This window comes from Pelophylax lessonae, assembly GCF_965119305.1.
Source record: "Pelophylax lessonae genome assembly, chromosome: 10".
NCBI classification, from domain to species: Eukaryota; Metazoa; Chordata; class Amphibia; order Anura; family Ranidae; genus Pelophylax; species Pelophylax lessonae.
Window position 1 is genome coordinate 159,778,436 of NC_138777.1, and position 288,358 is coordinate 160,066,793.

Genomic DNA, 288,358 nt, shown 5'->3' on the forward strand with positions numbered 1-288,358 from the left:
AACCATTCCCATATCAGAGGGGCGGGTGCTGCGTCTGTCAATGGACTTGAGAAAAGGATTTTACAGTAAGTTATTACAAAAATCCAGTTCTCTCTATCGTCCATTGACAGACGCAGCTCTCATACTTATACATTGGGACGCCCCAAAGTAGTGCAGTAAACGCAAACTCCAAAGGCTAAACTTAGCCAACTAGGTAACAAGAAGCTCAACCAGGAACAACAGGAGCTCACTCATGAAAGAAAAAACCCCCTAAAAGAGAAAATAAATTCTCTTATGAAACAGCAGCCCGCAAAACCTTGCGGCCAAAGGAAGCATCCGAAGATGCCAACAAATCTACCTTGTATAATGTTGTAAAAGTGTGCACAGACGACCAAGTTGCTGCTTTACAAACTTGCACTACGGAGGCCTGATGGCGAAAAGCCCAAGAGGCATTCAGCGCTCTAGTAGAATGCACCTTCACAGGGAAAGAAGGAACCTGACCCTTCAGTTAATAAGCCTGAATAACCGTTTGCCTGGTCCATCTGCAAATGGTCACAGCAGAAGCAGCCAAACCTTTCCGAGGTCCTTCGGTAAGAACAAAGAGTCAGATTTTGTAAAAGACTCAGTTACCGCCAGATAAACCCTTATCGCCCGAACCACATCCAGAGAATGCAAGGCAATTTCCTTGGGATGCTGAGGCTTGGGACATAGAGAAGGCAACACGTCTTCATTGAGATGAAAATCCAACACCACCTTAGGAAGAAAGGACGGATTAGGTCAGAGTACTACTTTATCTCTGTGGACCACCAAATAAGACGAACGACAGGGCAGAGCCGCCAACTCAGACACTCTGCGGGCAGAAGTAATTGCCACCAGAAAGGCAACCAGAAAGCAGAGAAATCTCCCTAATGTTCTTAAATAGGAGGCCTTTGAAGAACAGACAAAGCCAGACTGAGATCCCACGGAGGCAACGGGGATCTCCGCAGGGGAACCAGATGACGCACCCCCTGAATAAAAGGTGCAAATCAGGGCAGTAGCAGCCAATGGACGTTGGAAGTAAATGGCCAAGGCCGACACCTGGCCCTTGATAGTGCCCAAAGCCAGCCGCTGCTCAACCCCTTTTTGTAAAAAAGCCAAAACCCTAGCTATAGAAAACAAGTTAAGGATGCAGCTGCAGCGATTCACACCAGGAAATGTATGATTTCCACGTACAATGATAGATCTTCCTGGGACGTCAACTTCCTGGCCTTCAAAAATGTAGGAATCACCAAATCAGGAACACCCCTACCCCTCAACACCTCGCTTTCAAACAGCCATGCCATTAAAGACAGCAACCATAAAGCAGGATGAAAGATTGGTCCCTGGGACAGCAGATCCTCCCACAGAGGAAGTCTCCACGGAGGATCAACGACCATTTTTACTAGGTCTGCGTACCAAGACCGACGAGGCCAGTCTGGGGATCTCCAGAATGACCGGAATTCCTTCCACTGCCACCCTGCAAAAAAAAACTTGGCAGGAGTTTTGAGCGGGGGGGGGAAGGCATAAATCGCCCGATACTGGCTCCAAGGAGCCAACCAAAGCAGATAAAAAAAAGGGACCATTCCCCTTGAGCCAACACCTGACAACTGAGGTAATCTGCTTGCCAATTCTCCATATCTGGAATGGGGACTGCGGAATGAGCCGGAACATTGTCTTCCGCCCATACCAGAATCTTGGCTGCCAGGACACTCTTGGTGTCCCCTTGATGGATTAATGTAAGCCACAGCATTGTCCGATTGTATCCGAACCGGAGAACAGTGTAGCAGACTTGTCCAGTGAAACAGGCAAAGCTTGATCGCTCTGAGCTCCAGAAGGTTGATCCAGAATGTTGATTGGAAAGGAAGACTCCGTTGTCGACCAAGTCCCCTGGGCACAGAACTTCCCCAGCACTCCACCCCAGCCTGACAGGATGGCGTCCGTGGTGACCACCATCCAGAACAGCTGCAGGAAGGACTTGCCCTGACACAAAGTTGGCAAATGGAGCCACCAGGATAGAGCCGACCTCGTGAGATGGCTCAAGCGTATCTTCTAGTCCAACGACCAAGGGTGCCTGTTCCAATTTGCAAGAATCTTTTTGCAGAGGCCTCGAATGAGACTAAGCAAATAGGTCCGCCTCAAAGGTCGATACCATTAGACCCAAGGCCCTCATGCAAGTCCGTAGGGAAGACTGATCGGTTTCCAACAACAACCTGATCGCCCCTTGCAACTTCTGAAGTTTTTCCAATGGAAGAAAGACCTTCACCAAGGCGGAGTCTAGAGTCAGCCTTAGATAAGTCACCCGTACAGATGGCGTCAGAGCAGATTTTTTTAAATTGATCGTCCACCCGAATTCCGGAAGGGTCTGAACCATAATTGAGAGGTCGCCCAACAGATCCGAGTGAGAGTCTGCTCGTAACAGGAGATCGCCCAGATATCCCAAGATCGCAATCCCTCTCTGACGTAACATGGCCAACAAACGGGGCCAGGACCTTGGTAAAAAAAATTTGCGAGTGGAGGCGAGACCAAAGGGTAACGCCACAAATTGAAAATGCTCCTCTGCCACCGCAAAGTGGAGTAAATCGCTGGTGTCCCTCGAAGATGGGGACGTGCAATCTTTGATATTGATGGAGGCCAGAAAATCCCTGATTCAAAGATGCCACCACCGACCGAATGGACTCCATTCCTAACTTCTCCACCCGCACAAATCGGTTCAAAGCCTTGAGATCCAGGATTGGACGCACTTTGCTGGGCACCGCAAACAGGTTTGAATAGAAATCATGAAAGAGTTACTGCGTGCGAACCGGCAGAATCACTCCTTGAGCAAGGAGATCCTGCACAGCCTCCCGGAGATCCTTCAAACGATCCGGAGACAGGCGAAGATTTGACTGAAAGAAGCTGTCCACCGGTCGGGACCAAAATTCGTTCTTGTACCCAGGACGAATCAGTTAGTGAACCCATTTTCTTGAATGAAGGAAATCCAGGGTTCCTGAAAGAAGCGCAGATGTCCCCCCCATCCCAGAAACGGTGCCCCTTCATGCTGAAGAGGACTTGTCCACAGAACCGGACTGACTGGTCTTGGGCTTGCCCCAGGGCTTCTTGGTCCCTCCAGAAGCTCAGAACGGCTTGCCGTTTTCTTGTTCCCCGGAGGCACAAAAAAACCTGTCTGAGTGGTGAAGGAAGTCCCCCACTTATTACGGGGTGCTTTACCTTTAGAGGATTGGAGAAGAGTACTTTTTCCACCAGTCAGACCCTTGATTAACTCATCCAGCGAATCGCCAAATAATCACTCTCCCAGAAAAGGAAGATCTGTTAAGGCCTTCTTGGAAGCCTGGTCAGCTGACCAGCTCTTCAGCCAAACCATGCATCTTAAGGCAATCTCCACAGCAGACACTCTGGCCACCAGGGGAGCCGCATCCAAGGACGCATCACACAGGAACACCAGGGCCTGGGCCATCTGGTCCATAAGTTCCATCAGCTCCAGGGGAACTATGTAAGGATCCAAGTTCCCTTTCAGAACCTTCACCCATTCTGTAACCGTATGGGACACCAAAACAGACACAAAAACCGGTTTCAGGATAGAACCCGCAAACACATGAAGATGGCGGAAAAGGGATTCCACCCGCATGTCCACCGGATCCGTAAAAATCGGGGATTCTTCCACGGGCACTATAGCAGATTTGTTCAACCTGGAAACACGATGATCCACCTTAGGTGCTACCGTCCAACGGTTGGAAACCGTCTAAGCAAAAGGGAGAACAGCGTTTAAAGCGCTTAGGCACTACTAGCACGTGCTTGATGCGCCGCCATTGGTCATTAACAATATCATGAAAATTCTTGGGACTAGGGAAAACCTTGCCTGATTTTTGGGGTCTTGCGGGAGCAAAAAAGACGACGTGTCCCTGCGTGGGCTCATCTGCCATTTTCAAAGTTTCCCTTACTGAAACAATCAGGGCTTCCAACAAAGCGCATTCCCACTCTGCAGCTGAAGAGGATAGGTCCTCTTCACCATCCGATTGCGAGGACAGCAAACCCCTCAGGTAGGCGGGCGTCCGTGTCTACCATATTAGCCTCTGAATCAGAGGACCCCACCAATGATGGTGAAGGCAGCAGCTGTTTGCGGCTAGTAACCTTTTTCATAACAAAATCGACCTTGGTTGCCAGGCTTTCCAGTGCTGCTGAAATTGCGGCCAGCAACTGCAATCCGGAAGGTCCGGCAGTCGCACTAAGGGGGTCTGAAGGTGAAATCACCACCTGGGAGTCCATAGTAATTCAATAGAAAAAAATAAAAAGGGGCGACTGTCCCTTTAAAAGCGCCGATCGCGGTCCCCACCATCACTGCGGAGTCCCCTTTAAATATACACACAGATAGTGCACACAAGGATATGCCCACAAGAGACCCGAGTACTTTACCACCTTCAGAGAAAAACCTCCTGAAATCGGTCTGTGCAGCAGGGAAGCAAGACACAGGCTATGACATCAGTCTGGTATGTGAAAAGGTCACGCTGCCTGTGTAGCTCCATAGGGCTACCCAAAAATGGCTGCCAATGCAAGTCTATGGAAGCACAGGGAAAATAGCTGCCCCATACAAGTCAATGGGGGAAAAAAAGTTCTATTGCCCATACTAAAGATGGCGGCGCCCACAGCGCGCCATGCAGTCAGGGACCCCCAATATAAAGGCCACAAGGGATCTACAACCAGACCAAGCTGGAAAAGGTACCATTTCCAACCACCCCAAGGGGGCCGCAACAATAGAGCGGGAGAGGGGGCAGGGCACAGGGCCGGTAGCCAGTCCAGGTCCCATTATCCCCCAGGAGAGGGCCCACGTCCGACCCCCCCCCCCCCACGACCTCCAAGGGACAAGGGGGCTGCATTTACTCACCATACCATGGACCGGGTGGGCTCTGCGCCACACAGACCACCTCCCACCCGGAGTGGGAGTGCTGCCAGCCGAGGGGTACGCGGCGACTCAGGGCGTTCCAGGTCGTTACATCCCAGCGTTCCCATCCAAAAAGGGGCTCTGTCGTGGCGAGGCCTAGTGCGGGACTATAACCTGCTCACACTCGTAGGCCAGGCTGGGAGACCTAAAGGATCTAGATTATCCAGTGAGAAATCTCAGCTGGTATTGCTTGTAGATCACCAGGAGGATCCCCCTGAACACTAACTAGCAAAGGTAGTAAAGGTAAAACAAAAAAATTCTCAAAAGAAGGAAAAAAAAAAAAAAAAAAAAACAAACACCTAGGTCCTACTCCTTTACTAGGCAGAAACAAACTGTTTTGCTGGAGCAGGGTGTGTGGGGGTTATGCCTATAGGGACAGCTCTGTGGGCGTGGTGAATTGATTTTTTTTTTCCTGCCTAGTACTACTCCTGCAGGGGGCAGCATAACCCCAATGGATAAGAAGTATGAGAGCTGCGTCTGTCAATGAACGGTAAAGAAAAAAAAATCCAGACTGCAGATGTGGAGGACCCTCAGAAAGCAAAAAGGAAATATCCTCAAAACTGTAAGGGGAATGTGAATAGCGCGTGTGGTCTGTTTCAGCAGGGCTGTCCTCTCCCTGTCTAGTCAGATGTGTTGGGGTTGATTTACTAAAACTGATGCACTCAGAATTCAGTGCAGCTGTGTATGGTAGCCAATGAGCTTCTAATTTCAGCTTGTTTATTAAGCTTTGGCAATAAAACCAATTGGGTACTATGCAGAGTTGCACAAGATTTTGCACTCTCCCGTTTTAGTAAATCAACCCAGTTGTGTTTACGTGGCTGTGATTCAATTAAGCTTGGGGTACTCAAAAAGCCAGGAAAGCTGGTAGCAGAGGAGGGTCAGATGGTGAGAGTTGACCAATGTCTCTGTAAATGGGCAGCAAAATTGGACTTCCATGCGCCTATTTGCAAATCTGGAGCAGCAACAAGGCAATACTTCCTTGCTGCTGAATGGCAGGAAGGAGCGTGGAGTGTGCACACGCGACCCTTCACCCAGCAGATGATGTCAGCACTCCATTCTATAGTTTGGGAGTCTCCAAGCCACCTCACTGGAAAGTCAATGAGGTCACAAGGAAAGAAGACAAGGGTATATATATTTTTTCAATACATACATGGCATTTGATGGACAGGGGTCCAACAAAGAAGCATACATTGCATTTCATTAAAGTTTATGCAAACAAACTCCTCTTAACTGGGCACCCTTGGTTAAATGTGCCATTAAGGCCCCTTTCACACTTGTGCACTTCAAAAAGCACGCGATTTTGAGGCAACTTTTTGCCGCGATTTTGATGCAAGTTTGACTGGGCTTATAATGTCTTTTCCTCAAAATGCATCAAAATCATGCCAAAAGTAGTGCAGGGACTACTTTGAAGTCGGTGGGACTTCAAGTCGCACAGATATGAATTGGGCTCATTGGAAATAATGGAGAACGACTTGTCATGCGATTTTGCAGTCCCAAATTGCATGACAAGTCGCACAAGTGTGAAAGGGGCCTAAGGCGAGAAAAAAAAAAAAAAACTGCTGATCCTGTCAGATATTTTCTGAGCCAATAACTTCCTATGTTCTATGCTGCATTTGTAAAAATTCCATTAGTCACAGCTATCTACAGTGCCTGGAAAAAGTATTCACGCCCATTTTCAACATTTTGTCATGTTACAACTAAAAATGTAAACGTATTTTATTGGGATTTTATGTGACAGCCAACACAAATTGTGAAGTGGAATGAAAATGATAAATGGTTTCACTTTTTTACAAATATCTGAAAAGCGTGGGGTGCATTTGTATTAAGCCCCCCTGTGTCATTACTTTGTAGAATCACAATTCGCTGCAATTACAGCCGCAAGTCTTTAAGGGTATGTCCATTCTTCTTTGCAAAATAGCTCAAGCTATGTCAGATTGGGTGGAGAGCATCTGAACAGCAATTTTCAAGTCTTGCCACACATTCTCAATTGGATTTAAGTGTGGACTTCGACTGGGCCATGCCAACACATGAATAGGCTTTGATCTATTCTAAACCATTCCATTGTAGCTCCAGCTGTATGTTTAGGGTCGTTGTCCCGCTGGAAGGTGAACCTCCACCCGTCTCAAGTCTTTTGCAGACTCTAAAAAGGTTTTCTTCTAACATTGCCCTGTATTTGGCTCCATCCATCTTTCAATCAACTCTGACCAGCTTCCCTATCCCTGCTGAAGAAAAAGCATTCCACAACATTATGCTGCCAATACCATGTTTCACAGTGGGGTTGGGGTGTTTAGGATGATGTGCAGTGTTCGTTTTCCTCCACACACAGTTTTGATTTTAGACCAAAAAAATGGATTTTTGTAAAATCTTACCGTAAAATCCTTTTCTCTTAGCTCATTGACAGACGTAGTCCTCGGTGATACAGCACCTTCGGGTTATGTTGCCTCCACAGGAGCAGGACTAGACAGGAAATAAAAATGCTCTGGCCACACCCCAGGGGCAGTCCCCGAGGGTATATCCTCTCTCTCCGCCACAGCAAATCAGTTATGTCACAAAAGCAGTGCTTAGAGAATTTAACCCAACCCAACTCAAAAACAGAGGGGCGGGGACTACGTCTGTCAATGAGCTAAGAGAAAAGGATTTTACGGTAAGATTTTACAAAAATCCATTTTTCTCTATCGCCCATTGACAGACGTAGTCCTCGGTGATACAGCACCTTCGAGAAGTCCCAGAGCAGTATCACAAATGAGGGGTGGGAAAATGGAAATCAAATCCCAATCTAGAAGGCCCAACCGGTGCCAACTAGAAGTTTACAATGCTCATCCTTAATGATGAGACTCAACAAAAAGAAATTTTTCACACAGAAAAAAACCCGAGGTAGACCACCGGTCTCCTCAAATTGCGGCCTGCAAAACCTTGCGGCCAAATGAGGCATCCGCCGATGCCATCACATCAATTTTATAGAATTTTGTAAAGGTATGTACCGACGACCAGGTGGCCGCCTTACATACCTGGACCACTGACGCCTGATGGCGAAAGGCCCAGGAAGTACTGAGCGCTCGAGTGAAGTGCGCCCTAACAGGGAACGGAGGACTCTGACCCTTAATAGAATAAGCCTGTACCACCCTCTGTCAAATCCATTTGGCAATAGTCGCGGCAGATGCAGGCAACCCCTTTCTGGGGCCATCCGTGATCACAAAAAGTGAATCCGTCTTACGGAATGATTCCGTAGCTTTCAGGTATACCCTGATTGCCCGAACCACATCCAAGGAATGCAACGCATGTTCCCGATGATGATTGGGCTGAGGACACAAGGAAGGTAGTACAATATCTTCTTTCAGATGAAAATCTGAAACCACCTTAGGAAGAAAGGATGGCTTAGGATGAAGTACTACCTTATCCCCATGAATCACTAGGTATGGGGACTGGCATGATAATGCAGCCAGTTCTGACACCCTGCGAGCAGAAGTGATAGCCACCAAGAAGGCCACCTTCTGGGATAAAGTAAGCAAGGGAATCTCCCTGATGTTTTCAAAGGGAGGTTTCTTTAGAACAGACAAAACTAAATTAGGATCCCAGGGCGGTAAGGGCGCGCGGACTGGTGGAGCCAGGTGCCGCACCCCCTGGATGAAATTCCGCACCAAGGACTTGGTAGCTAAAGGTTTCTGAAAGAAGATTGCTAATGCTGAAACTTGACCCTTGATGGTGCTCAAGGCTAGTTTCTGCTCAACCCCTTTTTGCAAAAAAGCCAATATTCGAGTCACCGAATAGGTACGTGGAGGAAATCCTAAAGATTCGCACCACGCAATATAAGTCTTCCATGTGTGATAATAGACCTTGCTGGAAGTCGCTTTCCTTGCTTTAATAAGGGTAGGAATGACTGAAGCTGACAACCCTCTGTCCTTCAGTACTTGGGTCTCAATGGCCAGGCCATTAAAACCAGCGACTGTAAAGCACGATGGTAAATTGGTCCTTGAGACCACAGACATTCCCTGAGACGAAGTTCCCACGGAACGTCTGCGACTAGCATGTCCAAGTCGGCCAGGCCGGCTTGACGAGGCCAGCCTAGAATTTCTAGGACCACTGGCGCTGACTGGATCTGAACCAGGCGTCCCTAGAGCTATCTGGCCCCGACCATCCGAGAAAGTCTGGTCGTTTTCTGTTCCCACACATTTATCAGATACCTGATTCCTATCAGGAAGGGTGATCTTTTCTGGTTGAACCTCAGGGACCGAAGTAACCCGGCTAGAGGCTTCTTGGTCTGTCTGGTCAACCAGATCCGATTCCTGTGGGGAATAGAGACTAATCTTAGGAAAAGGTAAAGGAAAAGATCTATTCAGGGAACGGTGACTACCGCTCCCTGTAGTACTTAAATGTTGGAAGGGAAGAATCGCACCGGTAGTAGTAGTCGATGCTCGATCTAATGTCCTGAATACCGGTGAAAACGTCCCCCCACCCTCAACCCGGGTGGGAGCGCACCTTCAGGCTGTGTAATCCTTTGCTTCGGGTTTGGCTGAGTCGGTCCTCTGTTTGTCCGACCAGCCTTTCTTGAACCCTCCTAGAGGAGTCTTGCCTTTCCCGCTTGTTCCAGCCGGGCGTACGAACCCTTTATGGGCGGTAAAGAAAGGTCCTCGCTTGTTGCGAGGTCCCTTAGCTTTAGCAGCCTGTGGCAAGAAAGTGCTCTTGCCCCCAGTGGCATCCTTAATAATTTCATCTAGGGTGGCCCCAAATAGACGATTCCCCTGAAAGGGGAGATTCGTCAAGGTCTTTTTGGAACCTAGGTCAGCTGACCAGCATTTTAACCACAGCACACGTCTGAGGATTACCGCTGACATAGATGCATGCCCTAATAGGGGGGTAGCATCCAAGGCTGCGTCACAGACAAACTGTAGCCCTTGTATAATCTGTTCCATCAAATCAGATGTTCCCTGGGGGATATCTTTTCCCCTTAGGTCTTGGCGTACCAATCTCGCCCATTCCGTTAGTGTCTGGGAAACTAGACCAATAACAATTACTGGTCTAAATGCTGACCCTATCAGGGAGAAGATAGTGCGGGACTCCGCTTCCATCTTTCGATCCACCGGATCCTTAAAGGACGAAGTGTCCTCCACTGGGATAACCGTGGCTTTATTCAGCCTGGAAATAGGTGGATCCACCACTGGTGGTACTGTCCATTTCTTAATGAAGGATTCCTCAAATGGATAGCGTCTAGCAATACGCTTGGAAATCGTAAAGGTACGCTTAGAATGCTCCCATTCTCCTTTAATTTTATTACCAAAACACTTGGGTACAGGAAAAACCTTCACCGTTTTGATGGGCTTGTTAGTACCAAAGGGAATCTCTGTTTCAGTTGCCTCTGCCGGTAAAACCTCAAGTCTTAAGGTTTCCCGCACTGCCACAACTAGTGCGTCCACCAATGCTTCTTCCTGAATTATAGCGGGAGAAGGAACGTCCTCCTCACTGTCTGAGGGAGCTTTACCTGAGGTAACAGCCCTTGCAGAGGGACCTGCAGCTGCAGTGACCATCTCTGAATCTGAGTCAGAGGTGTCAGATAATATAGGGGTAGGCGGGGGTCGCTTCCTTGACCCCCGTCCCTGACAGGCTGCCTCCACCCGAGCCACCAAAGACTCCAAAACTGCTGTAAATGCATCCATACTCTGTGCACCGACGGGTCCCGTGGCCCCCTCGAGGGAAACAGGTGGGGGAATTTGTGTGGCAGGGTCCATGATTATTCCAGTAACTTCCCGGATAATACAATTCAATTAAATAAAAAAAAAAACTTTTTTATTTATTTTTTTTTTTTTCAGACCCCCAGCGCCACAAAAGCCCCTTAGTGTTACCTGCTAGGGATCCCTATCGATCGAGAGAGAGAGAGATAGACCCCCAGGCTCACCACTTGATGCTCAGAGTTTAACTGCAACAGGTTACAGCGCTGTCTTCACAAACTGGCTGCCCAGGAAGAAAGGAGGTGGCTCCGCCCCTCTGCACGCCTTCCGGCGCCTCCCCTAGCTCCACAAGGTGTTTGGATCACCTCAAACATGGCCGCCCCCATGCTGGAGACACGAGGCTACGCCAAAATGGCGGCTCGTGCGATCCAGCAAAAAAAATGGCGGCGGCCTGTACCGAATAGCGGTGTGCTGCAGAGCACACAACACCTTCTCTGCATGGGGATTTGGCGTGGTTGGCGGTACCGGCCCTGGCGGACCGCATGGCCGTTTGGAAGGCCTGCTATTGCTGGAGATTTGACTAGGGAGGCAGTCTACATGTCCGTGGCTTCTGACTGGTAGGTACTTTATTATTATCACAGTAAGATTCCCATACTGCCACTGATTACAATCTTTTTAACATATATACAATTAGATTGTTAGCTCCCAAACCAAGCCTCCTGGCTTTTTGCACATAAAATCACACTCAAAGTAGGGGGATCTGTGCCATGTTATAGGATAGAGGGGGACTCTATCTTACCATACAGAGAGGGGCCCGCGTTCACCACAAGACCCGTCAGGGGAAAAGGGGGAACATACTACTCACCATACCGGAACCAGGCGGGCACCAACTCCTGACAGTACCCCTCTCCACCGGGGCGGGAGGGCTGTCGACCAATACGGACGCCGTGACTCATGGTCCTTGGCGTTTCAGCGAGACGTTTAACTCGCGGGGTCAGTCCCCCAGTGGGACTATGTCGCGGCCGACCCAGCGCGGAGCTATGGCCTGCACGCGCTCGTAGGCTGAACTGGGGTGACCACCGGATCTCAACATCCAGCCCGTCGCCCAGTTCAGCTTTCTTGCTTGAAGATCTCACAGGAACACTGGAGAAAAAAGCTGTCTAAAAAATCTTTTTAAGCAAAAAAAAAATCTTGCCAGGACCGAAGATCCCAGCAAGGTATCTAGGTCCTTACTCCTGACTAGACAGAAAAAAACTGATTTGCTGTGGCAGAGAGAGAGAGGATATACCCTCGGGGACTGCCCCTGGGGTGTGGCCAGAGCATTTTTATTTCCTGTCTAGTCCTGCTCCTGTGGAGGCAACATAACCCGAAGGTGCTGTATCACCGAGGACTACGTCTGTCAATGAGCGATAGAGAAATTTCCATTTTGGTCTCATCTGACCAGAGCACCTTCTTCCATGTTTGCGGTGTCCCCCACTCGGCTTCTCGCAAACTGCAAATGGAACTTCTTACAGGTTTCTTTCGACAATGGCTCTCTTCTTGCCACTCTTCCATAAAGGCCAGATTTGTGGAGTGCACAACTAATAGTTGTCCTGTGGACAGATTCTCTGCAGCTCCTCCAGTTACCATAGGCCTCTTGGCTGCTTCTCAGATTACTGCGCTCCTTGCCCGGCCTGTCAGTTTAGGTGGCCGGCCATGTCTTTGTAGGTTTGCAGTTGTGCCATACTCTTTCCATTTTGGGATGATGGATTGAACAGTGCTCCGTGAGATATTCAAAGCTTTGGAAATTATTTTTATAACTTAACTCTACTTTAAACTTTTCCACAACTTTATCCCCTGACCTGTCTGGTGTGTTTCTTGGTCTTTATGAATGCGGTTTGTTCACTAAGGGTCTCTAACAAACCTCTGAGGGCTTCACAGAACAACTGTATTTATATTGAGCTACAGTTGCACACAGGTGGACTCTATTTACTAATTAGGTGCCTTCTGAAGGCAATTGGTTGCACTAAATTTCAGTTAGAGGTATCAGAGTAAAGGGGGCTGAATACAAATGCATGACACACTTTAGATATTTGTAAAAAAATTTGGAAAACCATTTATCATTTTCCTTCCACTTTACAATTATGTGCCACTTTGTGTTGGTCCATCACATAAAATTCCAATAAAATACATTTAAGCTTTTGGTTGCAACATGACACAAATTTGGATAAGTTATAGGGATATCAATACTTTTTCAAGACACTGTATGTTGACTACAAACCAACGCCATGTTAAGGATTAGAGAACGGGGATGGGGGGGGGTTTGGGGTTGTTCTAATGTCATGTCTTAAGGTGAAAATGCTACTCAGAAACAGTATAGGTGAATGTTCTCACTCTAGGGCAGGAAGTGCGCTTTGGGCAGAACTGGCATGTAAGAAGGAAAAAAAATGCTGGAGAAAAAAAAAAAAAAAAAAGAAGAATGAAGCTACCACATCTAAAAGGATTGCTAAGCTGCAAGGTATTCCATTTCTGTTCTTGGGTTTAGATATGCTTTATGCAAAACACACAAAATAAACAGATAGCTGATATCCTCTTACTTGATACAATCCAGTCTTTTGTCATCAACGTATGTAGTAGATCTGTAAAGATAAATTACAAAAAAAAAAAAAAAAAAAAAAGTAAAAATGACATATTGCTCATAGGTTGTGATAATAGCAGGAACTTCAGATAAACAAAATATAACATTCTTTAGTTGCAGGAGTCTGGTGTACTTTACAATTTTCTCTACTACTGGGGCCTGTCCCTCCTCTGGTTCAATGTATGGCTATGGGCTTTGCATCTGTCTTGATGTGGGGACTTTAGGACCGCTGGAGCATGGGGGGGGGAAAGACACTGTGGTCCAGTCTAGTAGCATGGAGGAGTGGGTAAGTAAATCTTTTATTCCCATACCCCTTAGACCAGTGATGGCGAAGCTTGGCACCCCAGATGTTTTGGAACTACATTTCCCATGATGCTCAAGTACACTGCAGAGTGCATTAGCATCATGGGAAATGTAGTTCCAAAACATCTGGGGTGCCAAGCTTCGCCATCACTGCCCTAGACCTAAACAAGAAGTCATTCCATACAGTGCTGGCGCAGCCCCGCTGCAAGGGAAAAATTTATAGTCTCCTGGAGTTCTACTATAGGGTGCATTCACACGCCACTGTAGAACCTTTTTCTTCCATTAGGTGATCCTCTATTTCGCAACTCTGACAGCTTAAGCTCCAACAGTCACTATTAGTAAATGCGTCCTATGTAACAGGAATGCTGCCAATGCTAATGCCAATGTGGGGTACTTCCGACAGATCACAGCGTCGCTCTGAGCGCAAGTTCCCCAGCCCCCCTCCTTCTACCACAGCCTTCTAGGACAAGTCACAGGTCTAAGAAAGCTGCAGGACCATTCAGAAAGTGAAGTGAACGAAAAACAGTGCTGGATCCCTGGATAGGCAAGTGTCCGATTCATAAATATCAGCAGCTTCAGTATTTGTAGCTGCTGACAATCTTATTTTCAGGATGAAGAACCACTTTAATCTGTCAGGATGTCAGACATCTGATAATTTGCATATCAGCTCTTCTAGTCAGGAAACCAAAAAAAAAAAAAACATTTCACACAATTACATTAGAGGTTATAAAATCTTGTATCCCAGTCAAGATTTAAAATAATCATTGGAGGAGATCTTTTTTACCATAAAGCTGGGGGAAACTCTGCTTATTTAAATAAGGTGCATCATCCAGTAGCGGAAACCTCTCATGTAGCACCCACGTTTCATACCACAGACACTGCTTTTACCTTTAAATGAACTTATGGCAAATGATGATCTAAAGGTAAAGAGGAAGTAAACTCTTCCATTTTTTTCTTCCCTGCAAAGTAAATACATAAATGTGCTAGTATGCATTGCATACTAGCACATTATGTGACACTTACCTGCAAACGAAGCCCGCGTTGTCCCCACTGGCGGGCGCATCCATCTTCACCCGACTTCCTTCCGGATCTGCGGACTCCGGCTGTATTACTGGGCGGAGCCGTGTGACGTCCCAGTCACGGCACGGGCGGCTGTTTCTTCAGAGCACATGCGCCGATGGCGTCATTGGCTGCATTTCATGTAAATATCCCCTAAACAGTGCAAGTTTAGGAGATATTTACAGTACCTATAGGTAAGCCTTATTAAAGACTTACCTATAGGCAAAAGTTATAAAGGTGGGTTTACAACCACTTTAAAGTGTAATGCATGGGTGTCCCAACCTTTTGGCTTCTCTGGGCCACATTGAGTGTAGAGAAATTTTCTCAGGCCGCATATAAAATCTATACTATAGTTAAGGTATACAAGTAATAAAATGGCGCCGCGCCCTTCCTGTGCCGCCGCGCCCTTCCTGTGCCGCCCCCCCCCCCCCGCACTAATTTAACACAACTAGAGGATGATCAAATGAAATGGAATCAGTGTACGGAGGTTTACTTCTTCTGAGAGAGAATAATGGAACACTAACCACCATGACCACTTCAGTGATTTGAAGTGGTCATGGTGGTAGGAGTCAGACGCACTGCACATGCTCACATCCCCGCCCCCCCCCCCCTCCCCTCCGAGGCAGCCTCTGCCTACCGTTAGTTGGAAGCTGCTGTGGCCGTGCCCCCGACCTGACTTCCTTCCTCCCCAGGAAAAATACAATTGTCAGGGGGCAGTGGGCCGCATTGCCTGCAGGTCGCAGGTTGGACATGCCTGGTGTAATGTATTCACTCCGTTATCTTTCGCCTTGACTATTGTAACTCCCTCCTCATTGGCCTACCTCTTCGCAGGCTATCCCCTCTTCAGTCCATCATGAATGTTGCTTCCAGACTCATCCGCCTTGCAAAACATTCAGCATCGTCCATCACTCCTCTCTGCCAATCCCTCCATTGCCCAACAAATGAAATTCAAAACATCAATAACATAAAAAAAACATTTACAACTCTGCCCCAAGCTACATCACTCTTGTCTCCAAATATCACTCAAACCATTCTCTCTACTTCTCCCAAGACCTCCTTCTCTCCAGTTTCCCCTTTTCCTCCTCCCATGCTCGTCTCCAGGACTTCTTAATAACAATAAAAATGTACACACCTACTAGCTTTCCTTACCACTGCTTAATATACTGCAAGCACACTACAACTGTAACAGTTATTTACGGCATACACTGAATGTAACCATTTTGGGAAACCGGTAATTTAGTGGGTTTAGTGCGGTTTTAATGCAGAACTAAAAATCCACATTACTTACCTCTCCAACGGTCTTTGGTCAGTGCCATCTTCTTCCAGCTTCCTACAAGTGCCGGACTGCGGCCATCTTTATTGGCCAGCGCAGGGTAACATTACTCCTGCGCATGCGCAGGTGTTCAGTCATCCCAGCACGCAGGATTTGTGCCAGAATGTAAGCTGTTCATGTGCAGCTAGCATTAACCTACCCAGGCAGGTAGTTTTATTTTATTGAACAGACATTACATATCTCTTCTGCAATAAAGAGCCTGCCGGCTCGCAGTTTGGTTGTTGGGAACTTTTTTTAGTTTCACTTTAACCACTTGCCGACCGCTCAACGTTAATTTACTACAGCTCTCAGCTGCTTGCAGGCAAAGCGACGTAGACCTACGTCACTCGCCCCCGCCGCTCTGGGGGGCGCTCTCCCGACCCCGCTGATGATCTGATTGGGTTCAGAACCGATCAGTCATCAGGTCCAGGAATGATTTTTGGCCTGGACCCGTTGATCGGTCCTGCCCAATCAGATACTGTCTGTGCCTGTGAAATGTAAACACAGGCACAGAAAAGACCCGCTCTCTCCTCCCCAAATCCTTTTTGGATACATCGAGAGGAGAAAGCGGATCTGAACTGTGAGTACTGCACCAAGCACACCCACACACACCTAGGCTAGGCACATTTAACCCCCGATCACCCCCCAGTTAACCCCTACACTCCCTGTCACAACACACACTGTATACAGTATATAGCATTTTCCTATATACCCGTATAAGTGTGACTTGTGACCAAGTTTAGCGGTTGCGGCCGTTCCTTTTAGTCTTAGGATACCCGTCACCCCCCCCATAAAGATTTAACCCCTGTTCCCCCCAGTAAACCCCTTCCACCCCTGTCACATTGCACACCAATATACAGGTAATGTAGTGGTTTACTGTATTTTGTTTTAGTGTGATTGTGACTTGAGATAGCGCAAGTTAGTTTCTGTCCCAAGGAGGTTTAGGGTCCCCACCAACCCCCCCCCAATAAAGATTTAACCCCCTGATCACCCCCAGTTAACCCCTACACCCCCTATCACAACACACTGTATACAGTATATAGCAGTTTCCTATATACCTTTATTAGTGTGACTTGCGACCAGGTTTAGCGCTTGCAGCCATTTCTTTTAGGGTTAGGATACCGGCTGATCCCCCTGAGACTTAACCCCCTGATCCCCCCAGTTAACCCCTTCCCCCGTCACATTGCACACTATACACAGGTAATCTAGGGTTTTTCTGTAGATCTGTGATAGTGTGATTGTGACTTCAGTTAGCGTTAGCAAGTAAATTTGTGTCCCAAGTAGTTTCAGGGTCCCCGCCACCCCCCTCCAATAAAGACTGAACCCCCTGATCACCCCCAGTTAACCCCTTCATTGCCGTGTCACGGTGTCACTTTTCTAGTGTACAGTTTTTTTTCTGATCACTATTATTAGAGTCAGAGGTGACATTAGTGTTGGCGTCAGTCTAGGATAGTGCAGATCCCCGGCGCATAGTTAGAACTATTAGTTAACCCCTTGATTACCACATACACACACCTCCATTATAGAGATTTGACGGTTTTCGGTAATTCGATATATCGCGGTATTGCATACCCACGGTATTGTTATTGTGGTCATTTTTAAAATACTGTGCTTTTCTGCTCTCCAAGTCTGCCTTTTGGAGAGCTTAGCTCCTCCCTGTAACCAATCAGACAACTCCCAGCACACACCCGCATGCTTCTTTCAGGGCTCAGACACAGACAGAAACACTGCCTAATACGAGATAGAGAGATAGAGAGAGAATATCTATCTAGCCCACATTACATAATTATATAGCCATCAAGCAGTGTCTGGCCTACTTGGTGACTGGTCTTGCCGCTCAGCTCCGATGGCCTGGTCATTAAGGGGATAAACCTGCAGGAGGACCAGTGTTTTTATTTATAAATTGCTTTAGGCCTAGTTCACATGTATGCGGGTTGGCTGGCCACATTTGCACAGGCATAGCAGTCCATTGATTTGAATGGGCTTGAGCTGCTATGCCTGCATTTTCAGCTGAAAAAAGGTGCATGCAGAATTTAAAAAAATACAGTGGCTGTGAAATACATCCTTTTTTTGCACCATGCGATTTACCTGCAGTTCCTGCACATGCAAACTGTTTTTAAATGCTGGGCCTACGTATATAAAAAACGCAGAAAGCTTGCCAGAGCAGGAACTGCTGGTAAGTCGCGTTGGTACAAAAGCAGGATGGATTTCATGGCCACTGCATTTTTTTAAATGCTGCATGCACCTTTTATCTGTGGAAAACGAGGGCATAGCAGCCCATTCAAATCAATTGGCTGCTATGCCTGTGCAAATGTGGGCCGCCAACCCGCATACATGTGAACCAGGCCTAAAGCAATAGTAAAGTAATTTATAAATAAAATCACTGGTCCTCCTGTAGGTTTAACCACTTTTGGACCGCAAGATTTGCCCACTTAATGACTAGGCCATGACCAGGCTGAGCACCAGGACCAGTCATCACCAGGTAGGCCAGACACCGCTTGATGGCTTATTTTAGGCCTAGTTCACAGAGTCTGTACTGACTGAATATATAATAAATGTGCAAAAGTGAACCAAAGTCCCTAAATTCAGCAATGAAATTCAAATGAGGTAGAAATTTAATAATTTGAATTTAATAATTGAATACCGTGATAATACCGTATACCGTGGCAAAACCTTAATAGCAGCATGAAAATCTGATACCGTCACATGCCTACTCCATTACTAGTATAGTGTTTGAACAGATCAATATCATCCCCAATAGTTTAGGGTTCCCAAAATGCGGTGTTTGCACGATCAGCACTGATTCCTGCCAGCACCTGCGTTTAGCCCCTCCGCCTAGCCCACCCAGGCAAGTGTAGTAATCGATAGGTTACTGTCACTTACAAAAAACACAAATCACACAAAACCGCTGTGTTAGCAGAGTCAGGCCTGATCCCTGCTAGCACTAGCAGTTTGTTTTGGTAGTGGTTGAAATAGTCCTTGACAACCAGGTGCTTTTTACCTGTGAGTCACACTACTGTACCTGTAAATTTAGTTGCTAAAATGACCAAACGGTGGTACAATAGAGCAGAGGCTTACAGTATACTGACCATGTCAGATGAGAGCGATGGGGAAGTCTCATTGGCAGAATCAGGGTCAGTATACGAACCTGAAGAGAGCAGTGGCTCCCCAACAGATAGCTCTGACGACAGATGGGTCCCTGTTAGAACCAGGCGTACCCGACCCCATTCTGGAGTTGAAGAGGTGCAGAGATCGCAGCGTGCTCGTATGGAGCAGAGTTTCGGTACTAGTGCCGCTTAGCCTTTTAGTGATCTGGGGAGCACCAGCAGCCTAGTACACCCTGGACCTAGAACAACCAGCACTGCAGTATCACTTGGTGACGTTGCGAGTACCATAAGTACAATTGAAGCTGGTGCGGTGGCTAGCACAAGTACTGGCCCACAGCCACCGCGTATTCAAAGACAGGCCCCTAGAGCCCATAGTGCCCTCCCTGATGCGCTGGCATATCCTGATTGGCAGTCTACCGATACTACAGTGCCAGTGCCCGTACTTCCTCGATTCACTGCCCAACCTGGAATCCACGTGGAAACAGCCAATTTTACTCCCCTGAATTTTTGAGCTGTTTTTCACGGAAGATCTTTTCAGATCTTTTGTGGACCAAACAAATTTATACGCTGGTCAATTCATCGCCGCCAACCCAAATTCGCCCCTTGCCAGACAATTCGGCTGGAAACCTGTAACGGTTTCCGAGTTTAAGACTTTTCTGGGCCTTTTCTTCTACATGGGCATAACCAAAAATAGTGAATTGCGGTTATATTGGTCCACTAGCCCAATTCACCATATGTATTCTGCTTCCATATCCAGGGTGAGATACGAGCAAATTCTGCGGTTTATGCATTTCAACAACTATGAAATCTGTAGTCCTTGGGGAGACCCTGAATATGACCGGCTCCACAAAATTGGGCCCCTGATAAACCACTTCAATCAGCGTTTTGCAGCCTTGTTTACCCCCCAACAAGTTGTCTGCGTTGAGGAGTCCCTGATTAAGTTTACTGGCCGCCTTGCTATGAAACAGTATCTCCCAAGCAAGCGTGCCAGATATGGGGTCAAGCTGTATAAGCTCTGTGACAGGGCCACAGGCTATACAGTTAGTTTTCGGGTTTACGAGGGAAAAGATAGCACTGTGGAGCCCCCCCAACTGCCCAGACTACATAGGGATAAGCAGCAAGATAGTTTGGGACTTGGTGTCACTATTATTCGTACAATTTGTTCGTGGACAATTTTTATTCAAGCGTGCCACTATTTAGTCACCTGCTCGAATTACAAATTGGCGCATGTAGCACCATGCGACCTAATCGCCGGGGCTTTCCCCAACGGCTTGTAAATTCACGTCTTAGTCGGGGGGAGAGAGCCTGTTTGAAAACAGACAAATTGCTTGCAGTGAAGTGGAGGGATACACGGGATGTTTTAGTTCTGTCCTTTCTTCACGCAGACACGACAGTCTAAATTACTACGGCATGGTGTTATGGAGAAACCCCTCTTTGTCCACGACTATAACCTTAATATGGGAGGGGTGGACCTTAACAACCAGCTTTTGGCGCCGTACTTAGTTGCCCATAAAGCCAGGCGCTGGTACAAAAAAGTGTGTTTATTTATTCCAATTGGCTATGCTGAACGCCTTTGTACTATACAGAGCGTAAGGACGAACTGGATCCTTCAGAGAATTCCAGGAAGAGATCATCAATGCCTAACTGTACCCAGGAGGTGTTCCTGCCCAGCTTCCCCTTCCAGATGCAGTGAGCCGGCTGCATGAAGGCACTTTCCACAAGTCCTCCTGCTTACCCCTACCAGAAGAAACCCCCAAAAAAGATGTTGTGTCTGTAGCAGGCGCAGATTTAGGCGTGACACCCGTTTTTATTGTACCGAATGTCCTGACCAACCTGGTCTCTGCATCGGGGACTGTTTCCGTCGCTACCACACACTAGTGGAGTATTAGCGTAGGGTGCAGCACGACAGTTTAGGGCACACTAACACAGGGTCTCTCGAAAGATGTTTGATGGCTATTGACATTTTGAGAGACCCTAACCTGGAAAGTTGCAGTTCACACAAAAAAAAAAAAAAAAAAAATTATATATATAATATATATATATATATATTAGACATATGCCGGTTTTCGGTAATTCGATATATCGCGGTATTGCATAGCCACGGTATTGTTATTGTGGCATTTTTAAAATACCGAGTTTCTCTGTCAAGTCTGCCTGACTTGTGAATTGATACATTTCAGTGAGCTGGATGACTCATTCACTCACTCAGCTAACACCTTTCAGCATTAAGTCTCCTAACTATAAACAAAAATGATTACATTTGTATCTTTTCCTTCCCTCTGCCAGGGAGAAAGGAAGTTTAACCTCTTAAAGACTGGATCTTTTTCTGACACTTGTTGTTTGCAAGTTAAAATCATTTTTTTTTGCTAGAAAAGTACTTAGAACCCCCAAACATTTTATATATTTTTTTAGCAGAGACCCTACAGAATAAAATGGCGATTGTTGTAATATTTTATGTCACACTGTATTTGCGCAGCAGTCTTTCAAACGCAATGATTAGACTTTAATGAATAATAAAAAAAAAAAAAACGTAACAGTAAAGTTATCCCAATTTTTTTTTTTTTGTTACACAGAGAATCGTGAGAGAATCGTGATCTTTATTCCAAGCTAAAAAATCGTGATTCTCATTTTGGCCAGAATCGTGCAGCTCTAATATATATATATATATATATATATATATATATATATATATATATATATATATATATATATATATATATATATATATACACACACACACACACGCATAGCAGCCCACATTACATTATTATATAGCCATCAAGCAGTGTCTACAAAAAATGCAGAAAGCTTGCCAGAGCAGGAACTGCAGGTTAGTCGCATGGTGCAAAAGCAGGATGGATTTCAAGGCCACTGAATTTTAAAAAAATGCTGCATGCACCTTTTTTCTGCGGAAAATGAGGGCATAGCAGCCCGTTCAAATCAACGGGCTGCTATGCCTGTGCAAATGTGGGCCGCCAACCCGCATACATGTGAACCACCAACCCGCATACATGTGAACCACCAACCCGCATACATGTGAACCAGGCCTAAAGCAATAGTAAAGTCATTTATAAACAACACCTCCTTCAGGTTTAACCACTTCTTGACCACAAGGATTTGCCCTCTTAATGACCAGGCCATCGGATCGGAGCCGAGCGCCAGGACCAGTTATCACCAGTTAGGCCAGACACTGCTTGATGACCTATTTTAGGCCTGGTTCACAGAGTCTGTACTGACTGACTATATAATAATGTGCATAAGTGAACCAAAGCCCCTAAATTCAGCAATGAAATTGAAGTGAGGTGGAAATTTAATAATTTAAATTTAATAATAGAATACCGTGATAATACCGTATACCGTGGCAAAACCTTAATCAATTAATCGCAGCATGAAAATCTGATACCGTCACAAGCCTAAATATATATATATATATATATACCAAAAACAGTTGTCATTTGAGTTACTTTTCTGCTCTTCTACTCTTCCTACTGTACTTTGTTTTTCATTCTATTGTTAACCAGTTTGCTTTGCAGTTACACTCATCGGCTGCCACACTGATTTTATATATTCTGACACAAACAGCATTTATGGATACCTCTGATGGCAGCGCTGTGGTAGGCGATTTCACCACTGCAGTTAAAATACCATTAGGTATATGTGGAATATTGTCATGTATACCCGCCATTAAGATGTGGGTTTGGACTAGGGCTGCAAGATATTGGAAAAAAATTACATTGCGATATTTTTTTTCCCCCCCAACGATATATATTGCGATATTAGTGCAGCCTTCTACAGGGTTAATGTTACTGTAGGGAAGTAGCGCAGCCTTCTTCCGATTGTACCATACAGGGCCAGCCAGGGTTAATGTTACTGTAGGGATGGGGAGTAGTGCAGCAGCCTTCTTCTGATTGTCATTGTACCATACAGGGCAGGCCAGGGTTAATGTTAATGTAGGGAACTGGGTGGGAACGGCAGGTTAAAGAGGAAGTAAACCCTCCTCTACAACTTGTACCTATAGGTAAGCCTATGATAAGGCTTACCTATAGGTACTGTAAATATCTCCTAAACATGTACCGTTTAGGAGATATTTACCTTACATGTCGCCAGTGACGTCACTGGCGCATGCGCTCTGAAGGAACGGCCGATCGTGCCGTTCCTTCAGAGCCCCGTGCCGTGACTGTCGGCTCTAGCGCGCGTGCGCGGGAGTGACGTCACCGCGGCTCCAGCCAATCAGATGGCCGGATGCCGCGATCCCGGAAGACGGGCGACTAGACATGTCGCCCGTCATAGAGGTGAGTGAGCGGCACGGCGGGGGGCTCGTTCTGAGGTAAGTATTGCATAATGAGCTAATATGCGATGCATACTAGCTCATTATGTCTTTCTTTTGCAGGGTGTAAAAAAAAAAAAAAGTTTGAGTTTACAACCTCTTTAAGAAGACAGTGCGAGTGTGGTGGTGGAAGGCAGAGAAGTCGGGACCCACAGTGGTGGTAGAAGGTAGAAGAACACAGCCTGACATCCGTCCCACATGTTCAGTCTGCCCTGCAGCTAGTTCTCCTGACTGAGCAGTGAGCGCCGTGAGCAGCAGCACAGTGAACCAATCACGTCGTGAGTAGCGGCACAGCTAACCAATCAGGTGTGCAGGCACGCGTGATTGGTTCACTGTGCCGCTGCTCACCGCTCAGTCAGGAGAACTAGCTGCAGGCAGGCAGACTGAACATGTGGGACGGATGTTGGTGGGTATACTACACAATTTTCTTGCGGAGATTTCTGTTCTCTTTTTTCGTTCAGCCCACAGGCTGCATGAAAAAAAAAAAAAAAACCTACACTATATGCCCAACAAGGACCAGCAATGTACTGGTACGTTGCTGGACTTTGAGTGGTTATACCAGGATGATGCCTGCAGATTTAGGCATCATCTTGGTATTGTTTTTTTAAAGCAAGCGGTCGGCTTACATGTAAAAGCAATCCTAGCGGATGACTCCCCCCCCCCCCCCCCCCACGTTTTTTCTCTGGCTCTCCTGTCCCCGGTTAACCCGAGAGTGCAGCCGGTGGTTCAATTATCTAACCATAGAGCTGATTGGAGACGACAATGGCTCCAATCAGCTCTATGGCCTAAGAAGATGCCGGAAGCTACGAGGATTTCATGACTTCTGTTTCGCCAGAAATAAACAGCGCCATTAGGAAATTGGGAAAGCATTTTATCACACCAATTTTGGTCAGAGGAGAGATCTAGAGTTTAAAAGACCCCAATTTAATAAAAAAAAAAAAAAAAAAAATATGAAAGGAAAAAGGTGTCAAAATATCATTAAAAAGCAAAAAAAAAAAAAACCAAGCCCCGTCAGACCGTGCTTAAGCACAAAGGCGCACGCAAGCTTTGGTCTAGTGTAATATGTAAACCACAATTGCAGCATGCATGTGAAGTATCGCCGCGAACGCCAGGTCGAGGGCAGCAATTCTTACTGTAGACCTCCTCTAAGTCTAAAGTGGTAACCTGTAGAGACTTTTAAAAAATGTACGTAGTTTGTTGCCGCTGCACAGGCGTGCACAATATTTAAAGCATATCATGTAAGGTATCTATGTACTCAGCATAAGATCATCTGTTAAATTTTACCAAACAATTTGGAATTATATAGTGTATTTGTGCATTAAATTTAAAAATTTTTTATTTTTTTCGCAGAAATTGCGTTTGGAAAATCTGTGCGCAAATACCGTGTGACTAAAACATTTGAAACATCCATCATTTTGTTCTGTAGGGCCTCTGCTTTAAAAAAATATATATATTGTTTGGGGGTTCAAAGTAATTTTCTAGTAAAAAAAAAAAAATAAATGTTTTCATGTAAACAAAAAGTCACAGAAAAGGCTTCGTTTTCAAGTGGTTAGAAGAGTGGGTGATGTGTGGCTAAGATTGAGCATAAAATGCCGGTGTTGTAAAATTTTGTCGGACCCGTGAAAAAAATCGGACCTCGTCACTTCCGGTCATGGGAGTCTCAAGTGCGCATGCGCACCAGACATTATCTTGGTTTGGTAAACTTATAACACAGAGCGACCAGTTGAATGAGAGGAGGCGGGGCTGAGGTGGGACGGAAGACACCGCCGCGTCATCTGCAGAGCTGAATAGAGGAGGTGGGACGGAGGTGCGGCCGTGTAATAAATGCAGGACTTTAGCGACTCCCTGTTTTATTATCTTTACTAATTATCGTATTATTTATCCTTAGGATTTCATTACATTTAGTATTTCTTATTTTGCATTATAGAAATACTAAATGTCATGAAATCCGAAGGATAAATAATACGATAATTACTAAAGATAATAAAACAGGGAGTCGCTTAAGCCCTGCATATATTACACGGCCGCACCTCCGTCCCGCCTCCTCCGCCAGCTCTGCATATGTGCCTCCGTCCCGTCGCACCTCAGCCCCGCCTTCTCTCAATCAGCTGTCCGTTCTCTGTTATAATTTTGCCAAACCTCGAAAAATGTCTTCTGCGCATGCGCACGGACGACTTCTATCAACTGTTTTGTGACGCTCTGTAACCGGAAGTGACGAGGTCCGATTTTTTCACGGGTCCGACAAAATTTTAGAACACCGGGACTGTTCAAACACCCCCCAAATGACCCCTTTTTGAAAATTAGACACTCAAAGCTATTTGCTGAGATGCACATTGAGTCCATGGAGTATTTTATATTTTGCCCTAAGTTTCAGGAAGGTGACAATTTGTTTTTTTACACAAAGTTGTCACTAAATGATAATTGCTCACATATGCCATGGGTATATGTGGAATTATACCCCAAAATACATTCTGCTGCTTCTCCTGAGTACAGGGATACCACATCTGTGAGACTTTTTCAGAGCCTAGCTGTGTACGGGACCCCGAAAACCAATCCCCACCTTAAAGTTTTCTAATGGCATAAATTGTCCATTTTACTTCCGCACTACCTGTCACAGTTTCAGAGGCCCTGAAATTTCAAGATAGCACAAAACCCCCCTAAATGACCCCATTTTGCAAAGTACACTCCAAGCCATTTGCTTAGAGGCATGGCGAGTCCATGGAATGTTTTAAATTTTGCCACAAGTTACAGGAAAATTATTATTATTTTTTCTTTTACACAAAGTTGTCAGTAAATGACATATTGCTCAGACATGCCATGGGTATATGTGAAATGACACCCCAAAATACATTCTGCTGCTTCTCCTGAGTACAGGGATACCACATGTGTAAGTCGCCCCAGTGTGAACCGGCTCTTACTGTTTCCAATCCATCTCCTGATATAACAGAGGCTAGGGGGCAAGCTGTACATGCTCAGTTTGGTGTGTATTGGTAGAAAGTTTTTTTTTTTCTACGTGTGATCAGCACAGGGCCAATCAGCACTGTCTAGACAGAGGGTCAGGGATTCAGCAGGCTAATCGGTCAGTAGAATGAAAACTCCTAAAGCTTTAACCAGATACTGATAGAAGTTACAAGACTGCTATACACTGCAGATGAGAAAAGGTATTTCACAGCTTATATTTACTAAAATATGACATTTCCATGTTCTGTGTACTGTGGGAGACCAGATAAAGTAAATGCAGGGTCTTGGGTTTAGTAACACTTTATATGAATATACATTTATTGTCAGCCATTAATCAGCACCTTTTGAAGCGGTGTTAAAAATCCTCCTTGCTGCATATTTGGTCAGTAAGGCCCCATTCACACTTGTGCGACTTAAAAATCGTGCGATTTTGACTGGACTTGAAGCAATGCCTGGGTAATCTGGGAGGTCTATGGACCTCACATAGCATCGAAGTTGGACCAAATTAGTGCAGGGACTACTTTGAAGTTGCAGATATGAACGTTACTCATTGGAAATCATGGAGTACGACTTGTCGTTCGACTTTGCAGGACAATTCGCACAAATCTAAAAGAGGGCAAAAAAAAAAAAAAAACCACGCACCAAAAATGCACCTCCCCATTGAATATGCAGCAAGAACGCATTAAAAAAAAATGCACCTGTGTTGCGTTTGATACATTTTTTGAGCTACATATCTATGAAAAGGTAAAGTCACGGCAAAATCGCGGGAATTCTGAAATTTCAGTGCATCTTCAAAATTTCCCTCACTTACTTTCCCTTTGATGCCCACACACATGGGGAGAATGGCCATCACTGGTACAGGAAGACACAGACACAGATTACAATCTGGGTTATAAACTATGTCTGTTTTTTTTGCCTTCTGGATCTCAGATTTCCCTCAATTTCCTGTCCTACAGCCCAAACAGGAAGTGAGAGGTAATCCTTCCAAAGTGAGGGAAACCCTGCGTCACAGAAACTAGTGTCCTCGCTGGAAGATTTCTTGTTCTGGTGACAACCAGGGTGGGACAAAAAAAAAAATTAACTGTAAATATATATAAAAATCTTCTAATATTAAATATCTATATCTATATATCTATATCTATATATATATATATTTTTTTCCTCCCCCTCAGATTTTTTATTTTTTACTTTCATTTAAAATCAGATTTTTCGGATTTTTATTAAGTTTATTTTAATAAAATGCTCTTGGAGTAAAAATCTATCCAAACATAGTTTTCTATTTTAAGTGGAGTTCCACCCAAATTTTATACTTACCTCCATCTTCTCGCTCCGGGTCACCTGAAAAACAAATGGATAATCGCAATTTTTTTTTTTTTTTTTAACTTACCTTGTAGAGAAAATATACTTACCTTACTTCCTTCTTCCTCCCCTCGGCGGCCGCGGCGATTCGTCACTTCCTGGCTTTTGCAATGATTCCTGGGAGCTGAACGTCATCGCTCCCAGGAATCATTGCGCCTGCACCGGCCCCGACGCCAGTTCCGGCGCGCGCGCGTCATTCCCTTCTAAACAGCTTCAGGGCAAGCTGTGGAGGGATGACACGCGTGCACCGGAAGTGACGTCGGGGCCGGTGCAGTGCATCGTGGGACCGAAGAAGAAGGAAGTGGACGCCGAAGAGGATCGCGCTGGCTTCAAGCTGCCCACACCTGAGATGGCAGCGCTGGAGAATATTTTTCCAAGGTAAGTATTTCTCCTAAAAGGTAAGTGCAACCCGGGACAGATCAGAGGCTAGCCATTGTGGAATGTACTAGCCCTGACTGACCCGGGGGTATTTTTTTTTTAAAAAATGTGCACTGGGTGGAACTCCGCTTTAAGATACATTACTACTTTAGTTTATTCAGCATGAAATGGAGCTTGGTATGTAGCATAAGGCTGTATATTCTGCAATATTTACATTTTTGGTAAACTCCAAGCTTTGAAAGCTGAGATAACATGCATTGCATTGATGCATTCACACAATTTCACACCAACTACCAGCAAGATTAAGTCCTTACATTTAAAGAGCACCTGTCATTTCAGATCCATCATGGCAGCGCCTGTTAGCGGGCATCCACTCACCTGCTGCTGCCACGTCCTTCCCCTTATTGTATCACTGCCACATCACCAGCCGACCCATTAAAATTAACGGGCCTGTCAGTGATTCAACAGCAGGTCATAGGAGAAGCCACGACAGGACAGAGAGGACAGTTGCACTTTAAAAAATTATGATTTATATCAAGCCTATTTACTAGCGATTTAAATCAACTTGATTTAAATTAAATCCACCCTGGTGACAACCCAAAATTTGAGATTTTCTCTCGTTCAGAGATGAAGGCAAACAAGCAAGTGGGTACATTTCTCTAACCAGGACACAGACAGCAATAAAAACCTGACAGGTGCTCAAACCCATCTCCACTCTATCCTAAAGTAAACATGCTAGAATAACAGACTAGAAAAGACAGTGCTGCACAGGTAACACTGGATTTATTAACCACTTCAATACAGGGCACTTTCACCTCTTTCCTGCCCAGGCCAATTTTCAGCTTTTAGCGCTGTAGCATTTTGAAAGACAATTGTGCGGTCATGCAACACTGTACTTAAACCAAATGTCATTTTTTTCCCCACAAATAAAGCTTTCTTTTTGGTGGCATTTGATCACCGCAAGGTTTTTTCTTTTTTGCTAAATAAAAAAAAAAGACCGAAAAGTTTGAAGAAAAAATTAAAAAAAAGGTTTTTTTTAGGTTTAGGTTATAAAATTTTGTAAATAAATACGTTTTTTCTTCCACTGACGAGCACTGAGGAGGCCCGCACTGACAGGCACTGATGAGGAGGCACTAATATGCAGCACTAATGAGAGCACTGACAGGCTCCCTGCCTGAGCACTGAATGGCATCCCTGGTGGCCATGGGTGGGCAATTCCTCAAGGGTCTGCACTAGTAATCAATGCTCTGATTACCAGCACAGAACCCCCCCCCCCCCTTCAGGAGAGCCGCTGATCGGCTCTTTTCTACTTGTGCCTGTCAGGCGCCAACTGAGGAAAGCCGATCAATGGTACAGCTGGTCACATGGTAAAGAGCCTACGCCATAGGCTCTTTACCCGGATTGGAGATGCAGTGTGTCAGAGTGAAACACTGCACCACCGATCGCCGCCCTGCGCGCCCTCCATCATACGTCGCCCAGTCAGGACAGAGCAACCACTTTGCTATATGATGGACGGGAAGTTGTTAACTATAAAAAGGATTCAGTGGTTACAAAGCTCTGTGACAAACAGAAACATTAACTTATTGCTTCTTTGAAAGGTTGCTGGAAACTACCATTTTCTCCAGTCATCTTACAGAAAGGCAGATAAGCAAGAGAGTGCAGCAATAAAAGTAAAAGGAGGCACTGCGACCTAAAAAAAAACCTTGGGTCTTTTTTGATGAAGATACAATACCCCCCCCCCCATCTGATCACTGGGTGAAAGTGGAACTCCTCTGCATAAAAGCGCCACAATTAAAAAACACTGAAGTGTTACTAAACCCAGGAGCCTGCATTTACTATATCTGGTCTCCCACAGTACACAGAACATGGAAATGCACATGGAGCTGCATGACCCCTGACTCTGTCTGGACAGTGCTGATTGGCCCCGTGCTGATCACATGCACCTTCCCAAAAAAAAATATATAAATAAAAAAACTGGCAATACACACCAAACTGAGCATGTGCAGAGTGCCTCCAAGGCTCTGTACCATCAGCAGGTGGATTGGAGACAGTAAAAGAAGGAGATGATCAGAGAAGACAGGATCAAAACAGCCTTTTTTTTTATACAATGCTGAGGATTAACACCTTAGGTTCCACAGTGAGTATAGCATGCTTTACTGCATATACAGACCGATTTTACTGTTGTGAGTTCAGTAACACTAATTCCATTTTTAAAGTGGAACTACACTGCATCTGAACACCACAAACCAAAAACACTGTTCATTTCATTTTTAACTTTCAAAGCAAACTGACTCAACCATCCATGTCTCCATGCTTTATATTTCTAAGACAATGTTGAAAACCCTCCCCTAGCATTTCTGCCCATGGCCATATTGATTAAAGTGGTTGTAAACCCCTCTCTGTTTGCATCTACTGGTAATCCTATAACCCATGGGTAATGTAAATATTTCCTAAACTTTCTCCGTGCTGTGACCAGGGGCTCCCGTGCGCACGCGGCTTCGACCAGTAGCACCTGAAGTGGACCCGGAAGGAAGACTGGCGAAGATGGATGCGGCCTCCAGCGGGAACGAGGGCTTCGTTTGGAGGCAAGTGTCACATAATGTGCTAGTATGCGATGCATACTAGCACATTATGCCTTTACTTTCCAGGTAAGACAAAAACAAAATAAATACAACAGACTTTACTTTCTCTTTAAAGGCAGAGGATACATGTAGCATGTACTTCCTGGAATCCATCTGCTCTTAGCTCAGGCATGCTTAGCTCAACCCCTCCTGAAGACTCCTAGGATGTATGACATAATTTGCCTATGCCTGAAAACCAGAAAGTAACTGAAGAAAGGCAATAAAAAAAAAAAAAAAAAAAAAAAGTATTAAACTAATAAATATGATACACTTTACTATTTACTAAAGCTAAATAGTAAAATAGTCAATGTTGATTGAGAGAGTGAAGTTCCACTTTAAAAAAGATCACACCTCTCATGTGATCATCCAACACCAGGTCCTTTTCCTCACCAGGTTTACTTACTGGAAGGAGTCCTCCAAGGTGTCCACATCATTGCCTACGTGATGTGGACAATTTTCTTTTTTCAAATATAAATTTTTAGAACACAAAAGGGCATACAGCGGAAAAAAAAATGCATAATAAATAATAATTTATATCTTCACTACCCCCTCCATAAACTCCCACAAGAGGGTTACATTAAATTTATATAACTTCCCACAACATATAGTCATAACTGGCAGTAAAATAAACCCTCAGATTGTCCGTCTATTCCGTGTTTGCCCCTCATTTATTAGAACAAGACAAACAAATCAAAACAAAAACAAGGGGGGTGTGAAAGGCCAAAAGAGGCCAGAAAATCGTCCCTTCCTGGGGAGTCCACCCCACCATCTTCATTCATGAATGCAGCAGGGCAGCACCCTCATCCGACAAAATAAAAATGTTCCATAGCTCCCAGGTCTCACAATATAGCTCCCGTTTACAATGTGATGTCAACACCAATTCCTCCATCTTATTAATAGCCTTTACCCTCCGTAGCCAGTCCTTTACCGTAGGAGGACATAAGCTTTTCCACAACGCAGGGATACATGCCTTAGCTGCATTAATTAGATGGCAAGATGGCGCACCACCGATTTTTCATATCGCTGTAAAGGAATGTCTGATAGACGAAGCAAAAAAAGAGCCGGGTCCTCCTGAATAGAATATTCCGTAAACTTTGAACAATAACTCTAACCTCAGACCAATATATTGAAAGTTTTCTGGCAGGACCAAAAAATATGAAGTAATGTTGCGTCCCCCCCACCCCCCCCCGCAACGCCAGCAATTCGCTGACGCGTTCGGGAAGATCCTATGAAGTTTGTGAGGTGTATAATACCACCTAGTCAGTAACTTGAAATTGGTCTCTTGGGTTTTGGTACAAATAGACGATTTAAAAAGAAAGCCGAACAATTCTCTGTATTTGCAATGGTGTAAAAGTGCAATGCAAGTCAGATGCCCATTTGGTCAGGCACGGCAGAGGAGGTCTATCCAACGGAATCGTTAGTAGACTATATAATAAAGAAAGAGTATGTGGCCCCCTCTTTCAGGCAATATTCTTCAAATCTAGTCAAACTACATGCGAAATCTGCCGGATTCGGTAAAGTATGTAAAAAGTGATGGAGTTGCAAGGTGGACCAAAAGGTAAGCCTAAAGTAGCCATCCGCAGTCGTCAAAAGTCTTCAATGTCGGCCAGCTATCCGATACCAGAAACTGGGCAACCCGAGTATATCCAGATAAGCCCATCGTCACCAAGTCTGGTGAGGAAAAGCCTGGCATAAACTAATGGAGAGCAGGGGGGGGGGGGGGGGGGAAGAGTACTGCACAATAGCCTGATGGCATATTCGCAACGTAGTGCCCATAAGGGGGTGAAGACGCAATTGCGATGGCAAATCTGGGTAGTGCACCCCTAAGAGGAATATTTGTCTGTGCTTGTTCTATAGTAATCCACAGTTTAGATGCCTGGTGTCTGCATCAATCAACCACTCTACTCAGATGCACTGCCTGGAAATACTTCTGTATATTCGGGAGAGCTAAGCCACCACAGGCTTTTGGCAAAGTCAGTTGCGACAGTCAGTTGCGACCGCGCTAGGCAAGGTTTTTTTCTGTGCCCAGACAAATTTAATAAAGAGGGAATGAATCGAGTTAAAGTACCGGGCAGGCAGCCGAACCGGGAGAGCCCTTATCAAATAAATATGTTTGGGCAGTATACTCATCTTTATCAGGTTACACCTGCCAAACCACGAGTGAAGACCCGTATGCCATTTGTCCAAGAGGGAACGCGTCTCTCCGATCAGGGGGGGGAAATTCAATTCATAGACCCTAGACAGATATGCTGGAATAAAAGTACCAAGATAGCGTAAGGCCTTATCGGTCCATCGAAAACCAAAACCTGTTTGCAGGGTGCGTAGGAGAGGTGGGCGAACCCCCACCCCCATCGCCTCTGACTTACCAAAATTAATTTTAAAGTTCGAAAGGGATCCATACCTAGTCAGTTCCTGTATTAAATTAGGAAGGGAGATGGTCGGGTTCATCAATGAAAACATGAGATCATCGGCATAGGCAGATATCTTGTAATGACTTCCCCCAATCTTCAATCCCTGGATATCTGGGTTCAGGCGTATAGTGCAAAGGAGGGGTTCCAACGAAAGAGCAAATAATAGAGGGGACAAAGGGCAGCCCTGCCTCGTACCATTATTAATAGAAAAAGGATCAGATAGACAACCGTTCACCTTGACCTGTGCGGTGGGGTTTGAGTATATACTAGTGATCCAACGCAGCATACTACTTCCCGAGCCTATGTATTTAAGGACCGTAAACATTAGAGCTGCACAATTAATCGTATGAAAATCGCGATCACGATTCACCCCCCCCCCCCCGACGATCTAAACCTGACATATGCTCGATTCTTTGCATAGCGAGTGAGGAAGCAGAGAGAACAGCTGTGGAAGAAAAAAAAAAAAGCCTCCTGGCAAACGCCTATCAGCATTTTGGCCCCGTTCACATAGGGGCGATCCGACTTCGGGGGGGGCGACCTCCGAGGTCGCGGTGTGAGCAGCGCGCCGCGACCTCAGAGCGGCCACCACAGACTTCATAACATTGAAGTCTATGGCGGTCGCCTCCGGGTCGCCCCAAAGAAGCTCCGGACCCTTATTATAAGTCGGAGCGACTTGTGTCGCTCCTATTAGAACGGGTCCGCAGCTTCCCTATGGAAGGCGACCTGTGAGGCGACCAGGTCGCCTCACAGGTCGCCTTAGTGTGAACGGGGGCTAAGTCTCCCAGTAACTATAAACAAAATGATTACACTGCATCTTTTCCTTCCCTCTGCCAGGGAGAAAAGGAAGTTTAACCTCTTAAAGACTGGACCTTTTTCTGACACTTGTTGCTTGCAAGTTAAAATCAGTTTTTTTTTTGCTAGAAAAGTACATAGAACCCCCAAACATTTTATATATTTTTTTAGCAGAGACCCTACAGAATAAAATGGCGATTGTTGTAATATTTTATGTCACACTGTATTTGCGCAGCAGTCTTTCAAACGCAATTAATAGACTTTAACCACTTAAGCCCCGGAGGATTTTCTTGCTAAAAGACCAGGGGGTATTTTGCGATTCGGCACTGCGTGACTTTAACGGACAATTGCGCGGTCGTGCGATGCTGTACCTAAACGAATTTGACGTCCTTTTTTCCCCCACAGAGCTTTCTTTTGGTGGTATTTGATCACCTTTGCGATTTTTACTTTTTGCCCTATAAACAAAAAAAGAGCGTAAATTTTGCAAAAATAACAATATTTTTCACATTTTTTTATATGAAATTCCCCAAAAAAAAAAAAAATGTAAAAATCAAAATTTTTTAACATTTTCGGCCAATTTGTTTTATCCTACCTATGTTTGGTAAAAAAAAAAAAAAAAAAAAAAAAAAAAAAAAAAAAAAAAAAAAAAAAAAAAAAAAAAAAAAAAAAAAAAAAAAAAAATCGCAAAAAGCGTATTTTTATTGGTTTGCGCAAAAGTTATCGCGTTTACTAACAAAGGGAAAGATTTTTGTCATTTTTGTTGTTTTTTTTTTAACGCTTAATGGCGGCGATCTGCGATTTTTTTTGCGGTACTGCAACATTGCGGCGGACATGTCGGACCCTTGACTGACATTTTTGACACTTTTGGGGTTACCAGTGACATTTCTACAGTAATCAGTGCTATATATATGCACTGTTACTGTAAAAATACAATGGTAGTGAAGGGGTTAACTTTATTTGGGAGGGAGGGGCTGTGTGTGTCCCTAGGGGCGTGCTTTCTACTGTGATTGGCTGTGGCTTGAGCTGTAAGGACACTGATCAACGGATCTACATAGTAGATCAGTGTCTTTACACCGAGGAGAATGACAGGTGGCTTGTTTACACAAGCCGTCTGACTTTCTCCCTCTCCCCCGCCGATCGCCGAGGTCCGCCAGTCACACGCGCGGGGGGGGGGGGGGTCCGTGACCGCGCCTCCGCGGGTGCGCGCTCGCTCCCCAGACCCTCCCAGGCTAGTGACGTTAATTAACGTCACTCTGCCTGGCAGGGGCTGACCGCCGCAGTAAATCTACTTGCGGCGGTCGGCAAGCGGTTCATGAATAAAAAAAAAAAAAAACGTAACAGTAAAGTTATCCCATTTTTTTTTTTTGTTACACAGAGAATCGTGATCTTTATTCCAAGCTAAAAAATCGTGATTCTCATTTTGGCCAGAATCGTGCAGCTCTAGTAAACATAAAACGCCAATTCACCCTATCAAAGGCCTTTTCCGCGTTCAGTATTAATAAAAACACTCGGGATTCGGGAAGTATTAGCCACGTGGATCAGATTTTGAAGTTTAGTAGTGTTGTCCCTAGCCTCTCGGCTAGGAACAAAACCTACCTGGTCAAGGTGAACGAGGTCAAGAAGATGTGGGGCTAATCGATTAGCCAGTATTTTCGTGAAAAATTTTAAATCACTATTAAGAAATAGGCCTATAGCTGCCACAAGATGTAGGGTCCTTTCCTTCTTTCAAGATAACAGTAATATGCGCCGCTAAGTGTCCCTAAGCAAGTTGACCCCTTCCTTTGCAGAGTTATACGTAGAATCTGACTAGGTATGGACCCAAGATAGAAAGAAAGACTTGAAAATATTGAAGCGTAAAGCCATCCGGTCCGGGGGCCTTCTTCAGCTTCATGGCACCTATGGTCTACGTGATGTGGACAATTTCCATTGGCCAGCCACTGGAGGAATCTTCTTAAAAACGAGATGACATTGGACCAATGGACTGGATGGCAGGGAAAAACAGTCCCCACAGGAGGAAACTGCAACAGCGAGGGACCCTGAATGGGGGGGGGGGGGGCAGGGGAGGGCTCGTGCTCTGGGCCTGAGGTGCGCATGCCACTCCTGCTGCGATTGGCTCCCGCTGTGTCCAATCAGCAGGTCCAGAGGAGGCAATGTCCGCGAGGATTTTTATCGGGATTGCTGCGGACAGATCGGACCCTTGAAATTGACGTTTTTGGGGGGGACCAGTGACATTACTACAGTAATCAGTGCTAACAATATGCACTGTTACTGTAATAATGGCAGGGAACACTGGCAGGGAAGAGGTTAACACCAGAGGCGATCAAAGGGTTAAGTGTGAGCCTAGGGGGTGTTTTCTAACTGTGGGAGTGATGGGCTTGTAAAATCAATACAGAGACCTGTGTTTCTAAAAAGGAGGATCACAGGAGCTATGCGTTGATTCCTGAGAGAACAATGGTCTGCTGTGTTTACAATGGCAGACCCCCCGTTCTCTTTCTCCACAGGGAACGATCGCAAGTGCCCAGTGGCAATCGCGGCTGCCGGCCCTGTGGATTGGCTTCGCCGCTGGTAGGCACCTGCCACCGTATATAGTTATATGGCGGCTGGTCAGCAAGCGGTTAATGTCGGTTTTTTAGACTGATAAAAAACTATTATCGTTTCTTTATAAATCGTGAAGAAAAATTCTTCTGTGGCTTTGAAATTGTGCAACTTTAGTGTGATTTCAAGGCTGCAGATCAGTGCGATTTGGATCTCTGATTTCTTTGCGACTTGCGAATCACAAAAAAGGTATCCGTTTTAGTATTGGAGCATTTGCACGAGTGCAAATAACGGTATCGGTGTATATACTAAGTATCGGTGCAACACTAGTATAGACAGTATATCTCTTCTGTCTGTTATTAGAGGAGATTAGATATTTTGTTCCCTCACCATATAGCTACAAATTCTAGATGGACCCTCTGCACACTGCTATACACCCTTTCCAGCAAACTATGCAACAAAAAACAGGGATATTTAATTCACATGTAGTCCATCCAGAATTTGTAGTGTTAACATGAGGTCACAGTCGTTTAGTACCTGATAGTTTAAATACATGAACAAGCTATTGGGATTTGAGCACAGGAATATATTTATTAATCATACAGCTGGTTATATGTATTTTCCATTGCATAGAAATAATTAAGTGCCGGTTCACATATGTGCGGCTGCGGAGATCGCATGTAATTCGGAGCGCACTGCTCCTTCATTACATGCGATCTCCTGTGCAGATGCGAATTCAGCCATACACTTTGTACACTGCACCCGCACCAAAGATGCACAGGAGGCATTTTTTCAGCCGCATCAGGATCGGATCGCACAGTGGTTCACACTTGTGCGATCCGATTCTGTGCAAACTGTCAGATCGCCCTGCGATATGCGATCAAACTGGGGGTGTCGTTAACATTTAATTGACACCCCCTGCGTATCGCATATGGCAGTGTGAACTGCCAGATGTGCGGATGTGATGGGGGAACAGGCTGTGTATTCGCAGCTTTCCCGCATCGCACAAGTGTGAACCGGCCCTAATACATTTTCTTTTGTAAAACTTTACATAACTAAATTATACGCTACACTTATTTTCATTTTATATTTTATCCGATTAATCGAAACAATAAATCGGCCAACTAATAGATTATGAAAATAATCGTTAGTTGCAGCCCTAGTACTGTCTCTCATGCCTTAAAGGATCAGGATTTTTTTTTTTTGTTAGGGTTACAACCACTTTAAGATCGTCATGACGACATGACGGTTTTGAATAAATGCAAATTATTGTACATACCGTAAATAAGATGCCCCCCTGAAAATAAGCCCTAGAGTGGTTTTTGTAGCCAAAATTAATATAAGACCCGGTCTTATTTTCGGGGAAACACGGTAGTTTGTAGATGCTATAAATTTTGCGCAAACTGATCCTCCTCTTCTTGGGTCCCCCGCCGGTGCTCCTAGCCCCTCCTTCCTGCCGAGTGCCCCCCAAACCAAGCAGCTTGCAAGGGAGGCACCAGAGCAGGCTCGCTGCCAAGCTGCAGCCCTGCATGTCTGTTCAGAAACACAGCCACAGCTTGGCCCGGCCCTCCTTGCCTCACTGGCTGTGGTTGACAGCAGCTTTCGTGGACATTGCTGGATCGTAATGGGGCACAGGTAAGGAGGACTGCTGCACAGAGGTGGTTTTTTTTACCTTCATGCATAAAAATGCATGAAGGTAAAAAAATCCTTGAGCCTTCAGAAACCCCTTTAAAGTGGTTCTAAAGCCTAAACATTTGTTTACCTTAATGCATTAACCACTTAAGCCCCGGAAGATTTTACCCCCTTCCTGACCAGGGCCTATTTTGCGATTCGGCACTGCGTGAATTTAATGGACAATTGCGCGACGCTGTACCCAAATGAAATTGACCTTTTTTTCCCCCACAAACAGAGATTTCTTTTGGTGGTATTTGATCACCTGTGCGATTTTTTGATCATGCGCTATAAACAAAAAAAAGAGCGACAATTTTGCAAAAATAACAATATTTTTCACATTTTTGTTATATGAAATTCCCCGTAAAAAAATGTTAGAATCAAAATTTTTAACATTTTAGGCCAATTTGTTTTGTGCTACATATGTTTGGTAAAAAAAAAAAAAAAAAAAAAAAAAAAAAAAAAAAAAAAAAAAATCGCAATAAGCGTATTTTGATTGGTTTGCGCAAAAGTTATTGCGTTTACTAACTAAGGGAAAGATTTGTCATTTTTATTGTTTTTTTTTTTTTAACGAGTAATGGCGGCGAAATGTGATTTTTTTTGCGGGACTGCGACATTGTGGCGGACAGAGCGGACCCTTGACACTTTTGGGGGTACCAGTGACATTACTACAGTAATCAGTGCTATACATATGCACTGTTACTGTAAAAATGACACTGGCAGGGAAGGGGTTAACTTTATTACAGATGCAGTGGCTATGTGTGTCCCTAGGGGCGTGCTTCTTATTGTTGTGGGATGTGGCTTTTCATGTAACAGCAGAGATATAAGAACCTACTTAGCAGGACCGTCATAGCAGGACCGTCATAGCAGGACCGTCATAGCAGGACCGTCATAGCAGGACCGTATGATCTCTGCTGTTACACAAGGGAGAATGACAGGCGGCTGTGTTTACATTAGCTGCCTGCCTTTCTCCCTCTGTAACCGATGATCGCGAGTCACACACGCGGGGGGGGGTCCGTGAGCGAGTAGGGGCGCGCGCTCGCTCCCTAGAGCCTCACAGGCTAGTGACGTACCCTATGTCACTTTGCCTTTGAGGGGCTGACTGCCGTTATATATAGTCGTGCGGCAGTCGGCAAGTGGTTAAGGTAAAAAATGTTTAGGTAATGTCACCCCCTCACCATCCCCTTATACTTACCCTCACTCGATCCAACATTGTGCCCATCTGTAGCAGCTCTCCTTGCTCTTCAATCAATTTTTTTTTTTTTGTAATAATTTTAGGCCACATTTGTATTCTGCTACATATTTTTGCTAAAACAAAATCCATTTAAGACCCCGGCGACACGACTTGCTGGGGCGACCTGTGACTGACTTCATATAATTGAAGTTAATGCAAGTCGCCTCCAGGTTGCCCCAAAGTAGTACAGGACACTTTTTCTAAGTCGGAGCGACTTGCGTCGCTCCTATTAGAACGGGTCCTGTACTATTAAATGGCGGGCGACCGACCGCGACTTGTCAGGCGACTAAGTCGCCTGACAAGTCGCGCTAGTGTGAATGGAGTCTAAGTGTTTAAAGTGAAGGGAGCGCTGATAAATAAATAAAGCTGCAACTAAATTTGATTACCCTGTGAGGATAAATATGTGTAAAATCAATGTGTACAAACCTATAAGTGTATATTGATTGGTTTGCGCAAAAGTTATTACGTCTACAAACTAGGGGAAAGATTTAGGTAATTTTCTTTTTTTTTTTTTTTTTTTTTACTATTAATGGCGGTGATCAGCGATTTCTAGATGGACTGAGACATTGCAGCAGACAGATTGGACACCCAACTGACATTTTTGACACTTTTGGCGGGACCAGTGAAATTACTACAGTAATCAGTGCTAAAAATATGTTACTGTACTAATGACACTGGCAGGGAAGGGGTTAACACGAGGGGCGAACAAAGGGTTAAATGTGTCAGGGATGGGCTTGCTGAATGAGCACAGAGACCTGTGTTCCTAAATAGGAGGAACACTGGATCCCTGACAGAAAAGCGGTCTGCCGTATTTACAACGGCAGACTGCCATTCTGCCTCTACGAGGAGCGATCGCGGATGCCCAGCGGCAATCGCGGCCAGTGGACCCACTGATTGGCGCCCCTGTAGCCAATCTGTGCATGCGCGCTCCCACTAGCGGTGCCGCAAAACGACGTACAGTTACATATATGTACTGCTGGCGGTCGGCAAGTGGTTAAGGGGGATTTCCACCAACTTCCTGTTTGTATACCCAAGACAGGAAGTTAAAGTGGAACTTCACCCTAAAGGGGGGTGGGGGGGGGGGGTTCTGCATTATGTCCTCCTCCCCATTCCTCTACATTTGGAACATCACATTTTTTTGGGGGGTAGCGTGTACCTAGATTTTGCGATCTGAGTTCTCTTTGTCCGCAGACTTCTGGGACACATCACAGGTCCCAGAATGCTGTAGGACCATTCACAAAGCGCAGCACAGCAGGAAGCTGGCTGTGAAACAGCAAGGAGTCACATCTGGCTTCCCACTGGAAATATACCAGCACCAGGGACCCGAAGAACCAGTCCGGGAGAGAACAGCATTGGATCCCAGAACAGGAAAGTGACCTTTTATTAAAATTCAGCCGTTACAATGATGACACGGAGGTTGACTTGAGCAGTTTTCCTTTTTTTTTTTTTTTTTTTTTTGTTTGGTTCTAATGCATGGGTGCTCAACCTGTGGCTCTCCAGCTGTTGCAGAACTACATATCCCATGAGGCATTGCAAGGCTGACAGGTAGAAGCATGACTTCCAAAGGCAGAGGCATGATGGGACTTGTAGTTCCGCAACAGCTGGAGAGCCACAGGTTGATGCATTCATGCTCATATAGTGTGAGCTTTTTTATAGAATAACTGCTATCAATACAAGAAATTCTTGTTGCTGCAAAACGCTGTCTGGGACAAATAGTCGTCATTCATAGGATTATGAGGATTATGAGATATGCACAACTCCTTATTTGTCTATTGTATTAAATGTCACTATATGGCCATTAAAGCTGTTTTTACTATGCACAAGTTGTGGGTTTGTATGGGAAAAAAATAATAAAAAAAAATCTCTAAAAGAAAAATCAAATTTAACCAACTCCCACCTATTCTGATATTTCTCTCCTACATGTAAAAATCACTATTTTTTTCCTAGAAAATAACCCAGAACCCCCAGAATTGCGCAGCAACTTTTCAAACAGTTTTTTTTTTAAATATAAGGCCCCATTCACACTAGTGCGACTTGTCCCGCGATTTTGGACCGCAAAAATCGCATGACAAGTCGTTTTCCATTATTTTCAATAGCCCCATTCACATCAGTGCGTTTTGAAGTCGCACCGACTTCAAAGTAGTTCCTGCACTACTTTTCCACGATTTTAATGCGTTTTCATGTCCATAGACCTCAATGTAAACCCTCCAAAAACGCATGCAAATCGCACATGAATAATACATACGCGACTTCAGCGCAACTTCTGTCCGTCTTTGTATCTCAAAGCTAAACACAAGCACCTTTTTGACCCTTGCCCCACCCAATCCTAAAGTTGCACAAAAGTCGGAATGACCACAAAACGCATCGAAATCGCGTCAAAATCGCAGTACAATCACGGTAAAATCGCGTCTACAAATCGCAAAATCGCGCGACTTTTCAGTCGCACTGGTGTGAAAGGGGCCTAAAAGTTGATGTTATGTTAAGTACATAGATACCTACTTGCCCACGCGCGCAGAATGGCTTTTACATTATAGGGAATCAGAGGAATAAAAAAAAAAAAAAAAAAAGATATCTGGAAAATGCCTGTAGCTGCAGGCATCACCCAGATATCTCCACGCAAAGTACACAACGTCATATGACGTCATGTTGGCGGGAAGTGGATAAAAAACAGTTAGTAGCTACAAAATGTGTAGCTTTTGACTTTTACATTTTTTTCCCCTTTAGGGTGAATTTCCTCTTTAACCACTTGAAATCCAGGTTTTTTAGAACACTTTTTGCTTACATGTAGAAATCTGTATGTTTTGCTAGAAAATAATTTAGAACCCCCCCCAAAATAGCAGAGGCCATAGAGAATAAAATAGTGGGTGTTTCATAGTTACATAGTAGGTGAGGTTGAATAAAGACAATAGTCCATCCAGTTCAACCTGTGTAGGTGTGTGTGGCCGTATTCATCTCACATACCCCTGAATGTTCTGATCCTTGAGATGTAAGTCTAAGAGTCTTTTGAAAGCCACCATACTACCCGCAGAAACCACCTCTTGTGGTAGAGAATTCCACAATCTTGTAGCCCTAACAGTAAAGAACCCCCCACGTTGCCTGAGGTTAAAACGCTTCTCCTCTAACCGCATTGTATGCCCTCGAGTCCTCATGCAATCCCTTCGAATGAAGCTGGGATCCCCATTAAGATATTTATAAATTTCAATTTTTTATGTTACGCTGTATTTGTGCAGCATTTTTTTCAAACGCAAATGTTTTGAAAAAAATAAGTAAATAAAACATGCTTTTTAATTTTAATGCAAAAACAATGCTATCCAATTGTTTGGTAAAACAAAAAAAGAGGGATGATGTTAAGCCAAGTAAATAGATATCAAACATGTCATGCTTTGCGCACTCCCATACAATAGCAACAAACTACATACATTTTATTATCCAGAGGCGATGCTTTAAAAGCCTTTACAAGTTGCCACTTTTAATTTTCGCGAGGTCTTGTGTTAGAATTACTGTCCTCAATCAAGCGTTTGACAGTGATACCTCACATGTGGTGCAATCACTGTTTACACACATGCAGGACCGACACGTGCTTTCACCTTTGCACACAAGCACAAGGGGACAGCAGGCATTGAAAAAAAATTATATATAATATATATATATATATTTTTTTAAATTACTTTTACTATTATTGTGATAGCAATAGGCAGTGACAGGTACTCTTTACTGAGAGATCTGGGGTCTAGGAGATCTCTCCTATGCCCTTAAGTGCCGGTTCACACATGTGCAGCTGCGGCGATCGCATGTAATGTTGGAGCGCACTGCTCTTTCTTTACATGCGATCGGCTGTGCGGTGAGAGTTTAGCCATACACTTTGTATGGCTAAATTCGCACCGCACCCGCCGCAAAGACGCACAAGAACCTTTTTTGCAGCTGCATCAGGATCGGATCGCACAGTGGTTCACACTTGTGCGATCCGATCCTGTGCGAACTGTCAGATCGCACTGCGATCAAACTGGGGGTGTCGTTAAGATTTCATTGACACCCCCAGCGTATCGCATATGGCAGTGTGAACTGCCAGGGGTGCGTTTGCGATGCGTGAACAGGCTGCAAATTCGCATTGCATAAGTGTGAACCGGCACTTAGAGTTTGTTTACATTGGGCAAAGCCAGAAGTGCTAAATGCTCATCACTTCTAGGTTCTTAGACCACAGAGATAATTGGAGTTGGTCTGGTCTCTGATTAGCTCTATGGTCAGATGCGGCGGAAACCCCGACTGCACTCTCGGGTTCTATGGTGGGATGAAAGAGCCTGAGAGAACCATGGAAGGCAGTGGGAGAGGTCGTCCCCGCCTGCTGCTTGTAAAAGCAATCCAGCGGCTAATTAGACAGACTTACCTTAAGGGCTCTTTCACACAGGCGGACCCCGTTCAGATCCGCCTGTCCGTTTTTTTGGCGGATCTGAACGGTCACCCCATACATCCCTATGGGGCATCAGATGTCAGCGGAGACGTGTCCGCTGACATCCCGATTCGATCCGTCAAATCTGGATGGATGGAAACCCTATTTTCCATCCATCCAGGATATCGGACCGACGGTCCGTTCTCATCCGATTCCCCCATAGAGATGTATGGGGCTCTGACAGCTGTGTCTCCGCACACAGCGTGGAGACACAGCTGTCATTCTCCTGCTCAGCGGGGGAATCGGCAGATCAATGCCCCGATGAGATAAACGGACTGACAGTGTGAAAGGGGCCTAAGGCTCCACTCACACTTAGGCGATTTGAATCATTAGCGAAATCGCCACGATTCCAAATCGTGCCGACGTACGTTCACCCCCTAGCTGCAGGCACGCGACCGATGTAGGTCTACGTCGTTTCGCGCAGGAGAGCCGCACTGCCACAGTAAATCAGCGGCGGGCGGTCGTGAACAGGTTAAAAAAAAAAAAAATTACATTCTTAGTTTCGGTCAGTTAATTTCGTAAATAAGTAATTTATCTCCTGCACTGATAGGCTGTACTAATGAAATGGCACTTATGGGCACTGATAGGCTGCACTAATGGGCACTGATAAGGCAGCACTGGAGGGCAAGCACTGACTGGCATCACTAATGGGCACTGCTGGGGCTTTACTGTAATCAGGGCACCGATGATCAGTGCCCCGATTACCTGTACTGGTCTCCCCTGCGAGGAGATGCTGCTGATCGTCTGTCCTCACCACACACTGTCAGTGTGAGACAAGAAGAGCCTATAAACTGCACCTCCGCATTTACATGTGACTAGCTGTGATCGGACACAGCCGATCATAGCGGCTCTTTACCGACATCCGGGGTGCTGTGCGAGAGCGGGCGTCCTAGGGCACCGTCATAGGACGTTGTCCCCCAAAAAAAGAGCGTCACCGCTCTGTCATCATTTGACAGTGGGCGGGAAGTAAGTAATATCACTTTAAAACAAAGCCCTCCAGGTTGGCGGACTCTGGCAGTTTGAATGGCTGAGTTGCAGTGACATCACTCTTGCGGCACAACTCTCTCAACAGATGGCATGCCGCCCACTTTGCGCATGTGCCAGTGTCATCCCTTGCTCCTAAACAGAAGTTTAGCTGTAAAATTAAAATAAAAAAAAGCCGACTTTACTACTCTTAGGGTCTAGTGACGTCCATGCCTCACCGGGTCGGGGTTGTTTTGGTAGCAAATATGGGACCTTTTCAACATTAGATAGGTGGCCATAAAGTTATGGCGTGTGTGTGTATATATATATATATTTATTAATGACACCTGTTCCCCTTTGGAGTGTACATGCTCCTCCTCAGGCCTGCCATTCCTAGAATGAGACTCACTCCCAGAATGCCTTGTGCCGCCTCTGGTGAGGTGTAAGCCCTGTCGGTTTGCTCTTCTCCCCCTGTCTGCACTGCTCAGAGGATAAACCATGGACGGGTTGTCATTCCCTATCAGTGATAACCCCGGGACTACACACAACACCCCGCACTATCCACTCACCCAGCCTCCCCGGGCTTGCCCCCCAGCCTTCCCACACAGCCGCTCTTACCTTCCATTGTAGCTCCGCGTGTCAGTCACTCCCCCTGACTAGACCGTCCAGAGCCCCGTACAGAACACACGATTTCTCCCGGTAAAGTTTTCTAGCAAGCCTTCCCGTTCGCTGTTTAGTTTACTCTACCCCACTCTTCCTTCCTTGTGCCCACGCCCCCTTACAAGCATTGATAGACAATCCCTTACGGCGCTGCGGAAATACCCAAATGACATCAGCAGTGGAACGCCCTAACTAATACGCATGCGCATTCTCCCTGCTTGTAAGCCTACTAGTTTCTTAGCCAATCGCTGACTACATTGTAACGTTGTCTCCTGTGGCTGCTCAAAGCAACTTGTGAGAGGATGAGGAGCACTTTAGGGACAGGATACAAATAACACATGTCATCGAAACCGAAAAAAAAAGTTTGTTTTGTCCCAGTTAACACCTTCCCTGCAGGTTGAATTGTTATCCTCGCAGCCATTTTAAAGTTATGATTAATGCGATATGACAGCCAATGTTAAAAAGATGATGCAGCTGCTAACTTTGACCTGGGTTCTGCTTCTGATTTCTAGGAAATGCATAGCTCTCAAATGTCCCTAACTTCAAGGGACTGTCCCTCATTCAGAGCAAAGTATGATGCTGGAGGTGGCTCCTTATTCAGCCTGCTTTTTATTAAAGTGTTGAAGTTGGCTCCTAATTTGGCCAGCGTCTTTTCTCTTTTGTTCATTGACAGACACAGCGCCTTATCTTCTTGACAGTTGGGTTATGCTGCCCCATACAGGAGTAGGACACTAGGCAGGAAAACGCTTGACTACCCCTATAGGGCAGTCCCATGGGTTATACTCCCACTCTCAGCTATAGGCATTCCGTTCTTTTCTGCCTAGTCAGGAGTAAAGACGTAGTTCCTTGCTGGGATCTCTGGTCCTTGCAATTTTTTCCTTTTAAATTGAAATTTTTTCCTATCTTTGTTATTTTGTTCCTGTGAGAATCTACTATCAACTGCCGGACTGGGCGACGGACTGGATAATCTAGATCCAGAGGGTCCCCCCTGTCTGGCCAGCGAGCGCCACGCAGGCCTCAGCTCTGAGCTGCTCGGCCGCGACATAGCCCCACTGGACGGGGGCTGGCCTGCGAGTTAAACGCATACGATCTGGCCTCGGCCCCGAGTTGCAGCGTTCCTCCTGGTCGACAGTCACCCCTATTCTGATGGAGCAGTGGTCTGTTGGGAGCGGTGCCCACTCTGTTCCTGGTATAAGTAGTTGTCCCCCCTCTAACCCTGGAGGTTTTTGGGGTGGACGTTGGCCCCTCCCTGGGGGGGTCGGACCCCTGAGTTCCTCTCCTTCCCACACAGCATTCCCCCCTTCTCAGTGGTCCCCTGTGGACTTGTTACCCCTACATCTGCCACCACCCCCCCACCATGAGTGTCAATACGAGCTGGGGGTGGGGGGGGAGGCGCGCCAACGGCGACTGGTCGATCGACTTTTAGGAGGGGGCTGTAACTGGTGGGGGCTCCTGCCAGGGCTCTCCCACCTGGGAGGGTCGGACCCCTGGGTTCCTCTCCTTCCCACACAGCATTCCCCCCTTCTCAAAATCAGATTGGAATCCTGCGAGCTACCCCACTAATCTAGATTTTACAACTGCCGCAAACACCTCACTCCTCAGAAAGTGCTATAAATACAATAGTGTTGCGCAAGAGTAAAAATCTGCCTAGTTGCTATTTCAACGATATTGGTGACCAATCCAGATTGTACTGTGTATGGTGTGCTATCCAAAAATGTAAAATAAAATAAACCTGTGTGATATAAATTGTTTCGTGAAAAGTCAATGTTTTGATGTGATTCCAATGCTGAGTGTATAAATAAATGTGTAACCCGCTTCAATAATCATACAGTGTTACCAAATATAAAGTGCTGTGTGCTGATACCGTTGTGTTTAAAAAATCCTTGCAATCAATATTTGCTATGTTCTCTCATGCAAACTGAAACCAATATATATAAAAGATTCTAATATATATAAATAGTCCATAAAGTGCTTATAAGTGTTATAATCTGTGAGTCCTTAATATAAAGAAAAAGTGCCAGGTGCTTGTGGAATAATCAGCTGCAGGTGCTCAATCCACCAAGTCTGTGGACATGTGGGTGTGTTCCCAACCGGTATGCTTGACCGATATCACCAAACTCCATGCACCTCCTCGTGATTGGGCGCTCACCTTAAGACCAATATAGATATGCAATATTAACTCCTCTGGGGCACTTCTCCTCCCTTCCACTGAGATACTGAAAGATCGCTGGCAGTATCCTCCTACATGTAACTCCAACACTCCATAGGGGACGATACCATGTGAAAGAGATAGCTCCAGATAGTGCTTATATCGTTTTATACTTTTTATTAAATGCCAAGTGAAAAGTTGTACGCTCACATTTCCAGGTGCATGTATGCACGTATGAATCGCTTTAACCGTTCCCGGATGCCTATCGGATAAATAGGGAGCCGCCTCGGCTTGCGACCGTCCTCCTTGGTCTGCCTGACAGCCTCACCTATGCTGGGTGCAACGCTCCGTCCATCCTAGCCCCTCCCCTACGCGTGACAAGACAGGGACCTCGTGTCTTCCTCAGTGGTCCCCTGTGGACTTGTTACCCCCACATCTGCCAACACCCCCCCCCCACCATGAGTGTCAATACGAGCTGGGGGTGGGGGGCGCGCCACCGGCGACTGGTCGATCGACTTTTAGGAGGGGGCTGTAACTGGTGGGGGCTCCTGCCAGTGCTCTCCCTCCTGCTGGGATCATGTTTGGTGCTCCTGTGTTCCCCCCGGGAGCCACGTGGTGTCGCCATTTTTTTGGGGCCTTTTTGTGCTGTGGATTGGGGGCCATGCTTTTGTAGCCTCGGCAGGCAATTTAAGAGGGTTTTCTCTTTGAAATTAGTGGCGGCCATGTTTTTGAAGCTATATGGGCGGTGATTCGGTGGTGGGAGTCATCCCCTAGTGCTGACTCCTGGATCTTTCTCTTCCTGATCGCCGCATGGTGTGCAGTTAGCCTGGTACTGTAAGTTCCTGGTCAGTGGTGGTGAGTCTTTTTGTGGTGTTTTCTCTCCCTGTCTGCTATAGCAGTGGTAGTGCTCTGTGCTGGGCACTGCGGTACCGCCAAAGCAGTGGGGGTGTCCCTAGCAGTGTTATACTTTTTGTGTGGGTCCCCCTCTTCACTAATGGAGTCCCTGGAGCACATTTGCCCACCTGATCCCCTCTCAGAGGATGCTGGGCCCTCCAGGTCCCATCAATCCCTGACTGCACTGACGACGGTCCTGGAGTCCTTAGTGTCCAGGATTTGGTCTTGGGAAAAGGGGCTAGCAAAAAGCGTCCCCCGCCTTCACCTTCTTCATCTGCATCAGATCTTGAACCTGATTCAGTCGCCGCAGATGTGAGTTACCCTTCTGGGTCTGCGTCAACGCACCCTGCGTGCTCAGATAGTGAGGATGATTCCTCTGCTCCTTTAGCCGCGCATGAAAAGGCACTGGTGGATGCACATATTGTGTCAGTGCATGTAACGTTAAAGAGGGAGGATGTGGCTAATGCTGCGTCAGAGGTGCCGGTCCCTTTTGGCACCCACAGGCCCTCCAAGGCGGCGAGGGTGTTCCCCCTATTTTTATAATATTGTCACTAACCAGTGGGGTTGTCCAAAACCCACTTTTGGGGTTCCTAAGCGTTTTGCGATGTGGTATCCCTATGAAGAGTCCTTGCTTAAAATGTGGACGGTCCCACCCATAGTGAACTTGCCGGTTTCCAGGTTAAATAAAGCCACCCTAATTCCAGTTGAGGATCTGGCTGATAGGAGGGCAGAGGCTCTGACCCACCATATGTTCACTGTGGCTGGTTCAGCACTGGTATTTACTATCGAAAACAATAAGGTGTTAACACCCTTCTCCTGCGCTTGGAATCCAAGCCCCTCGACCACACACCCCACGGGACTCACAACTGGCGTCTCAGATGGCTAAGGTCTTGCTGCCCAAAACGGACTGGGGTAGTCCACCGATACTAGAGGCAAAGAAAAACAAAGAAAGGGCGCACCGACCTAGCGCATTATCCTCATTAACAGGTTTATTCATGCAACATATAGAAAATGGCTACTCACAAACATAGGTGAAAATAGATCATATCGAGCTCAGTTGCTCAAATGTCAGGAATAGTCCATAAATTCGTCCATATCCTATAAGATGCCGGCTGCCGCGTTTCGAGGCTTAACCTCTTCCTCAGAGCCACTGTTTCATGACTTACTCCTTGGTTAAAATAGCAATGTATTGCTCTAATCACCTCCCTCAGGTCTCAAAGGCCCCTCCCTCTGGGGGAGTGGCTGAGACACTATATCCTTCCCTCTTGTGACACCATCATTCATCCCCCAATGGGGTTAATGCATGAAACCCATGGAATGTACCCCACAGTTACATTACTAAAACAAAACCATTGCACATACAATTGAATAAAATAAAATACAGCTACAAAACTTAGCATCCATTTGAAATAGTAAAAACCCACAATCACAGTGAACAGAAGTGTATGAATAAAATTGTATGGATAAAAAACAATAAAAGATATGATTATTGCAGGTGCTTGACACACTTTTACTAATACTGGAAGACTACTGGTATATTGCTGAACCCATACGTACCCCACTGTTACCTTTAACCTTTTGGGAATGCTGTGGCAGGATCAAATACAATCCCACAGAGCCACTGAGCCTGCTGCGATCCATCTAAATGTTGTCCAGGCTGTGTCTGCATTGATTTGATGCAATAGTCCAGCTCATCCCCACATAATTATCATCCCATATTTCTCTCTGGAACTCTGGGGGGGGGGGGGGGGGACAGGCTTCTGCTGTTAAATGCTGGCGGAGGGTTTAGGTATTTACTATCGCCCTGGTGTCGCAAACTCTGACCAAGTGGGTTAAACTTTTATGCCAGGACCTGGAGGGGGAACAGCTTCCCCCTGCCTTTGCGGAGCTGGCAAATCAATTGGTCCAGGGGCTACAGTTTGTCTGTGATGCCTCTTTGGATGCAGCTCCCTTGATTTCCAGACTGTCTGTCTCAGCAGCTGTCTTTCGGCATATTATCTGGCTTAAATGTTGGTTTGCAGATCAAAACTTCTAAGAAGGCCTTAGCTGATCTCCCATTAGTGGGGGGTCGCCTGTTTAGAGCTTCCTTGGATGACATCATTAGGGCCTCACAGGGGAGAAGGCTTCCAAGGCCAAGGAGCCCCGTCATAGACGGTGACCTTTCTTCTCGGCTCATAAGAGGCCTTTTCATTCCTTAGAGTCTCAAGACAAGGGTTCTAAGCTCTTCAGGGCCTCCACCGGAGGTTCCAAGAGGACCTGGTCTGGCAAGCCTAGAGTGGGCATTTCCAGACCTGCGGACAAGGCTTCCTCTGCATGAAGGGGCGCCCTCTTCCCTTCCAACCTGCGGTTGTCCCCAGATTGCTTATGGGGTCTCTTTGGGGCGGTGCAAGACTTTTTACTTCAAGGGGTGATTGTCCTGGATCCGACTTCAGGGCCTTTTTTAGGAGTTTTACTCAAACCTGTTTACAGTTCCCATTAAGAAAGGCAAGGTACGTCCAATTCTGGACCTCAAGGCGCTAAACTGCTTTTTGTGGGTACAGAAGTTCAGAATGGAGTCCATTTGCATGGTAGTGGCTTCCCTACATCAGGGGGATTTTATCGCTTTTATCAACATCAAGGATGCCTACCTTCCCATTCCAATACGTGCCAATCACCAGCGCTTCCTCCGCTTTGCCATGGGCAAGGAGCATGATCAGTTTGTGGCGTTACCCTTTGGTCTTACCTCTGCTCCTCGGGTCTTCATAAAAGTGTTGGCCACGTTACTAGCATTCTTGTGTCAGCAGGGGATTACTGGGGTACCTGGATGATCTTCTTCTGCGAGCGGAGTCTCCGACTGCTCTGATAAACAACTTGGAGATTACTCTGCGAACTCAGCAGGAGTTCGGTTGAATACTGAACCTTCAGAAAACTGCTCTGGTTCCGTCCACGAGACTGGACTATCTGGGTCTGACTCTGAACTCGGCCTCAGCCAGAGTGTTTCTTCCTCTGGAAAAACTCCAGAAATTGCAGGAGGCAATCAAGCTTCTGTTGTCCAGCAGACAGTCATCCCTCTGGGATTGCATGCGGGTGCTGGGCCTGATGGTGTCTACCTTCGAGGCGGTTCCATTTGCACAGTTCCACTCAAGATCTCTGCAAAGAGAGATCCTGGTGAATGGGACAAGAATCCTCAGTCTCTAGGCAATCTTATCCTGTTGAGCCAGGGTACGAGAGGGTCCCTAATCGGGTGGCTTTGTTCTCCGGCACTTCGCCAGGGGAAATCTTTTCTCCCCCTTTACTCGACGGTTGTCACCAAAGATGTCAGCTTGTCTGGGTGGGAAGGTGTCCTCGGCACAGATTGTGCTCAGGGGGTCTGGACTCTTCCAGAGTCCAGACTGCCGATCAATGTACTGGAACACCGAGCAAATAGACTATCTGGAACATTGGACAGTACGCCTTCAGGGATGTCCAGTAGGCATTTAATCGGACATTGCCACTGTCAATCACCAAGGGGGCACAAGAAGTGCCCTGGCGGCTCGGGAGCTAGCCGGTATTCTAAGGTGGGCAGTGCGATTCGTTCCAGCCCTCCCTGCTGTACACATTCCCAGGGTGGAAAATTGGCAAGCGGATTATCTTAGTCGTCAGGCGTTGGACAAGGGGGAATGGTCGCTTCATTCAGAGGTGTTTCAGCAGCTGTGTCTCCAGTGGGGTACTGACAGGGCCGTCTTTACCGCAGGGCAAACCGGGGCAACTGCCCAGGGCCCATTCTTTATTGAGGGGCCCAAAGCAGCTGCCGCTTGAACCCGCACATTGGATGATGCAGAGCGCACGGAGGCTGCATTCCCGAGCAAGCCAGCAGAGAGGGGGCGGGACTGGGAGCTCCACTGATGCTCTGATCCCCGCCCCATGCATCCTGTATGTTCGATCAGAGCGGCTGTAGGGAGAGCAGTGATAGGAGAGGGGTCAGAGCATCAGTGGAGCTCCCAGTCCCGCTCCCTTGCTGTATCCTGTCTGGTAGGATTAGAAGCGATATGATATTGTAATTTAAAGGTCATTTTCATTCTCCTAGTTATTAATGTCGCTATTTCCATTACATTTAGTGTTATATGGGAGCTATGATTTACGTAAAAAAAAAAAAAAAAACATTATTAAAAGGGGTTGGGGTGACACCGTGAGTTACCGCATCGGGTGACACCAACCCTAGTGACGCCACTGTTGCAAGCCATTTCTGCTGTTGCTCTGGGCTCTGTGCAGGCACCTGCCTCTAATAGTATCTCTGTAAGAGGTATGACTGGTTCTGCTCCGCTTCCCCTGCGAAGCAGAACCAGTCATACCCAGCTCACTGCAGAAGGTTTCTCAATCAGGTTGGAAAATATTTTAAGATGCTGTCCCAGGCATTCCCTACAGACAGAAGTAAAGTAGGCTTCATTATTTCTCTACTTTCTGATAGAGCCTTGGCTTGGGAAAACCCTCTATATGAGACGACAAAACCCGTTGTCCGAAATTACCCTGAGTTTGTGGCCCGCTTTAAAAGGGTATTTGATATTTCCGCTCGCTCCACTTCAGCTGCCAAAAGCCTCATGTCCATCAAGCAGAGTACGAGTACTGTTGCCGACTACGCCATTGAATTTCGTATTCTGGCAGCAGAAGTTGGTTGGAACAATGAGGCACTCATGAATTTTTTTCACAGTCTCTTGGATAACATTAAAGATGAGATTGAAGCCTGAGACATTCCTAAGAATCTTGAGGAGTTGATCTGGTTTTCCATTTTCATTGATACCAGACTCCAAAAAAGACCTTCCTTTAATAAGCACTTACGTAAGCGTCCTGTACGATTGGCTCCGAACTTTGCATACCCACCCATGCCTCCCTCACCTTCCATGCCTCCTGGGCCCAAGTCCTGCAGTGAAGTAGAGCCCATGCAGCTGGGCTTCATAAGTCTCTCTGCTGAAGTGAGGGCTTTTAGGAGGAGGGAGAGATTGTGTCTTTACCGTGGACAGGCAGGTCACTAAAGGTCCTGTAGGGAACAGACCCCTAGTGCCGGTTACCCTTTCATGGTCTGAGTGCTCCATCGATGCCCAGGCTCTAACCAATTCTGGGGCTGCAGGCTTGTTTATAGATAGTGCTTTCATGTCGAAGCACTTGATTCCGCTGCAGCCTCGTGCCTGCCCACTTGCCATTGAGGCTCTGGATTGTATATGCTGTGAAGGAGGGTTACTGTGCCCTGCAGTCTGTCTGACTGGGGATCCAGGGATCAACCAGCACCTGGAGACTGCCAGCATGGACGCTGTCATTAGGGTTAGCAATTGGACTCTCTTTGCATAGGACTGTATTACCAAAAGACTTTTAAGTAAAGTTGTTTCAGCCAGTGGTAGAAATACCAGGGTTGCAGCAGTCACACTTGCGACTGGGCCCTGAAATTCCACCACTGTGGAGGGGCATGCTGCCCGCTGCCGTCGCTTCTGGTCAATGATCAAGGCAATATGTCACAGACATAGTTGTACACTGTGGGCGCCACCTGCCGCCCCTGCTAATTGCAGGCATCATGTCAGTCGGGACATTATACAATCACTGTGCCTGAGAGAGCACTCGCTGCTACTGGGACAGCGCTCCACCCATTCCTTCAAGCAGATCAATGTCGGGTGGAGAAGAAAGTCAGCTGATCAGCTGATGGGCCAGTAGAGTGAAGGGGGAGGAGATCTCCCCTGCGTGAGCTAATGTGAAGACAGAGCCCCATGTCAGGAGAGCTGCTACTGGAGGCACTGTGAAGCCAGGCTGAGAGCGTTGAGCAAGGAGGGGGATCAGCTCACACTGAGAATAGGTGATTGCCAGTGTCACCATCTCATCCCCCTCACCATCCCTCTGCCACTGATCCTATTATAAGATGGAGGTTTCCGCGCTTGTGGAGGAATCAATTGGCTGCAGCCTAACTCAAAAATATAGACTATAGCGTCAATATTCAATAAATAATAGGGGTAGTGAGGTAATTGGCGCTGCCTACAGGTCTGGTGGTGTAATAAGTTCTAAGTATCACAGTAAGGTACGGTACAATCATATACAGAAACAATGAACAATGTATAAAATACTGTAAATATAAAGTGCAATAATGCAAGCAGTGAATAAATAAATAAACATATATAAAGTGCTTAGTGAGCAACAAGTGACCAGATAAAGTGAAAAAAGTGTCAAAAAGACTATATACCGGTCGGTAGGAAATTAAGCAGAATATAAGTGAAAGAAATATTCAAGTGTATCAGCAAAGGCTGCTAAATTAAAAAGTAAATGATTCCAATATAAATTGGATAAAATCATATAGAATAAATATATAAATATCGGAAAAAGTGATCATGTGCAAAAAGGTCCTAAAATGGACAGTGAAACTAAAAAAATGGCCAAAAAACAATTGGTGGTGGTGAATAAATATATCAAGAAAAAAAGTGATCGAGTGCAATAGGTCTGCCAAATATAGAATTGGTAAAAGGACCAGTGAAAAATACAAAAAACAAAAAATTGGCCAAAAATTTACTGTATAAAAAATTGCAGAAAAGTGGGCAGAAAAGTCCATAAAGTTCATAAAATGATTGGAGTGTCAGATTTATGGGTGACTCATGAGGTGATCCAGGTGCTGGGTGCCGGGTGAAGAAACAGTGCTCTCCCTTCAATTTCTCCCACACTCACCAGAAGTTGGCACCCCTGCAGGGGTAACCAGCGTGTTGTCAAAAAGGTGTGCTCTCAGTACGGAATTATCCTGTGTGCCGATCACTTCAGTGGTTAATCCTGAATCATCTTTCCCATATATATAGTATATTCAAATGGGCCTCAAGTACGGTTCATATCCATCAGAAATAAATCCAGGGTCATATACAGGAGAAAAGAGCCTCATATAGTGAAGTACTGATAAAAAGTATCTTCCTTTATTGTAAAATAAGAATAGTACTCACATTCAAATGTAGGTAAACAAGCGAGCAGTGTGTTAGGGACCGCAAGACCCTCTTTAGCGGTGACTTCCAGGACGCTATGCGAGCCAACTGCCGGATCTGCGTTCCAGTAATGCGGAAATTACGTAATTACACCCTACGCGCTTCATCATCAATGACGTCTTCAGGAACGCTCCTGAAGACCTGTAGGCAGCGCCAATTACCTCACTACCCCTATTACTGATCCTATTCCTACACCACCATCCCTCTGCCACTGATCCCATCCCTCCATCCCATTTCCACCACTGATCCCTTCCCTCCACCACCACTATCCCTCTGCCGCTAATCCCATCCGCCATCCCATCCACCATTATCCCATCCCCCCACCATCCCTCTGCCACTGATCCCATCCCTCCCACCACTGATCCAATCCCTCCACCACCATCCCATCCCCCCACCATTCCTCTGCCCCTAATCCCATCCCTCTCACCATCCCTCTGCCACTGATCCCATCCTCCACCACCATCCCTCTGCCACTGACCACATCCCTCCCACCATCCCTCTGCCACTGATCCCATCCTCCCCCACCCTCCATCTGCCACTGATCCCATCCCTACCCCACCATCCCTCTGCTACTGATCCCATCCCTCCCACCATCCCTCTGCCACTGATCCCATCCCTCCCACCATCCCTCTGCCACTGATCCCATCCATCCACCACCATCCCATCCCATCCCCCCAAACATCCCTCTTCCACTGATCCCATCCCTCCCACCAACCCTCTGCCACTGATCCCATCCCTCCCACCATCCCTCTGCCACTGATGCCATCCCTTCATCACCATCCCATCCCCTCCACTATCCCTCTGCCCCTGATCCCATCTCTCCACAACCATCCCATCCCCCACCCACATCCCTCTGCCACTGATCCTATCCCTCCCACCACCATCCCATCCTCCCAAACATCCCTCGTCCACTGATCCCATCCCTCCCACCATCCTTCTGCCATTGATCCCATCCCTTCACCACCATCCCATCCCCTCCACTATCCCTCTGCCCCTGATCCCATCTCTCCAACACCATCCCATCCCCCCACCATCCCTCTGCCACTGATCCTATCCCTCCACCACCATCCCTCTGCCACTGATCCCATCCCTCCCCCACCATCCCTCTGCCACTGATCCTATCCCCCACCACCATCCCTCTGCCACTGATCCCATCCCTCCCACCATCCCTCTGCCACTGATCCCGTCCATCCACCACCATCCCATCCCATCCCCCCCAAACATCCCTCTTCCACTGATCCCATCCCTTCCACCAACCCTCTGCCACTGATCCCATCCCTCCCACCATTCCTCTGCCACTGATCCCATCCCTTCCACCATCCCTCTGCCACTGATCCCATCCCTTCACCACCATCCAATTCCCTCCACTATCCCTCTGCCCCTGATCCCATCTCTCCACCACCATCCCATCCCCCCTACCATTCCTCTGCCACTGATCCTATCCCTCCACCACCATCCCTCTGCCACTGATCCCATCCTTCCCCCACCATCCCTCTGCCACTGATCCTATCCCTCACCACCATCCCTCTGCCACTGATCCCATCCCTCCCCCACCATCCCCCTGCCACTGATCCCATCCCTCCACCGCCATCCCCCTGCCACTGATTCTATCCCCCAACCACTATCCCTCTGCCATTGATCCCCCCACCCATTGCTAATAATCCCGCCACTGCCACCATCCCTCTGCCACTGATCCCATCCCCCACCACCATCCCTCTGCCACTGCTCCCGCCCCTCCACCACCATCCATCTGCCACTGATCCCATCCCCTCCACTACTATCCCTCTGCCACTAATCCCCCCCACCACCATTGATCTTATCACCACCACTGATTCTATTCCCCCACCACTGCCACTGATGCCATTCCTCCTTCCCACCACAACCACCACCACCACTAATCCCACCCCCCCCCCCCCACAACCACTACTGCCACTGATCCCAAGGGGGCACTCAGAAGGATGTAAAGGGGCACTCTGCAGGTACTGTTTTAGTGACTCCAGAGTGCCCCTTATATCTTTCAGAGTGCTCCCTTACATCCTCCAAAATGCCCACTAGTAATAGTAAGGTCAGCGGCAGAACTACCAGGGTCTGAAAGGTCGCACTTACGACTGAGCCCTATGAAGGCTACACCATTCCTTTTTATGGTGTGTATATGTAGCAGGTTTTCCAGGCATTGGGCCTGATGTGGGTCTGCCATTGTTATTGGTGACACCTTCAGCCCATTTAAGCTGAATACCCAACTGAATACCCAAGTGTGAGATTGGAGACAATGACCATCTTTGGTTTGTTTTGTTTATGGGGATGGGAGAAGGGAATGAGTGGGATACTCTGGCTCAACTAGGTACAACTGGGACACTTTGCAGAAAAATGCCTGTTAGCGCTGTCTTGACGCCAGCTGAATGCCGACCAACGCTTGCTGGCGCTTGAAAAATACTGACTTGCTGAACTTGTGCTTGCACTTGACCTTTGACACTCTGATTAGCTCAAAAGTCCTGGACTATACTGAGACTTGACTCTTGACACTCTGGTTAGCTCAAAAGTCCTGAAAACAGCTTCCTCCAGCCCTTCACTGACTGAGGTAGCTCTTTGTAACTGCTTGTGCTGCTGCAACTCTCAACACTGTACACTTTAACTTTTCAGGGCCCAACCACTGGTGCCCCCTTTACACTTCAGGGTCCTCTCACTAGGCACCCCCTCTGAACTTCAGGGTCCTCTTACTAGGCACCCCCTCTATACTTCAGGGTCAACACTGGCACCCCCTTTACCACTAGCTGGCTCCTGGATCCCTCGGACCTTTACCGGAGTGGTCCCCTCTGCTAGGCAGACCCCCAGGGGCAGTTTACAGTACTCACGCACTGGGAATGCTTTTCTGAAACTGGACCCCTCTGCTCCGCTGGTCCTCGTCACACCGGATCCTCTCTGCAGCTCAGTTGACTCTGTCCCCTCAGGCAAGCCGCATGGGACACATGATCCTGCTGACAGGAGGAGAGATGGCCGTACTCTCCCTCCTGGGACTCTGCTTCCTGCCAAAGACGCTGTGTCATGCACTCCCCTCAAACTTATACCCACTCCAGGAATCATGTGAGGCAGAATCTGCCTTCCTGGGGTAGATACAGGCCTGAGTGTGCCATTGGCTGGGTTTCCTCCACTGCCCAATGAGAACCCTCCAATGGAGCACAGTGGGGAGACTCCCCAGTCTCAACAGCTACACCTGGGAGACATAACAGCCCAGCTGAAAATCATGGCCCTGCTGTTAGGTAGCCAAGGCCCACTGTACTTTCTCTAGCACCTACCTTGTAGGGTGCTACATATATATTAGAAATTTAAACTTTAAAAAGCAGCTAAAGATGTCTTAGATAGATGGAAGACAAATTAAAAGCCACTTGATTTGTTTAATAGCAAATGCAGATGTAGCACACTATACAATACAATTTTATTACATTACAAATAGGGGTAAAAGCTGTACACCACATTAAAAAGACTTTTCATTTCAGCTTGTTCAATTAAAGCGTAACTCCACTTTTAAAAAAGTAAAAATAGTGTTGCACTCCCTCAGCTGGTTGATGCAATAGAAGATATAAACTATAAAGTGCAAAAAATTCTTAAAGAAGTGTCAAATGCTCTATGAAATAATCATAAATGCATATGTACAATATCGTAACAAACCATATTCATCATCTCATTGACATAACGTGCAATTATTTAAACCATCCATAAAGTGAACTGTGCAAAGAAACTCCAATATAGGGTGAAATTAATTATAATGTAAAATAATTAAATTGATAAAAATTATTATGCATATATCCATTCACCTATATAAGGTGCAAAACACAAAAACATAAACATCAATAAAAATGTGTCAGTCAATCTATGAAAACAAATCTTGATGGATAACAAAGTGCGTCCCTTCACCAGTGTGAGCAACTGGCACCACTGTGCTCTCTAGCCTCTCACCTCAAAACAGCTTGCTATAGGCATGTAGTATAAAGCTGAATACACAGTACACACTATACAACTTTTGTTGTTAGATTTCCTTTAGATTTACCTTCAACTATGTAGTGCAGGGGCCTGCCTGATTGCATACAAATTGAAATTGTTTAGATTTGACCTCATATATGGTTTTGGTAAATACGTGTATCCTTTAGGAAGACCATACTCTTTTTTCACCACTAGATGTCCTCAGCTCGTAGGTTTCCTCCAATATAACAGATCTATTCCTGGCTGCTGTTCTCAGGGATCGTTTAGATCACTCATCTCACATGTGTACATAAATGGGGGTACAGAAGGATACTCTCATAATATAGTATATTAAAAAAAATAAATAAATTAATGAAACAAATGTACACACACTCACAGTTTAAGTTAAAAGCAACCGGCGGTGGCTCACGAGCATTGCATCCGTGTAGGCACGAGCGTCGCTTCCGATATTCTCCGACTCTGTCCCCACCCACATGTTACATAAAGCTAAATTCCCAAATACTCATCCCTGATAGCAAGAAAAGAGTATCAGTCCAATCTATTTTTCTTAAACTCTAGAAGTCTCATTTGCATACACTTTTGAATTATAAAGGCTACACCATTCCTTTTTTAAGGTGTGAATATATTAGAAATTTAGATGTTAAAAAGCAGTTAAAGATGTCTTAGGCCCCATTCACACTGGGGCGATCCGACTTCCCGGGGCGACCTCACAGGTCGCGGCGCGCTGCTCGCACCGCGACCTCGGAGCGTCCGGCACGGACTTCATAACATTGAAGTCAATGCAGGTCGCTCCAGGTCGCCCCAAAGAAGCTCCGGACCCTTTTTCTAAGTCGGAGCGACTCCTATTAGAACGGGTCCACAGCTTCTCTATGCCAGGCGACCTACGGCGACCTGTCAGGCGACGAGGTCGCCTGACAGGTCGCCCCAGTGTGAACGGGGTCTTAGATACATGGAAGACAAATTAAAAGCCACTTGATTTGTTTAAAAGCAAATGCAGGTGTAGCACAGTATACAATACAAAACAAAATTGTATTACATTACAAATAAGAATGAAAGCGCTACACCACATTAAAAATATTTTTAATTTCAGGTCGTTCAATTAAAGCACAACTCTAGATCTGGGGGTCCTCCTCAAATTTTTCAGCATGACATAACTGCAGTCTTCTACAGATTATCTGGGAGACAGGAGGCCAGTTTACAATCATGCTTAAGAATTTGCCAGTGTGGTCTAATGATTCTTTTAATAGATGAAGAGTAGACATGTGCAATTCGTTTCGGTCCAAATGTGGATTCGGACACATTTTTGGTTATTCAGAGATTTGGATGTATCCGAATCTCCAAATGAAATAGTAATGATTTTAGTTGAAATTTGTTAAAATGAATTTTGTTTATTAGTTTTTTAACTAATTCCACATTTTTGGAATGATTCAAATTCAGATTGGCCAAAAAATTATTAACCGATTCGAATTCTGTGTGAAGAATAACTGTCCTTAACAACCAATGACTCATCAGCTGTTAGCAGGCTTCCCCACTGAGAGCTGAAATGTAAATAATAGAATGCCGGCAATAGACAATTCAGAAAAAAAACCACATGGGATCCCCCCCCCCAAAATTAATACCAGACTTTTATACGAACATACAGCCTGGCAGGCCAGCAAAGGGGGTGGGACAAGTGAGTGCCCCCCCCCTGAACCATACCAGGCCACATGCCCTCAACATGGGGGGGTGCTTTGGGGCGTTGGGCTCTGCCTCCCCACCCCAAAGCACCTTGTCCCCATGTTGATAGGGACAAGGGCCTCTTCCCAACAACCCTGGGCTTTGGTTTTGTAGGTCTGCAGGTGGGGGGCTTATGGGAATCTGGAAGCCCCCTTTAACAAGATCCCAGGCCCCCAATGTGAATAAGTACGGGGTACATATTACCCCCTACCCATTCGCCAAAAAAGTGTAAAAGGTGAATAAAGACAGCACACAAGTTTCGGGCAATTTCTTTGTTAAAAAATAAAAAACAATATCCCCCAATATAGATCCATCTTCAATCATGACGCTCGCCTCACCGCCGGACCCGAAAAAGGACAAAAAACAAAAAAAAAAAAAAACAATCTCTGGTCTCGTCAAAGGCTCCCCGCCTGCTCCTTCATCTGACATGTCCTAAATAGGTAAGGGGTGGAGTCACCCTATGGCGTCAGCAGGCGACCACGCCCCTTGTAACATCATCGACCCAGCATGCCCCTGTCGATGACATCACAATGGGGCAGGGTAGCTCCTGCTCCTTACCTATTTAAGAAATGTCAGATTGATGAGGCGGGACTGGAATGACCTCTTAAGTATGTAGGAGTGTTAATTTTGTATAATTGGACAGTGTTGTATTACTTGCTTTTCTCTTGAACTGTTGTAAATCCTTATTTGTGTTTGGAAAAATAAAAGATATATTTGAAAAAAAAGAAATGTCAGATGGAGGAGCAGGCATTCGTTGGGGAGCCTTCAGGCAAGGCTGGAGTTATTTTTTTACCCTCGAAGGCCCTTGTATGGATTGGGGGTGGGGCCCCACGCTGTTTTTTTTTATGACTTTTCTGTTGCCGGCTTTTTTTTATTTACTTTTCAGATCTCAGCGGGGAAGCCCGCTGACAGCTGATGAGTCATTGGCTGTTAAGGAAGCAGCGGATGACTTACCAGCCTGCTCCTTAACCACTTACCCACTGGGCACTTAAACCCCCTTCCTAACCAGACCAATTTTCAGCTTTCAGTGCTCTCACATTTTGAATGACAATTACTCAGTTATGCAACACTGTCCCCATATGAAATTTTCATCCTTTTTTTTACACAAACAGAGCTTTCTTTTGGTGGTATTTAATCATAATTGGGTTTTTTATTTTTTGCACTATAAATGAAAAAAAGACCGAAAATTTTGTAAAAAAATGCATTTTTCTTTGTTTTGGTTTTAAATTTTGCAAATGTAGTCATTTTTCTTCATACATTTTGACTAAAATTTATACTGCTACATATCTTTAGTAAAAATAACCCAAATAAGTATACATTTTTTGGTCTTTGTGAAGGTTATAGAGTCTACAAGCTAAGGTGCCAATCATTGAAAATTGATCACACCTAAAGTACTGACGGCCTATCTCATTTCTTGAGACCTTAACAATTCAGGACAGTACAAATACCCCCCAAATGACCCCTTTTTGGAAAGTAGACATTCCAAGGTATTTAGTAAGAGGCATGGTGAGTTTTTTGAAGTTGTAATTTTTTCCCACAATTCTTTGCAAATGAAGATTTTTTTTTTTTATTATTTTTCACAAAATGGTCATATTACGAAGTTATTTCTCACACACAGTATATGCATACTTGCAACTACACCCCAAAATACATTCTGCTACTCCTCCTGAGTATGGCGATACCACATGTGTGAGACTTTTTCACAGCCTGACCACATACAGAGGCCCAACATCCAAGGAGCACCGTCAGGCGTTCTAGAAGCAAAAATTGCACATATCATTTTCTGAAGACCTATCACACTTTTGAAAGTCCTGGAGCACCAGGACAATGAAATTACCCACAAAATGACCCCATTTTGGAAAGAAAACACCCCAACACATGATCTAGGAGGAATAATGAGTCTTTTGAACATGTCATTTTTTTCCACAAGTTTTTGGAAAATGTGGAAAGAAAACCAAAACGCATTTTTTTTTTTTTTTTACACAAAGTTGTCCATTTATTAGACATTTCTAACACATAAAAACTAGGAGAGAGAATAATAGACCCGAGGGCCAGATATCTCAATCACCCTGCGCTAAAAATGGAGGAAGTGAATTTGCTAAACCATATATATTGCAAAACAGTATATTAGCAGTAGATAGCAGCTGCCTTAATGAAACAAAAATGATATATAAGATGTGAATAACCTCAAAGTCACTCTAGACGTAAAAGTACCACATAAGCAGCGCTTAGAGTTGATACATAAATTGATATGTACAAATAGATATTAGGTGAGAAAGATGTACTATATATATATACAACAGTCCATCAGACAGCTCCAGAGGGATGACCCATCACCACAACGTGAAGAAATGATATGGATAACAAACTTCCACCACACCGCGTGACCCCCTAGGCAGTCAACACTCACCACAAGCTTGAAAACAGTAAGCCTTCAAAGGAATCGTAGACTCAGGATCGCTCCACTGAATGCTACACACTGGCAGATGTTCATGAGTATCACATTCGAGAATGACTCAATGTTAACTGCAGTACTCCAAACGGCATTACATGTGTGCACAAAGGAAAAACGCTCATAGGGCAGTAGTCCAAATACTGACAATTTTTATTGCTAAAATGAGCCCATCCCCCTGACATCAAACTCACATGTTAAAAACAGAAGCTAGGCATATAAACGAATGGAGATGACCGGATGTTATGCGGCCAGAATCTCACCGATGCCGTACCGTCCCCGGCAGTGAATCCTAAATCGGATCCCAGCAGCTGCACCCGGAGACGCTCGGGCTCCCTCGTTCACCTGGCTCCGCTCCGATCTCCCACGGACCAGTTCAGATATCTTCGTCGCTATCATCAGCGTTCGGGAATTTCCGTCTCGCTGACAACACGTAGTCATTGGGGTGATAGCGTGCTCACGCCCTGACGCGTTTCGTCATTGGCTGACTTCAACTGAGGGCGTGAGCACGCAAATCACCCCTGCTATTTATCTCCCTCCTCGCCAATCACTTAACCCTTAATAGGCGTTCAGTCTACATGACCGTTCCAACCTGGGCAAGTGCAGAGGTTCCTAGGAGTTCATCAATAAGCGGATCAAATTGGAATATACCCTATTCACAATATGATCAATGCAAACCTCCCTCAAGCAAACACCAACTGTTACGAGAGGGACGGATTGCAGGCATTCACCCCAACATGGTAAAGTAAATCCTGCTGTGGAGAAGAGATATCATAATAGTCATTAATTTTTATTTGTGTGAGGTCAGTCCGGTCTCTTGAAGGTTTTATTAGATAGAATATAATATGAATCAGTTTCAATTCCGCTGATACAGGTTTTTTAACGGACTACAATTTTAAGGTTGATTTTATTTAATGAATTTAATCTTACCTATTTATTCAGTGTATTTTAGCTATTTCATGTGATTTCAATGTATATTGGTATATTGAGAGCTGCACTCGTTAGAAATATTTGTACATTTCTATGGTGGAGACGGCAGTAACATCTGGCCAATCAGGAGAGGCAGAGGGGACCCTATTAATATCCCCTCCGTCGGGCGTGGCCGTGCGGGAGACACGTGTGGAGGAAGGAGTCATGTCATTCATCAGAGGAGCGAAGGGTGTTCCCGCTATTGCTGCCACCATGTCCGAAAGCCCTGCGGAGCAGAGCTGAGAGCAGATCTACCAGCCCGATCCCCCGCTAGTTTGGGATACCGGTATCCAGATGATACCGGACGGCGGACTCTCGCTGTGCACCAGAGGAGGTCGGGAGTTCCTGGGAGTAGTATGTCCCCAATGTGCCACTGTTACTCTGAGGGTGCAGGCATGGGTTCAATGTGGGCAATGTGGTGATTTGCTGCTCAGGGCAGAGAAGAGCGAGGGCCGTCCCAAGAAGCTTACAGTCATGTGGGATACAGGCCTCACTCAGGAGGTGACGGGGAACGAGTCCAAGTCCCTCTGTGGTGCCGGGAGAGTGAAATTCAGGCTAATGATGCAGATGGAGACCCTACCAGCAGTCGGTGGGCTCACACTCTGCAGGGAGGGAATTCGGTCGCAGAGCTCCATAGGGAGGGGATCCGTGTCCACCCAAACAGTAGGGACCAGCCCAGAAGTACCGCCGGTCAGGGCCCTAACGGTATCCACCCCTATTAGTATCCCCCAGCCTGTGCAGACAGAAACTCCTCAAGTGACTTCTTCCAGCACCAGTAGCGAAGGTGAAAAGTGCCCTATCCGGGTGAATTCCCCATCTTTCTATGCAAAATATGGGTCTGTGGAAGAAGATATAGATGATTGGGGATCCATGGAGGAAACGGGGTGGGAATGGGGATCAGAGATTGACAGTAGCTCCCCAGGTCCCAATGTTGTTGTGCCTTTTCGACCAAAAAGCCAAGGAGGCCATTGAGAGAGGAGAACTGGCTCAGAAATTGGGGTTCTGTGAGGGCTATGTCACTAGGGTTCCAGACCTCACCCCACCAGGGAACACTGCCAGGGCCCGAGATCAGAACATTGCGTATGAGGAAATGATCCAGAGAGTCCACACCCCTTTTTCTCCACCAGGGAGAGGTAACCGGAGGACCCTTCCCAGGTTATCTAGAATACAGCACTGGATGCAAAAAAAGGTTGCACTGGAGTATGGGTATGACTACCCCTATGCTGCAAGGGAGGTCATGCTGCTGGTGGAGAAGTTTAGGGACTGGTGGTGTGATGAGCTTATTTGGGACTATCTTTTTGTTCTCAAGCAATACCGGGACTCCCCCGAGGAGGTATTGAAAGAAAAATTTGCTAAAGTCAAGGCTCAGTGGTTTTACGGGCGCTCCATCTATATTGATAATGTGGAGGTCCGCCGCCCAGATGGCTCGAGACATGCTTGGTCCATCCAGGTCAAAAATGAGAATGGAGAGTATATCCAAGTGCCTCATCCAGAGTACTACATTTAAAAGTGAGACTTTTTCAGTACCTCACCAAAAGTGGGAGGAATTCAGGTGTAACTAAGACCAGGAAAATTTGTGCGGCCGGTTGGCTACTACAACTGACCAAGGAAATCTTTTGTTGAAAATATACTGTTCATTCTGAAATTGCATCTGTTGAAGTTATAAAGACCCCTTCGACCATCGGGCCAGGGTCTTTGGGAAAAAAAAGGGGTAGAGCGTTGCATTGTTAGACCTTCTTAGGCCATCGGCCCGGGGTCTGTTGTGGATTACAAATAGGCAGCGTGGGACCTCATCCACAGTCTTTACAGAAGAAGCTGTTACAAAAGTTTGTGAGGATCAAGAACTTTGGTGTGGGGTGCCTTGCTGGACCACTGTGATATTTCCCTAACTCAGCAGGACTGTGGGTCATGATAGACTGTGACATGCCCTGTTTCCTTACTGAAGTGTTTAAAGAGACATTAGAGGGTGCTGTGTTTCACTTCATACAAAAGGACTCTGTCTAGACAGTCAGTGTTAGGGGACAAGCTCCTTCAAGTTAAAAGAGGACCCCGGCATGTTAAGACCCTGGATGGCAGAGGCAGTCAGGGAGGGAGTGGAAAGGTCGCCCTTGAAATTTGGAGGAGGATCTTTCCACTCAACTGTTCAGTGAGTTAGATATGTGATGTGATTTCTATATGATGAGATTGACTAACCTTTGCTTCCTTTTCTCTATACAGGTGGGACCACCTTAGAGTTAGACAGTCAGAATATTTGTATTGTATTTTTCCTTGTTGTTCTCCACCAAATGAGTTTATTTGGTGGGGGGTGCATCAGTTTTCATGCACTTTAAAATGTGTATATACATGTACAGCAGATTGTAAATAAATATTTTTTTCACGCTAATTTATTCTGTAAATCTGTTTTTTCCCTTCTCTCCCTTTTCCAGGTTTGTGGGATACTCCTGAATTTTTGGCAGAGTTTTTGACAGGAGGCGGCTGCCTCAGAGTTAGAGGGACCTGACTCATTTGGTGTGGGGTGGGTGTAGCACCCTACAAGTAGATGCTAGGTAAAATATATAGTGGGCCTTGTCTGCCTAACAGCAGGGCTGTGATTTGTTAGGTAGGGTGTCAGGACTTCCAGATGTGCCTGCTGAGGGAAGAAGTATCCCCACTGGCTCCTGTGAGAGGCTTCTCATAGTGCAGTGTGGGAAGCCCAATCAGGGGACACATCCCAGCTTGTAACTACCCGAGAAGGCAGATTAGGCTGCAAAGGATTCTGGGAGTGGGTATACGTTTGGGGGGAAGTGCCTGACAGGTTGTCTTTGGAGGGAGCAGAGTCCCAGGAAGGAGAGTGCGGATGTCTCTCCTCCTGTCTGAGGAAGGTGGATGTCTTGGGGTGTCGCCTGACACAGGGATTGCTGAGTTGAGCTGAGGGGATCCGATGTGCCGAGAGCCTGCATAGAGAGAGAGAGAGGGGTTCAGTCCCAGCAAAGCCTACACAAGTCGTGAGTACTGAGGATTGCCCCTGGGGTTCACTTGAAGAGTTAGAGGGGACCACTCCGGAAGAGGTTCTGGGATCCAGTGTCAGCTAGCTGTAAAGGGGGTACCGGCAGTCTGGGCACTGAAATTGTACGGAGAGTGTCAGTGAAGCGACAGTTACACAAAGTAACTACCAAGTTACACAAGATACTACCTCAAGCTGTACCTAGTGGGGGACAGTATTTAGTGACTTCCACAGCACAGCAGTGTCAGGAGTTCTACAGCTCAGTCTTGGATCTACAGGACTATAAGTCGGGGATTCAACACTTTTTCAGCTACACAGAGAGTTCTCAGAGTCAGTGAGCGTTGGCTGATGCCGGCTGGTGTCAAGGAAGCGCCAACGGGCATTTTTCAGTTACAAAGTCCTATTGTAATTAGTTTGAGCCACAAGGAGTATCCCACTCATTACCTTCTCCCATCCCCTTTAAATTAAATAAAAACCACAAGCAAAGATGCCGGAGTTGTCGCTGCTTCAGTTGTCACACCCAGGACCGCAGCTCATATGGACTGGAGAGAGTACCAGTTCTAATGGCAGACCCACGTCAGGCCACAGGCTTGGAAACCTTGCTACATACAGAACTGTCTATATGCAGGGCCAGTGCTAGCAATAGGCAAACTAGGTAGCTGCCTAGGGCACACTGCTGTCTAGGGCAAAGCCTTGTTTACCTACTCTCCATCTCCACGCTATGTAAGTTTTCGGTGCTGTGTATAAATACCTCTGTAATAAATGTAATAACCTCTATTGGGCACTGCTGGCTGGGATGAAGCGTGCAGATCTAGGGGGATGCAGGGGACGCCTCTGCTGCATGTAACTCAGGGTCTTTATAGAGGCGCAGCACTGACATGTCCCAATGGATGAGAAGCAAACATCCCTACGTGCCTCTTTTATTGACCTGTCTCTCTCTCTCTGGTGATCGTCCCAGTACAGCCAGCTCTGCCTATACATTCGTGATTCCAGTGACACTGCCATTCGTAAAGGCCGCTCTCCCTCCCAGCCTGTCCTGTACAGCGGCAGCGTGCTATAGCTTATAGGAGTAGTGGGCATTCCGTGTTCAGGGCCTGGTGACAGCTGGAGGAAGGGTTTGTTCCTGGCAGGGTCGTTGAATGCAACAGAGTCCGGTGAGGTACAAAAACTGACATTGTATATATACTGTATAGTGTATAGTGTCTGATCTGTCCTCATATGTGTGATGTCATTGTACTGAGCACATGATTTGCTCTGACCGCTGAATTCTGTGAATTACACACTCCTGTCACCTGCATTCTGTGCATTACACACTCCTGACCCCTGCATTCTGTGCATTACACACTCCTGCCCCCTGCATTATGTGCATTACAGACTCCTGACCCCTGCATTCCATGAATTACACACTCCTGTCACCTGCATTCTGTGCATTACACACTGCTGACCATTGCATTCTGTGCATTATACACTCCTGCCCCTGCCTTCTGTGCATTACACACTCCTGTCCCCTGCATTCTGTGCATTACACACTCCTGACCCCGGCCACCTCAACTGTATACATAGGCAGGGCAAAGGGGGTGGAGTCAGGGGCTGAGCCAAGGGGGTGGCAAAATGAGGTTTCCCTTAGGGTTTTAAAAATCCTTGCACCAGCCCTGCCTATATGGTTTATTATTTTTCCAGCTTGGTAGGTGGTAACTGACTTGATGTAAGTATGAATGGCTTTGTAAAGTCTGAAGAGCTTCCGGTTTTTCTGTAGTTAAATTGTGTCGCTTACAAGTGTGCTGCCAAATGTCGATGAATTCCTTGTACACCATTTACACAATGGTAAATGGTTTGTATCTTCCCTGTAAACTGATACATTTGGAAAAGAGCTTTTTTTTTTTTTTTGAAAAACAACAGACTTACTGGTTGGATCACCAGATGAAGAACGAAAGCCTAAAAAAGAAAACGAATGCAGCCATCACATCTAAAGATTCGTAAGCAGCAATATAATAAATGTTTGCTTTTGGGTTCAATACTGCTTATGACCAGTGGTTAATTCCTCTCCAATCACCAATCCTTGTACCTATGTAGCTGATAATGCCTGAGCTGCACTCTACAGATCTTCTTCCTATTCTTTCCTGGCAGCACACATTCATCCTGTGATCAGAATTTCTATATATGGGGCTTGTAGTAGCCATTTGTATGGTACATTCAAATTTAACATCTGCATCATGATGGGATATTTCAGTCACTTTAATGAAGAATCTACAACACTGGGGTGGCAATAATATTCTGAATTATGTAGAATCTCTGGGATGTTTTCCCACTTTTTCCTGTAATTGTGTTGGTCTGTTAATGTACTTATGTTTGCCCTTAGAGTGACAGGAACAGAAGGAAGATGACAAGATTTAACAAAGTCTTAATCCTCCTGAAGCTAAGAGATTCTGAGAGATTTGTAACTACACATTGCATGGTGGAAGGAAAGAAACGATCAGAAGAAGACAGAGACATATGCATCAATGGAAACGGGCAGATCATTTGCTTCACTATTTCCAATATCTCAAAATCAGATCATCCTACCACGTTCACAACAGGCCCTAAGAAGGCAGGAGCAGATAAGGTAAGAGTAATTAGGAGAATTAATTACATCATACTAATACTGTCCATGGATGGGTAGATTTATCAGATACTACTATGAGACAGTGAAGAACATGCCTCCTATTGAACACAAAACTTTGCATTGACTTGTCAATATTAATTAAAGGTAGCCTCTCAAAAGGGACACCTATTCCAATGACATCTCTTAAAGGTGGAGTTTCCTTTTATTTTGAGCCGATTTGTTTTTTTTTTACATACTTTTCACTTTCTTTTTATGCATTAGTCTGCAGTAGGCTTATCATGGACCTTTCTTTTCATATGAAAACAACCAAGTTCTGTCTGTGATACCTTTTTTTTTATTTGCACTGACATTGAAATTCAAATTTTCAGGACAAGCTTTTTGGGTGTACTCCCTTCTTCTAAGGTCCAAACAGTAAACGTTTCTCGTGAAAATCAAAATGTTAATGATGATTAATGAAGATAAAAAAAAAAAATATTTCATTGACAGTACTTAATTGTTTTTGTTGCAAGTGCTTTGATACAGCTACAATTATCTTAAGCATGTGGTCATATAAAAAGTGTGGATATTAAAATTAAAGAGGAGCTCCAGGCTCCTTTAGAAAAAAATAAAAGTCAGCAGCTACAAATCCTGTAGCTGTTGACTTTTAATATTAGGACACTTATCTGTCCAGGGATCCTGTGGTGTCTTCACCCCAGCTGATTTTTCCATCGGCTCTCACGTGTTGCCGCTGCCATTGCTTGTAAGGCAGCACACATTCATCCTGTGATCAGAATTTCTATATTTGGGACTTGTAGATTCGTAAGCAGCAATATAATAAATGTTTGATTTTTGGGTTCAATACTGCTTTAAGCTAGGACCAGTGGTTAATTCCTCTCTAATCACCAATCCTTGTACCTATATAGCTGATAATACCTGAGCTGCACTCTACAGATCTTCTACCTATTCTTTCCTGGCAGCACACATTCATCCTGTAAACAGAATTTCTATATATGGGGCTTGTAGTAGCCATTTGTATGGTACATTCAAATGTAACATCTGCATCATGACGGGAAATTTCAGTCACTTAAGCCCCGGAGGATTTGGCTGCTAAAAGACCAGGGGGTTTTTTGCGATTTTTTTACTGCGTGAATTTAACGGACAATTGCGCGGTCGTGCGACGTTGTACCTAAACGAATTTGACGTCCTTTTTTTCCCACAAACAGAGCTTTCTTTTGGTGGTATTTGATCACCTGTGCGATTTTTTTGATCATGCGCTATAAACAAAAAAAAGAGCGACAATTTTGCAAAAATAACAATATTTTTCACATTTTTTTTATATGAAATTCCCCCCCAAAAAATGTAAAAATCAAATTTGTTTTATGCTACATATGTTTGGTAAAAAAAATCGCAAAAAGCGTATTTTGATTGGTTTGCTCAAAAGTTATCATAGTTACATAGTTACATAGTAGGTGAGGTTGAATAAAGACAATAGTCCATCCAGTTCAACCTGTGTAGGTGTGTGTGACTGTAATCATCTAACATAGCCCTCAATCTCCTGATCCTTGAGATGTAAGTCTAAGAGTCTTTTGAAAGTCACCATACTACCCGCAGAAACCACCTCTTGTGGTAGACAATTCCACAATCTTGTAGCCCTAACAGTAAAGAACCCCCCACGTTGCCTGAGGTTAAAACGCTTCTCCTCTAATCGCATTGTATGTCCTCGAGTCCTCATGCAATTCCTTCGAATGAACAGCTTTTCTTCTAAGCTGAGATCCCCATTAAGATATTTATAAATTGCTATCATGTCCCCTCTCAGACGTCTTTTCTCCAGGGAAAATAAATCGAGCGATTGCAGCCGCTCTTCATAGGTAAGGTCCTCCAACCCCCTAATCAGTTTAGTTGCCCTTCTCTGGACTTTCTCCAGCTCCAACACATCCCTCCTGAGGACTGGCGACCAGAACTGGACAGAATACTCCAGATGCGGTCGGACCAGAGTTTTATAAAGTGGAAGGATTATAGTCTTATCTCTGGAATTATCGCGTTTACTAACAAAGGGAAAGATTTTTGTCAGTTTTGGTGTTTTTTTTTTTAACGCGTAATGGCGGCGATCTGCGATTTTTTTTTCGGTACTGCGACATTTCGGCGGACAGATCGGACCCTTGACTGACATTTTTGACACTTTTGGGGTTACCAGTGACATTACTGCAGTAATCAGTGCTATATATATGCACTGTTACTGCAAAAATGACACTGGCAGGGAAGGGGTTAACTTTATTGGAGAGGGAGGGGTTAAGTGTGTCCTAGGGGCGTGATTCTAACTGTATAGGGACATTGCTATTGGTGTAAAAACAAAGATCAACGGTCCTACATAGTAGAACCGTCTGATCTTCATTTTTACACCAGGGAGAATGACGGGCGGCTTGTTTACATAAGCCGCTCCGCCTTTCTCCCTTCACCGGAGCGATCGTAGTGTGACCGGCGGACATCGAGTCCGCCGGTCACACGCACTGACTTGTCTGTGAACGAGCCGCGGCGGGCGCGCGCCCGCCCGCAATTGGCTCTCAAGTCAGTGACAGGCGAGTGACGTATCCATACGTCACTCTGCCTGGCCGGGGCTGACCGCCGCAGTATATAGTCGTGCGGTAGTCGGCAACCGGTTAATGAAGAATCTACAACACTGGGGTGGCAATGATATTCTATGGCTGTGCATGTGCGAAGCGCACTGTGTTTTGTGAATGGCCCGGTGGTGGTGTAAGGAGGATGGGGCCGAACATCCGGGTGATCTCACCATGGCGAGATTACCCGGAAGTAGGAGCGGGTACCTGTCAAAACCAAGTACCCGCTACCCCCTCACTCCCCAAAGGATCCAAATGTGGCACCGAAGGGGGAGGGGGGAAGCAGATAAGCGGATAAAGTATAAGAACTCACCCAAGCTCTACTGCAATAAAAGGTTGATGGGCTGTGTGTCGGTGCTCTGGCTACCCCGTCCAACATGAATCCATAGAAATCAAAAGCCGGCACACGATTGCTCCTTCTTATTTTTTTTTTATTTGCACTAAAGCTTACAACAGCTTGGAAATGCAAACGCGTTTCGGCCTAAGCCTTCCTCATAGCATACAAAAAATGTAATAAAATCAAATTTATATAGAGGCACACAACCCCTGGTGACCAGGGGCAGTCCAATCTTAATTAAAATCTACTGGAAACACCAGGGGAAGAAGAGAAGCAAGAGAAACCAGAAAAAACAGAGAAAAAGGAAAATATACACACTGTGGAAGCTAGACAAGATTAATCACATATGCTGAGACTAAACTAAACTGATCACTTCAAAAACAGGGTAATGTCCATTCTGCTATTCATTCCGCTTTGGAATTCTCATATTAAGCTTGTGTATCCACCATACTTCACGCTGGAGTAAAATGCGATGTGTATTTCCCCATCTGATAGGTCTTTTAACCTGTTCCAAACCCAAGAAAGAAAAAGAATCAAGGCTTCCTCCATGCACCATTCTAAAATGTTTCCATACGTTTGAGATGTTTTTTGCATTAATATTGAGTGTGTCATTGTTTCAAATACAGTATCTCAGAAAAAGAAGTACACTCTCTCATTTTTGTAAATATTTTTCCATATCTTTCATGTGACAACACTGAAGAAATTACACTTTTCTACAATGTAAAGTAGTGAGTGTACAGCTTGTATAACAGTGGAAATTTGCTGTCCCCTAAAAATATCTCAACACAGCCATTATTGTCTAAACCACTGGCAACAAATGTCAATACACCCCAAACTGGGCCCAATTAGTAATTTTTCCTCCCCGTTGTCATGTGACTCGTTAGTGTTACAAGGTCTCAGTTGTGAATGGGGAGCAAGTGTGTTAAATTTGGTGTTATCGTTCTCACTCTCTCATACTGGTCACTGGAAGTTCAACATGGCACCTCATGGCTAAGAACTCTCTGAGGATCTGAAAAAAAGTATTGTTGTTCTACATAAAGATGGCCTAGGCTATAAGAAGATTGCGAAGACCCTGAAATTGAGCTGAAGCACAGGGGGCCAAGACCATACAGCTGTTTAACAGGACAGGTTCCACTCATAACAGGCTTAGCCATGGTCGACCAAAGAGGTTGAGTGCACGTGCTCAGCGTCATATCCAGAGGTTGTCTTTGGGAAATAGATGTATGAGTGCTAACAGGATTGCTACAGAGGTTGAAGGGGTGGGGGGGTCAGCCTGTCAGTGCTCAGACCATACTCCACACACTGCATCAAATTGGTCTGCATGGCTGTCGTCCCAGAAGGAAGCCTCTGCTAAAGATGATGCACAAGAAAGCCAGCAGACAGTTTGCTGAAGACAAGCAGACTAAGGACATGGATTACTGGAACCATGTCCTTGGTCTGATGAGACCAAAATAAAATTATTTAGTTCAAAAGGTGTCAAGTGTTTGTGACGGCAACCAGGTGAGGAGTACAAAGACAAGTGTGTCTAGCCTACAGTCAAGCATGGTGGTTGGAGTGTCATGGTCTGGGGCTGCATGAGTGCTGCCGGCACTGGAGAGCTACAGTTCATTGAGGGAACCATGAATGCCAACATTTACTGTGACATTCTGAAGCAGAGCATGATCCCCCTCCTTTGGAGACTGGCCCACAGTGCAGTATTCCAACATAACGCCCTCAAATACAACTTCAAGACAACCACTGCCTTGCTAAAGAAGCTGAGGGTAAAGGTGATGGACTGGCCAAGCATGTCTCCAGACCTAAACCCTATTGAGCATCTGTGGGGCATCCTCAAACAGAAGGTGGAGGAGTGCAAGGTCTCTAACGTCCACCAGCTCTGTGATGTTGTCATGGAGGAGTGGAAGAGGACTCCAGTGGCAACCTGTGAAGCTCTGGTAAACTCCATGCCCAAGAGGGTGAAGGCAGTGCTGGAAAATAATGGTGTCTACACAAAATATTGACACTTTGGGCCCAATTTGGACAATGTCACTTAGGGGTGTGCTCACTTTTGTTGCCAGCAGTTTAGACATTATTGGCTGTGTGTTGGGTTAGTTTGAGGGGACAACAAATTTAGACTGTTAAACAAGCTGTACACGCATTACTTAACCTTGCAGCAAAGTGTCATTTCTTCAGTGTTGTCACATGAAAAGATATAATAAAATATTTATAAAAATGTGAGGGGTGTACTCACTTTTGTGAAATACTGTAGGTTGAAAGCACGGGGATAAAGTGAAGATCTTATAAATAGAGGCAGGAGATTGGCTGAGGAAGGAGATCGTGATACTCTAATCAGTAATCCTTCTGCCTCTAGAACAAATAAACAGTTCCGTTACAGAGGGGGAGAAGTGCTCTTTGAAACTACTTATTCTCGACAATATGATCAAGTGGAAAAGATTGTTAACCACTTGCCGACCGCCGCACGACTATCTACGGCGGCGGTCAGCCCCTCACAGGCAAAGTGACGTAGGTCTACGTCGCTCGCCTGTGAGGGTTTAGGGAGCGAGCGCGCGCCGCCGGAGGCGCGCTCCCGCTCCCGCGTGGTCACGGACCCCCCCGCGCGTGTGACCGGCGGACCCGATCGCCGCCGGCCACTCTGCGATCGGCGGGGGAGAGGGAGAAAGTCAGGCAGCTTGTGTAAACAAGCTGCCTGTCATTCTCCTCTCTGTATGAGAGCTGATCACATGGATCTACTATGTAGATCCATTGATCACTCTGCATACAGTTGAAGCCACAGCCAATCACAGTTAGAATCACGCCCCTAGGGACACACACAGCCCCTCCCTCTCAAATAAAGTTAACCCCTTCACTACCAGTGTATTTTTACAGTAACAGTGCATATGTATAGCACTGATTACTGTAGAAATGTCACTGGTAACCCCAAAAGTGTCAAAAATGTCAGTCAAGGGTCCGATCTGTCCGCCGCAATGTCGCAGTACCGCAAAAAAAATCGCAGATCGCCGCCATTACGCGTTAAAAAAAAAAACAACAAAAATGACAAAAATCTTTCCCTTTGTTAGTAAACGCAATAACTTTTGCGCAAACCAATCAAAATACGCTTTTTGCGATTTTTTTTACCAAACATAGGTAGCATAAAACAAATTGGCCGAAAATATTAAAAAATTTTGATTTTTACATTTTTTTTTGGGGGAATTTCATATAAAAAAAAGGGAAAAATATTGCTATTTTTGCAAAATTGACGCTCTTTTTTTGTTTATAGCGCGTGATCAAAAAATCGCACAGGTGATCAAATACCGCCAAAAGAAAGCTCTGTTTGTGGGAAAAAAAGGACGCCAAATTCGTTTAGGTACAGCGTCGCACGACCGCGCAATTGTCCGTTAAAGTCACGCAGTGCCGAATCGCAAAATAGCCTCTGGTCGTTTAGCAGCCAAATCCTCCGGGGCTTAAGTGGTTAAAATTTGCCTTCCCATCCTTTATGCTGATAAGAAACTTTATGAAATTTTACAAAAAGGATGTAAATTTTCCAGCTTGACGGCTCCAACTTTAGGCACCATGCTTCCCACTCTTTTTTTTTTTTTGTTCCCACAGCCCTCGTTCCTTCCATGCATGGTTGGGAGCTGTGGGATCCTTCCTATCCCTGTGGTTTTGCCTCATGTAAGCAATGCAAAAGAGGTAAAAAATTTTACCTCTCTTTCCACAGAAAAAAATCCCATCCACTTAAAAATTATACAAACTGCAATTCCAAGATGGTTGTTTATATAATAGAATGCAGTATGTGGGGTGTACCATTTATAATTTACGTCAGAATTTATATCAGAACATTATAATAGCACACTAAATATTAATGCAAAAAACATTTTAAACGTATGGAAACATTTTAGTATGGTGCATAGAGGAAGCCTTGATACTTTTTCTTTCTTAGGTTTGGAACAGGTTAAAAGACCTATCAAAGGGGGAGATACACACCATATTTTACTCCAGCGTGAAGTGTGGTGGATACACAAGTTTGTTACGAGAATTTCAAGCGGAATGAATGGCAGAATGGACATTACCCTGTTTTTGAAGTGATCAGTTTAGTTTAGTCTCAGCATATGTGATTAATGCAGTCTTGCTTCCATAGTGTGTATATTTTCCCTTTTTTCTCGTTTTTTTTTTCTGGTTTCTCTTGCTTCTCTTCTTCCCCTGGTGTTTCCAATTGATTTTAATTAGGATTGAACTGCTCCTGGTCACCAGGGGTTGTGTGCCTCCATATAAATGTTATTTTATTACATTTTTGTATGCTATGAGAAAGGCTTAAGCCCCGTACACACGCATCGAAAATTGGCAGGGAATTTTCGTCCAACGTCCGATCTGCCGATTTTCGGCTTGTTATGGGCCATACACACTATAAGATTTTCTGAAGACTTTTTCCTTTAGATTTACCAAAACCATATAATATGAGGTCAAATCTAAACACTTTCAATTTGTATGCAATCTGGCAGGCCCTTGCACTACATAGAAAAGGTAAATCTGAAGGAAAAAGTCTTCAGAAAATCTTATAGTGTGTATGGCCCTTTAGTATGATGCTTCCGACAACCGACTCCAACTTTTCGGCCAAAAAAAATCTGGTGTGCAGGCTATAAAATTTTTGTCCGCCGTCAAAACACGGCCGATTTTCGTGCAGTCAGTACAGATTTCGACAGGGAAAAATCTTGTGAGCAAGTCTGGGCATGCTCAGAGAAGAAAGAACACAAAGAAAGCAAACCAACACATGACATCACTTCTGAAGCAGATTTTTGTTGGGAGAGAAAATTCGTGTGCAGTCTAGGCACATTCCAACCAACAAAACACCACTCTGGACAAAAGACGGACGATCGGTCGGCCGATAATCGTTGCGTGTGTACGGGGCTTTAGGCCGAAACGCATTCTTATTTCCAAGATGTTGTAACTACTTCCGTGCAAAAAAGAATTTCATAAGAAGAAGCGATCGTGTGCCAGCTTTTGATTTCTAGGGAGCTCTGCTTTAAGTTTAAGATTTAAAATATATAAGGGAAACCTATCCTGCATGACTTATATTTTAGATACATTTTTGTTTGCTTTCTTTGAAAAGAAGAAACAATGCCAGATGCTATTAAAGCAGTATTAGGCTCGGTTCACACATGCAATGCGGGAACCCTGCAAATTCACTGCGGGTTCCTGCATCGCATTCAAATCGCAGGCAGTTCACACTGCCATATGCGAATTGCTGGGGGTGTCAATACAAAGTTAATGACACCCCCAGATCAGTTTGCATATCGCAGTGCGAACTGACAGTTCAGACATGAATCGGATCGCATTGTTGTGAACCACCATGCGATCCCATTCTGCTGCAGACCCAAAAAAGGGTCCTGTGCGTGTTTGGTCCGAATCAGATGCGAATTCAGCCATACAATCTGTATGGCTGAATTCCCATCGCACAGACATCGCATGTGATTTTCAGAGCAGTGTGCTCCAAATCACATGCTATGTCTGTTATCGTTATAGTGTGACCCGGGGGGGTTAAACCCAAACACAAACATTTGTTATATTTCAGGCTACCAATCATTTCTTAGATGTTATGATGCATTCATTTTCTTTTTAGGCATTCTTTCTTTTATCTTCATCTGGTGATCCAGCTAGTAAGTCTGTTGTGTTTCAAAAGAACAAGCTGTCCAGCAGAATTGATCAGCTACAGAGATAAGACAAACCATTTTATCAGGGGAGCCTACAATGATCATTTTTTTTTTTTTTTTTTAATGTAAAACCTTTATCCCAAAAGGAAAATAAAATGTTTGCTGTAACTGCTTTTAAACTATTAGCTGAAGTTTGGCTTCAATTTGTAAGTGTATTTAAATCTGCTAGTACATTTAACACTCCCCTCCCCCCCAGACTGACAATTCTGCTGTCAAAAGGTACCCCCTTTGATACTTCATCCAGAGTGGGGGCACTCTAATACATGAGGTGGGTTACTAGTCACATCACCAGGTGAAAATAGTGAGAAAAAAGTCTAAGGTAAGAAAACTGATGCAGCCACCACATCCAATGACTGGTAAGCTGCATTATCTTACTTTTTTTAGTTTTGGGTTTAATACCAAATGAATAGTTGAATGGGACGCAGGATGACATTATTTTTCAACTGCAAGGAGTATATCTAACATACCATAGTTTAATAAATTACCCCTTAATTTGTTAGCCATTCTGGCTCATATGCTCTTGGTAGAAGAGTTTAAACTGGCCTTGGATCAGACCAATTCACTTGGTGGAAGATTTAAAAAACACTTTAGTGCTATAACCAAATTTTCTGTGATTCAGGTTGTAGTGACAGCCAGCAGGCACCCCCATGTTACTCTGCAGCCCTCTGAGTTCTCTTTAGGGGAGGACTGGGGCAGGGGGGCAATTGCCCCCTGGGCCTCTCTGATGTCCTGTAAAAAAGGCTGCACCACTTCTGCACTTCTGCCACAGACATGCCTAAAGGATTTCTGGTGAAGAGAACTAAAAAGTCTCTACTACAGACCTACTGAGTGCAGGATGAAGACAAAGACAGAGGGCAGGAACCCCCCCAGCATGGATGGTGTAAACTGTCTTAGCAGAGGCCGGTTCCATGCCCCACTTGAGACTCTCCTCCCCTGGCCAGCCCAAACCGAGCTGTCCCAGCTCCCCCCAGCTGCCCCCTGCTGGCCAGGTTGGGAACCCGGATTCAGCCTGGGGGTGAGTAGAGTACCCGGAGCAGGGCTTCAGCCTGAAATGGGGGTCAGGAGGAGGACGGAAGAGTAGCAGGGGGGCAGTCGCTGCACCATGGGCCACTGGATTGTACTTGCCCCCTGGGCTGAAAGTTGCCAATCTGCCCCTGGTTCTCTTACCCAATATCAATGCCCATTAGAAGGTTTTTTTTTTTTTTTTACATCTACGCTTTATAAATTAATTGCAGAACACATATGTGCCAGCACCTTCCTACACACTGAGCTGATTAGATCTCAGTACTTAGACTTCTAATCTAGAAAATTGCTGGCTCTTCAAAATCATTGACAGACATTATTACATCAGGAATGCTGTAAAGCATCTTCTTAGCTGTTATTTTCTAGTCAATTAAAAATATAGTACCAAACTGAATAATTAGCAGTATCAAATCATACATGGACTGCCCCCTTCCAGGACATCCAAGCCATGATCCAATGTAATCTTAGCTCTGCTACCTGGATGATTAGTATGAACTGGCTCGGTTCTCCATGGAAGACTTCTCCTGTCAAGGCAGATCTGGTAACAGGTGCTTGCTGGGGCTTGAGGCTTCCTACCTTTAGTATGCCATGTGAAAAGACATTTTACAGCAGGTAGCACCATAAACAACAACGAACCACCAACAAATCACTTGTCGTTTCAAATTGTTCATTGCAAATGTGGAAAGGGCTAACTTCATTAGAAAATTCACAAACAAAATGTAACCTTGTAAATATTCACGTTGCTAAAATGCGTGACAGCATATTGTTGGTGGTGTTGCTTACAAAATGTTCACTCATCTTTATCTGGCAAATGTAAACAAAAATAAATGAATAAGTGGATAATAATGGTCACCTAAATGCATGCGTTTATTTTACAAAAAAAAGGAATGAGTAGTGTGAGCCACATAATGAGCACTATAGGGACAGGCATAGGGTACTATAGAGACAGCCAGGGGCGTAACTACAGGGGTTGCAGGGGTTGCGATTGCTACCGGGCCCCATGCTCCAGGGGGCCCAGTAGCAAACCAGTGGGTGAACTTCCAGGATTGCAAAAGTCACACTTGCGACCGGGCCCTGGCATTGCACCACTGTGGGGAGGCCCCAAGATTGCAGGAAGGGAGCCCACTGCAGAACTTGTGAAAGGATCCTGCTGCGGGACCGTAATAAAAGGCCATGCAACGAGAGTAAAGAGCCCCAGGATTAGTGGGAAGAGCCCTGGGCTTGAAGGGAAGGGCCCCGGCCAGGGATCTGGGGGGGGCCCTTCATGGTTTCTTGCATCGGGGCCCTGAAGGTTCTAGTTACGCCTCTGGAGACAGCTATTTTGTCACTGTACTGAGTTCACACTAACTAAGCAAGTTTATGTATCCCATTCATTTTTGCTTTGTTGCACAGGAAGAAAGAAGTACAACTACAAAATCAACTACAATGTATCTGTCAGAGACAAAGTGATGCCCATAGAAGGAATCAGGATTTGCTAAGGGATTTCAAAAGGATTGAGCAAGAGCTGTCTCTACTCACTGCAAAGTCTGACAGCTTCAGGAGAAAACAGGTTTATTTTACTGTTATTATTCTGGGATATCTGAAGATAAATTATACTGCGTGTTTTACTTTTGATCAGATAGAATTATGAGAACTATCATGTGGAATTCTTGGGAATTCACTAAGCAAAACAACTTTCTTAAGTCCGGAGAATGATGCAAAAAAAAAAAAAAAAAAAATCGACTTAGTGTACCCATCCACATTAGAGAGAATGTATCATTTTTTTTCTACATATTTAATTATTTTAATTATTATTGGTTTTTACTTTAGAGCCAACAGATGGATCTTTAGTCTCCTTTTCACATTTAGCATAGTATCTTTTCTGATGCAACGCTGAAAGGAGCCTGTTTACAGAATTCAGTGTAGCGCCCTCTCCCACAGGCGCCGCTGAAAATTTGCCCAGGATTTTTCCCAGCGGATTGCCCCGCAGCCCCGCAGCCAGGCACATGGAACACAGTCACTTGTTTCCTCAATAATCAGTTTAGGGGTGTTCTTTTTGTAATTTTTTTTTTTCTTTTGGAGTAACTAGGATTGAGGGAATTGAGTGGGTTACTCCAAAAACAGAACTATGTACAGATTGAGGGAAAAAAAGCTGAAGCAGAAGATTTTTCCCAGCGGATTGCCCCGCAGCCCCGCAGCCAGGCACATGGAACACAGTCACTTGTTTCCTCAATAATCAGTTTAGGGGTGTTCTTTTTGTAATTTTTTTTTTTTTTTTGGAGTAACTAGGATTGAGGGAATTGAGTGGGTTACTCCAAAAACAGAACTATGTACAGATTGAGGGAAAAAAAGCTGAAGCAGAAGTAAGTCCTTGCTTATAGCTAACTGTGGACTTGGCTTTGTAGTGAAAACAGTTAAATACAGAGTCCAATTAGAGCAGGGGTTTCCAAACTATGGCCCTCCAGTTGTTCAGGAACTACAATTTCCATCATGTCTAGTCATGTCTGTGAATGTCAGAGTTTTACAATGCCTCATGGGACGTGTAGTTCCGCAACAGCTGGAGGGCCGTAGTTTGGAGATCCCTGGTCTAGAGCACTAACAGCAAAGTACCTTCACATGGAATCAGATAGTCTAAACTCTTCAGAACACCAGCCATCCCCTTTGAACAAACACACAGCTAAATTATCTAGCGTAAGAAGGGTGGCAGCAGCTCAAAAGTCTTTAATATATCTCACAGTAGTCTGTATACACAAAATGTCCAGGGACAGTTGGTTGCCTCCTTCCAACTTCCAAGCGACACCTTACTCCACTCATATCGGACTAGATCTTCACCAGACAGCCCCTCAGTCAGCTCTTTGTAGCTTGAGCATCAAGGCCTTCAGGTCGCCCACCTGAGGCTTCATCAACAGCAAACACATAGCAGCATTGCCCTATAGGGCAGCAGCCCTCCAGGCTGGACTGATCCTCTGCAGGACAAGGCCCAGAAGCTTAGCGTCTCCGAATATTTATTCAGGCTCCCAGCAGCCTTCAGGGCCCTATTCCCTGGGATTGGCAAAGGCTTCATAAATATTCATGCTGCTATTTGCACTGTACAACACTTATGTTCCAAATAATTCTACAGCTCTCTAGAAAGCAGAGGGAGCAGTCAAACTAGCAGCAGCTGAAACACTGAACAGACAGGGCCGTATTAACATAGGGCTGTTGGAACAGCAGCTCTAGGCCCCTCCCTCAATATAGGCCCATGCTAGTGGCTTATCAATATCTATGTGTGTCATCTTGAAGGAGGAGGAGCCCATTGTGCACTGCACACATGGAGGAGACAAGTCTCAGCCACTGCAGAGTCCTGTTTCTGACAATGCCTGGCTCCTATCGCAGGATCTGTTACACTCACACAGATCCCCAGTACCCAGGAGCTGCAGGCAGCTGTCTGGGGGAGGGGCGCTGATGTCATCCTAACCAGCAGGAGCTTGGGAGGAAGGAAATATTCTATGCTGCTGTGATGATGTCAGTAAAGTTATTAGGGAGGGAGAATTGTGCAGAAACTGACCTGGGGGTGTAATAATTGTGCTTGGGGACAGACTGCTGCTCCCCCCATGTAATGTGCTCTCTTGTGCCCACATTGCAATGTGCAGTGCCAACCATGTCATGTGCAGTGCCCACTGTCATGCTCTGTGCCATGCAGTGCCCACCATGTATTGTGCAGTGCCTGCCATGTCATGTGCAGTGCCCACCATGTAATGTGCTGTGCCATGCAGTGCCCACAATGTCATGTGCAGTGCCCACCATGTAATGTGCTGTGCCTTGCAGTGCTTGCCATGTCTTGTGCTGTGCCATGCAGTGCCCGCAATGTCATGTGCAGTGCCCACCATGTCATGTGCAGTGCCCACCATCTCATGTTACATAGTTACATAGCTAGTAAGGTTGAAAAAAGAGATCAGTCCATCCAGTTCAACCTATGATGTGTGTGTGTGTGTGTGTGTGTTTGCTGTTAACCGTACATTGTATACCCCTGTATGTTGTGGTCTTTAAGGTGCCCATCTAATAGTTTTTTGAAACTATTGATGCTCCCTGCTAATACGACTGTTTGCGGAAGAGAATTCCACATCCTTACTGCTCTGACAGTGAAGAACCCCCTACGTACTTAAAGGTTAAACCGCCTTTCATCTAGTTTTAGTGAGTGGCCACGTGTCTTATTGTATTCCCTTTCTCTGAACAGTTTGTTCCTTATGCTAGGGTCGCCAGTACAGTATTTGTACATTGGTATCATATCCCCCCTTAATCGTCTCTTCTCCAGAGAGAATAAGTTCAGTGCTTGTAGTCTTTCCTCATAGCAGATGTCCTCCATTCCCCTAATTATTTTTGTTGCCCTTCTCTGGACTCTTTCCAGTTCCAGCACATCCTTCCTGAGGACCGGTGCCCAGAACTGGACAGCATACTCCAGATGAGGCTGGACCAGAGTCTTGTAGAGTGGGAGAATAATCTCTTTATTTCTGGAGTGAATCCCCTTTTTTATACATCCCAGTATTCTGGTGGCTTTGCTTCCAGCGGCTTGGCATTGCATGCCACTGCCAAGCCTGTTGTCTGCCAGTACCCCCAGGTCCTTTTCCATCTTAGATTCACCCAGAGGTCCCCCCCCCTAGTGAGTAGCTTGCTTTCTGGTTTCTGGCACCCAAGTGCATTACTTTACATTTTTCAACATTAAACCTCATCTGCCATGTAGTTGCCCACCTCATTATTTTGTTCAGGTCCGTTTGTAAGGTTTCCACATCCTGCATAGTCGATATTGGCATGTTTAGTTTAGTATCATTCGCAAATACTGAGATTATACTAGATATCCCTCCCTCTAGATCATTTATGAATAAATTAAACAGGATTGGCCCCAGGACAGAACCCTAAGGGACCCCACTTTTCACCCCTGCCCAATCCGAGTACTCCCCATTAATCACCACCCTTTGCACTCTCCCCTGTGTAATGTTCTGGTACCTTTGGGTACCCTAATTACTCTTTCATAAGTGTATGCGCCCCACCATTCTCTTTTAGGTAAGGTGCGCATACACCTTTAAGACTGATGCTGTCATCACTGAGCGCCGGACTGGATGGCTATTTAGATCGCCGGCTCTCACTCACATGTGTTCGTTCAAACTGCTTTGTGCCTTGATGCTAACCTGTCTTGAAGCTCACATGCTTGCAAGCATACCTCGCTGTCGGAACCACGCTGCGCTGATCCCTGTATCCCGCTACCGGATCATCCGCTCTTGCCGAACCTCTCCTCTACTACATTGCTATTAGTGATAAGTACCCCACAGGGGAAACCTCTATAACCTTTATACTAAAGCTTACACTATCTAGCTCTGCATACTAAGGACTATTACTACATCTGCATTATCTAAGATTGCTAGCTCTTGAGCCTACTACCACCTGTTCTTGCACTGGGTTGATCTCTCTTGTATGTCCACCTGCTACTCTGTCATCTACAACCATACATGATTGCTAAACCTATCTGCATCCCATCTGCTACTATCTTACTTTCAAGAACATTTCCTTTCAAGTGTCTGTCATCTACCATCTCTACCCAACCTGGCTCTTCAGCCTATCATCACTGTGTTACTATATACATAAGTCACTCTAGGAAACATCTTATTGAGTGTGTGTATTTACTTGCTGAATTGAGATCATCCACACATGATGAGTCATTGAGAGTTGGGAATGGTGTCTCAGCGTTTCTCTACATGACTACTGAAGTGGAATATTTCTGCAGCTGAAAATCCACATCATACGTAAAACGCAGGAGCGTTACAGATTGAACGAACCACAAATGGATTCAGCAGAAATAACCACTCAGATGACACAATTAAAACAGCAAGTACCTGCGTTAATACACGCACTTGCAGAATTAAAAGAAGACAATCAGGCTCTGTCGCAGCAGGTAATTAGACTGACACAACTTACCACTGCTCAGTCCCCTGAACCCAAAATAAATCCTCCTTTGGTATTTACAGGCGATCGCAAAAAATTTAGCAAATTTAAAAACGCATGTGAGTTACTTTTCTTGCTAAAACCCAGTACCTACCTTACTGATCACATTAAGGTTTGTACTATTATTTCTTACCTAACAGGCGATCCTCGGGCCTGGGCAGACTCTCTTTTTGAGAAAAGCGACCAGCTTCTCAACTCCTATGCCTTGTTCCTAGCAGAACTCACTAGCCTATATGATGATCCCAATAGGCAGAGTACTGCCGATCTTCAATTAAGATCCTTGAAACAAGGTGGGAGACCTGTAGAAGACTTTGTCGCAGAATTCAAGAGATGGACCCTTGATTCAGAATGGAATGATGCATCTCTGAAATCCCAATTTAGGCTTGGCCTATCAGAGGCCGTTAAAGACGAGCTCGCCCGAGCGGATCTGCCAAAAACCCTGGATTCATTGATACAACTCAGTATCACCATAGATAGAAGACTACGAGAAAGAAAGGCTGAGAAAATGGGAATGCCATTATCCAGTTCTTCTTGGATTTCGGCCGTTGACCCCATTCCTATGGAGGTAGGAACCATACGCCCACCTCTATCAACTATGGAAAGAGCCAGAAGACGATCTGGTAATCTCTGCTTGTACTGTGCATCCCCGGATCACAAGATAAACGTCTGTCCCCTAGTCTACAAAAAGAAGGGTGAGTGTTCACATGTCCTCCTAGGGGGATTGACAACTTCAATCACTAACCCTTACCTTTCTGTTTGCTTAACATTACAGTGGGACCAGAATAGGATTACTACTAAGGCCATGATTGACACAGGATCTTGTGGAAATTATATTGACATACGTTTTGCTGCTTTAAATAAAGTTCCTATTATTTCTAAACTTAAACCTGTCTCAGTGAGTCTTATTAACGGTGTTCCTTTATCCTCTGGTCCGATCACTGATCAGACACAGGCACTCCTAGTCACTACTAACAGGTCTCATATGGAGACCACTACCTTCGATCTAATACCTTCACCCCACTTTCCCATTGTTTTGGGACTTCCCTGGTTGCACACACATCAACCAACCATAGATTGGAAGGAACGGACCCTGACCTTCCTCTCTTGCTATTGCGAGGGTACGTGTAACCTCCCGTCTTTCGGGAAGATCCTGTCTGTGGTGACAGATGAGATTGCACCACTATGTTATCAGGATCTCTCTGAGGTTTTTCTTGAGAAAAATGCTCAAGCACTACCTCCCCATCGAGACTATGATTGTAGCATTGATCTACTCCCAAATAGCAAATTGCCGTTCGGTCATGTTTATCCTCTTTCACAGGATGAACTTTCCCATCTCAAAGACTATTTGGATGAGAATTTGGAAAAAGGTTTTATTAGACCTTCCACTTCTTCCACAGCAGCAGGACTCTTTTTTGTCCGCAATAAGGACTCAAGTCTCAGGCCTATCATCGACTATAGGCAATTGAATGCTATTACAATAAAAGATCGCTATCCTCTACCGCTTATCCCTGAGCTCATTGAGCAGGTGCGTGGAGCTACCTATTTTTCAAAATTGGACCTGAAAAGAGCATACAATCTCATTCGAATCCGTGATGGACACGAGTGGAGGACTGCATTCAGAACCAGATACGGATTGTTCGAATATCTTGTAATGCCATTCGGGCTATGCAACGCCCCTGCAGTTTTTCAACGATTTATAAACGATATTTTCAGAGACTTACTAGATGTCTGTGTTGTGGTATATCTGGACGATATACTTATATATTCACGATCCCTGTCTGAACACATAAGACATGTAAGACTAGTATTATCGAGATTGCTTGCACACAACCTTTATGTGAAACTGAAAAAATGCTTGTTTCATAAAGAAGAGGTACTGTTTCTAGGCTACATCATATCCAAAACAGGAATCGAGATGGACATGAGTAAGATATCCTGCATTCAGGATTGGCCTACACCAACCACACGCAAGGCGCTACAGCGATTCCTTGGATTTTCGAATTTCTACAGGAAGTTCATTAGAAACTTCTCTGCCATTGTGAGACCCCTCACACAGCTCACTAGCATTAAAAAAACATTCAAATGGTCAGATGAAGCAAATAAAGCTTTTCACCTGTTAAAGACAAGGTTTACTTCTGCTCCCATACTACGCCATCCAGACCCATCCCTCCAATACATTCTGGAAGTAGATGCGTCAAACATGGCAGTAGGAGCAATACTCTCCCAACGACCAACTCACACTTCACCACTTCATCCAGTCGCCTTTTTTTCTAAATCCCTAAGCAGTCCAGAGATAAATTACCCCGTGGGTGAAAAGGAACTGCTTGCTATAAAATTGGCTCTGGAGAATTGGCGACATCAACTCGAAGGCACCCAATTACCAATAGATATATACACGGACCATAAAAATCTCCAATATCTTCAGACTAACAAAACTCTCTCGCACCGACAGGTACGATGGTCACTATTCTTTCTAAGGTTTAACTTCCTAGTGACCTACACACCTGCAGATAAGAACAAAAAGGCGGATGCACTATCACGACTAACTGAAGAAAACTACTTTGAAATCCCTTCCGTTCCTATAATACCTCATAAACGCATTATTGGAGTTGTCCGTTCCTTGAAGGAAGAGGTTTTGCATGGTATAAGTTTGGATTCACCCCCACCACAACTAAATACTGATGCAGAAGGCTTCCTCTACTACAACGACAAACTTTACATACCACCTACCATACGCACCAAGATCTTGGAATTATCGCATGATGTGCCTATGGCAGGACATATGGGTATGACAAAGACTCTTAATCTGATTACCAGGCAATTCTGGTTGCCTGACATGAAAACATCTATACAAAAATTCGTCTCTTCATGCAATGTCTGTGCCAGGTCCAATATTGACACTACAAGACCATCCGGTCTACTATGCAGTCTACCAATACCCCAAACTCCATGGGAAGTTGTGTCCTTGGACTTTATAGTGGAATTGCCTCCTTCCAAAGGATTTAATACCATCTTAGTGTCAGTGGACCATCTGACAAAAATGGCACATTTCATTGCTATTCGCAGACTACCTTCGTCCAAACAAACGGCAGAACTCCTGATGAAACATGTCTTTAAGTTACATGGTATCCCAAAAACTCTTCTGTCTGACCGTGGATCACAATTTATTTCCAAGTTCTGGCAAGAACTATGTCACATACTACGGATCGAGCGGAAGCTCACTTCTCCTTACCATCCGCAGACCAACGGACTGACTGAAAGAGTCAACCAATGCATCGAGCAATATTTACGTTGTTACACTTCTTACCAACAGGATGATTGGGTGGATCTTCTCCCTCTGGCAGAATTTGCCTACAACAACGCAACCCACAGTACGACCAAGCAGAGTCCGTTCTACTTGAACTATGGGTTTCATCCCTCTATTCTTCCACCACGCATCCTTCCTTCAAATAACCCAGTAGCTTCAGACTATCTTACCCAAATAAAGGACTCTCTGGGTTTGCTTAATACTACCATTGCACACGCTCATAGTCAACAAAAGAAGTACTATGATCTTCGCAGAAGACCTTCTCCTCAGTACGCTATCGGGGACCTCGTTTGGCTCTCAACAAAAAATTTAAGACTGAAAATCCCTAGCAAAAAGCTTGGACCTTTGTTCTTGGGACCCTTCCCAATCAAGAAACTTATTGGAAAAGCTGCAGTACAGCTTACATTGCCAATAGACCTGTCAGGAGACTAGCCAGAGGAGAGTTGCCCGTAGGCCTGGCATGGTGGCCAATTTCCAATATGGCCGCACTCGCACAAATGCACGCACACGTATTGCGAACGCACGTTCACTATGGCAAAGACGTGTGTGTGCTGGCTCACACAATGCTTGTCAGATCTTGGCGCCCTCTGGCCTTTAAAAGAGGGACTGCAGCACATGGACATTGCTGACTGATCTTCAGCTTCCTGTTTCCTGTTCTTGTGTGTGTGCTTATGCTTCTGATCATCTGTTACCGACCCGGCCTGCCTTTGGATACCTCTTGTTATTCCCCCAGCTCTGACCTCGGATAGCCCACGGATCTGCTCTTGCCTCTTGTCCTGTGTATGACTTCGGCTTGCCTGACTACGTCCCTGCTCTTCTGTCTGCTGACCACTGGCTTACTGACTTTGGCATCCATCTCTGACTACGTTTCCTGCTTCACCCTGTCTGCTGTGATCCACCTTGGTGCCTACCTGCAGTACCCAGCCTGCTGTACCCACCTGCAGTACTTACCTGTTGCTCCAGCCTGCAATACCTATTTGCCATATCCAGCTTACTGGAGCCACTACAACCTGTTTCCTGCTGTGTGCAGTCTGCACCATCATCAGCTCCACTGGGTCCTACTGCTCACCTCATCTGGTATCCACCTGCGGAGAGATCTCCACACCTGCATCTCTCATCCGTGGCACAGCCTGCAATCCCTGCTTCTTTGGGCTTCGTGTTCCCTGTTTCCACCTTCAGGGACACCGAGCACCTAGCCGCAAGGAGAGCCCTCTCAGCATTTCGGCTTCAGGACCAGGTACGTGACAGTATCAGTCAGCCAAAAGATGTCTGAAGCCGACAGAGGTGCGTCTCCATTAGAAGCTCTGTGCCAACAAGTCGCAGCCATCACGCAAGCCATAACAAATCTGCAAGAAGACTATGATCAATTGGAAGGTCGTCTGCAGAGTCTATACACTACTCCTTTTCCTACCGACCAGAACCCGGAAAATACAGCCCCAGCCTCAGCTTCTGCTGCCTATAAACGCACAGCTGTCGCACCAACGATAGTGGTACCTCCACCCGAACCAAGGGTCCCCATACCTGAACGTTTCTCTGGGGACCGAAGAAAGTTCAGGGCTTTTAAAAACGCTTGCCAGTTGTATCTAGCTCTGCAACCACAGACTTTTTCTCTTGAAACCGTTAAGGTTGGCTTTGTCATTTCTCTGCTCACAGATGAACCACAATCCTGGGCCCATTATCTTTTGGAGCAAAAGAACCCGGTCCTCAACTCAGTCTCAGCTTTCTTTGAAACTATGTCGCAACTTTATGACGACCCCCAGCGAATGGCCACGGCCGAGGCAGCCCTACACACACTACAACAAGGGTGCCGGCCTGTTGAGGACTATACAGCTGAATTCTACAAATGGTCAGCAGACACCGGCTGGAATGAGGCCGCATTAAAGTACCAGTTTCGGCTCGGCCTATCTGAAGCACTTAAAGACGAGCTGGCTCGTGTCGACACCCCTGCCACTCTGGAACACCTTATCAAACTGTCCATCCAGCTTGATCGCCGACTGCGGGAGAGACGATCCGAACGAATTCAGTCCTCCAGACCTACCTGGATGCTACCCAGAGTTCCCCCAGCAATCCACTCTACGCCTGTTACCTCTTCTTCCTCAACACCCCTAGAGGGAGAACCAATCCAGATTGGACTGATGCATTCTGCCCTAACTCCCGAAGAAAGGACACGCCGTCGGCAAGCCAACCTTTGCCTCTACTGTGGAGGGGCTGGACATTTTCTTTGTAATTGCCCTGTGAGACCCAGTAAGCCCCGGCTTCCTGGCCCTGCCTACTCTCCAGTCACCGGGATTCACCCAGCTCACCTACTTCTACCCATCTCACTACAGGTGGCGGATAGGGAAATCAAGTTTCAGGCCATAATTGACTCCGGTGCTTGCAGTTGCTTCCTAGATCTTGCTCTAGCCAAGAAATTTAGCATTCCGCTTAGACCTAAAAGACTGAGCCTTACTGTTCACCTGGCAGATGGCACCATCCCCACATCGGGGCCCGTCACCCAAGAGACTGAACCTGTTATGACTATAACTGACTCTGAACATCAGGAATTCCTGTGCTTCGATGTCCTTCGCTCCCCCATATTTCCTGTGATATTGGGCATCCCCTGGTTGCGAGCCCATAACCCCAGGATTGACTGGTCTAAGGGGGAAATCATATTTTCCTCTGCCTACTGCCGCCAACATTGTTTTGTACCTGAGTCCCTGAGCTCTTCCAGTTGCATGACCATCCAATCAGTATCGGATAACAGTCAGCTTGTCCCATCCAGCTACCACAACTTTCTAGACGTGTTTGATAAGAGGAGAGCCGATGTCTTGCCTCCGCATCGGCCCTATGATTGTCCCATAGAATTGCTGCCAGGTGCAGAAATTCCCTTTGGCCGGATATTCCCGTTATCCGAGGTGGAATTGGAAGCTCTACGTCTCTACATTGACGAAAATCTAAACAAAGGATTTATTCGTCCATCCTCTTCCCCAGCAGGCGCGGGGATCTTCTTTGTTGAAAAGAAGGACCACACACTTAGGCCCTGTGTGGACTACAGAGAATTAAATAAAATTACTATTAAAAATCGATATCCACTTCCCCTAGTACCAGAACTTTTTCAAAGATTTAGGACTGCCCAAGTTTTCACAAAACTAGATCTCCGGGGTGCTTATAATTTAGTCCGGATTAGAGAGGGGGATGAGTGGAAGACAGCTTTCCGAACCCGTTTCGGACATTTTGAGTATCTTGTCATGCCCTTTGGACTGTGTAATGCCCCGGCAACTTTCCAGCATTTTGTAAATGACATCTTTAGAGAATACCTGGATCACTTTCTGATTGTGTATCTTGACGATATTCTTATTTTCTCTGCATCACTCGAACTACACCGTGTACATGTGAAGAAAGTCTTATCTACACTTAGAAAACATGGACTCTATGCTAAAGCAGAGAAATGTGAGTTCGAGAAACAAGCCATCCAATTCCTGGGGTTGATAATATCCACCAATGGAATCGCCATGGACCCCCAGAAGGTGTCTTCTATTCTTGAGTGGCCTGCTCCAGTGGATAAAAAAGGAATCCAAAGATTTGTAGGATTCGCTAATTTCTACAGAAGGTTCATCAGAGGGTTCTCAGCCATCATTGCCCCCATCACTCAATTGACACGACAACACTCTCGATTTCAGTGGTCTCAGGAGGCCCAGGAAGCCTTTGATAAACTTAAAGCCCTGTTCACTTCTGCTCCAGTATTACAGCACCCAGAACCCACTCTACCCTACGTCCTGGAGGTAGACGCCTCGGAAGTGGCTACTGGAGCAATCTTATCACAGCGCCAAGGGCCTAAAGCTTTGCTCCACCCAGTAGCCTTCTTTTCAAGAAAATTAAGTCAAGCAGAAAAGAATTATGATGTCGGTGACTGGGAGCTGTTGGCCATCAAGGCGGCTTTAGAAGAGTGGCGATATCTGCTGGAGGGTGCAGCCCACCCTGTGATGATCTTTACCGATCACAAAAATTTGGAATACCTCAGGACTGCCAAACGGCTTAGACCCCGGCAAGCACGGTGGGCCCTGTTTTTCTCCCGTTTTAACTTTCACATAACCTATCGGCCGGGGTCCAAGAATAGCAAAGCTGACGCTCTCTCTCGAATGTTCCCGGAAACTCCTGAAGTAGCATCTTCCAGCACAATCCTGTCCTCCCAAAATTTTTTACTAATACTACCTAATCTAAAGTCAGCCATACAGCTAGCATCTGCCCAATGCCTGGAAACTGAAGTTTCAGCTTTAAGGAAGCAAGATGGATTCTTCTGGCATAACGATAAAATTTTTGTACCACAAGAGACCAGGACTTTAGTCCTTAAAGCATGCCATGATCATCAGCTAGCCGGTCATTTTGGGGTACACAAGACCATCGAACTTGTCCAACGTTCCTTCTGGTGGCCAGGCTTGAGCCAGGACTGCAAAGATTATGTTGGTTCCTGCACAACTTGCCTCCGCAGCAAAGGGAGTAACACTAAAGCCTGGGGCCTGTTAAGACCATTACCGGTCCCGGACCTTCCCTGGAAAATGCTGTCCATGGACTTCATTGTGGATCTACTCCCTTCTGAGGGATTCACTTCCATTTTTGTAATAGTAGACCGATTGTCTAAAATGTCACATTTTGTACCGATGGTGGGCACTCCCTCTGCCGCAGACACCGCCCATGCCTTTATAAAGGAAATAGTAAGGCTCCATGGTCTGCCCAGAAACATAGTCTCTGACAGAGGAGTACAATTTACCTCCAGGTTCTGAAGAACTCTTTGTAGAGCCTTAGACATTGACGTCTGCCTATCCTCGGCCTACCACCCCCAAAGCAACGGCCAGACGGAAAGAACCAATCAAACCTTGGAACAGTACCTTCGATGCTTTTCCACTTTCTCACAAGATAATTGGGTATCTCTGTTACCCTGTGCCGAATTTGCCTATAACAATTCAGTTCATGCTGCCACCAACCAGACTCCATTCTGGGCCAACTATGGGTACCATCCATCCTTTCTACCTGACGTGTTGCCTGAAAGTCCTGTGCCCGCAGTTCAAGACAGATTAACCTCCATCTTAACCAACTATCAGGTTCTTCAGGAAGCCATTTCAAAAGCTCAGGAGGATTATAAAAGGTACTATGATAAGAAGAGGAGGGGGAATCCAGTTTTGAAAGTTGGAGACAGGGTCTGGCTATCTACGGCTAATTTGAAACTCCCTTGCCCTTCACGAAAGCTGGGTCCAAGGTTCATTGGGCCATTTGAGATAAGGAGAGTGATAAACCCTGTGGCCTTTGAACTGAAACTTCCACAATCTTATAAAATCCACCCGGTTTTTCATGTGTCTCTTCTGAAACCTGCCTCTTCAGACCGTTTTCCGGGAAGAGAAGACCCACCACCACCACCACCGGTTACAGTGGGCGAAGATACTGAATTTGAGGTAGAAACAATTCTTGATTGCAGGAAGAGAGGAAGGCAAACTCAATATCTTGTCAGATGGAAAGGTTACCCCCCTGAAGAGAATTCTTGGGAGCCCGAAGGGAATATTCATGCTCCCAGATTGTTGCTGGAGTTCTTCAACAGAAACCCTGAAAAGGTATCGCGTTTGGGCATCCGGAGGCTGCCCGTAGGGGGGGGGGGCACTGTCAGGAGACTAGCCAGAGGAGAGTTGCCCGTAGGCCTGGCATGGTGGCCAATTTCCAATATGGCCGCACTCGCACAAATGCACGCACACGTATTGCGAACGCACGTTCACTATGGCAAAGACGTGTGTGTGCTGGCTCACACAATGCTTGTCAGATCTTGGCGCCCTCTGGCCTTTAAAAGAGGGACTGCAGCACATGGACATTGCTGACTGATCTTCAGCTTCCTGTTTACTGTTCTTGTGTGTGTGCTTATGCTTCTGATCATCTGTTACCGACCCGGCCTGCCTTTGGATACCTCTTGTTATTCCCCCAGCTCTGACCTCGGATAGCCCACGGATCTGCTCTTGCCTCTTGTCCTGTGTATGACTTCGGCTTGCCTGACTACGTCCCTGCTCTTCTGTCTGCTGACCACTGGCTTACTGACTTTGGCATCCATCTCTGACTACGTTTCCTGCTTCACCCTGTCTGCTGTGATCCACCTTGGTGCCTACCTGCAGTACCCAGCCTGCTGTACCCACCTGCAGTACTTACCTGTTGCTCCAGCCTGCAATACCTATTTGCCATATCCAGCTTACTGGAGCCACTACAACCTGTTTCCTGCTGTGTGCAGTCTGCACCATCATCAGCTCCACTGGGTCCTACTGCTCACCTCATCTGGTATGAGAGATCTCCACACCTGCATCTCTCATCCGTGGCACAGCCTGCAATCCCTGCTTCTTTGGGCTTCGTGTTCCCTGTTTCCACCTTCAGGGACATCGAGCACCTAGCCGCAAGGAGAGCCCTCTCAGCATTTCGGCTTCAGGACCAGGTACGTGACAAGACCTCAAAATACATCCCATTTTCCATGTGTCGCTACTGAAGCCCCATGTTCCTGACCAAGGAATAAGGCCTACTATCCCTCCTCCTCCTCCTGTACAAGTTGAAGGTGGAGAAGAATATGAGATAAAAGAGATTCTGGATTCTCGTATCCACAGAGGAAGACTTCAGTACTTGGTTCGATGGAAGAACTATGGGCCCCAAGACGACACCTGGCTAAACACCTCTGACATACATGCCTCTAGATTAATCCGCAATTTTCATGCGAAGTACCCAGACAAACCAGCTCCAGAGGCCTTCAGGAGCCGGCCTTAAGGGGGGGGGGGTACTTTAATGTTCTGGTACCTTTGGGTACCCTAATTACTCTTTCATAAGTGTATGCGCCCCACCATTCTCTTTTAGGTAAGGTGCGCATACACCTTTAAGACTGATGCTGTCATCACTGAGCGCCGGACTGGATGGCTATTTAGATCGCCGGCTCTCACTCACATGTGTTCGTTCAAACTGCTTTGTGCCTTGATGCTAACCTGTCTTGAAGCTCACATGCTTGCAAGCATACCTCGCTGTCGGAACCACGCTGCGCTGATCCCTGTATCCCGCTACCGGATCATCCGCTCTTGCCGAACCTCTCCTCTGCTACATTGCTATTAGTGATAAGTACCCCACAGGGGAAACCTCTATAACCTTTATACTAAAGCTTACACTATCTAGCTCTGCATACTAAGGACTATTACTACATCTGCATTATCTAAGATTGCTAGCTCTTGAGCCTACTACCACCTGTTCTTGCACTGGGTTGATCTCTCTTGTATGTCCACCTGCTACTCTGTCATCTACTACCATACATGATTGCTAAACCTATCTGCATCCCATCTGATACTATCTTACTTTCAAGAACATTTCCTTTCAAGTGTCTGTCATCTACCATCTCTACCCAACCTGGCTCTTCAGCCTATCATCACTGTGTTACTATATACATAAGTCACTCTAGGAAACATCTTATTGAGTGTGTGTATTTACTTGCTGAATTGAGATCATCCACACATGATGAGTCATTGAGAGTTGGGAATGGTGTCTCAGCGTTTCTCTACATGACTACTGAAGTGGAATATTTCTGCAGCTGAAAATCCACATCATACGTAAAACGCAGGAGCGTTACACCCTGGAGCCAGTTCTCTATCCAGGTACTCACCTTATGGTCCATACCTACCTTCCTTAGTTTGAACAGTAAGCGTTTGTGGGGAACGGTGTCAAAGGCCTTTGCAAAGTCCAGATACACCACATCCACAGGCTTAGCTTTATCTGGGTGGCAGCTCACTTCATCGTAGAAGGTTAATAGATTGGTTTGGCAAGAATGATTTTTCATGAATCCATGCTGATTACTACTAATAATACCATTTTCATTACTAAAGTCTTGTATGTGGTCCCTTAACATCCCCTCCAAAATCTTGCAGACTACTGATGTTAGGCTGACCGGCCTATAGTTACCCGGGATATATATCGGCCCTTTTTTAAATATTGGTACCACGTTGGCTTTTTTCCAATCAGCTGGCACCATACCCTTCTATAAACTATCCTTAAAGATCATGAATAATGGTCTGGCAATCACCTGGCTGAGCTCTTTAAGAACCCTCAGGTGCAAGCCATCCAGTCCCGGTGATTTATTTATGTTAAGTTTCTCTAGTTTAGTTCTAAGTCTATCTTCTGTTAGCCATGGCGGTACTTCCTGAGGTGTGTTGTTTAGTTTGGCCTTACAAGCTGGGTTAGTGTAGCCGCCCAATTCTTTTGTGAAGACTGAAGAGAAGAAATTATTTAACACTTACGCCTTTTCTCTGTCCTCTGTGGCCATATTTCCTTTGTTGTCTTTTATGGGGCCAATGTGTTCTGACCTCGCTTTCTTACTGTTTATATACTTAAAGAATTTATTGGGGTTCTTTTTACTCTCTTCCGCTATATGTCTCTCGTGTTCTATTTTAGCCGCCTTGATTTCGTCTTTACATTTCTTATTACACTCTTTGTACTGCTTGAATGCTGCCAATGACTCCTCAGGCTTGTATTTTTTGAAGACCTTTTCTTTAGTATTAATATGCATTTTTATGTTGGAGTTTAGCCACCCAGGGTTTAGTTTTGCTCTTTTAAATTTATTTCCCTTTGGAATGCACTGGTCAATCCCTTTGTTTAGTATGCTCTTGAAGCACTCCCACTTTTCCTCCGTGTTCTTTGTTCCCAGGGTTCTATCCCATTTGATATTTTCTAGCAGAGAGCGCAGTTTTGGGAAATTGGCTCTTTTGAAATTCAGTGTCCTTATATTACCCTTGTGTTTCCTATTACCATGATTAATACTGAAACTAATTGACCTATGGTCACTGTTTCCTAAGTTGCCCCGTATTTCTATATCCGTGAGCAGGTCTGTATTGTTGGTAATCAGTAGGTCAAGTACCGCATTGTTTCTTGTCGGTGCATTCACCGTCTGACCCATGCAATTGCCCTGCAAAACATTTAGGAACTGCCAAGCCTGGGCTGAATGCCCGGTTCCTTCTGCCCAATCTATATCTGGATAATTAAAGTCCCCCATTATAATGACATTTCCCATCCTTGCTGCCAATCCGATCTGTAAAAGGAGGTCCTAAAATTGGGACCTAAATTTGTAGGACCATTCCCAGTAAAAAGGAGAATTAACAACGTAGCTTATGAATTGGAACTACCAGCTTCCTTTAAAATCCACCCGGTTTTTCATGTCACCCTGCTAAAACCCGCCATCCCTGATCCTTTTCCTGAGTGAAATACAGCTCCCCCCGAGCCAGTGATTGTGGACGGTGAAGTGGAATTTGAGGTCGAAGCAATTATGGATTGCAGGAAAAGGAGGAATCAGGTTCAGTACCTGATTAAATGGAAGGGGTATGGTCCTGAAGACAATTCCTGGGAACCTGAAGAAAACATCCATGCCAGAAGACTCATCCAGTTTTTGCAACCGGGCCCACCCAGAAAGAATGGCCCAGTTGGGCATCCGGAGGCTGCCCATTGGGGGGGGCCATGTCAGGAAGGCTCTGGCAGAGGATGAGTTAAAACCCACAGGCTAATTCCGGCTCCACACTTCTCATCAAGAAAGAGCACTATTTAAGCTGGATCAGCACACAGATTCAGTGCTGTCTCATTTTCAGCTTCTCCTGTTGTTCCTGCCTCTGTTACCTGTCTCCACTTGTGAAATACCGACCCGGCTTGCTCTTGACCATCCCTGCCTCCTGCCTGCATCGACCTCGGCTTGACTTTGACCATCCTTCTGCACCACCGATTTCATCTGATCTGCTCTTCCTGTGTATGACCCGGCTTGTTTAACTCTGCTTACTTTCAGTTGCTGGAAGCTCCCAGTCACACCCGCTGCCTTCTCTCCACTGGAGTTCTGTGGCCACCTGACGTCCTACTCTGCCATCAACCAGCACCAGCACGCCATCAGGCACTCGTGCGACTCTGTACTCCCGTGCCTTCTGTTTAAACTACCAGGGGCCCCGAGTCAGAGGTGTAAGAGAGGCCTTCCTCAGCATATTCAGGCTCCACCCGCCAGGTACGTGACCGTACGTGACAGCCATGTCTGAGCCTGAGTGAGGAACCTCTCCCATGGATGAACTTTGCCAACACCTGGCTGGCCTCACACAAGCCCTGAAGAGCTTACAGGAGGGTTATGTTCAACTGGAGGAACAGGTCCAATCCCTTTCCTCTACTACCACCGCTCCCAGTGCTGCTTCCTCATCCTCCACCGGAAGCCCTGCACCTCCGTCAGTTGTGATGTTACCTCCAGAACCCAGAGTGCCTACCCCAGAAAGATTCTCCGGTGACCGCAGCAAATTTAGGGCCTTCCGCACAGCTTGTGAACTGTACTTTGCCCTACAGCCTCGCACCTTTTCATTGGAAACCACAAAGGTTGGATTCGTGGTTTCCTTGCTACAGGGTGAGCCCCAGTCATGGGCCCACCGCCTATTGGAACAGAAGGCTGCTTCCCTTAATACTCTATCCTCCTTCTTTGGGGACATGGCCCAGATTTATGAAGACCCTCAACGTACCGCCACTGCAGAAACTGCGCTTTATTCTCTCCAGCAAGGCCGCAGAGCGGTCGAGGACTATGTCCCTGATTTCAGACGCTGGAGTGCAGATACAAATTGGAATAATGCAGCTCTCCATTACCAGTTTCGTATGGGACTCTCAGAATCCCTAAAGGATGAACTTGTTAGAGTGCCACATTCCCTAGACGATCTCATCAAGCTTTCTATTCAGATCGACCAGAGGTTAAGGGAGTGCAGGTCTGAGAGGTCTACCGGAGTTTATCGCCCTGTATGGATGCTTCCACGGGTCCCCAGTCCTCCTGGTGCCGTGCCCATTGAGAATTCAGTACCTGCTGGTGATTTTGCTGAACCTATGCAGCTCGGCCTACTCCGTCCCTCGCTCACCCAGGAAGAACGCCAACGCAGGCGCCTGAATAATCTGTATGTACTGCGAGGAACCAGGTCATTACGTGAGGAACTGTGCTGCCAAACTCCGTAAGTGCCTGTCTATCTCCCCTCCCAAGTCTTTCACTCAGCTTAACAACTCTTCTCATCTAAATCTCTCTGTTCTATTACAGTTTCCATGAAAAGTTATTCAGGTTCCAGCTATCATTGACTCAGGAGCCTGTAGTTGCTTTATTGACCAAACCTTTGTTGCCAAGCATCAGATCCCTCTGCAACCCAAGACTCTGAAGCTTTCTGTTCACCTTGCGGACGGATCCGCTATTAAATCCGGACTAGTCTCACAGGAGACTCTACCAGTACCTGTAATCTTGGGGATGCCGTGGCTGCAGGCTCATAACCCACACATCAATTGGATTACACAAAAGATCCAGTTCAACTCATCCTATTGCTGCCAGCACTGCTTATCAGATTCCCCTGGTTCAACTTTGTTATGTATGGACTCGGACTCCGAAGTTTACAAATCTGTTCCTACTGCCTACCTGGACTTTCTGGCAGTGGCGGCTGGTGCTCAAAATTTTTGGGGGGGCGCAAACAGAAAAAATCTAATAGGCATTGCTTTGTGGCAAAAAACGCGGCAAAAAATTGCGTGACTTTGAGGTCACAAAAGTGTGAAAGGGGCCTTCAGTAATCAAAGTATAGCATGCCCCCCTTAAATGCAGAATTACTACAGCATGCCCCCATCAATGCAGTGACCAGCATGTCCCCATCAATGCAGTGACCAGCATGCCCCCATCAATGCAGTGACCAGCATGTCCCCATCAATGCAGTGACCAGCATGTCCCCATCAATGCAGTGACCAGCATGCCCCCATCAATGCAGTGACCAGCATGTCCCCATCAATGCAGTGACCAGCATGTCCCCATCAGTGCAGTGACCAGCATGTCTCCATAAATGCAGTGGATGAGGCGGCTGGCTGGATGTGGCTGCAAGGGAGTCAGGTAGCGGCAGTTCCGGGGAAGGGGGCCCCGGGGAGGAGAGGTGCATACCGTATGCTGGCTGGGAGTGGGACCCGGTTTCAAGGCTCCAGAGGTGGACTGGCGCGGCTGTGCCATCTTGGATCCCTCGAGGCCGCTGGTCACGGAGCTCCTAGGCAGCAGGTGACAGGTCCTTACAGCGCCATCGCTGACTTCCCGCCTGCCGTCAGACTCAGCGAGGAGGAGCAGGTAAGGGAAGAAGCCGCGGTGGCCTGGCGAGTGGCGATGGCGCTGTAAGGACCTGTCACCTGCTGCCTAGGAGCTCCGTGACCAGCGGTTCTCGAGGGATCCAAGCAGGCGGCTTCTTAACTTACCTGCTCCTGGCTGAGACGTCTCGCGGCCGCTCATCCTCGCTGAGTCTGACGGCGGGCGGGAACCGGGAAGGTGAGTGCGTCAGAGTGACTAAAGCATGCACCGCCCCCACGACGACGCCAGACGGGAGTCCTGAATGATTGGTCCAGGCTGGAGTCTGGACCAATCACAGGACTAGGAGTGTAGAAGTGGGAGTATCGGGCGCATTGCTCTGAGCCCCGATGACACCCACAACGGCCACCAATCGGCACCTCTGCCTGGCAGCACGTGGGGTGCCAAACCCCACCCCCCATAGACTTCAATAGGTCCGGCGCCCCTAGTGGGCTTTAAATGGAAATTTTTTTTTTTTTTACATGAAGATGCTGATAGATGTTGATTGGGGGGGGGCGGCACCCCTGCTCCCCCTATAGACCGGCCGCCACTGCTTTCTGGATGTCTTTAACAAAAAGGGGGCGGAAACACTTCCCCCTCACCGGTCTTATGACTGTCCAATCGAGCTACTCCCCGGGGCTGAGGTATCTTTCGGTAGGATTTTTCCCTTATCTGAACCAGAACTCTTGGCCCTAAAGGACTATATTAATGAAAGCTTGAAAAAGGGGTTCATCCGCCCTTCTACCTCTCCGGCCGGAGCGGGCATTTTCTTTGTTGAGAAGAAGGATCATTCCCTGCGACCATGTGTTGACTACCGTGAACTTAAAGTCACAATCAAAAACCGGTACCCCTTACCCTTGGTACCCAAACGTTTTCAAAAACTCAGATCAGCAACGATCTTTACAAAACTGGATCTTCGAGGAGATCTTCAACTTGCCGGGGATGAATGGAAGACGGCATTTCGTACCCAATTTGGGCACTTTGAATACCTGGTGATGCCCTTTGGTTTGTGTAATGCACCTGCTACATTTCAAGATTTTGTCAACGATATTTTTCGAGACTTTTTGGACCTTTTTGTTATTGTCTATCTGGACGACATTCTGTATTCTCTTTTTCATTTGAAATTCACAGGGAACATGTAAGGAAGGTGCTAACTCGTCTTCGACAACATGGTCTATACGCCAAACCAGAGAAGTGTGAGTTTGAGCGGTTGAGCATCCAGTTCCTGGGACTGATAATTTCTACTGGAGGCATAGAGATGGACCCTTAGAAGGTTGCTGCTATTCTGGACTGGCCTGCTCCCACTGATAAAAAAGGAATCCAACGTTTCATTGGTTTTGCAAACTTCTATCGAAGATTCATCAGAGGATTTTCAACCATCATTTCTCCTATTACCCAATTAACCAAACAGGGCAACAGGTTTTCCTGAACTGCTGAGGCCCAGTCTGCCTTTGAAAACCTCAAACAATTATTCACGTCAGCATCCATTCTTAAGCATCCTGACCAGGCTCTACCATATGTTCTGGAGGTTGATGCTTCAGAAACGACAGTAGGGGCAGTGCTCTCCCAGCGCCAAGGAACCAAGGGCCTTCTGCATCAAGTTGCGTTTTTTTCCCCGTAAACTCTCTCCAGCCGAGAGGAATTACGATGTAGGGGATCGTGAACTCCTAGCAATTAAGGCAGCATTGGAGGAGTGGAGATATCTTCTGGAAGGGGCAGCTCATCCTATTCTTATTTTTATAGATCATAAGAACCTTGAATACTTAAGGACAGCAAAACGCCTGAGGCCACGTCAAGCCAGGTGTGCATTGTTCTTTGCCAGATTCTGCTTCCACATAACATACAGACCTGGGTCAAAAAATACTAAACCAGATGCCCTCTCCCGAATGTTCGCAGAATCTGAAGAAACTGATCTGCCGGACACCATTCTATCTCCCGTAAATTTCCTCCTGTTGCAGGAAGACTTCATTTCTCGAATCAAGCAGGCTTCTGTAGGAATTCCCTTGCTCCCTTAGACACCTTTAAAAACCAAGGATGGTCTATTATGGCACCAGGACAAGATCTTTTTACCGGAAGGTGTATATTAATTAATTAATTAATTAATTAATACTCCATACATTTTGGTGGCCCCATTTGCAGGAAGACTGTAGGAAATATGTGGGGGCATGCACCACATGTATCTGGAACAAAAGCAGCAGGACAAAAGCATGGGGTTTGCTCAAACCACTGCCAATCCCAGATAGACCTTGGAAAATGGTGTCAATGGACTTTATTGTGGAACTTCCCCCTTCTGAGGGGTGTACAGCCATTTTTGTCGTTGTCGACCGGCTCTCTAAGATGGCACACTTCTTACCCATGAAAGGCACCCCTTCTGCGTTGGAAACAGCACAAATTTTCATTAAAGAAATTGTGAGGCTTCATGGAGTCCCGGCTAATATTGTATCTGATCGAGGGGTACAATTCACCTCAAGTATCTGGAAAGCTCTATCTGAGTCCCTGAAGATTGAGTTATCCTTTTCCTCAGCCTACCATCCTCAAACAAATGGACAGACGGAAAGGACGAACCAGACTCTGGAACAATACTTACGGTGTTTTTCCTCCTTCTCTCAAGATGACTGGGTAACACTGCTGCCATTAGCCGAATTTGCATACAACAATACTAAACACTCAGCTACCCAGCAACCTCCTTTTTTTTGCTAACTATGGTTTTCATCCATCTTTCCTTCCCAATTCTATCCCTGAATGTCCCGTTCCAGCTGTGATGGAAACAGTAACCTTCCTCGAGGCTAACAATAAATTGTTACAGGAAGCAATTACCAAGGCACAGGAATACAGTAAAAGAATTTTCGACAAGAGACGTGGGGAGTTAACTGGAACCTGGCGACCAGGTATGGTTATCCACAGCTAACCTGAAATTAGCCTGTCCTTCAAGGAAATTGAGACCTAAATTTGTAGGACCATTCCCAGTAAAAAGGAGAATTAACAACGTAGCTTATGAATTGGAACTACCAGCTTCCTTTAAAATCCACCCGGTTTTTCATGTCACCCTGCTAAAACCCGCCATCCCTGATCCTTTTCCTGAGTGAAATACAGGTCCCCCCGAGCCAGTGATTGTGGACGGTGAAGTGGAATTTTAGGTTGAAGCAATTATGGATTGCAGGAAAAGGAGGAATCAGGTTCAGTACCTGATTAAATGGAAGGGGTATGGTCCTGAAGACAATTCCTGGGAACCTGAAGAAAACATCCATGCCAGAAGACTCATCCAATTTTTGCAACCGGGCCCACCCAGAAAGAATGGCCCAGTTGGGCATTCGGAGGCTGCCCATTGTGGGGGGGGAGGGACATGTCAGCAAGGCTCTGGCAGAGGATGAGTTAAAACCCACAGGCTAATCCCGGCTCCACCCTTCTCATCAAGAAAGAGCACTATTTAAGCTGGATCAGCACACAGGTTCAGTGCTGTCTTGTCTTCAGCTTCCCCTGTTGTTCCTGCCTCTGCTACCTGTCTCCAGCTGTGAAATACCGACCCGGCTTGCTCTTGACCACCCCTGCCTCCTGCCTGCATCGACCTCGGCTTGACTTTGACCATCCTTTTGCACCACCGATTTCATCTGATCTGCTCTTCCTGTGTATGACCCGGCTTGTTTAACTCTGCTTAGTTTCAGTTGCTGGAAGCTCCCAGTCACACCCGCTGCCTTCTCTCCACTGGATTTCTGTGATCACCTGACGTCCTACTCTGTCATCAACCAGCACCAGCACGCCATCAGGCACTCGTGCGACTCTGTACTCCCGCGCCTTCTGTTTACACTACCAGGGGCCCCGAGTCAGAGGTGTAAGAGAGGCCTTCCTCAGCATATTCAGGCTCCACCCGCCAGGTACGTGACAATTACCTTCCCCACAGTGCCTTCCCTTTGAAGTTCTACCCATAGGGATTCTGCCTCGTCCATAGCTCCATTATTAATATCATCCCTCATATTTACCTGTACACTGTTCTTAATATACAGACATACCCCTCCCCCTTTTTTACCTTCTCTATCTCTGCGATAAAGGGAATACCCCTGAATGGTCGCCGTCCAGTCATGAGAGCTGTCGAACCAAGTCTCAGTTATTCCCACAAAATCTAAGTCCTCCTCAAACATCAGCAGCTCCAGCTCTCCCATCTTGTTGGCCAGGCTTGTGGCATTGGTATACAAACCTCGTAATTTTGGCCGTTTACATATATCCTCATTTGATATTTTTAGGCTGCTCTTGTGATTTTTCCCCATACCCACCCTGGGTTTAGGAGCTCCGAACATCCTACCGCTAATGTCCCCATTTGTGCCCTCTGAATCTTGCTTTCCACTGGCTAATTCTACATCTGTACCCTCCCTCCATCACCTAGTTTAAAAGCCCATCTAACTTTTCGGCCATCTTCTCACCCAGTACGGCTGCACCCATTTAGGTGAAATCCGTCCCTACCGTAGAGCCAGTGGCCGACTGAGAAGTCGGCCCAGTTCTCCAGGAACCCAAAACCCTCCTTACTACACCAGCTCCTCAGCCACTTGTTAACTTCCCTAATCTCCCGCTGCCTCTCTGGTGTGGCTCGAGGTACAGGTAGTATTTCTGAAAATACTACCTTGGAGGTCCTACTCCTCAACTTAGCGCCTAAGTCCCTGAAATGGTTTAGGACTCTCCAACTTCCTCTGCCTATGTCATTGGTACCCACGTGTACCATGACAGCTGGGTCTTCCCCAGCCCCACCCAAAAATCTGTCCACCCGATCCGCGATGTGCTGAACCCGAGCGCCCGGTAAACAAGAGACTGTTCGGCACTCACGGTCTTTGTGACAGATTGCACTGTCTGTCCTTTTAATGATTGAGTCCCCTACCACCAGCACCTGTCTTTCCTTTCCCTCTCTCCTGGCCTCACTGGAGGAGTTCTTCCCCTGGCAGCTAGGGGCGTCGCTCTGCTCCAGCAATGCTGGTCCCTGACTGGTTTCCCCAACATCATGCAACGGGGCGTATCTATTGGGGTGCTCCAGCCCAGGACTGGCCTCCTTGCCTTGTCCCCTTCTACCCCTCCTAACTGTCACCCCTCTACTCTGCTCTGATGCCTGCACCTCAATTACTCCGCCCACCTCTGTGCAGGCCCCTACTTGCGCCTGATGGGTACGATCCCGACTCTCCTTCGGTATGGACATTCGTCTCAGTGCTGCCAGCTACTTCCCTAAATTTAGGACCTGAGCTTCCAGGGAAGCAACGTGCTTACATTTTGCGCATTTGTATTCGCCCTCGATCGCATGATCGAGGAACGTATATATACCACAAGATGTACACCGAATCGTATCTCCACACCCGCCGGGCATTGCACCTACTAATCTAATCTAATGGGGATTCAGTAATTTAAGTCTATCCTGTGTGGCTGTTTCCTGGCTTCCTAACTCTACCTTCTCACCCTCTGGCACTCTGCTACACTCACTTGACACTCAGTCGCACCACACTCACGGTCGCACCACACTCACGGTCGCACCACACTCACGGTCGCACCACACTCAGTCGCAACACACTCAGTCGCACCACACTCACAGTCACACAACATTCACAGTCGCACAGCCCGGTCAGTCGCACAGCCTGGTCAATTGCACAACAGTTACAGTCGCACAGCCCGGTCAGTCACACTGCCCGGTCAGTTGCTGTTGTAGAGCACAGTCGCACAACACTCACAGTCGCACAGCCCGGTCAGTCGCCCAGAGCAGTCAGTCGCCCAGCAGTCATTCGCCCAGCAGTCAGTCGCAGAGCAGTCGGTCGCAGAGCACAGTCGGTCGCAGAGCACAGTCAGTCGCAGAGCACAGTCAGTCAAAGTCGCAGAGCACAGTCAGTCGCCTACAGTCCCTAGCTACTGCTTGTCTGCCCTGGTCTGTCCTCGTCTGATGGAAAATCCTGCAGCCTCCCCCTGTCAGTCTCTCTACACGCTGTCTGGCTGAGTGAGGAGGAGGGGGATCACACAGACAGGCACAAACAGCTGATTCAGCACACTCACGTTACTGCTGTCTCCTGTCCGGTCAGTCAGTTCCCGCACGCATCCACTACTTTTCCCACCGCCTTGTGTCTGTCACGTTGCGTCGGCAGTCCCCCTTCAGTCACTGGCTTCTGTCCGAGTCTCCCTCAGCTGTTCCCCCCTCTCCTCTCCACGTGGTGCTCTCCTCTGCTCTCCTCTGCCTCTAGTGGCCACAGGAAGCAACAGCAGCAGAGGATACGTTATCGTGTCTACAAACTACGGGAAAGATTTATGTTATTTTTTTACTAGGAATGGCGGTGATCAGCAATTTTTAGAGGGACTGCGACTTTGCGGCAAACAGATCGGACCCCTAATTTAAATTTTTTACATTTTTGGGGGGACCAGTGACATTAATACAATAATCAGTGCTAAAAATAGGCACTGTTACTGTAATAATGACACTGGCAGGGAAGGAGTTAACTCAGGGGCGATCAAAGAGTTAACTGTGAGGGGGATGGGCTCGTGGAATCATCAACACAGAGACCTGTGATCCTAAATAGAAGGATCACAGGTGCTCTGTGCTGATTCCTGAGAGCCCTGTGAGTCAGCTCCCCGCTGGCTAATGGGGGCGTGCGCAGCCAAGCCAGCAGTATATCTGCGGTGGGTGGTCGGCAAGTAGTTAAATCATGATTTAAATTGTGATTTAAATCAACTTTATTTTAATCAAATCTACCCTGTGAAAATTATCCTGTTCTCTTTCTATAGCTTCCTTTGTGTGAAATCCCTGGTGTTTTTTCTAGTCTCTCTGCTTTCCTATCAAACTGACCAGACTAGGCATGAGAGCACAGTGTGGTCAGTTCTCTGGCTGTGCTGAGAAATCAGCCTGCACTCAATGATTAGACTGTATACCTGTAATAATTGGAGATTTTGTATAAAAGCAACATTACCAAACCATGATTTTATAGTCATTGTTCATTGTTGGGTATATTGGGGAGAATGTGTGAGTACTATAGTGGAGTTTTATGGTCTTTTTTATCGTGCCTTTTAAATGATTTATGCATTTTTAAAATGTTTGGTTTTTTATGTTTTCTTTTTTCTATAGGAGAAGTATAAGAAGCAAATGCTCCCCTTTATGTCAGAACAGTCAAAATGTGCCGCAACCAACAGTATCGCAAGTACCATGGATCACAGTTACAGTAAACAGTTTAATGATTTTTCAGCAAATTACAGCAATCTTTGTGAACCCTGCCATTTTTCAACAACTGTTGGTCATGTAGTTCAGCCTCCAATGCATTTCAGTCTGTATCCAAATCAGCAGCTGGGACTACAAGGTAATAATACATTGGTTTACCATATCTTTTTAAAATCTGCTTCCAGAATCCCATGAAACGTATTTTAGAAAACAGTTCATAGTAAGAATAAAAAAAATACCTCCTATCCTCACAATTTCACAAATCCATATTCACAGGCATTAAATAACAATTGTATTAACTATCCAAAAAGCGTTACATTTGTTCTTGATGCAGCACAGAGAAAAGTTAGTTATCTGTAGCACACCTAAAATTAGCAAATACCTATTGCTCAACCTTCACCTACAGTGCTGTGAAAAAGTATTTGCCCCCTTCCTAATTTTGTATTTTTATGCATATTTGACACCCTTAAATGATTCAGATCATCAAACAAATTTTAATATTACACAAAGATAACCTGAGTAAATACAAACTGCAGTAAAAAAGGGAAAAAAGCTGTCCAAACCTGCCTGACCCTATATGAAAAAAGAATTGCCCCTAAACCTAATAACTGGTTGTGCCACGCTTGTCACGTGTTTGTAATAACTGGCAATAACTGGCAATGAGACTTTCAAATCGCTGTGGAGGAATTTTGGCCTGCTCTTTTTTGCATCATTTTTTTAATTCAGCTACATTAGAGGGTACAGCCTGTTTAAGATCATGTCATAGCATCTCAATCAGATTTAAGTCCAAACTCTGACTAGGCCATTATCATCCTGGATTTTCTGGTAGAGCGCAGAATTACTGGTTTCATAAATTATGGCAAGTTGTCCAGGTCCTGAAGCTGCAAAGCATCCCCAGACCATCATGTTTGACTGTTGGTACGATGTTCTGTTTATGAAATGCTGTGTTAGTTTTACACCAGATGTACCTGGACACACACCTTTCAAAAAAGTTAAACTTTTGTCTCATCACTCCACAGAATATTTTTCCAAAAGTCTTAGGGATAATCAAGATGTTTTTTGGCAAATACGATATGAGCCTTCGTGCTCTATTTGGTAGGCAGTGGCTTTCGCCTTGGAACTTTCCCATGGATTTCATTTTTTGACCAGTCTCTTTCTTATTGATGAATCATGAACACTGACCTTAACTGAGGCAAGGGAGGCCTGCTGTTCTTTAGATGTTGTTCTGGGTTCTTTTATGTCCTTTTGTATAAGTCGTCGTTGTGCTCTTGGAGTAATTTTGGTAGGCCGGCCACTCCTGGGAAGCTTCACCACTGTTCCAAGTTTTCTCCATTTGTGGACAAGCTTTGTAACCCTTTCCAGACTTATACATGTCAATTACTTTGTTTCTCATCTCTTCTTGAATTTCTTTATATCGTGGCATGATGTGTTGCTTTTTGAGATCTTTTAGCGTGCTTCACTTTGTCAGACAGCTTCTATTTAAATGATTTCTTCATTCAACAGGTATGGCAGTAATCAAGTAACCAGTCCAAGTGAGTATGGCAAGCAAAATTTTTACTCAGTTTTTTTAAAAAAAAAAAAGCTTTCAGCTTTCCAAAATAATGTGGTTAATCACAGTTCTTTAATAATTTAGCAAGGGGGGAAATTACTTTTTCACATAGGGCCAGGCAGGTTTGGACAGCTTTTTTCCCTTTAATAAATAAAATAATAATTTTACTCCGTTTTGTTTTGTGTAATATTAAAATTTGTTTGATGATCTGAAAAATTTAAGTCTGACAAATATACAAAATAAAAAATCAGGGGGAAGGGGGGAAATATTTTTTCACAGCTCTGTATCGGAACACTTACCATTTGAAATAATCTGTAAAATGAGCTATTAACATTAATATCTGCTTCTCTATACATACATTGGGAGTCACCAAGGCATGTCCTGGTACTTACCCTGACTATATAATGGATGTACAGTAAAAAAAGGTGGTGTGTGCAGAAGGGTAAAAGAAATATACCTAATAGCTGGTCTGGAGGTGGACCACAGAGTTTGAAAGAGTGAGATGTGGCATCTTGAAAAATGGTGACACTTGTTACATGCAGAATAACCAGGAAAGCAGCGCTGTCAACGTACTACGTCACTTCCTGGTCTCCATGAAACGCAAGCCGGCTGTGTTCCGGGAGCGGAGCAGTACCTGCATTTCTTGCTATTTTATGCTGACTTACCTATGGCTTTATGTGAGTAGTTTTAATCTTATCTTGAATAAAAATTCTTTACGGGCTTCACTATCTCTGGCTCAATCTTTTTTCTGAGTGTCACCGTGAGGCAAATCTGGGGACTCTGGAGATGAGATCTATACTTGCCAGGATTGGAGGATAAATATCATAAAGGATCTTTTCCTGTTGAGCTCTGGTGAGTGCATTCCCTCGGGGGAAGTTCGAGCACCGTCACTGCAGGGAGCACCATTGCACTTTGGAAACTGGCACTTTAATGATATACAGCACCTTTAGCAACACGCCTAACAAATAATAATTTTTTGGTACTCTAATTATATATATATATATATTTTCACCTGATATTTTATTTCTGATACAATGCTGCACTTTTTTGGATACATTTATACTTATTTGCACTAAGCACCAAGCACCTTATTATATGTATAGCATCATTTGCACTAAGCACCAAGCTCTTTGTGTATGTGTTTAGCATTATTGCTATGAATTGTTTTGTTTTTGATTGATTTTACCATATATACACTTTAAGATATACTGCGATATTTGGCACTTTATGTAAATTTAGTTTTCTGTACTTTATTGGATAACTACAGTATACACTTTGGCAACTTTTTGCACACATGGATTCTATCATTTAAAATGTACTGATTAGATTTATCATTTACTCTGCGAGCGCTGCTTTCCTGGTTACTCACATATTGTTCAAGTTTTTTCACTTAGTGGGCAGCAGCTGCATTGTTCTAACTATATATTGTTTAACAAATCCTAAGCGCGGGTTTTAAATCATTGTATTATTACTTGTTACATGCAATTTCTAACCATATGGATGGCATGGCATCTTTTAGGGCTCGTTCACACGAGAAGTGCCCTCTGAAGAGTGATTTCTATTAGCAGGTTGTGAGGAGGTGTTATGTCATTTACTCATTGCCTAATTTATCTCTGTAAATGTTGCACCACTGAGCCAAAATCTGGTGCATTGCACGCATTTGTGGGCCGACTGAGGGGTGACCCCATAGACTTACATTGGTTGAGTTCAGAGGTGGTAACATGACATGCTGTTTTTTTTTTTGCCACAAACCACAGCATCTCCGCTGTGGCATGTGTACAGTCTTGTGCAACTGAATGTCCAGGTTCAGGTGGGTGGTCTAGGGGAGGTAAAACTGCAGCTGAGCCGCCTGGTTTTTATTGCCCCCTAGCTGCATGTTTGAAGGAAGCCTTAAGGCAATATCAGGGAAGAATTCCGAGAAGACCTGGCAAATATGCCAGTGTCCAATATGGCTAATCTTTGAGTATATCGGCGCACGCGAAGCATACTAATTGCCAGCGTCCACTGGCCCATTTAAGGACAGCAGCGCCTCTCTCAAATTGCTGGACTATCGTCAGCCTTGTATTCAGTGTTCCTGTGCCTTGTGCTTCTGGCTTCTCTCCTGGTTCTGAACCTGTCTTGCTCCATGGACCTTCTTCTGCCTCTGCTGCTTCTGACTGTCTTCTTGTGTTTGACCCCTGGCCTGGCTTATGACCTTGCTTCCTGCTTACCCATCTGTCAAGATCCACCAGCAGAAAATCATCTGCTGTGACAACTTCTCTGCTCTTTGGGTGTCCTCACATCTAGAACCATCAGGCAGCTTCACCTTCAGGCAACCCTTGCATCTTTGGGCATAGCCCCCTCTATCACAGCCTACAGGGGTACTCTGCACTCAGCTGCAAGGGAAGCCCTCTTATCACTTCAGTCTCCAGTCAGGTACATGACAGGCAACATGGCACAACTGGATACATTCACCCCAGGTAACTTTTCTTAAGAAAAACTTTGGCCAGGAAAGATTTAACCAACTGCCCTCTAGTGTTTTTGGCCTGCTTCAGAAGCTTAGGCGTTGTTTAGCTATGCCCTCTTAAACTATACACATTTTTACCCCTTTACCATCAAAAGTGTCTAAAGGTATCCTAGGTTCTTTATATTTCCAGCTATATCCCTGATTAGTAACAATCACAGAGAATTTCAAATGTGTCAGAAATCCTACAGTATGTGTGATAATTAGCATTGGCAATACACTGATTTTTCATTCACTTTACCCTATCTATGTCCTGATTATTGCAAGTTCTACTTCAATGTGCTTCATTGCCTGAAAATCGCAGTCTTTGAATAACCTCCTTGGCGCTATTATATTGAATAGTCTTTAATGGCTTAATATTACAATGTTGTTTGCTTAAGATCCTAGTTTTGAGTTATATGTTGGAATCTGGTAAGTTCCTTCAAATGTTTTCTTTGTAGATAACAGAACTGATTATTAAAGCATTTTCTGTGGCTATTAGCATATAAACTATATAAACAGATAATTGCTACATGGTGTTTAATTTACTTTTCATCTTTTTTACACTTAGGATGCTGTAATCGTTCATTGTGTTGTGGTCTTGTGCATCCACACTCCGATGGACAGTGCGGAAGCTTCATACCAGACGTATATAAAATTTTAGACTCCACACTGGACTGCCAGACACAGAAGAAAAAATTTCCCACATCAGATTCATCAATACCCAGGGATGTCACATTTATTCCTTATACTAAAAAGGACATCGTTGAACACTGTTCGGGATTTGTTTGTGACAAAGATAGCACCCTAAAATGTCAAGCCAAGCCTACCCATGTCCATGGGGATCCCCTTCAAAGCATACTATGTACTGAGATGTATAGAGATTGGAAAGAAAAGCTGTTAAAAGAAGTGCAGCAACAAATGGTGGGAGAACATGGTGTTGAAATTACTGTAGAACAATCTAAAGAAAAAGATTCCGGTAAAAGGCAAGGTAGGACAGTAAATGTATATGATATAATATGACAATGTCTACCTCTGTTTTTGTTCGTGTGAGTAATAACATAATATACACATGGAAATCTGGATGCATACTATATGCAGTTATGCAATAATCCTCATTCATTTCCCTTTACATATTGCTGCAGATTTGACAAAGATGATATACAGTAAAAGTAGGCAACTCTGGAAAGGTGGAGATCTACCTAAATAACATGGAACAGATCAAAGATCACCAGGGTGCTGCAAGCTTTTTTTTTTTTAAATCACCTAACAAGTCCCCATTACTAAGTAATGAATGTTTGAAGAGTTCAATGATCAGTAGTAAGTAATGCAGAGTTCATGGGTCATTAATAAGTAATGTAGAGTTCCAGGGCGAGTAATAAGTAACACAGAGTTCAGATGGCAATAATAATTAGGAATAGTGCAGAGGACAGTAGTAACACAAAGTTCAGAGGTCATTGGTATGTAACGGAGAGTGCAGGAAGAACACAGTAACACAGAGTTCCATGTTCTTTAGTATGAAACATAGATTTTAGACTTCAGTAGTATTTATAGCAGACTGCAGGGATCTGTAGTATGTAATGCAGAGTGCAGGTGTCAGTAGTAGGTAACACAGGATTCAGAGGTCAGTAGTAAGCAACACAGAGCTCAAAGGCCATTGGTAAGTAACAAAGAGTGCAAGATCAGCAGTAAGTAATGCATAGTGTATGAGGCACTCCAGGTAGCAGCACAATCTTCCCTCTGTCATGCACTGAGCTCAAAGCTTGGGGCCACATGGGCTCCACTCACTTATCACCCCAACCCCCCCCCCCCCCCCCAGTTACTTTCAGTCACTTAGAAGACTCATCAGCCATTGAAATCATCTGAATGAGAGCCGCCAGCCAATGAGATCCCTGTGCTGAGAGCCCAAGCTAATGAAGCATGCTGCTGGGGTGAGATATCATGCAGTAAAGGTGAAGAATAGTGATACTGCTAGGACTGGTATCCAGGGATCTGGTAGACTGGGAGGCAGTTCCCATTTTGCGGTTTAGCCCTGGTCAGAAGGTGGCAGCATGGAGGGATTGCAAACTATCCCCTCACATGGACGCCATTTATGGTTAGATTGTGATCCCCGATATATAGTATCTAATATTGTATCCTCTTATATCCTTACAATTAGTTGCAGGCCCCCGATGTATAGTTCCTATTATTGCAATCTCTTTTATGCTTCATGCCTTGGTGGTGCATATTGTAGTAACTCTTCAATAACATCATTGTTTTACTGGTGACAGCTTTGTGTGAAAATGTATGAAGACGGACTCCAGGCAGATACAAAAAAACACAGTTTAATCTAGTAATGTATTTATTAAAGCACAACAAAGTTTTATTTAAATATAGGCAGTATAAGTACATGTATCTGTCTTTACAGAAGCTTCCTAAAATCCCCTTACAAACATGCCTGAAAGAGTTAGGGTCAGTAATATGACACAGTCATAGCCTACAGCACAGCACAAGGTTTTCATTCTTACACTGGGAGTTTGTAGGTCACTGGCCTAAAACAAGCAAGTGCATATCAGGTATTGTAACACCTAAGGCCAATGCACATAGGACGTTTTGGAAACTCTCCTAAAAGCTTCCTCCTGGCAGAACCAACCGACGCTTGTCAAAGTGTGTGACACATTAGGGGAAATTTTGGCATGTTTACAGGCATCAAGTGCTTCGGGCATTGATTCATTTAATTGGCCAAAAAAATAAAATGTATTCTGGTTATTTAAATGAATTAATGCTCAAGCGCTAAATGCGCCAAGCGTTAACAAGCGTTAAAACACGTTAAAACATGTTTACAATTGTCAAGCGTTTTTTTCTGCCAAAACTCTGCTGCTCTCTTAAATACATTTGCATAAATAAATTAAGCATAAATGTTTTTTTTTTTTTTTTTTTCCTTGCATGTGTTTGGGTATTCTTTGCAAAGTGAAGCTTTACCTCATTTACTAAGCTTTGGAGAAACGACACTTGCTGAGTGCAACTGCACTTTGCAAAGTGCACAGTCTATTTGGCTTTAGTAAATCAACCCCTATGTGTCCATGCACGCATAGTCCTATGTTAATGCAAGACCCCTGGCCCTCTGTCTGGACAGTGCTGATTGGCCCTGTGCTGATCATATGCACTTTCCCAAGAAAAAAAAAAAACTGTCTCGCAATATACAACAAACTGAGCATGTTTAGCTTGTCCACTAGCTTCTGTACTATCAGGAGATATATTGGGGACTCTGGAAGAAGGGGAGGATCAGAGGAGACAGGATTAAACAGCCCTTTTACACAATGCAGAAGATTAGCCCCTTAGGTTCCACAGTGAGTATAACAAGCATGCATGAAGACCTAAGGCAAAGCCCTCCACAAACTATGCAACACTGGCAAAGAGCTAAAGAGAGATACAGAATATTTAGTTTCATTTAAAAAAGGCAAAAAGGTTTAGTTACAAATGAACTGTAAGGGGACAGCTACCTTTCACCTATGACTGTGCATTTTATTATTGCCCACACAGGCAATTACAAAACAGACAGACAGACAGACAGACAGACAGACAGACAGACAGAGGATTATGGGCTCATTCTTTACCAAGGGATGTATCTGCTTTGAATTGGTACTGCTTTGGTCTGCCACAGCCCATACTTACTGATAGCCTAATTAGTTTCCATGATTTGTAGAATATGTCAGCACTATATGGATGTAAAACCTAAATCAATACATATGTGCATGGTTTGGAAAAAAAAAAAAATGTGTGCATGTATACCTATATATATATATATATATATATATATATATATATATATATATATATATATATATATATATATATATATATATATATTCTAGTGCAGTGGTCTCCAAACTGTGGCCCGAGGACTAGCCTTTATCCAGTCCTTGGTGCACTATTCCTCCCAATGATATGAGACAATTTTCCTCCCACTGACACCAACAGTGAGTCATAATTCCTGCCACTGACTCTAATGATGAGGCTTTATTTCTCCCACTGATACTAACAATGGGGCACTATTTCTTCCACTGATACCAATGATGGGGCACTATTTCTCTCACTAGTTCCAATGATGGGGCATGATGCCTCCCACTAATACCAATGATGGAGCACTTCTCCTCCTACTGACCACCAACCCTGAGGCAATGTTTATTATCACTGATGCTGGGCCTGGGACATTTTCTTCCCCCACTGGCCACAATCCGGCCCTCCTAAAGTCTGAAGAACAGTAAACTCGCCCTTTGTCTGAAAAGTTTTGAGACCCCTATTCTAGTGTATAATGCCGATAAGCAGACTGAGGGATTTAACAGCTTCTCACACACGTCATTGTAAAATGACGGACGGATGGGAACCCTATTTTTCTGGGAGAACTTCATATGACATATTCCCGAGAACGTGCCTTGCATGGCTGCTCTGGCATGACCTGTCACCTGCTACATCCACCAGACACAGCGGATGACTGATCACTATACTGGCCCGCTGTCAGTGTCATGTGATCGCTGTGACCAATCACAGCAGACCACAAGACAGTTGTAAACAATGAATGGCTTCCTTTCATGCCATTCATTGTATAAGACTGTGTTGCTAGCTGTGATTGGTCACAGTGATCACATGGTACAAACAGTGCCAATCACAGCCCGTTTGTTTCATGTGATTACCTGTGACTAATCACATCTGATCACAACAATAGACAGTGTCTACACTTCAATTGGTAAAATGTTTGCTTATAGAAGTGAAATTCACTGCAATAAGCAAACATGGTAAAAAATCTTAATCAACTTGGTATGTAAAAAAATAAATAAATATGTATTACATTTCTTTTCTTTTTCTTTTTTTTTTTACATACTGTCCCTGGTCACTGCCACATCAGTTATATGATGATGCTGTACTGCACTAGTGACAGTATGTAAAAAAAAAAAAAAGTGGAATTCCAAAAAAAGTGTCAAAAAATTACAACCTCAATAAACACGCCATGCCTCTTACTAATTACCTCAGACTGTCTACTTTCCAAAAAGGGGTCATTTCGGGGAATTTGTACTACTCTTGCGTTATAGGGCGTCAAGAAATGAGATTGGCCGTCAGTACATCAGGATTGATCAACTTTCACATATATATACCATCATTTATAGCTTTCCTACAGACTTAATTATATACACTTGTAGCACTACTCCCTTGGGAGATGCTGATTACGGGTTCCCCTTGGTTACCATTAGCAACAACATGACAGTTGGACATTTTCCCAAGTGTTTTAGCTCAGACAGGAAACAGTCCAGTATCTTTGGTTTTTGTGTTTTTATTTGGACTTGGATAGGAGAAGGGAATGAATGGGATACTCCAACTTATACAACTATGCACAATTTGCTGGGACGACTTAATAATGCTGAGAAACGCTAGCCACGGCTAGGCCGCTGCTTCAGTTTGTTACAAGCTGCAACGCAGGACTGAATGAACTTCCTGAGGTAAACTGTACTGTACTGCTGAACAACTTCAGGGCCCTTCCTAGCACCCCCTTTGTTCCTGCTCTTTAGGGTCAACTATACAGCACCCCCTTTACTCTAACACTCCCAGTGTGAGCTAGCTCCTTGATCCCATGACCTCTCTAGAGTGGTCCCCTCTCTTAGGCAGACCCCTAGGTAGAACTCCTGGTACTCACGATACTGTTTTTCCCAACAGTCTCTGCCAGCGACTACACTTGTCAGCACTCTGGATCCTCTGCAGCTCAGCTCCACACACTTGGTTCACAAGGCCGACCACCTGAACCACCTTCCTCACACCTGCAGGTGGAGAGACAGTGGTCCACCTCCTCCTGGGACTTTGCTCCTGCCAAAAGACCCCCTGTCACATGCTCCCTCCAGGTTTATAGCCAATCCCAGGATGCATTGCAACAATGCCCACCTACTGAGACAGCCACAAACCCTGGTGTCCTACTGGTTAGGTTTCCTCCACTGTCCAACAAGCTCCCTCATTGGATACAGTGGGGACACCCCCCCCAGACCCAGTAAATCACACCTGGAAACATGTGACAGGCAAAACTAGCAGAACAAGATAAGTAGAACAGAGTTAATAGATGCTTTTACGTGAAAAATATATATTAAAACCCGCTCTAAGTAAATGCAAAATAGTGTCACCTGCAGCTGCTGCTCACTTAGGTAAAAACCAAGAAAGAAGTTGTAAAATAATCTAAAACAGCGCTACCAGGCGTATACAAAATTATCACAATTAAAATATAAGTAATTCAGAATCATTCCATTGCAATATTTAAAATGGTAAAGTGCACTAGTGACAAAATCTAAAGTATACAAAATATCCAAAATCATCCAATAATAAATACATAAATCAGCAATGGCAATGAATACTAATAAAGTGCACTAGTGAGAAAATAAGTCAATAAATAGTATGCAAAATTGCAAATAAATACATAGATGGTGCTAAAAGTGAAACGGAAGTGATGTCTTTGATGACGCCCATTGTAGGCAGGCGAAACGCATCAATGTACTTCCTGGCAGACACTAACCACACAACGTCATTTCCTATACCCCGTGGAACGCACGCCGGCAGCGTACCCGGAAGTGGACGGATTCGTTGTGACTATTGCTGTTATACAAACGCTGTTTTATGCTACATCTTGTAAGTAGTTTTAATCTATTTTAAATTTAATAAATGCCATACGGGCTTCATTATGTCTCGCTCCTTCCCTTCCTTTCTGAGTACCTAATTGAGGGGGGACTTTAAATAGAGGCTGGAGGCTTGTTGGAGGCTCTGCTGACCCATCCATCCCTATTGGCTATCCTTTGGAAAAACACTGCATACTTGAGGCTCAATTATATTTAAAGTCTGGGGAGTGCATCCCCAAAAGGGTCTGTTTGCAATCACTTTGGCACCTGTGTGGAGCACTTCAAGCACTCAGCACTTCATTTAAATTCCAAGTGGATTATAATATTGGACTGCACATTACTCATTACGCACTTTTGCATACTATTTATTGACTTATTTTTTCACTAGTGCACTTTATTCGTATTCATTGCCATTGTTCATTTTTGTATTATTTATTATTGGATGATTTTGGATATTTTGTATACTTTAGATTTTGCCACTAGTGCACTTTACCATTTAATATATTGCAATGGAATGATTCTGAATTACTTATATTTTAATTGTGATAAATTTGGTAGCGCTGTTTTAGATTATTTTACAAAATAGATGCTTTTACCTAGCACCTGTCTAGGAGGGTGCTGCACACTGATTTAGGGGTATTTTCACCAAAGAAATGTAGCAGAATACAATATGGTCTAAATTGAAGAAAGATTATTTATTTGCAAAATGTTGTCATGGAAATAAAAAAAAAACACATTTTCATTCAAAATTGTTGGCCTTTTTTTAGCAAAAAAATAAAAAACTCAGTGGTAAATTAATACCACCAAAAAGCTCTATTTGTGTGAAAAAAAAAACTATAGAAAATTCATATGGATACAGTGTTGCATGGCTGCGCAATTATCATTTGTCTTCAATTATCAAAACGTGATAACACTGAAACCTGAAAATTGGCCTGGGCATAAAAGGGGTGAATTGGTTTAATAAGAACCAGTGATTTCTCTAGTAGAAGGCTCTTCCAGAAGAAGTTTTTTTGCATGGGAAGTGTTTACACCTGGCAAAGATCTCTAAAAATCCCTATGTGAGCTCATCATCTTGTGTTCCTTTTATACTCTGAAAAGTTGAACCAGGGTACATACCAACTCAACCTGCTGTTAATGTGACAGGATTATGCCGACTGTGTATACTTATTGCTTACTAAGTCAATATTCTTACTGTTTACATTTCATCTATTTTAACATTTAAGCAGTTTTATTGATGTATATATTGATTTATTGCAATTTTAGCTGAATACAGTATACAGTATAATTTATCAGTAGACATTTCAGACAGACAAGCACAATGATGTATTCTATACGATTTTCAGACTGAAAGTCAGCTTTGTATAATACCTCCAACCACAGACCAAGCTTTATCTCTAACGTTGTCAGCTATGATAATCTCCTGAAAGCCTTTTTAATCTATTTGTAAATGTTTTGCACTTCCCTTTATATTAGGGGGAAAGCATTTCGATTTTCTGATTCTTTAAGTATCATTTACTTAAAGGATAAGTGAATATTTATCATATTAAGTGTAGTCATTACTGTGAGCTACATCTTTACAGTTTCATACTCCTTTGTACACAGCATGGTATATTTGAATATATTTTATATTACATAAGCTAAAACACTATATAGGCCTCTTTGCTTTTCATGATTAAGGGTCTGTTCACACTGGTCTGACATGCGCTCCGACTTCGAGAGTACAATTTGCAAAACATTTTAAAATCAATGGTTCCCTATGAGAGCTGTCTTAACTGGTGCGCCTTGTGTAGGCCCGACTTTGAAAAAAGTTCCTGCACTATTTTGGTCCGACTTGGGCACAATTTTAGCCCATTGATTTGAATGTAAGTCGCATCCAAGTCGGATCATCATCTTAACTTATCCGATTTGTGGCAAGTGACTTGTGCTCTGGGGATACTGAAGGGGAACCCCACGCCAAAAAAAAAAAAAAAATGTGTGGTGTTTCCCTCAAAATCCATACCAGACCCTTATCCGAGCTTGCAGCCCGGCAGGTCCGGAAAGGGGGGGGGACTAGCGAGCATCCCCCTCCTGGACAATACCAGGCCACATGCCCTAAACATGGGGGGGTGGGTGCTTTGGGGCAGGGGATGCTCTGCCCCTCCACCCTAAAGCACCTTGTCCCCAACTTGATGGGGACAAGGACCTCTTCTCGACAACCCTGGGCGGTGGTTGTGGGGGTCTGCGGGCAGGGGGTTTATCAGAATCTGGAAACCCTGTTTAAGAAAGAGGGCCCCCGGATCCCAGCCCCCTTATGTGAATGTGTCTTTCTCTGGTTCTGCCACCAAAATCTTCTTTCTCCCATTCTGCCACTGATAGGGGTCAGTGAAAGAGGTAGACAAACCACAAGCAATAAAGAAGTTCTAACCTTTTTTAGTTGGTGTCTGTGGCTCTAATATTGAGATTTCCCATCACTATAAGAATGCTACCAGGGCAGGAAAAGAGGAAAAAGCTCCCTGAAGGGTGCACAGACAGCACTAAATGCCTACAGAGAATCGAATGCTTCCTTGAAAAAAAACAGACTGATGTTGGGGTTTATTCTAGACTGAGAATTAAATGGACTAAAATGAATATTAATATCTTTTACAAATATATTGAATGATTAAACATTTGTACTGATTTTAAAATACATTGACAAAATATGTTTTACATTCTGCAGCATGCCATGTTGGTTCACCTAATTCCATTTCTGAACATCCACAACAATCTTTGGATGCTTTATCAAAGTCACATCATCCTTTAGTGTCACCTCCTTCAGGAGATCATAATACAAAGGTTAACTCAAAACCTGCAAGTAAAAGAAAAAACAACAAAAAGCTGAAACCTGCATATGAAAACACTCCATATGAAGTGACTGCTGAGCAGAATATAGAAGATGCACGTTGCAAAGAACAGGCAACAAGCAAAGTTGACCATCACGTGTTGAAGCTTAGCTTGAAATCAAGTAATGCTTCTGACAGTTTGGTAGTCACTGGAGTAAATGAGCAAACAAGCAAGTACAAAACAGTTAAGAATAGTGAGATAGGTATTGATCAGTGTGAAGAAGAAATAAAAACAATTGACATTTCAGGAACAGAAAGTGAATGCGAAAAGGAAATAGGTATTCAAGATATAGGCTACCTTCATCAACATGAAAAAGAGAAAGACACACGTTTTATGGCTAATTTTCTTAAAAAGTCATTGGAAGAATTTATAGATTCAAGTGAAGACGAAATTGTACACCCAAAAGGATCAAAAATGTTCCACATAGTACAGAAAAATGTGAGTGCAAGTAGATGCAGTACTTCAGAAGATGAGCATAGACAAGAAGGGGCTAGTGTCTCATCACACTTATCTGTGGATGAAAAAGGAAACACTGATAGCAGAAATTCTGCAAAAAAGAAGAGACTAGAGATGGGAGAACATGGTTTGATTAGAGAAATGCAGAGTTTATGCGCAGGTAATAGTTTTCTTATAAATGAAGATAAAATGAAAGAGACGGTGAACCTGTACGTATCAGGACAAGAGGATGAATCCAGTGATCAAAGCGAAAGTCAAATGAAAGAAATAAAGTGGGATGATGATGGAAATATAAGGATGCTGAAGGGGGACAGTGGACTTGCTAACTCAGGTCTTTCAGAAAACAATACAGCAAATGTGTATGGAGTATTGGGGGAAAGTGAAAGATTCAGAGATATGTTAACAGAAGAAATAGAAAAGAGTAGCAGTGAGGAAGACGAGGAAAGCGAAGAGAAGTCTGAAGCAGAAAGTTCAGTTCATGAAGGGGTTGGCATCTTTACAGTGAAGGAGAAGCACATACAAAGAAAAGTCAACGAAGACAGTGAAGATGAGGACACTGGAGAGGAAAAAACTTCTGGAGAAGATGAAACAAGTGTGAATGACAGTCAAGGAAGCCCTGTAGTTATCATGGATGCAGTAATACATGGAATTACTAATGAGGAGCAAAGCGACATTGAGGCTGATAAAGAAAATGGGTTAGCTAAGAAAGGGAGGAACCAAACCGAATGCAATGCAGGAAGTAACATAATAAGTGAAGAAGAGATGTCTGATAACACAGATATTTCTGATGAAGAGAGGATATTCTCAGGAGATGTAAGTGATGAAATAGAAAGCTCAGAGGAAGAAGAAAACACTGATTTTTGGGGCAGTAGGCATGAAGAAAATGACTCAGACATGGAAGAGATGGAACAAGATGTACAATTACAGAGCTCAAGTACTGAGGATTCCACCAAACAAGTGAATATGGATGTTTCTGCAAGGTACAGTATATTAACCATATAATGATATAACCATAGTTGTATAAAGTATTCAAAACCCATACTTGAGTAAAAGTACAAGTGCTCGATCAAAAAGTGACTTGAGTAGAAGTTGAAGTGTTCGATCAAAAAGTGACTTGCGTAGAAGTACTAAAGTATTCAACATTTTTTGTACTTTAGTATTGCAAGTAGTTTTTTTAAACATTTTGCTACTCAAGTACTGAAAGTAAAAGTACCAGTAGTTTTGAAAAAAAATTTCTACTCAAGTACTGAAAGTAAAAGTACAAGTACTGTGTTATGTAGTTATTAAAGAAAGAAGTCAAAAGTTTGAACATCATATTGTTTTTTTATTATTTCAAATGCAGCTTTTATTTATACATACAGTAGCTTTTATTTTCGTATGCGCTGATAATACACATGTTTTGAGCTTCATGAAACCTGCCATCTACTGTTCTGGCAGTGGTCATTTTTATAATTGTAATGAGTAACTATGCAGCACAAAAAAAAAATATCGGAGTAGAAGTATTGAAATCATCGAAAAAATGTAGTGAAGTAAAAGTGGAAGTAGGAGAAAAAAATTCTACTCTAGGAAAGTACAGATACCGCCTTTCGGTGCTTAAGTACAGTACTGAAGTAGTTCTACTCAGTTACTATACATCTCTGGATATAACTGGTTGTGTAGTTATTTAAAGGCATGTGTAGCACTACCCCCTAAGGATCTGCTGAGTTTTGGGCTCCCCTATAGTCTGCACAGCCAGGCAACACACATTTTCTCACTTGTACCAGACACAAGAAACAGTCAATCGACTTGGCTTTAAGGATTCATTAGGGATTTTAACTTGAAAAGGGTAAAAGGGGTTATGGAATGCCCAACTTGACTGAAGAATAACATAATGAGGACAATTTTCTTCTCTGGCACACTGAAAGAACAGATAGTTGACTTTGTTCTAGCCGGAAAACAGCAACAGTCTTTGACAAAGTAAACCCCTTCTAGGAGTCTGGTGTCCCCCGAGTGGATTTTCAGCAAAGTCCCAACTTGTAGGAGCTCTTGGTCCCCTTAGTGAAAGAAAACAGCCCACCTTGCTACTGTATCTGATCCCTGGATAAGGGATTGGTTAAGCAATAAACTGTCCCCTGAAGACTTGCCAAGAACTTGCATCTAGCAAACATCTCCATGGAGGGGGGGGGGGTGAGGTACTCACACTGTCCTTGTCCTGCTGCTATGGATTAAATTGCTTTCAAGCCTTTTGCTGAACTGGTTCCTCTCCAAACTACGCAGGCTGTCTTTTTCCCGGATAGACTCCAGGGCAGAAGAGCTCCCCCTTTACCAATACCCCCTCCCAGGCTACACAGCAGCACCTCAACCCTCCATCTTCCACCCACCTCCCCTGCTGGCCAGGCTCCTTCATATTTATGAGCTGATTTAGCCACCCTGCCAGGTCTCCTGCTTGGAGATTGGCCTGATTCCCATAATAATTCAGATCAGCACCTCATGGCCTCTGCCCAATGGGCTTCTAGAAATTTATCCAAGCTTCCAAAACCAAGGAGAGATACCAGAGGCCTGACCTGCAGAGCCCTCCAGCCTGACCTAAAGTAAACCCTTACTCCCACCCAGGCTTCTAACAAGCTGCTATCTAGACTACTCAACTATGTACACAAGAGGGTGCTACACATGGTATCACATGCCTTCTCACTATATCTAATCAGCTAAATGAATCCTCAAATGGTATAGTTTCAGGAGCACAAAATATTTTTGCCTTCTCTCTGGTGTGCTTTAGGATTATGAATAGATAATGAATGTTATTAGAAACCTGACATGTGGTAGTCTTAAATATTTTTCTACAAATAAACATGACTTTGACTCATATTTATCAGAACAATGGTTGCTGGCACCAAGAGTCTGTCACTGCTAGTACTCTGCATGGGGCTTAATCAAAATAAAACAAAATTGTTCTCTCATGTGTCCCTGGCCTACCCATAAATGTTAACACTTATCCTGACCTTAACCTTAGCCTTTAACCTTTCACTTCAAAATAAACCCCTAACTTGAAATGTAAAACTTACATTATCTGTAAATTCTTCTTTTAGAAAAAACATAATACCAATTCTATAAACTTCCCTGAAATGCCTTAGTTTTTGTAATCACACAATATTTACTAAAAATACCTTTTTTTAATGCTGGGGGTTAAGACTAAAAAACAAAGCTTGGTGACTTCTGATGGTGCCATAGATCCCAGGAGCTTTTTCACTATATCGGGACCAGTGCCATTCAGGTTGAGTGGGGCTAGGCAGGGACGTGTCGTCAACAATCTGACCAAGGGAATACAGACACAATGTTGTAGAGCAGATGTGACCAGATATGTGTGGATCTGCTCAGAGAACATCTGACTCAAAACTAAGTGAAAATCAATGTGATTTATTAGGGAAACAGCACAAGTGACAAGCATTATAAACACAAGAACCAATGCAAATATTCAAGTATATCCAAAAAATACAAAAACTGACTGAACCTCTATAAAAGTGAACCTAATCAGTAGAAGTAAAACCAACTAAAGCAAACACAGGCAAACCTACCTAAACCAAACAGCAGGGCTAAAAGGGCAGAGCAGGATCAGGCTGAGGAGCAAGGAATAGCAGAGAAGGCCAGAATGAATAGAAGGTACATGGTAGCAGGTACAAGCAGGCAGGACCAGGATTAGGGTCCGAGTCAAGGTTACAGGAACAGAGCACATAGGAGCACAGTCAAAACATGCAGGCACTCTGGAATGCTAGCAGAGGTGCTAAATACCCTGCCAACAGCCAGCATCAGGTGCAAATTAATTTCTGGGACCTGCTGGCTGCTGGGAAACACTCGTTGGTGGACACCGAAACAACACCTTTTGGGACCACAGTGCCACCGTCACGTACCTTGTAGCAGAGCCTGACGTGCAGAGGGAGACCTCTCGTACAGCCCTGGCTCAGGCACCACTGGAGTTGCAACAGTGGATGCGAGAGCCCAATGGGGTAAGAGTGCATGCGCTGGTCTTCCATTGGCTGCCAAGATGAGTAGCTGATGAGTCACTGGACAGGGCTGGATTGTTGAACAGCAGGTAGAAGCAGGTACAGTGGTGCAGATGCAGGACAATGTCACTGGGCACTGGATGGAGCAGGATAGGCAAAAGACTGGAGCAGGGCCAGACAAGCCGGTTCAGATAATAAGATATGGTTCAAGCAGCAGGCAGAGAATAGTCGTTGTACAAGCAGAGGTTGGCAGCAAGATATCAGGCAGGAAAGCAGGTATAGCAGAGTCTAGGCAAGAAAGGGTCAGGACTGGAGATAGCAAACATAGTCAGACAAGCCAGGTCAATACAGGAATCAAACACAGGCACAGGAACAGAACTCAGGTAAAGCTGCAGGACAGACAGCACTGCACAAGTGCAGCTGCTGCCCTTAAATATGCCATTTAGGCGCCAATGCCAAATGGCTAACACGCACGCATGCACATAGGCGTTCGCATTTGGCAAATCTTTGTACGCACACGCGCATTTCTGCACATTTGCATTCGTCTGTTACCTGGAATGTCCCTGACAGCCACCAGCAGGTACTCTGGCTTGTGACACATGTCGTGCTTTAGCACAGCATCTTCTGGGTCTCAAGGGGGAAGCAAGACCACAATGGATTTGAATTACTAACCTGAAATAGGCTTTTAAGCTTGGAAAGGTGCATTCTGCAAGAGAAATTGTCCCAGAGCTTAGTGAATGTGAAGTTTCACTTTGCAAGAATATCCAATCATGTGCAAGGAAATTTTTTTAAATAAAGCATTTTTGCTTGTACATGATTGAATTATGGAAGTTAAGCATCATCTTATTCGGCAAAAAAAAAAAAAAAACTGCCAACTGCAACTTCCCTTGCAAAGTGAACTCACCTTTAATAAATTAATCACAATCTGACCAGGGCAGCACAGATCTCCTCCCATGCTTAGTATTGTTAGAAACATTCAGAAAAGACTTTACTTTTATAATTTATGATAACACACACTATAACCTAGAGTAATTCTAACCTTTAAAATACACCAGTCATGATAGAATTATGGCGATTGCCATTGCTGGCATCTCTTTTTAAGAATGGTGATTTCCCGCTGTCATGCTGGTGATTTATCTTAATTGATTTCTGAGTTTCTAATCTTGGACAAGTATAGTGATAAAAAATTCCAAATATTTTTCGGCATTTATGGCCATTACGGCATGCTTGTTCCAGATCTGTGATTCAAAATTTTCAAACCCACAAAAAAACAGGCAGACAGCATTCTCATCAGGTGGCCAGCGATGGCAGTTCTTTTCCCTTGAGAGGTATACCTAACTGTACAGCATATGAAGCTTTGGGGCCTACTTGTAGAGTTACAGAATGTTCCAATTACGAGTTACAGTACTCGTAGAGTTACTGAATGGTTTGCTTGTTCTTATCTGGTTTCAATTACTTTGACATACACTGCCTGACAAAAAAAAAGGTCACACGTTGGACCGCATTTAGCTTTGATTACGGCACACATTCGCTGTGGAATTGTTTTGATAAGCTTCTGCAATGTCACAAAATGTATTTCCGTCCAGTGTTGCATTCATTTTTCACCAAGCTCTTGTATTGATGATGGGAGAGTCGGACCACTGCCCAAAGCCTTCTCCAGTACATCCCAAAGATTCTCAATGAGGTTAAGTTCTGGACTCTGTGGTAGCCAATCGATGTGTGAAAATGTTAACTCATGCTCCCTGAACCACTCTTTCCCAATTTGAGCCGATGAATCCTGGAATTGTCATCTGGAAATATGCCCGTGCCATCAGGGAAGAAAAAATCCATTGATGGAATAACCTGGTCATTCAGTATATTCAGGTTGTCAGCTGACCTCATTCTACTACACAAGCAGTAACTATCCGATAGGATAGTTTAGTTAGTTGCTTAGTTAATTCCAGTTGGCAAATTTTTTTTGGCCATGCAGTGTATTTCCAAAAGCCTATTTAGGTATTTTTTTTTTTTTTTTAGCTTCATGGTCAACAATAGAGCTGGAGGCAGGCATACGAAAGCACAGAACTAATTTATCTGTACTGCAGCACAAACTTACAAAACATGTATCAAACTGAAGGATTGCTTGTGGTTAGAGGCCAAAAATCAAAAGGATGGGTCACAGGAAGTTTTCTACATGCTAGAACTATTTGATATTCAAGTATTATTCTTTGGAAAGTAGAAAAATGTATTGTGAGTCAGTAATGTAACTCATAAATGTTATGAAAAATATAGGGGGTTTTGGGCCATAAAAAGGAAAAGAATACTTTGGGGCATTATTGGGAGCTAAAGCTTGATCATGCAGGTCCATGCAACAGAACATTGAGCCACTGCATGCAATTGTTGTATGCACTATTTTCTCAATATAGACAACATTATATATCTCTATTAAAAGTTAAAAGTTGAGTGCATGACTACCATCTTATAAGGGTGTGTATTTATTCCTTAAAGAACTCTTACTGCCATTGAAAACTCTCTTGCAGATGTATCCATTGCTGTGGCAGTCAACATTGTGTGATATTGTGGGGAATTCAGCTCAGTGGTAGCAGCATTTTCAGTACGTCAGTGATATTTCAAACTGTGTTTAGGGCTTGTTGGTCCACTTTTAATAAACAAAAGCAAAGTTCAACAGGAAGGTTGCCTATGCAGGGGATTTTCACAACTAAAATGGGTAAAGCTAATAATGCCAACCTGGCATTTTCCAAGTGTTTTTAGCTCAGACAAGAATCAGTCCAGTTTCTTTGGTTTTTAGGTTTATTAGGAACTTGAATCGGAGAAGGGATGAGTGGTATACTCCAACTGAACAAAACTATACACAATAGACAGGGACGACTTGAGTAAATGCTGGTTAACGCTGAGTAACACTGAGTAACACTGAAATTGAGCTAGTCACGGCTAGGCCGCTGGTTTCACTCTGTCACTAGCTGTGACGCAGAACTGAATTAATTCTCTGAGGTAATCTGTACTCTGAAGTAATCTGTACTCTGAAGCAACTGAATTTTACTCTGAAGCAACTGAATTGTACTGCTGTACAACTTCAGGGCCCTTCCTGGCACCCCCTTTGCTCCTAATCTTCAGGGTTCACTACACGGCACCCCCTTTACTGTAACACTCTGAGTGAGCTGGCTCCTTGATCCCCTGACTTCTCTGGAGTGGTCCCCTCTCTTAGGCAGACCCCTAGGCAGATCCCTTGATACTCACGATACTGTTTTTCCCAACAATCTCTGCCAGCGTCTACACTTGTCAGCACACTGGATTCTCTGCAGCCCAGCTCCACTCCTGGTCTCTAGGCTGACCGCCTGGACCACCTTCCTCACTCTGCAGGAGAAGAGACAGCCGTCCACCTCCTCCTGGGACTTTGCTCCCTCCAAAAGACCCCCTGTCACATGCTCCCGCCCTATTTTTTGGCCAATCCCAGGATGCATTGCCACATGCCCTCCCACTGGGACTGCCATGAAACAGGATGTGTCACTGGCTGGGTTTCCTCCACTGTCCAACAAGCTCGATCATTGGATAGAGTGGGGACACTCCCTCAGACCCAGTGAATCACAACTGGAAACATGTGACAGGCAAAACTAACAGATCAGCTCCCCTGATAAGCAGCAGGAGCAAAATAGATGCTTTTACCTAGCACCTGTCGAGGAGAGTGCTGCAGTAATTATCCACATGTTGAACAAAAAAAAAAAGAAAAAACATAAAAAAGGAGAAAAAGGCAAAATAATTAACTCCCATTGGGCACACAAGAACTTCTGTTTATGACATATCTTGAATGAGACAACAGAAGGTACTAAGTTTTTAGGTATTAAATAATTAAAAAAATGAAAAAAAAGAAAAAACTTCTAGTAATTGGATTGTGTTTGTTTTTTTTCTGCAGGGAAGAAGATCCCCAAGAAACAGGTGATTGCTTGTCTGTATGTCTGTCAATGTTTGGTGCAAAAATAAGAAAAAATAAGAAAAATAAGAAAAAACCTCTGAGAACGTGTCAAGAAAGAAGCTGCCTGACCTAGAAGAAAAAACCTTGAGAAAAATGCAGCTGATGAGCAGTCTTGTGATCTATGTCCTTTCAAAAGTATCCACAGATATTTAATTATCATTGTCTAGTAGTGCCAATTTTAGAACAATGGGTGACAATGATAATGCTCATGGGTTGTGCAAGACACCAGCAAACACACTTGGTAAACCAATCTTGGGGCAAAATTTGTTGACTTGATTAAATTCTTCTTCCAGTAGACTGACTCCTCTTCCGCCAAGTAAAGAGTGTGACCTGGGCTGCTTGCTCAAGTTAAAGCTTAAAAGTCCCTAGAGAACCCTGTGGCACATCTGCACATGTTGCGCAACCATAAAATAATAATGTCCTTAAGAAATCCAAAAAGCAGATAGAGGAAATGTTAGGAAAGTCCATCAAACAATAAAATTTCAGTGTGAGGGTAGGGATGCTCACATTCACTAAGGTGACAACCCCCACCACCAACAGATAAAATAGCTGCTCATCTCAAAAAAAATGCCACCTGAGCTTCATGACGTCACCCACCGCTATCCTGGCTCGAGCTTGGTGAGAGCGATCTGTTGTTATGCTTACAGCCAAGTGCTTATTTTGTACGTTTATAGCTGGATTCTAGTAAATATATTTTTTAAAAGCATAGAGCACTATTTGTATTCTTTACTTTTTCACTGGGAACTACTTCTGCCAGGATCCAACACCTGCATATGTGTATACCTCTTGGAGGTGGTCAGTGGTGGGTGTTTTCACCTTGGTGAATGTGAGCAAATAAAACAAATTGCAATTGAGGGTTCAAAAAAGATTATTTTAACGTGTGTGAAAAATGTCAACATTGCCGGGTAGGCAAGTGGTTAAATAACCCTGCCATAGACCACCACTGTGAGGGTTATTCTCTTGTCTTGAAAAATACTGACTCAATAAACCAAGGGGTGGCACAGTTTGGCATATTTGCCCAATGCACTGCACCTTGCATTGACTGGACCCACATGTAGGGTGCTTATTCATAATGAATAAGAACCTAGTGTGCAAAGTGTGTTCATGCTCCTCACTTTAATGTCTAAATAAACTGTTCTTCCATTTGCTGAAGAAAACTTCATTCTAGCAGAAGAACATTGAGCACTAAATTTGACAAGTATGGATATGTTTTCTAACCTAACTACAGCTTGTAGCTTGTAGGTAATCATTGCGAGATGTATTGTACATTACAGCACCATACCTGCCAACTGTCCCGTTTTTCCCGGGACAATCCCGGCAAATAGGAGCCTGTCCCGGGTATTTTACAGTGTCCCTGTTAATCAGGGACAATGTAAATCACAAAAAAAAAAAAAAATTTTTTTTTTGTGCCACACAGTGTCGCTCTCACCCCAGCTAGGAGTTGTAGTTCTGGCAGCAGGTTGTCTCTCTCTCCACCCGCTCACTCTTCCCGCCTGTCACAAATTTAACGTGTCACCGAAGGCAGGGTGTCAGCCAGTGGTGGGATTCAGCCGGTTCGCACCGGTTCCATAGAACCGGTTGCTAACTTTCTGCAAGTTCGCAGAACCGGCTGAATCCCTCTGCGCGTCTGAGGAAGCGCAGGACAATTGAATGTCCCGCGCTCGGACAGACGTGGCGGCCGGGGGGCGGAGCAGTGCGCTCCTCCCCGCCCATTCTGTGACAATAGCGAATGAGAATTAGCTATTGTCACATGATCCTCCTCCTGGCCAATCAGGGAGCGGGTCCTCCCGCTTCCTGATTGGCTGAAAGGCAAACACCGTGCCATTGGACGAGGAGGAGGCGCCGCGGGAGGACTCGGAGACGCGGGGAGCCGACTGCGAGACCGTCCATGAGGTAAGTGCATGGGTCTCGCGGGGGGGGATCGCTGGCACTCTGCAATTTGGGGCAATGCTGTGGCTGGCACTCTGCAATTGGGGGCAATACTCTGGCTGGCACTCTGCAATTGGGGGCAATGCTGTGGCTGGCACTCTGCAATTGGGGGCAATGCTGTGGCTGGCACTCTGCAATTTGGGGCAATGCTGTGGCTGGCACTCTGCAATTGGGGGCAATACTCTGGCTGGCACTCTGCAATTGGGGGCAATACTCTGGCTGGCACTCTGCAATTGGGGGCAATACTCTGGCTGGCACTCTGCAATTGGGGGCAATACTCTGGCTGGCACTCTGCAATTGGGGGCAATACTCTGGCTGGCACTCTGCAATTGGGGGCAATACTCTGGCTGGCACTCTGCAATTTGGGGCAATACTCTGGCTGGCACTCTGCAATTTGGGGCAATGCTGTGGCTGGCACTCTGCAATTGGGGGCAATGTTGTGGCTGGCACTCTGCAATTGGGGGCAATACTCTGGCTGGCACTCTGCAATTGGGGGCAATGTTGTGGCTGGCACTCTGCAATTGGGGGCAATACTCTGGCTGGCACTCTGCAATTTGGGAGCAATGCTGTGGCTGGCACTCTGCAATCATTGGGGGCAATGCTGTGGCTGGCACTCTGCAATTTGGGAGCAATGCTGTGGCTGGCACTCTGCAATCATTGGGGGCAATGCTGTGGCTGGCACTCTGCAATCATTGGGGGCAATGCTGTGGCTGGCACTCTGCAATCATTGGGGGCAATGCTGTGGCTGGCACTCTGCAATTTGGGAGCAATGCTGTGGCTGACACTCTGCAATCATTGGGGGCAATGCTGTGGCTGGCACTCTGCAATCATTGGGGGCAATGCTGTGGCTGGCACTCTGCAATCATTGGGGGCAATGCTGTGGCTGGCACTCTTCAATTTGGGAGCAATGCTGTGGCTGACACTCTGCAATCATTGGGGGCAATGCTGTGGCTGGCACTCTGCAATCATTGGGGGCAATGCTGTGGTCACTGTGCATTGAAAGGGGGGCACGCTGGTCTCTCTGCATTGAAAGGGGGGCACGCTGGTCACTGTGCATTAAAGGGGGCATGTACACTGGTCACTGCATTGAAAGGGGGCACGCTGGTCTCTCTGCATTGAAAGGGGGCACTCTGGTCACTGTGCATTGAAGGGGGCATGTACACTGGTCACTGTGCATTGAAAGGGGGGCACGCTGGTCACTGTGCATTGAAAGGGGGGCACGCTGGTCTCTCTGCATTGAAAGGGGGAACGCTGGTCACTGTGCATTGAAAGGGGGCACGCTGGTCATTCTGCTGGGAAAGTCGGAACTGGTTACTAACATTTTTGAATCCCACCACTGGTGTCAGCATGGTGCACTTTCCAAAATCCGCCAGCAGGGGGAGGCAGAGCACCTTCCGACAAGCTGGAGGCCTCACACTCCATTAATTACTACTATCAATAATGTTTTTTTATAGATATAATTTATACACCTGTTAATTGATACATATATAAAGTTTTCTAGCTCTAGATAAATGTGTGTACATATCCGTGTATGTGTATGTGTGTGCATATATATATATATATATATATATATATATATATATATATATATACAGGGCTTTTTTTCTCAGAAAATAGGTGCAGGAACTCCCCCCTTCTGAGTCACCCTTCGTCTCTGCCCTGCTACCCCCTTCTGAGCACGGTCCCTAGGTTCCACCCCCTACCCACCTCACTGTACCACCCCTTTGTGAGATTACAGAACCATGTATCATTTTGTGCTACTGCGTATTTGTATGAAATTTAATATACTGTACTCCACCCTAACTGCAGTAGACTCCCTCCAGCAACAATAGACCCAGTCACACAACAATAGACTTCCCCCAGTAACAATAGAACCCCCTCAACAAAATACGACTCCAGCAACAATAGACCATCAGCAGCAACAACAGATCTCCCAGCTGCCAGCATCAATAGACCCTCCAACAGCCAGCAACAAACCTCTCCCTCAACAGTAGATCCCTCCCAGCAATATAGGACCCCCCACCAGGAACAATAGATATACATGGCAACAATAGACCCCCCCCCCCACACACACACACACAAATAGATCTCCATTAGCGTCAATAGATCTACCAGCAGCCAGCATCAATAGACCTTCCAGCACATCCCAGCATTCTTTGCCATAAAATACATTTAGTGCTGGAGGTGCCGGAACTGCGTTCCCCCGCGTTCCTGCTGAAAAAAAGCCCTGTATATATATATTGCTCAAAAAAATGAAAACAGACCTCAATACTCAATGGGAAAAATCTCATGCTGGATATCTATACTGGTATGGACTTGGTATGTGTTTGGATAATATGGACTGGGTAATGTGTTAGGATCTATACTGGTATGGACTATACTGGTATGGACTCTGTAATGTGTTAGGATGGTATGGACTGGGTAATGTGTTAGGATCTATACAGGTATGGACTGGGGAATGTGTTAGGATCTATACCGGTATGGACTGGGTAATGTGTTAGGATCTATACTGGTATGGACTGGGTAATGTGTTAGGATCTGTACTGGTATGGACTGGGTAATGTGTTAGAATCTATACTGGTATGGACTGGGTAATGTGTTAGGATCTATACTGGTATGGACTGGGTAATGTGTTAGGAAGGAAAGGATGCTACATTGTTTTATGTAAATGAAAATTATCACCCTACAGAGGGCTGAATTCAAAGACAGGTGAATAAAGTGTGAAATGTGCTCAGGTGTGACCATACAAAAAATGGAATATGTAAATCTAAATAAAGTATTAGGTGTAAATAAGTACGATAAAACCTAATTATACCAGATAGTATAATCATACTTATTTACACCTTGCACTTTATTTATATTTCCATATTACATTTTTTCTATGGTCACACCTGAGCACATTTCACACTTTAGAATTGCAGGGAATTGTGATGAGAATTTTAAACTTTAGGCAGAAGTAGTGCAGCTGAATGGGAGAATTATTCCAACTCTGCTACTTTGGCCTTAAGTTTTCAATTCCCTTTTCAATTACCTGTAATTGTCTCTTTATGAAGTAGACCCTATAATCTGATAAGTAGGCAGAGATTAATTATGCAGAGTGGGCGGAGCTTCAGGGAAGTGGGTGTGGTAAGTAATTGATAGCTGTGCTGCAAAGTGTCCCTGGAAATTTTTTTCAAATGTTGTCAACTATGCAGCACATATACCCAGGAGATGATTTACTAAATGCAAATAAAATTTGCACTTTGCAAAGTACAGTTGCACTCTGCAGGAGCAGTTGATCCAGAGCTTAGTAAATGAGCAGAAGCTCTGCTGACTTCTATCGCCCACTCATGTGCAAGTAAAAATGCATTTTTTTTTAATTTTTTTTATTTTTTTTACATTTTCCTTGCACATGATTGGGTATTCTTTGCAAAGTGAATCTTTATCTCATTTACTAAGCTTTGGTGCAACTACTCTTTGCAAAGTGCACAGTTTATTTGCCTTTTGTAAATCAACCCCTCAGTTTAGTACACATGGAACAATTGAAAAACTATAACAGTGTGATGTGACAGTGTGTGGGTTTATCACAGTAATGAAACAGGTAAAAGCAAGCTGAATAAGTGTTGCCAGTTAGCAAATACAGTTCCAACTAAAGAAGAAATGATATCAGTCAAATCAAAAACCTTGGACATTATTCAGATTTAAATGATTTTTAATCTCTGTGTAGTACTGCCCCTTTGAGGACTGCTGGATAACACACTCTCGGGTCCCCCTGGGTTACCGTTAGCAACACTGGCATTCACAGATTAACACTTTACTTATTTGGCTCAGTCAATGATCAGTCCAGGGGTATGTAGTTGTTTTTGGTGTTTTATTTTAAATAGGGATGGGAGAAGGGAAGAGTGGAATACTGCAAATTAAACTATTCACAATGGATGAGGACTCCTGTCTTGAAATGCACCCAGGCTGCAGATTCACCTTGCCACTAGATGAATTTAGGTCAAGTCTCGGTTCAGACGACGTAGTTGGATAGATTATCAGGATACCTGCCTAGTATCCCCTTTCACTCCACAGACTGGCATCCATCCTCTGACTATCCTACCGGGGTGGCTCCTCTCAGGTCAGGCCTCTAGACATGATCCCTTGTACTCTCAATACTGTTTTTCAAGGGTCTTTAGTGTCTCTACCCCTCCAGTCAGTTCTTCTGGACCTCTGGGTTCAGTTCCTTTCCTCTAGTCTCCAGGCTGACTGCTTGTGACCACATGCCAGTGCTACAGAGGAGGAGGCAGCCACCACCCTCCCGCTGGGACTCTACTCGCCAGCCAAAGACCCCGCAGCACACGTGCTCCTGGCTTTTATACAGTATCCCATAATGCACCGAGACAGCCAGTCTTTACCAATCACTGAGACTGTATCAAAGCCTGTGTACCCATTGGTCAGGTTTCCTCCCACTGTCCAACATGCCTCTCTATTGGACCAGTGTGAAACACTCTCTAGACCCAATGAATTACACACTGAGCACACTGAGCAGACCTAACTCACAGATCCTGCTCCCTGGTAGGCAGAAAGCAATATAGATTTCCCTGCTGCTCCTCTGAGAGGCAGACAGAGCCAAAAACTATACTCTCTCACTAGCACCTACCTAGGAGGGTCCTACGCTCACCCCCTGCCAAACTGAGCCATGTCCTCACTGGCTCTGGGCAGCAGCCCCTACAAAAATTATTTCACCAAAAATTAGTATCCCACAAACCTGCAAAGGGGGAAAAGGGAAATAACAAATATACAAGGCCATGAGGCATACCCCATATGTGGCCGGTAAGCACAATAAATTACGTGAAAAAATATATATCTCTGCTGTACAAATATTCACAAGGTTATTTACACGCAGTAGGTGCCTTTAAACAAATGCACCCCCCGCCAAACAAAAATCTGCTTCCTTGGACAGGTAAAGAACATTATCTTGTCTAGCTAACTAAATACAATATGTACATTGCATAAAATGATGGAGGGCCTAGCCAGACCCAGAAACCCAAAGGAAACTTGCAAAGGAATTTAGGTTAAGCATGGGTTAATGCATAACTACTTACATCAGTGGGACTGTCCTCTCCTCCTGGAACACCCTGCCAAGCTAACTATGTATCTAATCTCTGTGAACTGTTCTTAGTGACTAGATGATAGGCACAGTCCCTTCTCAGCACTAAGGCACTGACTCTCCTCCTATCACAGTCAGACTCACAAGTTCAGAACCAAGACATGCGGAGTCCACCCAACTGGTGTTCACAGTGTCCTTTCCTCCTGTAACACCGGGGCAATGTGTCTTTTCTCTGTGACAAGCTGTTTTGCTGGAGCCTGAGCAAACTTGTTCAACTTGTGAGTTTTAGGACTCCTCTCTTCAAGGGGCCCCTCCTCTGGCATCCCCTTTTCTGAAGAGACATCAAGCCACTACCAGCTCTCCTGAGGTAGTAACTTGCACAACATTTCTCCAACTGGCCCAACAGGATCTTCACAAAGTGTCCTTTGAACAAAGTATCTTTGTGAAGGGAGTCTCTTCTTCTGTACTCTTTTCCCTTGGCCCGATGGCCCAAATCTCCTTGCAAAGTGTCCAACTGTCCATTATGTGATCCTGGCCCAATGGCCCAAAGGATCTTGATAGAGCATGTAGTGAAACTGACTTCTGATAGTGACTAAAACATGACATGGGAAGTGACCTCTTAAGTCCTTTTGAACAGAAAGTCCCTTGTTTGTTAGAGGATCGGCCCTCTTTTGATGGTACTACCCAGTGGTAGCAGTTCTGCTGTTTTTCCTATCCCTTTTGCAAGGATCGAAGGGAAAGGGGTGTTTGGGAATAGGGCTTTGGCCCTAGCAACAGGCAACAACAACTTGAACTTTGCACTTTTACTGTGGGCTCTTCTCTCCAGCCCCTCTTCTTCTTAAAAAAACTCTCTGGCTAACCAGCCTTGCAATGGTATTTCTGCAGGGGTGGGATCCTACATACTTAGCAGTAATGGTCAGTATGAGGGATATGGACTGACTTCCCTTCAGAGTCTTGAACATGGACAGACCAGGCCTGGCCTGTCCCATTTGGGAGGCGAACCTCTACACGGTCTATGTAGATGGCCAGCCCTAAGTTCCAGTTGGTCTTCACAGAGCAGAAGGTGTCCCATAGTGCAGACCTCTTTTTGGTCCAGTATGGCTTGGGAATGTAGAGAAACTCCCAAATCGCATCACTGCACCACTCCTCTCTTCTGGCCTCGACCTCCAACATGATCCCCCAGGGAGCATAGGGGTAGTCATCCTCCAGGGCCACCTTTCTCTGAATCAGACGCTGGCATCTTGAGAACCTGGGGAGGGCTTGTCTGTTTCCTCTCCCAGGTGGGGGATATCGGGTCTCTTGTCTCCTGATGAGTCTTGCATAGGCCTCGTTTTGATCCTGAGCCCAGGTGTAGGTACGAGGTGGGGACAGATCTAGAGCCTGTGTAGCATAGGCCTCACAGAACCCCAAATTCCTGGCACACTGCATGCGTACCACTGAATCCCTTGACTCCTCATTAGGCAAACTAGGACTTGTAGAGCTGCTCCTTTCATCTGTTCTCCAGTCCCACTCTGTCTCTTCCTCAGACTTCCAGACATCTATCCCTTCCTCCAAGAATCCAAACCGATGCTGAAAGCTAGGGGACCCTGTATCAATGGCTCCGGCCTCCCCTTCACTTGTCACACTGGGAGCCTTCTTCCTGGGAGCCCATTGATTCCCCTCTGCCTTAGTAGAAGTTGGTTCTGCTCGTGTAGGTGTAACTGGCCCTTTCCCTGGCTACGACTCGGCCCGAATAACCAGGGTGCACTTCACCTCCGAGGTGTAAGTCTCACTGGTCTGGCAAATGGCAGTGTAAGTCTGCACTATCAGCCCCCGCTCCGGCAGCGCTCACAGCACTCCCCTTCCTCTGCCCACAGGGATTCTCATGGGCGCCTGTGCTTCTTGAGTGAAGCCTGTCTCTCATATCACACACAACTTCCTGGGCTGACTTTCACTTGGCACCACCTGCACCAGCAAATCACCGCAGTGTCCGCATGGACTCCAGGCCTGCAGCCGCATGGACACATTCAAGCATTGGTGACATACTAGCCCAAGATGCTCCTTGTCCTTCCTGCTGCACAGCGCAAGTCCTCCTTTGGGCACCAACCGCACTCCAGTGTCCCACAGGACTGACTCCGGTGATTCTGTATACTCCTCAGGCACTCCGCCAACACGTGGAATAAGCCCCTGCGCTCCGTCTCCCACCGACATCCGCCATCTTGCTCCTCCACACTCGTGTCTCCCTCTCAGTTACACCCGAAGGCGAAAGTGATATCTCGGCTCTCTTCCCCTGTTCAGATTGGCAGTCTGTGGGCTCCAATCACGCCCACAATTCCAGACTAGCTGACAGGTGGTGGCTCCTCCTGTTAGGCAGATCTCTTCAGCGCGTGCTTCCCCGCGTGGTGCAGTAACCTCTTCACTGCTGCTCCAACTCTGCTCAGCCAGCATGAAGATCACTGCCTGGAAGATTGTGCTCCTCAATCCACACACATCTGCCATCTCAGTCTGTACTTGAGCCTCAGTTGCACTTCCATCTCGCCAAGCCAACTGACCTCCCACACGGTTTAGGGAAAGTTGTTCCGCTGTCAAGAATTACATAGTCACAGTACATGCAAAGACATAAACCCCGACCGATCCCTATGTCCCGGGTCACTACTCTCTCCGTCCACACTTGCACTGATTACTGTAAAGCAGACATTATCCTCTTTACTGACACTCAAGTACATTACTTGGAAAAGCACTGCACACTTTAGACCCAATAAATTACACACTGAGCAGACCAAACTCATAGATCCTGCTGTAATGGATGTAATACTGGTTATATTAGTGAAATGCCTATTTCACTTTATGGTGAATACCTTATGTATATATGTTACTGCTGAGATTTACTACCTTACTCAAAATGCAATTAGATCACCCCTCCTTTCGGAGAAGCAAGATGGCGATTGAACATGGAGACAACACCCAAAATAAGACCTCTTGATATCCTGGAAGAAAAACATAGACACATAGATACTCCAATCATCCAATCACCACCTTATACGTATTATATATTACTATTTCCTGTTCATGACTTTCCTCAGTCTTTAAAAGGAGAAAAGAGGAACAATTAAATTAGAATTGACTTTTTGACTGAACTGTGTGTCAGCGTGGTTGATTCATTTTTGCGCGCAAACGTAATTGGGAAGGAGCAGATATATATTTGAGGACTGTTCTGGTCCTAATCCAGATCACTGCTCCCTGGTAGGCAGAAAGCAATATAGATTTATCTGCTGCTCCTCTGATAGGCAGACAGAGCCAAAAAAACTCTCACTAGCACCTACCTAGAAGGGTGCTACATCTGAAATAAGAAAACATCACAGAATATGAGTAAAATGTGTCTTTGTATTTCATTACACTAATAAGCTGTTTTTTTTTTTTTTGATAATTTATGTCCTTTTTTGTCTTTTTATGTACCTATATATGTATGCTGTGGTAGCTGCTTCAGAACTAGATGTGCCTGCAACCAGTTGCCAAGATCTGATAGAAGATGAAGAGGTGAACTCAGAAAAACAGAGGTACAGTATCTGTGGTTTAATTAATCTTTATTGTATGTGGCATATAGGTGCCCAACAACAAGCAAGCCACTCGTTCCTCTCAAAGCACTTTAAACCTTTCCTGGTCTTTTAACTGATTGCCATTTCTTTTGTTTGTAGATCCAGCTGGTTGTGCTGTCTGAAAACATGTTCTCTACCTCACATTTTAAACAAAAGGTCATTATTTTTGTCTGTGAATGTTTGGCTATATCTTTTTATGAGAGTTTTCATATTCTCTATACAGGTGGATTCTTTGATAATTTTATAATTACTTTGGAGTCCAGTATATTGTTTAGATTATTTGCATTGAGTTGTTATAAAATATGCAGTTGTTGAAATCACTTAATTAACATTTACATTAACATTTTCACTGCAGACACTGTCATGTGTTGACGACTGTTGCGTTGGGGTCAGGTGACCATAAATACCTAAAAATACCACACATACACGTGCATCTCAAAAATTAGAATATCATCAAAAAGTTTATTTATTTTAGTAATTCAAGCAAAAAAGTGAAACTCATATATTTTATATAGATGCGTTACACACAGACTGATATATTTCAAGCAATTCGTTCTTTTAATGTTGATGATTATGGCTTACAGCTAGTGAAAACTCAAAATTCAGTAGCTCGGAAAATTAGAATATTACGTAAGACCAAAAAAAAAAAAAAAAAGGATTTTAAATACAGAAGTGTTGGCTTACTGAAAAGTATGTCCATACTGATGTTGGTCCACTGTGTTTTATCAAGTCCAAAGTCATCGCAGCCCTCTACCAGGAAATTCTAGAACACTTAATGCTTCCCTCTGCTGACCAGCTTTATGGGGATGCTGATTTCATTTTCTAGCAGGACTTGACACCTGCCCACACTGCCAAAGTAACAATACCTGTTTTAATGTTTATAGTATCACTGTGCTTGATTGGCCAGCAAACTTGCCTGACCTAAACCCCATAGAGAATCTGTGGGGTATTTGTCAAGAGGAAGATGAGAGACACCAGACCCAACAATGCAGATGAGCTGAAGTCCGCTATCAAAGCAACCTGGGCTTCTATAACACCTCAGCAGTGCCACAGGCTGATTGCCTCCATGCCACGCTGCATTGATGCAGTAATTCATGCAAAAAGGAGCCCCGATCATGTATTGAGTGCATACTATACTGTACATGGACATACTTTTCAGTAAGCCAACATTTCTGTATTAAAAATCCTTTTTTTCATTGGTCTATATAATACTCTACTTTTCTGAGATACGGAATTTGGGGTTTTCACTAGCTGCAAGCCACAATCATCAAAATTAAAAGAAAGAAATGCTTGAAATATATTACTCTGTTTGTAACGCATCTTTATAAAATTTCTATATTTCACTTTTTGAAATGAATTACTGAAAAAAATTAACTTTTTGATGATATTCTAATTCAATGAGATGCGTCCGTATATGAGTGAAATTAAAATTGGAAAAAAATAAAACATCTGCATTTTCAAAAGTAAAGGAGCCAAATCAGTATTATAATTTTTTGATAGATTAACAAAGATGGAAACTTGCCATACACTGAATCTAACCCTATGTTGCAGTGAAATTGGGAATATTTCTCAAACTGACTGTAAATATTTGTAGGCATATTGAATATAACAGGGAAATTAAGTGCCGAGTCACACCAGAATTGCACAAGAATGCGTTCCGGGTTCCTGTGCATTTCGGTGCCATGCTATATTTAACCCATTCAATTGAATGGGCTGAATTTGCACCAGATCGTACCAAACTTTTTAGAAATGCACTGCGGTACCATGCAATTCGGTCCAGGCATAAGCACTGCGTCTGGAGTGTTGTTAGAATTACACTGATACCGACAGAAAATCACACACCCAGTGCACTGGAAACGTACATGGAACATGGGTTTCCTGCAATGCGTTCTGGATTGAATGAGCCCTTAATGTTTTTTTAAGATTAAAAATAGAATTTTTTTTCTTTTTAATAGTGAAAATCAACCACAGGGTAAAAGATGCAGTGAGGATGGCTCTATGGACATGCTTCAAATGCACCCTGTTGAATTTGGATCTTCTTTGCCTGCTGAAGAAACTCTTGCTGATCCTATTACTAAGTAAGATGTATCACACAAAAACAACCTATGAACATCCCTCAAAGATGTCTAACTCATTGTCCTCTATTCACAGTGTACACACTGAAGCTACACCAGCTGCTGAAACAAATGCTGATGGTAAGGTCTATATCGGGTTTTTGCACAGTCATTTTAGATAATGGTTGTTGTCATAGCCATTCAATGAAAAAAAAAATTGGAAACTGATGTAAATTAGTCTTAAGGGCATTTTTCAAGCTAACAAATTATTTATTTAAGACATCTCTGTTTTGATATTAAACATTCAAACACTTCAGCTCTTACACCTGTACACCCCCTATAGACCAGATCAATGTTTACATAGCTGTTATGGACCTGTTTATTAAATACATTTTTGACAGCAATATAATATATATAATTTTTAGGACAAAAATGCTTCATTTTGATGATGTTGTCTTGAAAATTTTAATTTCTTTTTTTATGCAATCAATGGACAAAAAGTAACGAGAAAAGTATTTTTTTAATTTGATCAGTGTTAGTGTTAGTTTAAAAAATGTGTTAAGGGCTGTACATACAGGCTGAATATAGGGCATGCCGCCCAATATTTGGCCTACGTGTACAGCCAGTTCAAAAGAAACCAACCGACTTGCGGCCCGTGTGTAAGGCAGCCGTTCGGCCGGCTTCTGTCGAAGGGGCGTGATCTGCAAATCGACATCCAATCAGCGCTCTCAATGGTGTGTTCCATTGAGAGTACCATTTCAGTCTTTGCAGATGTCACCAAGCTTTACGGTGGAATAACTTTCTTACAGGATGTCTCCAACTTACAAGCTGACCTCAATGCACTGTTTCATTGGGCAACTATGTGGCAAATGAGGTTTAATGTTGATAAATGTAAAGTTATGGACTTGGGGGCTAAGAATATGCATGCATCATACATACTAGGGGGAGTAGAACTGGGGTAATCCAGAGCGGAGAAGGATCTGGGTGTTCTGGTAGATCATAAGCTTAATAATAGCATGCAATGCCAAGCTGTGGTTTCCAAAGCAAGCAAAGTCCCTTCTTGTATTAACAGAGGCATGGACTCCAGAGAGAGAGATATCATTTTGCCCCTGTACAAATCATTAGTCAGACTGGAATATGCAGTTTAGTTTTGGGTACCAGTTCTTAAAAAGGATATCTGGGAACTGGAGAAAGTGCACAGAAGGGCAACCAAACTGATAAGAGGCATGGAGGATCCTAGCTATGAGGAAAAATGAGAGGAACTGAATTTATTCTTTATTGAGAAGAGGAGATTAAGGGGGGATATGATCAACATGTATAAATACATAAAGGGTCCATATTGTGAACTGGGTGTTGAGTTATTCAATTTAAGGTCATCACAGAGGACAAGGGGGCACTCTTTATGTCTAGAGCAAAAGAGATTTTGTCTCCAAAAACAGAAAGGTTTCTTCACCGTAAGAGCTGTGAAAATGTGGAATTGACTCCCTCCAGAGGGGGTTCTGGCCAGCTCACTAGATTGCTTTAAAAAAGGCCTGGATTCTTTCCTAGGTGTAAATAATATAACTGGGTACTAATATTTATAGGTAAAGTTGAACCAGTGAATATCCGATTGCCTCTCGGGGGATCAGGAAGGAATTTTTTCCCCTGCTGTAGCAAATTGGATCATGCTTTGCTGGGGTTTTTTGCCTTCCTCTGGATCAACTGCGGGTATAGGATTGTGTATATGGGATTGTATGGTTGGGTTTTCTTGGGGGGGGGCAGTCCCCCTGTGAGAACACAATAGCTCAGTGGGGGAGATCCCTATACTAACTTCGAGGTCTTCAGTTTTTTGTTTTTTTTGTTCAGCCCACTGGGCTGAACAAAAAAACAAACTGAATAGTGTATACCAGGCTTTACTGTAGATAAAATGTATACATTTCATTTTATAATTTGTCAGGTCCAGTATATCTATAAAATATATATCTGCTATAAACAATTGCAATTTTTTTTTCAATTTGGCCCTTTTTAATTCTGATTTTTTTTTATTCCATTTTTTTATTTATTGAAAAAAGTTTTTTTTCTTTCTCAATAAACACATATACCAAAAACAATTTAAAAACACCACATCCAAAATTTGAAAAACAAAAACACCAAAATAAACCCAATATAAAATATTTAAAACAATATGCTTTCTAATTTATAGGGTCCAACCAAATGAGAGAAAGAAAAACATTTTGTTCCCCCTTTAGAAATATCACTAAAAACATCCCTGAGCTTGTAGCATCTTTTATAATCTCACTAACTTGTAACCAAATGGGATATTTGTAAACTGGGTACGTGAGCTCTGAGTCTGCCACTGACTGACTACAGTGAACCTTCAGTGTCAATTTACAATGCTCAAGCACGAGAAACTTGCCAAATTTGATCAGAGGCACAAGAGTTTCTATGATCATCCAGTACTTCAGGTCATAGATGGCTCCTGTTGCCTTGCATCACTGCGACAAGGTCCAGACCCAGGCAACCCTTGTACATTGCAAAGCTCCAGATCCAACACTGAGAAGCCCACTTAGCCTTACAGACCTGCAGAATGATCCAGCAAAGATCTGGATCTCTCCCTCTCACATGTTCATTCTGCAAGGCCTGGTTCTAGGTCAGAGATCTCCAAACCCCCTCCATTCTTTGAATCCTTGTTCTGGAGGGAGGATGCCTTGGACACTGACTCTGCTTGTCTTCTCTCGCTTGTGGAGATAATCAGAATCCAGACTTCTTAAAGTGATTGTAAAGTCTCGTTTTAAAAAAAAAAAAAAAAAAGAAGCTAAACATGTTATACTTACCTGCTCTGTGCAGTTGGTTTTGCACAGAGCAGCCCCGATCCTCCTCTTCTCGGGTTCCTTTTCTGTGCTCCTGGCTCCTTGCTATGGGGACACCCGAGCCGAGTCACTGCTCCTTGTGTCCTTTCAGACATGAATGTGACCCGGCCCCACCCCCTCTCTCTCCTGATTGACTGACTGACTTTGACAGCAGTGGGAGCCAAATGTGACGCACTGCTATCTAAGCCAATGAGGAGGGGAGTCCAGGGCAGCTGAGACACTCCTGCAACATCGCTGAATAGAGATGGGCTCAGGTAAGTATTAGGGGGGCTGAAGGGGGTTGCTGAACACAAAAGGTTTTTTTAATGCATTAAGATAAAAAAAAACTTCTGACTTTCTGGACTCAATACCGAATAAAGGCACTGATTGGCTCTTACATCAACGCCACTCGAACAGAGGTCCCCAGGACCCCAGTGCCGGAGACGTGATCAGCAACCTATCCTTCATCTTACATCCAATGATCTCCCATGGTTGTAATACATGACTCACTCATTACCTTAATTGCATCCCTGCTTTGAACTCTATTATATCATCCTCATCAACAATACACCTTTGGTTCAGATTTTAGGACTTTATAAATGCCATCACCCTACAGTAGAACTGAATACTGTCTTTCCCTTGCCTTAGACCCCTTCTCGAGCCTCTGCATTTTACTGTACACTGAAATTTCCCACTCAAAGATTGATCCCCTCTAATGGATGAGGATGGTTGCCATGGGGGAAGAGGGAGGCTCTGCCAAGTGAGACACTGCTGTTTTCACCCAGTTGTGCCCAATAAGTTCAGGCCTATCTTGAGGGGGTGCTAGGTCCCTCTTGGAAACAATTTCCTGGATATTTGCTATGCCCCCATCAAGCTGCTCAGGGTCAGACCATAAGTGTACTCACTTCAGGTTACCTGAACATCCTGGGTCTATTTTCTAATGTATTGACTCCAGAGTCTAGGTTTACATCTGGTCAATTCTCCCTCCTTGATAACACCAGCTGTGCTTAAAGTCTGACCTCTATCCACCCTAATCAATAACAAAGAGGGCAACCTTCCCAGTAGTACAGAAGCATGCCCCCAGGTGCCTTGTAGTGTTCCAGATTACAGAGATTCTCCTTGGGAACAGTGCTAAGTGGTGGAGGGAATGAACAATAATTTCATGATTTCCTCCCCCACTACCCCTTGTGCTGCCCCGCGCCCCCTGACACTCCCAGCTGGCAATGATAAGGCATTGCGGTTGATTTACTAAAGGCAAATAGACTGTGCACATTGCAAAATGCAGTTGAACTTGGCAAGAGCAGTTGCTCCAGAGCTTAGTAAATGAGCAGAAGCTCTGCTGTCTTCCATCATCCAATCATGTGCACGAAAAATGCTGTTTCTTTTATTTTCCCTGCACGTGATTAAGTATTCTTTGAAGAGTGAAGCTTTACCTCATTTACTAAGCTCTGGAGCAACTGCACTTGCAGAGTGTAACTGCACTTTGCAAAACGCACAGTCTATTTGCCTTTAGTAAATCAACCCCATTGACTACATTAACGAAGAGGGAGACTTGCCTGCAGAGCTATTTGTCCACATTTGGGTGATATTGATTATATTCTATATTCAACTCACAATTTAGCCCTTTTCTACTTTTCTATTTTATACCTTTACATGCTCAATTTGATTATTGTTATATGTGTTAAAATGTTTTTCATAAAGGCAGTTTATAGAGTGCATTTCACCCTACCTGTTATTGCTTACCTCCTCCCCACTTGGGAAGCGGTTCCCCCACGGTACCCTGTTGTGGGGTTCAGTGGCAACCCACATTAGGCTAGCAAGCCTCACTAGTTTTTTTTCTCCTATTTTTAACCCAACCTCCTATTTTTATCTACCCCATACACCCTACCTTTTCTTTTCCTCTCACCTCTTCCTGTTTCCCACACCCCTCTCCCCTTTTCCAAGTACCCTCTTCCATTGACCCTAGACATGCAAGCATGGCAGCCATCAGAAATTACACAGCTTTGGGCCTGCCCATCCCCCCGGGCCTGACCACCAACATTCCCCAGGGCCCGCCCACTGGCCATACCACCAAATCTGTCCATTGGCCATCTCCCTGAGTCCTTCAGTGCACCCACTTTTATTATAACACTTCTACAACTTAATATATGAAAAAGAAAAGTGTATTCCAAGTCATCAGTGCTTTTAAGATTTAACAGTAGGGAATTATATTTTGACCAAAAATATGAAGCCTGCCACTACGACAAGGTAGACTTTTTTGAGTAGGACCTTACACTAACACAAACTTTTCAATGCCCCCCAAATCTATCCTCCCCTTGCAGATCTAAGAAAACTCCAAAACAAAAAAACAAATATATTCGAGAAAGCCCAATCCAGCACCTTTACACACTCAGCCTCCCACACCTGTACACACTCAGCCCCCCGACACCTGTACATACCCATTCCACTCATACTTGTATGCACTCTGCCCCCCTTACACCTGTACGCACTTAGCCACCCCTAATGCCTGTATGCACTTAGCCCCCCCTCATGCCTGAACGCACATAGCTCCCCCTCACATCTGTATGCACTCAGCCTCTCCTTACGCCTGTACACACTCAGCCCACCCCCCACATCTGTATGCACTCAGCATTGCCGACTTGAGTGCATGTATATAGAAATCCAGTGCAGCCACGCGGATCCCCTATCTTCACCTGGCCCTGCTTGGCCCCTTAGGATGCTCGGGCCCCCCCAAAATGTATGGACTCTTCCCCCCTGATGGCAGCCCTGCATGCCAGTAATCAAGGAATAACTTAACTCTGCAATATTTCGCCACCAAACAGGGCAAATTCTCAGGACCTGATGCATTCACATTCCAATATTACAAATACTTTTTTTGATAATTTACCCCACACGTCAAAAGAATCTCTTTACTCCCACTCAAAAGACTTTAATTTCTTGTTGAACTCACTGTGGGCTTTCATCACGGTTATCCCCAAGGAAGTAAAAAACCCTCACCCATTGCCAGATCTCACCCCATCTCTTAATAAATAGTGATCTCAAACTCTTCACTAAGATATTGGCCTCCTCCCACAATTAACCTCTCTTATTGCATCTCACCCTTTCTCCTTTTGGGAACTGACAAAGAAGCAACCTTTGACAGAGTAAACTGGCAATTTATACATTCAGTCCTGTAATACATATTGTAGGTGTGGGAAAAACATGAAAAAATGGGTGAAAGCTATATATCCCACCCCCTTTACCTTGTTGAAGGTGAATGGGTCCTCTCTGACCGATTTAGAAATTCTTACAGTATGAGCCAAGGATGCTCCTTGTACACTCTCATGTTTGTCTTAACTTTGAACCATTCATTTGTAGAATTATAGAAAAGCCTGACATAGAATGTATCAACGCTGGAGGCAGACAGTATAAAAACTTGGCAATGCCGATGAACTACTCCATCTCCCTTCCCAAAAAATTTTACACATATGGCATGCCCTCCCACCTTAAAGCGGAGTTCCGGGCACAAAATCGATCTTTTTTTTTGTGCCCGTCCGCTAGTTCTCCATCACCTGAAAAGGAATTGGATAGTTAGGTTCTTTTTTTTTTTTTTTACTCACCTTGTAATTGAAGATCGAATATACTCACCTCAGGGTACTTCCTCCCTCAGCGCCGCGGCTCCGCCGTCACTTCCTGTCTGGCGATGATTCCTGGGAGCTGAACGTCATCGCTCCCAGGAATCAATGCGACGGCACCGGCCCCGCTCGTCACTTCCGGGGCAACGCCGCTTTCCCCTGCTAAACAGCTTCTGGGCATGCCCAGAAGCTGTGGAGGAATGCGGCGCCGCACCGGAAGTGACGAGAGGGGCCGGTGCAGGCGCATTCTGGGAGAAGAGGACGCGGAAGAAGACGCAGAAGAGGACCGCGCCGGCTTCAGCTGCCCACAAGAGAGATGGCAACGCTGTGGAAGAAATTTTATAAGTGAGTATTTCATCTTGCAGGTAAGTGCGAACCGGGACAGATCAGAGGCTAGCCATTGTGGAATGTATGTGAACTAACTTAAAACAGCGCTCAACACAAACAATGAATTAGTGATAGTGATTATTATGTGTATCATATAAAGTGCAGCTGCTGTGCATCCAAAGCAAATGTTGGTAAAATGTGTAAAATTTGATTAAAACAGCGCTAGCAACTAATATTATAACAATAAAAGTGAATCAATATGAAAAAGATATAAAAACAATATATAAAGGACCATATATAAATTATATATAAACAATAAACGTTTAATATACTGTAAATATAGTCTCTTAATAAATTCAAAGAAAGTGCTCAAGTGCATGTATGAACATACTACACTATTGGCCCCTTTTTTCATCCACATATACCGGGAAACACCACCTTTATCCCAATGGAGCGATCCTAATCTGGATGAGAACTTGGAGCACGGACGCTGCAGTCCCACGATTACATTCAATACGCTGAGCCATCCATATTGTGGTGAGTAGGGGACCTGGAGGGTCACTCATGTGGACACCTAGCACACCTGGATGGATATGCATTTGAGCACCTTTTTTCACCTGCACTGAAGAAATAAGCATTTGCACTTGAGCACTTTCTTTGAATTTATTAAGAGACTATATTTATATTAAACGTTTATTGTTTATATATAATTTATATATGGTCCTTTATATATTGTTTTTATATCTTTTTCATATTGATTCACTTTTATTGTTATAATATTAGTTGCTAGCGCTGTTTTAATCAAATTTTACACATTGTGGAATGTACTAGCCCTGACTGTCCCGGGGGTATGTTCACTGAAAAATGTTTTCTGTGCCCGGAACTCCGCTTTAACCACTTGCCGACCGCCGCACGACTATCTACGGCGGCGGTCAGCCCCTCACAGGCAAAGTGACGTAGGTCTACGTCGCTCGCCTGTGAGGGTTTAGGGAGCGAGCGCGCGCCGCCGGAGGCGCGCTCCCGCTCCCGCGTGGTCACGGACCCCCCCGCGCGTGTGACCGGCGGACCCGATCGCCGCCGGCCACTCTGCGATCGGCGGGGGAGAGGGAGAAAGTCAGGCAGCTTGTGTAAACAAGCTGCCTGTCATTCTCCTCTCTGTATGAGAGCTGATCACATGGATCTACTATGTAGATCCATTGATCACTCTGCATACAGTTGAAGCCACAGCCAATCACAGTTAGAATCACGCCCCTAGGGACACACACAGCCCCTCCCTCTCAAATAAAGTTAACCCCTTCACTACCAGTGTATTTTTACAGTAACAGTGCATATATATAGCACTGATTACTGTAGAAATGTCACTGGTAACCCCAAAAGTGTCAAAAATGTCAGTCAAGGGTCCGATCTTTCCGCCGCAATGTCGCAGTACCGCAAAAAAAATCGCAGATCGCCGCCATTACGCGTTAAAAAAAAAAACAACAAAAATGACAAAAATCTTTCCCTTTGTTAGTAAACGCAATAGCTTTTGCGCAAACCAATCAAAATACGCTTTTTGCGATTTTTTTTACCAAACAAAGGTAGCATAAAACAAATTGGCCGAAAATATTAAAAAATTTTGATTTTTACATTTTTTTTGGGGGGAATTTCATATAAAAAAAAGGGAAAAATATTGCTATTTTTGCAAAATTTACGCTCTTTTTTTGTTTATAGCGCGTGATAAAAAAATCGCACAGGTGATCAAATACCGCCAAAAGAAAGCTCTGTTTGTGGGAAAAAAAGGACGCCAAATTTGTTTAGGTACAGCGTCGCACGACCGCGCAATTGTCCGTTAAAGTCACGCAGTGCCGAATCGCAAAATACCCTCTGGTCGTTTAGCAGCCAAATCCTCCGGGGCTTAAGTGGTTAATAATCATTTTCCAAAGTGTGTGATCTTTGAAATAGTCCTACCTACTCACTTACAACACACCCTTAAAGTCAATTTCGAATTTATGTGGGTCACCTCTGTCATTAAGTCACTTGGCATCCTAAACCCAGCTGACCTCAAAAACACATTCATTCTAAACTTCATACTTGTCCTACGCATAGTCAGATCACCTTTCTACAAGTGGAAATCAGGCCTGTTTTTCCTTTACCTCCTTTCATTCTTACCTATCCACATCCCTTCCTGTTACCTAAAGCAAGATGGCTCTGTTTGCTCAGACTTTGTAGGGGCCCACGAATGCCTTAGAATTGTCAACTCCTCAGTTTACCCAAGTCCCATCTGGATGTAGCCCTTCCATATATGTCCAGTTACTACTAAGCATACTACCAGTTTATAGATTGCTTGATTGGTGCAAATGAAGCAATGCGTTATGCTAGAACAGGGCTTCTCCTATATAAGTCTACATTGATCACTTTGGTGCTTCTCCAAACTACCAATAACGCTGAAATCCCACCCCAATATAGGGGCATCTAATAAAACCTGTGCATTGGCCCTTTCCAAATAATCCCAGTTCTCAATCATTCCCCGCTATACCTTATTCTAGGCAACTCGGAATTCATACAGGGTCTACTAGATGATTCTTTTCGGTTTTTGCTCTCTAAAAATCAATACCAGGCCCCCCTCTTTCCTCTATGTTAGACAATAGCCCTCGATAGAGTAATTCACAAAACCAGATGACTCCTATGTCCTCAGACTCTGGAAAGCATTTTAACTTGGCTACAGCTACTCTTTGACCTCAAACCTTTACCCAAGAATTTTCTGTCGAGTTCTAAAATGTAAATAGAAAATAATATTTCTCAGCCTTACGCCTAAACTGTAGAATTATCTCCGCGCTTCAGGATGCACCAGCACACAGCTGGTAGAGGAAAATACCAATAGAGCTGCTACTTAAACAAATATCGAATATACTTGATGACACAATAGAAAGAATGATAATAGCGCTGAAACAATGTAAAAAAGTCTCTTAAAATAAACTGTAGAAATCCCCTAAATGACAGAGTGGCTAGTGACTCAATCCTCACAGCATTCAGTGAATAGTCCCACAAGCTTATTATGAAAACGGTATAATGAACATCAGTCCCCTCTAACTCCAGATCATCGATAACATCAAGGGTCTAAGCGTTTCTCGTAATAACATATAGGCACACACTGCAGAAACGCCATTGTTCCGTGTAGTCTGGTAGGGTCACTGCAAATCCACCACCAAGTGCAGGGGGAAAGTAAGAGATGGCCACTCACCGGATCACAATGCTCACTTATTCTCATAAATGAGCACACCTCGCATGCAAACAACAAATCCACACGTTGTCAAACGTAGCCACAGGATAAGGAGGTACCAGCAAGGGATGGTTCAAGGTCCAGCTCAGTAGCCCTCTTCCACTATTCCTCCCATATATGTGGAAAATAAGAGATATCTCCACTAGTGCAATATGTCTGATACTGACTTTATTCAAGAAAAAACAACATACATCGCACTCATCACTTGTAATAGCATAACAATAGGCTCATCTCACATAGACGGCAGGTTCGGGGCATCCACTCCTACTCTGATGTGGCTCCACGCCAGATCGGGTAGTCCCGGAAGTCCTTCGCCGCCTTAATCCACGATTGGGTGCGTCGTCTGGCCACGCCCGACGCGTTTCGTCACTTCCTGACTTCAACTGGGGGCGCGGCCAGGACATCGCACACAACCTCTTTATGCTCCGCACAGCGGCGTCGCATCCAATAGCAGAGTACGCAGGTCAACCGGAAGGACATCTAGCCCCATCGCACCGGAAGGTAAACAGCATCTGGAGAACTTCCCCCCGGAGCTCCTATCAAACCACCTCTGCAGACACCGGACTCATGGAAACTAATCCCATTAGCATAACAACCCCGGACCGTCCCATGGAGGCACATAGTCTGATCGGGTGACCTGTTACCTGCGCTGAACCTAGTAATTCTAATGGTCATTCGACAAGCAAACGTCCATCAGACATTACCACGGTATACAGTGTAATACAAGAACTCACAGTCCTCACAACTGCAGCTTCAAACAACCCTGGTATACATCTCTAGTGTGTACCACGATTATGCACAATGACATAGCATAAAATATCATATAAAATATTAAAATGCTTAAAAGTATTAAAAAATATTAAAAATATGTAAAAAATACCATTTGATAGATAAAAGTCATTAAAACCACTGAACTCTGTGTTGAAAAGGAAATGAATGGAATAAATGACAGATCAGGGTGCACATTCATGTAAAATACAGTAATAGCAGGAACAAGCTTTATCATGGCAATAAATAAATAAATAATGGGATCTAGGAGTCACTAATAAAACAATTAATATCCAATTCAATGTTCAATCCCACCGGAGCGAGGGATTGGGTCATAAAAATCCATTTGGTCTCGCATTTAGAGAGTTCCCTGACCCAATTCGCCCCTCGCCATGGTGGAGTGACCCGTTCAATGCCCCAAAACAACAACTCACTGGGGTCCCTCTTGTGATGTTGTCGGAAATGTGCTGACACATTGTGTTCTCGTTTGCCATTAATAATGTTGGTAATGTGTTCTCCTACACGGATCTTCAAGGTTCGTTTGGTCCTCCCTATGTACACCAATTTACATGGGCACATAAGTCCATAAACAAAGTGAGTGGTGTCGCACGAAATAAGTGATTTAATCTTGAAGGATTTACCAATGGCAGGGACAGAGAAGGACTCCCGCCTTCTCAGATTGGTTGGTGCAAGAGAACACGCCCTACACCTCCCACACGTGAAGGACCCTTTCAAATCTGGAAAGAAGGAGATTTTAGGTGGATCTACCACTTTCCTCACCACCCGATCCCCAAAATTGGGGGCTCTCCGGTAGATAAAGGAAGGATTAGTCGGTAGGGCCGGGCCCAGAGTTCTGTCCATCAACAGGATCGGCCAATGTTGCCTAAATATACTCTCTACCTTTTTGTAGTCATTAGAAAAGTCAGAGAGGAAACTCCATTGTTTGGGGTCATTCTCTGGCTCCCTATCTCTTACTCTAGGGTCCAGAGGCCTTGGTGCTTCCAGAATACTGGTCATTTCCCTATTTAGCACAGATTCCTCGTATCCCTTGGCCACAAATCTCTCCTTCAAAATACCAACCTGGTCAATATAGTCAATTGTAGATGTACAATTGCGCCTAACGCGCAAAAATTGGCCCCTAGGAATGTTCTTGAGCCAATTGGGGTGGTGACCACTCTGGATGGCGAGGTAGCTGTTACGATCCGTGTTTTTAAAAAATACTTTAGTAGTTAAAGTATTTCCCTCCCTCTTAATAGTTACATCCAAAAAGTGGATCTCACTCTGACTGTAATTGAAATCCAGTTTTATGTTGTCCTGGTTAGTGTTTAGATGTTGCATGAAGGCCATAAGGTTTTGTTCCGGTGCCTCCCAAATAAAGATAATATCATCTATAAAGCGACGATAATACTTTAATTCGGGTCTGGTTGTATTGAACACAAATTTGTCCTCCCACTCTGCCATAAAAATGTTGGCTAGACTGGGGGCAAATTTGGCGCCCATTGCTACACCAGTTTTTTGGCTGAAGAAATTGCTGCCATACCAAAAATAATTATGACCTAAGCAAAAGTCAAGGGCTCTTCTTATGAACACCTTCTGTTCCCATGGCAAATCGTCCCTTCTACTCATTGCCCAATTAAGGGCTAACAAAGCATCATCATGCTGGATGATGGTGTAGAGGGACGACACGTCGGCCGTCACCAGAAAGGCCGACGAGCCGTCCCCCAACAACACATCATCCAGTGATAAGAGAAGGTCAGCTGTGTCTTTAAGGAATGCCTTAGTTCTTACCACGCTGGTTTGTAAGAACTTGTCCAGATACTGGCCAAGTCTGGCATTGACTGACCCTATCCCGTTAACTATGGGTCGTGGAGGTGGGTTGTCCGGGTTTTTGTGAATTTTAGGTAGTGTATAAAGGATAGGGATGCGGCAGGCACTGGGAAGTAAAAAATTCCTCTCCTTTTTTGTTAATACCCCATCTCTGAAGCCCAGACCAACCAGGATTTCGAAATCTTTAACAAAATTGGCGGTGGGGTCTCCTGGCAATTTAGTATAAGTGAGGTCATCACTTAACATGGCCTGTATTTGGTCGTGATAGAAAGTCTCATTCATAATCACAACACCCCCACCCTTATCCGCAGGGCGTATGATGATTTCTTTCCTGGACTCCAGTGATTCTAGGCCTTCTTGTATATGTCTATACCTCTTCTCTATCTCGTAACCAGGTTGTAAAGCCTGGAGGTCACGTATCACTAGATTTTTGAACACATCTAAACACTGATTATTGTGAGTTGGTGGATTAAACACCGATTTGTTGCGTAGTCCACTATTAACAACACCACCACCCCTAGTATTACTAGTGAACGTGATAGGGTTGTTTAGAAAATGTTTTTTAATATTTAGCTTCCGAATGTATTTGTGTGTGTCCACATATACATTAAATTTGTTAATAGCCCTTTTCGGGGCACACTTAAGTCCCTGATCTAGGATGTGAAGTTCGTTTTTATTTAAACTCACATCACTGATGTTGAAGATCCCTTCATTCACCAGTCCCTTCTTCATTTTTTTGTGCTGTATCCTTCGCCCGGCCCGTACTCCCCGTCGGGGTGGATATTTTCCCTGTGGGATTGTCGGTCCGATTGATGGTTCCGGTTGTATGGCCGGTGTCTCCCTCTCCCCCTGCCCCGCCCTAAAAAAGGCTGGCCAGAATGGTTCTGGGGAGTTCTAGGTTCCGGGGTTTCACTCCCACCATTTGACCTATTGGCCAAAGCTTGATATTGATTATGGGGAGGTATACCCACTGGTTGGAGATTCCCTCGAGTGACACCTCTTCTGTTCTTATTATTAATGTTCCGATTGTCCTTGTTGGCTCCTTTAATCGGTGGACCTGTCCATTCTGTGATGGCCCTCATAGTAGGACGAGGAATAGGTACCTTTGGTCTAACGACCGGAACAGAAGCCTGTGGACCAGGTTGTTGTTCACTATTCACCCCGCTCGCACTAGCCTCCATGGGAGCCTCTGTAACAGGAACTGCAACCACAGTTGCCGTGGGTAGGGTTCTAAAATGTGTAATCAAAATTAAATAAATATTCCTGTGAGCTAGACCAGTCTAGCACTTATTTCTCAATATTGCTGTGAGCACAGCACTCTCTCTGAAGTTTAAACGAATAAATAAATATAAGAAATGCCGCGCAATATGAAGTGCTTGAAAAAACTTGTATGTTCAAATATGATTTAAATATGTGCAAAATCTATGCAATAAATAAATATCATTGATATAAATATATAAGGTGCATCCAATATTGGTGTGATATTGTAACAGATATTCTAAATTGCATTCAATATATTAATACATCAAATATACAATAATACACCAGCTGAGAAAGGTTACTTCATTATTCTAGTGCTCTGTGTAATTAATGTTTTTACCGTGATAATAAATATTAATCAATAATAAATATTTTAAATAATAATTAATCAGAAATAAAGTACATGCCGTGCCCAAATATATAGACAGTGGTAAAATTAACAACTAAATGCCAATATATATATATATATATATATATATATACATATATATATATATATAATATATAAAACTAAGAAAATCCAAAAAGTTCAATAATAGTGCATAGAGTGCTATTTTCCAGTGCTAAATATTATACTTCCCATTAATATCTGGAGAATAGTTCATTAGAGTGTGTATCCAATATTGATCCAGAGTGACCTCCACTGCAACACCCTGTGAGTCTGGGTTCTCACCTCCACTCATGCGACTCAGCGGCTAAGCTGGGTCATACAGCGCAGTCTGCCCTATTTAGTGTCATCTTTCACGGAGCCGGTGGTCTGCTGGTCTCCTCGGGGGGTTATTTCTCCTTAATAGGTGTCCCTCTTATTCTCATAGGTTGTTACATGTAAAAGATTTGGGGGGACTCCAATAGTGCTTATAACTTTCAGATAAATTTTATTAAATAAACAGAACAAAAATTTACTCACATTTTGTAGGTCCTTTAAGTGCACCAATCATAAAAGCATCTTCAATAACAATAAAAAAGGTGATGGCGATCTGGTGGGAATGGGGATCCTCTGTATGCTCCATACAGTGGATCCCCCTTCCCACCAGATCGCCATAACCTTTTTTATTGCTATCACATAGTTCATTGCTTCATTGCTATCACATACGACGCTTATAGAAATAACAGGACCATGCACCCCTATTAATCTGATAAAGCACATATTACTCATTATCAGTTTCCTCCCCAAACAGTGTAGCTAGGGAATATACAACCCCTGGAATCACCAATCTTGGAAAATGTTCATTCAATTGTTTGATTGTGTAGAAAAAAAAACTAATCACAGACATGCTCAAAACTATTTTCATTTACCATTCCAACCTTCTGGCTTTATGAAACACTTGTAAAAATAAAAAAAGAAAGAAAACTGTAGTCAATTGCAATTTTTTTGCAGATCAAACAGAGGAAACAAATAAGGAAGCACTCAATTTTGACGAAAATATTATGGAATCACCATGTACTTTGCAGTTCTAAAACAAACATCTGAATCAGATTACATTTGCTAATTAGTCTGCAGTTAAAAAAGAGTGTTTGCACACCTTGGTGAGCTGTTGCACCAACCCGATTGACATGAATCATGGCTCCAACACAAGAGATGTCAGTTTGCCAGTTGAAACAAAGGAGAGGATTATAAAACTTCTTCAAGAAGGTAAATCATCCAGGAATGTTGCAAAAGATGTTGGTTGCTCCCAGTGAGCTGTGTCTAAAATCTGGACCAAGTACAAATCAAATGGGAAGGTTGTTAAAGGGAAGCATATTTTTAGACCAAGGAAGACATCAAAGCATCTAGATATGCCTTGAAAACAGAATGTGCACAACAAAACAAATGAAGAATAAATGGTCAGAAACTGGAGTCGCCTAACGGGAATGGGATTTACATACAGAAACCCAAACGAAAACCATCATTAATGCCTAGATAGAAAAAAACAAGGTTACAGTGGGCTAAAGAAAAGCAATCATGGACTGTGGATGATTGGATGAAAGTGATATGATATGATTTGTTTGGTGCTGCTCCAATGAAATGTATGAAAATGACTGCCGGAAGAAAACAATTCCACAATCATTGATGATATGGGGTTGCATGTCGGGTAAAGGTATGGGGAAGATGACAGTCATTAAATCTTCAATAAATGCACAAGTTTATATTGAGATTTTGGACACATTTCTTATTCCATCAATTGAAAGGATGTTTGGGGATGATGACATTATTTTTCAGGATGATAATGCCTCTTGCCACAGGTCAAAAGCCATGAAAACTTTCCTTCAAGAAAGACATATAATGTCAATGGAATGACCTCCAAATCATCCAGATCTCAATCCAATTGAAAATCTATGGTGGAAATGAAAGAAAATGGTTCATGACAAGGCTCCAACCTGCAAAGCTGATCTGGCAACTGCAATAAGAGAAAATTGAAACCAGACTGATGAAGAATACAGTTTGTTGATAGTTAAATCCATGCCTCAGAGAATTCAAGCTGTTATAAAAGCCAACAAAGTACTAGTGGTGTACTTTTTTTTTTTTTTCATGATTCCAAAATATTTTCCTCAGAATTGAGTGACTTCATATTTTTTTTCCCTCTGCTTGATCTGCTAAAACAATTGCAATTGACTACAGTTCTCTTTCTTTTTTTTTTTTTTTCAAGTGTTTCTTGAAACTAGAAGGTTGGAATGTTAAATGGAAAATAGTTTTTGGTGCGTTTAGGTGCGTTTCAGGGTGTTTGTGATGCGATTTACAGCATTCCAGTACAGCTCAGTTCTACTTTTTTTCTAGAACTGCAACACACTGGAACTGACCACACTAGTGTAAACTATGCCACTGAAAACCATAAAACCTACCATCCATGTGTTTTTGATGCAGAAAAAAAACACACTGGACTGCATGTGGTGTGAACTGACCCTTAGTGTATCATATGCCCTATATCTATTATTAAAAGCTGCTGCGGTAGCTTGCCAAAAGAAGAAAGACAGCCAAGAGAATGCACCTCCGGAGAAGGATGTGTCTCTATTTAAGGCATTATTAGATTGTTTAACCACTTAAGCCCCGGAAGATTTTACCCCCTTCCTGACCAGGGCCTATTCTGCGATTCGACACTGCGTGACTTTAACGGACAATTGCGTGGTCGTGCGACGCTGTACCTAAACAAATTTGACGTCCTTTTTTTCCCACAAACAGAGCTTTCTTTTGGTGGTATTTGATCACCTGTGCGATTTTTTGATCATGCGCTATAAACAAGAACAGAGCGTCAATTTTGCAAAAATAACAATATTTTTCAAATTTTTTATATGAAATTCCCCCCCAAAAAAATGTAAAAATCAAAATTTTTTTAACATTTTAGGCCAATTTGTTTTTTATGCTACATATGTTTGGTAAAAAAATTGTAAAAAGCGTATTTTGATTGGTTTGCGCAAAAGTTATTGCGTTTACATTGCGGCGGACAGATCGGACCCTTGACTGACATTTTTGACACTTTTGGGGGTTACCAGTGACATTATTGCAGTAATCAGTGCTATATATATGAACTGTTACTGTAAAAATGACACTGGGTTAAGTGTGTCCCTAGGGGCGTGTTTCTAACTGTGATTGGCTGTGGCTACTAGTGTAAGAACAGAGATCAACGGTCCTACATAGCAGAACCGTTTGATCTCCATTCTTACACAGGGAAAAATGACAGGCGGCTTTGTTTACACTAGCCGCCTGCCTTTCTTCCGGTGTAACGGAAGATTGCGATGTCCGCCGGGCACACGCTCAGGGCGGGGGGGGGGGGTCCTTGACCGCGCGTGCGCGCTCCCTAGACCCTCACAGGCTAGCGACATAGCCCTACGTCGCTTTGCCTGTGAGGGGCTGAATGCCGACGTAAATCGCCGTGCGGCAGTCGGCAAGCGGTTAAATTTCCTACTACAATAACAAAGTCATATTGCTTATCTAAAATACATTTGGAAAAGAATTTCATCACTTCACTAGAATTTGGTGGGGGAATAAAAATAATACCAATTATAAACTTAGGCGTTGATTTACTAAAGGCAAATAGGCTGTTCACCTTGCAAGAGAATTTTCCCTTGAGTTAGTTAATGTGATGTAAATTCACTATGCAAAGAATGCCTAATCACATACAAGAAAAATTAAGCATAAAACTGTATTTTGCTTGCAAGGGATGATGGAAGTCAGCAGAGCTTCACCTCTTTTACCAAGCTAAGTAAAAAATTCCCTTGCAAAGTTAAAAGCTTATTTGCCTTTAGTAAATCAACCCTTAAGCGTAAAATTAATAGTATTTATATTCCTTTTACTGCCATACACTAAACTATAATAAAATAAATGTCTACCATTAGAATCCACCTCTTTCTAGATCAGGGTTGGGCAATTCATTTTCCCATGGGAAACTGGGATTGTTGTGGAGGGCCAAACCTAATTCTGCTAAATATTATTATTTTACTTAAGTCATGCATGACTTTATATGTCATAAAAGCACAAATGCTTGCTGAATTTGAACAGAGGCCACAAGTGCACTCCTGTGCACTCCCCTGCAGATTCCAGCTCTGATCTGTCCACAGCTTTAATGACCTCTAAAGCCATCAGCCACTGATATTTCGTCTGACACAAAATCTCATGCCCCTCAAACTAAGAGATAATATTTTGATTCTTATTGAAATGGTGTACACCACCCTAAAACTAGAAGATCAACTTGTTACGTCTATTATTCTAGGATCTTTTAGCGCTCCTATGAATGCCAAAACATTATCAGTGTACCCACTCTTCCAAGCTTCCTTATGGAGACTGGTAACATCCAGATAAGATGTTCATACTTCCCAAATGCTTGTTAGCCTTGTACCTGTTTGAGGAGGAAAAAAGTGGTTTGACCCTTCAATGAATCTGTCAGTGCCCTGTCTTAACAAAGTATCCACTACCTCATGGAGGTTGCCCCATCTTCAATCAACTGGAGGCCCTTTCTAGAGCTTGCCCTTTCTGGCAGGCCTTGCTTTGAATTTTGTTCTGGCTCTGACCTTGATCTCCAAAACCAGCAATCAGAATTGACCCCTTAATCACAGGAAATTTGGAACAAATGGTTGTAGCTCTGAAATACAGCGTGGACAGGTTTTTGAAGGTTTCCCATCTCATTGCCCTAATGATTCTTATGTCAGTTCGCATGCTTTGGCCAAGCCAAAGTCCCCAGGCCTCCTATAAGTACTGTAACTTCAAGTCTTTCCTCAGATAAATCTTTTTCAGCATGAAGATGTGGCCCCACTTTCTAAATTGGGAGACATCTGGTATCCTTTGCAGTAATTTAGATGGCTTGCATCTCGGATTCATGAGTGCAAGAGATGATCTCCAGGAGCTACAAGCTAATGTTTGGCTCATAGCCACCTCTTTAGCTTATCAGTTCCAATCTTCCTGTGTCACTGCACAGATTAGCAGATCTCAATGCAGCCAGTCTTCTTGAACAGGACATCATTGCCTCTGTCCCTGAGATAGAGCAGGGGTACTACTTCAACCTGTTTACAGTTCCCAAATCAATACTTCCCATGACATACTCCCCATCTTGGACCTCAAGACGGTAGGGGAGGATTTACTAAAAATGTGGTGCAGCTGTGCATAGTAACCAATCAGCTTCTAGGTTTTATTGGCAAAGCGTAACTGAACAAGCTGAAGTTAGAACCTGACTCGTTACTATGCACAGCTGCACCAAATTCCGTGTGCACCAGTTAGTTTTAGTAAATCTTCCCTTAAATGTCTTTATTCTGGTCCAAAACTTCCACATGGAATCCACCAGGTTTGTCACAGCCTCTCTTCATCAAGGAGACTTTTTGAGTCATTTAGGACATGCACCTAATGTTGTGTTTGTAGGGGTCTGGAGTGGAACTGAGAAACTATGAAACAGAAAAGATTGTGGAAGGGGAGTTATGGGCCTATTGATACAAAGGATATAGTGGCACCTTCCCCCATATGTAGAAAGTGTGCAAAAAATGAAAAAGGCACAGATAAGCCCACCAAAGTCAGCAGAGCTGTGCCCTTCAAAGGGGGATTTGAGTGTGCCTCTAGAAAATAACTATATATGCATATACCTGTAGGTATCACACACAGAAATTGTAAAAAATGATATAAATTTTATTTAAACATATAATGTAAAAAAGATACACATCAATACATCTACAAAAATCAACAGGGTAGACAGATTTGTACAAAATTATCAAATACGAAAAATTGCTGGAGCTACGCGTTTCGCAATGGGCGCTTCCTCAGGGTCCAGCATTTGATGTATATAATTTAGAAAATGTATCAATTTTGATTATCTAAGGATACATAATGCATTTATTAAATATATGAACATTGTACTTTTCAACAATAAAAATATCTTTAATATAATCAATCAAACATAGTATTTTTACTCTATTTATTCATTTTTTAGTCCTTGATAAAAGGTTATTACATCATATATTGTTATGAATTGCATCTCTTATTAAAGAGAAATTCTTTAATTAAGACATAAACGACAGAAATTGTAATTCATTCTATCATTCAAATTTCCTATATGTTATCTTAACAGTATATTACAAGGTCAAAAAGGAGACTGAAAGAGTCTCTTAGAAATTGTATGCAGATCTACAAAGAGGATAGAAAACAAAACAAAACAGACAAAAAAAAAAAAAAAAAAAGGGAGAGAAAAGGGGGAATTGATCCATTAGGTTGTCCAAAAATGGTGTAGAAAATGAATCATCAAGTAGCTCAAAGGGGGGGCAGGAGAAAGGTGGACCAGTCCGCTGGGCCAAAAATTAGACCAGGGAGTAGTCAACCAACATCAGGGATAGGGCAGGAAGCCAGACAGATGAAAGGTCCTTATCAAAAATATTCAAAATCAAGGAGAAAATGAGGGAATATTCTTACCCTAGTTTGAAGATATAAGTAGATGATGTAGATGCTACTTGTTAGGTTTAAAATCAGATAAGAACGGGGAGTAAATCGTAGAGCCTTTGGATTAAAAAATAAAGGAAAGGATCTTTAAATATTTATTCAAATGTGTTGGGATGTATCAGATAAGGGCAAAAAGGAAAGCCATAAGCTATGTATTTACCCAAGATATATCTATATACGGTTGGAGTAACTGGTAAGCAACTTATCCCTAATTGATCCTTTACACACCGTTTTCTTTTGAAATACCTCACTAGTAACTATGCACCTCTTAATATTTATCCCTATAGATCTTATATCCGGAATAAATATCCATTGGACACTGGGCACTCTGCTATATTTAACCCTTGAATTCATATATCCTACTTGGCCCCATTGATATATGTCATTGCACATATCACGATCTACTATCTACATTCTATGAATGATATGTGGATTTTATATTAACATTGACATTATTCTCACTAATTTGGTTACTTCATACTGCACACATCACTTTAAATAAGTTCACTAGAAAGGACTCTTGGGTAAGTACATATCTTATGGCTTTCCTTTTTGCCCTTATCTGATACATCCCAACACATTTGAATAAATATTTAAAGATCCTTTCCCTTATTTTTTAATCCAAAGGCCTTTGGATTAAAAAATAAGGGAAAGGATCTTTAAATATTTATTCAAATGTGTTGGGATGTATCAGATAAGGGCAAAAAGGAAAGCCATAAGATATGTACTTACCCAAGAGTCCTTTCTAGTGAACTTATTTAAAGTGATGTGTGCAGTATGAAGTAACCAAATTAGTGAGAATAATGTCAATGTTAATATAAAATCCACATATCATTCATAGAATGTAGATAGTAGATCGTGATATGTGCAATGACATATATCAATGGGGCCAAGTAGGATATATGAATTCAAGGGTTAAATATAGCAGAGTGCCCAGTGTCCAATGGATATTTATTCCGGATATAAGATCTATAGGGATAAATATTAAGAGGTGCATAGTTACTAGTGAGGTATTTCAAAAGAAAACGGTGTGTAAAGGATCAATTAGGGATAAGTTGCTTACCAGTTACTCCAACCGTATATAGATATATCTTGGGTAAATACATAGCTTATGGCTTTCCTTTTTGCCCTTATCTGATACATCCCAACACATTTGAATAAATATTTAAAGATCCTTTCCTTTATTTTTTAATCCAAAGGCTCTACGATTTACTCCCCGTTCTTATCTGATTTTAAACCTAACAAGTAGCATCTACATCATCTACTTATATCTTCAAACTAGGGTAAGAATATTCCCTCATTTTCTCCTTGATTTTGAATATTTTTGATAAGGACCTTTCATCTGTCTGGCTTCCTGCCCTATCCCTGATGTTGGTTGACTACTCCCTGGTCTAATTTTTGGCCCAGCGGACTGGTCCACCTTTCTCCTGCCCCCCCTTTGAGCTACTTGATGATTCATTTTCTACACCATTTTTGGACAACCTAATGGATCAATTCCCCCTTTTCTCTCCCTTTTTTTTTTTTTTTTTTTGTCTGTTTTGTTTTGTTTTCTATCCTCTTTGTAGATCTGCATACAATTTCTAAGAGACTCTTTCAGTCTCCTTTTTGACCTTGTAATATACTGTTAAGATAACATATAGGAAATTTGAATGATAGAATGAATTACAATTTCTGTCGTTTATGTCTTAATTAAAGAATTTCTCTTTAATAAGAGATGCAATTCATAACAATATATGATGTAATAACCTTTTATCAAGGACTAAAAAATGAATAAATAGAGTAAAAATACTATGTTTGATTGATTATATTAAAGATATTTTTATTGTTGAAAAGTACAATGTTCATATATTTAATAAATGCATTATGTATCCTTAGATAATCAAAATTGATACATTTTCTAAATTATATACATCAAATGCTGGACCCTGAGGAAGCGCCCATTGCGAAACGCGTAGCTCCAGCAATTTTTCGTATTTGATAATTTTGTACAAATCTGTCTACCCTGTTGATTTTTGTAGATGTATTGATGTGTATCTTTTTTACATTATATGTTTAAATAAAATTTATATCATTTTTTACAATTTCTGTGTGTGATACCTACAGGTATATGCATATATAGTTATTTTCTAGAGGCACACTCAAATCCCCCTTTGAAGGGCACAGCTCTGCTGACTTTGGTGGGCTTATCTGTGCCTTTTTCATTTTTTGAGAAACTATGACTGCCTCGCGGGAGGCTACAGTCAGTCCCAGGGTTAAGGAACTCCTTTCCATCTTTGGAAGCGCTTCACTACAGATTTCAGTCTGTCATGCTGGAGAGAAGTTCTAGAGGAATCTTGTGTCATGATTGACATCCTGGAGCTCTGGGCCATTTGGTTGTCCCTGCAGCACTGGACCACCTCAATGGAGGATCATCTGATCCAGATTTAGTCACACAACTCCACAGCAGTGACATACGGCAACCATTAAGGATGAAACAGAAGTCTTGTTCCGGTGTCGTGTCGAGGAATGCCCTCCGTCGGATAATGCCCGGGTCGGACTGCGCATGCTCCGTAAGTGACGTCACCCTGTCAGAACAGCTGATCGGCTGGGGTTGGCGCATGCGCAGTCCGTCGGGGGCACAATCCGACGAGAGACAGAGCGGGGAAGAATCTAATGTCAGATTCTGACTCGCTCTGTAGCGCGTGCGCAGTCCGTTGGGGGCATTTCTTGACGAGAGACAGAGCGGGGAAGAATCTAATGTCAGATTCTAACTCGCTCTGTACGACGATTACACATATGAACATTCTAACTCGCTATATGTAACTAATATATATATATATATATATATATATATATATATATATTATATATATATATATATATATATATATTATATATATAGTTATATATATAGTTATATATAGTTATATATATAGTATATATATATATATATATATATATATATATATTATATATATATATATAGTGTATATATATATATATATATATATATATATATATATATATATATATATATATATATATATATATATATAGTGTATATATATATATATATATATATATATATATATATAGTGTATATATATATATATAGTGTATATATATATATATATATATACTATATATAGTATATTATATTATATATATATTATAGTAGTATAGTATATTATATAGTATATTATAGTATATATAGTGTATATATATATATATATATATATATATATATACACTATACTATATATGTACTATACATATACTATATATAGTATATTATATTATATATATTATAGTAGTATAGTATACTATAGTATATTATATAGTATATTATAGTATATATATATATATAGTATAGTATATTTATATATATATATATATATATATATATATATATATATATATATATATATATATATATATACTATATATAGTATGTATATATATATATATATATATATATATATATATATATATATATAGTTACTATATATATATAGCTATATATAACTCATTAAAGGGGCACCCTGAAATACTATGATCAGTACTCATATAGTATATTATAGTATATATATAGTATAGTATATTTATATATATATAGTATATATATATATATATACTATATATAGTATGTATGTATATATATATATATATATATATATATAGTTACTATATATATACAGTGGGTACGGAAAGTATTCAGACCCCCTTAAATTTTTCACTCTTTGTTATATTGCAGCCATTTGCTAAAATCATTTAAGTTCATTCTTCTTCCTCATGAATGTACACATAGCACCCCATACTGACAGAAAAACAAAGAATTGTTGACATTGTTGCAGATTTATTAAAAAAGAAAAACTGAAATATCACATGGTCCTAAGTATTCAGACCCTTTGCTGTGACACTCATATATTTAACTCAGGTGCTTTCCATTTCTTCTGATCATCCTTGAGATGGTTCTACACCTTCATTTGAGTCCAGCTGTGTTTGATTATACTGATTGGACATGATTAGGAAAGCCACACACCTGTCTATATAAGACCTTCCAGATCACAATGCATGTCAGAGCAAATGAGAATCATGAGGTCAAAGGAACTGCCTGAAGAGCTCAGAGACAGAATTGTGGCAAGGCACAGATCTGGTCAAGGTTACAAAAAGATTTCTGCTGCACTTAAGGTTCCTAAGAGCACAGTGGCCTCCATAATCCTCCAATGGAAGACGTTTGGGACGACCAGAACCCTTCCTAGAGCTGGCCGTCCGGCCAAACCGAGCTATCGGGGGAGAAGAGCCTTGGTGAGAGAGGTAAAGAAGAACCCAAAGATCACTGTGGATGAGCTCCAGAGATGCAGTCAGGAGATGGGAGAAAGTTGTAGAAAGTCAACCATCACTGCAGCCCTCCACCAGTCGGGGCTTTATGGCAGAGTGGCCCGACGGAAGCCTCTCCTCAGTGTAAGACACATGAAAGCCCGCATGGAGTTTGCTAAAAAACACCTGAAGGACTCCAAGATGGTGAGAAAAAAGATTCTCTGGTCTGATGAGACCAAAATAGAACTTTTTGGCCTTAATTCTAAGCGGTATGTGTGGAGAAAACCAGGCACTGCTCATCACCTGTCCAATACAGTCCCAACAGTGAAGTATGGTGGTGGCAGCATCATGCTGTGGGGGTGTTTTTCAGCTGCAGGGACAGGACGACTGGTTGCAATCGAGGGAAAGATGAATGCGGCCAAGTACAGGGATATCCTGGACAAAAACCTTCTCCAGAGTGCTCTGGACCTCAGACTGGGCCGAAGGTGTACCTTCCAACAAAACAATGACCATAAGCACACAGCTAAAATAACGAAGGAGTGGCTTCACAACAACTCCGTGACTGTTCTTGAATGGCCCAGCCAGAGCCCTGACTTAAACCCAATTGAGCATCTCTGGAGAGACCTAAAAATGGCTGTCCACCAACGTTTACCCTCCAACCTGACAGAACTGGAGAGGATCTGCAAGGAGGAATGGCAGAGGATCCCCAAATCCAGGTGTGAAAGACTTGTTACATCTTTCCCAAAAAGTCTCCTGGCTGTATTAGATCAAAAGGGGGCTTCTACTAAATACTGAGCAAAGGGTCTGAATACTTAGGACCATGTGATATTTCAGTTTTTCTTTTTTAATAAATCTGCAACAATGTCAACAATTTTGTGTTTTTCTGTCAGTATGGGGTGCTATGTGTACATTCATGAGGAAGAAGAATGAACTTAAATGATTTTAGCAAATGGCTGCAATATAACAAAGAGTGAAAAATTTAAGGGGGTCTGAATACTTTCCGTACCCACTGTATATATATAGCTATATATAACTCATATGGCACACATTAAAGGGGCACTCTGAAATACTACGATCAGTACTCATATGGGACACATTAAAGGGGCACTCTGAAATACTAAAGGGGCACGCCGACTGCAATAATAAAAGGGCACTCTGGAATACTAAAGGGGCACGCCGACTGCAATAATAAAGGGGCACTCTGACCGTGGGTCATAAAGGAGCTATGTGACTGGGACACATAACGGGGCACTCTGATAGGGACACTGATGTAAAGGAGGACTCTAACGGGAACACTGGATGTAAAGGGGGACTCTGACGGGGACACTGATGTAAAGGGGAACTCTGACGGGGACACTGATGTAAAGGGGGACTCTGACTGGGACACTGATGTAAAGGGGGACTCTGATAGGGAAGCACTAGATGTAAAGGAGCACTCTAATGGGGACACGGATGTAAAGGAGGACTCTGACAGGGACACACTGGATGTAAAGGAGGACTCTGACAGGGACACACTGGATGTAAAGGAGGACTCTGACAGAGGCACCGACACAGGCCAAATTACGGCGGGGGGACATGAACTGCATGACGGCGGGGACACAGGGTGGATGACGGCAGGGACAGGGGCTGAATGACGGCGGGGAAAGAGGCTGAATGACAGGGGGATACAGGCTGCATGATGAGGGACACACTGATGAGGCACAAATGAGGAGGCACTCATTGGCATGATTTAGACACAGATGGGCATGAGACACAGGTGGGCATAAATAGGGCAGAGATGGGCATGGATGAGGCAGAGATGGGCATGGATGAGGTAGGGGCGGTGCCCATCGGTGTGTACAGCGTGCGAAGAGAGAGCTAAACCAGACATGCAGCGTTCTGTTGACAAATGATCGCTCTGTCATTGGATGGAGCGATCACATGGTAAATGGCCCCTGTCGTTGGCCCTTTAACACAATCCGTGGGAAGCGCGATTCGGATGTCTCTGTACGCCCTCCCAGAATAGGCCGACCACGCTGTGGTAGGTCGACAAGTACTTAATCCCCATAGTCTTAGCTATCCGATATTACCCGTAAAGCGGGGCTTTGCATTACTTATGTTCTGCAATATTTGGCCAAACTCGATCACAATGCCAGTCTCTGTGAAAATTAGGCATTGCCCCCAAAAAATGTGTGTGGCTACTGGAGGTCCTCTAGTATAGGTTTGCCAAGTATGGTGCCCTGAACCCCCGTGGTTTGGGCTCTACATTTATAGAAGCTTGGCCTGCTATGTTAATCTATGGCAGAGTCTTAGTCTGGAAATTTGAGGGGCTACAGCTAGGACCCCAAATGAGTCCGGGGGCCATATTTGGCACAGAGGTAGGGGGGTCCTTCCTTTACCACCCCAAACATTTTGGGGTTAGTTAGCTCAAAATTTCCTGATCAACTTTTTCTAGGGCCCCTTGAGAGTATGTGGCCCCCGGGCCATACGGCACAGCAGGGAGTGCTGGATACCATTGGACTATTCTGCGGTGGTCAGCTAAAGTCTACCCCAATGCAGGTCCCTGTGAAAATAAAGCATTGGCCCCAAACAAATGTATGTGCCAAATTTGGTGCCCCTGAGCACCGTGGTTCGGCTACCACAGGGCCCTACATTTAAGCTAGCCTGGCCCATTATGTTAATCTATGGTTCAGCCGCGATCAGGAATTTGAGGGGCCACAGATCGGGCCCCAAATTAGTCCAGAGGCCCAGAGGTAGGGAAGGTCTTCCTTTAACACCTCTACATTTTTGAGGTCGCTAGCCTGAAGTTTTATGGTCAGCTTTTTAGGGGGCCCCTTGGGAGTGTGTGGCCCTCGGGCACTAATGCGGAGTGGGGATTGGTGAGTACTGCAGGAATCTCTGGACTCTTAGCTATTTAACAATATTTGCAGAGCCTGGCTCTGCAGTTCCTATGTCCTGCGGTGGTTGGGCAAATTCCACCCCCATGAAGGTCCTCATGAAAATTAAGCATTGGCCCCAAAAAAATTTTGTGGCCCCTGGGGGTCCTCTAGTAACCCTATACCAAGTTTGGTGCCCCTGGGCAACATCGTTCCGCTACCGTGGGGCCCTAGATTTAGGCTAGTTTGGCCTAGCCTATGGTAATATATGGCGCAGTAGGGAATTTTGGAGGGGCCACAACGTGGGCCCCAAACATGTTCAGGGAACCTGGACTCTTTCAGGGCCTGGGCTGTGGCCCCCTCAAATTCCCACCCCCATCAGAGTCATGGATTAACATAGCGGGCCAATGTACCATAAATTTAGTGCCCTGTGGTACCCAAATCACGGGGGGATATGGTCACCAAACTTGGTACAGGGATACTAGCTGACCCCCAGGGTCACACACAAATTTTTTTGTGGACGATGCCTAATTTTCACGAGGACTGGCATGGGCGTCAAATTTGCACAAATACTGTAGAACATAGGTACCAGTGAGCCCTGCTCCGCAGGTAACATTGGATAGCTAAGAATATTGGGATTAATATGGTTTCCAGCAGTCCCTTCTCCACGGTACTGCCCCAGGGCCACACACTCCCAAAAGGCCCCTGAAAAAGTTGACCAGAAAATTTCAGGCTAGCTACTCCAACATTTTCAGAGTGGTAAAGGAAGATCTCCCCTACCACTGTGCCAAATATGGTCCCCTGGACTTGTTTGGTGCCCGAGCTGGGGCCCTGCAACTGTGCCCACTCGAAGATTGCCATACTGCACCAAGCTGACCTAAATTATGGGCCTAGTGGTACCTGAACCCTGGTGGCTAGGGGCCTCAAACGTGGCAGGGGCCACATGCTTTTTTCAGGACCTTAATTGTTACAGGGACCTGCATAGGGGTTGATTTGGCTAACCACTATGGAATACAGGAACTGCAGAGCAGCGCTATACAGATACTGCTGAATAGCTAAGAGTCCAGCTAAGAGTCCAGGGATTCCTGCAATATCCAGCACTCCCCGCTGCATGGTACGGGCCGAGGGCCGCAAACTCTCAAGTGGCCCTGGAAATAGCTCGGGCCCCAAATTAGTCTGGGGGGCCATATTTTGCACGGAGGTAGGGGAGGGCTCCCTTTACCAAGCATTTTGGAGTCGCTAGCCCAAAATGTACTGGTCAACTATTTCCAGGGCCACTTGAGAGTTTGCGGCCCTCGGCCCGTACCATGCAGCGGGGAGTGCTGGATATTGCAGGAATCCCTGGACTCTTAGCTGGACTCTTAGCTATTCAGCAGTATCTGTATAGCGCTGCTCTGCAGTTCCTGTATTCCATAGTGGTTAGCCAAATCGACCCCTATGCAGGTCCCTGTAACAATTAAGGTCTTGAAAAAAGCATGTGGCCCCTGTCACGTTTGAGGCCCCTAGCCACCAGGGTTCAGGTACCACTAGGCCCATAATTTAGGTCAGCTTGGTGCAGTATGGCAATCTTCGAGTGGGCACAGTTGCAGGGCCCCAGCTCGGGCACCAAACAAGTCCAGGGGACCATATTTGGCACAGTGGTAGGGGAGATCTTCCTTTACCACTCTGAAAATATAATCAAATGTTTGTTGTATAATTGTAGTATGGTACCAACATCCCTGGTAATAATGCAAGGAAACACGGAGTTAAGTGAAAACCCTGGTGTAATGGTCTAACACAAACACCGTGTTTAAAGTGGAAAAGATCCAGAAAGAGTAAAAAGAGTAAAGAAGAAGAAAACTGAGCATAGAAAGAGGAACTTAGACGCCTGGAAGTGAGAGAATCACACGCTGGAGAAAAGAAAAAGGGAGGAATGCAGAAAGAGAAAAAGAAAATATAGAGTTTACAGAAAAAGGGAAACAAAGAGAGATTGAAGTAAAAAGCAGGAGGGCTAAGGGAGAGGTAATGGGGAGGGAAGAAGGGAAGAAGAGGAGGAAGTAAGGGGGAAAAGAGGAATGAAAAGGAAGGGGAAAGGAAAAGGGGGGGGGGGGAAAGAGGGAAAAGAAAAGGAAAGGAAAAGTTGGATTAAGAAAAGAAGAGATAAGAGAGAAAAATGGTTGAGGGCTAGTGGGATTTTAACGGTACTTAGATCAACGATGGAAAAACCACCATGTATAAAAATATATAAATTTTATTGTTCCATTAAAAATTACATACAAAGTGAAGAGAAAAGATTATAAAATAAAGGATTGTACAGAACAGATTACCATCATAGTCATATCAATTACATACAGTTCTGAACATTGCAGGCAGTATAGATGTTATGCAAGCTCCGGTGACCCCAAACCAGGGTACCGGGCATTAACCCAACATGTTTCGCGGGTTTCAACACTCCGCTTCTTCAGGGGTGTAAGATTATACAATATATTGGTTGCCTTAGAGTTCCTGTATGTGATAGTATCGGTATCTGGTAGGTCATGGAATGCCCATGGGGTTGTTTGGCCAGATAAAGAGGCACTTCTTTCAAACTTTAGTTAGGAGTATACAAGTGTATCTATAATTACATCTGGATATCCCAAGTAGTTCTTTTTTGGCTCCAAGTTTGCATGTAAGCAATTATGGAGGGATATATAGGTTTTCCGGATAGAGGCTCCCTTTGAGGAGGTGAGAGGCACTTGGATATCTCGTGTCTGGTCTGCTTGTGTACACCCCGGCATCACTGCAGGCATACACTTGTATACTCCTAACTAAAGTTTGAAAGAAGTGCCTCTTTATCTGGCCAAACAACCCCATGGGCATTCCATGACCTACCAGATACCGATACTATCACATACAGGAACTCTAAGGCAACCAATATATTGTATAATCTTACACCCCTGAAGAAGCGGAGTGTTGAAACCCGCGAAACATGTTGGGTTAATGCCCGGTACCCTGGTTTGGGGTCACCGGAGCTTGCATAACATCTATACTGCCTGCAATGTTCAGAACTGTATGTAATTGATATGACTATGATGGTAATCTGTTCTGTACAATCCTTTATTTTATAATCTTTTCTCTTCACTTTGTATGTAATTTTTAATGGAACAATAAAATTTATATATTTTTATACATGGTGGTTTTTCCATCGTTGATCTAAGTACCGTTAAAATCCCACTAGCCCTCAACCATTTTTCTCTCTTATCTCTTCTTTTCTTAATCCAACTTTTCCTTTCCTTTTCTTTTCCCTCTCCCCCCCCCCCTTTTCCTTTCCCCTTCCTTTTCATTCCTCTTTTCCCCCTTACTTCCTCCTCTTCTTCCCTTCTTCCCTCCCCATTACCTCTCCCTTAGCCCTCCTGCTTTTTACTTTAATCTCTCTTTGTTTCCCTTTTTCTGTAAACTCTATATTTTCTTTTTCTCTTTCTGCATTCCTCCCTTTTTCTTTTCTCCAGCGTGTGATTCTCTCACTTCCAGGCGTCTAAGTTCCTCTTTCTATGCTCAGTTTTCTTCTTCTTTACTCTTTTTACTCTTTCTGGATCTTTTCCACTTTAAACACGGTGTTTGTGTTAGACCCTTACACCAGGGTTTTCACTTAACTCCGTGTTTCCTTGCACCACTCTGAAAATGTTGGAGTAGCTAGCCTGAAATTTTCTGGTCAACTTTTTCAGGGGCCTTTTGGGAGTGTGTGGCCCTGGGGCAGTACCGTGGAGAAGGGACTGCTGGAAACCATATTAATCCCAATATTCTTAGCTATCCAATGTTACCTGCGGAGCAGGGCTCACTGGTACCTATGTTCTACAGTATTTGTGCAAATTTGACGCCCATGCCAGTCCTCGTGAAAATTAGGCATCGTCCACAAAAAAATTTGTGTGTGCCCCTGGGGGTCAGCTAGTATCCCTGTACCAAGTTTGGTGACCATATCCCCCCGTGATTTGGGTACCACAGGGCACTAAATTTATGGTACATTGGCCCGCTATGTTAATCCATGACTCTGATGGGGGTGGGAATTTGAGGGGGCCACAGCCCAGGCCCTGAAAGAGTCCAGGTTCCCTGAACATGTTTGGGGCCCACGTTGTGGCCCCTCCAAAATTCCCTACTGCGCCATATATTACCATAGGCTAGGCCAAACTAGCCTAAATCTAGGGCCCCACGGTAGCGGAACGATGTTGACCAGGGGCACCAAACTTGGTATAGGGTTACTAGAGGACCCCCAGGGGCCACAAAATTTTTTTGGGGCCAATGCTTAATTTTCATGAGGACCTTCATGGGGGTGGAATTTGCCCAACCACCGCAGGACATAGGAACTGCAGAGCCAGGCTCTGCAAATATTGTTAAATAGCTAAGAGTCCAGAGATTCCTGCAGTACTCACCAATCCCCACTCCGCATTAGTGCCCGAGGGCCACACACTCCCAAGGGGCCCCCTAAAAAGCTGACCATAAAACTTCAGGCTAGCGACCTCAAAAATGTAGAGGTGTTAAAGGAAGACCTTCCCTACCTCTGGGCCTCTGGACTAATTTGGGGCCTGATCTGTGGCCCCTCAAATTCCTGATCACGGCTGAACCATAGATTAACATAATGGGCCAGGCTAGCTTAAATGTAGGGCCCTGTGGTAGCCGAACCACGGTGCTCAGGGGCACCAAATTTGGCACATACATTTGTTTGGGGCCAATGCTTTATTTTCACAGGGACCTGCATTGGGGTAGACTTTAGCTGACCACCGCAGAATAGTCCAATGGTATCCAGCACTCCCTGCTGTGCCGTATGGCCCGGGGGCCACATACTCTCAAGGGGCCCTAGAAAAAGTTGATCAGGAAATTTTGAGCTAACAAACCCCAAAATGTTTGGGGTGGTAAAGGAAGGACCCCCCTACCTCTGTGCCAAATATGGCCCCCGGACTCATTTGGGGTCCTAGCTGTAGCCCCTCAAATTTCCAGACTAAGACTCTGCCATAGATTAACATAGCAGGCCAAGCTTCTATAAATGTAGAGCCCAAACCACGGGGGTTCAGGGCACCATACTTGGCAAACTTATACTAGAGGACCTCCAGTAGCCACACACATTTTTTGGGGGCAATGCCTAATTTTCACAGAGACTGGCATTGTGATCGAGTTTGGCCAAATATTGCAGAACATAAGTAATGCAAAGCCCCGCTTTACGGGTAATATCGGATAGCTAAGACTATGGGGATTAAGTACTTGTCGACCAGGGCATAGCCCAATGATGGCTACAGCGTGGTCGGCCTATTCTGGGAGGGCGTACAGAGACATCCGAATCGCGCTTCCCACGGATTGTGTTAAAGGGCCAACGACAGGGGCCATTTACCATGTGATCGCTCCATCCAATGACAGAGCGATCATTTGTCAACAGAACGCTGCATGTCTGGTTTAGCTCTCTCTTCGCACGCTGTACACACCGATGGGCACCGCCCCTACCTCATCCATGCCCATCTCTGCCTCATCCATGCCCATCTCTGCCCTATTTATGCCCACCTGTGTCTCATGCCCATCTGTGTCTAAATCATGCCAATGAGTGCCTCCTCATTTGTGCCTCATCAGTGTGTCCCTCATCATGCAGCCTGTATCCCCCTGTCATTCAGCCTCTTTCCCCGCCGTCATTCAGCCCCTGTCCCTGCCGTCATCCACCCTGTGTCCCCGCCGTCATGCAGTTCATGTCCCCCCGCCGTAATTTGGCCTGTGTCGGTGCCTCTGTCAGAGTCCTCCTTTACATCCAGTGTGTCCCTGTCAGAGTCCTCCTTTACATCCAGTGTGTCCCTGTCAGAGTCCTCCTTTACATCCGTGTCCCCATTAGAGTGCTCCTTTACATCTAGTGCTTCCCTATCAGAGTCCCCCTTTACATCAGTGTCCCAGTCAGAGTCCCCCTTTACATCAGTGTCCCCGTCAGAGTTCCCCTTTACATCAGTGTCCCCGTCAGAGTCCCCCTTTACATCCAGTGTTCCCGTTAGAGTCCTCCTTTACATCAGTGTCCCTATCAGAGTGCCCCGTTATGTGTCCCAGTCACATAGCTCCTTTATGACCCACGGTCAGAGTGCCCCTTTATTATTGCAGTCGGCGTGCCCCTTTAGTATTCCAGAGTGCCCTTTTATTATTGCAGTCGGCGTGCCCCTTTAGTATTTCAGAGTGCCCCTTTAATGTGTCCCATATGAGTACTGATCGTAGTATTTCAGAGTGCCCCCTTTAATGTGTCCCATATGAGTACTGATCGTAGTATTTCAGGGTGCCCCTTTAGTATTCCAGAGTGCCCTTTTATTATTGCAGTCGGCGTGCCCCTTTAGTATTTCAGAGTGCCCCTTTAATGTGTCCCATATGAGTACTGATCGTAGTATTTCAGAGTGCTCCTTTAATGTGTGCCATATGAGTTATATATAGCTATATATATATATATATATATATATATATATATATAGTAACTATATATATATATATATATATATATACATACATACTATATATAGTATATATATATATACTATATATATATATATATAAATATACTATACTATATATATACTATAATATACTATATGAGTACTGATCATAGTATTTCAGGGTGCCCCTTTAATGAGTTATATATAGCTATATATATATAGTAACTATATATATAGTAACTATATATATATATATATATATATATATATTATATATATATATATATATATATATATATATATATATATATATATATACACATACTATATATAGTATATATATATACTATATATATATATATATATATATATATATATATATATATATATATATATATATATATATATATATATATAATATACTATACTATATATATACATATATATATATATATATATATATATATATATATATATATATATATATATATATATATATATACTATAATATACTATATAATATACTATAGTATACTATACTACTATAATATATATAATATACTATATATAGTATATGTATAGTATATATAGTATAGTGTATATATATATATATATATATATATATACACTATATATACTATAATATACTATATAATATACTATACTACTATAATATATATATAATATAATATACTATATATAATATACTATATATAGTATATATATATATATATATACACTATATATATATATATATATATATATATATATATATATATATATATATACACTATATATATATATATATATATTATATATATAACATATATAACTATATATAATATATATATATTAGTTACATATAGCGAGTTAGAATCTTCATATGTGTAATCATCGTACAGAGCGAGTTAGAATCTGACATTAGATTCTTCCCCGCTCTGTCTCTCGTCGAGAAATGCCCCCAACGGACTGCGCACGCGCTACAGAGCGAGTCAGAATCTGACATTAGATTCTTCCCCGCTCTGTCTCTCGTCGGATTGTGCCCCCGACGGACTGCGCATGCGCCAACCCCAGCCGATCAGCTGTTCTGACAGGGTGACGTCACTTACGGAGCAGTCCGACCCGGGCATTATCCGACGGAGGGCATTCCTCGACACGACACCGGCAGGAGAGATAGAGTAGATCACTTCCTGGGAAGAACTTCCAGTCTTGTCAGACATTTACATCCTGGACATGGACAACTGAGCAGGGGGACTTCCTCAGGTGCCAGCATCTATACCCATGGGAATGGTCCCAACACCCAAAGGTGGATGTGGAGCCGACAGGTTCAACAGAAAACTGGACAGGTTTGTCTCCAAGTACAGAGATCCTCTAGCCAAAACAGTGTATGTTCTGGTGGTTCTTTGGGATCAGTACACCTTGATCTACATTTTCCCTCACCTGAAGCTTCTTCCTTATTTTATTCCTTCTTTCACAGGAATAAAATTGAGGGAATTGCGGTGATTCTCACAGCCCTGGATTGGCCCAGGCGAACATGGTACTTCAACCTAATAAGACTCTTGGCAGTCGTTCTGTGAGCTATTTGAGATCACTCAGATCTTCTGTCTCAAGGACCAATTTACCACCCTGCTTCACAGTCACTGGCAGGCTTTAATGGCATGTCTGTTGAAGCCCAATTTCTGAGAGATAGAGGTATCTCTAAACTGGGTATTCTCCTAAAGCTAAAAGCTAAGACGTCTACTTCTCGCAAGGTCTATTACTGAATGTGGAAGCTATACTTCGCTTGATGTGAATTGCAAAGTTTTTACCCTAGGAAATTCTCTATGAGTCGAATCCTTGCCTTGTCACAGATAGGTCTGGACCAGCATTTAGCTCTCAGATCCTTTTAAGGGTGAAGTGCTCTTGCTATCAGGCTCCAGAGACCGCTACCTTCCCACTCCTTAATCAAGACTTTTTCAGGGTGTCTCCCATATTGCTTCCCCTGTTCACTTCCCTATGTCTCCATCGGACCTGAATTTGGTGCTTTTGGCACTTCAAAAACTGCATTGAGAGATATTTCTTCTTTTACTCTTACCCATAAGATTGTTTCCTTTCTACCTGAGCTTGTTTTGTTTTTTTTAACCTCAACCAGGAGATCATTTTTCCACCCCTCTGTTTGTGTCCAGTTCATCAGAAGGGGGTATCCCTCCAATGCCTGGATGTAGTTAGGACTGTCAGAATCTATCTCTCAGCCTCTGCTTCCCTCAGAAAGACTGACTTTCTTTGTCATTGCAGATGGTCCCCATAAAGGTGAACCAGCTTCTCCTTTCATAATTTCTTGGTAGCTTGGGCAGACCATTATCCAAGCTTGTGGTCTCAATTATTAGGTTCTACCCTCTCCTTCAAGGCATAGTCTACTAGATGTTTCAGTGCCTCTTGGCATTAGGCTACTGTTTCCCAGATTTACAAGGCTACCAACCGGTCTGCTGTTAACTCGTTATTCAAGTTTTACTGGGTGAATCTTCAGGTCTCATCCAATGTCAGCTGTGAATTTAGGGTCCTTCGGGTGCTTTTTAGGCTGCAGGCAATAGCCAAGTCTGTTGTTTGTTAGTGGGCCTATGAACATTTTGTTTGCTGGTGCCCACCCCTCTGATACTTTTAGAAATCTTGACAAAATTTGACTTCCTGTGCTCCTCAATAGATGAGAAAGTAAATAGGATTTTTGTAAAATAATTTTCTTGGAATCTATTGAAGAACATGCTCTTGGTACTGATTTGTGACAAAGCTGATGCATGCTGGTAGAAGGAAGGGTTGGGCTAGCCTACAATTTTTTTTGCCAGTGTTCAATCTTTCTGTAGGTGGCTATGTAATTTTCATTTAGCCGTGTACTCCCTTTTGTTGCCAGCAGTTTAGACATTAATGGCTGTGTGTTGAGTTATTTTGAGGGGACAGCACATTTACACTGTTATACAAGCTGTACACTCACTACTTTACATTGTAGAAAAGTGTAATTTCTTCAGTGTTGTCACATGAAAAGATGTAATAAAATATTTACAAACATGTGAGGGGTGTACTCATTTTTGTGAGATACTGTATATAATCTATCAGATGCTAAAGGGGTGTGACCACATGTTAACACTAACATTTCTGGATGAGCCCTCTGTTTTTCATTGCAAAGTTTGTCAGAAAGGGTGTTTAGCGGTGTGCAGAGGGTTCATCCAGAATTTCTAGTATTAACATGTGGTCACGCCCCTTTACCACCTGATGGATTATAAACATGTACAAGCTATTGGGATTTGAGCACAGGTATATCTTGTTTCTGTTGTAATGGGGGTCAGTGACCAGACCTGAACCTAGTAGCTCTTCCCCCACTTTGGGTCTGTTTGCCCCATGTTGGCATTGTGTCCACCGTAACATTTGCATTGGCAGAGCAGAGCAGAACTGGTCATAGGGATATGGCTTTTACGCAGTTGGCCAGCTTAAACATGTATTGTAATATGTGTGAACTAAAAATCCCTGTTTTTCATTGCATAGTTTGCTAGAAAGGGTATATAGCAGTGTGCAGAGGGTTCATCCAGAATTTCTAGTAATAACATGTGCTTACACCCCTTTAGCACATGAGAGATTATATACATGTACAAGCTAATCAGGTTTGAGCACATGTACAGTATATCTTGTTTCTGTTTGATTTTTGGGACACATAGCATTTCTGGGCAACTGTGGTGCTATTGTATGTTCTGGCAAGGGCTGGCCCAAGACATTGTGCTGCCTGGGTCCGAGAATGAAATGCTGCCCCCCCCCCCAAAAAAAAAAAAAATTCACGCCCTCCAAGAGGCCCCCACATTCTATAGGACTATGAAAGCAGTCAGAGGAGTGTGAGTGTGTACGGAGTGACAGCAAGAGCAGGACAGAGCAGTAGACACTGGGCAGATGAGTGCACCAGACTTTCTACTGTCTATAGTGCCACAGTGCCAGCAGAGCTGCGAGCATGGTACAGGAGAATGCAGTGCTGCGGGCATGGTACAGGAGAATTCAGGGCTGCGGGCATGGTACAGGAGAATGCAGTGCTGCAGGCATTGTACAGGAGAATGCAGGGCTGCGGGCATGGTACAGGAGAATGCAGTGCTGCGGAAATGGTACAGGAGAATGTAGGGCTGCGGGCATGGTACAGGAGAATGCAGGGCTGCGGACATGGTACAGAAGAATGTAGGGCTGCGGGCATGGTACAGGAGAATGCAGTACTGCAGGCATAATACAGAAGAATGCAGGGCTGTAGGCATGGTACAGGAGAAAACAGGGCTGTGGGCATGGTACAGGAGGATGCAGGGCTGCGGGCATGGTACAGGAGAATGCAGGGCTGCGGACATGGTACAGGAGAATGCAGGGCTGCAGACATGGTACAGGAGAATGCAGGGATGTGGACATGGTACAGGAGAATGCAGGGATGCGGACATGGTACAGGAGAATGCGGGGCTGCGGACATGGTACAGGAGAATGCGGGGCTGCGGGCATGGTACAGGAGAATGCGGGGCTGCGGGCATGGTGCATGAGAATGTGGGGCTGCGGACATGGTACAGGAGAATGCAGGGTGCGGGCATGGTGCATGAGAATGCAGGGCTGTGAGCATGGTGCAGGAGAATGCGGGGCTGCGGGCATGGTGCAAGAGAATGCAGTGCTGCAGGCATGGTAGAGGAGAATGCGGCTCTGCGGGCAAACTACAGGAGATGCAGTGCTGTGGGCATGTACCATGCCCGCAGCACTGCATCTTCTGTAGTATGCCTGCAGCCCTGCATAATGGCAGGTAGTGTGGCTGTGTGTGGAGCAGTCTCACTTACCTGTTCCTAAAGGGCGCCTTAGGATTTAAAAATGGCGCCGCCTGGCGCCAAAAAAAAAGGTCCGCGGCCGGCCTGACATGCACACTGCGCATGCGCTGCCGCTCGGTAAAGTCCGTACATGTTCGGCTATTCCCGGAAATAGTTGAACGTTTACGGGCTTTTCCAAGCGGCGGCGGCGCAGTGTGCATGTCAGGCCAGCCGCTGACCTTTTTTTTTTTTTTTTTTTAGCTAGCCGAAGAAGAGAAGAGGCGCCCCTCTCTAAGTGCCGCCTGGGTCCCATGGTCCCATCGGGACCCATGGTAGGGCCAGCCCTGGTTCTGGCATTAACCACATAACGACCGCCCGCCGCAGTTTTACTGCGGAAGGCAGCCGCTCCTGGACAAAAGGACGCGTCGCTCGCTCAGGAGACTCTAGGGGGCGAGCGCGTGCTCGTTCTCTGGGGAGCCAGCGCGTGTGACCGGCAGCTCCGATGGCCGCCGGCCACTCACGATCTTCCGCAGCAGAGGGAGAAAGACAGACGGCTGATGTAAACACAGCCATCTGTCATTCTCACTGAAGTATTCACAGAGGCTATGTGATCCTGCTGTATAGGATCGCATGTCTCTGTGATTACTTCACAAGCCACGCCCCCTGACAGTTAGAATCACGCCCCTAGGGACACACTTAACCCCTTGATCACCAGTAATGTTAACCCCTTCCCTGCCAGTGTCATTTTTACAGTAACAGTGCATATTTTTAGCACTGATTACTGTAGTAATGTCACTGGTACCCCCAAAAGTGTCAATAATGTCAGTTAGGGGTCCGATCTGTCCGTCGCAATGTCGCAGTCCCGCAAAAAATAAAATCGCAGATCGCCGCCATTATTTGTTAAAAAAAAAACAATAAAAATTACATAAATCTTTCCCGTGGTTAGTAAACGCAATGACTTTTGATTTGATTTTTACTTTTTTTTTTGAGAATTTCATATAAAAAAAATCGTCGCTAATTTTTTGTTTATAGCACAAAAAAATAAAAATTGCACAGGTGATCAAATACCACCAAAAGAAAGCTCTGTTTCTGGGTAAAAAAGGACGTCAATTTCGTTTGGGTACAGCGTTGCACGACCGCGCAATTGTCCGTTAAAGTCATGCAGTGCCGAATTGCAAAATAGGGCCCCGTCTTTGAGCAGCAATATCCTCCGGTCTGAAAGTGGTTAATAGGTGTCTGTCCTTCAGCCATCCAGGTGACATACTACTTTGAACTGCACATAGATTTGCTTTAAACCCACTGACTTCAGTTTATTGATAAAAGAGAATATGAAGCTGAAGGACAGACTTTAGTACATTTATGCAATGATGTCTTACAGGGAAAAACATAGATACAGTACATTATAGTTCTTCTCTGTACTTTGTTGCCCTCCTGTGGTATTATTTTGGTACTGCATGTTTTTAAGCTGGAAAAATTATTTGAAAACTATTCCTGTATTCTAAGCCTGATTCATTTAGCTGTGGCAGGTACATTTATGGGAGTGTGCACACCATTTTTCAAATTCCCTAGAATCTTGGAATGCATTTCATATTTTTGAAGAATAATGAAAGATCAGAATTATACAATATTAACAATTTGGGATCCATTATTCTATATATTAAAAGTAATGTATATCCAAGTAAATAACTCTGTTGTATCAAAATATTATATATTTTGCTGTGTTTTAAACTCCATCTCTATAATAATTTGCACGATGGATGTGATTATTTTGATATTTTTATTTAGTGGAAGGCAATAAGATTCGGATTCATGCTTGTCAGCTTCTATCCAAACCTCATACACAAGAGGTCTTGAAATCAGCCTATTGTGATCTCGTACAAAACATGACTCCGACAGCAAGAGGGAGAGATAGCACTAGGAGATAACCATTAGCCACTGTATGCACATGTAAGGGTAATGTGCCGCATTGTATTTTCCTAAAGTGGGTAAGAGTGTAATCTTTAAGGCCACCACTAGATGCCCCTATAATTCTGTAAATTATTGTTGATTGGCCCTTAAAGGGAGTCCTGATGGGTTGGGGAAAGAGTTAGAAATAAGGAGAAGTCTGTACTCTAGCGGGAATTGTGATTATCCCTTACTTAAGGCAATGGGCTTGCTACGCCTATTTGATAAAGTGGTTTGAAGAGCTGTGGCAGGAAATGTTTCCAAAATTTTTACGCATGCAACCTTGTCAGATTGGTCTGCCCTTCTTTCTAAAATAATAGTGGTTCAGCCTATGCCGGGGTAAAGATGTGAAGGGGCGCTGTTTGAGAAAGAGGAATTTGGCTTACCCAAGGGTTGCCACTGCTGCAGTATGAAGTAATTGGGTCTCTCTTCTTGAAACTAGCTGTTAAACCTTGGGCATCTCATCCCCCTTGTGTCTCAGTGTAACCACAAGGTAGAAGCCTGGAGATACCCAAAAAAGAGTGGCCTCTCAATATAAGATGTTACCCCGGCAGTGCTGGAACTGTGTTGATGTGAGTCCTGAGCTTTTGTACTTCTGACCTTCCATGAATGAAGGATGTGGAAGAGTACCCTTGCAATTTCTAAACCTTAGACAAAACTGTTGGGGACAGCAACACACATGTGCTAACAGGAGAGCAGAGTGATCAGAAGAAATATTTAATTAGTGTGCTGCTGCTCCTTCATTGTCTAGTCAGTAAGGTAGGGCAGGGCTGCCGCTAGAAATCCTGGGGCCCCATACAGCCTACCTGACAGGGCCCACCCCCCTTCCACCGAAAATATCAAAATTATATTATCACCCCCTCCCCCAATCCCTCTTCCTAGCAGAAATCCCTCCCAATCACCCCTCACAGCTCAACCCCCCAAATCCCTCCACAAATTCACAACTCCATCCCCGTACAGAGTGCAGGGGTCAGGAATACGTTCAGGAGAATGCTAGATACTCTCTTGTAACACCTGCCCCACCCCATTAGATTGTAAGCTCTTCTGAGTAAGGCCCTCTTAATCCTCTTGTATTTTATTGTATTGTAAATGTACTGTCTCCCTTTAATATTGTTAAGCGCTGCGTAAGCTGGCGCTATAGAAATCCTTAATCATAATAATAATAGTAATAATAGATACAGAATGCAGGGTTCTGGAGTGCATTATGCACAGGGTTCAGGAGAGTGCTAGATAGGTAGTAGTGCCTTACTAAGCTGACCAAGATTTCCCATAAATTCAAATCTTAAACAGGGAGCAGTGCCATACCAAGTGTACCAAGATTCTCCATTGAGGCCAATGTTAAAAATCGGGAGTAGTGCCATACCAAGCTGTACATAGTAGGGAATGTACGTAAATGCCTCTGTACTGCACCTCTTCCCAGCTGCTACAACCTCTGCAACACACACATCTCTCCTCTGCCCTCATCTTCCCCAAAGGTCCCCCATCTTCCTCATGATTACCTTTCTAAAATACCTTTCTGTTGCTGGCTGCCATATCTTCCTTCTCCTTCTTCCCTATGCACGTGTTGCTTGACACAGGGGGCGGGTCTGAGTAGCAGTCCCGCCTATTACCAACATCACAGCATGAATTTGACAGGTGCAGTCTCTCATTGTGGCTGCATAGTGCACACCCAGCTGGTTTGTTAGCCAATCCCTGGCTGTTCTAAATGTTCCCACTGCTGCAGGTCCTTCTGAGCTAGAAGAACATTTATCACCAGAATTACAGCGGGACAGCGGACAGTCCTGCCCAGTTTGGGAGGTATGCTGTCATCCTACCAATCTTCCTGCTGTCCGGGCCCCCCTATGTGCTGGGGCCCCATACAGGAGTACTGGCTGTACCCCCCTGATGGCGGCCCTGAGCTAGGGGGTGTACTTTGACCAAGCTGAGTTTCTGCTGCTGTGTGGGTCAGGGAACTGACTGTTCAGTTTACCTAGGATGTTTAGATCACAAAACTGGTTATACAGAATTAATAAACTTTTGGCAGGTACACAACTGTTTGCCTGATGTTCAGTAGCAAAGCTCCTGCTTTGATTGCACATTTAGTTGTCTTGGTCTAGAAGCAACTGAGCTTTGGCTTATTTTGACCCTCAATGCCTGGGTATGCCAGCAACAAAGATAAATAGCCAAAACCCCATAGAGATCCAGCCAGTCTTGTTACATAAACCTGCTATAGACCAGGTTGAACTGATCTAACAACAAGTATAAAAGCAGAATGTACATAGGCGTGCGCATGGGGTGTGCCGGGTGTGCCTGGGCACACCCTAATCACCCTGTGTCTGTTAGTGTTGGGCCGGCTTCTCCATCTCTGCCACTGAGGGTAGTGAGATACTTGGTGGAGAGGCGGCTGTGCTGTTGGCTCCAGCAGATAGTGAGGCTTGTCAGAGCCGCTCAGTGTGTGTGTGACACTGTTAGGTAATGTTAATGCTTGCAGGGAGAAAGACGAGCTGTCAAAACTCAGGGGTGATGTCGGGGGTGGGCGGGACCGAACAGCTATCAAACACCAGCCAATAGGATGGGGTCTGGGCGGCCGCTTCGTTTATGTGGCTCCGCCCCTTTCTTAAGCAGCCCAATCATTGGCTGGTGTTTGACAGCTGCTTGATCCCGCCCACCCCCGACATCACCGCTTTTTTTTACAGCTGGGCTTTCTCCCTGAAAGCAGCTACATTACATGACAGTGTCATACACACAGTGGGGTACCAATGTGGGGTGTCAGCCGGCGTTCTCTGAGATCCCACATCGCAGGGTGAAGGCAGCTGCAGTGGCAGCTCCTTCAGTCCGTGCTGCTAGCGGGGGGCGGAGCCGGGATGGGAAGAAGGGGGCGGAGCCTCGCGGGGAGGGGCGGAGCCTCGGCAGGAAGAAGGGGGCGGAGCCTCGGCGGGAAGAAGGTGAGTGCGTTCCCATTGCTCAAGTGTGTGTGCTGGATAGGAGGGGGGTGGGGAAGCTGCATATAGAGCGATTCATCTTTCCCTATTCTTTCTGCAGCTGCTGAATAACTGATTCTCCTCCTCTCCCTCCTGCAGGAAGAATGGTGAAAGATCAATTCATCTATATGCAGCTGCCCCATCCCCCTCCTATACAACTTCTTTTGCTAGCCCCCCGGTGCTCGTAATCCCCCCCTCTGCTCTTAGCCCCCCCAAAGGCACTAGACCCCCCTGTTCTTTAGCACCCCCCATGCTCTTCAGCCCCCCACAGTGCTTTTCATCTCCCTCCCCCCAAGTGCTCCCTGTCCCCCCCAGTGCTCTCCACCCCCTGGTTTTCCTTGCCCGCCCCCTAAGTGCTCCCTGTCCCCCACCCAGTGCTCTCCACCCCCCTGGTTTTCCCTGCCGCCCCCCAAGTGCTCTCCACCCCCCTGGTTTTCCCTGCCCGCCCCCCAAGTGCTCGCTGTCCCTCCCAGTGCTCTCCACCCTCCTGGTTTTCCGTGCTCGCCCCCCCCCAGTGCTCCCCCCCCGCGCCTTCCAACCCCCCTACAATGCTTTCCAAATCCCCTCTTTATTCTCTCCAGCCCCCCCCCCACCGTGCCCTTCAGCTCCTCCAGTGCTCTCTGCTTGCCCTGTGCTCTCCGGCCCCCCTAGTGCTCTTCTATCTTCTATCATGTCCGCAGTCTCCGAGCATCTCCTGTATCATGTCCTCAGTCTCCGAGCATCTCCTGTATCATGTCCTCAGTCTCCGAGCATCTCCTGTATCATGTCTGCAGTCTCTGACCATCTCCTGTATCATGTCCTCAGTCTCTGACCATCTCCTGTATCATGTCTGCAGTCTCTGACCATCTCCTGTATCATGTCTGCAGTCTCTGACCATCTCCTGTATCATGTCTACAGTCTCTGACCATCTCCTGTATCATGTCTACAGTCTCTGACCATCTCCTGTATCATGTCTGCAGTCTCTGACCATCTCCTGTATCACATCTGCAGTCTCTGACCATCTCCTGTACCATGTCTACAGTCTCTGACCATCTCCTGTATCATGTCTGCAGTCTCTGACCATCTACTGTATCCTGTCTGCAGTCTCTGACCATCTCCTTTATCATGTCTGTAGTCTCTGACCATCTCCTGTATCACGTTTGCAGTCTCTGACCATCTCCTTTATCATGTCTGTAGTCTCTGACCATCTCCTGTACCATGTCTACAGTCTCTGACCATCTCCTGTATCATGTCTGCAGTCTCTGACCATCTACTGTATCCTGTCTGCAGTCTCTGACCATCTCCTTTATCATGTCTGTAGTCTCTGACCATCTCCTGTATCACGTTTGCAGTCTCTGACCATCTCCTTTATCATGTCTGTAGTCTCTGACCATCTCCTGTATCATGTCTACAGTCTCTGACCATCTCATGTATCACGTCTGCAGTCTCTGACCATCTCCTGTACCATGTCTACAGTCTCTGACCATCTCATGTATCATGTCTGTAGTCTCTGACCATCTCCTGTATCATGTCTGCAGTCTCTGACCATCTACTGTATCCTGTCTGCAGTCTCTGACCATCTCCTTTATCATGTCTGTAGTCTCTGACCATCTACTGTATCCTGTCTGCAGTCTCTGACCATCTCCTTTATCATGTCTGTAGTCTCTGACCATCTCCTGTAAACACATTGCTAATAATATTAGCTATCTATTTATGCTGAAGGTAGGACTGTGCAGGGGAGGCAGAGAGTGCAAAAGGGGGAACTGTGATTAGAGAGACAGGGGGCAGACTGCAAGGGGCACTGTGATTGGGGGGGGGGGCTGTGAATTTTGTGCAATAAATATTCCTGAAAACATTACAAATTTTTGTGGGTGCTTACATTTTAAAGTTGGGGGGGGGGGGTGCCAGATATAGGATCCGCCCCGGGTGCCAAATTCTCTAGGTACGCCACTGCACACACACTGAGCAGCTCTTGCAAGTCTCACTGTCAGCTGAATGTGAAACTCCCCCTCTCCCCTGTTAGTGTCCATAAGTGGTGCCCAGTAGTGCCACCTATCAGTGCCCAGTAGTGCCACCTATCAGTGCCCACCAGTGCCACCTATCAGTGCCCACCAGTGCCACTTCATCAGTGCCCATCAGTGTCACCTAATAGTGCCTATCAGTGCCCAGCAGTGCCGCCTCATCAGTGCCACCTATCAGTGCCCACCAGTGCCGCCTCATCAGTGCCCATCAGACACATCTAACAGTGCCTATCAGTGCTTCCTATCAGTGCCACCAATCAGTGCCCACCAATGCCGCCTATCAGTGATGCCTATTAGTGCCCATCAGTGCTGCCAATAAGTGCTGCCTATCAGTGCCACCTATCAGTACCCATCAGTGCAGCCTCATCAGTGCCAGTCAGTGCTGAGAACAAGCGCCTATTAGTGCTGCCTATCAGTCCATATCAGTGCCTCACATGTAATTTCACCTGTAATACACATCAAAAGGAAAATAAGGCATACATCTTTTTCAAAACTTAGCAGTGATGGTGGAACCCCTCTACAGATATTTGCCATACAATTTAACTTAAGTGCAAAAACCTTTTAGTGTCCCAATACTTTTGACAAGTGTTTATGTGTGTGTGTGTGTATATATATATATATATATATATATATATATATATATAGTGTGTGTATGTGTGTGTATATATATATATATATATATACACACGCATGTGTGTTTGAGCTTTGGGGTGCACACCCTAATGCAATAGGCTGCGCACGCCTATGAGAATGTAATGTAATTAAAAACAAAAAAAACAAAAAACAGACCTTTTCCTTTCAGCACAGGGACCTGTTAGGGCTTAGTTGATTAATTGATACAATAAGCAGTGGCTGGAAAACTAGTAAATACTGAAATCATCAGGATTTCAAGGACAGTGCTGGTGCCAGTGGTGTCACTAGGTTGGTGTACCCCGGTGCGGAAAAAACATTGTGTCACCCCTCCATTGTGTCAACCCTCCACCAACTATAGTCCCCCCTCAGTACAGACCTACCTCCCTCCCTCAGTACAGACCCCCATCCACTAAGTACAGACCCCCTCCCTCAGTGTAGACCCCCCCCCCCACTAAGTACAGACCCCCCTTCCACAGTAAAGATCCATCAGTGCAGACCCCCCTCTATCTGTGGAGATCCCCTCTCCATCAGTACAGACCCCCCTCCCTCAGTACAGACCCCTCTCCCTCAGTACAGACCCCTCTCCCTCAGTGCAGACCCCCTCCATCAGTGGAGATCCCCCCTCCATCAGACCCCCCTCCATCAGTATAGAACCCCCTTAGTGCAGACCCCCCTCAGTGCAGTCCCCCCTCCATCAGTGCAGACCCCCCCAGTATAAACTTCCCCTTCCATCAGTACAGACCCCTCACTATCAGTACAGACCCCCCGCCCCCTTCGTACAGACACCCCTCAGTGCAGACCTCCCCCCTTACATCAGTATAAACCCCCCTCCCCTCAGTACAGACCCTCCAACAGTGCAGACCTCCCCCCTTCCATCAATAAAGACCCCTCTTCATCAATACAGACCCCTCTCCCCTCAGTGTAGACCCTTTTTCATCAGTATAGACCCCCCTCAGTGCACACTCTCCTCTCCACTTGTCGTAGTAGGGTGGTGAGGGTTTGGATATGTGCTAGGGGGTGGGGGCGCTCTGGGATGGGAGAGGGCTTGTGCTCTTTAGGAGGGTTGGATTTCAAATCCAACCCCCATTTCTAACATATGACCTTCCTCTCCTCTCTCATAGTGCCCCCCAGCACATATCCTCTTAACCCACCCCCTCATCTTTTTTTTAACTTGCCCCCCTTCCTGCTCACTGCCCCCTCCTCTGTCCATCTACATTACAATGTACAAACCTCAGATCAGCGTGGAGCATGCACAGTGGTTTCCCTCCTCCTGTGTAGATGTAAACTGCTAGGAGGAGGAGGCGGCTTTGCTCCGCTCCGCTCCGCTGTGTGAGGCAGGGAGACAGCCGGCGAGAGACGCAGATCAGTGTAGGGGTGCGGTGCCACTGCCCCTCTGGCGGGTGTCACCCGGGTGTAGTCTGCACCCCCCTAGTGACGCCACTGGCTGGTGCACTATGAAAGTGGTGCTTAAATTGTATGTCCAGGCAAACTTTTTTTATTTTAGATAGAACGGGAAAGGATTAGAACCCAAGTCAGGTTTTTACTGGTACTCAGGGCTCTGATAGAAAATTTCCCTTTTATCGTGGCAACTGTTTGACCAGACAGGAAAAAGCACAAACCGGGACATAGACAGCAATAAAAATCTGATGGGGTTCTAGATTTTCCCTACTCTACTAACAAAAAGCATTTTATTTATCCAGCTGTTATTTTCATGGCAGGTTAGAAAAAGAAAGAAAGAAAAAAGATGGTTTGTTGCCACAGACAGCATATACATTTTGCTCTTATTTCATATTATATACCGTATATCTTTGAAGTGTGGTTTTCAGGATACATAAAGTAATGTTACCTATAAAATTACATCTCATCCTATTCAAATAGATTTTTTTTTGATTGTGGAAAGCTGATTGTAATAATATTTTGCTTAATTTTACTTTTTATTGTATATTATTTGCATTCTGTTTCAGATTCAGATGAAGAATCACTCCACAGTGAAAAAGAATCAGAACATCCCAATCAGCCATGGTCAGACTCAGAGGACAATGTTCATTCCTTCTATGACTAAGACACTCATCACTCAGGATCTGTCTCATTATATGGAATTATGGCAGGAATTATTGGTTGCTGCTACAGGAGGGTATACATTAGGAATGAAGGGAAAAAGAGATAATATGTCTTAGCAACCTTGTGATGGGAAATCCATCTGTTATGGTAATACCTAGAAGAGCTGGGACAAGAGTATTAAAGAAGCCATTGAAGAGTAATAGAACTTAAAATAATTATGATCGGTATTCGGTCCTGCTAAAATCATTAAGTGTGGGCCCCACTTGGTACGTCTGGGAGCCACCTCAGGATATATATACTGTATATATATATATGACAGTTATGAGCTTGCATTCCTTTTCTAACTTGCACTACAATTGGAGCTTTTGCAATCTGCTACTGTATGTGATAAAAATAGGGGCAAGGCTCAGTCTTAAAAATTAAATTAAAGGTTTTGTTTTGTTTTTTTAATAACAAACATGTTAAACTTACATGCTCTGTGCAGTGGTTTTGCACAGAGCAGCTCCAATGCTCTTCTTCTCGGGTCTCCTGCCTGCGCTTCTGGCTCCTCCCTTCTGACCATTGCCTCCAATAGCAAGCCGCTTGCTATGGGGGCAATAGTACGTGCTTGCTCAAGAGCCCTGCACTATAGGTCCATAGTGCACAGCCCCTTGTCCCCCACTCTCTTCTCATTGCCTCACTGTGTCTCAGCCAACGAGGAGAGTGAGACCCAGGACAGCCGAGGCTCCTGTGCACATTGCTGGATCAAGAGGCATTACAGGGAAGTATTGGGGGGTTTTGGGGGGAGCAGCACACAGAAAGTTTTTTTACCTTTTAAGCATAGAATGCATTAAAGTAAAAACCTTCAGCCTTTATTACCAATTTCATTTAATAAATATTTGAAACATGTTATGGTTTTATGGGCTGAGGGTGAAAGTTGTTAATTGAAGAAACTGGATATTTTTTGACCCATACATATCAAAATGTTAATAACACTAGCCCCTGAGGGGTAGCATGGACATAGGAACTACATGACTAGGGTGTGAAATAGTCCCTGGAAAGAGTTAACAAGCTAGTGGTAAAGTAAGAATAGGAAGCCTTACATGATTAGTGATTTTTGGTCAGATAGATGGGTGTATAGACCGCACTGCTACTGGGAGGTCATTCCGGAAAGGTTGGGAAAAGATGTTGTCGTGCCCACCCTCTTTGGCTGATCAGAAGTTTAGGTGGCTCTTTTTCTTTTCATGGCAGCTTGGTGGGTTGAGAGTTTTTGGGTGGTTTCTGGAATTGTTTCAAAATAGGGGCCAGTCCTGTCGTATGGTGCATTCCTTTTGGTTGGTTGTTGGTTCTACCAGGGGCTTGGTGGAAGGTGGGATATATGGTCAATTTGGAGGTGTCCTTGAGCTGGTGGGTTGGGGCAAGTGATGGTGGGGAGAGCCTAGTTGAAACTTTTGTTAATGACACTCAAAGACCCTCTCCTGGTAAAGCTGTCCGATTTATGTAGTTACATGTTTCTTTTTTATTGTTGTGTACTGAACTATTAATGGATGTTAAATAAAAGACTGCTGTACTCAATATCAATGTTATTTGGAGGTAGAATTGCAGGGACGGAATCTGATAACTCCAGTCATGTGTTGTTCATGTACTATAGATGTGTGTACTACACATTGGAGAGAACGTTCACACTAGAATGAGGGACGGGAAAGCTGCGTTCCTGTGTGGCTTTCTGCACCGCATTCCAATTGATCTGGGGGTCAGTAAAAAGTAACAACCACAATGTAGGTTGTTTGCCCACACTGGATCGCACGGTACAAAAGTACCATGCAATGCGGTTGCTGTGCTTTTCAAAAAGTAGTGCATGTACTACTTTTGGTGCGGAGTGGTGTGATTTCAGCCCATTCAAAATAAAAGGGGCTGAAATCGCACCGCACAGATCTGCATGTGAACCACATAGGAATTCCACAGCGTTCCTGTGTGATTTACATTAAGTTCCTAGTGTAAATTTTCCCCTGAGGGAAATTTATCAAAACTGGAGCTTGCCAGAACCTGGTGCAGCTGGGCATGCCAACTAATCAGCTTCTATCTTCTCCTAGTTCAGTGAGCCCCTGTTCACAAAGGTGCGATTTGACAGGTCAAGTCTCATGTCAAATTGCAGCCTATTGCCGGCAAAAGGATCGTTACAATCGGTGCAACACCGACTTTGCGGAGCCTCACCAATTTCCAAAAGTAGTTCCTGCACTACTTTTGGCAACTTCATTGGCGATTTCAACTGTGCATTAATCTGCACAGATATCTTTCAAGTCACCCCTGAAGTTGGACTGCAATGCGGCTTTGAAATCATGCGAGTTCAGATGAACATGATTTCAAAGCGGCATTGATGTGAACGAGGTCTAAAGCTTTGAAATGAAAGATTGAAGTTCATTGGTTGCTGTGCACAGCTGCTCCAGGTTCTGGCTGCTCCAGTTCTGATAAATTCTCCTCACAGTATACAGTATAAGAAGAAATGTACATATTCATTTATTAAATTCTACATTTTTTTCGCATCGGTAAAATAATCAAGTGTGAAGAAGGCCTTAGAAATTATTTTTTTGTGAAGACTAAATTTTAAATCTGAATTTTAAAGCTGAACTCGGGGTTACAAACAAACCTGTTTACATATCTTTCTCAATAATCACAAGGGATAAAAATACACTATATGTACACCAAAATGCCTTTGTATTTCCACGTTTTATCACATAAAAGTAGCAGTGACATCATCACTCTGCTGTACATAGTCTATACTGGGAGAAGAGCTGTGGGAGGGGCCCAGCAGGCTCCACCCACTAAAGGATGTCTGCAGAAAACTACAGGAGGGGGCGGATATAAGACCAGTCACTCTGCACAAGAAGATAGAGCTGCAGTGACCGATGCCTACAGGAAGCTCCTGCACAAAGTTTCATACTGGATTACTGCACAGATGTGGAAGAAATACACTAAGCACACACAGATTCAAGTCTGAATTGACATGCCTCTTGATAGTAATAGCCTTATTAATGAGACTAGCTACAGCGCTTGCTGAATGTGCCCCTAGTGGTATAAAATATATAGTGCAATGTGGAATACTTGCTCAAAAGTAATCAAACTCTTAAGCTTACCAAAGTGTATGAAGGCAATAATATCCTGATTGGACCGATAAATGATCATAAGTATAAATAACAGTACAATTGCTCAATAAACAATGATGGAGAATAAAAGGTGCACGTGGTATGTACACAATATAAAATATAAATATAAATCAAGTCCAAATGGGTGACTGTGGTGACCAAACAGTTCAGATAATAAAAAGTCCTTGTGCAAGTGTGCTTATCCAGTAGATTCAAAGTGCAGGTGCTCAAAAGTGGTTATCCACTTTACCCCACGACAGCTCGGGGTCCGTGCTGCAGCCGGACACGAGCCATATTATAGGAATTCCGGAGCAAACACATAACATGCCGATTTGAACTGCTTAACTGTAAGTGCAATACTGCTTTTTAATAAACTGGTTTTGAAGTTATCACACTATTGCAACCTTGTTTCTCATACCCCACGCTCGGAGGCTATTGGCCCTTTGGTCAGAGGTCCTACCCAGCTATAGGTTGAGAGTGAAGGAGGCATTATCAAGACAACAGAAAGACCATAGCGTTTTCCATCCTGCTGATCTATAAGGCATCCCTGTGTAGTTTACATATGGAGGAAGTGGAAGGGAATTAAAGTCCATCTACATGTGCCTTGAATATATACTATCCGGTAAGGGACCATTTTGGGTGGTTCACGTGGAAAACTTCAGCAGCACGTTTGCAGTGATCAATAATAAGTTATTTTGTGCACACTTTGTTGAAGATATCTTTCAGCCGTTGAGCACTTATTTGATTTCATTATATATGGACATTTAAGATTTATGTTTTTGACTTTATGAACACACCTTGCAACCCTTTATCCATTTGTTTGTTGAGTTGTCAATTAATTTGGATCTTTCACATTGTTTTAGCGCACCCAATTTATCACTTTATTACATTATTTTATTCAGGCATTGAATACGGTAGCAGCTTTAACACATCACTATCAGCGCACCCTATACACATACTATTATTTATCTCACATCCATAAATGTAGTGGCTGGATTCGTTTTTTTTTTTTTTTTTTAGCTTTTTTCCTCTTTATTTTCACCTGATGATAAAAAGATCGAAAATTTTGAAAAAATAACAACATTTTTCACATTTTTTTATATGAAATTCCCCCCCAAAAAATTTAAAAATCAAATTTTTTTTATCATTTTTGGCCAATTTGTTTTCTGCTACATATTTTTGGTAAAAAAAATCGCAATAAGCGTATTTTGATTGGTTTGCGCAAAAGATATTGCTTTTACTAGCTAAGGGAAAGATTTCTGTCATTTTTGGTGTTTTTTTTTTTTTTTTTTAACGAGTAATGGCGGCGATCTGCGATTTTTTTTTTGCGGGACTGCGACATTGTGGCGGACAGATCGGACCCTTGACTGACATTTTTGACACTTTTGGGGGTACCAGTGACATTACTACAGTAATCAGTGCTATAAATATGCACTGTTACTGTAAAAAAGACATTGGCAGGGAAGGGGTTAATTTTATTGGAGAGGGAGGGGTTAATGTATGCCTGGTGCTTACTGACATGTGTGGGGGGAGGGGACTGAGTGACACAGGGACAGATCTGACCCTGCCTGTCACTTAGGAGGTCCGCCCGCTTTGTTTACACAAGCGGACGGATCTCCAGACTCGATTCCCTGACGATCGGGGAAGAGCGGCGGCAATCACCGCCACTCCTCCCCTGGCCCGACTCCCGCTGTGACTGAAAACAGCGGGAGCGAGCCTCCGGCGGTGCGCGAGCGCCGCCCACAAGGGGAGGAGTCCAGCGACGTAGGTCTACGTCGCTGGATGGGAACGAGGGGCTAAAGTGGTTAATGTGTTTTTGTAAAATGCGGCCACATGGAAAACTGCACTGAGCTTTTTAGGTTGTGGGGGTGCCGTTAAGAGTTGATGTAACCTCCACGTGTTTTCCATGGAGCGCTGTGTTTTGTGTCCGACTGAATGCTGGTACAGGAATGTGTGTGATTTACACGCACTCCCACACCCACATATATGTGACCCCCGTAGCCTTAACCTGCAGCTTTCATTATATTTATAACAAGCAGTTCTCCTGAAAAGGTCCTTGTTCAGGCACATTATGTTATGTAAACGTGTTCCTGTTTTGTAACTATCACACACTGAGCTGACACACATTGCATAGGTATGCTTAACTGTTGTTACCATAAGGGAGCCAATCCAAGAGCAATGACATGCAGCCATCCTTTAAATGTGTGCGGGTAGACAGGATGTAGCTACAAAGAGCCTGCAGAAGATCAGTAGTGCTGAGTAACAAAAATAGATAAAACAAGGGTAAACCTAGTTTTTTATATTAAAAATAAAACGGCAATTGTTTATGATACACAGAGGGGAAATTACTAAAACTGGAGCAGACAGAATATAGAGCATGTAATTGGCAACCAATCAGCTTCCAGCTTTCATTTTGAAAGCTTACAGTGTAACTGAAAGCAAAAAGTTGAAAATTGCTAAGAGGCAGGCTTTTTATTGCAGAAGAGACACGCAATGTCTTTTCTGTAGAAAAATACACTTGTGATCAGGGAACCAAGTCAAGTGAGCAAAATTATTACAATTTAACAAAGTACGGTTGTAGCATGCCAAAACCGCTGTTCGGCCGGCAGGCCTGTAAATATAGAGGGCCTACCAAGATGGAATTTAGTAAAAAAGGGAGTGGTGGGTGGGGTAACCTGTGATGTCAGCCCAGCGAGGAGGCTGGCCTGAGCTTAAATAGGCCGGCTCCTCCCCTCCCACAACTGCAGGCTCCGCTTGACCATTTGTGGTCAGGAAACCAAGTCAAGTGAGCGAAATTATTACAATTTAACAAAGTACGGTTGTAAAGTTGTGGCCAACTCTCTGAAAGTTTGTCTAAGCTTGTTTTCCGGCTGGGGAATGTAGCGGTTGTAAGCAGAAGATTTCCACCGCCCCATCCTTTTGATGATGTGAACAGGTATGTTATGACTAGAGGCTGCAGAAACTGCCCCTATACGGAAGGAGTTGCTGCGGGATCACAACCTATCATTGACAGAAGAGTTCTTAAATACCCTATGAACCTAGATGTAGTGAGAGGCATGCCATATAGACTCATTAGGGGAGCGTCTCTGTCTCGACCTGACAAGATCGGAAGAAGATGGTCCAGTAACCAAACTGGGCACCACTTGTTACCTGTAGGGTACAGAGGAATGTTGACCGGCGGCCCCATCGGATTTGTTTTGGGCTGCCGCAGTGTCAAGACGAAGTGGTCCCCCACCTTGACCAGGTCGGCCACCCTCAGCAAGTTGGAGACTCCGTTTAACTTCCCCAGTGTAAATTCGTTGGGACGCAAGAACCCGTATAAGGCTAGGTATATAGCGGTCTTAATGACATTGTTTGTCCCCGTTTCAAATGGCTGTGTATCCAACATGTCGGACAAAGCTCTGAAATTGTTACTGTCAATCGGCTGATGCATGGCGGGCTTGTGGCCTTCCAAGCATAGGATTCCTTTTAAGATGTTCTTGATCGGCCTTGAAGATATAAAGGTACCGTGACTGGGGTGCGTGTTGATGACATGGAACTGCACACCTGCGAGATAAAGTTGAATCATGTTTTGTGCGAGCTTCAAGTTTAAATGGCAAAAAGAGGAGGATGCCACCATGGTGTCTAAAGACAACAGACCTGAAATACTGAACTCTGTAATAAACCTGACAAAGATGGTCAGAGCTCGACTGTTCGAGCATCTGGTATTGGCCAAGGGCGCTGATTGAGCTAGCATGCTCCCATGAGATCTGCTAATCCAGGATGAGTTCCTGAAATAGTGGTGGTATATCTGGGATTCTTGCGGCTGTGGGATGCAGTTGGAAGAAAACCTGCGATTTACAACGAGAGAGGGCATCAGTTTCTGAAATGTGGGAAGCTGGCACGTGCTTGCAAACTAGGTGGAAATGTAGTGTAACGACGAGCCAAGTAAGTCTCCTAACAAGGCTGATGGTGAGTGATGAGGATCGGCCCCTGTTAATGATGTCGCAAGCCACCATGTTGTCGTGTGCCCAGGAGCAGATGGAGCCATGGATGCTTGCAGATGGATGCAACAACCTGCAAGTGCTGAAACTGCAACCTCCCGCATTGAAATTGTTGCATACCTGAGCCTGCCCAGGAACACGATCGGTCTCCCCAACATATCTTTTGAGGCTCTCTGTTTGGTTTTGCTAGTGCCTAGGGTAACATCACTGGTAGCACACAAGTTGGAGGAATGGGAGTTAGAAGCACAATTTGCACAAGCCGGTGGCATGAGCTCAGTGAAGTGGCGACAAAACAACTCAGTGTCCAAATTGCCCCAGTCTACTCTGACGTTAAACTGTGCAAAGGTAGCCGCTGCCTTAGCCAAAAACGAATGGTGATAGTCATAAAAGGTGGTACCACTGTACTTGTTCCCCAGATTGATGAACTTGTGCATATAGGCGGCTGCAGTAGAGAGCAAAGCCGCTGCTTCCTCTGTACAGCTCCTCCTCTCACAGGCGGAGTGCATTTGATATCACTCCGCCTGTGAGCCGGGACTACAAAGGATGTAGCGGCTCCGTTCTCTTACTGCAGCCTCGCTGTGTGAGAGACTCCCGCGACTTGCGGGAGATTTAGGATTATGTGCACCCCCCCCTCACGCGGTGCCTGGGCGCGGTGCACCCCGCGCACCCGCCCAGGATCGGCCCTGTGTCCAACCAGTTTAGACATGCGATATACTATCGATGCAATTTTTTTTTTGTCTTTTAAAACTATTGTTTTTCAAGAGCAGTGATTTTAATGATTCTTAAAGTGCAACAATAAAAATGAAAAATTCCTTTAAATCTAGTGCATGGGGAGTGCACTCAGTCTGCCTGTAAAGTAGCATACCTGTAGCATGTATAGCACATGCTGCAGCAGAAACAACATTTCTAAAGAAAAAAAAAATTAGTCAAATCACATTTAAATTAACTCACGTTGAAATTGCTGGCTATCGACTTTTTTCGAATGGGACTGCAGGAAAATTTTCATTAGTTCACTGCCTCCAGCCAACCCACTGATGAGTTTTCTAATGCAAGTTGGATCTCATTGAAAGTGAAGAAATCTCACCAGTACACCAAGGATTCTTTACAATGGGTTCAAAGCTTTATTTTCGTGGTCACATGGTAAACACAAGGCAACGTTTTGGAGCCACACAGGCAGGGGCGTTGCTAGGTGGGAAAAAGACCAGGGGCTTCAGCCCGAAGATAAATTTGATAACCCCTCCCACATTTTAAAGTAAGCCCCGCCCAAGCTCCTCCCATATTTAAAAGTAAGTACCGCCCAAGCTCCACCCAATGGCCCCCTCAGTCAAGGGTCAGTCAAGGGGTGGTATGGAGAGGAGTACAGGGGGTGAGAAATTGGGTGGTATGGAGAAGAGAGAAGTAAAGGGGGTCAGTCATGTGGTGGTATGGAGAGGAGTACAGGAGGTCAGTCATGGGGTGGTATGGAGAGGAGAGGAGTACAGGGAGTCAGACATGGGGTGGTATGGAGAGGAGTACAGGAGGTCAGTCATGGGGTGGTATGGAGAGGAGTACAGGGGGTCAGACATGGGGTGGTATGGAGAGGAGTACAGGGGGTCAGACATGGGTTGGTATGGAGAGGAGTACAGGGGGTCAGACATGGGGTGGTATGGAGAGGAGTACAGGGGGTCAGTCATGGGTGGTATGGAGAGGAGAGGAGTACAGGGGGTCAGTCATGGGGTGGTATGGAGAGGAGAGGAGTACAGGGGGTCAGACATGGGGTGGTATGAAGAGGAGTACAGGGGGTCAGACATGGGGTGGTATGGAGAGGAGAGGAGTACAGGAGGTCAGTCATGGGGTAGTATGGAGAGCAGAGAAGTACAGGGGGTCAGACATGGGGTGATATGGAGAGGAGTACAGGGGGGCAGATATAGGGTGGTATGGAGAGGAGCGGAGTACAGGGGGTCAGTCATGGGGTGGTATGGAGAGGAGAGAAGTACAGGGGTTCAGTCATGGGGTGGTATGAAGAGGAATACAGGGGGTCAGACATGGGGTGGTATGGAGAGGAGTACAGGGGGTCAGACATGGGGTGGTATGGGGAGGAGTACAGGGGGTCAGACATGGGGTGGTATGGAGAGGAGTACTGCCGGCATCAGATGGAACATAAATTAATAATTTGTAATGTTTTCAAGAATATTTATTGCACACATTTCACAGCCCCCCATCACAGTGCCCCTTGCAGTCTGCCCTCCGTCTCTCTAATCACAGTCCCCCTTTTGCACTCTCTGCCTCCCTCCCCTGCATAGTCCTACCTTCAGCATAAATAGATAGCTAATACTATTAGCAATGTGTTTAAGTTTGAGTATGAGATTGGAGACTTGCTAAAGGAGAAGGCCAGAGACTGCAGACATAGTACAGGTGACGGTCAGAGACTGCAGACATAGTACAGGAGATGGTCAGAGACTGCAGACATAGTACAGGAGACGGTCAGAGACTGCAGACATAGTACAGGAGATGGTCAGAGACTGCAGACATAGTACAGGAGACGGTCAGAGACTGCAGACATGGTACAGGAGATGGTCAGAGACTGCAGACATGGTACAGGAGATGGTCAGAGACTGCAGGCATGGTACAGGAGATGGTCAGAGATTGCAGACATGGTACAGGAGATGGTCAGAGACTGCGGACATGATACAGGAGACAGTCAGAGACTGCAGACATGGTACAGGAGATGGTCAGAGACTACAGACATGATACAAGAGGTGGTCAGAGACTGCAGACATGATACAAGAGATGGTCAGAGACTGCAGACATTAAACAGGAGAGGGTCAGAGACTGAGGACATGATACAGGAGATGGTCAGAGACTGAGGACATGATACAGGAGATGGTCAGAGACTGAGGACATTAAACAGAAGATGGCCAGAGACTGAGGACATGTTACAGAAGATGGTCAGAGACTGCAGACATGGTTCAGGAGATGGTCAGAGACTGCAGGCATGGTACAGGAGATGGTCAGAGACTGCAGACATGATACAAGAGATGGTCAGAGACTGCAGACATTAAACAGGAGAGGGTCAGAGACTGAGGACATGATACAGGAGATGGTCAGAGACTGAGGACATGATACAGGAGATGGTCAGAGACTGAGGACATGATACAGGAGATGGTCAGAGACTGAGGACATGATACAGGAGATGGTCAGAGACTGCAGACATGATACAAGAGATGGTCAGAGACTGCAGACATTAAACAGGAGAGGGTCAGAGACTGAGGACATGATACAGGAGATGGTTAGAGACTGAGGACATGATACAGGAGATGGTCAGAGACTGAGGACATGATACAGGAGATGGTCAGAGACTGAGGACATTAAACAGAAGATGGCCAGAGACTGAGGACATGTTACAGAAGATGGTCAGAGACTGCAGACATGGTTCAGGAGACGGTCAGAGACTGAGGACATGATAGAAGATAGAAGAGCACTAGGAGGGCCGGAGAGCACAGGCGAAGCAGAGAGCACTGGAGGAGCTGAAGGGCACGGTGGGGGTGGGGGACTGGAGAGTATTAAGAGGGGGTTTGGAAAGCATTGCAGGGGGGTTGGAAGGCGCAGGGGGTGGAGAGCACTGGGGGGGACAGGGAGCATAGGGGGGAGGGAGATGAAAAGCACAGTGGGGAGCTGAAGAGCACCAGGGGAGGGCTAAAGAACAGGGGGCAGTCCAGTGCACTGGGTGGGGGGGTTAAGAGCACTGAGGGGGGGGATAAGAGCACTGAGGCGGGGATAAGTGCACTGAGGGTGGGGGGGAATAAGAGCACCAAGGGGGGGGGAATAAGAGCACCGAGGGGGGATTAGAACACTGGAGGGGGGGGTTAAGAGCACTGGTGAGCCAGCAAAAGAAGTTGTATAGGAGGGGATGGGGCAGCTGCATATAGATGAATTGATCTTTCCCTATTCTTCCTGCAGGAGGGAGAGGAGGACAATCAGTTATTCAGCAGCTGCAGAAAGAATAGGGAAAGATGAATTCCTCTATATGCAGCTTCCCCATCCCTCTACTACCCAGCACACACACTTGGGCAATGGGCACTCACCTTCTTCCCGCCGAGGCTCCGCCCCTTCTTCCCGCCGAGGCTCCGCCCCCTTCTCCCGCAGAGGCCCCGCCCCCTTCCCGCCGCGGCTCCTCCCCCGCTAGTCCCCGGACTGAAGGAGCTGCCACTGCCTGCCCTTTACACAGTGCCCTTTACGCCACTGCATCCAGTGATTGGTGGGCGATCTGGGGCAGCCGCAAGGAAGGAGAGTGATTGCCGCTGTCAAGTAGCATTGATTTCGGGTGTGGGCGGGACCGGTATGCGGGGCTCCGCCCCATTGTTCCGTGCATAGAGAAACAGAAGCTGTCTGGGGAGGAAGGTGGGCGTGGCATACCGGCCCCGCCCACACCCGACATCAATGCTGAAACTTGACAGCTGCATTCACTCTCCTTGCGGCTGCCCCGGATTGCCCACCAATTATTAGATGTGCTTTATAAATCTTACACTGCTGAGGTATGTAGCCCGAGTTCTCGGCCAAACCCAGGCTTTGGGACTCGGGGCTAATCATTTTAAAAAAGCAACAGGAGACCCGGGGCTTTTGGGGAGCACACTCGGGGCTATAGCCCAGGTCAGCCCCCCCCTGCCGACGCCACTGCACACAGGTCACTTCATCAGGCAAGCACCCAGCAATACAGAATAGCCATTTTCAGTAACATGTGCGTAGAGAATATTGCATTTGGATTACATTGAATCACATGCCAAGTGAAATATCATCAGTTTCTTTAGAGCCTGTTTGTATACATGCAGTGCGACTGTGATCCGTCTTTGAAATGGGTCCTGTGCAAGTTTAAGTAGTAAAAACTCACTTTAAAAACGTATCCAAATTGCACCAAGTCGCACTGCAGCTGCACTACAAATTGCTTTGAAAGTCGGATCACTACACTAGGCTAACTTCCAAAAACACATACCTTGCGAAGAATAGTGAAACAGCCATTTCAAGTAAATCTGTGCTGGAGAAAATATGTAGGCTGCAAATGATTTTATAAAAATGCTTGCCTGGTTGTATTTGGCTTAATTGAAAAATCATGCAACAAGTCAGGTATCCTGATTAGTTTTTGTTTAAGGTCAAAAACTTAAAGTGTTTAAACCATTGGGTCAGCATAGCAGCCAAACAATCTGCATTTTCAGAAGGAAATGAAAATAGTGGCATCTGACATATTTCTTTTAGTAGGAGAATGAAAGATGCACCTGCGCTCTATTCCTAGTATATACTGGTTTTAGACACACCAGCACTGCAGTAACACTTGGTGACGTAGCGAGTCCCATAAGTGCAGTTTATGCTGGTGCGGTGGCTAGCACAAGTAGTGCCGAGCCCCCATCAAGAATTCGATCACAGGCCCGTAGAGCCCATAGTGTCCTTCCTGAATTGCTTGCAAGTCCTGAATTGCAGCCCATAGATTCTATAGCACCTGTACTTCTCCCATTCACTGGCCAATCCGGAATTCCTGTGGAAACAGAAGATTTAACCCACCTTAGTATTTTGGAGCTGTTTGTCACTGAAGATATGGCGTCGGGAGTAGGGATTGCTATTAGGCGCATTGTGTGGCTGAAAAGCTGGTCTGCTGACCAGGCCTCCAAAAAGGCCTTGACTGATCTTCCCTTCACAGGGGAGAGGCTGTTTGGATCTTATCTGGATTAGTTGAGCAAAGGTATCACAGGGGGTAAGAGTACTCTTCTTCCCCAATCTTCTAAGGGCAAGGCGCTGCATCCTAGGCGGGGGCCTTTCTTTACTGCTCATAAACGTCTTTTTCATACCTCTGGGTCGCAAAAAAAAAAAAGGTAAATCGTTCAGGTCTTCCGGGGGGCTCCAAGAAACCATGGTCAGGAAAGTCTAAGACCGGCCACTCCCGATCTGTAGACAAGCCCTCGTCTGCATGAGGGGGTGCCCTCACCCGCTCCTGGGGTGGGGGAACGTCTTTGTTTCTTCCTGGAACCCTGGACCTCCTTGATCAGGACAAATGTGCTCACAAACTCATCCGATCGGGGAACAAGATCGAATTCCGGTCTCGACCGTCGGACAGGTTCTTGACGTCCAATCTTCACCTATCTCCAGACCGGTTAAGGGACCTGCAAGGAGCAGTACACAATTTGCTGTCACAAGGAGTGAATGTACTGGTCCCTTCTCAGGAACGGTTTCAAGGCTTTTATTCAAACCTGTTCACCGTGCCCAGAAAGGAGGACAAGGTGCGCCCTATCCTGGATCTCAAGGCCCTGAACCGCTTTGTGCAGGTACAGAAATTTCGGATGAAATCCATCCGCACGGTACTGGCGTCACTGCACCAGGGAGACTTCTTAGCCTCCATAGCTATCAAGGACGCATATCTACGCATCCCTATTTATGCTGGTCACCAACGGTTTCTTTGTTTTGCAGTGGCAGAAGAGCATTATTAATTTGTGGCATTACCCTTTGGTCTCGCCTCCGTTCCCAGGGTGTTTACCAAGGTGCAAGCACCAGTGTTGGCATTGCTGCACCAACGGGGGATTGCGGTACTTGGGTATCTAGACAATCTCCTGTTGGGAGCGGACTACCATTCAGCCTTGATGGGCGACCTGATCATCACTGTCACAACCCTGCAGGAGTTCGGTTGGAACATCAATTTTAAGAAATCTGCCCTGATACCTTCCTTGAGACTCGATTATCTGGGCCTGACTCTAGATTTAGCTTTGGCAAGAGTCTTTCTTCCCCCGGACAAGCTGCAAAAACTGCAGGGGGTGATTCGGTTGCTGTTGGCAAACAATCTGTCTTCACTGCAGACTTGCATGCGGGCCCTGGGTCTAATGGTATCAACCTTCGAGGCAGTTCCGTTTGCTTAATTCCATACCAGACCTTTGCAAAGAGAGATTCTTGTCAATGGGAACAAGGATCCGAAGTTATTGGACTCTTTGATCCAGGTGAGCCACAACACAAAATCTGCTCTGTTGTGGTGGATTCAGGCTCCAGCATTATGCCAGGGTAAGTCTTTCCTTCCATTGTTTTGGATGGTGATGGCCATGGACGCCAGATTTTTAGGCTGGGGCGAAGCTCTGTGACCAGGGTACCTGGATGGTGGAAGAGTCAAGACTACCGATAAACGTTTTGGAGCTCAGAGCAATAAAGCTTTGTCTGAGCCACTGCATGACTCGTTTGCAAGATTGTCAGGTTCAGATTCAACTGGACAATGCCAAGGCTGTGGCTTACATCAATCACCAGGGGGCACCAAGAGTGTCTTGGCTGCCAAGAAAGTGGCCGACATTCTGGCCTCGGTGGAAACGTTTGTTCCAGCCCTCTCTGCTGTACACATTCCAGGGTCGCAAGGTGTTGGATCAAGGGGAGTGGTCCCTACACCCGGAGGTGTTTCATCTCTTGTGTGTTCAGTTGGGGACTCCCGAGGTTGATCTGCTTGCTTCTCGCCTCAACTAGAAGGTTCAGAGGTTCATAGCCAGGTCTCGGGATCCTCTGGCTGATGCAACAGATGCACTGGTGGCTCTTTGGGGTTTGTATCGGCTGATTTATGAAAAATATTATACAGTGAAGTATAACCCAGCTGTGCTCAACTTATAATGTGCACTAAAAAATACCTCAAGCTAGATTTTAAACTATAAACAAATAAATATATCAAATTAAGTGCTGATTAGTGATGAACTAAATAAGCAAAAAGTGTTCATATGATTAATCCTGAAAAGGTGGCGTGCAATAAATAAATGCAATAATTCAATAACATGATCATGACATGACCCTTGATGACGACAGTCTTACGTGCTGACGAAACGCGTCGGGACGTCTAATCGCAACCACGCTACTATCTCACTTCTGGGATCGGATGGTACGCAATTGGAACGCGGAAGCGGCGTCCACCGTGCAGTCCACAATCCGTGACATCTGATATGCGCATTTTGCTTATGAGAATGTAAGTGTATTTGCTTTATTTGAATAAACCCGTGGTGATGTACTTCACCATGTGAGCCCCTTGTTCTTTTGCATAACAATTGAGGAATACAGAGTCTTTGCTGTGAGGTTCCTGTCCGCTGGATACTATATGTGAGCCCCTTCTGTCCTGCCATGTATATGCTGAGGAACACAGAGTATTTGGCCGCAAGATTATGTGTGGTGAATATCATATCGGGTACCGACACTTACCTGCTTCTGAACATCAGCCCTGTACACAACTTGATCTGCCTACACTGACCCCCTATAATTAAGGGGTCTGTGAGCTCTGGTAAGCATTTGTGCACACTGGGTGGTTCTGTGTCTTGGTGGAGGGACTAAAGAGCTTGAGTGCTTCCGGAAAGATTCTTATTAGAGACTCCTTTATCCATCTCATTTGGATTGTTTTTTTGGGACTTTCTTTTGTGTGTTATTGAATAATTGCATTTATTTATTGCACTTCACCTTTTCAGGATTAATCATATGAACACATTTTGCTTATTTAGTTCATCACTGATCAGCACTTAAGTTGATATATTTATTTGTTTATAGTTTAAAATCTAGTTTGAGGTATTTTTTAGTGCACATTATAGGTTGAGCGCAGCTGGGTTATACTTCACTGTATAATATTTTTCACTTATCACGTTTTCACGTTTATGCTGCGGCTCCCATATAGGTTTTTATTTATTTTTTTTTTTTTTTCAAAAACATTTTATTAAGGAATAAAGCATACATAGCACAAAAGAACACAGCAATAAAGGGCAGGTAATAGAGCCCACAAAAAACGAACAGGTACAAAAGTGATACACATATAAACAGTACAATGCATGTAAGGAGCAACATAAATCACAGGTAAACCCACAAAGTGTCATGTAGCAACATGGTGCGAAAACAGAGGGCCAGTGGGAGAACCAAGTGGGCGTAAGGCTAATGGAGGGGTTCGCTGGGTAGAGCGCCCACCCACCTTATGAGAACCGGAACAAGAGGGTTACCTATGATGGAGCATAGTGGATCCCCCAAGCCCGACACCCCGTAAAGGGAACTATCTGTGTCAAGGAGTGGGGGACCCACCGCATAAAAGTGGGGAATCCGGTATGCACATCTCTGAACGTGGGCGCCATAGCTGTTGCCGGTGGAGGCAGAGCCACCACAGAGTGCAAAATAGAGAACCCTAAGTGATTTTTGAAAATGCATAAAAGGGAGGGAATGAGGAAGGGGGGCGGGGGAAGAAGATGGGGAAGGAGGCGGGTAGGGCAAATAAGGGAAACACAAAAGGAGGAAGGAAGAAGGGAAGGGAGAGGTGTGGAAAGGAGCAGTACACTCTGGAACACTACTAGCATCAGAAGAGGCAGAACGAACTGAACATCCAGGAAAGCACCCCAGAACATGGGGTTCCTCCTCAGAACAAGCTCCAAGGAGCCACTGAGTGGCCTACGATTATCAAGTGCTCAATCGTTGGAAGTCTGGCAAGGATTGAAAGTGGGTCCAGGGTGCCCAAGTTGTACGATACTGGCGGTGAGTGTCCTTGGCCTGAGCCACTATGTCCTCCATCTCCACCACCCGCCGAACCCTGCGAAGCCAGTCGGCAACCGACGGGGGTGAGGTGGACAGCCAATGGCATGGTACGCACATCCGGGCTGCGTTGATCAGATGCAAGGTCAGGGACTTTTTGTAGCTGGCGTAGGAGAGGGAGGTGTGGTGTAAAAGGTATTGCGCCGGTGAATAGTCAGGAGTGTACGTGGTGATACGGCAGATTAAGGCGTGGACCTCTTTCCAGAATGGTTGCAAAACTGGGCAATCCCACCATATATGCAACAGAGTCCCCTTATGTTGCAGACACCTCCAACACAGTGGGCAATTCGAGGTGGAAAACTTGTGCAAAAGGTCTGGAGTCCTATACCACCTAGAGTAGAGCTTATAGCCGGTTTCTTGGGTCAGCACGTTTAAGGAACCCTTGTGCATGTGAAAAAGCACCCTAGACCAATCTTCCTCTGCGAGGTCCACACCCAACTCCCGCACCCACCGCGCTTGAAGAGCTTCCGTGTGGGCGTGAGAGGGGGGGAATAGCATGGAATATAAAATCGAGACCATGTGCCGGTGCGGGCCAGGGGCGTCACAAACACGTTCTAGAGAGGTCAGAGGATGGCCCCATTTCGGCAGTGGCTGCGTGTGAGTCAGGAAATGGCGGATTTGGAGATAGCAATAGAAGGGAACAGAAGCCTTCGGAAAGCGCTGACAGAGGTCCTGGTAGGAGAGTAGTCTAGAGCCGTCAAGAAAGTGACGAGCTTGAAAGGGTACTTCCGAGGAAGGGCCCTCGGCAGGCACAAATGGGAGGCCAAGGGGGAAATCGGGGAGGGAATGTAAGGGAGTTAAAGGGCTGCGCTGCGGCGAGAGATCCAACTGCTCACGAAGGGCATGGAACACCCTTAACGTAGCTCCAGTCAGGGGATTGGCTAAGGCGGGGCGTGGAATCTTGGAAAGAGCCGACCAAGGCAAGTGATGGGCTGGGAACGACGCCAAGGCTCCCTCAAGCGAAACCCAATCCTTAGACATCGAGTGGGCATGCCAATCCACCACTCTGGATAGATGGCATGCCTGATAGCAAATGTGGGAATCCCAATCCGCCCTCCTGTTTAGGACGAGTAAGCAAATCCCAGCTAAGCCTGGGCTTCTTAGAGGACCACAAAAATCTAGAGCACATAAGCCTGAAAGATTTAAAAAAGGCGGGCGGTACACGAATGGGCAGAGCCTGAAGGATGTAGAGCAAGCGAGGTAGGACATTCATTTTGACAATGGCGACCCTGCCAAACCAGGAAAAACGACCCTGCATCCAGGAGTGCAAGTCCTTTTCCACTGTGTTTAAGATCGCCAAGTGATTCTTGGAATAAAGGTCGGACAGAGAACTAGGTAATTGAACGCCGAGATATGTGATTGAATGGGGGTCCCATTCAAATGGAAAATTGGATTGGCAGAGTTGTAAAAGAGAGGTAGGGAGGGAAATGTTGAGGGCCCGAGATTTGGAGTAATTGATTTTCAGATTGGAGAGATCTTGGAAATGAGCAAGAACGGATAAAAGATTGGGGACTGAGAGCAGGGGATCGGTGAGGAAGAGCAAGATATCATCGGCGTATGCCGCCAATTTGTATGTCTTGCCCTTCAAAGACACCCCTTTGATGTCTGAACTAGCTTGGATCCGGCGCAGGAGGGGTTCCAAAGTGAGGATATAAATCAGGGGGGACAGAGGGCAACCCTGCCTGGTACCGTTCGACACGGAGAAGGCGTCCGACAGGGATCCATTAACCTTGACCCTCGCAGAAGGGTTGGAGTAAAGGATGGAGACAAAGCGCAGGAACCGGTCCTTCAGTCCAAGGGCCTCAAGTGTGGCGGACATGTAGTCCCAGGCCACCCTGTCGAACGCCTTCTCCGCATCAAGGGATAAAAAGAAGCCAGGCGTACGCGATGTGGATAACCAATGATGCAGGTGAATTGCCTTGGTGGTGTTGTCCCGGGCCTCACGTCCAGGGACAAAACCAACCTGGTCAAGGGACACCACCTCGGGGATGGAGGGAAGAAGGCGGTTAGCCAAAACCTTCGCAAACAATTTGATATCTGCATTGAGTAAAGATATGGGGCGGTAATTCGGTACCAACGTCGCGTCCCTCCCAGGCTTGGGGAGGACAGCGACATGGGCCTCCAAAAAATCCGGCCCCAAGGCAGGCATATCAGAGAAGGCGTTAAAAGCCCTCACCATGTGCGGAATCAATTGATCCGCGAAAGTCTTATAGTAACCAACCGTCAATCCGTCTGGGCCGGGGGATTTCCCAGGTTTGGACTGCTTGAGGGCCGTCAAGACTTCCCTAGCAGATATAGGGGCGTTGAGAGGAGCCAACACTTCCTCCGATAGCGGCGGGGGAGAGTATTGGGATAAGAACTGGCGAATCTCACGTGCCCTAGATTGTAAAAGTTCAGGCGTGCTTGCCCTAGGCAAATTGTATAGGTCCGAGTAATAATGGACAAATTGTGCCGCTATGTCGGGGGTAGAGGCGTGCGCCTTGCCCGAGGAGTCGGTGATGGAATGGATGGTATTGGCCGCTCTTTTCTTTTTGAGAGCTCTGGCAAGGAGCCTACCCGATTTGTTGGAGTGCTCATAGAAGAAGCCGTGAGAGAGGGCAAAATTCCTGCGAACTGATCTACCAAGGTCCTCCAACAGCTCCTGACGGGTCTTAGTGAGTTCCTCCAGGGTATCAGACGCTAAAGACAACTTATGAGAACGTTCCAGCGAAGCTATCTTGGACAGGAGCGCCTCCGTGTGGGCTACCCATATAGGTTTTTATTAACCTTCTTCTCCTTTTACGTTTGCACTTTAGTTTGTTGAGTGTTTTGATTATCTGTTGCGCGGGTACTATTGGCGTTTAACGTCAATAATTTTATTTTTATCGGCTGATTTATGCCTTCCCTAAGCTGAAACTCCTGCCAAGGCTTCTACGCAGGATAGCGGTGGAAGGGATTACGGTCATTCTCATTCTGGTGGCTCCAGACTGGCCTCCTCGGTCTTGGTACGCAGACCTGGTGAGGTTGGTCCCCGACGCCGATGCTCCTTGGAGACTACTTCTCAGGGAAGATCTGCTGTCTCAAGGCCCGATCTTCCATCCTACTTTACAGTTGCTAGCTTTGACGGAATGGCTGTTGAAAGCCAAGTGTTGAGGGATAGAGGTCTTTCTGACTCTGGGATTCCTACGTTATTGAAGGCTAGGAAGTCGACCGCCAGGAAGATTTATCATCGTACATGGAAAGCGTACATTTCATGGTGTGAATTGATGAAGGTGCACCCTCGTTCGTTTTCGATCGCTAGGGTTTTGGCCTTTCTGCAGAAAGGAGTTGAACGGCAGTTGGCTTTGGGCACTATCAAAGGCCAAGTGTCGGCTTTGGCTATATATTTCCAATGCCCATTAGCTATGTTAGCTACGCATATCTTGATTCGTAACTTCATACAGGGAGTGCATCATATGGCTCCCCCGAGACGGTCCTCGCTACCGCAGTGGGACCTCAATCTAGTATTCTCTGTTCTTCAAAAGCCTCCTTTTGAGAACATTCAAGGGATTTTTCTGCTCTCATTGTCTCAGAAGGTTGCCTTTTTGGTGGCTATCACTTCTGCCTGCAGAGTATCTGAATTGGCGGCGTTGTCATGCCGCTCGCCTTATCTAGTGGTACACAGAGATAAAGTGGTACTTCGACCTAATCAGTAATTTATTCCTAAAGTGGCTTTGGATTTTCATCTGAATGAAGACATTGTGCTGCCTTCACTCTGTCTTAAGCCCAAGCATTCCAAGGAATTTGCCTTGCATTCTTTGGATGTGGTTCAGGTAATAAGGGTTTACCTGGAGGCTACTGAGTCTTTGTCACGTACCTGGTAGGTAGAGCCTGAATGTGCAGAGGAAGGCCTCTCTTACACCTCTAACTCAGAGCCGCTGATAGAGTAAATAGGAGGCGCAGAGTGCAGAGTCGCACGAGTGCCAGTGGACGTGCAGGCCGCAGGACTGCTGGTAGCGAATAGTTCCAGAAGGAGGCAGGTGTCCTGGGAGTAGTTGGACCAAAGCAGCAACTTGGAAGCCTCAGAGAATACTGGAAGATATCAGACAAGCCGGGTCATACACAGAGAGGTCAGATCAGGTACAAGTGGAGAGACTGGAGAATGGTCAAAGAACAGGCTGGGGTCGGTGCAGACAGAGAACTGGAGTAGTCAGAGGCAAGCCAGGTCAAGATTTCAGGAACAACACAGGTAACAAGAAGCAGGACTGGCACAGAACGCTGTAGACGAGACAGCACTGATCCTGGGAGCAGATCCAGCCTAAATAGCTCTTTTGGTGCCTAAACTGTCATGGGGTGCATGCGCACTCAAATTTGCATCCTGGTGCTTCCGCGTTCACCAATTGGCGCTAACGCTAACGCCAATTAGTGCTAGCACTAACGTGTTAGCTAAGTGCACTTCTTTCTTGGGAGATTCGAGGGGCAGGACCTTGCCTGCGGTTGCCAGCTAGTCTTCTGGCAGGACTTTCCTGACAGTCTTTTAGAAAGTCAGACGCTCTCTTTGTCCTTACCGAAGGACCTCGTAAGGGATTGGCTGCGTCTGCTGCGACCATATCCAGATGGATCAGGCAGACGGTAGTTCAGGCTTATTCACTGAAGGGTCAGGTTCCTCCTTTCCCAGTGAAGGTGCATTCTACTAGAGTTCAGAAGGAGATTACCCAGGTGCAGGCCATGCTTCAGCTGATTGGCAGCTCTTCCATTCTCTGACTTGCACTATGTGAAGTGGCTGTTTGAGCCCGGCACTCTGCATCTGTTTAGCAACCATTAACATCTCTGGCCTGGTGTCTTGCCTGCCTTCCTTTTGTGGTCTCGTTGACCTCTTGTGTGTGCCTCCCCCCTTGCTGCGTTTGGGATCATGATGTACCACCTCCAAAACCTTCCAGAGACCGGACCTGTGTACATATGTTTTTAATTTTGGGCTATGTATAATTGACCTAAACATCACCATGAGCAAAAATGTAAAAAGTCACATTTCTCCTAACAGTTGAAGATAAGGTAACATTTTCTACAGAAAGAATACCAAAGCAGTTTAGTGGCTTGAGTTGGAAAACGGAATGTGGATGTGCAGTTGGAAAACAGGATGTGGATGTGGATTTGTTCAGTGTCTTTAGATCGATGCTTCACAGATTGTCACATCTGATGTATATGGCTCCTCTGATCTGTTGATCTGGTAAGGGTATTTTGGATACCTCTGTTGGTGGCGGATCTATTGCACTCCTTCACACGTTCCAGAGTGTCGGTGTGTCTTCACATTATCACGTGGAATATACTAATTCATATGGACTTTATTTATTTGCTTTTATGATTAGCGCTACATTTTTTAATTTATACATTCTACTAGAGTGCTGAGTGCTTCTTGGGCTTTTCGCCAAGAGGCGTCAGTGCTGCAAGTGGCGGCAACCTGGTCGCCTGTGCACACATTCACAAAATTTTACAAAGTAGATGTGTGGGCATCTTCAGATGCTTCTTTTGGCCACAAGGTTTTGCAGGCTGCTGTTTAAAGAGAATATTTTGGGTTTCTCTATGAGGGTGTATGCTTTTGCTTGGTGAGCTCTGGTTGTTCCTGGTTGAGTGCCATGTTACCTGGTTGGCTAAGTTTAGCCTTTGGGGAGTTATGTTCTTTTTTGCATTGTCTTCCCATCCCTCATGAATATACTGCTTTGGGACATCCCTATGGTCTCTGAATAGATGGAGCTGCGTCTGTGCTGCAGTGTTAATTTTGGCAGCAAATTTCAATTTAGTTTTAGTCTTAGTCTTAGGACTAAAATGGCATTTTAGTTTTAGTCCCATTTTAGTCTTCTGCAAGTGTTTTAGTTTTAGTCATATTTAGTCGACTAAAACTCCAGTACATTTTAGTCGACTAAAACGTCCTACATTTTAGTCAACTAAAACTCATTTTAGTCATCTATAATCAAATGGGTGTAGTTCAATTGTAATTTGTAATGCATTATTTAAGCATTTCTCTACAATTTCCAAACTCATTATATACTACTGCTGGTCCTGGAGTGAAAAATTGAATATGTTATTATTTATGGTGGTATTAAGCTTTCAGCATGCACCAGTGTTAATTTTGGCAGCAAATTTCGATTTAGTTTTAGTTCTAGTCTTTTGACTAAAATGCCATTTTAGTTTTAGTCGTATTTTAGTCTTAAGACTAAAATGCCATTTTAGTTTTAATCATATTTTAGTCATCTGAATTGTTTTAGTTTTAGTCGTATTTTAGTCGACTAAAATTGTGTTAATTTAGTAGACGAAAACGTTTTAGTCGTTTTTAGTCGATGAAATTAACACTGCTGTGCTGCAAGTTTGCAAGGCAGCAACTTGGTCGTCTGTGCACACGTTCACAAAATTTTACAAAGTAGATGTGTGGGCATCTTTGGATGCTTCTTTTGGCCGCAATGTCTTGCAGGCTGCTGTTTAAAGAGAATAGTTTTTGTTTCTCTTTGAGGGTGTATGTTTTTTCTTGGTGAGCTCCGGTTGTTCCTGGTTGAGCTCCATGTTACCTGGTTGGCAAAGTTTAGTCTTTGGGGAATTACGTTAATTTTTGCGTTGTCTTCCCACCCCTCATGAATATACTACTTTGGGACATCCCTATGGTCTCTGCATAGATGGAGCTGCGTCTGTCGATTCATGATAGAGAAAACTGGATTTTTGTAAGAAATTACCATAAAATCCTTTTCTCTGAAGTTCATTGACAGACGCAGCACCCACCCCTCTACTTGTGAGAGAATGGGGTCTTTTCTTTTCTAAACACTGCTTGCAACTAAACTGCTTACTGATAGCAGCGTGTGTGAGGTTATGCCTGCAGGGACAGCCCCATAGGCGTGGTCAAACTTTTTCCTGCCTAGTGCCTATTCCTAGTGGGAGGAGCATAACCCTATGGTCTCTGAATAGATGGAGCTGCGTCTGTTGATGAACTTCAGAGAAAAGGATTTTATGGTAAGTTCTTACAGAAATCCAGTTTTTCTGATTTACGAGGCACGGAGGAGCTCAGCTTTAACGAAGTCTACACTGTCATGTTTCACATGCTTTGTGATATGCCTTTAAATGTTAGATGTATTCTCCTGCTTCTAGTTCCTCCCCTGCTCTTAGTTCAGTTTATCCTGTATAGATAGCTCCACCCCTTTGTTTATTTTTCCCAGTAATGCATCTCAACCTCATGTCTCATGGAGTGGATCACATTTTGATCATTTGACCTATCTGATGTTCATTGTTTAAGATCCTCACAGTTTATGGATTAAACTTCACAAGATCTTGAAGGTGTCATCATCTGGATCAATTGACTGTCTGTTGATTCAGCTAAGATTGTGGGTTATCGCTATCTCATCACAACTGTAAGTTACAGAGATCACACTTTCAATGCTTAGACTGGAGAGGCAGAACAGTCAAAAGATTATTAGAAAGATCAGTGAAATGTCTTTCATAGGATCCTTGCTAACTGTGGATACACAGTGAGATGTTATATGGACACTGGAAATAGTAGGTAACAGACAGTGCAGCCATTACTACACTAGCCTGTATGTGTCTGCAAGCAAATCTCAGCACAGCACTCATCAGTGTCAGGACAAAATTACTGCTGTGAATGTTCATACAACTGTGCCATACAAACAGTTTATACACTGCCTCTGTTTGCATTAGCACATGGCTTTTCATCTGTGAAATCCTATAAGGAAGTCAAAGTAAACCTTTCTGCAACTGCTGCCTAGAAAACCTGAGCTAAGGCACAGCAATTCATACATTTCCCTGCTGCTGGAAGAACTTTACTATTAACCCGTTCCTTGTTAGCCACATTGTTTCAAAGCAATATACAATGTGGGGAAACTAATACACAACAAGAATCAGAACTCCTTCCTGGTCAGAATTTAAACCCTGAGCCAAACAAAAGAGAAAAACGCTTAACAAAACCAACTTGGGAAGCAAGAAAATCTTAAAGCTAAAAGGAAGAACTGCTGTCTAATATCAATGACCTATGGTCCAATACTGTCTAATACTGTTAAATGCATGTCTGCTCTCTCCCAACAATCTCATGAGCTATTACAACTAGAGGGTGCTATCAAGCAATTGAATGTTGCTTATGAGAGTTATCAAAGACTGTGTGTTAAATATAATAATCTCTTAAAGCTATACGACACCCAAGGGTCATTGGAAGATATAAAGGGATTTGTGGAGCTCAATCTCGAAAGAGACAACTTAGTGGTGCAAACAAAGACAAAGGCAGAAGTGAGAATAAAACAGCTCCATGAATACAGATCTTATCGCTCTGCATCTACTAGACACTCCACAAGATTTTACAAATCCCTACAATCAAGATCTTCTACACTCAGTCAGCAACTCATAAAATAAAATAAAATTGCAGCGCCTAAAATAAGGAATATAACTTATCTTGTAAAATAGTCCAGACCAAGAAAAAGTCTTTCAAAGAGTTCAATAGCAGCTTGATCCAGTGAAAACCATATAAGGTGCACTTACATCGGTCACACAGCTGTCACAAGACACATCAGCGGTGCGACTAGCAAAAGAAAACATGCCCAGACACGCTCAACGCGTTTTCGATCATCAAGGGGCTTACATCATCTGTCTATCACAGTCCTTATATGTTCACTTCACAGCTGCAGCTAATCAGAATCCGGAAGCACATCCACCTCCCCTCCCCCCCCCCGTGGCCTTTTACATCACTTCCGTGAAGCAGCGCTGTTTTCTTCAAGACCAGAAGCTGGAGCATAGCCACAGGAAAAGAGGGACAAATTTTGTGTAACGACCGGTCCCCAATTTAATTCACATTCTTTTTAAAATTACCATAATTAACATCATAAAGTTATATACACCTTAGACATCTTACAGGGAAAAAATGTAACCTGAAGATATCTAGAAACCTCTATATTAATAAGAACAATTAAAACACAGAAAAATAGTATAGGCATGGAGTGAAGATGGGAAATGAACCCACCTCACCCCCATTACCATACCAAACCCACACATAGTATAAAAATAGTATAGGCATGGAGTGAAGACTCAACTCATAAAAGCCCATGCAGATGCTGAAGCTTCTAAAATTCAGCCAGCTTTCGCCCAAAAGAAAGCAGAAATGGAAGCTGAAGCTGCATGCCAAAAAGCGGAAATGGAAGCTGGAGCTGCATGCCTGGAAGCTGAAGCTGCACGCCAGAAATCAGAGAAGGAAGCTGAAGCTGCATGCCAGAAAGCAGATAAGGAAGCTGAAGCTGCACACCAGAAAGTAGAAATGGAAGTTTTAGAAAAACAATGTGAGCATGCCACAGCCATAACAAGGTTAAGGGTCTTAGAACAAGCCGCTAGTGAAAGCGAAAGAGACAACAGTTGTAGACACTCAGTTGTACCTTATGCCTCAGATTCTTCACATACCTCTTCAGAACGTCAACTCCCTGTCACAGCAGCCAAAGCACTCAATCAAAGTCTCTTCTCTGCACCTACTGTACCTCAAGACAATCTGCCTTTATATCTTCCAGTACATCAGACTGCAGTATCACAGCAAGCAACAGACACTGGTATGCATATAATAAACTGTCCACCTTAAGGGCTCTTTCACACGGTCCGCCTCCGTAGGCGGATCCGTGCTGCTCAGCGGGGATCGATCCGCCGATCCCCGCTGAGCCGGCGGATGACAGCTCCGTCTCCGCTTGCAGTGTGGAGACGGAGGTGTCACAGCTCCCGCTGCTCTCTACGGGGGATCGGATGAGAGCGGACCGCCTGTCCACTCTCATCCGATCCGATCCCTGAACGGATGGAAAAATAGGGTTTCCATCCATCCAGATTTCACGGACAGGATCGGATACGGATGGCAGCGGGTGTCAGCCGAGGTGTCTCCGCTGACATCCGCTGCCCCATAGAGCTGCATGGAGGATCCGATCAGATCCGCCTAAAAAACTGACAGGATCGCCCGTGTGAAAGAGCCCTAATTTGGCACTTAGTTACATATAGTTACATAGTTTGTGAGGTTGAAAAAAGACATCAGTCCTTCCAGTCCAACCTATGATGTGTGTGTGTGTTTGCTGTTAACCGTACATTGAATGCCCCTGTTTGTTGTGGTCTTTAAGGTGCCCATCTAATAGTTTTTTGAAACTGTCGATGCTCCCTGCTGATACGACTGCTTGTGGAAGAGAATTTCACATCCTTACTGCTCTGACAGTGAAGAACCCCTTACGTATTTTTTTATTTTTTTTTAATTCTTTTTATTGAGTTTAGCACAAGTAAAACAAGGCTTAGTAAAACAAGGCTTTGCGGGGTCATACCCCGTCCAACAAACAAAACACAGAAAAAACAGAAGAACATAAAAACCCAACCCAGAAGGAGGTCTCAGCCTAAGACCTCCCACAACCGAACTGCTCAGTGCCCATTATAGAATGACATCATTCAAAAATGAATACAAAGATTAAGTCAGGAATCTTTATTCACCATTCTCTCTCCCCGTGTGCCGCCCCCCCCCCCCCACCTGGAGCTCAGTCCCCGAGTCCCTCTCGCCTACCATAGTTGTAGAAGTAACCCATGCTTGCCAGACTTTCTCATATTTCTTAGGGCAATTTCTGGAGATATATGTCGCCTTGTACAATGGCACCACAGCATTAACCAGTCCCTTCCAAAAACCCATGGTCGGGGGTAGGTGTGATTTCCACTTGAGAACTATCGCCTTCCTCGCATAGAACAATAGGCTACCTATAAGGGTGCGTGTCGGCCTGGCCGTCGCCAACTGGTCTACCAGGCCAAGGACACAAACCCCCACCGTTAAAGGAATCGATGCAGAAGTCAGGGAAGAAACGAATTGAGTCACTTCCAACCAATAGGTGGCGATCTGCGGGCAGTCCCAGAAAATATGGGTTTAGCCCGCAGAGGCACAAGAGCATCTCCAGCAAGAGGCCGAGACACTGGGGTAAATACGGTGTAACCGCTGAGGAGTATAATATATTCTGTGCAGGATTTTAAATTGAATCAAAACATCCCTGGTCGCTATAAGAGGCTGAAACAAACTGTCCCATATATCCTCCCAGTCCTCATCATCCAGTCCCTCCTCCTCCGCGCTCCACGCTGCCCGCAATCCTGCCAGCCCGGCATGAACAGAGGGCAGCAGGGCCCTGTAAATGGTGGACAGTGGCTTGTGTAGGCCAGGATCCCACAGCTGGGATTCAAAGTCACTGCGTTCCAGGCTAGCCACAGGGGTGGCGAACTGCGCACGGTAGGCATGGCGGAGTTGGAGGAACCTGAAAAAGAAGGAGTTTGGAAGCTGAAACTTCGCCTTAAGTTCATAAAATGTGGCCAGGGCGCTGCCAACGCTAATGTCCGCCAGAGTCTTGACGCCCCTGGTGGCCCACAGGGCTGGGTCCGGGATGGACAGGAATTCCGCCAAGTGGAGGTTGAGCCAGAGCGGGGTGTCCGGAGACCACTGAGCCCGTTTCCGCTCAGGTGCAACCACCAGTAGCGTCCATACCCTCACCACCACCCGCATAGCCAGAGTCAAGGGGGGATACGAAACCCTTAGGCCCCTATAGAGGGTGTTACGGAGGGTCTCATAAGAACCAGCATGGGCAGCCTCGAGGACAACCGAGGAGTTGGTATCGTCTGACAAGAGCCAATTATGAGCATGACCTAGCATAGCTGCCAGGAAGTAAGAATAAAAAGCCAGCCCCCCCTGCGTTTTGGGCCTATGGAGTATTAGTTTATTAAATGGTGCAGGACGAGAGCACCACAGAAAAGTTGTCACCAGGGAATCCAATTGGGCAATATACGACTTAGGGATCCAAACGGGGGAATGTCGAAGGGTATAAAGGAGAACCGGGAGAATTTTCATTTTCAGTAAATTGATCCTACCAATAAGGGATAATGGGAGCTGGGACCAAGCCTTCAGCCACTGTTTACACCAGAGTATCTTGTGCTGCACATTAAGTTTGAGAAAGTCCCTAGTGTCCGGAAAGATGTAGATACCTAAATATTTGATAGTGTGAGCCAATCGTAGTGGAGACGCGGGGTCCCAAGAAGCGGCAGCCCCCGCATCAATGGGTAGGATCAGGGACTTGTGCCAGTTAGTGCGCAGACCAGACACATCCGCAAATAAAGCCATGATAGGCAGGGATTCTGCGAGCGAAGAGCCAGGATCTCCCAAGAAAAGGATAAGATCATCCGCGTACAGTGCTAATTTCTCCACAACGGGGCCAACGCAAATCCCCCGCACCCCTGGGGCCTTCCGCAAGGTCTCAGCCAATGGCTCCATTGCAAGTGCAAAAAGGGCCGGGGACAGCGGGCAACCCTGCCTCATGCCCCTCCTAATGGCAAAGGGGGGCGAGAGCTTCCCGCTCAATTTGATGCGAGCCTTAGGCTCGCAATATAACAAGCTTATCCAGCGACAAAATACCGGGCCAAATCCAAACGTTTCTAGGACCTGCATAAGAAAGCACCAGCGAACTGTGTCAAAGGCCTTTTCAATGTCAAACGAGACCAAAACCCTCGATGTGCCAGCGGGCGGTGGGAGCTGGAGTTGAGTGAGGACCCTCCAGATATTGACATCTGTCGATTTACCTGGCATGAACCCCGTCTGGTCAGTATCAATCAGCGATGGCAGCACCCTCATCAACCTAGTGGCCAGCACCTTGGTGAGTATCTTAAGGTCATAATTCAACAACGAGATAGGCCTGTAGGATGAGCAGCAGGTTAAATCTTTGCCCAGCTTGGGCAAAAGTACTATATGTGCCTGGTACGTACTATCAGGGAGCCGACCAGACTCCAGGCACACCGAGAACAGCTGGTGAAACCTAGAGACCAACACCTCAGAGTACGTCTTATACCAATCTCCAGGCAGGCCATCCGACCCCGGCAATTTGCCACAGGGGAAAGAATGAATGGCAGCTGTTATCTCCTGCAATTGAATCAGTTGGTCCAGCTCCACACAATCCGCTTCCGAGAGAACAGGGAGGTCCAATTCCCCCAAAGTCTCCAGACGGCAATCCCCGAAAGTCTGAGCCGGCTCACTATAGAGCTTACTGTAAAAAAAGGGGAACTCAGACAGGATGTCCGCTTGGTCAGTGACCAAGTCCCCGGCCGAGGTCTTAATCTTGAGGATTACCATCTGGGTCTGTGGGTCCGCTGCCAAATTTGCCAGCAATTTGCCATTCTTATCCCCTGCTTCAAACAACCAAGCCCGGAATTGCGCATAGTCCAAGTGCACTAGAGAAGTAAAATGCAACCCCAGCTCCCTCCTAAGAGATGCCAGGGCAGCATAGGAAGTGTCACTGGGCTGTGCAGCAAAGTGTGCCGCGGCCGCCGCCTCTTCTTGCCCCAGCTGGGTCGTGCGAGAGGCTGCCTCCAAACGAACTGCCTTGATGGAGGAGACATATTAGCCGCACGTGACAGCCTTGCATGCCTCCCACACAACGTCAGCCGGGGCTGACTGATCATTAATAGTCCAATACTCCAACAGTTTAGGTGACACCTGCTCCTGGACCTTGCTATTATGTATCCAATGTGCCGCCAGCCTCCAGCAACCCGGCTCGCGACCAGCCTCCAAGGCCACACAAACCTCCAACGGAGAGTGGTCCGAAGGGCCGGCCGGGAGATAGGAAGCCGCACGTACCCAGGGAAGAACCCCGGTAGAGCCAAACAACAAATCAATGCGAGACCCTGATTTATGAGTGGATGACACATGGGAATATGCCCTCTCACGGGGATTTTGCCAACGCCAAAGTTCCTGGAGACCAAAGGTGTCCGCCCAGGTGACAAGATCTGGATGCGCCCCCCGTAATGAGTTGGAGGCATCCAACATCCCGTCCAATATGGCGTTGAAGTCCCCGCCCAACAGGAAATGCTGTACCTGGAGAGGGGCAAGTTTAGTAAAAACAGTATACAGAATACCAGAGTCAAACGGTGGAGGAGCATAGACATTGACAAAAGCCCAACGCTTGGCATACAACTTCAATATCAAAATAATAAACCTTCCCCCAGGGTCAGTAATAACTTGTTCCACAGTATAGGGTAGCGCCCTGTGGAGCAGGATGGAAACCCCCCGGGAATATGAGGAATAGGTAGCTTGAAACCCCTTGTTTGACCCAGGTCCGTTTGAGAGCCAGCACCTTTGCGCCAGTCAGGTGAGTTTCTTGCAGGAACAAAACAGTGGGTTTGTGAGCTGTCAAATATTTAAACATAAAGGACCGTTTGACTCTGTCATTCAACCCCCGCACATTCCATGAAATAAGTTTTATATTAGAACCCATAATATGCAAATAGTATACACAATAACCTGGTAGGATGAAAGAGAGAACCCATCAAAAATACCCATACAAGCGGGCGGGAGTGCACCTCAGGGGGGCCCCACGAGGAGAGAGAAATCAACAATGGTGGAGAAAAAAAAAAACAGGGACTGAGCAGACTGAAAAACAAAATCAAAAAAGGAACCTGGCACAAGAACGTGCCCAACGTTAAACTCCCTACTGACTAGCATTACCCCAACAACTGGCTAGACAGTCTATACCAGTGATGGCGAACCTTGGCACCCCAGATGTTTTGGATCTACATTTCCCATGATGCTCATCTACACTGCAGAGTGCATAAACATCATGGGAAATGTAGTTCCAAAACATCTGGGGTGCCAAGGTTCGCCATCACTGGTCTATACCCTAAACAAGGCAACAGTAGTCAACTGAACTACAGGGAAGGTCCCGAGGTGTGTCCGTATATGGGCAGTGGACTCAACTTAGCAGCAGTCCCAACCAGTAATCCCAATGGGGGGGTGATCCACAAGGACCCCGGTAAATTTAGATGATATTCCAGTGGTGGCGACAAGCAAGGTATGGAAAAATGAGGGGGGGGGGTAGAGTGGTAGGAGACATACATCAGCGCCCAGAACTCAGCCTCCCCGCCCAGCCAACAGTCCGGAGGGCACAACATGTGCAAACGGATCCGGTAGCAATGCCCAACCCCAATTACAGGGGAAGGACAGGGAAGCCGGGCAGGTGGCACAACATAAACCGGAGCAGTTAATAGATCCGAACAACAACACAGGAACACTTAGCAGAATAATACTAGGGCAATGCAAGGTTCCAAGCATCCGCATCGTCCGGGGTGTCAAAGAACTTCACGGAAACTTGATGCTGCACTCTGAGGCGGCTGGGATATAGCATGGAGTATTTGATCTCCCGCTCACGGAGTCTGTGGCGGACATCTGTGAAGGTTCTCCTCTTCCTCTGCAGTTCTGCGGAGAAGTAGGGGTAGAGGTGCACCACGGTGTTATTAAAGGGGAGAGTGGGATGCTTCCTGGCCTCATTCAAAATGCGGTCCCGGTCCCGATAATTAAGAAACCTCACCAGGAACGGTCTAGGAGGGGCCCCGGGCACTCCACGACCTGTGGGGACTCGATGGGCCCTCTCTACCACATATGTAGTGGAGACATCAGTAAGGGCAAGAAGGGACTTGAAAAATGTTTCAGCGAATTCCGCGGGGCGATCCCCCTCAGCCCCTTCAGGCACGCCCAGCACCCGGACATTATTCCTCCTCTGGTGGTTCTCAGCATCATCTGCCATAGCCAGGAGCATGTTAACAGTCTGCTGTAAGGATTGTAGTGAGTGTGAGTGCTAGGTAGAAGTATCCTCCGTGGCAGAAATCCTAGACTCAGTCTCGGTCAGCCTGCCCCTGATCTTATCTAGGTCAGCCCGGATGAAATTGCATTCCTCAGCTAGATGGTCTATACGAGCCAAAAGGGAGGTCTTACTGTGTTCAATGGCCTGGAAGATCATCGCCGTGTCGTTGGCCGGTACCACTGGAGCAGGTGACAGGGAGACAGCCAGAGCTGCAGACATCTCCATTGCATCCAGCAGCGTGCGGAGCCGTTCCAAGATAGCGTCGGGACACGAGGCCTGCGGGGGATCCGGCTTCCTTTTGGCCGCCGCCGCTGAAGATTTTGACTTGGAAGGCATCTCAAAATGCACCTCGGGTGGACCGGGAAAGGAGCACCCCTCAGATAAGTGAGAATCACCGCTCGAAACATGATGTGAGGTAAGGATGGCACAGGATTCACCGGAGCTCTCGCAACACACGTGTTAGGAACCTGTCAGGAAGGCCCTGGCAGAGGATGAGTTAAAACTCACAGGCTATTCCGGCTCCACCCTTCTCATCAAGAAAGAGCACTATTTAAGCTGGATCAGCACACAGGTTCAGTGCTGTCTTGTCTTCAGCTCCTGCCGTTGTTCCTGAACCTGTGACCTGTTTACTGCTGATTTCCTGTTGACCTTTTGGCTTGTTCCTGACTCCGCTCGTCTGCTGCCCGTCCTGACCCCGGCTTGTTTGACCATTCTCTCGGATCTCCCTTGTCTGTTTACCTGCCTTCGGACCTTGATCGGTTCTCCCTTGGTGGGGCGACCCTGAGGACCGCGACCTGGTATCCACACTCAGTGAAGTCCATCCTCACCACCAGAGGCTCTGGCGAAAACCGGTGGATACTTAGACTCCGCACCTCAGGCTAGCCTGTGTCACTTACCTTGGGGATTCCGTCCAAGCTCCACCCTCTAGTGGACATCTGGACCTATCTCTGTCATCAGGCTACCACCAGCACCCTAACAGTACAAGACAGCCATGTCGGAACCTGCAAGAGAGGCTTCACCGTTAGAGGAGATCTGCCAACACCTAGCAGCCCTGTCTCAAGACGTGAGGACACTTCAGGATGGCTATACACAGTTAGAGGGACGATTGCGCTCTGTAACCCTCCCGGCAGATTCCACTGCGCCATCTGCTCCCTCCTCCGCTGCCGCAGCCGCAGGGCCAGCCTCCAGCCCCACAGTAGTGATGCTCCCACCGGAACCTCGGGTCTCTACCCCTGAAAAATATTCCGGAGATCGGGGTAAATTCTGAGCGTTTCGCAATGCCTGCCAGCTATACTTCTCCTTGCAACCCCGGACCTTCTCCCTGGAGGCCACCAAGGTGGGGTTTGTTATTTCATTGCTACTATGCGGACCCCAGTCCTGGGCCCATCGGCTCCTTGAAGAGGGTAGCCCCCATTTGAACTCTCTATTGTCATTTTTTGAGGCTCTGGCCCAACTCTATGATGATCCACAGCGATCTTCCACCGCAGAAGCTGCGCTACACATTCTCCAGCAGGGACGTAGACCCGTAGAAGACTATGTCACGGTCAAGTGTCGCCTGAGTTCCAACACTTCCTGGAACGAGGCTGCACTCCGGTATCAGTTCCGTCTTGGCTTGTCCGAAGCACTGAAGGACGAATTGGCCCGGGTGGGCATCCCCGACGCACTAGAGGATTTGATCTCCCAGGCCATTGAAATCGACCATCGGTTCCGAGAACGCCGGGCGGAACGATCAACGCAGCAGTTTCGGCCAGCCTGGATGTTGCCACGAGTAGCACCTCCTGTACACTTCCCTACCACTAGGGCAGTCTCTCCCAGCCCTGCTCCCGCCGGAGCCATGCCTGATGCTCCTGAACCCACGCAACTTGGGGTCATGCGGCCTGTCTTGTCTCCGGAGGAGAGACGTCACTGCCAGCTGGGTAATCTTTGCCTGTATTGCGGAGAAGCTGGCCATTATGTGCACTCCTGCCCAGCGAAACACCATAAGTCTTTGCCAGTCTCGCCCTCCAGTTGTGTGGCATCAGTTACCTCTACTTCCCACTTAGCCTTTCCTGTGTCTTTGCAGCTCCCAGAAGGACCCGTCCAGGTTACAGCAATCATTGACTCAGGAGCCTGCAGTTGTTTCATTGACCGTTCCTTTGTGGGGCAGCAAGGCATACCTCTTCAGACCAAGACCCATGACCTCACTATCTTCCTGGCCGATGGCTCCCACATCAAGTCTGGACCCGTGACCCAAGAAACCCTTCCTCTTCCAATGGTCTCTCCATCTGGCCATAAGGAATTGATAAGTTTGGATGTCATCGCATCTCTCTTATTTCCCATTATCCTGGGATTGCCATGGTTGCAGGCACACAACCCGCAAATCAATTGGATCACAGGAGCCATCCAGTTCCCGTCTCCTTACTGCAGGAACTCCTGTCTACCCGCTCCATCCAAGCCCCCCCAAACTCTGTTCTGTCTGGAATCTGAGCCTGATTTACATTCTGTTGTACCCAAGGCCTATCACGACTTCCTGGATGTTTTCAGTAAGCGGGGAGCTGAGACCTTAGCTCCTTACCGTTCATATGATTGCCCCATCGACTTGCTCCCGGGAGCCGAGATCCCATTTGGCCGAATTTACCCACTATCTGAACGTGAGCTGGACGTTTTAAAGGACTATGTGGACGAAAGTCTGAAGAAGGGGTTTATCCGTCCTTCCACCTCTCCGACAGGGGCAGGTATCTTTTTTGTAGAAAAGAAGGATCACTTCCTTCAACCTTGTATCGATTACAGAGACTTGAATAAAGTTACCATTAAGAACCGCTACCCTCTCCCTCTGGTTCCCGAGCTCTTTCAGCGGCTCAGATCTGCTGTCCTGTTCACTAAGTTGGATCTCCGCGGGGCCTACAACTTAGTCCGTATTCGAGAAGGCGATGAGTGGAAGACAGCTTTTCGTACCAGGTTCGGGCATTTCGAATATCTTGTGATGCCTTTTGGCCTCTGCAACGCCCCAGCTACGTTCCAACACTTTGTGAATGATATTTTCCGGGATTGGCTGGATATCTTTGTCATCGTTTACCTAGATGACATCCTAATCTTCTCTACATCCCTGGAGCAACATCGCGAGCATGTTCGAAATGTCCTCGGCCACCTTCGTCAGCATGGTCTCTATGTTAAGGGCGAGAAGTGTGAATTTGAGCGGAGCAGCATCCCGTTTCTGGGGTTAATAATTTCTACAGAGGGTATAGCGATGGATCCCCAGAAGGTCTCTGCCATCCTGGATTGGCCACCTCCATCTGACAAAAGGGAGTGCAGCGATTCGTTGGCTTCGCCAACTTCTATAGAAAGTTCATTAAGGGTTTCTCTCATATCATCACTCCCGTTACTCAGCTCACCAAGAAGAGTGTTCACTTTCAATGGACCTCTGAAGCCCAGTCCGCCTTCTTGGTCCTTAAGAAGCTCTTCACGTCTGCCCCTGTGTTGAGTCACCCGGATCCCACCTTACCCTACCTCCTCGAGGTTGACGCTTCTGAAGTTGCTGTCGGGGCAGTCATCTCCCAAAGACAGGGAACCAAGGACTTGATACACCCGATAGCCTTCTTTTCCCGGAACCTCTTCTCTACAAAGAGGAATTATGATGTTGGGGACCGGGAACTTCTGGCGATCAAAGCCGCACTTGAAGAGTGGAGGTATTTGCTTGAGGGGGCTGTACACCCTATTCTTATTTTTACGGATCACAAAAACCTTGAGTATCTGAGATCTGCAAAACGTTTGAGACCCCCTTCAGGCACGGTGGGCACTTTTTTTTTCAAGGTTTTCATTTCATATCACCTATCGGCCTGGGTCTAAAAATGTTAAACCGGATGCCCTGTCCCAGATGTTTGATAGCCCGAAGGAAACTTCAGTACCTGACACCATCCTATCCGAAAATAACTTCCTACTTTTATTCACAAATCTGAAAGCCCGTCTTGAGCAAGCCTCTGCCCACATTCCTGGTCCACCCGGAATACCCTTGGTGCACAAGAATGGCTTGTTATGGGTTAAAGACAAGATCTTCGTCCCGGAAGAGGTCAGAACAGCAATACTGGCTGCCTGCCATGATCACCCTCTGGCCGGTCATTTTGGCGTCCTTAGAACCCTTGACCTCCTGCAGCGTTCTTTTTGGTGGCCTGACATGGAAGAGAGCTGCAGGAGTTATGTACTCTCCTGTACCACCTGTTCCCGGTGTAAAACCGCCAGAAGTAAGGCGTGGGGGCCTTCTCAGACCTCTTCCCATCCCTGATCGGCCCTGGCAAACAATTGCCATGGATTTCATTGTGGAACTTCCACCTTCTGCGGGGTGCTCTGCCATTTTTGTGGTGGTAGATCGACTCTCTAAAATGGCCCATTTTTTGCCCCTCAAGGGTACTCCCTCTGCAAGGGAAACCGCAGAGATTTTTATTAGGGAGATCATAAGACTTCATGGGATTCCCAGGAACATCATCTCTGACAGAGGGGTACAATTTACGTCCCACTTCTGGAAGGCTTTATGTAAACTGTTAAAGATCGAGTTGTCTATGTCCTCAGCCTACCACCCACAGACCAACGGACAAATTGAGAGGACAAACCAAACCCTGGAGCAGTACCTGCACTGCTTTACCACCTTTGTCCAGGACGACTGGGTAGCCCTGTTACCATTTGCAGAATTCTCCTACAACAATTCCAAGCACTCTGTTACTGGCCAATCTCCCTTCTTCGCTAATTACGGATTTCATCCCTCCTTCTTACCAGATATTCCATGTAAATCCGGAGTTCCTGCAGTCCAAGACACCGTCAACTTCTTTTCCCGGAATAATAACCTTCTGCGGGAGACCTTAGCCAAGGCCCAAACTGCGTCCAAAAGGATCTTCGACAAGAGAAAGAAGGGAGAGTTGATTCTTCAACCTGACGATCGGGCCAAGAAACTGGCTCCCAGATTTATTGGTCCATTTCCAGTTAAAAGGAAACTCAATGATGTGTCCTATGAACTATCCCTACCCGATACCCTTCGGATCCATCCCATATTTCATGTTTCCTTACTGAAGCCCGTGATCCCCAATAACTTCCCCGGTAGAAGTTCCGGTACCCCAGAACCTGTGATCGTGGATGGAGATGTGGAGTATGAGGTTGAGGCTGTGGTGGACTGTCGAAAGAGAGGCAACCAGCTACAGTTTCTCATCAAATGGAAGGGTTATGGTCCGGAAGAGAACTCCTGGGAGCCTGAACGGAATGTCCATGCTGCGGACCTAATCCAAGCATTTTTTCGTGCTCATCCACAAAAAAGGAGCTTGTTGGGCACCCGGAGATTGCCACTAAGGGGGCAATGTTAGGAACCTGTCAGGAAGGCTCTGGCAGAGGATGAGTTAAAACTCACAGGCTATTCCGGCTCCACCCTTCTCATCAAGAAAGAGCACTATTTAAGCTGGATCAGCATATAGGTTCAGTGCTGTCTTGTCTTCAGCTCCTGCCGTTGTTCCTGAACCTGTGACCTGTTTACTGCTGATTTCCTGTTGACCTTTTGGCTTGTTCCTGACTCCGCTCGTCTGCTGCCCGTCCTGACCCCAGCTTGTTTGACCATTCTCTCGGATCTCCCTTGTCTGTTTACCTGCCTTCAGACCTTGATCGGTTTTCCCTTGGTGGGGCGACCCTGAGGACCGCGACCTGGTATCCACACTCAGCGAAGTCCATCCTCACCACCAGAGGCTCTGGCGAAAACCGGTGGATACTTAGACTCCGCACCTCAGGCTAGCCTGTGTCACTAACCTTGGGGGTTCCGTCCAAGCTCCGCCCTCTAGCGGACATCGGGGCCTATCTCTGTCGTCAGGTTACCACCAGCACCCTAACACACATCTAGCTTGCTCAACATCCGGACATGCCCCCCTCATCCCTTACGTATTTTAAGGTTAAACCATTTTTGCTCTAGTTTTAGTGAATGCCCACGTGTCTTATTATATTCCCTTTCTCTAAAAAGTTTGTTCCTTATGCTAGGGTCATCACCAGTACAGTATTTGTACATTGATATCATATCCCCCCTCAAGCGTCTCTTCTCCAGAGAGAATAAGTTCAGTGCTTGTAGTCTTTCCTTATAGCCGACGCCCTCCATTGCCCTAATTATTTTTGTTGCCCTTCTCTGGACTCTCTCCAGTTCCAGCACATCCTTCCTGAGGACCGGTGCCCAGAACTGGACAGCATACTCCAGATGTGGCCGGACCAGAGTCTTGTAGAGAGGGAGAATAATCTCTTTATTTCTGGAGTGAATCCCCTTTTTTATACATGCCAGTATTCTGTTGGCTTTGCTTGCAGCGGCTTGGCATTGCATGCCACTGCCAAGCCTGTTGTCCACCAGTACCCCCAAGTCCTTTTCCATCTTAGATTCACCCAGTACTAACCAAGTACCTCCTAGCAAACGCACTATTCCACAGCTACAAACCACCATGTCAATGAATTTTAAGCCAGTTCCAGCATTGAATGCCTTAACACCAACATATGTTCCCAAGTTACTCAACATCAATGCACCAGCCATCACAACTAACTCTGTTCCACCTGCAGTCATGCACCCAAAGTCTGAAAACATGGACATGTCACAGTTTGCTAAATACATGCTCCGCAGAGAGCTCACTAAGACAGGCCTCACCAGGTTTGATGACAAGCCTGCAAATTACATGAGTGACCTAGATATCAATGCCGCAGAGGAATTAGATCTGCTCATCAGATGGCTAGGTCCCCAGTTTACTGAACGCATCAAGAGGCTCAAAGCAGTTCAATTGACAACCCTGCTACAGGCTATAACGCTGTTTGGGACAGACTGTTGGCAGCCCAGAAGCCATTGAAGATGCCTTATTCAAAAGGTTGCAAAGGTTCCCAAAGATTTCCTCTAGAGACAAACTAAAGTTTCAAGAACTCAGCGATGTTCTATGTCAACCAAAAATACACTTAGGTGAACCACAAAATTGGGATAAATATAAAGTGCATATGTGAATAAATTGACACAAGTGTGTTGGGACTTTGGCGAGGGGGGAGGAGAGCGCTCTTGCTTGCTCTGTTGCTGTCAATGCACATGTAAACAGCCTGGTGTCTGCAGAGATCTACTCTCAGTGATAAGGAGATTTACAGGTGGATATCTGGAGGTGTATTGGAGGTGCCTTCTGGATTCCTGGTTACCGGTTGATACTGGCTATTTATCCTGTCCCTGCTTGAATCGACCCCCTATAATTCAGGGGTCAACCTCATCTGGTAAGCATTTAGTGCACACCGGTGACCCTGTTGTTTGGTGGAGGTGTTGGAGTCTACTAAGTGCTGAATTTGCTTTTACCATCTATCTTTTACAAATATTTCATATTGGACACTATATACTGGATTTTCACTCACTGTGATCTACTGTGGACTGTTTTTTGGTTGCACAATTATATATTTATTTATTTATTTACACTTGTATATATTTATGTGGATTGTTAGGTGATTGCAAAGTCACATATTTATTCAATCGCATTTGCACTTTTGGTATTTGCACCATATGTCAATTTATTTCACATATGCACTTTATATTTATCCCAATTTTGTGGTTCACCTAAGTGTATTTTTGGTTGAGGGCAACTTTATATTTAGCAATATTTATTTATCTCATTACACGTTGTTTACGTTTTTGTTGCGGCTCCTGAATAGGAATCTTTTCCTACACTTTATGGATTTATTACCTATCAAATTACTTATAATTATTATAAACTTTCCACTGCGCTGGTTTCTATTGGTGCTTAACACCATAATTTTTTCTATTAGAGCTTCAACTTGCTAAGGCTGACATCAGCTTACCCCCCTCGAGGCATCAAACCTACTTGGATCAAAGTATAAGGAAAAACATCAAGTTGCCTTTCTTCCTTTTTCCTACTTCTGCGAGCTCATCAAAAGAATTGCAGACACTAAGAATGACCTACGTTTCTGTTATGGGGACTGTAATCCTCTCAGTTTTCCCACTCCAAGACATACGAGCACACATATGATACACAGAGACCATAGAGGTTCAGTGTCAGTGAAAAGGACTAATGTTCTACCTGCGCCTGCTACAGTTCTTGAAAAGACTGATCAAAACAAGAAAATTGAGAACCCAAATCGTCAATGTTCGATACATAATAAACCACATCCACTTAAGAAATATATCGGCTTAAGAAAGAAAACCCTACAAGATTTAAGGAACTTTTGAAGAAATTTGGGGTTTGCGACAAATGCTGTGCCTCCACAGAACGCTTTGCAAAGGACTGTAAAGCTATCATCAAATGTATAGAGTGTGACAGTGATGACAATGTGCAAGCTCTTTATCACTATCAGCACAACTCTACTAGTCTTCCTACTTCCTACTAGTCAAACAATCTTCCTGAGGCTAAGTCAGGTGGGAGCGCACAGATTAAACAGCACCTTCCACCTCAGTGTTCTCTACATGTACAGAAGTCTGTGGAGAAGGACTATGTGACAAATCATGTGCAAAGATATGCTTGGTTCGTGTATACCCCAAAGGTCAACCTAAAAAGGCCATAAGACTATATACTATTCTGGATGATCAGAGTAACAGATCTCTTGCAAGAACACAGTTTTTTTTTATCTGTAGAACATAACAGGAGATGCTCTACCTTATACCCTAGGCATTTGTGCTGGCACTACGGAAGTCTCAGGTAGGAGAGCCAGTGGTCTTGTAGTTGCTTCTCTGAATGACAATGTGGAAATATCCTTGCCCACTATCACTGAGGGCAACCAGATTCCAAGCAACAAAGAGGAGATCCCTACTCCTGAAGCTGCCTTTCACCATCCTCACTTGAAGGACATAGCCGACCAAATACCAGCCCTTGATGAAAGGGCTGATATCCTGCTGTTATTCGACAGAGACATCTTAAGGGTGCACAAAGTTCGTCATCAAATCAGTGGTCTACATGAAGCACCATATGCTCAGTGTCTGGATCTAGGCTAGGTCGTCATAGGCAATGTCTGCCAAGACAAAGACAGAAGGTCTTACTCAGTCTCTTCCTTTAACCTTCCTAGCGGTATTCCCGAGTGTGGCTCGGGGTTAAATTTCAGTGCCAAAAGTGGTAACCCCGAGCCACACTTGGGGTACCACTAGGAAGATCGCTGGATCCTGGTAGAGGGGTTACTTACCTTATCACCGGGATCCAGCGATGTATCCCGGCGGTGTGTGGCGGCGGATCTTCCTCCCGATGCTCTGTGTGCCCCGGCTTCTGTCTCCTGCGACGTGACGTTCGCAGGGGGGTGGAACCGGAGGCAAATTCAAATGTAAAACACACCAAACACACTGATACAATTCAAAATAAAATAAATTCACATTAGTTTGCCCCCCTGTGCCCTTTCCTGCAGTTTTACTGTACTTTTTGTGTATATATATATATATATGTTTGTATATATGTGTATATGTATGTATGTATATATATATATATATATATATATATATATATATATATACATATATACATACATACTTTAACTTATTTATAGTTTTTTATTATATTATAATTTATGATTTTGTTTTTCAAACTTTATCACACCCGAGATGTTATAAAGAAGGACGCACAGAAAAAAAAATCATATGTAAATAGTTGGTTTGGGCTGCTCATTCCTAAGAATTACATGCAAAATAATGGTACCGCTTTCAGCACCTAAAATCCAAAAGAATCATACCGCCAGGGAGGTTAAAACACATGTCATGTCTAATGAACAAACTACTTGTTCTGCACAACGACCCTATCAATATAATGTGAAAGAAAGACTGTTTGAAAAAGGTGCACAACGGCACATCATACAAGACAATAGGAAAGCTCTTAAAGACAATGAGTTGGCAGCTACCATGGAAGACGAAGAATTCTTGAAAACCATGAGTAAAGAGTTCTGCCAAGCTGATTCCAACAGTTGGGCAGCACTTCTGTCATTTCGTACCCCAAGAAAGAAACTTGCCACGTACCTGATCTGGGGCCAAGGTGCTGAGAGGGCTCCACCTGCGGCTAAGTGCGGCACACCCCTGAAGGGTGTACAGGAGGTGTAGCACTCAAAGAAGCACAGGTTGCCAACAGGGTGTTGAAGAGCTAGGCCGGTGGACACCTGGTGGGTACTGGAGAAGTCAGGATACACAGCCATACAAATGTCTCTCGGGAACTCCAGAAGAACATGTCAAACTTGTGCATACAGGAAGCAGCGGTAAAGACCAGGCTGAGGATCCCAGGGAGTCAGTCCGGGAGTAAGGCAGGTAGTGGAAACAGGAACTTGGCTGAGGTCACAACAGTAAAGCAGGCAGGAGGTAATAGCAAAGTCCATAACGTGAGCCGGGTTCATACACAGGAAGGCTGGCAGGTAGTTTAAAGGAGTACTTGAGGCGAACACGGGTGAACCAACAGGAGCAAGATTGGTAATGCAAGCCAGAGGGTCAACGCTAGGAGAAGGAGGTCAGGAACAAGCCTAGTCACAACGGGGAGTTCAAGAGAAGTACACAGAAGCTCAGGAGTACAGGGAGGCTGATGACAATCCAGCAATCCAATAGCAGTCTTTTATAGGCCAACGAGGCCTTTGCGCCAGATGCGCCCATTTCCCTGACAAAACTACCAAACAACAGAGGTCATGCAGAATCATGGTTTGTTTCTCTAAAGTGCAGTTTAAACCGGAAGCCTAAGATGAAAAAGCACTTTCTGGACTTTATGCAGAAGGTGTTTGAGAGAGGTCATGCTGAGCCTGCACATCCTAAGGAAACCTACCATGCTTTGGTGTCTGTCATCCTCGCAATACTGATCAGATTAGGGTGGTCTTTGACTCTAGTGCTCGCCATAAAGGTGTCTCCCTCAATGGCAATCTTCTCACTGGGCCTAATCTGAACAACAATCTTATAGGAGTTTTACTTTGCTTCAGACAAGAGCTAATTGCTGTTATGGTTGACATTCAGCAAATGTTACACTGTTTTATCGTCCGTGATGACTACAAAAACTTCTTTAGGTTCCAATGGTACACAATAATGATGTCAATGATTACATCATAGACTATCGGATGAATGCACATGTTTTCAGTAACAGTCCTTCTCCTGCAGTAGCAATTTATGGACTGAGGAAAACAGAGCAAGTGGGTGAGAAGGAATTTGGATCTGATGATAGTTCGTCAAAAGGAATTTCTATGTAGACCATGGACTCAAATCTCTGCCTACTGAAGAAGAAACTATTGACCTTCTCACTAGAACCCAGAACATTCTTGCCACTGCAAACCTCAGACTTCACAAAATCATCTCCAACAGCGAAAACGTCGTGGGAGCTTTTTCTTCTGATGACTATGCTGTCAGTGTGAAGAGATTCCAACTAGGATCTGACCTTTTCATTACTGTGTCCACAGTGAACAGCATTTATGATCTGTTGGGTTTTATAGCACCTCTCACCTTTCAGGGTAAGATACTGATGAGACAACTTACTTCTGAAAGCTCAGACATGGATACCCCCTTACGCAAGGAGAAACAACAAAGGTGGGAACCCTGAAAACAGTCTCTAAAAGCATTAGAACCACTCCAGATACCATGCTCTTACACCCTAGCATCCTTAAAGAATGCCTTCAGAAGGTTTGTTTCTGTGCAAGGACCTGTAAGATTACTTAGATCTGACTGTGCGACTTATTTCACAGGAGCAGAAAAGATAGTTAACCTCTTGAATGACAACAAGTGTAAATGGGAATTCAACCCACCTCATTCCTCTCACATGGGAGGTTCTTGGGAACGCATGATTGGAGTTGCTAGAAAAATCCTGGACTCTATGATACTGGACCAGAAAACTTCCCAGCTTACCTATGAAATCTTAGTTACTCTACTTACAGAGGTGTCTGCTAAAATCAATGCAAGGCCATTGGTCCCTGTGTCCTCAGATCCAGAGTCTCCAGTATTGCTCACTCCAGCCACTCTTCTTACCCAAAAGATTGGAATAGCCACTATTCTCACAGAGGAACTTGGCTACCCTAATGTTTACAAGCATCAATGGAAACGGGTTCAACATCTTTATAATGTGTTTTTGAACTGCTGGAAGATGGAGTACCTTTCTAACCTTCAAAGCCCCAATAAATGGCAAACTAGCAAATTCAACCTACAAGTGAGAGACATAGTTCTCTTGAAAGAGACAGATTCCCATCACAACAATTGGCCTATGAGTCTTTTTACAAAGACTATGCCAAGTAATGATGGAAACGTACTGAAAGTAGAAGTTAAAGTAATGAAAGAAGGTTCTGCACACCTTTACTTCAGGCCTATGAAGGAACTAGTACTTCTTTTGCCCAAAGAGGAGGACAAGTCTCACAAGTCATTGACTTAATTCATAGGGAGGTAAGAAGGATTGGTGCACGTTGCTGCCTTCCCCTCTGAAGATTGATTTTCCTTGTCACAGCCTGGACCTTAGAGACAAGCATATGCAAGTATTATGTTAATGTTTGCATTGTTTTCCCTTGTTCTTCCCTTCCCTCTTGTTTTGCAGATGTTCCTGGAAAATAATCTTCATTTGCTTATATTTGGACTTGGACTAAAGTTTGTTAATAATAGAAATCATAAAGTGTCATGTTTCACATGCTTTGTGATATGCCTTTAAATGTTATATGTATTCTCCTGCCCCTGGTTCCTCCCCTGCCCTTAGCTCAGTTTATCCTGTATAGCTAGCTCCATCCCTTTGTTCATTTTTCCCAGTAATGTATCTCAGCCTCATGTCTCATGAAGTGGATCACATTATGATCTTTTGACCTATCTGATGTTTATTGTTGTAAGATTCTCACAGTTTATGAATTAAACTTCACAAGATCTTCAAGGTATCGTCTGGATCGAGTCACTGTCTGTCAATTCAGCTAAGATTGTGGGTTATCGCTATCTCATCACAACTGTAAGTTACAGAGATCACACTTTCAATGCTTAGACTGGAGAGGCAGAACACACACCCCTGGACGTAATGCGTATTGGGGCAGAGCATCACCAGCGGCCATCTCTCTTTGAATGTCAACAAACCATTGTGTTTTTATGCAAATATTGCTAGCACTGCTGAAGTGCTATCAATGTAAGTGCAACTACTTGTCTTTTTTAATAAATACAATCAATACAGAGAGCACTAAATTGTGTGTTATTTTCCCTTACATATTCTGACCACGAGTTTGGAGGCTGGTATGGTGATTTAGGAGATTTTTAAGCTGATACATAAGATCCACATCCCGAGTTCCCTTAAAGGGAAACACAGCATGTTTTGACCTGCTGGTTGCACAGGGGTCATATCAGTAGGGGAGAGGCAAGAGTGCAATATATGTTGGTGGTGCACACTATTTTACTGCAAGTTTCACATGGTGGATGAGCACAGATACTATGTAGGGATCGTTGGCGGACTAACACATTTATTAATTTATTTATATAGACACATATATTTGTGATTGAACACTGATTTAGATTACACACATACTGTAGTAGCCTCTGATTACAGAGAAGGGGTTCATACTTCTTTGCACACTTTAGACATTGTGCAGTAGGCCAAGTCTACTGGAGGAGGACTCTGTGTCTGCCTGGATAGTAAGCAGGCAAATCACGCTATTCTTATGCTGCAGCCTCAAATTTGGGTGTTGGTCCTGACTCCTTCAGCAGACCTTGGGCTCAGTGGCGGCCGGTGCGTTGGGGGCGCAGGGGCGCCGCCCCCCCATCCATGCGTCCGGCCCCCTTATCTGCATGCAGGGGCGCCGGACGCATGGAGCTTGATGGTTTTTTTTTTTTTTTTGGCATCACCTGATTAGAGCCAGAGGCTCTAATAGGGCGATGCAAAGGCTGGACCCGGGGCGCAGAGCAGTGCGTCCCGAGCCCACCCATTGTGTGACAAAAGCGAATGAAAATATGCTATTGTCACACGGATCCACCTCCTGGCCAATCAGGGAGCGCGTCTGATACGCGCTTCCTGATTGGCCGCAAGGCCGACCCCATGCGATTGGCCGAGGAGGAAGCGGGAGCGGGAGGACTCGAGGAGACGCGCCGCCGGGGGATTGAAGAGAAGCCGCGCCGCCGGGACACTGAGGAGAAGGCACCGCAGCGACAGTGCTCCAGGGCTCCAGGTAGGTGCACTGGTCTGGGGAGGGGCACACTGCATTGAAGGGGGCACGCACGCACGCTGGTCTCTGCATGTATGCTGGTCACTACATTGAAAGCGGGCATGTACGCTGGTCACTAGTTACATTGAAAGGGGGCATGTACGCTGGTCACTAGTTACATTGAAAGGGGGCATGTACGCTGGTCACTAGTTACATTGAAAGGGGGCATGTACGATGGTCACTACATTGAAAGGGGGCTTGTATGCTGGTCACTACATTGAAAGGGGGCATGTACGCTGGTCACTACATTGAAAGGGGCATGTACGCTGGTCACTGCATTGAAAGGGGGCATGTATGCTGGTCACTACATTGAACGGGGGCATGTATGCTGGTCACTGCATTGAAAGGGGCATGTACGCTGGTCACTACATTGAAAGGGGGCATGTATGCTGGTCACTACATTGAAAGGGGGCATGTATGCTGGTCACTGCATTGAAAGGGGGCATGTACGCTGGTCACTACATTGAAAGGGGGCATGTATGCTGGTCACTGCATTGAAAGGGGCATGTACGCTGGTCACTACATTGAAAGGGGGCATGTACGCTAGTCACTACATTGAAAAGGGGCATGTACACTGGTCACTGCATTGAAAGGGGGCATGTACGCTGGTCACTGCATTGAAAGGGGGCATGTACGCTGGTCACTACATTAAAAGGGGCATGTACGCTGGTCACTGCATTGAAAGGGGGCATGTATGCTGGTCACTACATTGAACGGGGGCATGTATGCTGGTCACTGCATTGAAAGGGGCATGTACGCTGGTCACTACATTGAAAGGGGGCATGTATGCTGGTCACTACATTGAAAGGGGGCATGTATGCTGGTCACTGCATTGAAAGGGGGCATGTACGCTGGTCACTACATTGAAAGGGGGCATGTATGCTGGTCACTGCATTGAAAGGGGCATGTACGCTGGTCACTACATTGAAAGGGGGCATGTACGCTGGTCACTACATTGAAAGGGGGCATGTACACTGGTCACTGCATTGAAAGGGGGCATGTACGCTGGTCACTGCATTGAAAGGGGCATGTACGCTGGTCACTGCATTGAAAGGGGGCATGTACGCTGGTCACTGCATTGAAAGGGGGCACGCTGGTCACTGTGCATTGAAAGGGGGGTCACTGTGCATTGAAAGGGGGCACGCTGGTCTCCCTGCATTGAAAGGGGGCACGCTTGTCTCTCTGCATTGAAAGGGGGCACGCTGGTCTCTCTTCATTGAAAGGGGGCACACTATACCTTCATTACTGAAGGCCCCTTTCACACTTTTGCGACCTCAAAGTCATGCAATTTTTTACAGCGTTTTTTGCCGCAAAGCAATGCCTATTACATTTATCTGTTTGCGCCCCCCAAAAAAATTTGAGCACCAGTCGCCACTGCTTGGGCTGCTGGCGGTTCCCAGTTCTGTTCATTGGGCCTGTGGATGGTTGTTGCCCTGTTGCTCTCCTCTTATTTGGACTGCTTTTGAAAGTCATAACAGTATCTAAATTCCTGTGCCGCTCAGTGGACAAGTTCATTGAGGGGCACAGTACCCTGTGTTTATGTTCATGCGCTTGCTACTTCTGTGCCACAAACCTGAGGCATGCTGCTCTTTCCTGGGCTGACCCATACTTTTTTATTTGCCTGTGTCCGTTGCTCCTATAGATGGCAGTATAACACAACAGTTTCTGAATTACTGGGCCCCTCAGTGGAGTCTAAGATAAGAACTTTTAAGGTAAATACAAAAATCCTACGTTTTCCTCCTACCAGTGCCCTTTCCAGTGTGTGATTTAGCCACTCACCCTTACAAACTGGTCAGCGACTATATGGGATTTTTTTGCGATTGCATTTAAGACTTGTATATACTTGTAGTCGTCATTGTTGCCCATCTGAAAAGCAATTTGCTGTGGATGCTTTTCATATGAATTTGACAGGCAGCTCAGAGGCAATATGGTGCCCAGCACCATGCCACAGCCACATGCATTAGACTGTTGCAGGGCAGTTGCAATAGGGCTACATTCACTTGAATGAGCTGTGTTTAGCGGTGGCACTGCCTGCTGAACATGAACTCTGGTATTATTTTTGCTATGTCACAGTAGTGTGTCCTAGCATGGTTGGTGGCCATGTTATTTGCGGCTGGGTGGTCAGAGGGAAGTAAAACCTGAGCTCAACCACCTGATTTTACAGCCCCTAGCTACCTATGTAAGCAAGGTCTTATGAGGATAAGAGATACCCTTTTTTGGACTATCATTTAGAATGACCAATTCTTTCATCATTGTTAAAGCTTTGTTACCATATAAACATCAGTATGATTGCATGTATGGATACGTTTTGGAATTGTGGGGTGACACGCCAAAAGTTAATGAGCTAGTTGCAACACTTTTAAAACAATGCAAACTTTGGCAGGATAAGGTTGCTTTCTTGATTTGTTGCTGTAAAGAACGGGAGGACCTAACCCTAGCTTGGAATGTATCTAATCATAATGGAGTTTTTACCAACCATCCAAATATTTCACACTGTGAGGAAAAATGGTGTCCATCAAAATGTCATGGCACAATATGATATAAATCCTGCTTTAGGCAAATTGTCTTCTCAACATTTAGGCAACTGTCTGATTTGTAAAAATCTTCGAACATTAGATTATGTTTAACATCAAGCGCCCTCAAGTGTCTGAGACCACCTTTAACAGATTTAGGACTGGCTCCACAACAAGTGTGATATTTCAGGAAAAAGTATTCTTCATGTGACAATGACTGATCCTTGAAGACAATAGGGGAAGAGTCTTGGTGACCTGTCAATCAAGATTGCAAGGCTACGGGGAGGGTGTGCGAAGGAGGAGATGGAGTCCACAGGTGGAAAAAGAGATAGCTATACAATAGAACATAGATAAAGGCCAACACAATGTCACCTGCAGAAAACCAACCCATTGTTTTACTGGAGCCTGGTTATTAGAGAGGGTTGACAGATGTGGTGCCCCCATGTCTGTGCATTAAAAGTCTGATCCCCAATGTCTGCAGGCTGCCTAGTATATTCTATGGTGCCTGTTGGCTTTAGTGATTTATATGACTATGCCAACTAAAGCTGGCCATACATTATGCAATTTTCTTTCTTTCATGCGACCTGTGGTTGAAGGAAAGAAAATTTTTTGATTTCCCCGTCAACATAGTCAATGTTAATGGAACCCCTCCCACTGCGCTATTGTATTCTGACAGTGGTAGGTTTCCCTGCCATTGAAATATAATTACTGCTGCTGGCTATATCTGGAGGCAGTAATCATATGAAAAAAAATATGACAGGCTTTTGTACTGAAGTTGATCGATAGATCGACTTCAGTACAACCAGCCTGCCCATAGACGGATTGAAATTCACACAGTTCCTGCTAAACCGGCCGAATTTAGATTTGTCTATGGTAAGCTTAAGGCAAATATGTGGGTATATTTAGGGCCGGATTAAGAGCATCATGGGCCTGGTGCTGAGGATTTTGGTGGGCCTTTTTATGAAATTAAATAAAATGAAAATGCAAACATTTTTTTGTTTAAACAAATTAATTTAAAGAGAGAGAGAGAGAGAATGTGTGTGAGGGAGAGAACTGAAACAGAGAGGGGGCTGAAAGAGAAGGGATTAGAGAGAGAGGGGGTGAAAGAGGTGCATTGCATGGTGGGAACTGCACATGACATGGTGGGCACTGCTGCACAGCACATTACACAGTGGGCACACCACATTACATTCTGAGGACAGCACATGACATGGTGGCAACTGCACAGCACATGACATTGTGGACACTGCATGTGACATGGTGGGCACTGCACGGCACAGCACTTGACATAGTGGGCACTGCACGTGACATGGTGGGCACTGCACGTGACATGGTGGACACTGCACGTGATATGGTGGGCACTGCACGGCACAGCACATGACATGGTGGACACTGCATGTGACATGGTGGGCACTGCACGGCACAGCACATGACATAGTGGGCACTGCACGTGACATGGTGGACACTGCACGTGACATGGTGGGCACTGCACGGAACAGCACATGACATGGTGGGCACTGCACGTTACATGGTGGGCACTGCACGGCAAAGCACATTACATGGTGGGCACAAAACATTACATGGTGGGCACTGCATGGCACATTACATGACATGGTGGGCACAAAACATTACATGGTGGGCACCGCATTGGTAAGCCACAGGCATAGGCCTATATTGAGGAGGGGCCTGGAGCTGCAGCTCCAATAGCCCCTATGTTAATCTGGCCCTGGGCATATTCATATGCTATTCACATGTAGGCAAACACCTGGGACATCAGCAAGTTGGTAATTACACATGTGACGGGGCCTACTTGACCTGCACGTGGAGGTACCTTCCACTCTGCATGTGCTCATCAATGCCTGGGAACAGGCGAGCCGCGTTCATGAGAAAGTAAAACATTATGGCAATACCCCAACTCAGAGATGAGCTGTACTCTGTGCACAGAGAAAGTACAGAGTTCCTCTGGAAAACATGCTATCCCATGTTACTACACACCTTCCTCTTGTTTTATGTTGCATTCAAGGGAGACACCGCTGAGCCCTTGCCCTACTTAACCAGTTCAGTGTACCTCTGCCACCCCTTAGCCAGTGACAGAATGGAGTCACACCAAGCACTAGCATGGACCTCATGCGTGTTCTAAATTAACTTCTTCTCACCCATACCATGCAGTCAGGTACTTAGGTTATTCAGGCCCTGTTCATCTGATATGCCATATTTTACCATGTGCCCCTTTAATAACTTCAGACCAGGCTTTAAACATTTTAAAACTTAACAAAGAACTTCTTGTGGCAAAGTACATAACAATACAATACACCTTAGTGCCAAGAGTGGGAGCAGGGGGACTCTCCTGGACCTGGCCTTCCACCTCTTGTTATAACACATGGTACGAAGGCAGGGCCCAAAAAATCCGGGAAAGGAATGCAAACCCAGTTTCCCCCTTCCCTGCCATGGCAGGCTAACTAACTTACTATGACAAAAAATAACATTTGCAGGCAACCTGCTTACACATTCTCCTTGCTCCCATGTGACAGTGCCAAAGGCTGCGTGAGCAGTATCACTATTGCAAAAAACAACATGAATATTTGTTTTATCCAAGCATGCATGTAGGCAGGTACAGTCTATTTTCTCCACTGCAGGTAGCATTCAACCTCAGTGGCAATGCAGAGGGAGAGAAGGTCAAGAGGAACAAGGTTCCTCCATGGGTTCCTGGGTCACGGGGCAGTTATCCAGTTGGATGCTGACAGCCCATGTGACTCTGGTGGCCATCTTGGGTCAGGTAGAGTCTATTTAAGACCCTGGATCCTGAGTTTGGTGACATTTAGTGTGTGGGTAGTATAGGGACAGGTCACCTGTCTGTCATGGACAGTAATAGCGGCAGGGTAAGGCTCCAAGTTAGTAGGGAAAGGATAGGGATCCGTCACTGTATTCTGCGCCTCAAGATAGATGCTGGCAGTTCCGCTGAATCCTGCTCTGCTACATTCTGCTGTTCACCTGTGAGTGTTCCTGGTCGAGCTGTCTCACGCCGGACTTGTTATGAATTGTATTCTACAATTCACGTTCTTTCTATTTGCAACTGGACTGCCTGTGATTTACTACGGTTGCACCCTGCTGCATCCTCCTACATTTATGTTCATGTAGCGTAGAAATAGGTACAGACACTCCTGGCATCCTAATTATGTTTTGCTATCATGAAGAATAATAAAAACGATTAGTGTGTACCAGGCTTAAAGTGTTACTAAAGTCAATTATTTTTTATAAAAAAGAATATCAAACATGTTATACTTACCTGCTCTGTGCAGTGGTATTGCACAGAGTGGCCCCAATCCTCCTCTTCTGGGGTCCCCGGCAGAGATCTTGGCTCCTCCTCTTCTTTTTAGGACTACCATAGCTGGCTATGGGGCGATCGTACCGACCTGTGTGTCTATGGAGCAGCGCTCCATAGACTTATGCTGGCCATACACTAGCCGAAATATCGGGCAAACTCATTTTCGAAAAACGAAAAATCAGCCCTGAGAGCAAACGATCCTGCCATCATGTAATGACCGAATTTCGAACGATAAATCATGCAATGGACATAAATCAATTCAGTTTGTCACATATACCTAGTGCAAACAGGTCAGCCGAGAAACACGTTAACCTTTCAATTTACCGTCCGTTTATCTATCAACCAGCAGATTTTCAAAACTGTTCCCTTTGATTTTTCGGCTCTGAAAAGTTGAAAATGATTTTCTATTTGTGCCCATTAACTGGAGGAAAAACGGGCGATTGAACCAAATGACAGATTTTCTGACGATTTTTCGGCAGGTGTATGGTCAGCACAAGTCTATGCAGACACAGCCCGACTTAGGCCCACCTCCACACTTTCTCTTCACTGCATCTGATTGACAGCAGTAGGAGCCAATGGCTCTTGTTGCTGCTCAAATGTTGTGTGAAGAGGAAGTAAGGGGAGAATAGATGCAGCTGTGCACATCGCTGATCTCTTCTCCCCTCTCTTCCCCTTCACACAGGGAAAGGGGGGCACAGAGAAACTGAAAATGTTTTTTACCTTAATGCAAACAATGCAGTAAGGTAAAAAATATTTTTAGGTTAAGTAACACATTAAGCATAATCAACTGGCGCTTGTGGAAACAAGCGGGATACATGCACTGTATAAACAAAAGTAGACTCATGTTTTAACCGGTTGCCAGCCGCTTACCGCATATTTACTGCGGCAGTGTGGCTCTCCCAGGCAAACCGATGTAGGGCTACGTCGGTCGCTTGGAGGCAGCTCTTCAGCAGAGAAGCTGATGCCGCCTGACACCCGCAATCGTTCCCCGCTGAGAGAGAAGAACGGTCAGCTGTTGTAAACACAGCTGACCGTTCTTCTCCCTGGAATGATCATAGAGCCCCTGTGACCCTTCTATATAGGATCACAGGTCTCTATGGTCATTCCACAAGCCACGCCCCCCCCCACAGTTAGAAACACACCCCTAGGTACACATTTAACCCCTTGATCACCCACACTGTTAACCCCTTCCCTGCCAGTATCATTATTACAGTAACAAGTGCATATTTTTAGCACTGATTACTGTAGTAATGTCACTGGTACCCCCAAAAGTGTCAAAAATATCAGTCAGGTGTCCCATCTGTCCGCTGCAATGTCGCAGTCCCGCCAAAAAATCGCAGATTGCCGCCATTACTAGTAAAAAATAAATAAATAAATAAATAAAAATTATATAAATCTTTCCCATAGTTAGAATTATTTTACAAGTCATGTGTCCACAGATAGCAGCCATCTTGGCCATGACGTATCCAATTTAGGGTGTGCCCCTATCCTCAATTAACTAATTACATTTGGAAGGATTGGGAAACAGGGATTTCGGGCACAAGAGTTTTTTTAAAAAAGATTTCTTTTATTCAACACAAAACTAAATATTTTAAAATCATAGAAAAATACAGGCAGATAATTGTGTATTAAGGATACAGTGAGACCACACAACAATGGTCTATGTTGTACAATATCTCAGTGCATAGAACTTATAAAAGTCAATTTACATACAGTTCAAAGTACAAGATCATTGGTAGTCATATAATCCTTGGAAACGTATTGCTTGATATCAGAAGAACCGCCGACGGACACCCAAGCAGTATGGTGCCGGTCAGCAGGGTCGACTGAAAGTATAAGTTAACATTCACCATGTAATATATGACCTTTGCTCGACATGTTTCGCTTTCTTAGACAAAAAAGCTTCATCTGGAGCATATCATTTCTTTTGTCTGTGTGAAAAATAATAACAGTATTTAGATAAATTACATATATATGTTACCTCATTTTCAGTGTGTTATAATTACAATTGCATATCATTTATCTCTCCTTTTAATTACATACAATCGTCTTGCACATCTCAGATAAGTCCTTCTATTTTTGCAATATCAACACAATATAACATTGGGTCTTAAGTTGCATTCAGACACTAAAGGGGTTTAGGGGAAAGAACGGAGGCTGCCAATAGTGAGCATATGTGGGGATCCATGCTGTAGTTATAGTACAAGCATATATATCCTGTTTATATACCTGGTAAATGGACAGAAAAATGTATACATACCTGTACATATAGTAATCAGGCACATATCTCAATTTCCATAGAGAATTCTTTAACGAGGAGGACTGTGCGTTTTGGGAAGCTCAAAAAAGGCAATGTATAGTGACATAGTAGTGAGGGTAGTCACTTCATGTCTCATATCTGGGTGGATGAGAGCAGAAGAACAATGTTTCTCAGAATAGTAGGCGTTTTTATTCTATGATATCACTTTAAGGGAAAGCCCATAGAAATGCTAAACCATAAGCTCAAGTGTTTCAAAGTGGTAAAATCAGTGTGCCTCATGCTTGTTATAAGAGTGTGTAAGTACCTATAGAGCCCATAGATTATCTGCCTTAAAAGGGGGGGGGGGGGAAGAAAAGACATATAGTCATTCTGGACCGTAAAAATGGACAGGTGCCTTGCGTTTCTAAACGATTATGCACCAACATACAGAATTTACCCATTCGTGTATGGGCTACCCCTATAGTAAAATACATATCATGTATATTGGTTTGCTTCCATATACATATGTGAATATGTGGTGTGTAATCAATTTAGTATCCGGCCCACCCTCCTCCATAATAGTAGGGGGGGGGGTGACCAGAGTTATATATATGGATAAGCAGTTGCTACATAGGGTCCAAGATGAGTACATGCAAAGCGTACTTAGAATAAACATAGGTAATAAACATAGTGGTGAATATATAGAGTGCCACCCAATATGATAGATCCCTATGCAGTACGAAAGTTCCAAACATAAACAGACACCTTAGCAAGGCTCACCAAACTTGGGAAGGACCAGAGCTTAAATGTAGGGAGCGTATCTCCTCTGCTTGTATGTCGGCTGTTAAGCACAGTAAGATTAAGATGAATTCCCGGATATCACAAAAGTGTAATGTTACAGTATTAGTACTGGCCATATAAAGCTTACCCCTTGCCACGCTGTTCCCAGCTTCCGCACAGTCCTCACCGGATGGGGAACCTCCACCATACCAGGGCTTGTAAATGGCGCCCTTAAGTAGCATGGATCCCGGGCGGTTCGTCAAACGGACGTCACCGCTCCGGCCACTCCCACCGGACATCGCTCGAGAGCCAGCGCGGGGACACCCCAGCGAGGCTCTCGGCTTAGTCACGGGTGTATGCGGATCATACAGAGGCAGGATGTGCCTCCGTAGTCCGCTCAGGTGCCACAGGAAGTTCCGCCCGGAAGGGGCGGAACTAACCTGCGGCCTATCTGGCCGCACATATCTCACTGATGAGGCCGACCTCCATGCTTACCCACACTGCCCCCTCAGGATCGGTCCGCAATTACATGGGGATTCTAATTGCCTGAAAAGAAAAAACAACACAACAAGACAGAAATTATATATTTAAAAATACAGATATAAAAACATATTTCACTAAGGTACAAAGATGTTCCTGGTAAACCAGGAGATATATATCGGTAATATATTTGTTTATCAAAAATTATTATATAACCATGTTTATTTTTTGACATTAACCACTAGTGAGGGCGTTCAATAGTAACAGCCCTAATGAAAGAACAGGGGCTGAACTGCCCCCTACTAGAAACACTTCCATACTTCAAACCCCAAGGGAAAGTTGCATATTTTGACTTATTATAAATCCTCAAGATCATAATATTGATGAGATAGGGATTATAGCACAAAAAACTGTTTGTTATACATAAGGAAGGAAGAGGGGTAATGTGCCACAAAAACCTATTTAATGTGAAGAGGTATCAGAATAATTAAATACCTATATACGGGGGGAGGATGACCACGCCAAAAACAAAGCAGACACCCTGACCCATATATCCCACATAGGGCCATTATCGTAACCAGAGTATGCTACTCGAGGTCAATTAGATAAGTAAGCAAGGAAACCTTCACAGAAAGGGTTTGTACGACTGTGTTTCGTTCAACCCAGGTCTATAAGTGGCATTGAGACGCTCTATCCAGAGAGTCTCTCTCTGGAGAATTTTTTTGTCCCAGTTGCCACCCCGAGGATCTTGAGGAATAACCTCAAGCACATAAAATCTTGCCTTTTTGGGATTGAACCTGTGGTATAGGTCAAGGTGTCTGCTCACGGGCGTGATCATCCTTCCCCCTGCTGATACGTACACATGGTCATTTATCCTTTGGCGGAGCTCTCTTATAGTTTTACCTATATAGAACATGCCGCAGGTACAATGCATCATGTATACCACTCCACGTGTGCTACAGTCAGCTCGAAATTTTGGAGCAAATGTCTCCCCATTAGGTAAAGTGTATTCAGTATTCTCCTCTATCCAAGGACATAAGGCGCATTTGCGACACTTATAAGTACCTCTACCTGTGGTTACTTTATTTCTAATGGGTTGATAGTGGCTTGTTGTTAGTTGATCTCTTAAAGATCTTGTTCTCCTGAAAACAATTTGGGGATGTTTGCCCACGTATTTGTTTATAACCGGATCATCACGAAGAAGATGCCAGTTCCGTTCAAGAATATCTCTCAATACTTTTTCATGAGCGGAGTATTTGGTTATTAGCTTAACTGTCGATTGTGTGTTTGGAGGTTTGGCTCTAAAGATAAGGCTGTTTCTATTTTGAGAAAATGCTTTGTTGAAAGCTGTTCTCAACAAACGCTTACTGTATCCACGAGCCATTAGGCGTTCTCGTAAAAGGTTAGCCTGTATTTTGAAATCGTTATCAGATGTACAATTACACCGTAGGCGTATGTATTGGGCGTATGGAATACTACGTATAAGCGCCCCTGGGTGGGCGCTAGACGCATGTAATATTACATTCCCTGACGTCTCCTTTCTGTATAGGTTAGTCGTCAGGTGTCCATCCACATGTTTGAGTACCGTTAGGTCAAGGAAATTAACACTCGAGTCACTGATAGTAGATGTTAACTTCAAGTTGAAGTCGTTTATATTTAGTTGGGCAATAAACTCATCTAGCATTGATTTTGAACCTGTCCAGACAGCAAAAATGTCGTCTATATAACGAAACCAGATTGCCACGGATGAAAAAAAATGGGATAAATTTTCATCTGATGTGATTTGTCGCTCCCACCCCCCCAGGTACAGGTTGGCGTAGGCCGGGGCACAACAAGTGCCCATGGCCACGCCCTGCACCTGGAGGTAGTGGGACCCGTTGAAAGTAAACCAGTTGTGTTTCAAAATAAACAATAAAAGTTCCAAAATAAAATCACAAAATGGCCAAGTGTGATGGTCTTGCTCATATAAGAACGTGCGTATCATCCCGACGCCCTGCTCGTGAGGGATACTGGAGTATAATGCCTCCACATCCAAAGTCACGAGCAGGGCGTCGGGAGGAACCACCATATCTTCAATCATTTTTAAGAACTCGAGTGTGTCCTTGACGTATGACGGTAACCGCACTACGTGTGGTAGTAAATAATAATCGATCAAGCGACTAGCATTTTCAGTTAGACTTCCAATGCCCGATACAATAGGTCTACCGGGTGGAGAAGTTAAATTTTTATGGGTTTTTGGGAGTGAATAGAATGTCGCCTGTCTCGGAAATTTGTTGTTAAGAAAATTATAACAGTCTTTATCTATAAGAGCCAATTGATATGCCCGTCCGATTATATCCAAATACTCTGCTTTAAATTCTGTAGTAACCGATGGGGATATCTTTTTGTACCATGTACGATTTGAGAGGATATTAAGGCACATTTTTTCGTATCCCTCTCGAGTCATCAATACTAGGTTACCACCCTTATCTGAGGGTTTGATAACCAAGTCTGTATGGTTTCTTAGTTTGTTAAGCATCTGTAGTTGTTGTTTAGAAAGATTATTTTGTGTTGATTTTAACTCACAATTTTTTATCTCACCTACCACTGTAGTCAAAAAAGCCAAAAGGTTAGGATTTGTAGTCAAGTCGGGGAAATTATTGGATTTTGGTTTGAAGGGGACCTGTCTTGGATTCACTGTCCTTGTTTGTATAGGTTGATCGGGGGACTGGGAATCCGGAAGACTGCCTTCCTCCAATAGTAAGATTAAATCCCGTAGAACACTGAATTCTTGCATTGTGTAATGTTTTATTTTTTCTGAGATTTCTTTATCTTGTGTATTACGTTGTCTTTCTGGGTCGTAGATATGTTTATACGTCAAGTTTCTTATGAACATATAGACGTCCTTTATGGTCTCATATCTATCCATAGGAGTAGATGGGCAGAACGTGAGGCCAAGTTCAAGGACCTCTTGGTCTTGGGGGGAGAAGTGATAAGGGGTTAAGTTAATGATCGATAATTTTAGGTGGGAAGGCTTAGTGATGTGCTCAGGGGAAAATTTGAGGCCTGGGCCTGTGAAGCTGCAAAGTGGCCATCAATAGTGGTTTGTCTAAGAGAGGTAGTGCTGGGTATATTTAAAGGTAGTGTGTTAGAGAAAACAGGTGCCACAGCACCTAGTGAGTGTGTTTGAGAATTAGATGTGAGATCCTGTGTGGATGGATTACTTGGATTAGTGCTAGTGGATAAGGGTTGCAACATTTGTATCGCTTGGAGAGCCAGGGGTCCCAAATACGGGTCCTGTGCTTCCAAACCATCTTGTGTGAGTGCCTCGACAGATCGAACAGTCTGTCCAATTTGAGTCCCCCCAGTTCCTAATGGTTGAAATTTGGAAGTTTCATCGGGTCGCTTTTTGGAGCGTGGTGTGTAGTTGGCTCCTTCCTGTTGTCCTCGTTTACGTGTCGCCATGTCTGTTTTTGGTCTAGTATCTTGATTAGATCTAATCAATGTTTTGGATCTATTAGATTGTGCGGAGATCGAAGACGAGTCTGATTCCCAATCAGTTTCCCTTGGACCTGTATTCGACATCTGTTCACGGGGGCCTCGCGAATAGCGGGGTCGCCTTGAACTATTGGGTCCCGGCCATCGGTAAGCATAGCCTTCCGTGAAGGCCATCCTATCTTTTAAGAATTTAGTTTGTTTTTTACCAATGATATCCCTATTAAGTTTGATTCCATACTCCTTCACCTCCTTCCATCTTGCCTCGTAATGTATATGTTTTTTTAGATTTTCGTTCTTAGTATATAAAGATGATAACTCAGTATCCAAAGTAGCTAGGTCCAATTTGTATTGGGACACCAGCAGCTGGCACAAGTCGGTACTGCATTTGGTTAGAATACGTTCCCACAAAGTTCTAAACTCGCTCGAAGCATTATCGAAGGAGGGGAATAGGTGAATCCTCAAACCCACAGGGCATACATTTGCCTGTATATACTTCAAGAAAAATTCTATATGCCAATATAGGTTTGACTTTTTTTTAATAAGTCTCTTTACTGTATTTATATATTGGTTTAGGCTTATATCATCCTTGGCCGGGATGTTACAGGTAGATTCAATTTCGGTCATAAGACCCGTCCATGCATTTCCAACGAAATCCATGGTTGTCTTATGAGTTCTATCAGTTATTGTTAGAATGGTTTATGGTCTCTTCTATATAGGTTTCTATTTTTTGAAAAAATGTGTATAAATTATGACTTGACTAAATAAACAACTACAAGATTATCTTCAAAGGCCAGATACAGGCCAGAGATTGGCACTAGAAAATTATAAGCAACTTTTTACGGGGCTTTTTTGCATAAAAGATGTTTCACGATCCTTCCATATGATATTGTTCAAATATAATATGTATAAAAGGTAATAAGTGATACTTAAACCTATATACTTTGCTGCTTGCCTCTTCCCAGGATGGCTGGTGCTTCCACCTTTATATCAGAATTATTTTACAAGTCATGTGTCCACAGATAGCAGCCATCTTGGCCATGACGTATCCAATTTAGGGTGTGCCCCTATCCTCAATTAACTAATTACATTTGGAAGGATTGGGAAACAGGGATTTCGGGCACAAGAGTTTTTTTAAAAAAGATTTCTTTTATTCAACACAAAACCTGAGCGGACTACGGAGGCACATCCTGCCTCTGTATGATCCGCATACACCCGTGACTAAGCCGAGAGCCTCGCTGGGGTGTCCCCGCGCTGGCTCTCGAGCGATGTCCGGTGGGAGTGGCCGTAGCGGTGACGTCCGTTTGACGAACCGCCCGGGATCCATGCTACTTAAGGGCGCCATTTACAAGCCCTGGTATGGTGGAGGTTCCCCATCCGGTGAGGACTGTGCGGAAGCTGGGAACAGCGTGGCAAGGGGTAAGCTTTATATGGCCAGTACTAATACTGTAACATTACACTTTTGTGATATCCGGGAATTCATCTTAATCTTACTGTGCTTAACAGCCGACATACAAGCAGAGGAGATACGCTCCCTACATTTAAGCTCTGGTCCTTCCCAAGTTTGGTGAGCCTTGCTAAGGTGTCTGTTTATGTTTGGAACTTTCGTACTGCATAGGGATCTATCATATTGGGTGGCACTCTATATATTCACCACTATGTTTATTACCTATGTTTATTCTAAGTACGCTTTGCATGTACTCATCTTGGACCCTATGTAGCAACTGCTTATCCATATATATAACTCTGGTCACCCCCCCCCCCCTACTATTATGGAGGAGGGTGGGCCGGATACTAAATTGATTACACACCACATATTCACATATGTATATGGAAGCAAACCAATATACATGATATGTATTTTACTATAGGGGTAGCCCATACACGAATGGGTAAATTCTGTATGTTGGTGCATAATCGTTTAGAAACGCAAGGCACCTGTCCATTTTTACGGTCCAGAATGACTATATGTCTTTTCTTTCCCCCCCCCCCTTTTAAGGCAGATAATCTATGGGCTCTATAGGTACTTACACACTCTTATAACAAGCATGAGGCACACTGATTTTACCACTTTGAAACACTTGAGCTTATGGTTTAGCATTTCTATGGGCTTTCCCTTAAAGTGATATCATAGAATAAAAACGCCTACTATTCTGAGAAACATTGTTCTTCTGCTCTCATCCACCCAGATATGAGACATGGAGTGACTACCCTCACTACTATGTCACTATACATTGCCTTTTTTGAGCTTCCCAAAACGCACAGTCCTCCTCGTTAAAGAATTCTCTATGGAAATTGAGATATGTGCCTGATTACTATATGTACAGGTATGTATACATTTTTCTGTCCATTTACCAGGTATATAAACAGGATATATATGCTTGTACTATAACTACAGCATGGATCCCCACATATGCTCACTATTGGCAGCCTCCGTTCTTTCCCCTAAACCCCTTTAGTGTCTGAATGCAACTTAAGACCCAATGTTATATTGTGTTGATATTGCAAAAATAGAAGGACTTATCTGAGATGTGCAAGACGATTGTATGTAATTAAAAGGAGAGATAAATGATATGCAATTGTAATTATAACACACTGAAAATGAGGTAACATATATATGTAATTTATCTAAATACTGTTATTATTTTTCACACAGACAAAAGAAATGATATGCTCCAGATGAAGCTTTTTTGTCTAAGAAAGCGAAACATGTCGAGCAAAGGTCATATATTACATGGTGAATGTTAACTTATACTTTCAGTCGACCCCGCTGACCGGCACCATACTGCTTGGGTGTCCGTCGGCGGTTCTTCTGATATCAAGCAATACGTTTCCAAGGATTATATGACTACCAATGATCTTGTACTTTGAACTGTATGTAAATTGACTTTTATAAGTTCTATGCACTGAGATATTGTACAACATAGACCATTGTTGTGTGGTCTCACTGTATCCTTAATACACAATTATCTGCCTGTATTTTTCTATGATTTTAAAATATTTAGTTTTGTGTTGAATAAAAGAAATCTTTTTTAAAAAAACTCTTGTGCCCGAAATCCCTGTTTCCCAATCCTTCCAAATGTAATTAGTTAATTGAGGATAGGGGCACACCCTAAATTGGATACGTCATGGCCAAGATGGCTGCTATCTGTGGACACATGACTTGTAAAATAATTCTGATATAAAGGTGGAAGCACCAGCCATCCTGGGAAGTGGCAAGCAGCAAAGTATATAGGTTTAAGTATCACTTATTACCTTTTATACATATTATATTTGAACAATATCATATGGAAGGATCGTGAAACATCTTTTATGCAAAAAAGCCCCGTAAAAAGTTGCTTATAATCTTCTAGTGCCAATCTCTGGCCTGTATCTGGCCTTTGAAGATAATCTTGTAGTTGTTTATTTAGTCAAGTCATAATTTATACACATTTTTTCAAAAAATAGAAACCTATATAGAAGAGACCATAAACCATTCTAACAATAACTGATAGAACTCATAAGACAACCATGGATTTCGTTGGAAATGCATGGACGGGTCTTATGACCGAAATTGAATCTACCTGTAACATCCCGGCCAAGGATGATATAAGCCTAAACCAATATATAAATACAGTAAAGAGACTTATTAAAAAAAAGTCAAACCTATATTGGCATATCGAATTTTTCTTGAAGTATATACAGGCAAATGTATGCCCTGTGGGTTTGAGGATTCACCTATTCCCCTCCTTCGATAATGCTTCGAGCGAGTTTAGAACTTTGTGGGAACGTATTCTAACCAAATGCAGTACCGACTTGTGCCAGCTGCTGGTGTCCCAATACAAATTGGACCTAGCTACTTTGGATACTGAGTTATCATCTTTATATACTAAGAACGAAAATCTAAAAAAACATATACATTACGAGGCAAGATGGAAGGAGGTGAAGGAGTATGGAATCAAACTTAATAGGGATATCATTGGTAAAAAACAAACTAAATTCTTAAAAGATAGGATGGCCTTCACGGAAGGCTATGCTTACCGATGGCCGGGACCCAATAGTTCAAGGCGACCCCGCTATTCGCGAGGCCCCCGTGAACAGATGTCGAATACAGGTCCAAGGGAAACTGATTGGGAATCAGACTCGTCTTCGATCTCCGCACAATCTAATAGATCCAAAACATCGATTAGATCTAATCAAGATACTAGACCAAAAACAGACATGGCGACACGTAAACAAGGATAACAGGAAGGAGCCAACTACACACCACGCTCCAAAAAGCGACCCGATGAAACTTCCAAATTTCAACCATTAGGAACTGGGGGGACTCAAATTGGACAGACTGTTCGATCTGTCGAGGCACTCACACAAGATGGTTTGGAAGCACAGGACCCGTATTTGGGACCCCTGGCTCTCCAAGCGATACAAATGTTGCAACCCTTATCCACTAGCACTAATCCAAGTAATCCATCCACACAGGATCTCACATCTAATTCTCAAACACACTCACTAGGTGCTGCGGCACCTGTTTTCTCTAACACACTACCTTTAAATATACCCAGCACTACCTCTCTTAGACAAACCACTATTGATGGCCACTTTGCAGCTTCACAGGCCCAGGCCTCAAATTTTCCCCTGAGCACATCACTAAGCCTTCCCACCTAAAATTATCGATCATTAACTTAACCCCTTATCACTTCTCCCCCCAAGAACAAGAGGTCCTTGAACTTGGCCTCACGTTCTGCCCATCTACTCCTATGGATAGATATGAGACCATAAAGGACGTCTATATGTTCATAAGAAACTTGACGTATAAACATATCTACGACCCAGAAAGACAACGTAATACACAAGATAAAGAAATCTCAGAAAAAATAAAACATTACACAATGCAAGAATTCCGTGTTCTACGGGATTTAATCTTACTATTGGAGGAAGGCAGTCTTCCGGATTCCCAGTCCCCCGATCAACCTATACAAACAAGGACAGTGAATCCAAGACAGGTCCCCTTCAAACCAAAATCCAATAATTTCCCCGACTTGACTACAAATCCTAACCTTTTGGCTTTTTTGACTACAGTGGTAGGTGAGATAAAAAATTGTGAGTTAAAATCAACACAAAATAATCTTTCTAAACAACAACTACAGATGCTTAACAAACTAAGAAACCATACAGACTTGGTTATCAAACCCTCAGATAAGGGTGGTAACCTAGTATTGATGACTCGAGAGGGATACGAAAAAATGTGCCTTAATATCCTCTCAAATCGTACATGGTACAAAAAGATATCCCCATCGGTTACTACAGAATTTAAAGCAGAGTATTTGGATATAATCGGACGGGCATATCAATTGGCTCTTATAGATAAAGACTGTTATAATTTTCTTAACAACAAATTTCCGAGACAGGCGACATTCTATTCACTCCCAAAAACCCATAAAAATTTAACTTCTCCACCCGGTAGACCTATTGTATCGGGCATTGGAAGTCTAACTGAAAATGCTAGTCGCTTGATCGATTATTATTTACTACCACACGTAGTGCGGTTACCGTCATACGTCAAGGACACACTCGAGTTCTTAAAAATGATTGAAGATATGGTGGTTCCTCCCGACGCCCTGCTCGTGACTTTGGATGTGGAGGCATTATACTCCAGTATCCCTCACGAGCAGGGCGTCGGGATGATACGCACGTTCTTATATGAGCAAGACCATCACACTTGGCCATTTTGTGATTTTATTTTGGAACTTTTATTGTTTATTTTGAAACACAACTGGTTTACTTTCAACGGGTCCCACTACCTCCAGGTGCAGGGCGTGGCCATGGGCACTTGTTGTGCCCCGGCCTACGCCAACCTGTACCTGGGGGGGTGGGAGCGACAAATCACATCAGATGAAAATTTATCCCATTTTTTTTCATCCGTGGCAATCTGGTTTCGTTATATAGACGACATTTTTGCTGTCTGGACAGGTTCAAAATCAATGCTAGATGAGTTTATTGCCCAACTAAATATAAACGACTTCAACTTGAAGTTAACATCTACTATCAGTGACTCGAGTGTTAATTTCCTTGACCTAACGGTACTCAAACATGTGGATGGACACCTGACGACTAACCTATACAGAAAGGAGACGTCAGGGAATGTAATATTACATGCGTCTAGCGCCCACCCAGGGGCGCTTATACGTAGTATTCCATACGCCCAATACATACGCCTACGGTGTAATTGTACATCTGATAACGATTTCAAAATACAGGCTAACCTTTTACGAGAACGCCTAATGGCTCGTGGATACAGTAAGCGTTTGTTGAGAACAGCTTTCAACAAAGCATTTTCTCAAAATAGAAACAGCCTTATCTTTAGAGCCAAACCTCCAAACACACAATCGACAGTTAAGCTAATAACCAAATACTCCGCTCATGAAAAAGTATTGAGAGATATTCTTAAACGGAACTGGCATCTTCTTCGTGATGATCCGGTTATAAACAAATACGTGGGCAAACATCCCCAAATTGTTTTCAGGAGAACAAGATCTTTAAGAGATCAACTAACAACAAGCCACTATCAACCCATTAGAAATAAAGTAACCACAGGTAGAGGTACTTATAAGTGTCGCAAATGCGCCTTATGTCCTTGGATAGAGGAGAATACTGAATACACTTTACCTAATGGGGAGACATTTGCTCCAAAATTTCGAGCTGACTGTAGCACACGTGGAGTGGTATACATGATGCATTGTACCTGCGGCATGTTCTATATAGGTAAAACTATAAGAGAGCTCCGCCAAAGGATAAATGACCATGTGTACGTATCAGCAGGGGGAAGGATGATCACGCCCGTGAGCAGACACCTTGACCTATACCACAGGTTCAATCCCAAAAAGGCAAGATTTTATGTGCTTGAGGTTATTCCTCAAGATCCTCGGGGTGGCAACTGGGACAAAAAAATTCTCCAGAGAGAGACTCTCTGGATAGAGCGTCTCAATGCCACTTATAGACCTGGGTTGAACGAAACACAGTCGTACAAACCCTTTCTGTGAAGGTTTCCTTGCTTACTTATCTAATTGACCTCGAGTAGCATACTCTGGTTACGATAATGGCCCTATGTGGGATATATGGGTCAGGGTGTCTGCTTTGTTTTTGGCGTGGTCATCCTCCCCCCGTATATAGGTATTTAATTATTCTGATACCTCTTCACATTAAATAGGTTTTTGTGGCACATTACCCCTCTTCCTTCCTTATGTATAACAAACAGTTTTTTGTGCTATAATCCCTATCTCATCAATATTATGATCTTGAGGATTTATAATAAGTCAAAATATGCAACTTTCCCTTGGGGTTTGAAGTATGGAAGTGTTTCTAGTAGGGGGCAGTTCAGCCCCTGTTCTTTCATTAGGGCTGTTACTATTGAACGCCCTCACTAGTGGTTAATGTCAAAAAATAAACATGGTTATATAATAATTTTTGATAAACAAATATATTACCGATATATATCTCCTGGTTTACCAGGAACATCTTTGTACCTTAGTGAAATATGTTTTTATATCTGTATTTTTAAATATATAATTTCTGTCTTGTTGTGTTGTTTTTTCTTTTCAGGCAATTAGAATCCCCATGTAATTGCGGACCGATCCTGTGGGGGCAGTGTGGGTAAGCATGGAGGTCGGCCTCATCAGTGAGATATGTGCGGCCAGATAGGCCGCAGGTTAGTTCCGCCCCTTCCGGGCGGAACTTCCTGTGGCACCTGAGCGGACTACGGAGGCACATCCTGCCTCTGTATGATCCGCATACACCCGTGACTAAGCCGAGAGCCTCGCTGGGGTGTCCCCGCGCTGGCTCTCGAGCGATGTCCGGTGGGAGTGGCCGGAGCGGTGACGTCCGTTTGACGAACCGCCCGGGATCCATGCTACTTAAGGGCGCCATTTACAAGCCCTGGTATGGTGGAGGTTCCCCATCCGGTGAGGACTGTGCGGAAGCTGGGAACAGCGTGGCAAGGGGTAAGCTTTATATGGCCAGTACTAATACTGTAACATTACACTTTTGTGATATCCGGGAATTCATCTTAATCTTACTTTGCTTAACAGCCGACATACAAGCAGAGGAGATACGCTCCCTACATTTAAGCTCTGGTCCTTCCCAAGTTTGGTGAGCCTTGCTAAGGTGTCTGTTTATGTTTGGAACTTTCGTACTGCATAGGGATCTATCATATTGGGTGGCACTCTATATATTCACCACTATGTTTATTACCTATGTTTATTCTAAGTACGCTTTGCATGTACTCATCTTGGACCCTATGTAGCAACTGCTTATCCATATATATAACTCTGGTCACCCCCCCCCCCCCCCTACTATTATGGAGGAGGGTGGGCCGGATACTAAATTGATTACACACCACATATTCACATATGTATATGGAAGCAAACCAATATACATGATATGTATTTTACTATAGGGGTAGCCCATACACGAATGGGTAAATTCTGTATGTTGGTGCATAATCGTTTAGAAACGCAAGGCACCTGTCCATTTTTACGGTCCAGAATGACTATATGTCTTTTCTTTTCCCCCCCCCCTTTTAAGGCAGATAATCTATGGGCTCTATAGGTACTTACACACTCTTATAACAAGCATGAGGCACACTGATTTTACCACTTTGAAACACTTGAGCTTATGGTTTAGCATTTCTATGGGCTTTCCCTTAAAGTGATATCATAGAATAAAAACGCCTACTATTCTGAGAAACATTGTTCTTCTGCTCTCATCCACCCAGATATGAGACATGAAGTGACTACCCTCACTACTATGTCACTATACATTGCCTTTTTTGAGCTTCCCAAAACGCACAGTCCTCCTCGTTAAAGAATTCTCTATGGAAATTGAGATATGTGCCTGATTACTATATGTACAGGTATGTATACATTTTTCTGTCCATTTACCAGGTATATAAACAGGATATATATGCTTGTACTATAACTACAGCATGGATCCCCACATATGCTCACTATTGGCAGCCTCCGTTCTTTCCCCTAAACCCCTTTAGTGTCTGAATGCAACTTAAGACCCAATGTTATATTGTGTTGATATTGCAAAAATAGAAGGACTTATCTGAGATGTGCAAGACGATTGTATGTAATTAAAAGGAGAGATAAATGATATGCAATTGTAATTATAACACACTGAAAATGAGGTAACATATATATGTAATTTATCTAAATACTGTTATTATTTTTCACACAGACAAAAGAAATGATATGCTCCAGATGAAGCTTTTTTGTCTAAGAAAGCGAAACATGTCGAGCAAAGGTCATATATTACATGGTGAATGTTAACTTATACTTTCAGTCGCCCCCGCTGACCGGCACCATACTGCTTGGGTGTCCGTCGGCGGTTCTTCTGATATCAAGCAATACGTTTCCAAGGATTATATGACTACCAATGATCTTGTACTTTGAACTGTATGTAAATTGACTTTTATAAGTTCTATGCACTGAGATATTGTACAACATAGACCATTGTTGTGTGGTCTCACTGTATCCTTAATACACAATTATCTGCCTGTATTTTTCTATGATTTTAAAATATTTAGTTTTGTGTTGAATAAAAGAAATCTTTTTTAAAAAAACTCTTGTGCCCGAAATCCCTGTTTCCCTTTCCCATAGTTAGTAGACGCAATAATTTTTGCGCAAACCAATCAAAATACGCTTATTGCATTTTTTTTACCACAAATATGTAGCAGAAAACAAATTGGCCTAAAATGTTAAAAAATTTAGATTTTTACATTTTTTTGTCATATAGCAGAATGTGAAAAATATATATATATATTTTTTTTTTCAGAATTTTTTTTGTTTATAGCGCAAAAAATAAAAATGGCACAGGTGATCAAATACCCCCAAAAGAAAGCTCTATTTGTAGGGAAAAAAAAGGACATCAATTTTATTTAGGTACAACATCGCACGACCGCGCAATTGTCTAATAAAATAACGCAGTGCCGAATCACAAAATGGCCTGGTCATTAAGGGGGAAAATCCTCCAGTCCGGAAGTGGTTAAATGTTACCATTTGCTGCTCCCATCACTTAGGCTGGCCATACATTATATAATGTTCTTGTACAATTTTCCTTTAGATTTACCAAAACCATATAATATGAGGTCATACCTAAACACTTGTATGCAATCAGGCTCTTGCGCTACATAAATAAAGGTAAATCTAAAGGAAATTAAATAAGAAAATTGTATAATGTATGGCCAGCGTTACACTACTACCCTTAGCAGAGGCCAACAATAGCTGTTATATGGTTTATGCAGCTACAATTCTAGTCTGACTAGTATCTCTTCCAATACAGGACAATGTGGAAGTCTGTACATTTGGTGCGTAGTCCTTATGCTTTCCTGGATTCACTGCCCTATTGTGACCTTACAAATCAGACAGGATAATGGGTTGCAATGAACTAATAGACACACAGTAATCATTTCAGAGAATGAGCTCTTCTAATTACCTTACAAAAGGAGAGATTAGCAGGAGCTATTGTACGCAGATCTGTAGGTCTTCTTCTCTCCTCCTCTTTTCCCTGCCTGTCTATTGTAATGAAATCCAATAGCAGCAAGACATTTTCTCTGTCTGTATCAATGGCTAATTGTTATTATTCTATATCTGCGTTTAGAAGTTTGTTGGAGAGAAGGGCGCATGTAATCTCCCCCTCCAGGTGACATAGCATTGTAAGGATGCAACCTATTATGCCCGAGAATTCTGTTCCCACCAGTGTCACCATATATTGTACCATCTCCACAGCAGATGTGTCACATTCTAATCAGCTGAAATTGATGAGAATTGTCTAATACCTAATGAGTACCTTATTCAATAGTTAGAACCTTTTGCACTGTGCCTTTTATCTTGGGCCCTTTGGCTAAGTCCAGGGGCAGTTTTGGTCTGCCAGGCCCCAGGGCCCAGCCAGTGCACTATTGCACGGCCACTTATTTATTTTATTTATTTTCTCCCACTGTTTGTCACTACTTTCACTTTTGTGTGTGTTTTTCTCTCTGGTTTCTCTTCAGGAGAGCCCCTCAGCCAAGTATTCAATGGTCTGCTTCTGCTGGCCTAGAAGAATGGGGTTTACCAGGCCTTCTGGCTAGAGAGACCATTGTAAACTCTTTGTCCCTGTCAGGAGTCTTGCGCCCCTGGGGATCAGGGTAGACGTCTTACCCCTTCAGGGGGTGGACTAAAAGCACACCCTTAAAGCAGTTGTAAAGCGATGCACTTTTTTTTTTAACCTGCAAGGCGAAGGCATAATATGCTAGTATGCATCGCACATTATGTGAAACTTACCTCACTTGAAGACCGCAACACACAGGGGTATAGGATGTACGGTTAGCAATCAACACACACACACACATTATGGGTTGAACTGGATGGACTGAAGTCTTTTTTCAACTTCACCAACTATGTAACTTTGTGAAACTTACCTCGAAACGAAGCATTCCAGCGGTCTTCCTTCTGGGTTTGCGGACACCGGCTCTGTGATTGGCCGGAGGTGTAATGACGTCACTCCCACGCATGCGCACGGGAGCCGCCGGTCACGGCACAGGGCCCTGATGAAACGGTACGGTTGGCCATTCCTTCAGAGCGCATGCGCCAGTGATTTCACTGGCTGCATATACAGTAAATATCTCCTAAACTGTGCATGTTTAGAAGATATTTACACTACCTATAGGTAAGCCTTAATATAGGCTTACCTATAGGTAAAACTTAAAGATGGAAGTTTACTTTCTCTGCACTTTTTAGTGTCTGTTTGACATGCATGTTTTTGTTCACTTAAGGGTTTTTTCGTTTCAGGTTTTTGCACCCTCGCGGACTTAATAATAAAAAAAAAATTGTTAGAACCTATGCCCCTGTCCTGCGCTCCCTATGATATTATGGTCAAATGTGCATATAATTACACCTTCATAACACAACCTTCTTATCTAGTTCTGACCACTACAGTTTAGAATAGAACAGAGAATATCTGTCTAGGGTGGTTGGACACTCATCATGACCCTGTGACCATGTCCATTAGGACGAAACACGTCAGGGTGACATTTTGGCATTGACATCCCACTGCTTATCGATTTTGGGTCCCCAGCAGCATCTTATGTGAGTTACTATTTTATGATTTACTGCAGCATGATTTTACTTTGGGCTCTGTCTGGGCTACTTCATTCCTAGCTGGATACACTTGCAGTGATTTAGTGGAGGTTTCCCTTCGGTTTTGACATCCTGAATGATCCTTGGCTATGTATGATTGTGGCTATTTTGCTACTGTAATGGTAGCAGCGACATCTGGCGAGTGTCTAATCTTTCTGGTGGTGACGGTGATTCACATTGTATTTTCGAAACTGCGCCTTTTTTTTTTTTAACAGTAAACTTTATTAACCAACAACAAAGCATCAACTAACAAGGCACAAACACCCTACGCCGAGGGTAATACTGCACCTTTAAGTGACGGCTTTGTCGCCTATGAGTGTCGTCTTGGACACCCAGTTATATGGTGGGCTAAATATGCTTTGGTATCCCCTGTGTTCACAGTTTTATAGAACCATCGGCCCTTCGCCATTTTTGTTTCTTTGTAACTCATTGGGCACTTTTTTTCTTTTCATGTAACCTTTTTTGTTTTATTTTCAGCTAAGGTAAAAATACAAAAAATAAAAATATTGTAGGCTTTTTTTTGGGAGTTGTTTTTTTCTTTTTCTAGGGCATTTTTTAAGTTTGGGTTGCGCAATATACACCTGTTGCTAAACAGTTGTTGGAACAGCCATTTGTATGCACCATGCTACTACACTGCTGTATGGTAACTAGTGTGCATCAGAAGCACCACATGTTCATCCCACTATTGTTTTTATAAAAGCTACAGTATCTCCTTTTATCTGCAATAAATACTACAATGACAGGCAGGTGGTGCTTACTGTGCACTAGGCTGCACTGAGAAACAGTGGCGTAGCGTGGGTTGTCAGCACGCGGGGCAAGGTAAGTAATTTGCGCCTCCTAACCCGCAGGATTTTAGCACTCGAGTCTCTTCCACTAGATTAGTTAAAGAAACCCTTACCCCCTAAGCACATGTATTGCTTGTTATGAAAATACTGATGTAATTAAAGTAAAATGCATCTAAATACAAGTTTGAATGACCAGCGCGCCCCCTTTCAATGCAGAGTGACCAGCGTGCCCCCTTTCAATGCAGAGTGACCAGCGTGCCCCCTTTCAATGCAGAATGACCAGCGTGCCCCCTTTCAATGCAAAATGACCAGCGTGCCCCCTTTCAATGCAGAGAGACCAGCGTGCCCCCGTTCAATGCAGAGAGACCAGCGTGCCCCCTTTCAATGCAGACAGACCAGCGTGCTCCCTTCAATGCAGAGAGACTTACCTGCAGCGGCGGCTTCTCCTCAGTTCCCCATGTCTCCTCGAGTCCTCCTGCCTCCTCCTCGGCCAATGGCATGCGTTCGCCTTTCAGCCAATCAGGAAGAGGGTCTCGGACCCGCTTGATTGGCCAGGAGGAGGATCCGTGTGACAATAGCGAATTTTCATTCGCTATTGTCACACAATGGGTGGGCTTGGGGCGCACTGCTCTGCGCCCCGGGTCCACCCTTTTTTTAAGCTTATTAGAGCCTCTGGCTCTAATCAGGTGATTAAAAAAAAAAACCCACTCTGTGACAGCGCTAGGCTGCTGACTCACTCGCTGCTAAACTGACTGAGCAGTGAGGAGAGGCGGCATAGGCGGGGCTTGGCTTGCAACGCCACCCAACCCTACACCATTGGACAGGTGAGGCACAGTCCAGCCCCGCCCCGACCTGCCATTTTCAGCCATAGGGCAGCTGCGCTGGACATCTCCCAGCCTAAAGATGGAGGCAGCCACAGACAGTGTGTGAACTGTGTATGTCAGAGTCAGACAGACAGAGTGACACTGTGGATGCGCCCCCCCAGATGTTGCGCCCGGTGCGGCCGCCCCCCCCCCCTGCACCCCCCACGCTACGCCACTGCTGAGGAAGTAAGGGTGGAGGATGAAGGTAGCAGACCACGTTTCATATTTATCTTTTAGGATAAAGCTGTACAGTGATGCGATAAAAAGTAGCTTACAAACTATGCCATTAAAGTGCTGCACCACTGGCTAGTATTTACTTAGCTATACCTGCTTTAGTTGCATTTTAAAGCCCAAAAATCCAGTTTGGGATGCTGCAGCTGTATGTAATCCAAGCACATTGTACTGGAAGAAAATAAATTCCAGAGTCTGCATGCACTGAGGCTGTCTGTGAAAAATGTGCTGTTTTATAACACCTATTACAGCTTTAAGGCAAGCACCAAGTCTGCAATTTACAGGATTTCATTTTTTTCAACATCACTATAGAAGCCGCATGAAAATGCCCTCTTGTGGTTGATATTTTTTTTTTTTTTTTTTAATTGTAATATTTGTATGTTTCCCATGGTACTCCCTGGCTTCCCATGCATTTTGTTTGACAAAAGCTTTATTATAAGCCCTAAAAATGACCCAAATTAAAAAAAAAAAAATTAACATTATTTTAGTCAATAAAAACATGACTAAAACTAAAACAATTCAGATGACTACAATACAACTAAAGCAAAAATGGCATTTTAGTCAAAAGACAATGACTAACGGCTCATTTACACCATACATGCATGAAAACTGATAGGAAAACCATGCAGATTTCACTTGCAGACACAAGTTTAGGTCAGTTTCACATCAGTTTATGTCAAAAAAAGCAAAATATGATCTGACACATTTCGTGTCTAATTACCTCCATCCCTATATATAATAAAGCAAAAACCTAATTTTGGGACTTTAAATGAGATTAATTAGACATTGAGGTTTTATTTAACATATTATGGTGGATAAATGTATATATAAAAAAAACAATTATGATGTACTGTATGTATCATAATTGTTTTTTATATATGCATTTATCCACCATAATACGTTAAATAAAACCTCAATGTCTAATTAATCTCATTTAAAGTCCCAAAATAAGGTTTTTGCTTTATCAGTTTACGTCAGCTATCATGCATATTTCAGAGAGTTTTTATGCACATTTATATCAGTTTTCAAGCGTGTCAGTTATGTGCCCTGTTCACACCACAGTGTTGATGTCATATGAGGTTTTTCTCCATGCAGAAAACTGCATACATGTTGCAGATTCCAGAGCAGAATAAATCTGCACATAATACCAGTGTTGTGGTGTGAACAGAGCACATAGAGAACAATAGGTTTTTTTTGTGGCCTTGCAGAACGTGTGCAGAAAAACTGATGTCTTACACATTGTGCGAACAAGGTCTAAAGCTAAATCAAAATTTAACCTCAAAATTAACACTACACTACCGCAAACTAATAGGAAAGGAGCAGCTACTAAGCTGCTGAAAGAAAAAAAAAATAAGAAAAATGCTTTTCCTATTTTATATTCTTAATATTTATTGTTGGTAGTTTATTGCAATGTAATATTGCATTATACCTGTAATGCCATTGCAGGTATAACGTGCAATGGCATTACAGGCAATAGAGTTTACAGTTTTTTTTTTTTTTAAAGTTGTACTTCTATTTGTCAAAAAGCAATATTTATATTCGCTTGTTTAACCTCCCTGGCGTTATGATTCTGTCAGGAATTCTGTACCAAAAGCGGTACAATTTTTTTCATGGAAATTTGGCGTTATGTATTATAGGCCTACAATTCTTAGTAATTACTGACTTAAACCTGACCAAAACAAGAGTCTAGTAGACATCCCAGATGTGATAAATTTGAAACACAAACGCATGAATTATAATCAAATCAATAATATAATTTTATTATACAATATATAATATATATAATAAAATTATATTATTGATTAGATTATAATTCATGCGTTATATATTATATATATATGTGTGTGTGTATATATATATATATATATATATATATATATATATATTTATATGTGTATATATATATATATATATATGTGTGTGTATATATAACGCATGAATTATAATCGAATCAATAATATAATTTTATATATATATATATATATATATATGTGTGTGTATATAGGTATATATATATATATATATATATATATATATATATATATATATATACACATATATACATATATATATATATATATATATATATATATACATATATATATATATATATATATATATGCATATATATATATATATATGCATATATATATATATATATATATATATATATATGCATATATATATATATATATATATATATATATATATATATATATATATATGCATATATATATATATATATATATATATGCATATATATAATATAAAATGTGTTATGTGTTTTGTGCAACGTTTTTTTTTTTTAATTTCCCTCCCTAGTTCCACTCCCATGCAGCATTGCTGCTGCAGGGAACGGAACTAGGAAGTCCTCCTACCGACAGACGAGCGGCGGAGATCTCGGCTGGCGGTCACAGCAATGAGAGCTCATCGCTGGATCGCCAGGATAAGGTAAGACACTCCGCTGCGCGCTCTGCATAGCTCTGCCCATTCACCCCGAGCGTGACTCGGGGATACCGATAATAGCAGAAATTTCCTACCCCAAGTCATGCTCGGGTTTACCGCTAGCGTAGTTAAACCTTAATAGCATAAATAATTAACATGAAAAAGCAACCGTGCTGAATTCTTTTTTCTCGTCAGTCTTTACGCAGGAAAAGGAAGGGTACACTGACCATGACTGTATGGTTAGTAGTAATACACAGGACTTGCCACTATGGCTAACAGAGGGGGAAATCAGGGAAAGACTGGATAAACTTAACACAAACAAATCACCAGGCCCGGATGGCGTACATCCGAGAGTGCTCAAGGAACTCAGTATGGTTATATCTAGACCACTGTTCCTGATCTTTGCTGACAGTATTAGGACAGGAGATGTACCAGGGGATTGGAGGAAGGCTAACGTGATTCCAATATTCAAAAAGGGCCAGAGACATATCCCGGGAAATTATAGGCCTGTCAGTCTGACATCAATAATATGTAAACTTTTGGAGGGGATGATAAGGGACTATATCGTAGAGTATGCTAAAGACAACAACATCATCAGTAGTAACCAGCACGGGTTTACAAATGGGCGATCTTGTCAAACCAATCTCTTAGCATTCTACGAGGAAGTGAGCTGTGAGCTAGATAGGGGGAGACCAGTGGATGTGGTGTACTTGGATTTCGCTAAGGCGTTTGATACAGTTCCCCACAAGCGCTTAATTTATAAAATAAGGTCTGCAGGTATCGACAGCAGGGTTTGCTCTTGGATACGGAATTGGCTAAAAGGCCGTGTCCAAAGGGTAGTAATAAACAGCGCATACTCAGACTGGTCTGAGGTAGTAAGCGGGGTGCCCCAGGGCTCAGTCCTGGGACCAACCTTGTTCAATTTATTCATAAACAGCATTGAGGACGGGATCAGTAGTTCGTTATCAGTTTTTGCAGATGACACAAAATTGGCCAGGGCAATAACTGCACAGCATGAAGCAGATATCCTACAGAATGACCTGGACAAAATTACGGAGTGGGCAGCGACATGGCAAATGAGGTTTAATGTGGAGAAGTGTAAGGTTTTGCACTTGGGGACCAAAAACATAAAAACACAATACACGTTAGGAGGGGAACCCTTGGGGGAATCAAAAATGGAGAAGGATCTGGGAGTCTTAGTTGATGATAGATTAGGCAACAGCATGCAATGCCAAGCGGCAGCTTCCAAAGCCAACAGAATATTAGCATGCATAAAGAAAGGGATGTATTCCAGAGATAAGACTATAATCCTTCCACTTTATAAAACTCTGGTCCGACCGCATCTGGAGTATTCTGTCCAGTTCTGGTCGCCAGTCCTCAGGAGGGATGTGTTGGAGCTGGAGAAAGTCCAGAGAAGGGCAACTAAACTAATTAGGGGGTTGGAGGACCTTACCTATGAAGAGCGGCTGCAATCGCTCGATTTATTTTCCCTGGAGAAAAGACGTCTGAGAGGGGACATGATAGCAATTTATAAATATCTTAATGGGGATCTCAGCTTAGAAGAAAAGCTGTTCATTCGAAGGAATTGCATGAGGACTCGAGGACATACAATGCGATTAGAGGAGAAGCGTTTTAACCTCAGGCAACGTGGGGGGTTCTTTACTGTTAGGGCTACAAGATTGTGGAATTGTCTACCACAAGAGGTGGTTTCTGCGGGTAGTATGGTGACTTTCAAAAGACTCTTAGACTTACATCTCAAGGATCAGGAGATTGAGGGCTATGTTAGATGATTACAGTCACACACACCTACACAGGTTGAACTGGATGGACTATTGTCTTTATTCAACCTCACCTACTATGTAACTATGTAACTATGTAACTATATGTAACATGTTATTATTTTTACTCCAGGAGTATATAATGAGTTTGGAAATTCTAGAGAAATGTTTAAATATCGCATTACAATTTATATTATACTATATTAGATTTTAGTCAACTAAAATGTACTTGAGATTTTAGATGGCTAAAATATGACTAAAATCATTCAGATGACTAAAATGCGACTAAATTAAAAGACTATGGGGTCAATTCACTAACATTTACCGCAATACAATAATACAATCAAGTGACTCATTTGCATAAGTTATAGCATGTGGTAAAAAAAGTCCAATTCCCCCCCAAAAAAAAAAAACATTGTTTAAAAATGGTAAGTCCAATTCGCAAACGGAACAGAGATTTAAAAAATTTTGATATTTATTACCAGGGTTTTGCTGGTGGTACCACCTGCGGTATTTGTCAAAAATCAACGTGTGGGTCCCCCTGATGAGTCATCTGTTGTTCAAGACGCAGTGGCCGGCTTCCGGGCTCACTCCTTAGCATCCATTAATGTGGTAATTACTGCTAAATCCAACAAACACCGCATTCGGTATTTAACGCAAAATTCTTAGTGAATTGCACTTTCAAAACGTATTTACCTCAAGCATTATTTTACCACAGTTTTTTGGGAGGTTATTTAACGCTTAGTGAATTGACCTCTATGACTAAAATTAAATTGAAATTTGACATCAAAATTAACAAAGCCTTCATCAATGCACTATTCAGTATTTTTTTTTCAGGAAATATAGTGCCTTAATTTGGTAGAAGAGCTGGATGCATATATTTTTCTTATTTAATTGCATTTATTTGAGGGGGGAATTAAAAAATAAATTAATTTTTATTCAACATAATATTTACATAATGTGTGCACCGACAGATAGTTATCCCAAAATATAATAAAGAAGGCCAATAAAATCAAGATCAGAACAATATTACATAAATGCAATTTGTTAGTGGTTGTGTAAATAGAATAAGATAAAATCAAGTCAGGATGGAGAGGGCACAGATTAGCATTATGGCAACTTTTCCACAAATTCGTGATCCCTAAAAATCCAACTGACACATTAAATGAGCATTTGATGCATGTGTGGTGAACAAAAATATATTTCAGCTTATTCAACATGGAGGTGGCGACAAGGGGATTAACATAGGGAAGGAATATTTCTATGTATTTTTTTTGTTTATGTATTTAGTTTTTTGTACTAAAGTACTTAAAAATAGATAAATTAGCAAATTTAAGTAATTAGTACTAAAAGGAAGTGCAGTTATGGCACACTTGACGTCACATCCATTCCCCTATAAAAGATCTGCTATAAGCACTGCTAAAGAGCTTCACACGGGCTTTCAGATCAGGTCTGCCAGTCAGTTTCTCAGGCGGACCTGATCGGATGCTCCATGCACCTCTATAGAGCAGTGGATGTCAGCGGTGACCTGTACGCTGACACCCACTGCTATCCGATCCGATTCTGTCCGTGAAATCCAGGCAGATGGAAACCCTATTTTCCACACGTCTGGAGGATCTGATCAGATCGGATCGGATGAAAACGGACAGGTCCGTTTTCATCCAATCTCCCATAGAGGAGAGCGGGGGTCTGACAGGTTTGTCTCTGCAAAGTAAGCGGAGATGGACCTGTCATCCGCCTGCTTAGTGGGGATCGGCGGATCGATCCCCGCTGAGCAAAATGGATGGCCCGTGTGAGAGGACCCTAACAAGATCGGAAACCTGGGAGCTAACTGTGTGAGCTGATCCAGCTTGTACCGGCATCTGGACTCGTCAGACCTGCTGGTTCCCAGTTCCATTTGGAAATGGCTCCAGCTTCTGCCCTGTTTCAAAGCAGCAACTAAAGCTAGCCATACACTAGTAGAATTTTTCATTTTATAAGCATTTGTTTGATTTTCTCCTTAGTGGGGTCAAATGAATGTTTGTTTTTGACCGCAGTGATGAGAACATTTAAAGGAGCAGGATGAAACGTTTTTTTTTTTTTTCTTGAACAAGCAAATTTCTAACAGTAAATGTGATTTTCTTTCAGGAAAGTTCATTACTTCCAAAATCAAAATCAAAAATGAATGTTCATATGAATGTTTGTTCAAAAATCTACTAGTGTATGTCCAGCTTTAGGCCCTGTTCACACATAAGCGTATTTCAGCTTGTAAAACGCTCCTCTCTGAAGTCTCAAAACACCCAACAAGCAAAATCTCATTCATTTCAATTGCCCCTGTTCACATCTAAGGCCCCTTTCACACAGGCGGACCGTTCAGATCTGCCTGTCAGTTTTTTTGGCGGATCTGAACGGTCCCCCCATGCATCCCTATGGGGCATCGGATGTCAGCAGAGACATGTCCGCTGACATCCGATCCGTCAAATCTGGATGGATGGAAACCCTATTTTCCATCCATCCAGCGGATCAGATGGGATCGGATGAGAACGGACCGACAGGCCGTTCCCATCCGATTCCCCCATAGAGATGTATGGGGCTCTGACAGCTGTGTCTCCGCACACAGTGCAGAGAACAGCTGTCATTCTCCTGCTCAGCGGGGGATCGGCAGATCGATCCCCCGCTGAGATAAACGGAGTCCGTCCGAAGGACACACAGTGTGGAAGAGCCCTAAGTGTTTTGTCTCCCGAAGAAAAACGCCTAAAGCTCAAAAAAGTACATGAGCTTCTTTTTTGGCTGATTACAAGCGTTTTTGTTAGATGTCAGTGCCTGCATTCAAACACCTGCAAAAAAACGCCTGAAAAATGCCTAAAAAAAACAAATGTAAAGAGCTAAAAAAAAAAAAACACCTGTAAAAAGCCCCCCAAAAAAACACCTGAAAACGATACGCTCAGGTATGAATGGAGCCTTAGACTCAAGTGGTTAAAGAAAAATATAATATTTAGGTGTGGGGGAGGGTGAGTGTGGGTAAGGGGGTACTCCTTTTGTTTTTTTTGGGGGTGGGGGGGGTTAAGCGTTGAAGTACACCCTAACTGAATACCATTTCATTTGCTAAAGTAATACTAATAATTCAGTTAGGATTTACATTTACTTTAATGCTGTAAAAGGTGCAAACCCTTTTTTAAAATTAGTTAAGGTCCGCTTTGCTCAGTATACTTTAGGATATGAATAGATTATTTTTTGGCTGATCCATTGATCCTGTGAAATTGGTCTACACATCTGCCAGAATAATGGAGGAATAAACAGCAGGTGTGGAAATGCACATTCAGTCTAGCACTTTGGTGTTGGTTTTCACCGCAGTCTTGTACTGAACATTTGCAGGATACAGAACCCAAGTAACACCCTGCTAACTGGTCAGTTCTTATGTTTACAGCTGCACATCAATCCTATTAATCTTAGTAGAACTGTGCTAGTAATTAGAACATGTGCTCATGGCTTGGTGAATGGCATTTGACACCCAGATGGTGCTACCAATATACAAAGGTAACCATTTTATCTGTGTACGTAGCCATGATTTTGTACAAAATTCATCTCTGTTACTAAGATCATTGCTTGTATTTTAGGCCTGTTCAGTTCACACTATTCACACTATGTAAGCCTAATAAACTAGACATAATAATACCTGCGGGCTTCATAACATATTCTATTATTATCGTTACACTGGGAACAATTGAGACCGTACAAAGTAACTATTATAAGAAAAAAAGCTTGATGCCTGAAATACTAGGTGATAAGGTTATTGGTTTCTATACATATAGATCAATGCAGGTTGGATCTTGCCTAATGGTATAAGATGACAAAAAAAAAAAAAAAAAAAACGTTTCAACCTTTTGCCACATTTCAGGCTTCAAACATAAAGATATAAAACTGTAATTTTTTGTGAAGAATCAACAAGTGGGACACAATCATGAAGTGGAACAAAATTTATTGGATATTTCAAACTTTGTTAACAAATAAAAAACTGAAACATTGGGCGTGCAAAATTATTCAGCCCCTTTCCAGTGCAGCAAACTCTCTCCAGAAGTTCAGTGAGGATCTCTGAATGATCCAATGTTGACCTAAATGACTAATGATGATAAATAGAATCCACCTGTGTGTAATCAAGTCTCCGTATAAATGCACCTGCACTGTGATAGTCTCAGAGGTCCGTTTAAAGCGCAGAGAGCATCATGAAGAACAAGGAACACACCAGGCAGGTCCGAGATACTGTTGTGGAAAAGTTTAAAGCCGGATTTCGATACAAAAAGATTTCTTAAGCTTTAAACATCCCAAGGAGCACTGTGCAAGCGATAATATTGAAATGGAAGGAGTATCAGACCACTGCAAATCTACAAAGACCTGGCCGTCCCTCTAAACTTTGAGCTCATACAAGGAGAAGACTGATCAGGGATGCAGCCAAGAGGCCCATGATCACTCTGGATGAACTGCAGAGATCTACAGCTGAGGTGGGAGACTCTGTCCATAGGACAACAATCAGTCGTATACTGCACAAATCTGGCCTTTATGGAAGAGTGGCAAGAAGAAAGCCATTTCTTAAAGATATCCATAAAAAGTGTTGTTTAAAGTTTGCCACAAGCCACCCTGTAGACACACCAAACATGTGGAAGAAGGTGCTCTGGTCAGATGAAACCAAAATCAAACTTTTTGGCAGCAATGCAAAACGTTATGTTTGGCGTAAAAGCAACACAGCTCACCAAACCAAATCACACAAAAAAAGTTCTTAAAAATTGTCATTTTTGATAGAGAGCCAATTATTGGAAAACTTAAAAAAAAAAAAAACTTAAAAAAAAAAAAAAAAATTCTTTGGATTTATTGTCTGGGGGGGTCTAAAAAGTGTACCTGTTAAGTTTCAGCTCTGTAGCATGTCCAGAACCAGAAAAAAATAGAATTAGGGTTAGGGCTAGGGTTAGGGTTAGGGCTAGGGTTAGGGTCAGGGCTAAGGTTAGGGTTATTTTTAGTGCTTAGGGTTAGAGGGTTAGAGTTAGAGGGGTAGGGATAGGGCTACTAACTCTAACCCTAAGTATCTCACCGTAACCCTAACCCTAGCCCCTAACACTAAACCTAACCCTAACCCTCTAACCATAACCCTAACCCTCTAACCTTAACCCTAACCCTCTAAGCCTAGCCATAAAAATAACCCTAACCCTAAACCTAACCCTAGCCCTAACCTTAGCCCTAAGCCTAACCCTAATTCGTATTTTTTTCTGGTTCCGGACATGCAACAGAGCTGAAACTTCACAGGTACACTTTTTAGACCCCCCAGATGCTAAATCCAAATTTTTTTATTTTTATTTTTTTTTAATTTTTCCAATAATTGACTCTCTAACAAAAAATTACAATTTTTAAGAACTTTTTTTGTGTGATTCAGTGTCTGGGGGTCTAAAAAGTGTACCTGTGAAGTTTCAGCTCTGTAGCATGTCCAGAACCAGAAAAAAATTAGAATTAGGGTTAGGGCTAGGGTTAGGGTTAGGGCTAGGGTTAGGGTTATTTTTCGTGCTTAGGGTTAGACGGTTAGGGTTAGAGGCGTAGGGGTAGGGTTACTAACTCTAACCCTAAGTATCTCACCGTAACCCTAACCCTAGCCCTTAACACTAAACCTAACCCTAACCCTTAACCACTCTGCAACCGCTCACAGTAATACTACTGCGGCAGAGTGGCTCGTTCCCGTCCAGCCACGTAGTATTAACGTGACTGGACTCCTCCCCTTCTGGGCGGCGCTTGCGCGCCGCCGGAGGCTCGCTCCCGCTGTTTTCATTCACAGCGGGAGTCGGGCCAGGGGAGGAGCAGCGGCGATCGCCGCTGCTCTTACCCGATCGTCGGGGATCGAGTCTGGAGATCCGCCCGCTGTGTGTAAACACAGCGGGCGGATCTCCATAGTGACAGGGAGTGACAGATCGGACTGTTCAGCATAGCTGGACATCCGATCTGTCCATGAATCACATAGTCACCTCCCCCCCTACACGTCAGTAAGCACCAGGCATACATTAACCCCTCCCTCTCCAATAAAATTAACCCCTTCCCTGCCAGTGTCATTTTTACAGTAACAGTGCATATATATAGCACTGATTACTGCAGTAATGTCACTGGTACCCCCAAAAGTGTCAAAAATGTCAGTCAGGGGTCCGGTCTGTCCGCCGCAATGTCGCAGTCCCGCAAAAAAAATCGCAGATCGCCGCCATTACGCGTTAAAAAAAAAACACCAAAAATGACAGAAATCTTTCCCTTTGTTAGTAAACGCAATAACTTTTGCGCAAACCAATCAAAATACGCTTATTGCGATTTTTTTTACCAAACATATGTAGCATAAAACAAATTGGCCAAAAACTTTTAAAAAAATTGGTTTTTACATCTTTTTTGGGGGGAATTTCATATAAAAAAATGTGAAAAATATTGTTATTTTTTCAAAATAAACGCTCTTTTTTTGTTTATAGCGCAAAAAGTAAAAATCGCACAGGTGATCAAATACCACCAAAAGAAAGCTCTGTTTGTGGGAAAAAAAGGACGTAAATTTCGTTTGGGTACGGCGTCGCACGACCGCGCAATTGTCAGTTGAAGTCGCACAGCGCCGAATCGCAAAAAGTGGCCTGGACGGAAGACAGCAAAATCCTCCGGTTGTAAAGTGGTTAAAGCCCAGTTCCTGTCCCATTTTGCTCGGTTCTGGTCTGTTTGCGGTTGTTTGCGGTGCGTTAAACGGGGAGTTTGGTCTGTCACTGTGAAGCGGGCGTAACCCTTACACTACCTGATCGATACAACATCATACCTGATCGTATACACACACTGGATGTTTTAAAGCACGTTATTCCAAACAATTTAGGAATGTTAGGTGATTTATGCCCTTTATGGAATAAAACCCGACTCTGCGTCAACTACGTAATTTTCCATGGGAGTTTTGCCATGGATCCCCCTCTGGCATACCACAGTCCAGGTGTTTGTCCCCTTGAAACAACTTTTCCATTACTATTGTGGCCAGAAAGAGTCCCTGTGGGTTTTAAAATTCGCCTGCCTATTAAAGTCTATGGCGGTTCGCAATGTTCGACGGTTCGCGAATATTCGCCGATGTTCGCGTTCGCCGTTCGCGAACAGCAAATTTTATGTTCGCGACATCACTACACCCTGAACACACCATCCTCACTGTCAAACATGGTGGTGGCAGCATCATGGTTTGGGCCTGCTTTTCTTCAGCAGGGACAGGGAAGATGGTTAAAATTGATGGGAAGATGGATGGAGCCAAATACAGGACCATTCTGGAAGAAAACCTGATGGAGTCTGCAAAAGACCTGAGACTGGGACGACAATCATCCAAAACATAAAGCAAAATCTACAATGGAATGGTTCACAAATAAACATATCCAGGTGTTAGAATGGCCAAGTCAAAGTCCAGACCTGAATCCAATCGAGAATCGGTGGAAAGAACTGAAAACTGCTGTTCACAAACGCTCTCCATCCAACCTCACTGAGCTCAAGCAGTTTTGCAAGGAGGAATGGGCAAAAATTTCAGTCTCTCGATGTGCAAAACTGATAGAGACATACCCCAAGCGACTTACAGCTGTAATCGCAGCAAAAGGTGGCGCTACAAAGTATTAACTTAAGGGGGCTGAATAATTTTGCACGCCCAATTTTTCAGTTTTTTATTTGTTAAAAAAGTTTGAAATATCCACTTCATGATTGTGTCCCACTTGTCGTTGATTCTTCACAAAAAATTACAGTTTTATATCTTTATGTTTGAAGCCTGAAATGTTGCAAAAGGTTGATAAGTTCAAGGGGGCCGAATACTTTCGCAAGGCACTGTGTATATATATATATATATATATATATATATAATTATATTTTATAGTCAGATAGGGGTTGATTTACTAAAACTGGGGTGCAGCTCTGCAAAGTAGCCAATCAGCTTCTAACTTCACCTTGTTCAATTAAGCTTTGACAAAACAACCTATGCAGAGCTGTACCAGATTTTGCACTCTGCAATTTTAGTAAATAAACCTTATAGTCTCTGTGGTCATAGTGTGATTGAAAACCATACGATGATCACTCCTGTGCATGTCCGGGGTGCTTGTTCAACTGATTCAATTTCCCTTAGCCTGATCTGGGAGTGTTGTGGAAGAGCTAAGCATATGAATCGTATAGCAAAGCCATAAGTGTTTGTGGGCAATTTTAGTAAAGTACATATCACCTCACCCAAGTGTAGCTAGGGCAGCCAATGCAATCCTTAAACCCCTATTTTTCCCTGTACCCATGAGCATACAAATACATTATTATTATTAATATTATGATTATTAATATTATTGTTATTAGTATTACAATTATTCAGGATTTAATAGAGCCAACAGTTTCCACAGTGCTTTACATAATATATATACACTTATAAAGGGAGACTAAACATTAACAATATAATTCAATAGGAGGAGGTTAGGAAGGCCCTGCTCCTGAGAGGTTGCAATCTAATTAATACATCCGATATTCTCCATTGAATTATAATAATAAAATCATAGTTATCATGATTAAACAAAGTAGCACATTTAAATACATGCTATCAATTCATATTTGCAAAAAAGTTACAATTGTAAATCATTTTCCCTTGGAAGTTAGAGCAATTAAAATACCACAAATTGTTTCCTCCTGAAAAAAAGGTTTACCATTTATTGCAGTTTTAGTACATAGCCTCCAAAAAAGTGACCCTTGTTAAGCGATACCTCCCCCAGTACACATACACACCTGTTTAAACTGCTTGTTTGCTCAGGACGACTGCCACCCTGTATAAAATCTAGCAAGAGGGTGACAGCACAAGGCCAGCATGTTTGTAACAAGGCAACAGAAGAGTCAAGTGAGGATTGTATCCTTCATTCATCAGGCCTGTTATTGGAACTGTAAACACACGGCAGTCAGAGACATTGTAAAGAATGATCAATGGAGATACAATCAATAGATATTCCCACACATATAGACCAAGAAATAATACAAAATTCTTTTAAATGTATTTAAAGTGCTAGAGGATATTTTGCATAAGTAAATATTTGATCTATATAGAGATATATCACTGTATTAAATATTAATTTTAATTTTAATTCTGTCTGATATTTTTTTATTAAATAGTTGTAATGGCAATACAATTTGTAAAATGTACTTTAGTCTGTTTGTGCTTCAGCACCTTTAAAGCGATATTAAACCCAAAAGCAAATATTCATTATATTGCAGCTTACCAATTCTTAGATGTGATTTTAATTTAAGGCTTTCTTTGTTCCATACTGTATGTATCTCTTCCAGATGTATCCGTTTGCTTGGATGGGATAAACCATTTAACATTAGCAGGTGTGCTTACGATGATCAGTTTTTATTTTTTCATGTAAAACCTTTACCCTAAAAGGAAGAAAAAAGAAAGATTGCTTTAACTGATTATAAAGTGTTAGCTTTATTTGCAATTTCTCATTATAATATTTAGAACTTGGTGCCTAATTTACTGACTCTTTTGCTTACTTAAATATTTGAATTATTTTTACAATGTTTATTTCAGTGCTATTTTGTCAAGATTTTTAAATGTACAAGATTGGTATATCATATTTTCATTAATGTTCAACATTCATACATACGGTACACATAATTGTAGATTTGTTTTACCCTATAGCGGCTATCTGTATAAAAGTTAATAAGAAGTCTACTTTAAGCCTTTTGAGCTGACTTATAGACTTTCATAAAAAGAAAAGAACAGTTAACAACATAATCCACAAAAGAGGAAGCAAAGGTTGCATATGTTAAGTAAATGTAGCTGCCCTTGTTTACATAGTGTACAAAAGTGATATTTAAAATGATTGTAAACCAAACAACAAACATGTCTTACTTACATGCTCTCTGCAATGGTTTTGCCCAGAGCAGCCACAATCCTCCCAATCCTCCACTCCTCAACCCTGCCTTCCGTACACAGCTCACCCCTCAACCCTGCACTCTTTATGCAGCTCAACCCTGCAGTCTGCACATAGCGCATCCTGGCAGCCCATCATTGGGGATGATGCTCACATTGGGCTCTGTTCCTACCTGCACTTAGTCAACCTTCATAGCTGTGTATGCTCTGCTAATTGCTAATACAGTAACAAGTTCTAGAATTTTCTGTCTATTGGTGGTTCCCGTAACTTTAGCAATCTATGGTGTGCAGGCAGTGAGTAGATAATGTGCTGTAACCTTAAGCAACCAATCAGCGAGCTGTAATGATGTGCTGTAACCTCTCAAACCAGTTAGTGAATGGTAATAATATCTTCTAGCAACCAGTGAGAGGTAATGATGTGCAGTAACCTTCAGCAACCAATCAGTGAACACTAAAGATTTGCAGTGATCTCTAGCAACCAATCAGTGAGCAATATTAGTTTGCAGTAGCCTCTAGCAAACAATTAGTTACTAGTAATGATGTGCAGTAACCTCTAGCAACCAATGAGTGAGCAGTAATGAGGTACAGTAACCTCTAGCAACCAATTTGTAAGCAGTAATGAGGTACAGTAACTTCTAGCAACCAATTTGTAAGCACTAATAATGTGTAGTAACATCTAGCAACCAATTAGTGAGCAGTAGTATTGTGCAGTAACGTCTAGCAACCAATCAGTGAGTGCTAAGTATGTGCTGTAAGCTCTAGCAGCTAATCAGTGAGCTGTAATGTGTGCTGTAATCTCTGGTAACCAGTCAGTGAGCAGTAATGATCTTCTGCAGTAAACTGATTTTGAGTCTAGCTGCTATTTATTTTATGTCTCAGAGTGGAGTTTTGAGAAGGGGGGTTTATGGCTGGGGGGGGGGGCTCAAAAAAAATGTTGGCCCTGCATACACTAGAAGAATTTTCTTAGGAAATATGCATTTTTAACATGTTTGTTTGATTTCTTAATCATTAGTCAAATAATCATTTCTTTTTGACCATAGTGATGAGAAAATTAAAGGGAGCAGGATGGCAATGTTTTCCCAAACAAACACATTTCTAGCAGTGGCTATGGTTTTCATTCAGGAAAATCCATTCCTTCCAAAATCGATTGTTAAAAGCAAATGAAATATTGATCAATTTTCAAATGACATTTGTCATCTTCAGGTCATTAAATGTACTGATCAAAATTTTCACATAGAAGGTTTGTAGTGTATGGCCAGCTCTAGGAACAGTTGTAATTTGATGGGCTGAAATAGCCCCTGTCTTCTAAGGCTTCGATCCAGAGGGGTGTACCAATCCTTGCTTTAAGAGCATCTTTAAATGTCATCTCTGCTTTCCTTTTTCAGAGTGACTGGTCTTGTATCCACATCTCTGCTCTTAGCACTGGCTATGCTTTCAAAAGGTTATAACTTGGTTCACAAATGCATTTGATGCACATGATCAAGCAATGTTTTTTTTTTTTTTCATTTGTGGCTGTTGGTAATTATCAATATATAGTGTATATATATATATATATATATATATATATATATATATATATATATATATATATACATACCGTTAAAAATGTCTCAGAAGAAGTACTGTATGCAGTTTACTTTAGTATATGTACCATATATGTTCTAGCTAATATTTCTATAATTTTTAAGTTCATGTATGATCATTTAAATATGACAATTACTTGCAGTCTATGTGTACCAAATGCTCACATTTGCAGAATGCTAATCAGAATACTGCCTGGCTGTGAATGGTGATTTAACACTATTAATTAGTAAATTAGTAGTTCAGCCTGGGAAATTCATGCACTGAAATCTTACTATTGATTTTTCTAACAAAATAAATGTGTTATATTAATTATACAGTTCATTTCTTGTGTAGTATCTATGAAGAATATTTAATTTTATGCATGGGTAGCAGGGTTTCTGGGTACGTAGCACTCTTATATTGCAAGAGCAGTATTGTACATGGAGTTTACCCCCGTGCTTTGACTCTGGAATTTACAGTATATGTGTGTACTTGTAGTATGTACAGATGGGTTACCAGCATAGACCAATGTGAATGGTTCTATGTAACAGTTCTCAAATAAGTTAAGCGTACACATCTCTGTAGAAAATGTAATTTGCCTTCATTGTGTGGTCTTTCATATAAAACTATGGATGAGGAATCAGTCACAAGTATGGCATTCAAATTTTGGGCAGCCCAGCTCCAATGTTGACTTTGGATCATATTAGTCTGATACTAAAACTAGCCAGTTAACTTGAATAACGGTGGAGTGGTTTAGGAAAGTTGGTTTAGGATTAGAAAGTATTACCGTATTTTCCGGGGTATAAGACGACTGGGCGTATAAGACGACCTCCCTAATTTCCTAGTTAAAACATCGCTTTTGGGCTATACTCACCATATAAGACTACCCCCCTTCCGAAGCAAGACAATACCATTGAAAAACATTTTCTCAGATCTCTCGTATGTCTCCAAGGTACTGTAAAAAAGTAAGATAACCATTCAAACAGCACACTAGGTGCTGCATGGCTCTGTCACAGTGAGCCACATGGCTTTTGGGTACCAATTATGTTATTGCAAAACTGTGTTATAGTCAAAGTTAGCACCCAAAAGCCATGTAGCACAGAGTCATGCAGCAGCTAGTGCGCTGTGTGACTGAAAATTCTAATGCTAATCATCATAAGGCACTTTGAGAATTCTACAGTACGGTACTTAAGACATAACAATATGCAATTATAGTCCCTACTCACTGTGTGCTGCCAGTGCCATGCTACCCGCCGCCATTGGGATTTGTTTTAAATCTCCGGCTCCCTGCGAGTCACCTCACATAGTCCCGTCGCCTAAGCAATAGAATGCATGACAGTCAGATCACTCCGCCGCCAGAGAGCAGCTATCCAAAACAGACGAAAAAGTCCCTGCATTGCTCCCATCTCCTGGGCATCTCTCTTGAAGGTACCTTGAAAATATTATACTCGGCGTATAAGACGACCCCCGTCTTTTGAGAAGATTTTCCTGGGGTAAAAAGTCGCCTTATACGCCGGAAAACATGGTAATTCATCCCTGTGGTCACACAGCTGCATCAGAATAGTTTGAATCAAGTAACAGCCTTTAGGCTTCATCCACACTGGCATTGACAAATATGCCACTATATGCGTATATATAGGACATTTCTAAATGCACATAAATGCATAAGTGTTAAAGCAGAACTATAGGCAACACTTTTTTTTTCATTTTAGATAGCGTAAGAGAGGGTTTTAACTAGTGATCGATCAATTATCGGCAAAGCTGATATATCGAGGGCCGATATGCACTTTCCCTGATATATATCGGATTCGGCCCCGGAGGTTTTCCGATATTGCCGATATAAGTGCTTGTACCGGAGAGATGCCTGCTGCTAGAGGCACCCCCCACGGTACTGGCGTCCATAGCTGACAGTCAGCTGTCTTGTAATGACAACCGATGCGGCTGAGAAGCCGCTCGGCTGTCATTATAAGGAGTGGGAGGGGACCTTCCCCCCCTCCCGCCAACTTCCGTGGCTCTCCTGGGCCTCCTGTCCCACCAGGAGACCCGGGCAACCAGCCTGCATGGCCACTGAAGACCTGATCAAAGCCGCATTCGACTCTGATTGGGTCTCCATGTAAAAACCTGGGAGTGATGTCATGACTTTAGCAATAAAAGCTAAAAGGTGTTCTAATCCCTCTCCACTCTATCCAAAATGGAAAAAAAAAGTTTTGCCTTTAGTTATACTTTAATAAATAAAGCTAATTTTAAATGCATTCAATGATTTTTAATGGTATAATTTACTCTGTGTGCTTCATGGAGCATCCGATCCGGTCCGCCTGAAAAACTGACAGGCGGACCGGATCGGAAAGCCCGTGTGAAAGTGACCTAAGAGTTTGTTTAAACTCTCACAGTAAATTGTTCAGTTTTAGCATGCTTAGCACAGCTTTTGGCCAATGTGTAGCAGCAGTGATGAGTGGTGCCTTATTTTTTTAATCACAAGGCACTGTTCATAAATTTTTTTAGACTTTATTAACCTCCTTGGCGGTATTCCCGAGTGTGGCTCGGGGTGGAATTTCAGTGCCATTAGCGGTAACCCCGAAAACCAATAACTGCCTTTAGGCTTTCTAAGGGCATAAATTGTTGATGTCACTCCTCACTACCTATCACAGTTTTGGAGGCCATGAAATGCCAAGATAGCACAAACCCCCCCCCAAATTACCCCTTTTCGGAAAGTGGACACCCTAAGCTATTTGCTGAGGGGCATGTTGAGTCCATGGAATATTTTATATTTTGCCACAAGTTTTGGTAAAATTACATTTTTTTTTACTCAAAGTTGTCATTCAAATGATATATTGCTCACACATGCCATGGGTATACATGAAATTACACCCCAAAATACATTCTGCTGCTTCTCCTGAGTACGGAGATACCACATGTATGAGACTTCTGGCAGTCTAGCCGTGTACAGGACCCCAAAAACCAATCCCTGCCTTCAGGCTTTCTAAGGGCGTAAATTGTTGCTGTGACTCCTCACTACCTATCACAGTTTTGGAGGCCATGAAATGCCAAGACCGCACAAAACCCCCCAAATGACCCCTTTTCAGAAAGTAGACACCCTAAGCTATTTGCTGAGAGGCATTTTGAGTATTTTGCAGATCTCGCTTTTGTCACAATGTTTTGAAATTGAAGTTTTGGGTCATTTAGGGGGGTATTGTGCTATCCTGCCATTTCATAGTCTCCGAAACTGTGATAGGTAGTGATGAGTGAAATCAAAATTTTACACCCTTAGAAAGCCTGAAGGCAGTGATTGGTTTTCGGGGGCCTGTACGCAGCTAGACTGCCAAAAAGTCTCACACATGTAGTATCCCCGTACTTAGGAGAAGCAGCAGAATGTATTTTGGGGTGGGTACTAGGGAGGACATCCGGAAAAGGCCTCTCATGCAGTCGGCTCACTGCATCTGGATAGTGAATTTGGGCCACAGCATCTTCTGGATACAGAAGGGCTGTGATGATCTCTTCCTGGAATTTTAGGAAGGATCCACTTTTTTCTGTCGCTTTGTATAGCACATATGGGTTCAGCAGAGCCAATTGAAATAAGTATACAGACACTTTTTTGTACCAGTGTCTGGACTTACGGACAACTAAGTACGGTGCCATCATCTGCTCCTTGAAGTCCACCCCTCCCATGTTGTATTTGTGGACACAGAGGGGCTTCTCAACAACACCAGTCTTTGGACTGTCGTATCTGCGTGAATGGCGGACAGAACGAAAACATTCCATGTGTCCCTCCACTTCACTGCAAGCAATTTATCAGACTTCAAGCAGGCTCACTCGCCCGTCTAAGTCGGGAATCTATAAGCCGTTGTGAGAAACCCCACGGTGATTAGATCGCACGGTGCCACATGCATCAATTCCAAAATCAAAAAGGTGTCTAAAAAGTGGCACGCTTGTATAGAAGTTGTCCACATATAACTGACCAAGTCCCAAACAATCTTGCCTCCGCTCCCAAAGTAGTCTGGGCAGTTGGGGGGCTCCACATTGCTATCTTTTCCCTCATAAATCCAGAAACTACATGTATAGCCTCTTGCCCTGTCACAGAGCTTATACATCTTGAACCCATATCTGGCACGCTTGCTGGGGAGAAACTGTTTGAAAGCAAGGCATCCAGAAAATATAATCAGGGACTCATCAACGCAGACAGCTTGTTGGAGGGTATACAAGGCTGCAAACTTCTGGTTGAAGTGGTTTACAAGGGGCCAAATTTTGTGGAGCCGGCCAAATCCAGGGTCACCCCAAGGACGACAGCATTCATTGTCACTGAACTGCATGAACCGCAAGATTTACTCATATCTAGTCCTGGCCATGCCAACAGAGAACACGGGCATATGAAGAATTGGGTCAGTGAACCAATATGACCACAACTCTCTCTTTTGTAATGCCCATGAGGAGGGATAGGCCCACAAAAGTTTTAAATTCGGAAACCGTGAAACATTGCAATGCAAATTCTCTGGCAAGGGTCAAATTTGGATTTGCGGCGAATAATTGATCAGCATATAAATTGCTTTGGTCCACAATAGATCTGTAAAGATCTTCAGTGAAAAACAGCTCATAAAAATCAAGGGAAGTAAAATTGGCTGTTTCCACCTGAATTCCGGGTTGGCCAGTGAATGGGGGAAGTACAGGCGCTGCAGAAGTGGTGGGCCCCCATTTAGAATTTGCAAGCGCATCAGGAAGGACACTGTAGGCTCTACGGGCCTGTCTTGAATTATTGGTGGCTGCGGGATACTACTTGTGCTAGTCACCGCACCAGCTTGAACTACACTTATGGGACTTGCCACATCACCAAGTGTTACTGCAGTGCTGGTTTGACTATGACCAGGATGTACTAGGCCGTTGGTGCTTGCCAGTTCACCAGAAGGTTGAGCGGCACTAGTACCGACACTCTGCTGCATATGAGAACCCTGCGGTTGCTGCACCTCAGCAACAGAAGAACAGGGTCAGGTACGCCTGACCTTAGCAGGGACCACTATTCCATCATCAGAGCTATCTGTCAGTGTGCCACTGCTGTCTACAGGTTGGAACACTGAGGCTGATTCTGACAGTGAGGATTCCCCATCGCTGTCATCTGTCATGCTCAGCATCGTGTAGGCCTCTTCACTAGTGTACCTATGTTTGGACATTTTGGCCAATAAATTTATATGTAGGTACCTAGTTTGACTCACAGGTAAAAAAAAGCACCTGGTTGTCAAGGACTGTTTGAACCGCTACCAAAAATGTAACTGCCAGTGCTAGCCGAGATCAGGCCTAACTCTGCTAACGTTGCGGTTTAGTGTGCCGTGTATTGGAAGTGACAGTAATCTGCTGATTCTGCACTTCTTGGGGGGGCGGAGGGGCTAAACGCAGGTGCTGGCAGGTGTCGGGGCTGATCCTGCTAACGCTGCATTTTGGGAACACTAAACTATTGGGGACGCTAGTATAGTTCTGATCAGATCAATGATATTGATCCGTTTAGACACTATACTAGTAATGGAGGTGTTTAGTGTGTGTGTGTGTCACTGGCAATCAAAGGGTTAAAATGTATTACTGAATATGTGGCGGGCAATCTGACGCTGTCCTGAATTAATGCTAACTGATGTCACCTATAACACTAATACAGTGATCAGAAAAAAGATCTGTACACAATAATAGTGACACAATCCAATGAAGGGGTTAACTGGGGATGATCAGGGGGTTAAATCTTTATTAGGGGATATAATGGCAGGGACCATAAACCTACCTGGGACTGCCTCTAACTACCACTAACTGTTTCTAAAACTAACTGAAGTCAAAAATGACACTTATGCAGTGATCAGTAAATTGTCGGTATACTGTTATTAGTGTACACTTTGACAGGAAGTAAAAGGGTTAATGGGGGGTGATCAGGGGGTTAAATCTTTATTGGGGGATATATGGCTGGGACCCTAAACCTATGTGGGACTACCAATAACTGCCTCTCAGACAATCTGAAGTCACAAGTGACACTAATACAGTGATCAGTAAATTTTATCTGTACTGTATAAAGTGTATAATGTGACAGGGAGTGAAAGGGTTTATTAGGGGTTGATCAGGGGGTTAAATGTGTGCCTATGTGTACTTGTGTCAGTGTGCTGCTCCTGTACTCACAGTAGATGCTCTCTCCTCTCACGCTGGAACCGAAAAGGACTCCAGGAGAGGAGATTACATCATATCCTGTGCCTGTGTTTACATTACACGGGCCCAGGATGTTCTGCCATTGGTCAACAGGTCCAGGCCAAAAATCATTGACCTGGACCTGATGACTGATCAGTTCTGAACCAAATCAGAACATCGCAGGGACAGCGGGGCGCGATCGCGCCCCCCTAGCCCTGCACATGACCGCCATACAGGTACGGCAATCCGCGCAGCCGACCCAGCCTGCTGCAGTATATCTGCGGTGGGCGGTCGGCAAGTGGTTAAAATCTCAACATAAAATTGTATTAATTACATATTTTACCTAATGTCGTAAAACCTTGGTTTTGAGCCATGAAATTAGCTGATCATGTCATTGTGACCCTCAAATCTCTCAAGTGTTTTATATTGTGAATTACATATCCCATATAAATCAATTTTCAGAAAACAGTACAATACAGAAACATCTCTTTTGTTTTTAATTTCATTGTATAATAAAATCATCTTTTTTAGCGATTAATAGATTACCCAGAGGTCTTAGTACATATCATGCAGACTATGTCATCCACCTACCTGCGCAATTCAGCTAGGGAACAAAAAATAGTCAGCCAGCCTAAAACCTTCTATAGCTTCATCCATTTCCTACACTCAAACTCACCTGACACCTCACCAGTATGAGTGAAAAACAAATAATGGGGCATCCAAACAGACTGACATCAAGACGCTTAAGAATTTATTTTTTAAATTACAAGATCTATTAAAATATGAAACAATACAATGGTGGGATATGGAATTCACCAAAAGGTACTATGAACAAAAAGTCACCCCAGGGGTCTCAGAGCTACTAAAAGATGTAAATTTCTTAATGATGACCTGCGCCTCCAATGATTAGTCATGTCAACCACGTATACGCTGGAATGGCTTAATATCATCCAAGAACAGAGACAAAGAATGCTGACCAAATGACAAGAAGAGACTGATGAGGTCTGGTTGAAGCTTAATAATTAGAAACAACTAGAAAAATATGCAGAATTTGAAGCCAGTATGATTAAACATGTACAAGACAATGAGGATGGAATACATCTGCGACATAGCAGACTTCCAGAAGGGCAGGATCCTACATTGGGCTAGAGATAGGCCTGCAACTTCAAGCACCAATAATCAGATTGAGAGTCTCGAGAATATTGAAGACTTACTACGGTACACTATATTGGAGTATATTGAAGACTTATTACATTATATTGGGCTCCTTGGCTCGTCTCTCCTTTTCCGTTTGTTCCAGACTGGTGTCCTAGCTGAAGATCAACCAGAGGTTAAAGTGGCAGAATCCTTGTTTTAAATGATAGGGGGGTATAGTTTCACTTTAAGGTCCTCAATGGAGTTATCCCCTTAGCCTAATTTCTATGTAAGACATTTTCTCTCCATTTATCGCTTTTCACATTTAAATCCTATATTTAGTTTATATTTTTCTACTTTACATTTTGTACATAGCGTGAAATATATCAAGTTTACATAAGCTAGTGAACAGGGCTGGCCCAAGACATTGTGCTGCCTGGGTCCAAGAATGAAATGCTGCCTCCCCCCACCCCCCCAAAAAAAAAATCATGCCCACCAAAAGGCCCCCTTGTCTATTATTTTATATAAATATAAAATTTTGAAAATATTATATATACTGTTATCTTCCTCCATAACTAACCACCGGACCCGTCCACCAAACACCCACTGTCTGTCCTCAGTCCTCCTGTCACTCCTGTGTCTGCTGCGGTCACCGCCCCAGAAGATCCAGGATGCCCTGCGTGAGATGGAGTGCACTGATGTCTGACATTGCGCACACCACAAT

General features: G+C 44.3%; 1 protein-coding gene across 1 annotated transcript; it reads left to right on the plus strand.

Annotated features, from left to right (window-relative positions):
• Nucleotides 1-69,951: 69,951 nt before the first annotated feature.
• On the plus strand, nucleotides 69,952-191,478 carry LOC309565715 (uncharacterized protein; the record flags this gene model as incomplete). Its single annotated transcript, XM_082270693.1, has 11 exons — nucleotides 69,952-70,052; nucleotides 81,083-81,239; nucleotides 108,134-108,362; nucleotides 112,826-113,245; nucleotides 121,579-123,178; nucleotides 130,083-130,105; nucleotides 140,600-140,678; nucleotides 140,817-140,873; nucleotides 142,673-142,795; nucleotides 142,869-142,912; nucleotides 191,381-191,478. 11 exons carry the CDS (start codon nucleotides 69,952-69,954, stop codon nucleotides 191,476-191,478), a joined length of 2,931 nt encoding a protein of 976 aa, XP_082126819.1.
• Nucleotides 191,479-288,358: the final 96,880 nt, after the last annotated feature.